The 270177-nt window shown below is 46.1% G+C and overlaps 14 protein-coding genes, 2 long non-coding RNA genes and 3 other non-coding genes across 34 annotated transcripts; 10 read left to right on the top strand and 9 right to left on the bottom strand.

Annotated features, from left to right (window-relative positions):
• Positions 1 to 1052: 1052 nt before the first annotated feature.
• On the bottom strand, positions 1053 to 4932 carry ALDOC (aldolase, fructose-bisphosphate C). The gene is made up of 9 exons (XM_041723975.1): positions 4776 to 4932; positions 3586 to 3707; positions 3287 to 3498; positions 3098 to 3152; positions 2626 to 2786; positions 2421 to 2504; positions 2019 to 2193; positions 1694 to 1893; positions 1053 to 1545 (listed from the first exon to the last, which is right to left on the bottom strand). Exons 2-9 carry the CDS (start codon positions 3695 to 3697, stop codon positions 1450 to 1452), a joined length of 1095 nt encoding a protein of 364 aa, XP_041579909.1. The 5' UTR covers positions 3698 to 3707; positions 4776 to 4932; the 3' UTR covers positions 1053 to 1449.
• Positions 4933 to 5115: 183 nt separating this feature from the next.
• Positions 5116 to 15390, top strand: LOC121472678. 2 transcript variants are annotated; one of them, XR_005982975.1, is made up of 3 exons: positions 5116 to 5419; positions 14429 to 14623; positions 15018 to 15390. It is a non-coding gene; the product is annotated as an uncharacterized LOC121472678 (long non-coding RNA). The 2 variants fall into 2 exon arrangements; XR_005982974.1 differs by having other exon boundaries at positions 5118 to 5299.
• SPAG5 (sperm associated antigen 5) lies at positions 5680 to 26448 on the bottom strand. 2 transcript variants are annotated; one of them, XM_041723972.1, is made up of 24 exons: positions 26316 to 26448; positions 25916 to 26059; positions 20816 to 21906; positions 20525 to 20708; positions 15055 to 15129; positions 14717 to 14809; positions 14482 to 14616; positions 14178 to 14297; positions 13961 to 14053; positions 13745 to 13858; positions 13284 to 13377; positions 12971 to 13118; positions 12789 to 12891; positions 12468 to 12601; positions 11893 to 12031; positions 8218 to 8329; positions 7964 to 8050; positions 7580 to 7700; positions 7351 to 7462; positions 6881 to 6961; positions 6434 to 6589; positions 6272 to 6346; positions 6060 to 6140; positions 5680 to 5858 (listed from the first exon to the last, which is right to left on the bottom strand). In XM_041723972.1, exons 1-24 carry the CDS (start codon positions 26364 to 26366, stop codon positions 5787 to 5789), a joined length of 3615 nt encoding a protein of 1204 aa, XP_041579906.1. In that variant the 5' UTR covers positions 26367 to 26448; the 3' UTR covers positions 5680 to 5786. The 2 variants fall into 2 exon arrangements, with proteins under 2 accessions (XP_041579906.1, XP_041579907.1); XM_041723973.1 differs by having other exon boundaries at positions 14717 to 14806.
• An 8271-nt stretch (positions 26449 to 34719) lies between these two features.
• RSKR (ribosomal protein S6 kinase related) lies at positions 34720 to 39008 on the bottom strand. Its single transcript, XM_041725488.1, has 12 exons — positions 38705 to 39008; positions 38065 to 38310; positions 37891 to 37974; positions 37709 to 37777; positions 37285 to 37354; positions 36957 to 37061; positions 36741 to 36781; positions 36453 to 36480; positions 36252 to 36341; positions 36079 to 36167; positions 35838 to 35948; positions 34720 to 35402 (listed from the first exon to the last, which is right to left on the bottom strand). The coding sequence occupies exons 1-12, from the start codon at positions 38759 to 38761 to the stop codon at positions 35181 to 35183; spliced, it is 1212 nt and encodes a 403-aa protein (XP_041581422.1). The 5' UTR covers positions 38762 to 39008; the 3' UTR covers positions 34720 to 35180.
• A 145-nt stretch (positions 39009 to 39153) lies between these two features.
• On the bottom strand, positions 39154 to 68077 carry KIAA0100 (KIAA0100 ortholog). 2 transcript variants are annotated; one of them, XM_041725487.1, is made up of 39 exons: positions 67886 to 68076; positions 66908 to 67031; positions 66334 to 66383; positions 65895 to 66042; positions 65595 to 65713; positions 65298 to 65358; positions 64933 to 65116; positions 64274 to 64397; positions 63986 to 64110; positions 63482 to 63549; positions 63221 to 63366; positions 61792 to 61910; positions 61520 to 61683; positions 61106 to 61364; positions 60328 to 60533; positions 57633 to 58725; positions 57016 to 57207; positions 56684 to 56886; positions 56418 to 56536; positions 56076 to 56296; positions 55375 to 55565; positions 55160 to 55259; positions 54820 to 55022; positions 52698 to 52992; positions 49485 to 49642; positions 49000 to 49206; positions 45765 to 45864; positions 45389 to 45571; positions 44908 to 45029; positions 44259 to 44414; positions 44055 to 44176; positions 43016 to 43196; positions 42112 to 42198; positions 41582 to 41692; positions 41313 to 41448; positions 41078 to 41208; positions 40803 to 40904; positions 40363 to 40497; positions 39154 to 39953 (listed from the first exon to the last, which is right to left on the bottom strand). In XM_041725487.1, exons 1-39 carry the CDS (start codon positions 67948 to 67950, stop codon positions 39771 to 39773), a joined length of 6693 nt encoding a protein of 2230 aa, XP_041581421.1. In that variant the 5' UTR covers positions 67951 to 68076; the 3' UTR covers positions 39154 to 39770. The 2 variants fall into 2 exon arrangements, 1 of the variants encoding a protein (XP_041581421.1); XR_005983137.1 differs by lacking the exons at positions 39154 to 39953; positions 40363 to 40497; positions 40803 to 40904 and having other exon boundaries at positions 41313 to 41464; positions 67886 to 68077.
• Positions 68078 to 70106: 2029 nt separating this feature from the next.
• On the bottom strand, positions 70107 to 79506 carry SDF2 (stromal cell derived factor 2). Its single transcript, XM_041725552.1, has 3 exons — positions 79303 to 79506; positions 74860 to 75056; positions 70107 to 71003 (listed from the first exon to the last, which is right to left on the bottom strand). Exons 1-3 carry the CDS (start codon positions 79451 to 79453, stop codon positions 70716 to 70718), a joined length of 636 nt encoding a protein of 211 aa, XP_041581486.1. The 5' UTR covers positions 79454 to 79506; the 3' UTR covers positions 70107 to 70715.
• A 205-nt stretch (positions 79507 to 79711) lies between these two features.
• Positions 79712 to 115060, top strand: SUPT6H (SPT6 homolog, histone chaperone and transcription elongation factor). Of its 3 annotated transcripts, XM_041725550.1 has the most exons (38): positions 79712 to 79924; positions 91215 to 91410; positions 91531 to 91672; positions 92655 to 92813; positions 92909 to 92985; positions 93336 to 93528; positions 93764 to 93848; positions 94483 to 94756; positions 95142 to 95243; positions 95492 to 95608; positions 96201 to 96290; positions 96491 to 96633; positions 97312 to 97460; positions 97612 to 97710; positions 98624 to 98753; positions 98838 to 98988; positions 99164 to 99318; positions 99500 to 99695; positions 100079 to 100218; positions 100332 to 100449; positions 101364 to 101440; positions 101690 to 101825; positions 102131 to 102268; positions 102347 to 102514; positions 103853 to 103980; positions 105116 to 105323; positions 106107 to 106254; positions 106685 to 106827; positions 107724 to 107864; positions 109128 to 109323; positions 109710 to 109948; positions 110558 to 110671; positions 110842 to 110966; positions 112661 to 112773; positions 113049 to 113126; positions 113223 to 113389; positions 113763 to 113950; positions 114251 to 115060. In XM_041725550.1, the coding sequence occupies exons 3-38, from the start codon at positions 91564 to 91566 to the stop codon at positions 114435 to 114437; spliced, it is 5181 nt and encodes a 1726-aa protein (XP_041581484.1). In that variant the 5' UTR covers positions 79712 to 79924; positions 91215 to 91410; positions 91531 to 91563; the 3' UTR covers positions 114438 to 115060. The 3 variants fall into 3 exon arrangements, with proteins under 3 accessions (XP_041581484.1, XP_041581485.1, XP_041581483.1); XM_041725551.1 differs by lacking the exon at positions 91215 to 91410 and having other exon boundaries at positions 79712 to 79920; XM_041725549.1 differs by lacking the exon at positions 91215 to 91410 and having other exon boundaries at positions 79713 to 79924.
• A 974-nt stretch (positions 115061 to 116034) lies between these two features.
• On the bottom strand, positions 116035 to 123703 carry PROCA1 (protein interacting with cyclin A1). 2 transcript variants are annotated; one of them, XM_041723898.1, is made up of 5 exons: positions 123221 to 123703; positions 119596 to 119682; positions 117615 to 117750; positions 117175 to 117333; positions 116035 to 117078 (listed from the first exon to the last, which is right to left on the bottom strand). In XM_041723898.1, the coding sequence occupies exons 1-5, from the start codon at positions 123306 to 123308 to the stop codon at positions 116412 to 116414; spliced, it is 1137 nt and encodes a 378-aa protein (XP_041579832.1). In that variant the 5' UTR covers positions 123309 to 123703; the 3' UTR covers positions 116035 to 116411. The 2 variants fall into 2 exon arrangements, with proteins under 2 accessions (XP_041579832.1, XP_041579833.1); XM_041723899.1 differs by lacking the exon at positions 117175 to 117333.
• Positions 123704 to 127838: 4135 nt separating this feature from the next.
• Positions 127839 to 131702, bottom strand: RAB34 (RAB34, member RAS oncogene family). Of its 3 annotated transcripts, XM_041726641.1 has the most exons (12): positions 131567 to 131702; positions 130679 to 130891; positions 130359 to 130450; positions 129577 to 129642; positions 129373 to 129474; positions 129194 to 129258; positions 129031 to 129082; positions 128759 to 128840; positions 128576 to 128666; positions 128336 to 128443; positions 128184 to 128254; positions 127839 to 128084 (listed from the first exon to the last, which is right to left on the bottom strand). In XM_041726641.1, the coding sequence occupies exons 2-11, from the start codon at positions 130730 to 130732 to the stop codon at positions 128187 to 128189; spliced, it is 780 nt and encodes a 259-aa protein (XP_041582575.1). In that variant the 5' UTR covers positions 130733 to 130891; positions 131567 to 131702; the 3' UTR covers positions 127839 to 128084; positions 128184 to 128186. The 3 variants fall into 3 exon arrangements, with proteins under 3 accessions (XP_041582575.1, XP_041582573.1, XP_041582574.1); XM_041726639.1 differs by having other exon boundaries at positions 127839 to 128254; XM_041726640.1 differs by having other exon boundaries at positions 127839 to 128254; positions 131531 to 131602.
• A 33-nt stretch (positions 131703 to 131735) lies between these two features.
• LOC121473865 lies at positions 131736 to 133805 on the top strand. Its single transcript, XR_005983251.1, has 3 exons — positions 131736 to 131890; positions 132984 to 133268; positions 133746 to 133805. It is a non-coding gene; the product is annotated as an uncharacterized LOC121473865 (long non-coding RNA).
• Positions 133601 to 133667, top strand: LOC121474340. The gene has a single exon (XR_005983351.1). It is a non-coding gene; the product is annotated as a small nucleolar RNA SNORD42 (small nucleolar RNA).
• Positions 133806 to 134471: 666 nt separating the features above from the next.
• Positions 134472 to 136818, top strand: RPL23A (ribosomal protein L23a). The gene is made up of 2 exons (XM_041726643.1): positions 134472 to 135786; positions 136248 to 136818. Exons 1-2 carry the CDS (start codon positions 135362 to 135364, stop codon positions 136381 to 136383), a joined length of 561 nt encoding a protein of 186 aa, XP_041582577.1. The 5' UTR covers positions 134472 to 135361; the 3' UTR covers positions 136384 to 136818.
• LOC121474347 lies at positions 135448 to 135519 on the top strand. The gene has a single exon (XR_005983357.1). It is a non-coding gene; the product is annotated as a small nucleolar RNA Z17 (small nucleolar RNA).
• Positions 136109 to 136173, top strand: LOC121474341. Its single transcript, XR_005983352.1, has one exon. It is a non-coding gene; the product is annotated as a small nucleolar RNA SNORD42 (small nucleolar RNA).
• Positions 136819 to 136933: 115 nt separating the features above from the next.
• On the bottom strand, positions 136934 to 139180 carry TLCD1 (TLC domain containing 1). Its single transcript, XM_041726642.1, has 4 exons — positions 138560 to 139180; positions 138156 to 138238; positions 137981 to 138063; positions 136934 to 137564 (listed from the first exon to the last, which is right to left on the bottom strand). The coding sequence occupies exons 1-4, from the start codon at positions 138751 to 138753 to the stop codon at positions 137181 to 137183; spliced, it is 744 nt and encodes a 247-aa protein (XP_041582576.1). The 5' UTR covers positions 138754 to 139180; the 3' UTR covers positions 136934 to 137180.
• A 2131-nt stretch (positions 139181 to 141311) lies between these two features.
• Positions 141312 to 150964, top strand: NEK8 (NIMA related kinase 8). Of its 3 annotated transcripts, XM_041724850.1 has the most exons (15): positions 141312 to 141386; positions 144115 to 144320; positions 144556 to 144788; positions 145017 to 145148; positions 145573 to 145781; positions 145943 to 146025; positions 146106 to 146287; positions 146362 to 146512; positions 147482 to 147558; positions 147906 to 148023; positions 148682 to 148832; positions 149053 to 149216; positions 149326 to 149484; positions 149661 to 149819; positions 150215 to 150964. In XM_041724850.1, the coding sequence occupies exons 1-15, from the start codon at positions 141340 to 141342 to the stop codon at positions 150241 to 150243; spliced, it is 2100 nt and encodes a 699-aa protein (XP_041580784.1). In that variant the 5' UTR covers positions 141312 to 141339; the 3' UTR covers positions 150244 to 150964. The 3 variants fall into 3 exon arrangements, with proteins under 3 accessions (XP_041580784.1, XP_041580787.1, XP_041580788.1); XM_041724853.1 differs by lacking the exon at positions 149326 to 149484; XM_041724854.1 differs by lacking the exon at positions 141312 to 141386 and having other exon boundaries at positions 144178 to 144320; positions 144636 to 144788.
• A 535-nt stretch (positions 150965 to 151499) lies between these two features.
• TRAF4 (TNF receptor associated factor 4) lies at positions 151500 to 157543 on the top strand. 3 transcript variants are annotated; one of them, XM_041724861.1, is made up of 9 exons: positions 151500 to 151773; positions 154648 to 154699; positions 155073 to 155201; positions 155309 to 155413; positions 155488 to 155649; positions 155739 to 155900; positions 155990 to 156145; positions 156398 to 156639; positions 156732 to 156874. In XM_041724861.1, exons 1-9 carry the CDS (start codon positions 151631 to 151633, stop codon positions 156739 to 156741), a joined length of 1161 nt encoding a protein of 386 aa, XP_041580795.1. In that variant the 5' UTR covers positions 151500 to 151630; the 3' UTR covers positions 156742 to 156874. The 3 variants fall into 3 exon arrangements, with proteins under 3 accessions (XP_041580795.1, XP_041580793.1, XP_041580794.1); XM_041724859.1 differs by having other exon boundaries at positions 151509 to 151773; positions 156398 to 157543; XM_041724860.1 differs by lacking the exon at positions 155073 to 155201 and having other exon boundaries at positions 151513 to 151773; positions 156398 to 157543.
• Positions 157544 to 157651: 108 nt separating this feature from the next.
• Positions 157652 to 238235, bottom strand: FAM222B (family with sequence similarity 222 member B). 4 transcript variants are annotated; one of them, XM_041724855.1, is made up of 3 exons: positions 238109 to 238235; positions 171595 to 171716; positions 157652 to 163751 (listed from the first exon to the last, which is right to left on the bottom strand). In XM_041724855.1, the coding sequence occupies exons 2-3, from the start codon at positions 171674 to 171676 to the stop codon at positions 162145 to 162147; spliced, it is 1689 nt and encodes a 562-aa protein (XP_041580789.1). In that variant the 5' UTR covers positions 171677 to 171716; positions 238109 to 238235; the 3' UTR covers positions 157652 to 162144. The 4 variants fall into 4 exon arrangements, with proteins under 4 accessions (XP_041580789.1, XP_041580790.1, XP_041580791.1 ...); XM_041724856.1 differs by lacking the exon at positions 238109 to 238235 and adding an exon at positions 205822 to 206866; XM_041724857.1 differs by lacking the exon at positions 238109 to 238235 and adding an exon at positions 200900 to 200960.
• A 7719-nt stretch (positions 238236 to 245954) lies between these two features.
• On the top strand, positions 245955 to 250771 carry ERAL1 (Era like 12S mitochondrial rRNA chaperone 1). Its single transcript, XM_041727258.1, has 10 exons — positions 245955 to 246266; positions 247368 to 247495; positions 247615 to 247692; positions 248056 to 248102; positions 248715 to 248776; positions 248926 to 249038; positions 249130 to 249378; positions 249717 to 249866; positions 249993 to 250073; positions 250187 to 250771. The coding sequence occupies exons 1-10, from the start codon at positions 245984 to 245986 to the stop codon at positions 250307 to 250309; spliced, it is 1314 nt and encodes a 437-aa protein (XP_041583192.1). The 5' UTR covers positions 245955 to 245983; the 3' UTR covers positions 250310 to 250771.
• Positions 250772 to 270177: the final 19406 nt, after the last annotated feature.

Genomic DNA, 270177 nt, shown 5'->3' with positions numbered 1-270177 from the left:
TTAGAATAGGGCCTGGTCTGCCAGGAGCACATAGGAAGTTCTATAGGGGCGCCTGGGTGGCTCAATGGGTTCAACATCTGATTTTTTATTTCAGTTTAGGCATAATCTCAGGGTTGTGGGATGTAGCCCTGTATTAGGCTCAGGAGAAGTCAGCTTGAGATTCTCTCTCTCCCTCTCCCTCTGCTCCTCTCCCTGTTTATACACGCTCTCCCTCTCTCTCAAATAAATCTTTTAAAAAAGAAAGTGCTATAGAAGTATGATCTATTTTTGTTAGGGGCAGGGGACACTGGGCCTACCTTCCCATACTGCAATTATTAGTTGGGTGGAGAACTGGTTGTGTACTTTACAGAGAATGACCTCCTAAGTTCACACAGAACACACCTAGCAGGTTCTCTCATCTTTCCATCCCCTCAGACAGACCCAGGTGTTTGATGTAGTACCCTTGCACCCCAGCATAAAACCTCACCAGGTCTACACTTGCCCAGACCTTCAAATCAGCCTTTCCTGTGCCCTTATCTACCCTAAATGGGGATGGGCAATAGCCCTTGGCAACCTCCTAGATACTCTGCTCCATCTGACGGTCTTGACCCTTGTGGCTTTTCTATGTTGGGCAACAGTGCGGGTGCTCCTGCTGCAGTGCCCGCCCCCCACCCCCAGCACAATGTGTCAAGCCCCAGCAGAATTCAGCACAGAGGACAGGTGAGAGACCTTCATCCTCTTATCCCAGTTTTGGGCTTTAGGCAAAAGCTGTGTTCAGGAATTGCACAAGTCTTGCCTTATTCCATCCTTCAACTGCAACCCACTGCTTCTGAGTTGGCAGTCCCTGAAACACCTGCCCTCCATACTGCCCACCCTCCAGCCTTGGACCATTCACTAGGAAGAGCTTGAGCTGGGAAAAGTGACTGGGTGTGCCCCTCCCCCATAAATTTAAAGCCCAGTAAAACTCAAAACCTACCCTCCCCACCTCCACAGTCAGAGGGCCCAGAGACAGTCAGTGGAAATCAGAAACTGAGATGGGAATTTGATGTGTAAAACAGACAGACGAAGTAGCATCTTTTGCTACCATTTATTTGCTATGTGGTATGTACCCAAGACATGAGTCATGTCTAGTATCCTACTCTCTGATCCCAGGAGACAGGGTAGGCAAGGAAAGCCCAAGGAGAAGCTACCATATCATGGGGAAATGGTAGGGGCTGGTGGAGGCAGGGGGAAACCCAGGCATCCTGCTCTGACTTCTAGCAACTTCTGCCCTCAGTCATGAGGGGCGCCCTATTCTCCCATCCAGTGATCCCAGGTGCAGCAATGAGAGAGGGGGAGGACAAAAAAGGAAGATGACTCAGTGCTGGATGGAGGCGTCTCTGCTCTGCATGGCTATTTGGCTCTGGCCTTAACTATAGGTGAAATGGGGTGCAGGTGGCCAGGTCAAAGGTTGTGGCGTGGAATGCATACTCAGTAGGCATGGTTGGCAATGTAGAGGGACTGTGCTGCAGCTCCACCATCTTCTCCACTGCCTTCATACTTGCCCTGAGCCGCAAGCCCATTCACCTGTAATAAAAGGATAGGGGGTGAGAGGAAGGGGTAAGCAGGCTGACACAGCCCACAGGCACCAAAACCTGCCTAGGCTATAGCCTCTGGGTGCTGCCCCCTGCCTAGCTATACCCCTCTCCCGTAGTCACCACCTCTAGCTCCCAACCTCAGCCCGCTTGATGAACTCCTCAGTGGCAGCCCCAGCATTGTCCTGTTGCCCTTTCCAGGCATTGAGGGCAGAGGCCTGCAGGGCACGCCCATAGGAGAAGGTGAGGGCCCAGGGTCGAGGAAGGGGGCAACGGTTGATGGCATTGAGGTTGAGTGATGCCTCCTCTTCACTCTGACCCCCAGACAGGAAAGTCACTCCTAGGGTAGAGAAGAAAAACTGAGTGGTCAACTCCCTATTTTTCCAGGGTATGGGACCCATGAAGGCCACAAGACCCTGAGAATGGGTCTTAGGGACAGGAGCAGGTTAGGAAGCAGGGTAGTACCTGGGACAGCTGGGGGTACAGTACGACGCAGGGCAGTGACAGTTGCCATGGCGATCTCCTCTGAGCTATATTTAATGGGACAAGCATGGCCAGGGGTCACCATGTTGGGCTTGAGCAGGGTCCCCTCCAGGTACACGTGATGGTCACTCAGGGCCTTGTACACAGCAGCCAAGACCTGGAGATCAGAGGGGGTTTACTAAGGTTCCAAGCCCCTGCTCAATGCTCTTCTCTTAGGGGAAAGTGGGCATGACTGTGAGGGTCAGTACAGGCTCAAACTCACAGGTATGTGTTCTGGGATGAAGTAAAAGAGTGCTTGGGGAAAGTACTTGCATCTGAGCCAGGGAATACAGGACATGTCAGGCTCTCCTTGAAGTATGTACCTGTGCCTAGGTGTAGACTCACCTTCTCTGTAACGTACTGACAACGTTTTAGGTCATGGTCTCCATCAGGCAGGATTTCAGGTTCCACAATAGGCACAATGCCATTCTGTAGGTAAGAGCAGAGTAACTTGGGAGGGGCAGTATGGAGGAAGGGAAAAAGCCCTCTTAACCCTCTCTCCACTAGGCACAAGGCACCCATCTGACCCCTCACACAAACATACACACACCTGCTGGCAGATGCTGGCATAGCGGGCCAGCACGTTGGCATTCTCCAGAATGGCAAGTGCTGAGGGTGTGCGCTCACTGATTTTCAGCACACAACGCCACTTGGCAAAGTCGGCGCCATCCTTCTTGTATTGGGCACAGCGTTCCGAGAGCCCATCCAGCCCTGTAGGCATAGGACCAGCTCATCACCCTGCCCCTCTTTGCCAGCATCAACCAACCAACAATCCTGCAGTCTTTACCCCCCCCACACACCTTTTTTTTAAATATATATTTTATTTATTCATTCATGAGAGACAGAGAGAGAGAGAGAGAGAGAGAGAGGCAGAGAGACACAGGCAGAGGGAGAAGCAGGTTCCATGCAGGGACCCTGATGTGAGACTCCATCCCGGGACTCCAAGATCATGACCTGGGCTAAAGGCAGGTGCTAAACCGCCGAGCCACTCAGGAATCCCCCTTCACCCACACATCCTATACCTTGAGTGGTGGTTTCTCCATCGGTCCCTGCTAGAGGCACTACACCCTTATCAACCTGTAGAGGAAACACAGGCAGAGGGCTGAACCTAAACAGAATTCCCCTTGTCACCTCTCTCTCTCACACACACACACACACACACACACACACTCATTCCATGTTCAGCCCCCACTGAGGGCCAGTGGTTGCACCTTGATGCCCACGACAATGCCTTTATCCTGAATGGTACGAACGAAAGGAACACCATTATCATCCTTCTGGTAAAGTGTCTCATGGAAGAAGATGACACCTCCAATGCACTTCTTCACACGGTCATCAGCACTGAACAGAACCTGGCGGTACAACCTGCGGTTTTCCTCTGTGTTCTCCACTCCAATTTGGCTCAGCCGCTTGGCCATGCTGCCTGGGGACAAACAAAAGAGAGGTAGCAAGCTCATCCCCAGGGATCTCTGGCCACCTCTACTCCTACCTAGCCACAGGCCCCACCTACCTACAGACTCATCTGCAGCCAGAATGCCTTTGCCTGGGGCCACAATCCGGAGGGCGATGTCAGACAACTCCTTTTTCTGCTCAGCAGAAAGGGCTGGGTACGAGTGGGGCATGGTGACAGCTCTGTGGAAGAGAGAGACAGGATATAAAAACTGGGCCCAGCTACCTCTTTTGCTTCCTCTCCTGGCCATATGGACCAAATGGCCTCCTCCACCCCCCAACAAGTAGGGAGCTAGGAACAAGGCAGCAGTCCTTGGCATGGGTCCTGTACAACACAGTGGCACCAATCCCTCTGACAGCTAGCAGGCTTAGGGCCCCGGTTCCCACATCTCCTTTTGTCCCTGGTTGGGCACCCTTCCCAGCCCTGGAGAAAGATGCAGGGTAGGGGTGGGGAAGTAAGCAGCCCTGAAGCTACAGGTCTTCCTGTGAAACTACTGCCCAAAGATCTAGTCCTTCTTTCACTGAATTTGGCCCCTTCAGGTATGGAATAAGGCCTGGCCTTTCCAATTTAAATATTATCATCCTCAGCAGGGCCTCTAGGGAAAGCACACTTACTTCCAAGACTTCAGAATGAAGTACAAGTACCTATCACCCTCTGTCCCTCAGCTTCTGGAGGAAAAGTAGGGGAAAAGTGGAGAGTAGGAGTGGCAGAAATAACTGCCATAAGCTTCTGTAACCTCTTCTCTTCTGTACCCCAAACATGACTGCCTTTGCAGCCAGATGAGAGCAGGGGATCAGGGTTGAAAGGAGTAGAGGGCCTGAGAAAGGGAGGGAGCAGCAGGGAGGAGGCCTGTGGGGAGGTGACAGGGAGACAGGCTAACTAGCCAGGGCAAAGACCTAAACCAGGGGTACACAGTAGGCAAGACAGCTGGACAAGGAACTAGCCTAGGAGAGGGAGCAGGCTGAGATGAAAACGGGCTAGGTGGGAGAAGCTGATCCCCAAGAAAAATCCAGTAGGCAGAGGAAGATCTGAGATTAGAGGAGCTAAGGTCTGGGCGTGAGAGCTAAGATGAAGCGGTGCTGTGGGAAAGGCTGAACCATTGGGTTTCGAGTGGACATAAAGTAGAGAGGATGTAAGAAGAGAGCTGAGAAGGCACAGCCAAGAATCCTCGGGAGCCAAGCAAGGGTGACAGAGGGAAAAGCTGGGGAGCGGAAGAGTGCTGAGCAGCTCCCGCCCGCCCAGGGCCTCACCTGTGTGCAGCAAGATGCGCAGCAAGTTAGCAGCGGCAGCCACAGGAACACCGTGGATTCAGGTTGGCAACAACTGCGGCTCTAGCTCAGCCTCCGGTAAATGAGGCTGCGGATTCCGCAGAGCTACGTGACTCCCCCGAGGGGCGGGCACATCCCTCCCCTGGCCACGCCCCCTCCCCGGACTGGTGACTCAGCAGAGCCATGCCCACAGAGGCGGGGCGACGAGGTGGAGTGACTACCCTGTCAGGTCTCTGAGCTCTTGTACCCCTCCCTCCCACTTCAGGGAGCCCTACTACCAGACCCACCCCCCGCCCACCCCACCCCCTACCACCCCCTCATCCCCCACCCCCCACACACACTCGCTGCCACCACCACCCCACCACCACCCCGCCCCCGAGGCAAGAAATGGCCTTGCCCTCATTTCTGCCACCATCGCCTTTACCCTGTGCTGGGCACTGTCCTGGATGTTGGGAACTGCGCCTGGTCTGTGAAGGAGAGTCACCTAAACAGTCACAACTGATGGGGTAAGGAGACAGAGGTACCAACAAAGTGTGGCAGTCCAGTGCAGGGAGTAAGAACTGAGTTTCTCTGTTCTCACCCACCCCCTTATTTACCAGGACCTCGTCTGGAGGGGGATGGAGAAGGTAAGAGAATGAATCCTTGTCTGTCCATTCTCCCCACCGGCTAAGAGCCAGGGAACAAGTAGTCCAGTGCCCAGAGTATTTGAGGAAGCAAGAGAAGGGAGGAGGGGCAGCCAACTCTGGCTCTGGATGCAGTAGGAGGGTTGTATGGAGGGTGCCCAGGCAGGAGGGCCAACAATCTCCTCTAACCTCACCCAACTCCCACACCCAAAAAATAGGATTCATTGAACTTGAAGAAATTCATTAAATATATTTATTTAAATAGCATTAAACATAGCTAGCTCTATGTCCATTGGTCCTGGTGTTGGGGTAAGGGAGTATTGCAAGTAAAAAAAAAAAAGGAGTGAAACAGATTCCAGCTTTCAGTTTCTCAGCTCAGAAATTCCAGCAATCCCTGTAGCTCCTTGCAACCCCTCACAACCTCTGGAATGGACAGCAGAGTCTAGGAAGAGACAGAAAAGGTATCTCAGGGTCACATGTTCAAGGCTCCCAGTCCCAGGAAGTACCGACTGAGTGAGAGGGGAGAAACCAGAAGCCTGCAACAGTGAGCACAGGCTGAGAACCAGAACGATACTCATCATACTTCCTGGGGCTAAGTCCTGTGCCAGGTGCCTTCACTATATGAACTCCCTCCCTCCTTTACCTCATAGATATGCTGAACGATGTCATCTAGTTTCTTTAACTCCTTGTCAGAGCGCCGAAGGTTCTCCTCTAGTATGTTTCTCTAGAAAATAAATACGTTGCATTAAGTCCGGTACGCAGAAGAACAGCATAGTGTGTGGGACCAGGAAAATATGGCAGGGCATTTGCTAGTAGTAATGGGAAATGGGCCTAGAATGGCATGGGAATCCTTACATGGCTCTGGAACTTGACCATGAGCTCTGCCTTCTCATTTTTCATCTCCAGGAACATCACCCTCAGCTTTTCCACCTATAGAGATGTCCAGATCAGTAGAGGCACAGCCTTGGGTTCCCACCAGCTGCCCAGCTCCTCTGTTAACTCTGAGTCATCTCTCACCTCTTGGGAGAGCCACACTTTCTCCTGGATCCAGTTAGTGGCCATAGGCTGACAGTCGGGGTTCAGCTGACCTGCTAGGGTCTCTTGTAGCACCTTCGTCTCTGTCTCTGCACGCCGAAGTGAGCGAGTAAGCTGGGTCACCTCTTCTCTAAGGCTCTGGAGATGCGAATGAAGAGGTATCCAGTAGCCCTCAAAGGGCCTCTTTATCCTTTTTTGTTTTTAATTTATTCACGAGAGATACAGAGAGAGAGAGGTAGAGACAGAGGCAGAGGGAGAAGCAGGTCCCCATGAGGAGCCCGATGTGGGACTCGATCCCAGGACCCAGGGATCACGAACTGAGCCAAAGGCAGACGCTCAACCACTGAGCCACCCAGGGATCCAATTCCCACCAAATTTAAGATTCTAGCTACCATGGACACAGAAGGTCAGGCATCATACAGAACATACTATGAGCTCGCCACTCTTGTCTATCTGCTCTAGTATCTTCTCATTCTGCTGTTGTATCACTTCCTGGAGCTCCTTTTCATTCTGTGAGGGAAAGGAAGGAAAGCCGCACTGGGAGAGCTGGCTTTTTAGCAGCCCTTGCCAGGAGATAGGATTTAATGTCTGACCCATGTTTAGCTCCAGTAATACCAATTGATAACAATCCAATTCTTTCTCTAGGGCTATGTTAGGCAAGGCACATTTCAGTGTTGAGAGAGTTCTGCCAGAGTTCCTGACTTCTAGGTCAGTCTGGGAGATGGGTCAGCCCATAGCTAATTCCCAAGCATGTGAGATGTCTGACCCTGGGAAGGGCAAAACTAGGGCAATGATTGGAAAATTCCCACCACCCAGATTCCTGGAGAGACCATGGGTCCCAGTGGGCCAGTAGAGCTGCCCCAGTTCTTCAACGCCCCACTTCTAGGCCCCTCCTTCACCTTGTAGTGCAAGCACAAGGCCTGGTTCAGCTTCTCTATGTCTGCCTCCTTGGCCTTCTGGGCTTCCTGATGGTGTTCTTCCTGGGCCTGTAGCCTAGCCTGCAGATCACAGCTAGGGGAGGGAAGGATTCAGCATTACTGCTGTCCTCTGAGGCACTGGCTGAGCCCTTGACATAAGGAGCTGTCTCACTTGATCTGCCCTCTCTAATCAAGACTGCCCTCCACTCACATCTTTCGCTGCAGAGTCCTGACAATTTCTTCTTTAGACTCTTGCAGCAGGGAACACAGGCTTTGAAGCTCCAGAGTCATAGTACCCATTTCTGCCAGACTCTTCTCCATGCCTGGGGTCTCTGAAAGAGCAAGTCCTAACTAGAAGTAGAGCTCTTTGGCTCTAAAGGAAGAAGATGTATGTAGCCATCATTGCCACAACTCTTATCTTTGTTACCCACCCATAGGATTTGAATGTCCAGAACACTGCAGATCTCAAAAGGCAGAAATAAAATGAGCCCACGTAAAATTGAGGTTTTTAGAGCAAAGCACTTCTCACTGCTTTAGTCTTTATCATTAGTACCAGATCTAGAAATGAGGCAGGATCCCTGGAGCCCATCCTAACCTGTAGGCTGAAGGGAAACCATTGATGCTACTCGGGTGAAAGCACTCTTGTCACTTCCCAGCAAGGGCACAGGAGCTGCTTCTAGCTCTAAAAGAAAAACCAATTGAGGTAGAGGGCCTCTTTGGTGACCCAGTCAAGGGTCTGCCATGACAGAAGCCAGGGAGAGAGATGTCTGTTGGTGAGCATCTTCAACAGCTGAAGATATCAGGGGCAGGGCTGCAATTTTCCCATTCTTAAATCCCAAGGACTCTAACCTTCATCTGCCACTGCTGTCAAGACACTCCCCAAGAAGGTACTGTTAGTGGGTGGAGGGTATTCTTGGGCAGGAGCACAGGCTGCGCTTACCAGGAGGGTCTCTGGTTCAGCCTAAGGGTAAAGGAGAAACATGGTCAGCTACTCTTCAGGGTTCATGATTTCCTGAACTTCCAGGTACCCCCTAGCCACTCCTCTGGAATGCTCTTCTATCTACTCCCTTTTTTCTCTATCAGCAACTTCTCTAACTCCTTTCCCTGAGCTTCTCTAACTAAAACAGTAACAATTTGAAACAGAAACCTTCTTTTTAACTTAAATCCCATTTTTAAACTGCCATTTCTCTTTCCCTTCCAATTAAAAAAAGACTACATTTCCCGCCTAAAATTCTCACCATCTATTTATTGACTCCCTAGCCCCACTACACTCAGTCTTCTGCCTCACCATTCCACCAAAACTCTTTTTACCAATAGCATCCTTACTTTCAAATTCAATGGACAGTTAAAGCTCTTGTTTTACCTATTTGATAATCGATGACCATGTTCTTCTTTTAGAAACTTTCTTTGCTCAGCTTCTGGGACAGGACTCTCTCCTTCTTAGGTAGGCCTCATACCTTTCTAACAATTTCTGCTCTCTATCCACAGGTCCTTCCTTAAACTGCTGGACTCCTTTTGGTTCATCCTTAGCCTTCTTTATACTCTAACCCATTCCCCAGGTGGCCTTGCCTTGGGAACGCCACAAAAACATCCACTTCTACATGGTTGACCTTTCAATATATCTCTCTGAAGTGTATGATTTTCTCAATCTCCAGACCAAAAGGCTCACCTGCCTGTGAAAAATCTACCAGAATGTTCCATAGTTCACCTGAAATTTACTATGTATAAAGCTGACCTCACCATTTTCCCTGTCCCATCCCATCAAAAATCTATTCCTCCTCCTGTATTTACAATCCTAGAGCAGGAGGGTTGGGGCAGCAAATTACAGTTTGTGGTTCATATCTGGCTGGCCAACTGTTTTGGTAAATAAAGTTTTATTGAAATACAGCCATACACATTTAATTATATATTGTCTATGGCTGTTCTTGAACTACAAAGGTGGATTTAAGTAGTTAAGGCAGAGACAACATGGCTCACAAAACCCAAAATATTATATTGTACTTTTTTAATAAAGATTTTATTTATTTATTCATGAGACACACATGAGAGAGAAGCAGAGACAGAGGCAGAGGGAGAAGCAGGCTCCATGCAGGGAGCCCGACGCAGAACTCAATCCTGGGTCTCCAGGATCACGCCCTGGGCTAAAGGCGGTGCTAAACCATTGAGCCACCTGGGCTGCCCTATATTGTACTTCATAGAAAGTCTGCCACCCCCAGTTCTAGAAAGTACCATCATCTTTCCAGCAACCTAGAGATCATCATTCGCTCTTCCACCTTATACCTACACCAAATTGGTCACCAGGTTATATTACTTCCATTTTCCAAATATGTATTGAATTCATCCAGTCCATCCTCTCCTCCCTACCCCTTCTATAATTGTCATTAGTTCAAGCCTTCAGGCCTCCTGTCTACTTCTCTAGTCTTGTCTCCTTGTTTGTCATTCTTGCCCCATATACCTCCTATGCTCCAATTATGAAGAGCTGGCTTCCCAGTCCCCAAGCTTGCCAAAGTCCATATAAGCAGGGCCTTGTCTTGTTCACCTATAGCCCCAGCACCTAACCCAGGTCATGTTACAAGGTAGACACTACGAAAAAGTACACACAGTGCCTCTCTTTCATATACCATCCACTCTGCCTAGAAGGACTTCCTATATAACCTACCCTTGCCCTGCCCTATAAACTTCCAAATCTCAAGACTCTGCCCAAGGATCACCTGCTTTGAGAAGACATGCTAACTCTCAAAGGTATATTTCTCCATGCAGACATCTGTCATGATCATAAGTCAAGATGTCAGGTTTACACTCCTCTTCTTGCAAGACTGTGGAATCTTTCACATTTCCTGTGCTCAGCACACATTAGGGTCAGATCATAAGCACTTTCAGAGTTCTGGATCCTGGTTGTAACTTTCACTGTTGAATAAGCTAAATAACTCTATTCTAAAAGATATCAACAATTTATTGTGTAGGGTGGACTGTAGGAAAGCCAAAGAAGCAATGCTAAATTTCTGTTTTATTTTTTAAATTTTTTAAATTAATTAATCAAGTATTTTTTAAATATTTTATTTATTTATTCATGAGAGACAGAGAGAGAGGCAGAGACACAGACAGAGGGAGAAGCAGGCTCCATGCAGAGAGCCCGACGCGGGATTCAATCCCAGGACTCCATCCCAGGACTCCAGGATCATGCCCTGGGCCGAAGGTGGCGCTAAACCAATGAGCCACGTGGGCTGCCCTAACTTATTTAGAGAGATAGAGTCTGTGTGAGAGAGAGTAAGTGAGCGAGTGCAGGGGGACGGACAAAATGAGAGGGAGAGAGAGAATTTCCAGCATACTCCCAGCTGTGTGTGGACCCCAATGCAGGACTCAATCTCATGACCCTAACTAAGATCATGACGTGAGCTGAAATCAAGAGCCAGATGCTTGGGATCCCTGGGTGGCACAGCGGTTTGGCACCTGCCTTTGGCCCAGGATCAAATCCCACATCGGGCTCCCGGTGCATGGAGCCTGCTTCTCCTTCTGCCTATGTCTCTGCCTCTCTGTGTGTGTGTGTGTGTGTGACTATCATAAAAAAAAAAAAAAAAAAGAGCCAGATGCTTAACCGAATGAGCTACCCAAGCACCCCATCTACTTTCTTTAAACATTGTCTAATTGGGGATGCCTGGGTGGCACACCGGTTGAGCATCTGCCTTCAGCCCAGGGCCTGATCCTGGAGACCTGGGATCGAGTCCCACATTGGACTCCCTGCATGGAACCTGCTTCTCCCTCTGCCTATGTCTCTGTCTCTATCTCTCATGAATAAATAAAATCTTTAAAAAAATAAATAAAATAAATAGACATTGTCTAGTTGAAGAGAATAGACATCCAAGGAAAACTAATGCAAGTACAAAAGCAGAGTAAGTTCATGAGGAATATAGTAGGAGATCACTGAGTCCATGTGATTCTGGAATATTTCAAAGAAGGTGCAATAGGGAGAATAAGGAAAGGAAAAGGTATTTCCAGTTTGAAATCAGAGGAAAATGGGCATGGGAACAGCCCAAGTCTGGGTGTGATTAGAGATTGGGCATGCCAGTATACAGACTAGTTGGAGTAAAGAGTTCATAATAGAGAGGCAGGAGACAGATGAAGAAAAGTTTGAGTGACAAGATGAAGAATTGCCATAGGTGACTGAAAGTCAGTGAAGGTCAGAGATAGAATAAGAATAGCATTTTAGGAAGACCATTCTATGCAATAGATACAACTGGAAAACTCTTGAAAACTAGAAATAGAGGAGAACTTCCTTAACCTACAAAAGCCTACAGCTAACATCATACTTAATGGTGAGAAAGTTCAAGCTTTCCCTCTAAGATCAGGTACAAGGCAAGGATGTCCCCTTATACCCTTCCTTTTCCACATCGTGGTAGAAGTTCTAGCAAATGCAGTGAGACAAGAAAAGGAAATAAAAGGTCTACAGATTGGGAAGGAAGGAATAAAACTGTCTTTGTTTGAAGATAGGATTGGAAGGAAAGAAAAGGAACCTCCAGATCCTACCTTCTCCTTTAGTTTTGTCTGTAGGAAGAAGGTGAGTCTCTGTAGTTGCTCAGTCAGCACCCCTAGCTCTTGGGAATACTGGCGTGTCTTCTCCAGATGTTGTTCCTGGCTCTCTGCTATGGTGCTAGCCAGGTTAGCCCTGAAATAAAGAAGAGAGAAAACAGCCAAAGACCAGGCAACCTCTGAACACCTCTCCCAAATCCCCACACAGAGCTGCAAAGAGGGAAAACAAAAACAAAAATGACAACAACAACAAAAAGAGGGAAATAAGGGGGCTCCTGAGTGGCTCAGTCATTTGGGCGTCTGACTCTTGATTTCAGCTCAGGTCATGATCTTAAGGTTGTGGGATCGAGCCCCTGCCTCTGCACTGAGTGCAGTCTGCTTGTCCCTCTTCCTCTACTCCTCCCTGCCTCATGCTCTCAGTTCTTTCAAATGAATAAATACCATCTTTAAAAAAAAAAAAAAAAAAAAAGCTGTGGACCCTATTACAATTCTCTTCTTGGAAACTTTAGCTTCTCAAAATGCTCCTGGGAAACATAAACAGTAGGTGAAGCACAGAAAGGTATAAATCTCACTTCAGGTTCTCTACAGTATCTTTGAGGTCCTCACACTGCAGGCTGCGCTCCCGGAGTGCTTCCAGTGTGGTTTTCAGCTGACATTCAACCTGGCCCAGCTCTAGGTGAGCAACCTGGTTCTCTTGGTCTGCAAACTGGGGACACAGGAAAAGGAAGGAAGGCAAAGAGCGAGACAGGGAGGGGGGGAAATAAGGCTAACTAAGAAAACTTAGAGCCCTGGGAACAGAGGCTTTTTCTGGTCCACAGTCTCAAACCTTACTTCAATACCATCAGAAGAGTCACACTCCTATCGGCTCCCTGGCCCCATGCCATATTCCTTACCTCCAGGGTCTCTTTCAGGTCTTGTATCTCCTTGGTCAGGACAGCCTGTTGTTGCTGCAGCTCTGCCTGCAAGTGTTTTAGTGCCACCTCTTCCATTTGCCATCTACCAGAGACCATATATTAGATTCCACTGGTCCTATTTCCTGGGTGCCTCCTGCCACAATAACCTGATAGTAACTCACTGAGCAGCCTGCTCCTCATTGCTCTGGGTAAGCTGGCAAAGCAACTCATCCTTCATGGCCAGGTCCTGGGTACAATGGGCATGCTGACTCTGTAGCTCATTTAGCTGACTCTCCATGCTGGCCAGAATCTGCAGCTGAGCCTGGAGATCTAAACCAAAAGTATCATAATGATACCATGCAGTCATCAGGCCAAAACCTCCACATTCTTCTGCTCCAAAACAAGTGCTCTAGAGCACTTCCTTGCTTTACTGCCACACCTCTAGCTTCAGCAGGGCACAAATGCTTGTGCATGCATGTGCACACACACCCCTACCTGTTGCTAGGCAACTGTTTTCCAATTCTAGTTGTTCTATTCGGCCTTTGCAGTCCTCTAGATGGGTAGTAGCTTGTACCAGCTCCCTGGAAACCTAGGAAGAAAAGACAGATTTTTCTCCTCTGGTTTTTCCTAAATCAGGAATCCTAGGATTTAGCCGAGCTTCTCTTTCTGGACAGAACAGCAAAGCAATTGCTCTTGGGAGGCAACACTACAGAAATAAGGCTGGTCCTCAGTAAAAAGAAGAAAGAGGAGAAAAGTAGCTGAAGAAGGTGAAGAGCAAAGGAGACAACTGGGTCCAAGGCCATCTATAGTGAAGGGACCTGGCTGGTCTCCAGACCCACAGAGTGGAAAAAAGACAGGTCCAGGGTAAGAAGCTAATGATACCACTCATTAGAAAGGCCTTCTATAGAGGAGGAGTAGTCAACCAAGCCTAAAAAGTCCCCACTCCTGGTTTGTACCTGCTGCTTTTCCTCAATTGCAGCATCACGCTCCTGGAGGGCCTGCCGACTCTTAGCTGTGAGTTTCTCTGTGAGTTGTCGAGACCGGCTCAGCAAAGCTGTCCATTTTATGTACTACCAGAGGAAGCAAGCAGGTCAGGAGAACACATTTGAGGCAAGGCTCCTAACAGGGCTGGCTATGAGTAAAGGAGTGATATGCTGGCCTCAAATACTCACATCCAATTGCATGGTTATCCAGTCCTGTTGTAAGTTTGAAGTCAGACTCACTGTCTGCTGAGCCACCTCTTCTTGCTCAGTATGAAGCCCTACCTACACAGAAAGATTGCTTATGGAGAACATGCCCCTTCCCTCTGGATACAACAAAATGGGGGTATATGGCCATCTCCCTCTGTATTAGCATGGATCCCAGGAAAAGAAAATGCCTTCAAATTACCAGTTGGGTCTGGATCTCCTTCAAAAGGCCTCTGAAATCCCCCATGGATGCCAGGTCCTGTTCTAGCTGGCTGATACGCTGGCTGGCGTGTGCACAGAAAGCCTCTAGCACAGCCTCTGCCTATTGAAGGAAGAGGTGGGCAGAGGGGCAAAAGAGCACAAAAAGCCCTGACTCTCCACACCTGTGGTTTAGTTCATTATTCCCCAAGGCAAGCAGTCATCTGTGTCTCAGGTGATTTTGTGTTCCTGCAGGAACCCTGAGGAAGAGACCTCTCACATCCAGGAACAAAGACATGGCACCTTACCGCATCCTTGCCTCTGAGGGCCATTTCCTCTTTGTGCATTGCCTCCTCCTTTTCTGCTTTGAGGCTCTGGAGCCTTGCCTTCAATTTCCTCAACACATCACAACAGCAGGAGACCAGAGTTTCTATACGCCGAGACTACAAGGTAAGAACCAGACACTGCATCTAGTTCCCCCCCGTTTTTTTTTTAAATCTTCATCTCACCAGAGGCCCCTGCCTTCATCTTCATGCTGCTTACCTCCTGACTCAAGGCAGTTTTATCTTCCTCTAAGTGCAACAGAGATAGATGAAGCAAGGATATCAGCTCTTTAGAAACCAGCACCCATGACTGCTGTGGAGGGAAAGGTGGTTAGGCTAGATCAAATAAAGTCACTAAGCAGGAAATAAGCAAGGACAGTGGGAGGGAAACCACTGACCCCAATTCTAAGCTCCCAATAGGGACATGTCCTTAACAAAGGTTTGGAAACCTCCCTTCACTACCATGGCTTAGTATCACCATCTGCTAACTACTCAGGATTCTCCATTCTTTATCTTCACAGGAGACCCAGAGATAATATAAGGTCAATCAAAGCTTACCATGACATTCCTGGCCTGCTGCAGAACCTGTCCAATCTCTTGACTCTCCTGAAGATGCTGAGGTTTCTTATTTATCTGGGTGGAGAAACAAAAGCTGTGCCTTTTGCATAGACAACATGCACCACCAGCACTGAATTCCCCCTCCCACCCACTGAGATACAGGAGCCTCTCCTATTAACAGTAGGAGCAAAGCTCACAAGCTCGATGAAGCCAAGTCAGAAAAAAATTGAGATACATAAAAATTCATTATCAAAATAACTTTTTTTTCTAATTAGAAGAATGAAACTGGGCAGCCCGGGTGGCTCAGCGGTTTAGCGCCGCTTTAGGCCCAGGGCCTGATCCTAGACACCCAGGATCGAGTCCAAAGTCAGGCTCCCAGTGTGGAGCCTGCTTCTCCCTCTGCCTGTGTCTCTGCCTCTCTCTCTGTCTCTTATGAATAAATAAATAGAATCTTAAAAAAAAAAAAAGAAACTATAAGAATGTGCTTAATGTAAAATTTTAGAAATACAGAATAAATAAAATGGAAAAAGAAACCATTAATAATTTCACCACCTGGAGCAACAATTTTTTTTTTTAAAGGTTTTTTTTATTTCAGAGAGAGAGCATGAGTGGGGAGAGGGGCAGAGGGAGAGAGAAAAGCAGACTCTGCGCTGAGGAGGGAGCCCCATGTGGGGCTCAATCCCAGGACCCTAAGATCATGATCTGAGCCAAAGGCAGACACTTACCAACTCAGCCACCCAGGCGCCCCTACTTAATTTTATTATACTAATGTTATTTAACCCTGAATTTATATTCACTCTCCTCACTGAAATAGCCTGAGACTGGAAAATCTGCTTTAGGGAGACCTATCAAAGCGGACTACTACTCATTTTTTTACTTCTGATGATACTTTACCTCACCTTAAAGCCTCTCAAAGATTATCTGAACTCTGGTTTCCTTTCTTTAAAAAACCATGACTTATGTTATACTTCCTTTCCATGTTATTAAAAGCTCTTCATAAGCACATAAAATTAGGTTGCAGATTATCCCATCTTATGGTGTATCATTATTTTTCATTACACTTTTTTCATCATTTTAAAAAAAGCTATCAGTTTTATGCAGTTTTTTTTTTTTTTTTTCCTAAGGATACGTCCCTAGAAGTAGAACTACTAGGTCAGAAATTCTGAATTGCTTTAAGGGTCTTACTTAAATTACTTGCAAAAAAGGTTAAGCCAATTTATATACCTTACTAACAACAGGACAATACTTACTAGCATTATCTATTTTATTTTTGCCATTTTGTTAGACGAAAATAGCATCTCATTGTTTTAATTGGCAATTCTCTTGATCACAGTAACCTCCCCATATACTCCTTTGTCGTTTTCATTTTCTCATTCTCTATCTATTCGTTATCTTAGTGCAAATAAAAATTAGTATGCTACGTTGAGTGGAAAAGTATGATCTCAAGGCAGCAGAGCCATACAAAGACTCAAGTTCTGAGACAGAAGCAGACAGTTGCCCCATCATTACTGCTGAAAGGCAACCATCATCTAAGACAAAACCTACTGTGGGAGCAGCAGTGCTGAGTCACGATGTTACAGCAGTCTGGATTTAAGGGGACAGAGCTTGTAGAGTTCACTGTTCCCCTCCCGCACAGAGCAGTCATGATTCCCTACTGCATCATGTAGTAAGGCATGGAGGATGCCATGAGCCCCAGACAGGGGACGCATGCTGCTCAGAGCTGGGCAGCCAGGCAAGTGATGAGATTAGTGTGAAGGAAGCAGCCAAGCGGCAAGTACAGGGCACTGCGATAGAGAATGGCTGCCGGTGCTATCATTGCCTCTATTTGGCTCTGCCTCAGTGGCATCCAAAGGGATTTGGCGAGCTTCAGGGAAAGAGGGTACGAGGTCAACTTAGGGATGGGGAACAAGGTCAGGATTTTGGCAAAAGATAGTCATTATTTTGAGAATATTTTCAACTCAAGGTCTTTGGGCATTTGGAGACCAACTCCTCTTAGCAGCAGCCACCCATTACCTCAAAGGCCACAGGACTGAGGCTCTCAATTCCTCCCTGGATACCATTCTCTTCCTTCCTCAGCTTATGCTATCACAACCAGAGTCCTCTAGAACAGTGGTCTTTTTTTTTTCCCCTAAAGATTTTATTTATTTATTCACGAGAGACACACAGAGAGAGAGGCAGAGATGCAGGAAGAGGGAGAAGAAGGCTCCCCATGGGGAACCCGAAGTGGGACTCTATCCCAGGACCCCAGGATCATGATCTGAGCCAAAGGCAGACACTCAGCCTCCAAGCCACTCAAGTACCCCAAGAACAGTGGTCTTTAAACTGTTTTCCTTTCATATCTCCAGAATAACTTTGAAAGACTGAATATTGAGGTGCCTGGGTGACTCAGTGGTTGACATCTATTTTTTTATCTTTAAAGATTTTAGTTATTTATTCATGAGAGACACAGAGAGAGGCAGAGACACAGGCAGAGGGAGAAGCAGGCTCCATGCAGGGAGCCTAGTGTGGGACTCGATCCTGGGTCCTGGGGTCAAGTCTCATATCGGGGTCCCCTTGAGGAGCCTCCTTCTCCCTCTGCTTGCGTCTCTGCCTCTCTCTGTGTCTCTCATAAATAAAATCTTCTTAAAAAAAAGACTAAATATATTTTTTAAGATTTTAATTTATTTATTTGAGAGAAAGAGCAAGAGAGAGAGCTCTAACATGAGTGGGGAGAGGGGCAGAGGGAGAGGGCGAAGCAGACTCCCCACTGAGGGGGAAGCCTGATATGGGGCTTGATCCCAGAACCCAAAATCACGACCTGACCCAAAGACAAATGCTTAATCAACTGAGCCACCTAGGCAACCCCCAAAAGACTGAGTACTGTTTTGTTTTCTTTTTTAAAGGTTTTATTTGGGATCCCTGGGTGGCGCAGCGGTTTGGCGCCTGCCTTTGGCCCAGGGCGCGATCCTGGAGACCCGGGATCGAATCCCACATCAGGCTCCCGGTGCATGGAGCCTGCTTCTCCCTCCGCCTGTGTCTCTGCCCCTCTCTCTCTCTCTGTGACTATCATAAACAAATAAATAAATTTAAAAAAAAAAAAGGTTTTATTTATTTATTCATGAGAGACACAGAGAGGCAGAGACATAGGCAGAGGGAGAAGCAGGCTCCCTGCAGGGAGCCAATGTAGGACTAGATCCTGGGACTCTGCTATCACACCTTGAGCTAAAGGCAGACGCTCAACCACTGAGCCACGAAGGCATCCCAAGACTGAGTATTTAAGGTTTAAATTATTACAAAGGCTGTAATTTCAAACCATACTATAAATATTGATAGTTTGAGGGGCACCTGGATGGCTTAGTTGGTTAAATGTCTGCCTTCAGCTCGGGTCATGATTCCAGGGCCCTGGAATTGAGCTCAGCTTCAGGCTCCCCACTCAGCGCCCTCACTCGCTTGTTCACTCTCTCTCAAACAAATAAATAAATTTTAATAAATAAATCTTGATAGTTTGAAATAAAACTGTTAAATCACTCTTAAGTATATCCAACAGTATAAATAGTACATATACCATAATGATTTTTTTTTAAAGATTTTATTTATTTATTTATGAGAGATAGAGAGGGAGAAAGAGGCAGAGACACAGGCAGAGGGAGAAGCAGTCTCCATGCAGGGAGCCTGACGTGGCACTTGATCCTGGGACTCAAGGATCACGCTCCGGGCCAAAGGCAGGCGCCAAACCGCTGAGCCACCCAGGGATCCCTACCATAATGATTTAATACCTATTTGATACCATCAAAAAACGTATAAACAGGGGCTCCTGGGTGGCTCAGTTGGTTAAGTGTCCAATTCTTTATTTCAGCTCAGGTCATGATCTTAGAATCCTGGGATAAAGACCTGCATCAGACTCCACACTTAGCGGGAAGTCCACTTGAGGATTCTCTCTCCCTTTCCCTCTGCCCCTGCTTGTGTGCACTCTCTCTCTCAAATAAATAAATCCTTTTTAAAAATGCACAAACAAGCTCTTCCTAAAAGTCAGACATTTTGGGGCCCCTGGATGGCTCAGTCACTTGACTTTGGCTCAGGTCATGATTTCAGGGTTGTGATATCAAGCCCTGCGTCAGGGTCCACCCTCAGTGGGGCATCTGAGTTCATTTCTTTCCTTTTCCCTCTCCCTCTGCCCCTCCATGTGCTCATGTTCTCTCTCTCAAATAAATACATCTTTCAAAAGTAAGAAATTTTTTATCATTCCTTTTTCTCCTTGAACCTGTATTTTTACTCTTCTCAGAATTTTATCCTAATGTAATAAATTTTAGTATCTATATATATCTATAATATAAAGTCTATTATTAATCAATATATCTGCAACAACAGAAATCCATTTTAGTCAGTAAAATTTTATTGCAAATTATCTATTAGAAAAATGGATGGTGCTTCTTATTAGTTCATGTTTCTGTGGAGTACTGTAATGCCTATACTAAGACATGGCTCAGCAACAATTCCATGCTGATTTTCCTTTCTTATGAGATTTAAGCACTGAGAATCCTCATATAAATAATGGGAATAAGTAAGAATGGAGGAAAAGAAAAGGGCACATCACCCAATTCTAGGCGCTCCTTTGGAGATACATGCCAAAAATCTCATATTGAACTTCTGTCAAAATGTTTAATGATCCACAAATATAACTAAAGTCTTCCTTCAATTTCGTTGAAAGCATGCAAAAATGATATGTTACATAATCATCATAGTCATTTGCTTTCTTATCATGGACACAAATATTTTCTTTTTTATTTTTTTATTTATTTATGATAATCACACAGAGAGAGAGAGAGAGAGGCAGAGACACAGGCAGAGGGAGAAGCAGGCTCCATGCACCGGGAGCCCGACGTGGGATTCGATCCCGGGTCTCCAGGATCGTGCCCTGGGCCAAAGGCAGGCGCCAAACCGCTGCGCCACCCAGGGTTCCCCACAAATATTTTCAATTGTCCTTTGATTACTATTCCTTGACAATGTAAGATTCAAGATAGGTAGTAAATACACTGTTTGTTAGTAAAGTGGACAGGGGCAATTGAGAATGGGGAAGTAGGAAAGAAAAGAAATTAGTCAAGAGTACATGTGGAGGACGCCTGCATGGCTCAACCGCTGAGCCACCCAGGTGTCCCGAAACTGACTCCTTTAAAACTTCCCTGGCTTGAGACACCTGAGTGTCTCAGCGGTTGAGCGTCTGCCTTTGGCTCAGGGCATGATCCCGGAGTCCTGGGATCAAGTCCCACATCAGGCTCCCCTTGAGGACCCTAGTCTCCCTCTACCTATGTCTCTGTCTCTCTCTCTCTGTGTCTCTCATGAATAAATAAAACTTTCCTGGCTTATATTCCCTTGGAAAATCTTGATGTATCCCACGGGTATAAATGAGTACCCACAGCTTTAAGGGTTATCCAGATCATCACCTTTTACACATATTCTAAGGAAGAGGGCCCACTGGGAAGAACATTCATACCCCACCAGGAGATGTGCCAGTCTGTGTGCTACTGTCCTGAACTTCTGAGTTCATTTCTTTCCTTCTCCCTCTCCCTCTGCAGTCCCGCAGCTGGCGAGAGAGAACCTCCAGAATGACAAGAGAGTTCAGCAGGTTATCTTCCAGGTCGTGTTGAGATAAGGCAGTCAGATCTAGAGGACGGTTGCTGTGGCAAGAGAACAACATGAGAAGAGAAGAAGAAAGGGGAAGAGAGGGGCGCAGCAGGTCCAGGTTAACGAGGCCCAGGAGGCACAAAGATATAGGGACACTTACCCCTGTAGGAGGTGCTCTGTCTCAGAAGTACCATCCTTGACACCTGCTGGGCCTGTCTGGGAGGTGTTTGTACTCTTTTCCTGTGCTGCTGGGGGAGTAAACCAAGTCCCTACAGAGCAGGTAGGGAAAGGGGTAGTGCTAATCGCAGTATCCCGAAGCATAGAGGGAAGAGATAAGCTCTGGGGGAGATTTTCCAGCATGACTGAAGTATTTATATCTTTTTCCAGCCAGGCCAGGGGAGACATCCAAGGCCCTGTATCAGAGATGAGAACCCTACCAGTATCTTCTACTGTTGGGCCTGCAGCTGCCTGGGATTCCATCTCTCTTGGATTTGGGGTCAGGCATGTGAATGGAGTAGCTTCCATATTTGAGACAAGTGCTTGATCTCCTAGTTCAACCTCCTCCGGGAGTATGGGAAAGCTAAGTTCTTTTTCCTCTACAGATCTGTGCTCTACAATTTGCTCCCCTGGGTCCACATGACTGACAAGGAAATCTGTTGCTAAGTCAGTTGAAGAGGAGAGCCAGAACATGGAGGAAGGCAAGGAGGTATTACTTTCAGAAGGGACTAAGTCCTCAACCACAGCCTCAGTCCTACTGCCCCTAAAGCATTCTTTGGAGCAGTGTGGTTGTTGCTCAGAACAGGGATTTGGTAGATACTCCAGGATGTGGGATGGAGGATGCTGAAATGTAGGTTTCTCAGGCATAGCAGGAACAACTTCTTTAAGGCTGTCTTCTAGGCAGGCCGCCACCCCCTCTCTTAGCAAATCTCCTGGGTTCAAAGGCTCATCTGGAGAGATGTTATTTGTCTCTGTCATAGTATCTAAATGAGCCTCAAGTGTGACATCTTGCTGCTGCCCCACTGGAGAGGGTACAAGGAACATGGTTTTAAACACACTGTTGTCCAGTGGATCTACTGCTTCCTCAGATATTCTGGGAGTAGAGTTGGTTTGGGGATTCAAATCTAGAGGCTGTTCATCTGATTCACGATGACAAGCTTCCAGGCACTTTGATGGATGGCTGAACTGTTCTGAAGAGGAGTCTGTCCTCTTGGCATTGACAAAATCCAGTGGAGATGCAGTGTTGCTATCTTCCTGCCAAAGAAAACAAAAGTAGTTGGCCAAGGCAGTCAATTCAGGTTCCCAACCTACAATTATGAGTACAGAATACTGTCTAAACTCAAGGGAAGATTTTCCTCTCCTTTTTTTTTTTAAGATTTTTTTATTCTTAAATCTTTATTTAAGATTTTTTTTTTTTTTTTAATTCATCAGAGACACACAGAGAGAGAGAGAGAGGCAGAGATACAGGCAAAGGGAGAAGCAGGCTTCATGCAAGGAGCCTGGTGCAGGACTCGATCCCAGATCCTGGGATCATGCCCTGAGCCGAAGGCAGATGCTCAACCTCTAAGCCACCCAGGTGTCCCAAAGGAAGATTTTTCATTACCTCTGCTTAAGTAAAAACTTGGCTATGCCCTGCTCTCACTAAAGACACCCTAAACTAAACCTAACTAGGGCAGCCTGGGTGGCTCAGCAGTTTAGCGCCACCTTCAGCCCAGAGCCTGATCCTGGAGACCCAGGATTGAGTTCCACATCGGGCTCCCTGCATGGAGCCTGCCTCTCCCTCTCTCTCTCTGTGTCTCTCATGAATAAATAAATAAAATCTTTAAAATAAAATAAAATAAATAAATAAATAAACCTAACTAAACTTTAACTAAAGCTGGGAACCCATCTTATGTCCTTGCAAGTGAATCAGCCTACAATACAAACAAGGCTGAGAAAATCTATCCATATCCTGGAGGCCATCTTATGTCCCTGCAAGTGAATCAGCCTACAATACAAACAAGGCTGAGAAAATCTATCCATATCCTGGAGGCGATAGTAGCTTAAGTGTGACCCCACTCATCTTCAGTCCTAATTCCATTAGAGGAATGGATAGGAGAGATCGCTAGGTAAGCTCTGCCAAACTCTAGAGTTGCTCCAAGATTTTCTCTCTTCTGGGACAGATGAGAAATTGGGGACCAGAGTTAGTGTAATGTTTTGCTGGGGCCCACAGAGATCCATGGACCCTAGGAAAAAGGGCAATATCAAATAATGAGCACTGACTCATATGTTGTGATCTTATCAATAAAATAATAATGTATGTTTGCATATTATTAAAAGAACACAGAGAAAAATATGGAAGGATATAAATCAGGATGTTAAAATGGACTGGTTACTTGGGAAAGGCAAGTCATGTGTGGAAAGAATTAATTCCAGAAGAGGGGTAAAGAGAGATAGGAAACATGAAGCTAAGCAAAAAACAAAAAAACAAAAAAAGGGAAGGGGCAGAGAAAAAAGAAAAAAAATGCCTTTATAAAAATATATTACAATAATATATGGATGAGTGTGTATGTACATACACACAGATTCACAAAAGAAATGTAAGAAAGGGGTACCTGGGTGGCTCAGCTGGTTAAGCAACTAACTCTTGGTTTCCCCTTGGGTTGTGATCTCAAGGTGGTGAGATTGAGTCCTGCATGGGGCTCTGAGTTGGGCACAGAGCCTGCTCAGGATTTTCTCTCTCCCCTCTCCCTCTCCCTTTGCCACTCACACATGTATACATGTGTATGCATGGGCACAATCTCTCCTCTCTCTCTCTCTCTCAAAAAGTAAATTAAATAAATAAATACAAGAAAGGCAAGAAAGGATTTTCAAATATGATAGTTATCTAAGATGGCAAAAACATACCTTCTTTCTTAGATATTGTTTGAATGTTTCAAACAATGATCATTATATAATTAATCAAAATTTAAAGTTTTTTTTAAATTTATTTATGATAGTTACACACACAGAGAGAGAGAGATAGGCAGAGACATAGGCAGAGGGAGAAGCAGGCTCCACGCACCGGGAGCCCGACATGGGATTCGATCCTGGGTCCCCAGGATGGCGCCCTGGGCCAAAGGCAGGCGCCAAACCGCTGCGCCATCCAGGGATCCCTAATTAATCAAAATTTAAAAAGCAAGGGCAGCCCAGGTGGCTCAGTGGTTTAGCACCGCCTTCGGCCTAGGGTGTTGTCCTAGATACCCAGGACGAGTTCCATGTCGGGCTCCTTGCACGGAGCCTGCTTCTCCCTCTGCCTGTGTCTCTACCTCTCTCTCTCTGTGTCTCTCATGAATAAATAAATAAAATCTTTAAAAAAAAAAAAAAAAACTAAAAAAGCAAAAGTAATAGTATTTTGTTGGGGAAAAAATTCTTTTTGTCTGTGAAGCTGACTATATCAGAAGGTAGCAGAAGGGAGACCTAAATTCCATTCTATTCTGCTACCGTGATTAAAAGGCTGTGGTTCAATTTTATAAGTTCTATGAAGATCAGTTCCCTATCACTTCTTGGCCTTTTGGCTAAGATCAAGTGTATGAAGATAAGTTCCCACTAAGTACTATTTTTTTTCTACCTAAGCTGTACTGTTTAATATGGTAAATTAAAATTAAATAAAATTTACTTCCTCAGTCCCATTAACTACCTTTCAAGTGCTCAACAGCCACATAACTCATAGCCACCATATTGGACAGCCCATGTTATCAAACATTTCCATCATCCCATAAAGATCTCTCTTTTTCTTCCAAGATTTACTTATTTATTTGAGAGAGAGAGAGCAGAGTGAGGGGCAAAAAGAGAGGGAGAGGGGAAGCAGACTTCCCGCTAAGGAAGGAGCCCACCTGGGCTCAATCACAGGACCCTGAGATGATGACCTGAGCCAAAACCAAGAGTTAGATGCTTATCCAACTAACCCACCCAGGTGATTCCCAGAAAGTTCTACTGACCAGTAAGTGTTAGATTGTTTTCAAGAAAGGCCACCACCTTCATACATCTGTTATTCAGGATATCATGTTTTTATACATTCTTTTTTCCTCCTATAATCTATTTTATTTATATCCTATCTCCTCCAAGAAATAATTCAGACTGCAAAGGGGCTGTGGGCTGGCTTAGTCAGTGGAGCATGCGACTCTTGACCTTGGGGTCATGACTCCACAGCCCTACATTGGCTGTGGAGCCTACTAAATAAAAAATGAATAGAACTAAAAATAAAAATATTAAAAATAATTCAGACTGCATGAAAAAGAACAAATAGATCGTTAATGAAACACAAAATCATAGTCAAAAAAGAAAAAGGAAGCAAATCTTCCTATTTCAAGGAGTAATCGTAGCTTTATCTGATGATCAAATTTGACCCTGAGCTTTCTAGAAGCCAGAGCAAGAAGAAAAATATGGCAAACTACAGGTAGCTCTCTGTATCAGAAAGAGAAAAGGACAGCAATTTCTTTATGAAGACAATTTTCCAGGCAGTTAAGCTCTTAAAGAAATTTCTTCGGGGCATCTGGGTGGCTCAGTCAGTTAAGTATCTGCCTTTGGCTCAAGTCATGATCCCAAGGTTCTGGGATCAAGCCCCATGTTGGGCTCCCTGCTCAGCCCCTGGCCTCTGCTTCTTCCTCTTCCTCTGCCGCTCCCCCTGCTTGTGCTCTCTCAGTCTCTCTCCAAATAAATAAATAAAATCTAATTTTTTTTTCTTCAAGGAACTTTTAGAAGGGTCAGTTTCCTTCTCTGGCAAGTTTTTACAACAACTGAAAAGCAGTTTCTACAGGGCTACTTCTCTCAAGACTTTTGACAAAAGCACAACTCAACAGGGCAATTCTACAATGGTCTAGTTTAAAAGATGGTCCAAGTACCTTGCCTTTCAGTGGGGTAACTTGATCCCAGGAAGAGTTCTGATTAACTCTTGGAATGGATGTGAATATTGCCTCACTATGGCAGCTCACTGATGTCTGCGTGTGAGCCCACGTTAGGGGAAAACCACTAAGCAAAGTGATAGTATTTCTCAGTAGTTCGGTAAAGGTTTAATGAGGGAGGAGGTGATAGAAACTAACAGCCAAATAGAGGTCTAGGTTCTCGGTGGATTTCTTTAACCACCCTAGGGCACCTCTCTGTTGGCCTGAATAGCTGTAAATGGATGTCACTAAGGTAGAGGACTTCATTATGGTTAATTACGTTCCAGCCCTAGCCCTCTGTTCCTCTGAGCGCTCGACCTCGGCAAAGAGCCCAATCGAGAAGCCGGCCAGGCGAATCTCACCTGTGGAGAGATTCCACTGTGCAGTCCCAGCTTGTACAGTGAAGAGGTTGGCGAGTGGCATACCGGGGGCCCTTTTCCAGAGGTGGTGAAGGCACCGGGCTGCAGGACAAGTTCTCGGAGAGGAGTTCTCATAGCTGGTTTTCCCTGAGAAAGCAGAGAGTGTGAGAATGCCTGCGCTGGGCCAGCCCGGCCCTTCTCCCCTAAGAAGTGGGTCCTGGGGCAATAGGAAGAAGGCCAGACTTCCACCCCAGTCGCGCCGAAGCGGCAGAACCAGTAACAGACTCCATACACAGCCCCTTCCCCGGGCTGGGCCCAGCTTTCCAGGACCCTCGGCGTTGCCGGCGTCCCCGCCCCGAAACCCCGGCCCAGTTGTCTCCGTCCCTGAGGCTCTCCCGCTCACCGGTTGGGGCGAAGACGACCCGCTAACGCTCAGCTTTTTCACCCGCCACATTTCCACTACAGAACGCCGATCATCACCTCTCAGACCCAAGAGCAGACGCCACGCTCACCCGCCGTCTTTATTTGAACCTGCGCCGCGCCTCACGATTGGCTGCGGGGGCCTGGGCGCGTCGGCCTGGCGGTCCGCTCCGGGCTCGAGCCCGGCGGGCGGGGGGCGGGGCTAGGGCAGGCCACGCCCCCACCGGCCGGCGGTCGGCGCGCGCTCGCTCGCTCGCTGGACGGACACCCACCAACAGCGCTCGCAGCGCAGGAGCCGGCTGGGGGGCTGGAAGCGCACCTCGGCCCAGGCCGGCTTCGCGGCCTCACCTCGGCGCGGGTACCCAGACAGCTGGAGAGTCAGCTACCTCCCGCTTCCAGTGGGCCACCCACACACCCTGTCTGAAAAGTTGTCTCGGTTGCCTGGCCTGAGGAGGCCTCTCCTCGGGTTTGCCTTAGTTACCTGGCGCCTTAGCCTTGACCGGAAAGAGCCTTGGGGTGCGCGGAAGGGAGAAGTGATGGAAAGTCCTGTAACGAACGAGGCCAGGTGGGTTCGCGCGTAGGCCCTGTGTCGGGGTGGCCTGAGGTGGCCTTGAGCTGGAATGTAGGCTCTTCGGACTGCCTCGTGTTGCCCTGGGACTTACCTCAGGGCCTGCTACAAGTTTACGGGAACGACAGCTAGCAAGTATTGAACATTTATTATGTACCTGGCACTGTTCCAAATGCTTTCTCTATATTAACTCCTTGAACCCTCCTAAGGACCTATGAAGTAGGTGGTATAAATACCACCCTTTTGCAGACCAGAACCTAAGCCCTAATAAAATTGGCCCAATGCCCCGCCGGTAGTAAATGGCAGAGTCGAGATTTCAACCCACCATGCCACCAACTATAAGACTATATTCTTCTGTCGGCTTGAATCCCCTCCGTGGAAAATCTAGCCATGGAAGGTGGAATTGATTTTTGGAAACAGCCTTATGGTAAGTATTCAGAGTCTGTGATAAAGTGTGTTCATTGCGACACTCACTGTACCTTATTTACACTCTGAAGTCTTAATGAAGTTAGAAAAGGAAATCATACAAGGAGGAAGAACTATAATCTGTCATGAACTGTAGGCATGAGCTCCCGTAGAACCCTGTGATCTGATAGCATAGCCACTAGCCACATGTGATTCTTGAGCACTTCAAATGTGGCTAGTCCAAACTGAGATGTGTTATAGGTGTAAAATACAAACTGGGTTTCGAAGACTTTGTATGTAAAAAAAGAATATAGAATATTTTTTAATATTGATTACATGTTGAAATTATATTTTAGGTGTATTGGGTTAAGTAAAATACATTAAAGTTAATTTCACTTGTTTCTTTTTATGTTTTTAATGCGGCTACTGGCAAATTTAAATGACTTACAGAGCTTATATTATACTTCTATTGGACAGCACTACTCTAGAAACATGACAGTCCCAGCCTACAGATAACAGTTGCTTGAATGGAAAACTGGAAGAAAGACAAGGTAAAAACACAAACTTGAGCCTGGGGTTTCCCAAGATTCGCAGAGGGAATCCCAAGGTCTATGTACTTCTGGTCGATCAAAAAGATTCACAAATAAAACAAGAGTGGAAAGTGGCAGAAGAACCAAAACAAAACTAAGTGCTACTGGTAAAAACCTGTATTTTTTTTTTTAAGATTTTATTTATTTATTCATGAGAGACACAGAGAGAGAGAGGCAGAGACACAGGCAGAGGGAGAAGCAGGTTCCACACAGGGAGCCCGCCGTGGGACTCGATCCTGGAACTCCAGGATCATGCCCTGAGCCGAAGGCAGATGCTCAACTGCTGAGCCACCCAAGTGTCCTGATAAAAACCTGTATTATAGAAATGTGTGAATTGGAATGCTTATTCTTTGTCGCAGGTGGTATGTCAGAGCTAGGTGAGTAGCCAAAACGATATGGTGCTTCCAGCAGCAAATCAGGACAGATATGGAAGAGTAGATGAGTGGGAAAATACTATTATAAATAGGTAACATAAACAGAATATTGGTATTGTTTTGCATAATTTTTAAAACTTGGTGTTTTTTTTTTTTTTTAAGATTTTATTTATTCATGAGAGACTCAGAGAGAGGCAGAGACACAGGCAGAGGTAGAGGTAGTAGAGGTAGAAGCAGGCTCCATGCAGGGAGCCCGATGTGGGACTCAATCCCGGAGCTCCAGGATCATGCCCTGACCCAAAGGCATTCACTCAACCACTGAGCCACCCAGGCATCCCAGATTTGGTGGTTTTAAAATTATAAAAATAATCGATGCCTGTTATAGCAAGTGAAATAATGCAATGCAAGCATGTTTTAAAGGCAAAGCCTCCCCCTCCATTCTACCTGCCTGAGGTAATCAATAGTGTGTACACCTTTGTAAAAACATATGCATACACATACACAGGTTCTGTATGTCTATTTTACACAAACATTTTCTCCCCTAAAATTAATTAATATGTAGAATGGGGTCTCTGGGATTGAGGGCCAGTGACTTCTTTTTTCTCCACTTGTACTTCTCTTTCCCATTTTTTCATTCTCTGTGACACACATGAAAGGGAAGAAAGTATTGAGGTCTTTACAAAAATTACACCATTTCTATACTTCTGCATTTTCCCCCCTCATTCAATGTCTTATATAGAGCCTTCTTTTTTTATTTTTTAAAGTGAACTCTACTCCCTCCCAACATGGGGCTTGAATTCACAACCCCAGGATCATGAGTGGCATGCTCTACCAACTGAGCCAGCCAGATGCCCCTAGTATAATAGATCCTTCTGTGTCAACGATATAGATGTAATTGATTCATCACTTCATATTCCTTGCCCTTTTTAAAAAATAGGTTATGTCTGTTCTAATTTGCAAGAGTTTGTGTGATGTCATCACATTACGAATTTTTTAAAATCTGCTTTTGTCCATTGACTTTATTAATAGTATATTTGGCCGTACATATAGGACTTTTATGTGGTGGAGTTAAGAGCATCTTGATCAAGTCATTCATTTTCCAGATTTTTTTTTTTAAGATTTTATTCATAGAGACAGAGAGAGAGGCAGAGACACAGGCAGAGGGAGAAGCAGGCGCTATGCAGGGAGCCCAACGTGGGACTCGATCCACGGTCTCCAGGATCAGGCCCTGGGCTGCAGGCGGCGCTAAACCGCTGCGCCACCGGGGCTGCCCTATTTTCCAGATTTTTATGTAAATATGCTTTTCCTTTATAGTGTTTTTATTTTCTGTTTTGGTTTAGTTATCTCCTCCATCCCTTCATTGTAGGTCTAATCTCCCAAATGTTCTTCTAAAACTTTTAAATGTTTTGACAATCACATTTAAATCCTTAATGTAGGGCAGCCCCGGTGGCGCAGCGGTTTAGCGCCACCTGCAGCCCAGGATATGATCCTGGGGACCCGGGATCGAGTCCCACATCAGGCTCCTTGCATGGAGCCTACTTCTCCCTCTGCCTGTGTCTCTGCCTCTCTCTGTGTGTCTCTCATGAATAAATAAATAAGTAAAGTATTTTAAAAAATCATTAATGTATATGGAATTAAGTTTTATATATGATATGAAGTAGGGGTCCAAATATTTTTAAACACTTGTAGTTTTACTTTATTTTTAATTAATCTCTGTGCTTAACATGGGACTCAAACTTACAATCCCAAGATCAAGATTCACATGCTCTACCGACTGAGCCAGCCAGGTACCCCAACACTTGTAGTTTTTAATTTTAGGATTAGAAAAAAAAAATTTAGGATTAGAGATTACTTCTTTTGTAAAAATCTAAATAAACAACCCAAATCAGCAGCTCTGTGAAGTACACACCAGGCAGTTCTATGTGAATTCAAGAATGAAACTGGAATTAGTAGCCCTGCTACAATATATGTGTACATGATGTGTATGATGGGAGTACTGAACAAAGGAGGCAGTGTGACAGCTGCTAATCAGTGGGCTCCATAAACCAGCAAAACTTTATGGAAATAATGATGTTCTCAGAACTATAGGGAAGAAGGTACCATGCCTTTTTTTTTTTTTTTTTTTTTTTGGTAAATAATCATTCCTGATTTATCTATTAGAACTCATCATAGCAGTTGTATTTGCTAGGGCTGCTATATAACAAAGTACCAGAGACTCAACAGAAATTTATTTTCTCATAGTTCTGGAACTAGAAGTCTGAGATCAAGGTGTCAGCAGAGTTGGTTTCTTCTGAGGCCTTTCCCACTGGCTTGTAGATAGCTGTCATCTCCCTGTATCTTCACTTGGTCTTCCTTCAGTGTGTGTCTGTGTCCTAATTTCTTCTTTATAAGGACATCAATCATTGGATTAGGGCCAACCCACATGACCTCACTTTAACTTAATTATGTCTTTAAGACTATCTTCAAATACAGTCCCATTCTGAAGTACTGGGGGTTAGGACTTCAACGTATGAATGCAGGGAGGGGGAGTGCAGGGGAGACAGGGGAGACATTATTCAGCTCATAACAGGAGTTAATAATGCAGTGAATACGATTTTATTTTGTTTTGTTTTTTAAGATTTTATTTATTTATTCATGAGAGAGACAGAGAGAGGCAGAGACACAGGCAGAGGGAGAAGCAGGCTCCATGCAGGTAGCCTGATATGGGAGTTGATCCCAGGTCTCCAGGATCAGGCCCTGGGCTGAAGGCAGCGCTAAAACGCTGAGCCATTGGGGCTGCCCTATGATTTTATTTTGAAAAAGCTTCGACAAGATTTTTACATTGAAGACTCTATGTAAAGAAGTAACTAAGTAAGGAACTGTGATTACCAATTTGTTAAATCAATGAACAGATCAATATATGGTGAAGAAACTTAGAGGTAAAAAACGAGTAGAACTACAAAGATAGTTTTCTAGAAGAATATAAGGATTGGTGTTAAGAATAATCTTACATTCTTAGAAAATATAGAAGGGATATAGCATAAAATATCCATACTGATAGGTATATTTGATTTCTTCTAGGTAATAAAAAATCAAAGCATAGAGTTAGACTTAAATGATATCAGGTTGTATATAAAAATATTTTTTAAGTGAATTTCATGTGGATAAGTAAAAGGTATTATATTTATAGGTTAGTGATTCTAAACGGGTGGAGGACGGCAGGAAAGAATGCCTTTCAGGGATGAGCATATCAAAACTGGAGGTGAAGACAGTGCTTTTTCAAATTATACTTTTTGAAACTTTGATTTTCTATCACCTCCTCCATTCTACCCTGAGAATAACTGCTATAGTGCCCCACTGATTGAACAGAATACATTAAAAAACGTCCACATGTGATAAATTATTCAAACTACACTTATATGACTATGGTCTCAAAGCTACCTAATATTACCTAAGAAAGGGACCTTAGTGACATGTCACCATGTCCGAAAGACCTTAAACCAATATGCTGCTGTGACCAAAGAAGCTATATGTTAAGTGACCTGAACATTAATTAATACTGGACCACAGGACACCTGGGTGGCTCAGTGGTTGAGCGTCTGCCTTTGGCTCAGGGCATGATCCTGGGGTCCTGGGATCAAGTCCCACATCGGGCTCCCCTTGAGGAGCCTGCTTCTCCCCTCTGCCTGTCTCTGCCTCCCTCTCTGTGTCTCTCATGAATAAATAAAATCTTTTCAAAAAACAAAAAAAAACAAAAACACTGGGCCAGACACACAGTACCATAAAATTATCTACATTTGCCCTTTGAAAAAGCATCACAGAACTCTGAAGCCCATCCCCCAACAATCAAGAACCAGTGATTATAACCCCTTCATTCTATATATAGAATGGGAAAACTAAAATCCAGAGAAGTTAAAATAACTTGTGTAAATACTCTGAGATAGTGGTGGATCCAGGCACCTAATACTCTTAACTACTTTAGAAACCATTAGTTCCTATTTCTAGTATTTAGGGCTTTTATCCAATATGCAGTATGTTCACTACAACTTAAAAAAAAAATGTAGTAAAGCTAAAAAAGGGTCTAAAGAGAAATGAGATAATCAAAAGCATTAACGTTACACTTATTCATTTATATCCCAACCTCTCTCCAAAAAGGCTTACAAAGACGGAGTTAATAATATAGTAAGAAAAAAGATTAAAACAGAAAAAAGAAAATAAAGGTAGGAAAGGAAGATGGAACCAAGAATGCGGCTAGCATACAAAACATTCAACATGAAGTCCTAAACACTTGATGGAAGTGGACCACAAATTAGGCTCTAATTGGTTTAGCACTGATATGAAGAGAAAAATATAGTCTATTGACTATTTAGTGTCTTTAAGGTAAAACCAAACAGCAATTCAGGAAAAGCACAGCTGGGTCCAGAGGAAATTTCTCCCATGCATCCTTAAGCAGAACATTACAAACTGTAATGATGAACACCGTTTACAATATCCACAGCAATTAATTAAATTTCATAGGGATTTTCCTACAGATTGCCAAAGTACAATCCAGAAAAAGCAATTTGCAGAGGCCAATAAAATGCCAGCTACGTACAAGGAAAATCTGGCTTAATCCAGGGAACAGAATTAATAAACACAAGTATACAGAGTACTTTCCAGACTCTCTTTGGTCTGTAAAGAGAGATCAGATATAATTGAAAAATAATAAAAATGAAGATTTTGGGATCCCTGGGTGCCGCAGTGGTTTGGCGCCTGCCTTTGGCCCAGGGCGCGATCCTGGAGACCCGGGATCGAATCCCACATCAGGCTCCCGGTGCATGGAGCCTGCTTCTCCCTCTGCCTGTGTCTCTGCTTCTCTCTCTCTATGTCTATCATGAATAAATAAATAAAATCTTAAAAAAAAAAAAGATTAAAAAAAAATGAAGATTTTGAGGGGCACCTGGCTGGCTCAGAAAAGCATGAAACTCTTGATCTTGGGTCGAGTTTGAGACCCACGTTGGATATAGAGATTACTTAAATACAAATAAATTGTTTTTTAAAAAAATGAAGGTTTTGAGAAGTTAAAGAATAATGAAAAGTCCTAAAGGCCAGAAATGTATATAAACTTAAGGTCCAGATGATTTTCCTTACTAAAGGAAAAGGTTTTTGAAATACATCTAACCTTAAATCTTAAGATTGATGTCATGCCTCTTAATCTCTTGGTTTGCCCATCAGAAACTGAATCCTAGGGACACCTGGGTGACTCAACGGTTGAGCGTCTACCTTTATTTGGCTTAGGTCATGATCCCAGGGTCCTGGGATTGAGTCCCAAAGCAGGCTTCCTGGAGGGAACCTGCCTTTCCCTCTGCCTATGTCTCTGCCTCTCTGTCTGTCTCTCTCATGAATAAATAAATACAATCTTTTTTTTTTTTTAAGATTTTATTTATTTATTCATGAGAATACACAGAGAGGAGAGAGAGTCAGAGGGAGAAGCAGGCTCCATGCAGGGAGCCCAATCCAGGATCCCAGGTCTCCAGGGTCAGGCCCTGGGCTGAAGGTGGCGCTAAACCACTGAGCCACCAGGACTGCCCAATAAATACAATCTTAGAAGAAAAAAAAAGAAACTGAATCCTAGGCTCTGTAGGGAAATGATCAATTTAAGAACTTTGTTCTTTTTTTTTTTTTAAGATTTTATTTATTTATTCATGAGAGAGACAGAGAGAGAGGCAGAGACATAAGCAGAGGGAGAGGCAGGCTCCCTCCGGGAAGCCTGCTGTGGGACTCGATCCCAGGACCCCAGGATCATGACCTGAGCCAAACAAAGGTAGACGCTCAACCGCTGAGTCACCCAGGAGCCCCAAGAATCTTAGGTCTTTTGAAGAGGTTTTGTTTTGGAAAAAAAAATTCTATAGCTATTCCAATTAGCCTTAGAAGACATTTAACCCACACTTGTTTCTGTTCCTATTCCTCACATTAGGCTGTTAGATTCACTTTTGAAATTTTTAAAAACTGGATTACAGACTGGCTTTGAGCCCCAGATCATATGTCTTAGCTGCATATTTAGGGGTTAAAATGCCAGCTTTTGAGACATTTGAAAAACATTCATACTATTTCCAACAAGCCTATTAAACACATAAATAGCACCTTGAGACCCCGTGAAGTATCATTATTGCTCAAGAAAGGAAATGTGGGGATCCCTGGGTGGCTCAGCGGTTTAGCGCCTGCCTTCAGCCCCGGGTGTGATCCTGGAGTCCAAGGATCGAGTCCTACATTGGGCTCCCTGCGTGGAGCTTGCTTCTCCCTTTGCCTGTGTCTCTGCCTCTCTCTCTCTCTGTGTCTCTCATGAATAAATAAAATCCTTAAAAAAAAAATTTAAAAAAAAAAAAAAGAAATATGGCAGGGGCACCTGGGTGCCTCAGTCAGTTAAGCATACGACTCCTGATTTCATCTTAGGTCATAATCTCTGGGTTGTGAGATTGAGCCCCAAGTTATTGGCTCTGAGCTGGGCATGGAGCCTGCTTAAGATTCTTGGTCTCCCTTTACCCCTCCCCTATAATAAAGAAAAATAAAGAAAAGAAATATGGCAGAGAAACAAGGAAAGGGAAAAGTAGAATAAGCCTCTGACTGAAAGCTTCAGGGTATGAAGCTTCAGGGTATGAGCACTGGAGAAATGAAGCAAAGGAAAAGGTCAACACTCTGAGATGTTGAATTGAGAGCTGGGTTGTTGTGCTCACTTCGGCAGCACATGTACTAAAAAAAAAGAGAGCTGGGTTGTATTAGAGGGTGGGGAGGGATAGGGCCATTGTGGCTGCCAATAGCAGAATGTCCAAGATTTGAACTCTGGTCCAATAAGTAGAACAGAATGGTAACTGGATCATTAAAGTAGTCATACTAAGTTGGCAATGGAGAAATCCTCAGGTTCCCAGATGGGTCCCAATCTATAGTAGAGGGGCTCAAGCAAGGCTGGGATGGTTCAGGTAGGACTCCAGGTTACAGTCAAAATCTTTGAAAAGCATGGATTCCGATGGAGTGGGCTGAGTAGCTTGTGTCTCCATGACAAAGTTCATTGGCTGCTTCCGTAGGAGCTCTGGGTCAAAGGCCACACCCCGAAAGAAAGGGTGGACCTGGAAGTGATGCAAGTAACGTAGTCGATGGAGGGGATTCTGGCATAAGAGCTGAAGGCAAATAGAAATGAAGGATGAGGGACTGGAATGGGAAGGGGGCTAAACAGAAAACTGGAGAAGAAGTTCACAGAGCTGTGGAGGGCAGGAAGAAGAATCAAAAAAAGGATTTGAAAGAGACAGAAACAGACTAATTTGGGGGCAAAGGCAGGAATAAAAAGGTGCTGTATTGACTGGTAGGAGTAATACTCGCCTTCTTTCAGAAGTGATCTGTTATGGATGGGGAGGATACTTGAAGGATGAGGAACTCAGAAGTCAAATCTGAAGTGCTGTTTAGAGGGTAAGTGGTGAGGGTGGTACTTGATCAAAATGGAACACACCCCCACCCCACCCAGATTATTAGAGGAATGGGGAAATATCACTTCAGCAATAGGGAAGGAGAGAATGAATGGTTTGGTAGTGAAGAAGGAAAATTGTGTTCACCCTTACCTCATGGAGCAGGAGTGAGAGCCCCTGGTTAAGAGAAGATGGGATCTCAGAATCATAGTAGGTCACACTTGCCAACATGGCCACATGATCTCTCTCTGCAGCCACTGGGAACTGAGTTAAGGGGGGGGAGGAGGGGGCACGTATCACTGCTTGGCAGGAATAAGGCAAGATTTCCTAAGGTCTTCTTCCCACTACAGGGAAAAGCCTCTCTCTTTGCCCGACATCCCTACCATTCTCTCACCTTCCCAGTTGCCAGAGAGAAAAGCAAGACACCCAGGGACCACCAATCAGCAGCATGGTTGTAAGGCCCTCCACTCAGGACCTCTGGGGCTAGATTTGAAGGACAGTTGTCACTGGTATCAATTGGCTATCCTCCAACCAATGCTTACCCACCAGCTTTAGCCCCTCTCTCACCCATGTACTGAAGAGTGCCACAAATAGTATAGGCTCGGGCTCCCTGGGGTAGGTGGCGAGACAGACCAAAATCTGTCAGTTTCAGATGGCCTGTGAAAGATAAGGCAACAGCACCACTCTGTTCCTCCCCTTATCAGCCATGACTTATTCCCAAACTGAGGGTACCTCTCATTCTGGGGCTAGGAAAAGAAAAGGACTTACCTTGTTCATCCAGAAGGATATTCTCCATCTGAAAAATCACAGGTGAGAAGTTATTAGTCATCCTCTTCCTTTCAACCCTCTTTCATCATGTATACCTACCTCCCAGCTGAGAAAGATGCCCTATTCAGCATTCAAGCCTATACTTTGATGGCCCTTGCCCAAATCCTTAGTGGCTTATGAGGGCCCTAAGGTCAGCTGTTCTCAGCTGCCCCCCCTGCCTACTTAGATCTGTTGAAACTTCTGACTGAGGCCCCACTTTAGATAAAGAAAAAAAGCACATAACTCTACCTTCACATCTCGATGGATAATGCCCAAGTCATGAAGGTAACCTGTGGATGACAGCAAGTATGGGGTGTGCTAAAGCTCTCCTATGTTTCCAGATTCCCTAATAGTTCCCATCCCATTCCTATCCTTGTTCTTTGACCTCCAGGGTTAATATCAGTTCTCTCTGCCCCTCCCTCTTAATTCTTCCCTCATTTCTATTACCATTCCTGTTTCACTTACACAGCACCAGAACCAGTTCAGCAGCAAAGAGGCGGATGGAAGCCTCAGCAAAGCAGCCAACAGAGGACCAGAGGGAGTACAGATCTGTACTGCAGTAGCTGCACACTGCAAAGTACCAGAAGTCTAGGCAATATTAGAGGGTTACTGTGTCTGGGCCCAAAGCATTTTATTTTAGGCCTCTTGCCCAAACTCAAGCCACCCATTGTTCCCTCTCCCTTTGAGAGAGAAAAGTGCTCTGAGAAGGGAGAACAAGCCAAAGGGATGGGTAATCTCAGGTGGAGAGTACAACAGAAGGACTCTTGGGAATGAGGAGAAACCAGTCACTCACTAATGAAGAGGTGCCGTTTTCCCTGCCAGCTGTCCCCCAAACTGTGTACAAAAGGATGCTTGATCTGTCGCTAGGAATGAAGAAAACAGGAAGTTACGGAGGAAAAAGGTCACTGGGGATCAAGGCAGCCAAGAAGTCAGGATTTACCTAGTTGTGCAGAAAAGGAGCTGCTGCCCCACCTCTTGGTTCAGGTGAACTAAATCCCAAAACCAGCAGGATACTGAGAAACACCTAAGATATGCTGGAGGGACACACTGGACACAGGACCTAGAATTAACTGATAACTACTTTTCCCAGGATCTACTTTAGTTGAAGCAGAGGGAGGGGACAGAACCAGGAAGAGCAGGACAGTTGGACCGGAAAGGTGCTTTCTCCACCTGCGGTTTAGTTCTTCCTAGGATCCATTCCTGGGCTCTGTGCATACCTGGATGCTAACTTCCTCTTTGCATTGCCTTAGGATGTCCCTCTGTAGGACCTTTACCTTGGGCACCACCTATAAAAGGAGAGGAGTGATGACTCCTATAGGTTATGCCCACCATACCTTTCTGAAATCAAGGTTGGAGGCAGGGACTAGAGAATGATGTGGAAGAGTACCTGGATCCCTACCTTCACTGCAAATACTGCTTTCTGGCCACAATCTAGCACTTTGAGGACTGTTCCAAAGGAGCCTTTAGCCACAAGGCCTAAAATCTGTAGAGAAATGGAGTAGGGCTGTTGAAATTCTAGCCACTTCTAGATATCTCCCCCCAAGACTGATACCCCTTCCAGGGACTGACCTACCTTCAGCTGATGATGCCCCCTCAGGGGCCTAATGGGAAACTCCGGCAGAAAAAGGTTGACAAACTGAGGCACTGGCCACTCAGACAGAGGCTTCTCTATTAGCAATGGGGCCGGCTCCGGGGGTTCCTGGTGTAGGCACTGATGTCTCCGTAGTCCCCACAACTCTTCTAGACCTGACCTGGTAGTCCCCACACCTGACCAGAGGCTCTTCCAGCCTCGGACCCAGGGACCCTGGATGTTGCCACCCTGCTAAGAACCAAGGGAACCACTCTAAACCTCTGCCCTTGAGGCATTACAAGTTCTGCCCATCAGAACTTAGAAGGTATACCCTCAAATCCCAATCTTAGATGTTTTTGAGCACGAGGCAAATTTGCCATTGCTCTTGCTTTAGGCCAAGGCCTAGATTTCCTGGATATGATTCAAATCCTGTAGGAAAGCAGTATTTGGACACTTTCCCTTTGAGGCATCAGAAATTCAGCCTGTGCCTCTTACTATGGGGTTGGGATATTTTCAGAGCATAGCCTCCTGTTCCACCTCCACTATGGGCATCACTAACATTCTCCGCACCAGTTAGTTCCTAGGCCTTAAGCCCATGCCCCTTCACCTCCCCTAAATAGGCTGCCAGAGCCCCACAGCCTACCTTATGAGAAGCAGCCACCGGGGCATGTTGCCCCTGCCGACAGCTCACTGTTCCCATTCAAAGCCTCTGCTTCCTCTCTCCTCCTGCTAAATCTGCTGTTACATAAGCAATTCCTCCCCTTATGCTACATTACACATGAGCCCCGCCTCTTCCTTGCTGTTCATGACTAGAGATGCAAATTGCTGCAGCCTAACCCCACTCTTATCCTCAAATCCTATCCCCCACCCCCACCCCAGTTATGAACAGGCTCATAGCCAGCACTAAAATGTGCAGAGACCTATTAGGGGGCCAGCGTCAAACCAGAGCTGGGAAGTATCCATGATATAGTTTCACAGGATGGTAGAGGCCTTCCTCAGAGTAACAGCTAAAGGATATGTCTTGGGTTGATGGGGAGGGACGGACACAGGTTGAACCCATATGCACTTAACACGCCAAAAAAAAAAAAAAAATCAACTTTAAATATATTTTTCTCTTTGTTTTCTTTCCATTCTCCAGGACATACCCCAAGGGGACCCATGGCCAGCCCTGGCACCTATTGCCATCTTCCCAAGTGAACTTGGCACAGATTGAAAAGGGGCTGATTTCCCCCCAGAACCCTAATATCTCTCATACAAGGCAGTGAAATAAGGAACAGAGCAGCTCCTCCCCTCAAGTTTCCAGCACAGAGGGAGAGCAGTTACACTTAGAAATATATATGTATGTATTTATATATAGGTCTATAAAAATTTATCACACTTGATCAGAACTGTCCCTCCCACCCTTTCAGTTGCCCCCAAGGGAACCAGATCCTGATCCTGGGCCCATTCCCTGGGTCTTGCTCTCTTGATGCCTCTGGCCCTTGGCCTGCTGATCAGTGTGAGGTAGAACTCAGCATTATTATCCACCATATTCTGCAGGGAACAGGCCAGCTGTTAAAAGAGCAGTGCTTCTCTCCACAGTACCCTGTGGTGTCCCAAACCCCCCGCCCCCAAATCCTGATAGTGAAGGGAGACGCCTCCCACCCCACAAGTCCCTGGGGCCTGAGCCAGAGTCAGATCCTGTACTGCAGCCACTCTTGGATGCTGGATCACTTGCGCCTGCCAAAGATGGACTTCTTGCCAGGGTTCTTGTTGCCCACACTTAAACCGATGAGGAGCCGGGCTTTCTCCTCCTCTTCTTGCTGCTGCATGTTGAGGTCTGATTTAGTTTCTAGCTTTCCTCGGACCTCAGACCCTGTTGCAGGCTTCAGCCTTAGCTTCTCTTTGATTACCTGATAAGTTAGGAGAAGGGAAGCATTAGTGGGATAAGCAGAATAAATCAATGTGAACCAAATCAATAAAGATTTATTAAGCTTACATTAAGACACAATGGGGCAATTCAAATTATAAAATTATCTCTGCTGTTAAGAAGCTTACAGTCTAATTAGAACCCATTCTGAACCTGAAGTTGCATCAGCCCTCAGTTTCCTAAAAATCAACAGTAGTTAACATATATGAAACACTCAGTAAACATTTAATTTAGTCATCTGACCAAAGTCATGGAGAGCGCAGCTCACTTCATTCACCCGCCCATTCCTAAGGCTGCTTGTCCTACATATGTCCTACAATGAAATGCTCCTGAGCACAGGATCTGTTTGCCAGCCCCTGCTAACCAAAGAGCCATGAATTCTGCCGGGATACCTGGGCAACTAGGGCTTTGCGGCTGTCCCTCTTGACAGCCATGGCAAAGTCTAGCCATGTCCATGTGTTGTTATGGTACTCCAGACAGGGCAGCACCAGGTTAAGGTCACCCCAATCCACACTGTTTTTCTCACCCTGCAAGAGAAGGAGGGGAAAAGGACAGAGAAAAGAAGAATGAAAAGATACATTAGCTGCCATTTTTAGTTCAACCTAGTACTTGAGTCGGAAGTCTAGTACTTTCCTACAGCAGCAATTTACAGATACTGATTCCCCTTACCTCATCCTGTAATGGTACTGACTCCTGAAGGCAGCAGAGGGAATAGCAGATTATCACCCATAGACCAACTTCACAAACTAGATTGTCCATGCCTAACTTTAATCTCTGATCTTATCTGGCTCCCTTCCCACCCTGTTCTAGAAAGTACTAGGGAGGAACAGACCTTGTAACTGACGCACAGAGGAACCTGTGGAATCTTTATGTAGATGAAGGAGTTGTTCATGGCAGCTCGCTCTTTCATCTTGTCAATATCATCCACAGGGTGCTAGGAGAGGCAGGAAAGGAGTGTGAGTCCCTGAAACCATCAGAAGAAACTCAGGAAAGGAGATGTCTCCATCTCCTTTCATCCCTGGAAAAGACTGAAGACACCCCCAGCTGGCCCAAACAGAGAATCTCAGGACAGTCCCATCTCTCCATGATCAGGGGCATGTCTGGTACCTCAGGTACTTTCCGAAATGATCTTCTGACACCAGAACTCCGGTTTAAGCCTTGTGCCACACCCTTCCCAGGGCCCAGTGGTGCTGCATCATCTGTAGCAATCAGCTGCCGAGGCTTCACCACTGGTATTCCTATGAAAAAGCAAGCATACCAGCTGCTATCCTCTTTTTGAAGCTTTAGCTATCTCTGGGGCCACTACCCCAGTCTTCTGGAGCTCCACCATAAAAGTTCTCACCAGTAGTCACCAGTTTGGACTTATCTTCTTCATCACCAACCTCATCATCTTCCACACTTCGGCCAGGAAAGAAAAAGCCCATTATTCTATGAAAGAACTGGTGTGTCAGCTGGATGGTGAGAGGCACCACATTTACCTAAAGAGGAAAAAGGCTGAAGAAGCAATTAAGCTCAGATATCATCCCTCAGTTTACCTACCCCTAACATAGTATAACAACACAGCTTTTGAGTGCCCTTTGTTTCTGGATCCCCAAAGGACTATATATTAACCTCAAAGTGTTCCTTAACAGAAATACCCCCAACAGGGGGCCGGACTTTGCTGAAGAGGCGGAGGGCGAGCTGTCGCCCAGACTGGCAGGAACTCTGGGGCCGCAGGACTACCTGTAGGATAAAGAGTGATAAATCAACCCACAAATCCATGCAGACTAAAAGGAAAAGCAATAGTCTTGCTAAGCTGGACAAACGTTCAACCTCTCAGATCACCACACTGTTTCCCATATTGGATTTATGTGGAAGGGCCCTTACAAATGGGCCCCTGTGTTAGGGGGCGCCTGGGTGGCTCAATTAGCTAAGCATCTAACTCTTGATTTCAGCTCAGGTCATGATCTCAGGGCTGAGATCAAGCTCCACATTGGGCTCCATGCTGAGCACAGAGTCCGCTTAGGATTCTCTCTTTTCTTCTCACTCTGCCCCTCCCCTCACTCATGCTCACTCGATCTCTCTCTAAAAAAAAAAAATCTTAAAAATGCCCTATGTTAGGAAGCATGAGAATGGGATAGGAATGAGGAAATAAGACTTGCCTTATAAACTGCATTGGGGAGGAGGTTGTTCATAGTGAACCAGCCCAACTCCAGAAGATGTTCTGCTGTGTCATCAGACTTATTCACCTATAATGACAGATTTCCACACACACACATACTATAAATAAGCCTTTTATCAGGAGCTTGCTAGAGGATTGCTACATGTTCTGTTTTCAGGTTCTCCATATGTTTAATCCCAACCTTTAGTATCTCTTTCAATTCCATACAATAATCAATTCACTCTTTAATCCAGAGTTTCTCGTGGGTACTACTGGCAAGGCCACTAAATGCCAGTAGTACTTCCCAGTCACTGTGATATTCAAAAATAGTTTCACATATTTCCAAACTCCCAGAGGGAAAGGGTACAGAATAATGAATCATGTCTTCTCCTCCATGCCATTGGTTACTTATTGCAGGAAAGGGAAAGCTGAATGTCAGTACAGAATTAACAATTCTATTCCAGGGTAGCCTGGGTGGCTCGGTGGTTTAGCGCCACCTTCAGCCCAGGGCCTGATCCTGGAGACCCGGGATGGAGTCCCACGTCGGGCTCCCTGCATGGAGTCTGCTTCTCCCTCTGCCTGTGTCTCTGCCTCTCTGTCTCTCATGAATAAATAAAATCTTAAAAAAAAAAAAAAATTCTATTCCAAGTTGGACTTGGACGATTACTTCCCTCTGGGCCATATTTCTAGGGATAATCTTATTCGATGAAATAAGCATTTGTTCAAACTCATCTATATCTGTATTATTTTATAGTATAAACAGTTGTGTCTAAGAGGGATCTGTGCTCATGTCTCTATCATTAATATCATTAGCCTCTTTGTATCGCTTTCTGTAAGTTAAGACTCCTGAGATAGATCAATGCCTCTCAACATGCTGCTTTTGTATGACCATATATACCCGATACCTTGCTGTAGAGGAACCGCTGCAGCTCCAGTTCAGCAATTCCTAGCTGTCCATCTTCCTCTGTCAAGCGCCATCGTGCCTGAGCAAAGTAGAACTCAGTGCGACGGACCACACTCACATCTTCTTGTTGCTTTCGCAACTCCATCTTATTGGCCTGCTGCAATTGGAAGTCCTTAAAACACCTATAAATGGACAGGAGGGCCAAAGCCAATAAGGGTAACAGCATTTGGGTCGGGGGTAGAGTGGAATGAGATAAACCCAGAAATGGACCTATTTTGGACAGGTATTCCCTAAATTTTTTTCACTGGATTCATTGCTTCTCACACCTGGGGCCTGGAAGAATAAGTTCCATCTTTTAGTTCTGTAGCTGCTGCTGTTTTTTTTTTTTTTTTAAAGTAAGCTCTATGCCTAATGTGACACTTGAACTCATGATCCTGAGATCAAGAGTCACACGCTCCACTAAGCCAGCCAGGTGCTCCCCATAGCTAATAAAGTAGTCTCTGCCTGTTAATAAACCCCTACAATTGTATCTGCAATTGTGTTCCTTACTGATCAACTTCGACATTTTATTTTCAGAGACACTTGGGTGGCTCAGTTGTTGGGGGTCTGCCTTTGGCTCAGGTCATGATCCTGGGGTCCTGGGATCAAGTCTCACTTCAGGCTCCCCACAGGGAGCCTGCTTCTCCCTCTGCCTATGTCTCTGTCTCTCTCTCTGTCATGAATAAATAAATCTTAAAAAAAAAAAAAAAAAAAAGACATTTTATTTTCAGTTCACCTGCATAGTTGCAAGGCCACAAAAGTGATCTTTCCAAACCATCTGATTTTCCCCTTTCCCAGGAGGTACTCTAATAAGAAGACAAAGGAAGGGCTCTCCTGTTCTCAATTCGTGGCCAAGTCCAGCAAGACTCATTCAGGAACTGCCCAAATCTACATCAGCCTTTGATAATGCACACTAGACCTAAAGACTATCATAACATGGGCAAAGAAGAGAAATCAATACTAGCTGGCATTCTGGAAAAAGAGAAAGAATGCTGTGGCACCTGATGAGGATATTAAGCTCTTCACTTTCCAGCTGTAGGCTAGCCTTCTCCTGGTTTAGCTGCAACTGGAGCTTTTGGTTCAGGTCAAGTAGGTTCTCATTCTTGCTGTCATCCTGCAAAGACTAGGGAACCAGGACAGGAGAGACTGAGAGGAGATCTCCCTTGTCCTAGGAGAATACCCTCTCAGACTGCCCTGATAACTACCTTCATGATAGAATATATCTGCTTTTCCAGCTGCCGTATCTGGGCCACATGCTGCCGCACAGCCTCCTGCAAATGTAATATGCTGCTACGTTGTTCCTCAGGATTGCTAGATATCTCAAGCTGGAACCTGACCCGCTGCTTCTTCTCACTGTGTTCCTGAAGGAATGGAAAAGGAGATGAACAAGATTTTTTAATAGACAAGTCTTGCAGTAAAGTGAAACAGAGAAAGAAACAAGGAATAGGGATCTCTTCTGGAAAGCTTACCTGTATCCGTCACCATTAGTAACAAGTGTAAGGGGTAGGCCAATGCAGAAGTAGTAAAAATTTCACAGTAAGCCAGTCCCACAGGGTAGGGATGGAGGTGATAGTGAGAACTAGTTACTGTTCTTAGAGATATTGAAGTGACTGAGTAGAGAACTAACCAAAAAAAAAAAAAAAAAAAAAGTAAACAAGCTCTATAGTTTTCGGAACACTCAGACCTTTCCTAGATAAGTGAAATTTCAATGGCTGCTGTTGACTAACAGGATGTACCAACCCCAAGGTCCTTTTTTCAATTTGAAGCATGGCTTTTCTTACTGGACGCCAAATAAAGCACAAGGTCAGTGGGTTCCTATGGCTAACTGGCATTCTACAGGGGCACATTGCTCACCTTCCGCTTGGGTTCTACGTGAAGCAGCAGGTTGTTGACAATGTCCAGGATCATAGCATACTGAGCCGGATTGGTAGAGATTTCCAGCTCATGATGAATAAGGGTGAAGGTATCCACAGCCCCTATGTAATTGTTAGCAGCTAAGTAAGAAACTCAAGTTTCTATCTACCCCACCTTCTAACCCATATTTGGAACCACCCCTGTTAGTTAACCCCATAGAAATGGATCAGTGAGAGATCCTCATGGGTAGAAAATATGTTTGCTTATTTTAGAATCAAACAATACCAATTTACCCCAGTTTCCCTCCAAGAGTAAAGTTTATTGTCTTATGGCAAAACTTACATAATGTAGAGCAAAGTGAAAATGTTAATGCCCAGTCCACAGTGGGACTTCTAATAACACTACTAACTCAAAACCACTAAGGAAATAACACGAGTTCCCTAGTTCCCTTCTAAAAGCCTTTCAAGCCCTAAATAAATACCTTCGTGTTTCTTTAGGAGATCTTCCTTTTCCTGGTTCTCATGGACCTCAGGTGGCTTAATCTGAGTTGCTAGTTCAGGATCAATATCATGGCTGTAACTAATATAGTACATTCGGCAGCTACAGCGTGAAATGATCCGCTGGACTTGCTGGGCTTGTTGCGCCTCAGCTGGCTGGTTCCAATCTGGAAAGAGGTGGGAAAGAGAAAGACATTCTCAATAGCAGTATTGTAATAGCCTTCAGCTACGTGTGATGTCTAGAGAACTCCAAACACTTGCTTTCAACCTAGCCTAACACAAAATGGTCCTACTCCAGCATATGTTAATCTTAAGAGCACATAAGAAGATACACGTGATGGGGAATAAGGGAGAACTGACCTGTGGTCGTGGTAACCATGCCTCCCACTGCCTGCCCGCTCTCCATCAGCTCCTGCACAGAATCCAGACTACGTTGCCGGTGCTCCTCAATATTCTTTACCTGAAGACAGAGATATAGGTACCTTTAACTCCTGGCCAACTGGATCATAGATGCAAGTAGTTATACTTACCATCCAAATTTCTACTGCCTGGAATAGCTTGAAGGGTCTCCCAGGGTAGAAGACATACATGACTCTCTCTTGGCCTAAACCACCCAAATTCTTCAAAGCCAAATGAGTTACATGTACATTTTACCAGACATGCAGGCCTGAGGCAAGAAAGGGAAGCTAGATTAAAATCAAATCCTGGCAGCCTAGGTGGCTCAGCAGTTTAGTGCCGCCTTCAGCCCAGGGCCTGATCCTGGAGACCTGGGACCAAGTCCCACATCGGGCTCCCTGCATGGAGCCTGCTTCTCCCTCTGCCTCTGTCTCTGCTTCTCTCTGTGTGTGTTTTTCATGAATAAATAAATAAAATCTTAAATGTCATGGAGATGGATGGTACTGATGGTTAAACAACATTATGAATGTACTGAATACTAATGAACTTTACACTTAAAAATGGTTAAAACAGGGACGCCTGCATGGCTCAGCAGAGGAGCGCCTGCCTTTGGCCCAGGTGTGATCCTGGCATCCCAGGATCAAGTCCCACATCAGGCTCCCTGCATGGAGCCTGCTTCTTCTTCTGCCTATGCCTCTGCCTCTCTCTCTTTGTGTCTCTCATGAATAAATCTTTTAAAAATAAATAGTTAAAACAGTAAATGTTATATTTTACTATATAAATATATTTATATGTATATGTAAATTTCATATGTTTTACCATATACGTACTTATACATGTATAAAATATACATGTATTTACAATTTTAAAAATTAGGGAAAAAAATCAAATCATGTCAAGCACAAAAAATTTCATTGAAAACAATGACTTTCCCACCCACTTTGATATTTATGTGTTTGTGTTCTTGCTGTTTTCTGTCTTCAGACAACCACTCTGATATTGTTGCCATGGGGTAAAGGAAATGAATTCTTTTGACTCTGCCAAGCTGAAGTCAAAATGAATAATAAAATGAATAATATGTTTGGAAGGCCAAAAGCAAATCTGCCAAGTCACAAAAAAATTCATATAGAAAAGGCAAGATCAAAGTCCCCTCCCAACTCAGTGAAGGAAACCATAAGCAAGATGCAAAGGCCACCTACTGAAAGGGAGAAGATATCTGCAAATAATACATGAGGAACTCCTACAACTCAACACCAAAAAAAAAATTAATCCAGTTTAAAAATGGGCAGAGGACCTGAGTAGACATTTTTCAAAAAAAGACATAAAGATAGCTAACAGACACTTGAAATGATGCTCAACATCACTCATCATCAGGGTAATGCAAATCAAAACCACTTCACACCAAAGTGGCTAATATCAGGGCGCCTGGGTGGCTCATTTGATTAAGTAACCAACTCATGGTTTCAGCTCAGGTCATGATTTCAGGGTCTTGGGATTGTGCCCCACATTGGGTTCTACACTCAGTGTGGAGTCAGCTCGAGATTCTCTCTTCCTCTCCCCTTACCCTTACCCCTGCACCCACACATGTGCACACTCCCTCTCTCTCAAATAAATAAAATCTAAAAAAAAACCCAAAACACAACAAAAAGTCCCTCCCACCTAATCCAAAAATATTCTACTCTAATGCTAGTATCACAGCCTGAAGGGGGAGAAAAGAGGTTCACATGCAAAAGAAGGCATGGCTAAAAGAAGCAGAGGCCCAGAAAATGCTAGTCAGATCTTACATAGCTCATCCTGCCTACCTCTGCCTGAATAGTTAATACCTTCTGTGCCTACCTCCTGAGTCTACTGATAAAGAGTAGGGCTTGCTTGAACCACAGCTGTAATATGACCTCTCATATTACCAATAACTTGACCCTTACTTGGCTTAACATCTGATTAAATGATTACCTTGTATGTAATTACACCTGAGGTTGCTTGGATTGAGCCTTAAGGTCGTTGGAGTTAAGAAATACCAGGCAAGGAAGAGGGAAGAGTAGGATTAGCTTTTCCCCCTTGAGTATAGTGGCAAATGAAGTTATCATATTGGTGTTTAACAGATGTAGCTGGATCAGTAACTCATTTGGGTGTACCAGGCCCAGCACAATGTGGACACTTCACACCCGTGCAAGTAGTAACAATGCAGAATTATTTGTTAGATACATTTTATAAACTATTAGATCTCCCAATAATTCTGATATTATATCCTAGAAATTATAATGCAAATTCAGTTTTACTAAGCTGAAAAGAAAATCTAGTCTAGTCCCTGCCAACTGCTCACAATTTCACCATCTAACAAAACATTATCTTGACACACAGTGAGACCTCCCCTGACATAACTTTTAAAAAACGGAATGATTATTTTCCTTCTAAATAAAGCTTTATATTTTTCTTTTTAAAGATTTTATTTATTTATTCATGATAGACATAGAGAGAAAGAGAGAGGCAGAGACACAGGCAGAGGGAGAAGCAGGCTCCATGCCGGAAGCCCGACGTGGGACTCGATCCCAGGACTCCAGGATCGCGCCCTGGGCCAAAGGCAGGCGCTAAACCACTGAGCCACCCAGGGATCCCCAAGCTTTATATTTTTCAAAGCACTCTCTCACTGATCCTTTCAACAATCCTGTGAGAGGGAAGTATTAACTCAATTTTACAAATAATGGTAATTCACTCAAAGGCTTATGGCTACATAATAGCATTAGAACTCACATAACCTGACTCCTAGACAAGCAATTTTTCTATTCAACCTTACTGCTTTGCTGAAATAACCAATCAACCATCTTCATAAGAGAAACCAGAGAAAGGATAGAAAGAGAATTTATCTAAAGTCCTCAGACTTACTGCCTGTTTTATTGGCTGCCCATTGATTAATATGATTTATTAGCAGGGGCCCATTTTATTCTAGTGCTGGGAAATGAGAGAGTTCCCTTTGCAATGAAAAAGAATAGCAAGAGATTAAAAAAAAAAAAAAGCACTCTGTTCTCACAGACCACAGATCAGAGACTACCTAGAATTCCTACATTCAAGGTGTTACCAGCTTCATTATTCTGCTAAGCTGGTAGCAACAGGTACTATCAGAAATCTTTCAAGTAGTCTGCTGGAAGGAGCCAAATATGGAAAGCTGGGAATATAACGGGCCTTCCCAACCCCGCTGACTAACCTCTAACCACAGCTGTCGGCCATCCTGCTCAGTGGGGCTGCTTTCAGTGGTGGCAAAGTACTGCATGCCATCCAGTAGGCAAGTCCAAGATGTCTTTTGCTTCAGTGTGTCACCATACCAGGCTGGATGGTGTTGGCACTGCAGCAGCTGAGCTTTGGCAGCTGATACAATGACACAGCCTTCTGTCTCTGCTCCACGAAGAACCATCTACGCCGTAGGCAGAAGCAGAATCACAGCACAAGGGCCACCAGAGAAGATAAGAAAGTTAGTGAAAAGGTTGTAACAATAACTATAGATGGGCCTAATTCTGGCTTACAGAGTGAACACTATGGTTTTAGATATGAAAGTGATTATCCTGGACACTTGCTGGAAGGAATAATTTTTTGGAGCTCTGTCTGCCCATTCTTATTTGGTGGTGGGAGAAGGTGAACACATATCATTATGATCTAGCCCAATGCTGGGGTGTGCTGGTAAAGAGAAGTTACCTGGCAGTTAACCAGCTCAATAAGGCAGTTTCGGTTATATATGTCATCCGTCTGGCAGGCAGCAATGCCACACAACTGGTCACTCACACCTGACTCCTCTTCTGTGAACACCACAAACCTATCCGTCTCTTCAATCAGCTTCTGCAACATGTAGGCACCTGGCAGAGAAATAGGAAGTGGGGAAAAGTCATAATCTCAAAGGGATAGGGAACACATCTAGGGCCAAACTGATCTTCCTTCAGTATGTCTAGAACATATTCTGCAACCTGTAATTCCAACCTACTCACTCCACCCCTTGATCCCTGAGGACAAAATAAAAGTTATCAATTCATTTTCCCCTCAATTTAACAAAAGTAATAGATTCCCAAGAAAAACTTAGAAATGCTATGTAAGTGGCAGGATTTTTTTCTCTTAGGTATATCAAGCTCTAAATTATTCTAGAATCTTTTTTTTTCATTTCATTTTGTTCCTTACGTTTTTCATTTCATATCATCTTAAATGTTGTTTGTTGACCACTCCTTTTCACAAGAAACCACTCCCTTGGGATCCCTGGGTGGCGCAGCGGTTTGGCGCCTGCCTTTGGCCCAGGGCGCGATCCTGGAGACCCGGGATCGAGTCCCACATCGGGCTCCCGGTGCATGGAGCCTGCTTCTCCCTCTGCCTGTCTCTCTCTCTCTCTCTCTCATGTAAAATAAAATAAAATAAATAAATAAAATAATAAAATAAAATTAAATAAATAAAATTAAATAAAATAAAATAGAAACCACTCCCTTACCATCAGTGCCTCAATGTTTCCATGGCTCTACTGTTTCCTCTGATTATGCCTCTAAATCCTTTTCTCCCAGGTCTTAGAAATAAGTATCTCCTAAGGTCTATCCTGGACATTTCCTTCTCTTCCTCTTTCTTCTAATGAGACTAAAAGTGTATTATGGTTAACAGCAGCCTCCAAAATCAGACTAGTCCACTTAATATTTAAGATCCTATCTCTGCCAGTTACTTGATTGTGACCTTTGGCAGCTTGCTTTAGCCTGTCTCAGTTTCCTTGTCTGTAAAGTAACAGTAACTGTCTCACAAGGTTGTTGAGGGAGTTTTCTGCAACAACACATAGAAGTATTTTGCAGAGTATCTGCCACACAGTAAGCAACTATTATTATCTCCTTGGCGTTAACTCTTAGCTCTATGCTGAAACTCCCAAAGTCTTCATCTCTAGGACTAAGCTTTTAGGTCCTCATCTCCAGCTGTTAGACATTACCTAGATGTGCTGCTTGTGCCACACACTCAGCATGTCCAAATCTGAATTCAACAACCCTATACCTCCCCAAACTCGTCTAGCCTCTGGCTCTCCTATTTCTGATATTAGTGTTACCATCATGCCAGTCCTAGGCTTAAAGCCTTAAAGCAGTCCTTACTGCTTTCACTGTTTTAACTCCTTCCAACTAGTTGTCAAATTTCATACACGCAATAACATTTCAATCCATCCCCTCATTTCCATTCCCACTGCCTCTACCAAGTTCAAGCCTCCATTATATGTTGTTGGGACACTATTATAGTTACCTTATACCTCTTATATCTCTACCTCCAGTTTCTTCCCCTCCAGTCCTCCTCCACAGCACTTCCAGACTTACCTTCCTAAAAGTCAAGTCTAATGATGACACATCCCTATTCAAAAACATTTAGTTAGTTCACCACTATCTACTGAGTAAGGACAACTCCTTAGCCTTTTATGGGTTTTGATAGTCTACATGCAGCTTTCCTTTCCAGGATCTTCCCTCACTCCTCACCTCAGCTACTCTTTATGCCAACTGAAATAAGACTGCTCTTCTTTGAACATACTGGCCTTTACCAACTTCACTCCTATTCAGGATACTCCCTCTGCCTTGAATGTCCTTCCTTCCCACTTCCACGTGTTCAAACCGTATCACACTAAGCCTTCAAAGTCCAGCTTAAATGCTACTTCATCAATAAACCTTTCCCTGATTGCATTCCCTCTTTTACTCCAGTCAAGAACTCCCTCCTTATGCTTTCATTTCTCACTTGTGACACACACCACTTTTCACCTTTTCTCAAAATCACCATAACCTGCGTTCCTCTGTACTTATTATTCCTTCTCCCTAAAATGCCCTCTCCTTTCTCCTTATTTGTTGAACTCTTATTCATCTTTTAATACCTATCTCAATTATCTTTTCTGGGAAGACCTTTCTAGATTTACCTATGCTGATTTAACTACTTTCTTCTTGGGGTGCCTGGGTGGCTCAGTCTGTTGGGCATCTATCTTCGGCTAAGATCATGATCTCGGGGTCCTGGGATCGAGTCCTGCATTGGGTTCCCTGCTTGGTGGGGAGTCTCTGTCTCCCTCTGCTTCTGCCTGCTGTTCCTCCTGCTTGTGCACCCTCTCTCAAGTAAATAAATAAAAATAAATAAATAAGTACTTTCTTCTTGAACATTCTTATAAAACATTTTCATAATGAAATAATAATTTACGTGTCTACCTACTAGTTTCTGAGCTTCCCCTCATTTTTATATCCCTAATGTCTAGGTTTATGTCTGATATATTATAAACCCTCAATAAGCTAAAATGAATCTATGAATTAATGAGTGGTGCGTGAATGAATGAGCTAATCTTAGTTTATCCAATGATAAACTTGTTGTGGCAAGTAGAATGTCAATCATTTTATCTCTCACTGAACCTAGCACAGTGCTTTGTGCCTGTTAAGTACTCAATATATGTTGACTGAACAAATTAATTCATCAAACCACTAAACAATTCTTTAATCCTTTCTTTACCTTAGTCATCCTGTTTTGACCCATCACTCCTTCATGATCCTCTTCTCTTGGCCACAGGATCACACCCTTTAAATAACTCTGTATCACTGCTATGTAAGACTGGAGGGGCCTGAGATGCCTGGGTGCCTCAGTCAGTTAAGTGTCAGCCTTTGGCCCCAGGGTTCTGGGATCAAGCCCACATAGGGCTCCCTGCTCATCAAGGAGTCTGCTTTTCCCTCTCCCTCTGCCCCACCTCTCCACTCCTGCACTGTCTCTAATAAGTAAAATCTTAAAAAAAAAAAAAAAAAAAGAGTGAGGTGGTTTAATATGGAAAAACAATAGCTTTCATTTCTATACCTAGATGAAACCATCTGTGATAGTCCTTCCCAATTCCTGTCCATGTACATATCCTACAACTAACCCGATGAAATCTCATCTTCCCCAGCTTACCTCCTGATGACCCCTTATCAGGCTGTCCGCTAAAGCTGGGAGTGCTGACAGGAGGCGGGGTTGGGGCACTGGTCAGAACACTCTGCTTTGGCTTTTTAGCTGGCATCTGGGGATCAATCTTTAACCCCTTCAGGGCCTCAGTAGAGAGATTACGTTTGAGTACTGCTGCCTTTTTATAGCCATCATATAAACCAAAGGCAATGTCCCGATTTGTGGTTGTCCAGGAAGCCCGTAAATCTACCAAGTGCAGCTGGTGTGTATGAAAGGCAGGATCCCCAACTCGAGTAGAGAGTTCCTAAGAAACAGGAAAAGAACCACAAGGTAGCATGGAAATTCCCACAATTGTTCCTGGATCATAAATGTAGAGGAGGAAAACCACCTTGTTGAATAAGAAATCTATTCTTGGGGTACCTGGGTCGTTCAGCTGGTTAAGCATCCAGCTCTTGATTTTAGCTTAGGTCATGATATCAAAGGGGACTGAGCCCAAAGTTGGGTTCTGCACTGGGCATGGAACCTGCTTAAGATTCTCTCTCTCCCTCTCCTTCTGCTCCCTCTTCCCCAAAGAAAAAAAAGAAAAAAGAAAGAAATCTGTTCTGGGAGAGACAAGAAGACCCTGGAGAAAGAAAAACCTAAGTGGTCTTAATATGTGCACTAGAGGGCAGCCCGGGTGGCTCAGTGGTTTAGCGCTTCAGCCAAGGGCATGATCCTGGAGACCCAGGATCAAGTCCCACCTTGGGCTCCCTGCATGAAGCCTGCTCCCTCTGCCTGTGTCTCTGCCTCTCTCTCTCTTTCTCTCTCTCTCATGAATAAATAAAATCTTTAAAAAAAAAAAGTGCATTAGATTACACTCAGACTATATCCACCGTATTTTACAAGATTCAGAAAATTTCAACATATGGGTAACCTAGCTGGCTCAGTCGGTTGAACATTTGACTCTTGATCTTGGAGTCATGAGTCCAAGCCCCACCTTGGGCATGAAGCCTACTTAATCAAAAAAAAAAAAAAAGAAGAAGAAGAAGGAAAAAGAAGGAAGAAGGAGGAAGAAGAAATAAGAAAGATTATTTCAACACAAAATCTTTCTTTAATTGGGGGAAAAAAAGACATCAAATAAGGTGCTAGGAAATAAGTTTTACTCAGTTTCCTGAAGGGCAAGAGACTATGTTTAGAAGGTGAGGGAGAAAAGGAATTTTCTTTTTTTTTTTTTTAAAGATTTATTTATTCATGAGCGTCACAGAAAGAGAGAGAGAGAGAGAGAGAGAGAGGCACAGACATAGGCAGAGGGAGAAGCAGGCTCCATGCAGGGAGCCTGACATGGGACTCGATCCCAGGTCTCCAGGACCACACCCTGGGCTGAAGGCAGCGCTAAACTGCTGAGACACCCGGGCTGCCCGAAAAAAAAATTTTTCAAAAAGAGGGACAACTGGTACAGCTGACAGTGAGTTCATCATATAGTAATGATACATATGCTTGGAATATAGTTAGAAACGTTACCCGGAACTTAGCCTGAAACCTACTGCTATAGACTGAATTGTTCTGCCAGCCAAAATTCATATGTTAAGATCATAATCCCCAGGATGCCTGGGTGGTTGAGCGTCTGCCTTCGGCTCAGGGCGTGATCCCAGAGTCCCAGGATGAAGTCCTACATCAGGCTCCCTGCATGAAGCCTACTTCTCCCTCTGTCTGTGTCTCTGACTCTCTTAATGCCTCTCATGAATAAACAAAATCTTTTTTTTTTAAAAGGAAAAGACCATAATCCCCAATGTGATAATATTTGGAGATGTGGCTTTTGGGAGGTAATTAGGTTTATATGAGGTCACAAGGGTAGGGTTCTTATGATGGGATTAGTGCCCTTATAAGAAGAGACACCAGAGAGCATACTCTTTGTTTTCTTGCCTTGTGAGGACAAAGCAAAGGCAACTGTCTACAACCCAAGAAAAGAACCCTCACCAGAATATGACTCTGCTGGCACCTTAATCTTAGACTTCCCAGCCTCCAGAACTGTGAGAAATAAATTTCTGTTGTTTAAGCCATGCATTCTTTGGTATTTTGTTATGGCAGCCTGAGCAAACTAAGACACCTACTGATACAAAAAAGCTAGTAAAGAGACTGCATCAGGTGGTACCTCCTCAGCTGTGCGATTACTATGCCGCTGGTAGGTGAGGGAGGACAGGCTCAGTAGGTGGGTCTTTGTTACCAAGGGATCAAGGCAGTGATCAGCATTCTCTTCAGTGGGCGAAGCCATCAGGTGAACAGTCACCTGACTTAGGTCACTAACCATCTGGGTCACACTCCAGTCAGAGATGAGGCGCCGCATCACTGTGCCTGCTGAGAAAAGGAAGCATACAGAGGCCATGAGGATCAGTACAGAAAAATAGTGTGGAACAGAAAGAGGGAAGAGAAAGGAGAAGGGTGAAGAGGGCAAGGACGAGGATAGGAGAAATAACGGCAGTCTTTGAGCTTACCTTGAGGTATAAGCCGCTGAGTTCCCCTAGTGAAGACATGGCCCTGACTGCATTCAATCTGGATGCCCCGTTGCTGGGCAAATGAAGCCCAATAATGCACCTGGCAACAAGAAAGCTTAGCTCTGAACAATGAATGGCATCAGAGCGATGATTAAGATAAGAAAAAACAAGAAAACTAGAGAAGGACAACAGAACTGAGGATGTCAGAGCCTGACCTGCAGCTGGGGAAAAAGTGCTGTATAGGAAAGCTGCTTGTAGTGCTGGCCAAGTTTCTTCTTGCTAGGTTTCAGGTTATTGAAGAGCTTTCCCCTACAGATAGGCCTTGTAACACTAGTCCAAGTTGCCCAGAAGTTTTGCATCCAGCGCAGGGTACTACTATATAACAGAATCCGGGGCTGGGATATTGCTGTAAAAAAGAGGAAAAGACACTTCCTAGCTGTGATTAAAACAGAGATGAAGTTAAATCTATCCCTAGCTTCAGCTTTTAGAGGTTTGAAAACCCAAGCAGCATTCAGTCTCAAGAGAACATCCCCAACACCTTTTCCTTCTAAAGATCTAAGCTGGGACGCTGGGTGGCTCAGCGGTTGAGCACCTGCCCCTGGCTCAGGGCGTGATCTGTGGTCTCAGGATCGAGTCCCACATCGGGCTCCCTGCCTGGAGTCTGTTTCTCCCTCTGCCTATGTCTCTGCCTTTCTCTCTCTGTGTCTTTCATGAATAAAAAAATCTTAAAAAAATAATAATAATAAAAAAATAAAGATCTAAGCTTTATTTTCACTAACCCTCTCTCAAAAAAACATCCTAATCTAAATCCTCCCTTGCTTTCCCTATCTCCTCCCTAGAGGGTCAGGTTGAAGTCCCTGGTGTTTAAGCCCATCCTCCCAACCCTTCCGCCCACTGCCCCAGACCCAAGCCTCACTCCCACTGTGCCGGGTCAGATCCATCTTGATGGAGAGATTGAGGTTCTCAGAGCGGAATGCCCGGTAGGAGTCATGGAGCTGGCCCAAGGGCACCTCTGGCAGAAACTCTGGGGCCCGCAGAGTGACACTGTGGTGATCATGGGGGTTCCCATGGCACAGCCATTGCAGGTCCAGTGTCATGCAGAGGTCAGGCAGGTGAAGGAAACAGCAGTCATCATACCTGTCTCACAACAGAGTCCCAGCCCTCAGTGTCCTGGTCACTTGCAACCCTCTGGCTCTTCCCCTCTCCCTCCAACCAGAGTCCCTCACCCTATTGAGGCCCCACCCATCACTTCACTCACTTAGAAGCTGTTCTCACGTTGACATCCAAGTCACCCCTGAACACAAACTGACCAGGTTTCCAATGAAAAGACAGGTGGCTCCACTCCCAGTGCATATTTTCTGTGGTGTTGTACGGGTCCTATAACCACCCCCAATAATTTGGTGAGATCTGGTAAGAGTATCACCCAAATCTCCCAAATGAGTACCTTTCTCTCTTCCCTCCCATGTGCTATAAGCCCCAACCATACCATCCTAATAAGAAAACAACTCCTCTGGAACCTCTCACCTCAGTAGCCAACTGGTGCAGATTTGCCTGTTCAATATCCATGTGCCAGTCCCCATGGAACAGAAGACGGCTCTTGTCCCACCAGGGCAAGGGTGGGCTGGGGTCAGCTGAAGGCTTGGTCAAGAGGTCCACAGACTGGCTAATCAGTGTCCAGGCTGGATCCCAGCATGGGCCCCATACTACTGTGTACTGAAAGATTTCCGCTGTGATAGAGGAGGAAAAGATACAACTTGTTACACAACTTCTTTCTTCACTCCAACAGGCCTCAGCTCATCTCCCATCCCAGCCATCACAACATCCCCCGGCCAAACCAGCTGCCCTCCTCTACTCACAGCGGAAGTCGTGGTAGAACTTGAGTGGAGGCATGTTCCTCTCTACTGCCACGTTACCCCATGGAAGCCCCAAGTGCAAGATTTGACGCCGCCGGGAGCAAGGCTGACCACTCTGTTCGGTGCCCACAAGTCGACCCATCAGCCGCCAGTCACGTATCTCAAACAGGTACCGGGGATAATCTCTTATCCGAACTGTTATTACAGGGAGGATATATGCTGGCTATTCAGAGGACTGTCTCAACATGCCTCGAGCATTCCCTGCCACTACTTTTAACCATCTATTTAACAAGGTCAACTGAGAAAACAAGATCTGGCAGTTGGAAGAAAAGCTGGAAAAGGGCATGGAGACACTGAGCAGATGGTGAGGGGAATAAAACCAAGACCCAAGAGACACACTAACCCTGAAGATGACTATGGTTATTGTCCTTTACAGTAGCCAAGCAGTTTCAGGGTGAAATTCTGGAACAAAGAAAGGAAGAGGGGCCCACCTCCCACTCCACTCATCCAAAAACCACCACAGTTCCCAATATAACTGAACTCCTCTGTAGTCACTCAAAGAGTTTTCTGAAGCTCTGAGGGCAAACACCACTCTCTGCAAATAAGCAAGTACTACTTACCCAAAAACGTCTTAACACTGCACTTGAGCATACGACACCACTGAATGACAAGATCTACTCCTTCAGCAGGAAAAGGGCTGCCTGGATCAAGCTCTTGAACTTGCTCTACCACACGCTCAGGCCCATGGAAGGAGGCATCTGCCAGAGCTACCAGCTCTAGCCCTGCCACGCTCCAAGTGAGCAGTGCCCGGCGCATAGGTGTGTTGCCATAGAGACGACGGGAGCGCTGAATGTAAATTTCAATGTTTTTATGTTCCAAAGAGGCATAGAGCTCCTCAATCTTACGGGCTGGCAATAACTCCCCATGTTGCTTCCGAAGGGCAGCCACCTTGGCATCCAGCAACTGCAGCCTTTTGGCACTCTCCTTACTTTCATCCTTCATTAGTTCATAGTTATCACGAAGTTTCACCTCAAAAATGTCATCAAGGAAAACCCAGGAGAAGTGCTGAACCTTTAAGAGTAGATCAGGTGGGAGTGGGGCAGGGCTTGGAGAAGCCTGAGCATGAGTTCCTCGATGCAACCCCTTCAGCCACTTCTGAACTCCCACAGCCTCATCCAGAGTTCGAGAGAAATCATACTGATAAGGAAACTCCACCGAGACTGAGCCCAAGGAGAGGAGCCAAACACGATTCCGGAGGGTCTGCAGCACAGGGAAAGGGTTCCGGTGGAGGATCATCTCCTCCAGTTCAGGTAACAGCTGTACCTCCACTTCCTTAAAGTTGAAGATGCTATTACCATCAAAGCCAGCAGCCAGCTCCGGGCAGTAAGCCTGTAGTGAACCCCCATGCCGGCTCAGTGACACACTCTCTGCAGCCAGGGTAATGAACTTGTCCTCAGCTACAAAAGCTGTCAGCTTAGCTGTGTTCACCTCTAGTGTTAGGTTTAGTAGCCGCTTTGGAGGAGATGGCTCAGGGAGAAGGCCTTCCAGTTCAGACACAGTCTCTGGAGTCTCTAGTGCAAGGAATGGAATAGACTCGGGAAACAGAGTGGCTCTTAGTAGGTCTCGGCAATGTAGGGTAGCCAGGACATGCTGATACAGGTACATGTGATCTGGCGGGCTCCAAAGTAAGGTCAGCCCTGTACCACACTGAACCTTCAGGGAACAAGAGAAAAAGATCTGTCAGTTACAATATCCCAAAACAGGAGAGATGGCTGGGATTATTATTATGTAGATGCACACCTGGGTGAAGAACCATTTCCATTTAGAAGCATTTCCTGAGTAACTACATTAATTACTCCCTTGCCTTGTTTCCCTAGCATGAATATACAGAACTAATAGTTCTTACTTGTTTTGTTTTTGGGTTTTTTTTCAGGTCTTATTTATATGTAAGAGCACTTACACTTTTGAGTTCCCAACTGGATTTTAAATTATCTGAAAGCAGAGGCCACGTGTGTTGATTCTTAATATCTACCACAGGATATGAATTATATACAGCAAATACTTATTAAGTCATGTGGCTTTTTGTTTCTGTTCATGAAATACCTTTCTATAATGGCCATGTTCTGGATAATAACCACTGCAACAATCAATTTAAAAATGTTTTATGCATTAATTTGATTTTGATTTAATACTTTTTTTTTTAAGATTTTATTTATTCATTTTAGGGAGAGAGAGAGAGGGTGCACATGAGCAGGAAGGGGCAGGAGAGGGAGAAAGAATCTGAAGCAGACTCCACACTGAGTGCAGAGCCTGACATGGGGCTCAATCCCATGAGATCACAACCTGAGCTAAAAGGTCAGATACTCAACCAATGGAGCTAGCCAGGTACCCCTGACTTAATTCTTTTTTTTTTTTCCCTGACTTAATTCTTAAATAAAAGTATAAAAAGAACTGACCACACAAGTCAATACAGCAATTGACTCATACGAAATTATGCTTCAAAGAAGGGAATCTTTGTAAGCTTGAAAAACGAAATCAATCCTGAATAGTTACACAAAGAAAATTTAAATCACAGAACAGAAAAATGCCTTTGAGCTCCAGCCTCTGAAAAGACAACTCCTCAGTTTCCAAAGGAAGCTGAAGTAAGACAATTAGAAAGATATTCCATTCCCCTCCTAAGAGGGTCCCATATCCACCTGGTACCCTGAGGAGAAAGATCTTGAAAAGCCTCTTAAAACTTGCCAGGGTCTCCATTTTCAGTTCCCTTTCAGACTTTTTTTTTTTATTTTATATTTAAGTAATCTTTACACCCAACGTGGGGCTCAAACTTTCAACCCCAAGATCAAGAGTCACACATTCCACAAAGTGAACCCACCAGGCACCCTTCCCTTCCAGCCTTTTAATGTGCTGTGTGCTTCAGCGAAATAACACCAGAAAAAAAAAAAAGCCCCTTATTTTTCAGATATATGCTGAAATATTTAGGGTTGAAATTATATGTCTGGTATATATCTGCCTCAAAATAATCCCAGAGCAGGAGGCAGGGGCGACTGGTGGGTCATAGAACTGAAACAAACTGGTCATAATTGGTAATTACTGAAGCTGGGTATGGCTACATACAAGTTCAAATATCCTCCTTAGTTCTGTGTATATTTTACATTCCATAAAGAGTTAAAAATGTACAGAACAAGCCCGGCCAAAAAGAACACAAGGTATCATATTTCTTATAAATGTTTCACAACAAACTCAGAAGGCTGGGAAATGCTCTTTAGCCTAGGAAAAAACCAATCTGACTTCACCTCCCCATAGAAGCTTTACCTCCAGAGAGCGGATGCTGCTGTGATAGGTGATGGAGAGCATGGAGAGACTGAGCACGGGAGTGGGGATGTCAGGAGCTTTACAGCAGGGCTGCATCTTCTCTGTGACTGACTTCACTAGGGCAAGCACAAGTCCCTGGACACCCACAGTGGAGGTTTCAGCACTTCCCAGGATGGTCAGTGTGTCTAGTCGGACCTCTGAAGCACCTAACATCCAGAAACCACATTAGCATTGGCTCTCAGCTCTGGCAACTTCAGCCCTCACTCTCCTTTCTTACTCATTCCATTCATTCTAGTTTTCTTTATTTCCTATACCTACCCCTAAGTTCATTCCTCATATTTCATGGAAATTTTTCCTTTTCTATCTTAACCTACCTAAATCAAAGAAGCTCTCTAATGCCTACAAAGAGATAAATCCAAAAAAATAAAAAAATAAAAAAAATAAAAAATAAAAAATAAAAAAAAAAAAAAAGAGATAAATCCGTTTCTAGAACTAAACACACATGGAAATAAAAAAACTACACATCTCAGTTTCTTGACCAACTATCAAGGCTTTTTTTTTTTTTTTAATAAATCTTGCTTAGTAATATCTTCTATAAGCCTCTAAGAAATTTCAAGAAACCCAACAGTTATGTAAAACCTTCTAGCATCTCATGCCTTTAAATTAGAAAAAATTCAAATAATCAGCTTCATTAAATAAGAAGGGAGCATACTGAACTAGCATAATATGTTTAGGTCACAAACTACCCACTTAGGTATAGACTCCCTGTCCCACTTACCAATCAGGGCAGAAAGGGTGAACAAGTTCATGTCCTCCACCTTCAAGTCTACCTTCCACAGCAATGACACAGATTCCCCAAATGAAGATTCTCTAGAGACAGCTGACTTCCCAGACTGTGTGTCCATCAAGGATAAAATGCGAGAGAGACATTGGGCACAGGTATCTGATGCTTCTACCTGCAGTCCTCGGATGGTACAATCCAGAAAGAGGGTATCTGACTGGGTACTAGACAGGCCCAAAGGCTGGTTATAGCTACCCTAGAAAAGAAGCAGAGGGAGCCCCCTTAGAAGCATGCAGACACAGTTCTATAACACCCTAATGCATCATCTTCTGCCAAAAAGATGCTCCGTGCACTAAAGCATGGCAGGACAAGGAAACCATATGGGCTCCGTTCATCAAAGTCCCCACCTACCTGTAGTGTGAAGGAGTCCAGGACAAGTGCCTCACCCCAAACATGCATATTGGGTGGGTGGGGTGCTCGCTGAATGTGGGAGTCACTGCCCACCCTCCAGCAGAGATGGTCCACAGTTAGGACACCCCGCTGATGGATACTTTGTGGCCTCAGGTGTTGGTAATCTGAACAAAGAAGGTAAGAAAGACTTCTATGGAGCCACTGTAAACATCAATTGGGCCTAGCTTCACTAATGGACAGATTCTTGTTCCTTTTCCATCCCAAAGTCTTACCTAGAGAGATAGAATTGAATCCCAAGGCAAAGGGTGGTGTATCACCAAGCTGAACAGAAACATTGACATTGGAGATGGAGGTGCTAAAGATGATGGGAGCCAGGATTTGGGGGAAGGTTCTGCATAAGGACAAAACATTATTGTTCGATAAAGAAAGAACTGCAGCTTCCTATTACGGAACAGGTACATGAAGCTCTCAAAAGTCAGGGTAAATTTTGCTGTGATTCTGAGACACCTGGGTGGCTCAGCAGTTGAACATCTGCCTTTGGCTCAGGGCATGATCCCAGGGTCCCAGGATCGAGTTCTGCATCGGGCATCTTGCATGAAGCCTGTTTCTCCCTCTGCCTGTGTCTCTGCCTCTCTCTCTCTGTCTCTCACAAATAAATAAAATCTTAAAAAAAAAAAATTTTGTTGTGATGCTTAAGATGGAATGCAACTAAGACCAAATTCATCAGTTTGCCATTCCCAATGGTAATTTGCAGGAATTCAAGAAAGATATTAAATAGAACCATATGAGATTACCATTTCATAAGTCAAATATGAACATCAGTAGATCATATGATTCAACCTAATACAACAAAGGAACACTGCTTCCAAGTCATTATTAACTTTAAGTTGTTTACGCAACAAATGCACAGAGAGATGACACGGCTGATATATCACTTGATAATCTAAAGCAGACAAGATATTGTGGATCACTTAAACTCAATGTAACAATTATATATTTTGTATAATAAGGCACTATGCTGGCACTGAGAACATAAAAACAAAAAAGACTTCATCATACTGTCAAAAAATCTAGTTTAATGGGGAAAATATATAAAATAGAAATGCTATTAGGGCACCTGGGTGGCTCAGTCAGTTAAGCACCCAACTTTTTTTTTTTTTTTTTTTTTTTAAGAGAGGCAGGTATCCCAGAGCCTCACACCCTGGTAATTCTTGTTTGCCTCTTTATTTATATATCATTTTTAAGATTTTATTTATTTATTTATGAAAGACACAGAGAGAGATAGAGGCAGAGACACAGGCAGAGGGAGAAGCAGGCCTCATGCAGGGAGCCTGACATGGGACTCGATCCTGGATCTCCAGGATCTTACCCTGGGCTGAAGGCAGTGCTAAACTGCTGAGCCACCAGGGCTGCCCAAGCACCCAACTCTTGATTTCAGCTCAGTTTGTGATCTCAGGGTCACAGGATCAAGCCCCAAGTTGGGCTTGGAGCCTGCTTGGGGTTCTCTCTCTTCCTCTCCCTTTGCCCCTCCCACTCCCATGCTCACTCGCTCTCTTTCAAAAAAATAAAATAAAATAAAATAAAATAAAAAAGAATTGCTATTGAAGTAATCAAATACATATTTAACACAACATGCCACTTCAATCCAAAAGAATCTGGGAATCTACCTGATAAGATGGTGGCTAAAAGGATTACACTGACCTTTTCTTTCTTTGTTTAAAAACAGATGAGCTAGACCCTTGGGTCTCCAGTGCTAGCATGTGCAGCCAGTGAGAGAATTCCTGGTGCCGGTAATGAATAATACAAGTATTCAAAACCAGGGAGGCTGAAAGGTCAATAGTGGTCACCTGGAAATAAGAACACCAGAACTGTCGGCTTGGGTTTTATCCCATTAACTCACAATGCAATGATACAAGGAGAAAGCAGAGAAAGGAATGATTCTTGGTATCACAGTCATCATACCTGCACAATAGCCTTGAGGGAGTTGAGACAGACAATGCGCTGGCGGCTCTGGGACAGCAACAACCCATCTGTGAGGGCAAAGAGCAGATCAGAGAACAACACTGGGAAAACAGAAGGCAAACTAGAGGCAGGCAAGCAGACTGAACAGACTGTCACCAAAACTCATGAGTTGGGGCTATATTCTCTCAGTATGTTCCCTCCTCTCCATCCCCAATTACACTGATATTAAATTAAGAAGGCCAAATGGAGGGCAGCCCGGGTGGCTCAGCGGTGTAAAGCTTGCCTTTGGCCCAGGGTGTGATCCTGGAGATAAGGGATCGAGTCCCATGTTGGGCTCCCTGCATGGTGCCTGCTTCTCCCCCTGCCTGTGTCTCTGCCTCTCTGTCTCTCTCTCTCAAATAAATAATAAATAAAATCTTTAAGAAAAAAAAAAAAAAAGAAGGCCAAATGGAGCATGGGAGAGAGTGTCTAATTATCTCGGTACCAACATCCCCACCCATGAACCTTTTAGTACGAGTTCAGTGCTCATCTGTGCCAAATCCGAGTTTGCTGTGAAGCTTCGAAGAGGCAGCTGATCCTCATCACGGTGGTACAGGAAATGCAACAGCTTCAGTGTCCAATTCAGGTGCCTGGACCAGAGACAGACTCTGGCTCAGGAATGCATGGAATGTCATTCTTACTCCCTTTCTCCCACAGACAAGCTCAGTGCAGTGCAGCTACTAAGCTAGTTACAAAGACCTGAGCATATAGAGCATATCACTCTCCACACTTCTGTGTCAGGAGAGATCCTACCTCTTTTGACTATTCATGGACAGCACCACACTTGTGATCTCCATTTTCACCTTGACCTGATCTGGCAGCTGCTGAAGGAGGTACAGGCCAGGCAAAGTTGGCTCAGCCAAGTTCTCTGTCACTTCTGAAAACATGAGTGAATAACACAAGAGCCATCAATCCTTAACACATTCAAGTCCCCAAAATACCCTATCCTCTTTGGCCAAATCTTCCCACATAAAGTAGGCTAACCAAATGCCCAATCTTAGGCCACAAAGCAAATATCCCAGAGATCCAGTCACCTGGTGTACTTCCTTTCCCAGAATCTAAAAAACAGTAGGGAGAGGTTAATATAACGGAAAGAATATAGACTTCAGAGCAAAGTAATTGATGTCCCATTTTTACTACTGACTAGCTCTATGACCTCAGTCAAGTCACATAGCTGCTCTTCCTGGGCTTCTGTTTTCTTGTTTGTGAAATGCTGAGAATTTAGAGAGACCATATGTAAGACTAATACTACAAATCTAATTCATGACAAGTAAATGCCCTATTTCCTTTAACTATCCTCAGGATCAAAGGTCATGCTAACAAATCACATCTAATGAATAGTGAGACCCCTATTTTTATGTACTTCCAGAATAATCGAACAGGGCAGCAAAACTTACTGACCAGGTCTTTACCTGAACAAGGTTTGGGTGCCAGGCTTGGGCCCTGGCGTAGCAGCTGACTATGAAAAAGGCCTTCATGCAGTTCAGCATGGAGTGTCCACATATCCACAGTAATGGCCTTCAGTTGCCGACTGCTGATGCCCACCTCTAGACACAACTTTAGGGCCAGTGAGAGCTCCGCTAAGCAGGTGTCCTCCTGCAGGGAGGATAAAAGCCTCTAAGGTGATGTAGGGAGTCTGGGGGTTATGGGCCAAAATTCAGTCTAGACCACCACCTTGAGAGACACTTCCCCCCTTAAGAACATGGAATCTAGAATGTAAGCTCCTTCATATCTTATGCCCAGAAATAAGGCATCTAAATGACCAGGGCATACTTACCAATTGGCCACTCTTTAGAACTTTGCTGTTGATCTGATTTAGGCCAACCTCACATTTCAGCCTGGGAAAGGAAAAAAAATTAAGAGCAGCTGGCCCCTTTCCTCACTGTTTAATTTCAGTCAAGTTTTACTGGCTGAAAGGAACAAAGCAAATAGAAGTACCTAATCTTAGCCTCTCCTCAAATTGCTACATAATGAGAACTTGACAGCTTAATAAGAAAACCCTGACATCCACCCACCCTGAAACAACTGTAAGGCAAGAATGGGACTACCCGACCCTCTTCTACCCAATGGTTACCTTTTCCCATCACAATCCAAAAGAAAGCTGCTTTCTCTGATTTGAATGTGCCACAAAGACTCAGAAGTAGCCACCTTGAGAACCATGATGTTTATAGAATCTACATGAATGGAAAATAGCTAGAAAGAAGCAAAGAATAATCATTAATGTCAAGGCACTGATATTCCTTTCCAGTAGAGAAAGAATAAGAGGCATGCATCTCTTGGTATTATGTTCCCAAAACAATATAAAAATCCACCTATGACTCTACAGCCAGCCATCCCTACTATATAGTCCAGGAAAGTGGGAGAAGTATCTCACCTGACAGAAGATCTTCAGTAAGGATGGACTGAAGGACAGTTCCTTTTGATGTACCCCAGTGCTTTGGGAAAATGGGGCAAAAAGGCCAGAAACCTTCTGTAGGTCCGTCCTGATACGTACTTCTCCAAAGCACAATGCCACATAGCGTCTGCCCAGAAGAGAAATCTCACTGCCATCAGGTCCAGCCCTTCCCTAGCAGTCTCCACCCCTCCGTCACATCCACTCTCCCATCCTCTGTAAAAATGTAACTCAAATCACGGAGAACAGTCTCATAGTTGTCAATATCTGTCTCACAAAATAATAGCTTCCAGGCTAACTGAGAGATATCAGCAAAACCCCAGCCCCCTCCTTGAGCTGTGAGGCCTCCGTAGAATGACATTCTGCGAACCCCAATCCCAAAATATTCCGCAAGAGAAGAGTGAGGATATAGGGTACTCACGGCAGATCATGGCTAAGGAGTTTGCTGGAAATCCACAGGCTATCAATTTCCTAAAACAGTGGAGAAGAAAGCTTTGTACACTAGGTGCTAGGTAAGCCATGAGCAGCCTGAAGCCAGGAAAGGTTGCAAGAAGAGGAGGAAGTGCGATAGCCCCTCCACTAAATATTCTCCACTCTATTTCCACCAACTTCTCTCCTCAGCACTGTATCTGCTCCTGACAATGACACTGATTGAACTTGCTTAGTATTTCTCTTTCATGACTATGTTGCTATTTCTTCTCTTAAATTAGAACAGTAAGCTTTTCTATTTCCTATTATCTTTTTTCTGTGCTTAGTTCTGTATCTTTCTTACTATACATACCCTGAACACTCTGTGCCTTATAAGCATTTTTAACTCAACAACTTGCATCAGTCCCAGTGTTTCCAAACTCACTCTAAGATCATCTTGACAAAGAGGTGACAAGGCTGGGTTGACTAGGAAAGCCACCCAGAATTTTAGGAAAAAAAGAAATAAAAAGTTAAAATTTAGCTGAGTCCACTCCACATACATACCCAGGGAGTTCCCCAAGACTCACCACAGTTTGCTGGTGTTGCTGAAACTTAAGGCTGACATTCTGGATCCAAAAAAAGGAGCCAATCTTTAGCTCCGCCTGCAGCTTTCGCTGACACCACTTGGTGACCAACCGGACCACAAACCACCTGCAGAAAAATCCCTGTAAGTCCACAGGACCCTCTCCCAATGTTGGTTGTCCTCACCCCTTCCTGGTCCTAAAACGCCTCGCAAAAAGGTCATGTCCTAAAGCTGGATCTACTGGGCAACTCTCTGGTCTCCCAAAACAACACTGTCACACTCAGCCACAAAGATCAAGACCCCACCTAGCCCTGGAGAGTCCTCCTCCACCCGGATGAAATCAGACAAACTACAGCCCACTTCCTAAGTCGGGGACAAATAAAGCAATCCTTGCAATCCTTAGGAACGCCAGAGGAAGAAAGAAGAGGCCCGAAGAGGAGTGGAAATACAGGCAGCCCTGTGTCAGATGTGCCATCATCACACTCTCCCCCACGGGGTCTGTCTCCGCTCTCCAGACAGGTGTCAGCGAGAAGGCACTGTGGGTCACACCCGGCCGGCTCAAACGCCACTCTCCCCTGGGTAGCCAGACCTGTTCCGCCTCGGGCGAGGCTGCAGGTGCCCTCCGCGCTTGGTGACGGGGACACCCAGGGGCGAGTGACGGGGGGAAAGGGAGACCACCAAGCCAAGCCGGGCCCCTCTTCACACACCTATTCAGCTCCCAGGCTCAGCATCCCCTCAGGCCTCGCCCGCTCTCAGTCTCCCCTACTCCCAGTTTCTAGCTGCCAGCTCGGGCCGTACGCCCCCGCTCCAGCCCTCCGCGCGCCGCGCGCCCCTTCCGCGGCCCCCGTCGGGCCCTCCCCCCCCGCCGCCCGCGCACCGTCCACTCCAGCCCCCTTCCCCTCCGCGCGCTTTTCAGGCGAGCACCCCCTCCTCAATCTCTTGCTTCCTCAGTCCCCGGCCGCTGTGGCCGGGATCCCCTCACCGGCCTAACAGGGCGCTGAGCACGACCAACAGCAAGGCCAACAGCGCGGAGAAGAACAGGGGCATCCCGGCCCCGGCCCGGCCTGGCTCCGGCCCCCGCCCTGCCGGGGCCCCCCCACGCCCGCTCCGCTCTGCGCCGCCGCAGGCCGACCAGCCGCACGCACAGGAAGGGCCCTGGACAAGGAAGCGTTGGCGCGCGTGCACCCCGCCCCCCACAGCCCGCCAGCCAGCCAGCTGTCTCCCGGCCCCACTCCTCCCCGCGCCAGCGATCTGGCAGGGCCGACTGGCTGCCTGCGCGAAGTCGGGGCGTGGCTCCAGAGGAGACCGTGGGGGTGGGGGGCGGAACTCGCGCCGACTGACACTCATGCGCCGCCCCTGGACCCACCCTTCCGCACCCGGAAATGCGGAGCCCGGGGCTTACCCGAGACCGAGTCTGAACCGGTTCCCTGGCTGGCTAGACTCCGCCGTCTCATTTCGGCCGCGGCGCTCCACTTTTAAGGCACTTTCCTAGGGTGATTATAGAGTCCGCTTGGCCACTTAGGGTCCGGACTGAGGGTACTACTATTATAACCCTGGGTCATATGAAGCAGCTGCCCTTTCATACGAGCCTTATCTGAAAATCAGTGAGGAGGAAACCAAGAACTAAAGGACATCAGTTAAAATTCCCACCTCATTCTATCCACAAAGGAACGAGTTTTTCATTCATTTTACTGTTTGAATACTGTTCGAGTCAATTAACATGTACTGACCTACTGTGTGAGCAACGCAATTTTCTGGACCCTTCATAGGACAAGTTTTCAGTGTCTACAGTATATATAGCACAATCTGGTCAGTGGGCTGGGGGAATACGACAGAACTACAGAATACTGTTCTTGTCTCTCAGCAAGTTTACCTTGGAAGCAAACTTAATTGCAGGAAATAGGCCATTCAGGATCAACATCATTTTGCCGGTTTCCTCCTCTGTGAAATGAGGAAACTGGACAAAGGTACCTTTCAACTCTAGTACACGCTAAACATTCCAAGGATTTCAAAATAAGCACTTCATATTCCTTTGCTCTTCCATCCTAATCTCCATAAATATCCTCCAAGATTTTACGTGGAAACTTTTTTCAATTCCTTCAAAAAAGCATCATTTCAGTTTTCACATTGGGTTGCCCATAGTTTTAACTCCAACTGGTTTCCTTATCTAGTCCTCTCATCCATCATTTCACCTCTCCCCAAAGACTCTACCATGTTTCAAATTCATACTTATCTCTCAAACACTGTAATCTGAAGCCTCCTAGCAAGGTAGGCTTTGTCTGTAAACCCTCAGGAAAGGCCTGACAACTCAGTGAGAACTGTTCAAACCAAGTTGGAGTACCTTGCAACACACCTCCATACTCACATTCATCTTGTCCAATTTGTTTCCTTTATTCAGCTGATTCCTATCACTTCCTTTCTTCTTTCTCCCCCAGACTGTTTCCAGCCTAGTTCCAGTATCTCAATAACCTTAAATGTTGATTTGTCTATCTTTTTTCTGGAAAGATCCCAAAAGATCAATGCAAATGAAATAGGAAAAGCAGGGAGAGGATGGAGATGGAGCTCAACTAGTTCATGGTCTCAACTTCCTGAAACAAGTCCTTGTGAAAGAGACTAAGCCTTTTAATGCCATGGTTTATGTGTGGCACAGACCGGGTATCCCCAAAAGTTTAATGGTAAATCCATATAGCAAAGGAGGAAAAAAAAAATCATTCTTTCTAAAAATAAGGATGGCTAGTCACTGAAATTCCAGATGTGGCAGACACCTCTGTTCACCACGTCCATGCTCAAAAGACCTAGGAGCAAACTTTCTGGAATTGACCAGCAGATAGAAAGGAAGAAATAAGGTAAACAGAGGACAAAAAGTCTTCTACCCCCTTTTAGAGAAAGATATCCCTACATTTACCAAAAAGAGCAGATGATAACAGAGCAAAACACAATTGCAGTGTAGTAAAAAGAATGTGAGCCAGACACAGCTAGACTCCTATTCTTATTTACTAGCTTTAAGAATCCAGGCAGTTACTCAACCTCTATGTTCTGTATTGTAAAATCTGTATTATTTTACTGTAAAATTGACCCTGTATCTGTGAAGATTAAAGGAGGTAAGAGCTATAATACAGCATCTAGTATTTAGCAGACAGTGAATATTGGTTCCTCTTTCTACCCCTACACCTTTTTCTCAACTGCAATTAACAAATCCAAAAAACATTTCATTGGCTATTTATTAAGCTGTATTCCTTCAGGGTCTTTGGCCATAATTAGCCAAAATCTAGTAAAAGTGAAGTGCTAGGAGAAAAGTGAAAACAGAAGAAAAGTCTGGATGCAAGTAAGGCTCCCAGCATCTCTAGAGTGATAGCAGTGACTTGTGTAGGACTCCAGGGCCAATCAGATTATGAAACAGCACACTTAATAAATGACAACATTGGTGACTAATAATGAAATTCTTTATCACTTTGGAGAAAGAGTAAAAGTCACACATTGATAATCCATGATGCCAAGCTTCTGAAGAGTAAAAATTTCCCAACGAAGAGAGGTATCTCCCTTAGTTTCTGTTTTATCAGTATGAATAAAAACATCTGCTCCTTCACCAGCAAGTCCTGTACTCAAAAAGAACTGACCGAAAGTCTGGAAGAACCACCAATTCAAGTGTGAAGGGCTAAAGCTTCCAAACACAGCCACTGTTTTCTGTCACGCATCTTCATCTCAGTGGGGACATGGCCACTGCCCAGGGAACCTGTGGCAGGGATCCCAAGGTGGAGCAGCAGCAGATGTCATGAACACTGTGTGGTAACAGTGGCTTACAGCTTCCAGGCTCATAGCTCTGCGTGATGAGCTTCTGCCTTTAACAACTCACTGGGCTTCATGAAGATGCCTTCCATGGCTTTCCAGTAGTTGTTCTGGCTTGGCTGGGCCATGCCATGTACCTCCTTTTGCCCACTAATAGGTCGACCATATTGTTCTCCTGTGACAGACAGCAGAACTTCAGTGGAAGAGTGCTTGAACCGCACCTCACCATCCCTCACCCAGTAGGGCCCATTACAGAGCACAGTCCAGTCATCCAGATAATCACCTTCACCTTCCTCACCAAAAGCACTCACTTCCTGAAAGACACAAATGGTAGCAATATTAGCATGACTGACACATAGGCTTGGAAAGGAGAGGGAAAAACTAGGAAGAAAAATAAGAGGCTTTCCAGTATTTAAAAATAAACTGGGGGAAGGATGCCTGGGTGGCTCAGCAGTTGAGCATCTGTCTTTGGCTCAGGGCATGATCCTGGTCCTGGGATCGAGTTCTGCATTGGGCTCCCCGCAAGAAGCCTGCTGCTCCCTCTCACTATCTCTCTGCCTTTCTGTGTATCACATGAATAAACAAATAAATAAAATATTTTAAAAAAGAAAAAAAAAATATTTTAAAAAAGAAAAAAGTCAGCTTTTAAAAAAATAAAATAAAAATAAACTGGGGAAAAACTTTTAAAATAATAAACAAACTGTGGAAAAAGATAAAAAGACACAAAGGACATGAAATCAGTTGCCCTAGGATTATGTTCCAAATACTAAGTTTGCAAGTAATCCTGTATTTGCCCTATATCTTCTCTTACAGTCTTACTCTTGCTATTTGACTTTAAATATTTCTGCCTCATCTCTTTATATTTTAAGAGACCCGGTGAGCAACACAAATTGAAAGGGGGAATGGGCTGTGGAGACTGGCAGACCTTGAATCTCCACTCCATTTCTTTCTGTGTAATTCCTTAATTTTCTCCTCTAAAAACTGATGACAGTATCACCTTTACAATAATTTTGAGAACTAAATGAAGTGACAATAAATAACAGCAGAGTCCTTCCACTTGTCTTTTAATCCCATTATCCTTAAGGCCAAATATTCAGTTTCTACTGCAATAAAAAAGTTATAGAGTATTTCAGAAATAAATAAATACATGCTAAGCTATATAAACTATATAATTTTAAATATATTTTTATTGGGCACCTGGGTGGCTCAGTGGTTGAGCATCTGCCTTTGGCTCAGGTCATGATCCCGGGGTCCTGGGACCGAGTCCCACATCAGGCTCCCTGCAGGAAGCCTGCTTCTCCCTCTGCCTATGTCTCTGCCTCTCCAAGTGTTTCTCGCGAATAAATAAATAAAATCTTAAAAAATAATAAAATAAAGATATTTTTATTTTTTTATTAATTCTTTTTTTTGGTAAAGTTTTTATTTATTTATTCATAGAAACAGAGAGGGGGGGGGGGCAGAGGCACAGGCAGAGGGAGAAGCAGGCTCCCTGCAGGGAGCCTGACTTGGGACTCGATCCAGGGTCCCCAGGATCACACCCCAGGCTACAGGCAGCGCTAAACCGCTGTGCGGGGGGGGCGGGGGGGCTATTTTTATTTTTTTGAGCAAGAGAGAGCACAAGCTAGGGGAGAGGCAGACAGACAGGGAGAAGCAGACTCCCTGCTGAGCAGGGAGCCGTATGTAGGGCTGGATCTCAGGACCCTGGGATCATGACCTGAGCCAAAGGCAGATGCTTAACGGACTGAGCCACCCAGGTATCCTCCAAAAACCTTTGTTAAGTCTGATCTAATCGTAACAAAAACATCAGACAAATCCCGAGAGGAGCACCCTATAATATACCTGACCAGCATTCCTCAAAACCGTCAAGGTCATCAAAAAGAAGAGTTTGAGAAACTGTTACACCTAAAAGAAGCCTGAGGAGACATGACAACTAAATGTAATATGATATCCTGGATGTGCTCCTGGAACAGAAAAAGTACAGTTGGTAAAAATTAGGAAATCAAAATAAACTATGGAATTTAGCTGATAACAATGTATCAATACTGCTTTATAAACTGAAGAAAATTTACCATACTAACATAAGATGCTAATAGGAAAAACCACGTGCAAAGTGGGGGTGGGAGGGAAGCAGTCATTAAGGGCTATCTCCTAAAACCTCAAGGCTTAAAAAAAGTGGCATAATATTGGGAGGCCTGGCTGGCTCAGTAGGTAGAGTATGTGATTACTGATCTCGAGGTGCTGAGTTCAAACCCCACATTGGGCATTGAGCTTATTTTTTTTTTAATTAATTAAAAAATAAAAATTAAAAAAAAATAAAAATAAATAAAAATAAAAATAAAAATAAAAATTAAGGGATGCCTGGGTGGCTCAGCGGTTGAGCATCTGCCTTCAGCTCAGGGCGTGATCCTGGGGTCTGGGGATCAAGTCCCATATCGGGCTCCCGGCAAGGAGCCTGCTTCTCCCTGGGCCTATGTCTCTGCCTCTTTCTCTGTTTCTCTCATGAATAACATCTTTAGAAAAAAGAAATTTTTTTAAAATTAAAAAGTGGCATAATACTAATTCATTTTCCTAATGTGGCTAGTTGGCATCATTTAAAATAATCTTTTTAAATCTTTTATTTATTTATTTATTTTTTTATTTAAAGATTTATTTTTATTTTATGATAGACAGAGAGAGAGAGAGACAGACAGGCAGAGGGAGAAGCAGGCTCCATGCCAGGAGCCTGACGCGGGACTCGATCCCAGGACCCCAGGACCGCACCCTGGGCCAGAGGCAGGCACAAAACCGCTGAGCCACCCAGGGATCCCCTCTTTTTAAATCTTTTATTTATTGATTCAGGAGAGACACAGAGACAGAGGCAGAGACATAGGCAGAGGGAGAATCAGGCTCCATGCAGGGAACCCGATGTGGGACTTGATCCTGGAACTCTGGGATCATGCCCTGAGCCAAAGGCAAATGCTCAACCACTGAGCCACCCAGGCGTCCCTAAAATAATAATTTTTATTCAAAATTTAGAAAATGTTTATTACAAGTATAGTTGACACACATTGTTCTAGCAGTTTCAGGTGTACAACATTGTGATTCAACATGTCTATACATTATGCTATGTTCACCGCAAGTATAGCTACCACTGGTCACTATACAATGCTTTTACAATTATCACCAACTACATCCCTATGCTGTACCTTTTATCCCTGTGACTTCTTCATTCCATAGCTAGAAGCCTGTTATCTCCCATTCCCCTTCATCCATTCTGCCCATTTCCCCAATCCGTTCCTCTCTGACAACCATCAGTTTGTTCTCTAATAGGTCTGATTCTGCTTTTTGCTTGTTCATTTGTTTTCTTAGATTCCATATATAAATGAAGTCATATGGTATTTGTCTGACTTATTTCACTTAGCCTAGTACCTTCTAGGTCCATCCATGTTGTCACAAATGGCAAGATCTCATTATTTTTTTTATAGCTGAGTAATATTCTGTTGCATATATATGTATACACCATATTTTCCTCACCCATTAATCTATTGATGTACACTTAGGTTGTTTCCATATCTTGGCTATTATAAATAATGCTGCAATAAACATAGTGGTGCATTTATCTTTCCAAATTCGTGTTTTCATTTTCTCTAATACTTAGTACTAGAATTACTGGATCATATATTTCCATTTTTAATTTTTTGAGGAACCTCCATACTGTTTTTCACAGTGGATGCACCAATTTACATTCCTACCAACAGTGCACAAGGGTTCCCTTTTCTCCACATCCTCGCCAACACTTGTTATTTCTTGTTTTTTGATTGTAGCTATTCTGTAAGGTATAAGGTAATATCTTACTATGGTATTGATTTGCATTTCCCTGATGATTAGTGATGTTGAACATCTTTTCCTATGTCAACATTGGGTTTCTTTACTGCAGAATTTATCAAAATGACTTATGATATGCTAACACATACCTTTTGTCTTTCCTCATTTCTTGATTTCATCTAGATGTAAAGTCTATTTTGACCAGAAACAATTTCCTTCACACTTATGAGACAAAGCCATTCTCCAGGTCTGCACACACAAAAAAGAGTATCTACACCTTGAAAAGAAAGGGCTAAGAACCAAAATATTAGACAACTCAACTGAGTTATGCACAGGGCATCAATGATCCACAGGATGCCATCTCACCTGGTTTCCAGAGAGAGGTGAGGTGAAGTGGTGACTATGAAGGTTTCGGCCAGTGTTGACATGTGTCAGCCGGATGGGCTGGCCACATCTGATGGGGGTTCCTCTCTCACACACTGTAGCTGTTTTCCCCCGTATCCTCCAGTAACTATTGCTGTCATCCACAGAGGTTACACCTGTCACTGACTGCTGCCCACTACCTGCAGTTCAAAAAAAAAAAATAGGTAAAGAAAGGAGAGTGAGTTCAACCTAATCCCTCTCTTTCCTAAGGCCAATAATGTGTCCTGTGTCATAAAACAGGTTTGAAGGAGTGGAGAGAGGAAACTCTATGCTTGAAATTTTTTCATCTACAGCATTTAAAAAATTATGTGAAAAATAATAATGTTTATATTTCATATAGTACACATACTTAAATATATCATGTTATTACAATAATACATAAACATTATTTTCTGATAAATTATACTTAAGACTGTAGCATATCAGAAAACTAAGAATTTGCATCAAAGGGCACTAAATAAATTAACTTATATCCATTTTTTTTGAAACACAAGTATTAGTCACCTATATACAATAACCTGGATAGCCCCTGGTATATGTCAGGTGTTTAATCACATAATATAAGTATGTTTAATATTATTCAATGCTTACTACGTATTACAATCAAAACCTTGTCACATTTCACAATAAAAAGGAGACCAGCTTTTGCTTTTGCTGTCAACTTTAATCCAAGCAATTAATCACTGCAGGTCCTGAATTCCCCATAAGTGATCTATCAATAGGTTATAAAAGTATTTATAAGGGGACATCTGGGTGGCTCAGTGGTTGAGTGTCTGCCTTCAGCTCAGGGTGTGATCCTGGGGTCCTGGGATTGAGTCCCACATCGGGCTCCCTGTATGGAGCCTGCTTCTCCCTCTGCCTATGTCTCTGCCTCTCTCTGTGTGTCTCATGAATAAATAAATAAATAAATAAATAGGGATCCCTGGGTGGCGCAGCGGTTTGGCGCCTGCCTTTGGCCCAGGGCGCGATCCTGGAGACCTGGGATCGAATCCCACGTCGGGCTTCGGGTGCGTGGGGCCTGCTTCTCTCTCTGCCTATGTCTCTGCCTCTCTCTCTCTCTCTCTGTGACTATCATAAATAAATAAAAAAAAATTTATAAATAAATAAATAAATAAATAAATAAATAAATCTTTAAAAGCGGGGGGTATTTATGGGGATCCCTGGGTGGCTCAGCAGTTTAGCACCTGCCTCCAGCCCAGGGCATGGTCCTGGAGTCCCGGGATCGAGTCCTGCATCAGGCTCCTGCATGGAGCCTGCTTCTTCCTCTCCCTGTGTCTCTGTCTGCCTGCCTCTCTCTCTGTCTCATGAAAAAATAAATCTTAAAAAAAAAAAAAAGTGTTTGTAAGTCCTCTAAATTTGGTTAATACTGCTTAAAGAGGTACAATTCTTCATGTTAAAAGGCACCAAGTTAGGGCAGCCAAGGTAGCTCAGCAGTTTAGCACCTGTCTTTGGCCCAGGGCATGATCCTGGAGTCCCGGGATCAAGTCCGGCATCGGGCTCCCTGCATGGAGCCTGCTTCTCCCTCTGCCTATATCTCTGCCTCTCTCTCTCTCTCTCTCTCATGAATGAATAAATCTTTAAAAAAAAAAAAAAAAAGGCACCAAGTTAAACACATAGCTACAGGCTTAAAAAGAAAAAGGAAAATATACAAATAATAATTGGTAGTAGTCAGCTAATGTGTACTGAGCACTTTCTAAATGTGAGATATCAATCCAAACCTTTTGCCTGAATATTCTTATTTGATCCATGTATATATTCTCTAAAGTAGGTATTATTATTATCATCCCCAATTTACACTGGAATGTCAGAAAAGCTGAATAGTACACCCATGGTCACACAGCATCAAGAGACAGCGCTGGGGTTTGAACCTAGATAGCCCAACTCTAGAACTCCCACAAAGCTTTACTTTCTGTCGTTATATCAGAAAGACTACTCTCTCATATAAACTCTGGGGATATTCTATTCCCTAAGCCTTCATCTACTACTCAATTCTTTAAAGGCACTTGACAGGGTCCCCTGGGTAGTTCAGTGGTTGAGTGTCTGCCTTTGGGTCAGGTCATGATCCCAGGGTCTGAGATCGAGTCCCTTACCAGGTTCCCTGCAGGGTGCCGGTGTCTCTCATGAATCAATAAATAAAATCTAAAAAAATAAATAAAGGCACTTGACACTTTCCTTGTTACTCTCTCCTTTTTTTTTTTTTTTAAGATTTTATTTATTTATCCATAGAGACACAGAGAGAGAGAGAGAGGCAGAAGCACAGGCAGAGGGAGAAGCAGGCTCCATGCAGGGAGCCTGACGTGGGACTTGATCCAGGGTCCCCAGGATCAAACCCCGGGCTGCAGGCGGCACTAAACCGCTGCACCACCGGGGCTGCCCTGTTACTCTCTCCTGTTCTTCCTGGCTTTGCCTTCAGTCTGCCTGGCCCCACCTGACAGCCTTTTAATGACAGCTTTCACACTTAACACATTACACCTTGCACCACAATTATATGGGTGAACGTCTGTAGCCAACCTACCAGCTTCTCTCTATTGCCTCTTCCACTCAGCTCACAATAAGTCGTTACATCTTAAAAAAAAAAAAAGAGGCAAACCAAGCCTCCTTCCTTACTTCTTGGTTATTGCCTTACAGCTCACTTGGTCCTGGGTTATTATCATGTATCATTAGATTACAGTCCATACTTTGTGTCTTCTATTTTTTCAGTTTTATTCAACCCTTGACTTCCTCTCCCCATGATTCAGAGATCAGACAGCAGATGGGACTGCATTCAGAGTGGTATGGCTGTAGACTCCTCTCCCACCCTTAAACATTGGGATCACTCAGAGTTTAGTCCTTATCCATTTATATATATATATATATATATATATATTTTTTTTTTAAGATTTTATTTGCTTGAGAGAGAGAGAATGAGCAGAGGGAGAAGCAGACTCCCTGCAGTCAGCCTGATGCGGGGCTCGATCCCAGGACCCCAGGATCATGACCTGAGCTGCAGGCAGATGCTCAACCCACTGATCCACCCAGGTGCGCCTTAAATACTTACTGACTGGAGATCAGGACAAAAGCATTTATACATGCTTCAACAGGTTTTTCAAGTGATTCAAATTGACACCAGATTGAGAACCACAGTTCATTCTGGGCAATCGCAGGTACTCTACCCACATCTTCAGTTCCCCTCACCCCTAGTACAATGATGTTGTACTTAACTCTACCTCAGGCTCAGCACAGATCTCTTATGAGCTCCAGACCGAATCTGGTTCTCAAATCTAGCTGCCCATTACAAGCACCGGAAGTTTTCAAATCTACAGATTCCTATTGTCAGACCTCTCTCCCACACTGATTTAGTAGAATCAAACTAGGAAACTAGATCAAGTTAAAAAGCAACAAGCTAGACACACAGCAGGTGTTCACTGAATGGCTGCTAGGATTATAAGATATCCCAAGGACAACAACTCAGTTCCTTTTCTAGTCTAACTGGTCAGACATGTTTTGAGAATCATAAACCACAGACTAGCCCCCATGCTCTCTTAGCTAATAGCATCATCAGTCATCTAAGATAGAAATCTAGCAATGATCCTAGATGCATTGCGTATCCTCACTAACTTCTCTCTTGTCAGTTGTTTTCCTGTAACTTGCTAACTGGCTCACTATTGTATCTCCTGTGTCTAGAACAATATTAGGGACATAATAAGAGTTTATTAAACCTACACTGAATGAATGAACGGGTCAACAAACTGCTAAACTATAAATGAACCCACAAACCAAGCATTTTAATTTCCTATGTTATAAAGCCCTCTAAGCGGTTTCCTCTCAAATTCCAATGAGTGCTTAAAATTCTTACAAGTAGCGTAAAGTCTGAATAAAAAGAGGCCAGAGAAAGAGTTGAAGAGCGAGTTTAAGATGCAAAACAGCTAGAATAGAAAGATATAGTCAAAGAGTGAGGTCCTGGAGTTCAAGACTTCATTGGTACAGCACTTACTGTAATTTTCTACATGTCTGTCTCTCCCGCACTGAGTAGTGCCACCCTGGAGTAGCTGAAAGCAGGGTTTGAAACTGGACAGATTTGGTTCGAACCCCGCCTCTGTCATTCACTAGCTGCAAGGCTCTGAGCATGCGATTTGAGTTTGTTTCCTCATCTGTAAAATGAGGATAACAATCGTCTCTACCTCGTAGGCATGTTATAAATCCTAAAAAGTATATGTGTAATGTGCCCGATACGTAGCTCACCGGATAGAAGCTGGTACTACGCGCAATTCTCCGCCTCTAGATCTCAGGAATCTCCACCGGGCTCCTCTAACCTTCCCAAACCACACCCCTCAGATCTTCTCTTGGCTCCGCCCCCTCCGGAGCCTACCAGGCCTTCCCAGCCCACCCGAACCCGAGCGGCAGTACCTGACCCATAGCGCACGTCGTGTGAGTGCAATCGCACGTTGTGGCGCGTATTGAGTAGCTTCACCACAGAGCCGCATGTAACGACAGCCAGATTGGACGCCCCCACAGCATTCCACAAACCTCCCAACAATAGTAGCGACACCACAGCCATCCTAACTGTAGCGCACAGCCCCTAATCTTCGAAGAAAACTCGGCCCCTCCCCGGAACCGGAAGCTGCGGACGGAACCACAGAGAGGAGGAAATGAGAAAGCCCTCGTCTAGTCTTTATGGTTCCTTTGGCTAGAGCGGCCTGAGGAAGCCGCGAGGCCTGACGTTTCCGATCCCGAAGCTCTGTTCCCAAGTCTCTGTGACACTTACCTTCCTGAACCGCTACGGCAAGTATTCGCGTCCTCCCAAACGAAGCCCCGAGAGCCGGGTGAGAGAAGAGAGAGCAAGAAAGAGCCCGCCCACTCCCAGTGACAGGGAGCCGGAAGTGACGTAGCACGTTGACGCAGCAGCGGCGGCGGTGGCGGCGGAGGGGCCGTGCGGTGGGTCCGTACTATCCTTTCCCAGTCTCGGTTCGACGACTCCATTTTCCTCGGTGGGGGCTTAGCGCACCGAAGTAGCGGCGGCTCAAGGCAGGTAAAGTTCGAACTGGAAAGCGTGTTCCTCTAAACCGGTCAGGTGAGGAACCAGGCTCCTAGGGCCTGGTCCCGTAAGAGAAGAGGTATTGGGGAGCCGTATGCGGGAAGAAGGGGGCCCTCCGGGCCTTCTCTGCTCTATGAGGGGAAAAGGAGAAGGAAACCAGAGTAGTTGCCTAGAGTCTCAGAGCTTTTCCCAACCCTATGCTACCCGAAACCCGTGAATTGGGTGCCCTGTTGTATCAACAAGCTTCCTGGGATTCCGTCCTTCTCCCGAGAGCTAGTGAAAATTGGGCCACGCCAAAGGATTGGGAATGGAAGGACTTGGGCTTCTGAGTCAGGATCAGGTGACCGAATTTTTTTGTTCTGGTGGTGTTAAATTTACGGATCTTACAGCAGCTCGGCCATCAGGCTACAGGGCGATGCCAGATACCATCTTTTTCGGTATTGTTAAAAATAAGATTAGAACTTTTTATAGATGGTTGCCTCCATCAGTCGCCTACCACAAACATCAGAATAGGCTATTAAGTCAAAGCTTCATTTTCTTCCAGTTTCTGCCTTTCTCTCCAGGCAATCCCTTGCTGGAGCAGTTCGTTCCTTTTGGTGGTTTCAAGAAGTGATACTTATTTTTCTTTAAGAGGAGGCCTAAGCTCTCTGATAATATGTCCATGGAAATTCACTGTAATATCAGAAGTAGCAAGGGAGTATTGAGTTACACCGCTGCTATTAACGAACATAGAGAGTGTAAACAGTTTTGAATTTGGTTAATTTCTTCGAGAAAAAAAAAAAGCCTACTTGCACTGTTTATTTGGAAGTCACTGGTTCTAAAGTGTATTGATTACAAAAGTATGATTGCTTCCTTATCCTCTGAATTTAGATCCCTTTTCTATCACTTGTGTCCCTTCAGCCAGTACAAATACATTCTTCTTCAGCTGGCTTGTATGGCTACAAGATAAGATAAGCATAGTTACTCCCTAAGAGGTTTAAATCTCATTTAGAGGTTAATCACGTTTAGAAGTGGTGCAGTCTAGAGAGGCTCAGTCGCGTTTCACAGTTCTCCCTCAGTAGCCCTTCACAAGAAGGGGCTATACTGGAAACGGTCTTTGGAGGCAAGTAAATTTGCCCTTGGTCTTATGTTCTTGATCTCAGTAAGTGGCACTGTGATCAGGACCCTGTGTAAAGTCCTTGGATTCTTCCTATTATTCTCCAGTAAAATCAATCACCCAGTCCTACCTTGCCATAGAAATCTGTTCCCATGACATACACATTATGTTCTGGCATCCCCCTTGTCCCCCTCCAACTATCCTCCTACTTTTTTGATTTCCCTTCAAAGTCAGATTTCTCTGTGTGTCAACTTTCTTGAATTTTATTCATTCTTCAGACTCTACTAGTCTGGTATCTCTTATAACCATTTGGTTGAAATTTTTCTGGTCAAGGTTACCAATGATTTCTGTATTGCTAAATATCATGGATACTTTGTTCTTTCCTCAATCCCTGAAATATGCAACACAGTTTACTCTTGTCCTGCAACTTTCTTCGCTTGGTTTCATTGACACTTCACTACTGAATTGTCTCCATTTCTCTGGTTGCTCCTTCTCAGTCTCCTTTGCTAGGCATTTTTGCTATTTACCTAGTTTCTAAGTGTTGAATTTCCTTCAGAGTTTAATCTTGGGCTCTCTGCCTACTTCCTTTAGGTGATCCAGTTTCATGGCTTTAATTATCATCTGAAAGCTGGCACCTGTCAAGTTCAAATCTCTAGCCAGCCTTTTCCATATTCAAGAATCCATACACAGAATGCCTGTTTAATAGCTCCACTTGGATGTCTCTCAGACATCCCAAACCTAACATCATAATAAAAAGAACATTTTAACTTTTTTCTTTTAAAGATTTTATTTACTTATTCATGAGAGACAGAGAGGGAGGCAGAGATACAGGCAGAGGGAGAAGCAGGCTCCCTGCAGGAGCCTGATGCCGGACTCAGTCCGGGACCCCGGGATCACACCCTGAGTCAAAGGCAGACGTTCAGCCATTGAGCCACCCAGGCGTCCCTCAAAAAGAACATCTTAGTTTTTGCATCATTCCAAACCTGGTTTGTACTGTCTGACTAGTACTCTCATCCACATGGTACCAAGGCCAGACCTCTGAGAATCCTCTGGGATTCTTTTCCCTTGCTATCCTTCTCCCCAAGTCTTTTGGTAAGTCCTGTCACTTCTTCCAAAATATATTTCATTTTTTTAAAAGATTTTTTATTTATTTATTCATAGAGACACAGAGAGAGAGAGGCAGAGACACAGGCAGAGGGAGAAGCAGGCTCCATGCAGGGAGCCCGACGGAATCGATCCAGGGTCTCCAGGATCATGCCCTAGGCTGCAGGCGGCGCTAAATGCTGCGCCACCAGGGCTACCCCCAAAATATATTTCTAATCTGTTTTCTGTTCTCTGCTTCTATCCTATTCCAAACCACCATCATCTTTTGCCTGCAACAGTGGTATCCTCAGTTTTTCCTGTTTCCATCCAGATCCCACTGCAGTTCATTTTGGAGGTAGCTGGTCAGTCTAATCATATCACCTTGCTTTAAACACTCCAGTGGTTTTCCATGGCCTTCAGAGCGTCCACTTAAACAGGCCCCTCCTTCTGCAACTCTACTGCCTTCACCATTCTCTGGTCACATTGTCCTTGGGACATTGCCTACCATATGCCAAGTTCTTGCCCACCTTTTCTACTAGGAATCTCTTCCTCTGGCTCTTGATACCACATCCTACTCATTGTTGACATCAGCCTAAACTCACCCTCTCAGATAATTACACCAAGGTTTATTTTGTTTGTGGTTTGTCTCTTACACCAGAATACAAGTATTCTAGGAACAAGGACTTTTGTTTTCTACATGCTTGACATGTAGTAAGCACTTATTAAATAAATCTTTGCTGAATTACCAAGTAAACTAAGACAGTTCTGTTCAAAACCCTACAGGGGGGACGCCTGGGTGGCTCAGCTCTTGAGCACCTGCCTTCGGCCCGGGGCATGATCCTGGAGTCCCAGGATCAGGTTCCCACATCAGGCTCCCTACATGGAGCCTGGTTGTCTCTGCCTCTGTGTGTGTGTGTCTCTCATGAATAAATAAAATCTTAAAAAATAAAATAAAATAAAACCCTACAGGCACTTCCCAGCACCTTTTAGGGTCCAAAATCTTTAACTTACCCTATCAAGATCCTTAGATCTTCACTCCAACTCATTTTGAACCTTTCTTCCTCTCTCTAGTCAAACTGGCTCTCACTGTCCCTGCTACAGCATATCCTGAGGCTTCTGCTGGAAGTACTCTTCTCCAATACCACTGCTCCTCACATGACCACCAAAGAAGCCAGTTCCTTGGCTAATTCCTCCACAATCTTACAGTCTTTATTTAAAGTCACTTCCTCGGGGGTCCCTGGATGGCTCAGCGGTTTGGCGCCTGCCTTTGGCCCAGGGCATAATCCTGCAGTCCCGGGATCAAGTCCCACATCAGGTTCCCTGCACGGAACCTGCTTCTCACTCTGCCTGTGTCTCTGCCTCTCTCTCTGTGTCTCTCATGAATAAATAAAGTCTTTAAAAATAAATCAATAAATAAAAGTAAAGTCACTTCCTCAAAACCAGATTGGAGTCCACTCTTACAGGCTCCTATGGTACCTTGATCATCAATTCTTTCAATTACTCCTTTAGTTCTAGATCAGGGGTCAGTAAACTAAAGCTCCTTGGCTAAATAGGCCACTCCCATTCATTTACATATCATCAGTGTTCAGTTTTGTGCTACAGTGGCAGATCTGGCCCTCTGTGGTTTAATGACCCCTGTGCTAGGGCAGGAACTATATATTCCCCAGTGTGTGTGGCAGAAGACTCAGTAACTTATTCCCTCCCTGTGTTGCAGGGATTCTGATTCTGGTTACGTATTTCAGTTTCTGCTCCTCTTTTGTCCTTATTCTGCAAGGAAACGTGGAAAGAAAAGAGATAACTCATATTTTTAAATAATTACTTATGTAAGTCATCGTCAACAATAATGTTTTTTATACTGTTATTAAAAAAATCATAAGATTGTTATTTCCTTTTTTTTTTTAAAGATTTTATTTATTTATTCATGAGAGACACAGAGAGAGAGAGAGAGAGGCGCAGAGACACAGGCAGAGGGAGAAGCAGGCTCCACACAAGGAGCCCGATGTGGGACTCGATCCTGGGTCTCCAGGATCACACCCCGGGCTGCAGGCGGCCCTAAACCGCTGTGCCACCGGGGCTGCCCAAAATTATTATTTCCTATAAATGTGGTGTGCACATTAAAATGACGATAGGTAGAGTAACTTTTTCTGTATATTTTTCAAGTAATCTCTATACCCAACATGGGACTTGAACTCACAACCCTGGGGTGAGGAGTAGAGTTGCATCCTTTACTGACTGAGCCAGCCAGGCACCCCCTAACGTTTTCTTTATTTTAACATCTTGATTTGGTTTGATTAGGATTTTTCTTAAGGAGCACTACTAAAGTTTAAAAACTTGTCTGGGGGACGCCTAGGTGGGTCAGTGGTTGAGTGTCTGTCTTCAGCTCGTGGTGTGGTCCTGGGGTCCTGGGATCGAGTCCCACAGGCTCCCCTCAAGGAGCCTGCTTCTCCCCCGTGTCTCTGCCTCTCTGTGTCTCTCATGAATAAATAAAATCTTAAAAATAAATAAAAACTTGTCTAAAGTAGATTCTGAATACTTCATGTATTAAACTTTCAGGTTTTTGGATTCCACATTGGATTGTCACTTGTGAACACTTTTGGAATAGCCCTGGGCTTTTGCTCATAAAATACAGAATATCTTCTAGTTGAAACTCCACACCAGACTTGTGGGTCTGTTCCCTATACCGCTAGGCCCGTTCAGACCTAAGACTTTGCTCATGTTGCTATTTCCAGGTTATCTGCTTAACTCTTCTCAATTTAGGCATCACCTTTTCTGAGACATTCTCTGACCTTTCTCTCCTTATATTGCTCTCAGTCCTGGTATATAACTATAATACAACATTCATTATGCTTTGTCATAACTTCATTTTTAAGTTTTTTGAGATAGCTTGTGAACTCTATCAAGTAAAAAGCATATTTTACTCTTTTTTTTTATATACCTAAGTTTTAGCACAGACCTTAATTCTATATGTGTGTATGTATATACATATTTACATATATGTATATACACACACACGCACATAAGAGTAAATGTTAATTGAAGCTGGCAGTGGAGAGAATTAACAGACATCTTGTTTTGCTCTGGTCTCCTTTTAATTGCCTCCTACATCATCTTGTTCAAAAGGAGGGACTACCGGGGGCCTCCCTGTGGCAATCTGATCCCAGCTCTATTCCCCTTCCAGATAATGTCATGGTAACCACCACCCTCTCCCTTTGAGCCACATCTTGTACTGCAGCTTTCCTTCTGCCTGGAGAAACTTCCTTTCACTAACCCCTGCTCCTTCTAGACCTATTTCAGTAGTAAATTTAACTTATGGTCTGAATATAGGGAAAATTCGGGAGCAGAAGTACTAAATAAGAAAATTAAACTCCACTGGGTTCATCCCATGTCATATGTTAATAATAATAAACATATGCTAATTAGTATTTTTGTTCTGGAATATTTGCTACTTGCCAGCCTCAGCCTGCAGTGCTGCTGCAGCGCCCTCTGCACATCTAGCTCCTGCAAGTTGCAGCAAGTCAGGCTTGCTTCTGGCACACCTCTTTTAACTGAAAGTCTTGGCAGTGAGCTAGATTGGAAGCATTCCCCGCTATAGCACAGCATATACTCTATTGCTAACCTAGGGAATGGGAGGAAAGCTGCGTGTAGCACAGAGCACCAGCTGCCCCCCCACCCCCCGGGACTGGAAAAAGCTGTTGTTTTCATCAGGTAGGCTGTTTCTCTCTAAGTAGACTGGAAGGCATCTGGTCTGTAAGAGCTGGCATTTAATGTGAAGATGTTGAGGATTTATAAGACTGAATTTGTGGGTCTGATAGCCTAATTCAAGCAATGTGTGGAGGCTGCTGTACCCAATAATGGCTTAGTTCGGCGGGGGGTGGAGGGGTGGTGTCAAGATTAAAATTAGAGCAGGAGATTTAATTAGCAGTTTTTAGATACTCACTATTGGCAGTTGTCAAAGTAAATTACCTTAAGAACACCGAAATCTTGGGGGAAAAGGAGCATCAGTCTAACCGCAAGACTTTTATCACTGCCCTGTGGGATGTGTCACAACTATATAGCATAGCAACTCTCAAATGTTTTAATCTTGGGACACTTGTACACTCTTAAGGATAATTTAAAATTGCAAAGATGTTTTGGTTATGTGAGTTATATCTATTGATATTTATGATATTTTCATATTTTGATGTGTCATTTTGATTTGATAAGAAAATCAAATTGGGTATATTGGGACGCCTGGGTGGCTCAGCGGTTAAGCGCCTGCCTTCAGCTCAGGGTGAGATCCTGGAGTCCCTGGATCAGGTCCCACATCAGGCTCCCTGTATGGAGCCTGCTTCTCCCTCTGCCTGTGTCTCTACCCCTCTCTGTCTCTGTCTCTGTCTCTCTGTCTTTCATAAATAAATAAATAAAATATTTTTTAAAAATTGGGTATATTCGTTTTACAGTCATAATAAAGCCAGCACCAAAAAAAAAAAAAAGATTATTTGGGAGTATACAGGTATACTCCCAATACATTATACATCTTTTTTTTTTTTTTTTAAGATTTATTTATTGGGGCAGCCCCGGTGGCGCAGCGGTTTAGCGCCGCCTGCAGCCCGGGGCATGATCCTGGAGACCTGGGATCGAGTCCCACATCAGGCTCTCTGCATGGAGCCTGCTTCTCCCTCTGCCCCCCCCCCCACCCGCCGTGTGTGTCTCAATAAAAAAAAAAAAAAAAAGATTTATTTATTTATTTATCAGAGATATAGAGAAGCAGAAACATAGGCAAAGGGAGAAATAGGCTCCCTAAGGGGAGTCTGATGCGGGACTAGATCCGATCCCGGGATCACTCCCTGAGCCCAAGGCAGACGACGCCCAACCGCTGAGCCACCCAGGCAGCCTCACATTATACATCTTAAACTTACACAATGTTTTATGTCTATTATATGGCAATAAAGCTGTGGAGGGGGGTGATAGTAAGTCCTCTACATCTTAATATAAATAATGCTTTTATGAAACCAAAACAAAAGTAGTGAGAAGAGCAATGTTGTTTTTTTTTTCCCCCCAAATCTTTTTAAAGATTTTATTTATTTGGGAGAGAGCATGTGCATAGGAGTGTGAGGATTAGGGGGAGCAGAGGGAGAGGAACAAGCAGACTCCACCCAATGCAGGGCTCAATCCCATACCACAAGATGACCTGAGACGAAACCAAGAGTCAGATGCTTAACTGAGCCACCCAGGTGCCCCACCCCACCCCCATCTTTTTAGTGTCTGTCTTAATAGAATATAGCTGGATTTTCATATTCGTTTTTGCACTCAATGTTGTGATACAACACATTATATTACCTCTGGAAAACTCCACCGTATGCTTGGGAGAAGGTGGTCCCTGGACCATACTTTGAGACCTGCTGATATAGTAGAAACAACTGTGACTTTGGAATCAGACACACCTTAACTCAAACCTCAGCTTTTGTGTTGGATATCTGCATCAGCCTGAACAAGTGATTTTGTCTCTGTCATCTCCTTTGTTGAATGCAGAGAGAAGTGCAGTATAACTCCTAGGACAGCATAGGGGTTAATAGGTATTCTTAACTGTCTGGAACTTGATAGATGTGTAAGTACTGTTCCTCTGGGTACTTTTTTTTTTTTTTTAATTGTTTAAGGAAATGCCTGTATTAGTCTTGCTTGAGTTTTGTGTGAGTGTTGTGGGTTGGTTTCTAATTCTTTTCCCATGCCTAGTCTCTACATATAATACATAAAATTGTTCTATGGTCATTATTTTTTTAAAAGATTTTATTTATCTGACAGAGAGCATGCACAAGCAAGGGGAGCAGGAGAGAGAGAAGCAGACTCCCTGCTCGGCAGGGAGCCTGATGCAGGACCCTGGGATCGAGCCAAAGGCAGACACTTAACCAACTGAGACACCCAGGCACCCCCTCTGGTCCTTATTTGTTTTCATATCTCTCTCCCTCTACCAGAAATCCACTCCTCAATAACAAATAATCCTGTTTTCTCCTCAAATTCCTAGGTCTTAGCAGAATGTATGTACCTGGCAGTCATTCAGTAATACTTGAATAGCATCTGAAACCTCAACCTGAAATTGAACATAAGACCATATCATTGCCCCTCTCTCTCCACCAGAACACGGTACCTTCAGTTTTGTTTCCTTGAGTTCAGTCAATCTTAAATTAATTGGTTGTGGTATCAGTTGATATCACTAATAGTAATTTTCAGAAGAATTAGAGCCCTAGCACTTAAGGCTCCTTCTAGAGCTCAGACCATTTCTGGTAACTGTTACCCAACCTCCTCTTTTCTCCCATCCCACTGCCATCTTTCCTTGGTTAGGTGGCAACAGTATGAGAAAGTAAGTAATTTATTTAACAGATATTTAGTGGTTCCCGTTTTGTACAAGACGCCTAGAAGGGTGCAGCTTACATAGTACAGAATCACAAAGTGCCGTGGGATGCCTCTTGGTGTTGCCATTTGTTTTCAGGGTTTTTTTTAGCCCTTCTGTTAGGTAGGGTCTCTAACTTCCAGAAGCTTATGGTCTTTTTTTTTTTTTTTTTTTTTTTTTAAGATTTTATTTATTTGGGGATCCCTGGGTGGCTCAGCGGTTTCACGCCTGCCTTTGGCCCAGGGCGCGATCCTGTAATCCCGGGATCGAGTCGCACATCAGGCTCCCGGCATGGGGCCTGCTTCTCCCTCTGCCTGTGTCTCTGCCTCTCTCTCTCTCTCTATGTCTATCATAAATAAATAAATCTTTTAAAAAAAAAAGATTTTATTTATTTATTAAAGGGGGAGGGCAGAGACACAGAAAAGAAGCAGGCTCCGTGTGGGGAGCCCGATGTGGGACCCAATCCCGGGTCTCCAGGATCATGCCCTGGGCTGAAGGCGGCGCTAAACCGCTAAGCCACCGGGGCTGCCCCAGAAGCTTATGGTCTTAAGTGTGAAAAACGGGCACATACACAGTGGACCATAATTCAGGACAAGATGAGGACTGATGCTGAGTTTATCAACAGCCAGCTTCAGGTTTCCAGGATAGGATCTTGATGTTATGATGTGTGCTATTTTTTAAAGTCCTGCAAAGCCTGAGGCACCTGGGTAAGCACATTCAGTTAAGTTTCTGACTCTTGGTTTCAGCTCAGGCCCTGATCTCAGGGTTGTGAAATCCAGCCTTGTATTGGGCTCTGTGCTCAGTGCAGAGTCTACTTCAGATTCTTTCTCCTCTCTTCCTCTCTCTCTCTCTCTCTCTCTTGTCAAATAAATCAATCAAATTAATTAAGTAAAATAAAGTCGTACAAGGCCCAGGAAACTCCATGTTACGGTTCTGCCATTTCCAGGCTCTGGACGAGTCTGAAAGCAGGTAAGTAGAAGACAAAATTGGGATTGGTTGGTACAAAATTATAGAATGCTGAGGAAAATTAACCCCAAGATTCAAAATCAGACTCAGTTAACATTTTTTGAAACTGTAAACTAGGTTCTTTCCCTCTGTGTTATGTAATAGTCTCAACTACTCGGCAAAGTAGGTAGCACTATTCCTGTTTTCCAGATGAGGCTGATATCCAGACAAATTCAATAATTGGCTTAGTTTATATATCTGGTAGATGTTGGGACCAGGTTTTGATCTCTACTCTTGAGCCCAGCAATCTTTGCATTTAACTATACTGCCTTTGTTTTGTAGACCATGAAAGTCACATTCAAAGTGTTTTTTTGCTGGGAAGGTAAATGTAAAAATAGGTTTATGATTCTAATATTTCTAAAAAGACCCCCTTTTCACCCAAATGCTCCCAACTAGTAGTCACACAAGTGGGCTCAAGTTCATGAAATATTATTTAATCTGTTGAAAATTTTTCTTTTGACTCTGTCAGCAGCCAGGTATAGTGTGTATGAAAGTGCCTGTCATTAAGTTGGCACTTGTTTCCCAAATTTCTTATGAGCAATTCATAGAATCTCACTGCTGCCACCAAATGCCTACCTACATAATCATTAAATTTTTTGCTCATTTGCCCTTGCCCCTAAATGATGAGTGAGATAAAATTCTTTGGTATACAGTTAACCCTTGAACAGTGCAGGGGTTAAAGGCACTGGCCTTCCATGCAGTCAAAAATCTGTTTATAACTTTTTTTTCAATATTATTTATTCAGGGATGCCTGTGGCTCAGGAATTGGGCGTCTGCATTTGGCTCAAGGCGTGATCTCAGGGTTCTGGGATTGAGTCCCATTGGGCTTCCTGAATGGAGCCTGCTTCTGTCTCTGCCTCTCTCTCCCTCTGTCTCTCATGAATAAATAGAATCTTTAAAAAAAAAAAAAAAGATTTTGTTTATTCATTTGACAGAGAGCACAAGCAGGAGAGCAGCAGGCAGAAGAAGGAGAAGCAGGCTTTCCACGGGGCCGGGAGCCTGATGCAGGGCTCGATTCCAGGACCCTGAGATCATGACCTGAGCTGAAGGCAGATACTCAACTGACTGAGCCACTCAGGCACCCCAAAAATCTATATAACTTATGACTCCCCAAAAACTTTACTAATAGCTTACCATTGCCTGGGATAACATAACACAACCTGAATAGTTCATTAACACGTATTTTGGGCATTATATGCACTATATACCATATTCTTAAAGTAAGCCTGAGAAAAGAAAATGTTAAGAAAATCACATGGATGAGAAAATATATCTACAATACTCTATTTATTGAAAAAAATCCGTAAGTGGACCCATGCAGCTCAAACTCCTGATTTTCAAGTCAGCTATGTAGAGAGAAGTCCAGTGTAATCATTTACCTTTTTATTTATTTATTTTTTTCATTTACATTTACCTTTTTAAAGGCACACGTAGGGGATCCCTGGGTGGCTCAGTGGTTTAGCGCCTGCCTTTGGCCCAGGGTGCGATCCTGGAGTCCCGGGATGGAGTCCCGCATCAGGCTCCTGGCATGGAGCCTGCTTCTCCCTCCTCCTGTGTCTCTGCCTCTCTCTCTCTCTCTCTCTCTCTCTCTCTCTCTCTTTCTAATTAATTAATTAATTAATCAATCTTTAAAAAAATAAAATAAAGGCACACGTAAGAGGAGTAACCATGGGAGGAGTGGAAAATGGATGAAATGGACCCATCTGATTCTTTTTTTTTTTTTTTTTTTTTAGATTTTATTTATTTGTTCATGAGAGACACAGAGCGGCGGACAGAGACACAGGCAGAGGGAGAAGCAGGCTCCATGCAGTGAGCCCAATGCAGGACTCGATCCCGGGACCCTGGGATCACACCCTGGGCCAAAGGCACCAAACTGCCGAGCCACCCAGGCATCCCAACCCATCTGATTCTTAACTGTCTCCTTCTTAGGTGGGAATGATTGAGGGGGCAGAGCAGTGGCATGTGGCTAAAAGGCTGTTTGTGGAAAGAGTTAAGAACACTCTGTAAAGTCATGTGTCTCATTTATCCTTATCTTCCTTCCTTCTTTAGTCATCCTTAGACAGGCGGTGAGAAGCTGCAAACATGTCTGATTTTGTGGAAAGCGAGGCCGAGGAGTCAGAGGAAGAGTACAATGATGAAGGCGAAGTGGTGCCCCGAGTCACCAAGAAATTTGTGGAAGAGGAGGATGACGGTGAGGAGGCCCCAGCCTCAAGCTTCTCCCCACTATTGCTAAGCTTTGGATAGTTGGATTCTTGCTGATGAGAGGCTCAGGCTGAGCACAGAAGTTATCACACATGAGGTACCAGCTTGAGAATTTTCAGTAATTTATAGCGAATACTTACTGAGCATCTGTCTGCTGTATGCCAGGCACTGTGCCTAGAATTGGAGTATGAAATAAAGACCCTGCAATCATGGAGTTTATGTTAGTGGGAGGGGACAGAGAGTAAACCAACAAATAAATATATACATAATGTTTTCCTCTTTGAGAGACCTAGCAGTGTTGGTATTTATGTGCCCAGTTTTCTATTCTCTGGCCAAACCCAATCATTAGGATCCTCAGCAGAGTAGAATCATGAAATGGCTTTAAAGACAGAAAGGTAAATACAAGTTTTATTAAAAGTATTATAGAAGAAATCATATGGCTGCTGAATTTATAAACTAAGATGGAAACAAAGATTATTGGTGGCTCTAAAAACCCTAGTATGACTTTGAAGAGCCCAAATAATTAGGAGGATCATCTTGCCTAAAGACAGATGGTGAACATAGAAAGGAGATACTACTTTTCCAGATGCTGCTGCTCTAAGTTAGTGATCATGTTTTATATCTTCAGGTGAGACTGAAAAGTTAACATGGCACCCATATCATTAGGTTTATTTTATTTATTTATTTATTTTTTTAATTTATGATAGTCATACAGAGAGAGAGAGAGAGAGGCAGAGACACAGGCAGAGGGAGAAGCAGGCTCCATGCACCGGGAGCCCGACATGGGATTCGATCCCGGGTCTCCAGGATTGCGCCCTGGGCCAAAGGCAGGCGCCAAACCGCTGCGCCACCCAGGGATCCCCCATATCATTAGGTTTAGAGCAGAAAGAGAATCACAGTTTAAGCAGGTGGCCCTATCCCACCCCAACCCGTTACCCAAACTCTATGCTTCAAACATACATGTTTTCCAGATGAGGAGGAGGAGGAAGAGAACCTAGATGATCAGGATGAGCAAGGCAATCTGAAAGGCTTTATCAATGATGATGATGATGAAGATGAAGGGGAGGAGGATGAGGGTAGTGACTCTGGTGATTCAGAAGATGATGTTGGCCACAAGAAGAGAAAACGCAGTGAGTAGTCTCTCCTCAGTCAAGTAAGGCTGGGGTGGAAGTTGCAGTGGAGAAGGGGCCTTCACATCACCATGGTAACACTTTGTTTTCTCCAGCATCTTTTGATGACCGCCTGGAGGATGATGATTTTGACCTCATTGAGGAGAATTTGGGTGTCAAAGTCAAAAGAGGAGTAAGTGTCATTCTTTGTCTCTGTCCCCGGGGATGAAGGAAAAAGCCCTTGAAATTGAATGATTTTGGGGGACAAGACACCTCCAGAACAATTTGGGAGAAGAGAATATTGCTCCGTGTCCTTATGCCATGGAGACTAGAGTTGCATCCCACATCTGGGTGCCTGTTAGAAAAAGGCCTGTCAGAGTTTCAGGGGTAGGCCTTAGTGCTGAAAAAGCATAACTTAATGTGTTCTTTGCCATCTCCCTTGGTCAGTGGAACTATGGTGGGGATATGAGAATGAGACTAGAAAACAAGCATCCTTATGCTAGTCCCCTCAGGCCCTGATGAGACAGGTTTTCCCACCCCTAGCAAAAATACCGACGTGTCAAAAAAATGTCAGATGACGAGGATGACGACGAGGAAGAATATGGCAAAGAGGAACATGAAAAAGAGGCTATTGCAGAGGAAATCTTCCAGGATGGGGAAGGGGAAGAAGGGCAGGAAGCCGTGGAGGCCCCCATGGCTCCTCCAGAGGAGGAGGAGGAAGATGATGAAGAATCAGGTATGTGACATCAGGCAGGAACGCCTGCGTTTGGGTGGGTGTTGGGATTGCATAGACCCTAAGAGCAGGATGGGAAACCATTCTTCAGCTATAGGGCTTGCAGCATTTGACAGAAAGTTCATTTTTACGAGCCTCCCTATTCTTCTCACTGGCCTCCTACATAGTAGGAACTAAAGCCATTCAGTCCTGGTTCATGCTCTGCCTCTGAGCACTAATCCCTTCCTTCCTTGCCCAGACATCGATGACTTTATTGTGGATGATGACGGACAGCCTCTGAAAAAACCTAAGTGGCGGAAAAAGCTTCCTGGATACACAGATGCGTGAGTGGGGTCTGGTACAGGGTGGTGATACAGACATCTGAGTAGGTACAGTCAGGAAGGAGGAAGTGAGGTTTCTGCCAAAACTGGGACATCCCAGCTCTCAACTGTTTGGCTTCCTTGCCTTAGATAACCTTTACTAGGCAAGAATTTCACACTGCTCCTAGAAGCCCTGAGAGCTCTCTACATTATAGGGCCACTGTGGAATCAGGGTGGAGTCACGTGTGTAGGTCTCCATCCAGCCTCCCTCTGCACCTGTAGCTCCATGTTTATTCATTTAAACATTTGCCTTCTAAGTGTAATTTTGTTGTAAGAAAACTTTTGCTCTAAGAGGATACTGTAATGCCTTAGCAGAAGATATATCTGCTGAGCAGAATATGGACCTACCTGCCCTTGTGCTGTTTGATTTCCCAACACTGGCACATACCAACCATGGGCTTTTATCTTCCATAAATAATAGTTTTCCCAGAAATCTTCCCTAACTAAGCCTTTATTGCACAGTAAGTATGCTTTTTAAGATTTACCTTTCTCTTAACATTCTGGGTTTCCTTTGGGGCAAGCAGAGGATCTCTGCATGGGCTGCATCTGTTTCCTCTCACTAGAGCCTACGCCAAATGCCTCTTGTTGTCACCCACAGGGCCCTGCAGGAAGCCCAGGAGATTTTTGGTGTGGACTTTGACTATGACGAGTTTGAGAAATACAATGAGTATGATGAAGAACTGGAGGAAGAGTATGAGTATGAGGATGATGAGGCTGAAGGTGAGATCCGAGTGCGCCCCAAGAAGACCACCAAGAAACGTGTGAGCCGCAGGAGCATCTTTGAGATGTATGAGCCCAGCGAGCTGGAAAGCAGCCACCTCACAGATCAGGACAATGAAATCCGAGCCACTGACCTGCCTGAGAGATTCCAGGTAAGAAAGCTTCTTTCCTTCTGCCAATCTGTCATTGCCTGCCCTGAGCCTCCTTGCTCCTGGGGTTGTAGCAGAGAAATAATCTAGTAGTAATCTGATGTTGAATGGTATATAGGAAGTTGGCCTTGAACCCCATCTGACCAGGAAGTGCAGGGAGTCTGGGTTTTAGAGAAGGCTCTTGTGCTGCTTATGCTTCTTGAAATGGCACTCTTTCTTTAGTAAATATATAAGGTGTCTACTTCGTGCCAAGATGGTGCTCTTCTAGGGTGCTGGAAATGTGTGTGTGTGGAACACACATTTGTGTCCTGGAATGTTATATGTAAATGGTATATGTGTTTCCTACATGGGATACAGGGTAAAGTCAGTCTCATCTTATCCCCTGCAGCTCCGCTCCATTCCAGTCAAGGGGGCTGAAGATGATGAACTAGAAGAGGAAGCTGACTGGATCTACAGGAATGCCTTTGCCACACCAACCATTTCTCTGCAGGTACCCAAAAAAAAGATCCTCATTTTGACATGAACCGGAAGCCATTTCATCAAGCTGAAGACCTGCTCCTCCCATGCCCCAAACATCTCTGTGCCTAGTACAGGACAGTATGGGTGTCTGCAGGTGTATGAGAGATTTTTCTAGATTTTATCAGACAAAGTTATCCTCTGACATGAAATAGTTTCATGTGTGGTAAGACAAAACAAGTAACAATGTTATTGCTATTTCTTTCTTTCTTCTGGCTCTAGGAAAGCTGTGATTACCTAGATCGAGGGCAGCCAACCAGCAGCTTCAGTCGAAAAGGGCCCAGCACAATTCAGAAGATTAAAGAAGCTCTGGGCTTCATGCGAAATCAACACTTTGAGGTAGCATCTGAAGCTCTCTAATGGCTCATTGGTTAGAAATTCAGTGGGGGCAGGGTGGGTAGGGGGGCTCCCAGGTGGCTCAGTCAATTGAGTGTCCAGCTCTTGATTTTTGGCTCTGGTCATGATCTCAGGATTGTGGAATCAAGGCCCACGCCAGCGTGGAGCCTGCTTGAGACTCTCTCCATATCCCTCTACTTCTCCCACACCCCCACTTCTCCACTTGTGCATGCACGTCCTCTCTCACTAGCTCTCTCTCAAAAAAAAAAAAAAAAATTTTTTTTTTTCAGCTGAAGGATGAGGGTAAGGGGAGCTGCCTGTCAGGTAGAGAGTCCTCTTCTCCTGTCCTCACATATGTCCTTACGTTGGCTCAAAGAGTGTGAGAAGCAAAGGAGGAGACTCTAGTGATCAGGAGAATGATGCCACCTGTCTGCAGCATCATCTTCCCCTATGGGGGAGAGCAGGTGCCCTTGATGAGCCTCTGAGGGAGGCCATGTTTCTGACTTGAATTTTCTGGAGCCACTTACCCCTCTGGCAAAGGAGCTTCTTACAGATCTTTCCACTCTGGTTGACTGCGGTCTCCTTGCAACTTTAGGTGCCTTTTATTGCTTTCTACCGTAAGGAGTATGTGGAGCCTGAGTTGCACATCAATGACCTGTGGAGGGTGTGGCAATGGGATGAAAAGGTAAGATGGATCCGTACCCTCTAAGAAGCTGAGGTGGGGACTGGGAACCACTACTTCAAGAGCCTAAGCCTCCTGTATGGTGGCAGCCCAAACCTCTCCATTCTGTCAAGCTCTCCTCAGGGTCTCCCGGTAAAGAATAGAGCAACTTTGGGTTTCCAGGGCCAAACACCAGCCCTTACCCCTGCCCTATCTTGTCCTAGTGGACCCAACTGAGGATTCGCAAAGAGAACCTAACACGGCTGTTTGAAAAGATGCAGGCCTACCAGTATGAGCAGATCTCCGCTGACCCTGATAAACCTCTTGCTGATGGCATCCGGGCTCTGGATACCACTGACATGGAGAGGTAACATGTGCAGGGTTTATTCCATTACAGAGAGCCCTCAGACCTAAGATGGGCCCCTGGGGAGCAGCATAACCTACGAAATCCTCAGCACAGGGCCCATCCTTTAGAAATCCAATTTGTCACCACATCAAAAGTGATCTTTTTGGCAAACAAATTCATCTTAGTTATCTATATTGGTGAAAAAGGTTAAAAGAATAAGAATGTCATGTTTGCTGATCTGAAAATTCTCTGCATATAAAGTTACTTGGAAACCAAATTATAACCAGAAAGTATCTTGATGAGCCTGCAATCAACGAGTATGGGAGGGGAGCAGATGACTTTAGTGGCCAGTGTCATGAAGCTGGTGGAGTAGGGGGACAGGCTATCTCAGAGTCTGAACTTTGCTAGAGACATGATGCTTCAACTGTCTTTCCTTTTTTTTTTTTTTTTTTTTTTTTTTTCGTCTTTCCCTTTTTTTATCCATTTCTAATGATCATCATTTGACATATTCCTTCTCTCAGATACCGTAGTTGAAAGTAAGTCATGGTCTGGTGGTGGTGGTGTGTATCTCTAATAATTGAAGAACATAGGCCCCATTCCAGTTGAGATCTTGCTTCATGGGAATTGGGCTTCTTGTAGCAGAACTGGATTTATTCTACTACTCAGTGACAATTGAAGTTTTATGTCTCTTTCCTCCAGGCTGAAGGATGTACAGTCAATGGATGAGCTGAAAGATGTCTACAACCATTTCTTGCTTTATTATGGTCGTGATATCCCCAAGATGCAGAATGCCGCCAAGGCCAGCCGCAAGAAGCTAAAGCGTGTACGGGAAGAGGGAGATGAGGAAGGTGAGTGCTGGAAAGGAAAACCTGGGGAGGCTTGATGGCCACAACATCCCCTAGGATGGCCTGGGCTGAGTGCCCTTTGGGGCTTCTCTACATATGTCAGGTCCTTGGGAGTGACTGGAAACTAGAACAGTAACTCAGGATTTCTTCCCAGGTGAGGGTGAAGAGGCAGAAGATGAGGAGCAGAGGGGCCCAGAGCTCAAGCAGGCCTCCCGCCGAGACATGTACACCATCTGCCAAAGTGCTGGGCTAGGTAAAAGCTAGCTGCTTTGTATCCGGTGTATTTAGCCCTGAGCAAGGGGAGTTCTTTGATTGCCACTAGTGGGCAGGAAAAGGATTTAGTCATTTCAGCGAATCACCAGTGCAATTCTGAACACTTGCCCACATTACCAACACCCAGCCCACAGTAATGGTCCAACCTTTCCCTAACTACCTGAAGGAATGAGAAGCTCACATGATCAGAGGGATGGAGTCCATCCTATCTTTGAGAGATTCTTTCATTAAACTGTAACTTCCATCTTAGTTTTGAGCCCAGGAGTCAAAGAAAATTCCTATTTCTGCTGCCTGATAACAGCATGTTGGGTGCTTAAAGGCAAATTTTTTTGTGTTTTGTTTTGTTTTACTTTTTTTTTTTTTTTTAAGATTGGTTGGGTTTTGTTTTTTTGTTTTTTTTTTTTTAAACAAAGTTTATCCTTAAACATATAATAGGATATAAGACAATACTTTGTTGTCATAGGTGGCAACAGATGCTGTGACAGGGAATCCAGATATTTAAACAGGAATGGAATTAAAGGTCATCATTGCCTTGGGCACAAGAAACAACTTACTTTTTGCCAGATTTCTTAATTCCACCTGTAGGTCCCTTCCCCAAGTCCTTCACTTTTAGCTTCTCAGGTTTCTTCTGCTCCTATTTTGGTTTCTGCTTGAATGCTTTATCTTTTTCATCCATCTTTTGGGGCTACTGCTAGTCACCTTCATGACTGGACATGGCACCTGCCGCCCTTTCCCCACACCCTACCATTTTTCACTATCCATAAACTTCCTGGTCCTGCTTATTTGTGACCCTTTTACAGTTTAGTTCCCAAAATTGCTGCTCTGAACTTGGAGACCAAAGAGATTTGTCAGCGTAGCTGTTGTCTTACCTTTCACCCTCCTGTTTGCTTTAGATGGTCTGGCCAAAAAGTTTGGGCTTACTCCGGAGCAGTTTGGGGAAAACCTCCGGGATAGCTACCAGCGGCACGAGACAGAGCAGTTCCCTGCTGAGCCTTTGGAGCTGGCCAAGGATTATGTCTGCAGGTAGGCATGCAACAAGTGGCTGGCAGGAAGAGGGGCCTGGGGGCCAAGGCACTGTCATTCTGCAGCTGCCCCATTTCCCCACAGCCAATTCCCGACACCAGAAGCTGTGTTGGAAGGTGCTCGCTACATGGTAGCCCTGCAGATTGCCCGAGAGCCCCTTGTCCGACAGGTGCTGAGGCAAACCTTCCAGGAGAGAGCCAAGCTAAATATAACCCCCACCAAGAAAGGCAGAAAGGTGAGCTGGTTGAAAGGTTTCGATCTAACATGTGGTCCAGCTTTATGTTCAACTGGATTGAGTTTCTTGCTTTTGTGCTCAGCTGAGCTGTCTGCCCATGAGCAAAGAGGCACTCTTTGCTCCTATGGTCAAGCCAGCCTATTAGTAGGCTGATGATTCCTCTTGCTGTACACAGGATGTCGATGAAGCCCACTACGCTTATTCTTTCAAGTACTTAAAGAACAAGCCTGTTAAGGAACTGAGAGATGACCAGTTCCTCAAGATCTGCTTGGCTGAAGACGAAGGGCTGCTCACCATTGACATCAGCATAGACATGAAGGGGGTAGAAGGGTAAGCAAAGCTTTCAGCTGGGGACTGTTTGGGGGAGGGTTTGATGAGGGGGGCAGGCCTTCAGGAATGTGAATCACAGTTTCAGAGTCAAGCAAGCCATTGTCCCTGGCTCACTTGTGTTTGGGGACATTTGAGTATCCCCTCTCTTCCCCACCCTGACATTACAGTGTTCTCTCCTCAGCTATGGCAATGACCAGACCTATTTCGAAGAGATCAAACAGTTTTATTACCGAGATGAGTTCAGCCACCAGGTGCAGGAATGGAACCGACAGCGCACCATGGCTATTGAACGAGCTTTGCAGCAGTTCCTCTACGTGCAGATGGCCAAGGAACTCAAAAATAAGCTGCTGGCCGAAGCCAAAGAATACGTCATAAAGGTTAAGGCAGAAACTCATGGTCTTTAGGTCATGGTTTCCCCAAACTAGAGCGGAGAGCACAGGAACCCCTTAATAGTGGTCTTCTCCGGGTGGGTAGAGTGTAATCAGGGGGACTGCAAACAAGGCTACAGATCACTCCAAGACCTCCCCATTTGAGGACCCTCTCGGCTCCCACCCCCAATCCAAATTTTTGGCTTATATTGTTGTCCTCTATATACTCCTGTTTCCAAAAGCAAGGTATGCCTTCATACCAAAAGTTTGCCAAGGGCTCAGAGCATGTGCACATGTCGTTAAAACCTTTGCACACACGTGCCCACATCTGTTTCCTTATTAGCACACTTGGTTAGCCTCTTGGCCATAGTATCTGTGTGTCTTCTCCTCAGGCATGTAGTCGAAAACTCTACAACTGGTTGAGGGTGGCACCATACCGGCCAGATCAACAGGTAGAGGAAGACGATGACTTTATGGATGAGAACCAAGGGAAGGGCATCCGAGTCCTAGGCATTGCTTTCTCCTCTGCCAGGTAACTGCCCATTCGTGCTTGCCCGGCCTCACCCCTTCCCTCTTAATCTCATTCTTCTCTTACTTATATTCTCTTATTTCTGATTTATTGCACTGTTCTGGTCTGGTTGACAGAGATCATCCTGTATTCTGTGCCCTGGTCAATGGCGAAGGAGAAGTGACAGACTTCCTTCGGCTGCCACATTTTACCAAACGGCGAACTGCGTGGAGAGAGGAGGAAAGGGAAAAGAAGGTACGTGGCTGGGATGGGGTAACCAAGTGTACATCTTAAGTGCATTTCACAGTTGCACTGGGGATACATGTTTGTGGTCTATACAACATCCTATACAAGACCCCGATAATCTCTACCTGGTTGCTGAACCCTGGAGTCCTAAGATAAAGTCTCACTTTCATAAGCAGTAGATGGCACTCAAGTTCTGGTGCAGAATTTACTTCTGGCTAGAGGCCAAGTCCTAGGCCTTGTGTGCATCTGGGTCATACTGTTCCAGGAGCTGAAAGCCAGTGAGGCATTAAGCCAACCTTTTCCCAGCTTTAGCCTTTCAGTGTGTTGTTTTTTTTTTTTTTTTTTCCCCAAGGAAAAAGGAATTTGAATTCATCTCAGGTATATGTTTCTGATTTTTTTTAACATAAAGATATCTCCGTTTTGCTGAAGAGGGTTACATCCTAAAGTAATTTTTAACAATCCTTTTTTTTTTTTTTTTTTTTTTTTTAAGGAAAAAAAAACGTTGAAATGAGATTAGAATAGCCCTAACAGCCAAGCAGTGGTTTATGTTAGCAAAACCTAAATATGTTTATTCCTGGCTGGATCAGTCAGAGGAGCATGCCACTCTTGATCTTAGGATTATGAGTTCAAGCCCCAGGTAGGGTGTAGAGACTACTACAAAGAAAGGAAGGAAGAAAAGGAAGACCCAGGTTGTTTGATCACAACTGAGTACAAGCCAGAAGCGTAGTAATTTTAGGAAATGTTAATGGATATATAACCAGAGGTCTTAGTATTCTGTTTGTGTTCCAGTTAGACAGTGTGTATGTATCATATAGCTTACTTTTCTCTGGTCTTATAAGGTCTCGGCATTACTTAGGGAGAGCAAACTTTTAGAAATCTCCATATCTTCAGAGCCATTCAATTCCAATTTTATTTTAATCCAGGCTCAAGACATTGAAACCCTAAAGAAATTTCTCCTGAACAAAAAGCCTCATGTGGTGACAGTCGCAGGAGAAAACAGGTAGGAACACCAGGGGATCAGACTAGACCTAGCTTAAATTCATTCATCCCTTCTTACTGAATCTGGTATGTGCCTCTAAAAAAGTGAGCATGTGTCTCTGTAGACCCTTGGTAAATTTCCCATCCCCAGGGAGTATTTTGTCTTCAAAGCCTTTTCCTCCCCCACCTTACCCGCATCCCAGCCATAAGTCTACCTATCCCTGAGAAACAATTCAGAAAGAGCCCCGACCAACACCCCTCATCCCTCCAGGGACGCCCAGATGTTGATTGAAGATGTGAAGCGCATTGTGCATGAGCTGGACCAGGGCCAACAGCTGTCCTCTGTTGGGGTGGAGCTGGTTGATAATGAGTTGGCCATTCTCTATATGAACAGCAAGAAATCGGAGGTAATGCTGGAGCCCCAGTCTTAGGACCTGCACAAGTGATAGTTGTCAATCCCAGGGAAATTCATTAGGGAAATGAAGGTGACCAAGGGCACCACCAAGGGACTGCACTTACTCAACCCATCCCAGGATGCTTCATTTTGCCAGTCATGGCTCAGATTAGGAGCCCTGCAGATTAAATTGGCCCCAGAAAAACAGGGCCCCAGAGGAAATGAGAAAGTCACTTAAAGTCAGAATGCTTTGGACTTCCTTTTGCTGTTGGCACCTGAGGGAACTTAATGGTCCTGCTGGTCCTCATTTGACTCTAGGCAGAGTTCCGGGATTATCCTCCAGTGCTGAGACAGGCCGTCTCCCTGGCCCGGCGCATCCAGGACCCTCTGATTGAATTTGCCCAGGTGTGCAGCTCTGATGAAGATATTCTGTGTCTCAAGTTTCATCCCTTGCAGGTGAGTAGGGTTTGACAGATAAGCCTACGCAGGCAGAAAGGCACAGTCATCTTATCCCTGCCTGCTGTGTGTCCACAGGAGCATGTGGTAAAAGAGGAGCTGCTCAACGCCTTGTACTGTGAATTTATCAACCGAGTTAATGAGGTTGGGGTCGATGTCAACCGTGCCATCGCTCACCCGTATAGCCAGGCCTTAATCCAGTATGTCTGTGGCCTGGGACCTCGAAAAGGGACCCATCTCCTAAAGGTAGGGTTGGGTTGAATCAGAAAATAAGAAACGTTCCCATTTCATTGAGTCTTTACACTATGCCAGTATGATTTGGCAAAAGGCCAAAGTTAGGTAAAGAGACTTGTCCATAGTCATCCAACTAGTGAGAGTCCAAGTCAGACTTTAGACTCAGGTGGCCACAGCTGTGCTCTTCACTACTATACCAAGTGGCTCATGGGAAAGATAGCTGTAAACCAGAATTTAAAACAGATGGAAGAGGGAACCCCGGGTGGCTCAGTGGTTTAGCCCCGCCTTCAGCCCAGGATGTGATCCTGGAGACCTGGGATTGAATCCCACATCCAGCTCCCTGCATGGAGCCTGCTTCTCCCTCTGCCTGTGTCTCTGCCTCTCTCTCTCTCTCTCTCTTTCTCTCTCTCTCTCTCTCATGAATAGATAAATTAAAAAAAAAAAAAAAAAAACAGATGGAAGAAAGTAAGAAGGGCACCTGGGTGGCTCAGTCAGTTAAGTGTCTGCCTTTGGCTCAGATCATGATCCCAGGGTTTTGGGATCAAGCCCCATGTCGGGCTCCTTGCTCAATGGGGAGTCTGTTTCTCCCTTTCTGCCTTCCATTCCCCTGCTTATGCTCTCTCTCCCTCTTTCTCTCTTTTTCTCAAAAAAATATTTAAAAAAAAAAGTGGAAGTGGGAAAAGTACTAGACACAAACCTCAGGACAGTGGTTTATTCAAGTGGTAAAATAGATTTCAGTCAGGAGTTGAAAGGGAATGCAAGGAGCTTTAGAAGCATGGGTAATACTCTTTTGCTTAAGATGAGTAGTGGGGTTGTTGGATATATGTTTTATCGTTAACTTTTTTTTTTTTAAGTTTTTGTTTAATCACTACGCCCAATATGGGGCTGAAACTCGCAACCCCAAAATCAGGAGTCACATGCTCAGAGCACCCAGGTGGCTCAGTGGTTGAGCATCTGCCTTTGGCTTGGGTAGTGATCCCAGGGTCCTGGGATCGAGTCCCACATCAGGCTCCCTATAGGGAGCCTGCTTCTCCCTCTGCCTCTCTCTGCCTCTCTCTTTCATGAATAAATAAATAAAATCCTTGAAGAAAGAAAAAAGAGTCATATGCTCTTCTGACTGAGCCAGTCCGGTGCCCCATTATATCATTAATTTTTAAGCCATACGTTAGTTACCTTTGGCAAGTGTAATATAGTTCATTAAAATAATTTTTAAAATAGTAGGGTATAGTGTTAGATATTGAGGCATGGGGAGAGAGTTCCCATCATAGAGGGTTTCCCAGAAACATGAAAGCAGGCAGGGAGGGGGGAGGCCTGCCTACTGCTCTGGTTCACCCCACACCTCTCCCCTAGATCCTGAAGCAGAACAACACCAGGCTCGAGAGCCGGACCCAGCTGGTCACCATGTGCCACATGGGTCCCAAAGTCTTCATGAATTGTGCTGGCTTCCTCAAGATTGACACAGCCTCCTTGGGGGACAGGTGATGCCCTCTGCCTGGGTGGGCCAGGAGGAGGTCCCTTGGGCTTTGCTTTGGGGATTCAGGGAATTAGGGCTGTCAAAGGGCCCAAGGTATTTGAATTGAGAAATATTTTAAAGCAAAGGTGAGGAACCTCTATTGAAAGTCAAGAGCCTCTGACCTATGGAAAAGATCGGTTCAATTGTGTGAAACTTTTTTTGTGTGAGAAAATCATAAAAAGAACCAACTTAACTTCATAAATTAAGGCCAGGATACATATAAGACTTCGTTCAGTAAACACAAACATGTTCTCTTATTACCATCTACCATGGCTAGGTAAGGGTGGGACTGGCAGGGGCAATGGAAAAGGAGTGTGGGGGTATGAGGAAGTAAGGAAGGGGGAGAGAGATTCGGTATGTTTTGAGATGATGTTATTGAGAGAAAGTTCTATTCACTTGGACTTTGGACTTCACCATTGACCTCTTCCTCTCCAGAAGTTATCAACTCAGTCTTTGGAGGATCTTTTCCACGGGCACATAGCTCCTCATTCAGTAATGGAAATCAGTGGGGAAATAGGCTTCAAGTTCTAAAACTTCATTTTCCACCCAGCTTTGCTGTAACACTCCACGAATAACATAGGTCCATGTGAGTGCACGGGCAAGACCAGCCTGGGAAGGCTTTATGGGGGAAAATAGCTGCCAGCAAATTTTCAGAAGTCTCTTTCCCCCTTCTTGTTTTATCTTACTGTAACACTTATTTAAGTTCATTATATAAAATTCAATGTATAGCAGTATTATGCAGAAAGTGGAAGTCCCCCATAATCCCACCCCCCAGAGATAACTACCATAACGATTTGGTGTATACTACAACGTTCCTAAATTTTATTTTTGCTATGCATTTACTAACTACCCATTTACTACGAAAATGGGATCATACGGTTCATAGTGTTTTGCAGTGCATTTTTCACGTATCAGTATATTGTGGCCATCTTTCCATGTCAGCACACATAGATCTACCTCATTATTTTTAATGGCTGTATAGTATTCCATTGTATGGAGGTACCCTAATTTATTTAACCAATTCCCCATTGGTGGACATTTGGGTTGTTACTAGAAGCTTCTTGTTTTATATCCTTGCCCCTTTTCTGCCTTGCCTTCAGCACTGACTCATACATTGAGGTTCTTGATGGTTCCCGAGTCCACCCTGAGACCTATGAGTGGGCCAGGAAGATGGCAGTGGATGCTCTGGAATATGATGAATCAGCTGAGGATGCCAACCCTGCAGGAGCCCTTGAAGAAATCTTGGAAAACCCAGAGCGACTCAAGGACCTGGACCTTGATGCCTTTGCAGAAGAACTGGAGAGGCAGGTGGGTGACAATGTAGAGGCCTGACACAGAAATCATCCCAGGTAGCCTAGTTGGGAGGAAACTCAGCCATCAAATCTCCAGAAAACTTCTGATACTGTTAACATGTGAGACTTGATCCTCTCTTCTCCCTCCCCACGCTATACTGGGTTTTTCAAGGAAGTGTTCACTCTGCCTCTTAAGGAGCCAAGGGAGTCTCAAACTGATACAGTCACTACAAGGGGGTGCGGGGTAGGGATTGCTGTCAGTCAAGTTTTCTTTTAGACCTCCTCTCCTCCTTTCCTATTTTTTAAGATTTTATTTATTTATTCATGAGAGACAGAGAGGCAAAGACACAGGTAGGGGGAGAAACAGGCTCCTCACAGGGAGTCTGATTCGGGACTTGATCCCAGGACCCTGGGATCACACCCTGAGCCAAAGGCAGGTGCTCAACCTCTGAGCCATCCAGGCGCACCTCCTCTCCTCCTTTCCAGTAGCACAGCTTTGCATGTGTCTATTTCACACATCGGGATTCTGTGAAGCATTTTTATTCTAGAACGTTGCATGGGAGAGAAAACTTGAAAACTTCCTATCTTAAATGTTGAAGGGGAAGAAAAGAGAACCCTGATGGGGGCCACTGAAAGCCCTTGTTGGGATGCCTGGGTAGCTCAGTGCATGAATGTCTGCCTTTGGCTCAGGATGTGATCTTGGATTGCCGGGATCGAGTCTCACATCGGCCTCAAGAAAGCCCTTGTGGCTTCAGTCAGGAATGGTTGCAAGGCTTTTCCTGATGAGTATCTTTCCCAGGGCTATGGTGATAAACACATCACCCTGTACGACATCCGAGCGGAGCTGAGCTGTCGGTATAAGGACCTCCGGACAGCCTACCGCTCTCCCAACACAGAGGAAATCTTCAATATGTTAACCAAAGAAACGCCAGAGACCTTCTACATTGGTAAATTCTGGGTCTGGTTTTTAGTTGGAGGAGGATATGTAAGGGTGGGGGGGTACATTAACTGTATACATTCAAACCAAGCCATGATTCCACAAAATGAGGCAGGTTTGTAGGTAGAAAGGACTGAGAACTTTTAAGAAGATTATAAATATAAAGTCCTGGACTAGAAGTCAAAACTAAGTCCAAGGTCAAATTGTGTCTTTAACCTGCTGCTGCAGGATCTTTAGGGAGTCACTCATATAGGCTTCATGTTTCCCTGTCATCAAATCAGAAGATTTCTCTTCTCAAGGAAGGAGGTGAGGGAAACCAGTGGAGATGCTATAAGACAGATGTTTTGTCAGGAAAATATCAGCAGAAGGAGTCACTCCTCCAGTTCTCTTAGCCTGTTCCCTTTTCTCTTCTTTCCTTCCCTGTCCTCCCTTTCCCACAGGAAAGCTCATTATCTGCAACGTCACTGGCATTGCCCACAGGCGTCCCCAGGGTGAGAGCTATGACCAGGCAATCCGCAACGATGAGACAGGGCTATGGCAGTGCCCCTTCTGTCAGCAAGACAATTTCCCTGAACTAAGTGAGGTAGGTGCTGCAGTGTTATTATGGTTACTGGATTTCTTCAGTCAAATGTTCTTTGCACTCCGGAAAGGAGTCGAGAATCGAGCTATTACATGCTTTTACCGAACAAATACGCAGAGAGGGAAGAGGGCTGGAACACATACAGGTCTAATGTGAAGTCCCTTTGTATGCTGGTCAGAAATTGGTGTGTTTCCTTCTATTCTGGCTCAGCCTTTAACCCATGTTTCCCATTCTCTTGGAATCTAACCAGATTAGAGACGTGAAGTCGTATGTTTCTTATTACAGGTTAGGAGTCTCCCTGTTCATTCTAGTTAGAAAGTATCTGTAGGTTCTCTTTAATTTTTCCATCTTCCACACACATTTTAATTTGTCCCAAGTTCTTCTAGACACTATCTGCCTTTCTAATGGTCAGAAGTCATTACAGCCACTCTGAAAGCTTTTTCTGGGTCTTCAAATGTTCACAGGCAGTCTGTGAAGGCGATAATTTCTGAACTATACCTAATAAAAGAAGCTGATGGGATTTGTCCAGGTTATAAGAAAGTCAAGGGGGGCCTGGTTCATTGAAACAGGTTGTTCTGAGGAGACTGGTGTGTTTATTTCTAATGTCCACTATGTCTGAACAAAATGTGCAAGAGGGCCTCAGTTGCAACTAGAGGGATGTACAGATTAGATTAACATAAAGGATTGATCTGATGGCCAGTGGTGCCAAACATCACTTATGAATTAAGGAACATTAGGGATGTTCAAAATCTATGTTGGTGGGTGGCTAAGTCATTATGTTTTCAGACATGTTGCCAGGTGTTATGATAAGATAAATTACAGTGTCCCAGCAGCTCCTTTTTGAATGTGTGATCTCCAGAATCTTAATGACCAAGCTCCTCTCCTGATGCACTTTTTAGGTCTGGAACCACTTTGACAGCGGTTCATGCCCAGGCCAGGCCATTGGTGTCAAAACACGGCTAGACAATGGTGTCACCGGCTTCATCCCCACCAAGTTCCTCAGTGACAAAGTGGTAAAGCGGCCGGAGGAGCGAGTGAAGGTAGATGAATGACCAGGCTAAGGCATCTAGTGCAACTTACAGTTGTCCAAATTGGGCTTTCCAGAACTTTGGGCTATGCTCCCCTAGAAGTGAAAGCTCTGTTCCCAGTGCCTGCTGGTAGAGGGAGAGTGTCAGGAGGATTTATAACTAGTTGAAAGAAGCCAGGGTGAGAAGCATGTGAATGAGTAGCAGCTTTTGTTCACTGTCTTTGTGAAAGTTCATTGGGTTGCCAAGCCCTTCGGGAGAGGGCTCTCTCTTCCTGTGTGGGAAGCTGTGCTTTAGACTGCAGGCAGGAAGCAGGACCCAGCCTTACATGCTGTGAAACAAAGGCTAAGATCTCTTTCTGTTCTATATTCTTCTGCCAACTGCTATTTATTATGCACCCAGTAGATACCAGCAGTTGACATTACATATGCTGTCTCTAGTCTCACAACATGGTAGGGAAGGAAATATTACCTTCCTTTTTCAGGCAAATTTGACCACCTTTTCGGGGATCACCCAGTTAGTTGATGACATGGCTGATACCAGATCTGCCAAATTCTCTCGTTCTAAGTGTCATGAACCCCTGAGAACTGTAGGGTTAGGAAGATTGGAGAAAGACCCTTCTAAAAAAGAAGCTAGGGGGATTTTTTATTTTTTTATTTTTTTATTTTTTTTAAGATTTCATCCATTCATGAGAAACAGAGAGAGAGAAAGAGAGGCAGAGACACAGGCAGAGGGAGAAGCAGGCTCCCTGCAGGGAGCCCGACATGGGACTCGATCTGGGGTCTCCAGGATTAGGCCCTGGGCCAAAGGCAGGCGCTAAACCGCTGAGCCACCCAGGCTGCCCTAGGGGGATTTTTGAAAGGAGAGCCATGCAATGCAATGGGCTTGTGCCACTGTTTAGATAGAAAGGCTCAAATCAGAGGGAAAGAACAGAAAGCACTTATTTGCCTCCTCTCCAAAAAGGGCAGCCAGACTTTGCACCCCAGGAACAGTAATTAGGTAACTTTATGGGAGGGAATAGTGCCAGTGGCAGAGTAGATCCCAGGAAGCTCCTGTTTGGTTTTCCTGCCTAGAGTAAGAGGCATCTGTGCCGACCATGGCCCATAGTCTGCAGACCAGACTCCACAGTGAACTCCTAATCTGCTACTTGCTAGCTGGCTAGCTTTGGGCAAATCACTCTCCATCTTTTGGCCTGGACTTTGGTTTTCTCACATGTAAAATGGGTCATCGGGCTAGATCATCTTTGTCCCTTCCAGCTCAAATGTTCTGTGGATCTAGGTGGGAATGACCGTTCACTGCCGCATCATGAAGATTGACATTGAGAAGTTTAGTGCCGATCTCACCTGCCGAACCTCAGACCTCATGGACAGGAACAATGAGTGGAAACTGCCCAAGGACACCTACTATGACTTTGATGCCGAAGCAGCGGACCACAAGCAGGAGGAGGACATGAAACGGAAGCAGCAGCGGACCAGTGAGTGTGGCGTCCACCACACCTCTGCAGCCTGGGTCTTGGCAGCCCTCTCTCTGCACTATGCACTTGCTGATGGCTGTACCTCGGGGCGGGGGGAGTGAGTGCTGCTTTGAGGTGCTCAGGCCCAGAAACATCGTGGCTGGAGTCAGTGGCCAGGCTGGAAGCCAGGGTCTTTGTGGGTCACGTGTTCTTTGGTAATGCACTGTGACTCTTAGAGCTTCATTCTCTCAGCACCTTAGGAAGCCAGGTTCACACATCCTTCACCTCAGAGAACCCAGGTCTGGAGAAGGTGAAAGAGTCTCAGAATTTGATAATGGGTCAGAAGTGAAGCCACAAGTTGTCTCAGTCCCCTCACCCAGTGTATACTCCTTTCCTGCCCTCCTCAGCATACATCAAGCGAGTGATCGCACACCCGTCCTTCCATAATATAAACTTCAAGCAAGCAGAAAAGATGATGGAGACCATGGACCAGGGTGACGTGATCATCCGCCCAAGCAGTAAGGGTGAAAATCACCTGACTGTGACCTGGAAGGTCAGCGATGGCATCTATCAACATGTGGATGTACGGGAAGAGGGCAAAGAAAATGCCTTCAGCCTGGGGGCCACACTGTGGATCAACAGCGAGGTGAGAGCTGGCTCCCACCCGCTCCCCGTCACCTCTCCTTCTCTTGGAAACACGCCATTTCTGGCTACTTTGAGCTGATAGAGTGGCTTATGTGCATTATATGTAGTTTAGCTGCACAGAGCAGTGGAACAGGAGGTTGATTGTGAAATGAGTCATTTGATAACACTTTTGTATGTTTTGCTCCTCTCTCTGTGTTCTCCTGATTTTAAAATAGACTATCTTGAGAGCATCAGCAGAGAAATAGGAGAAAATATACATGTAGAAGCACGTGGTTGTGTACACATACACACACACGTTTCTCATTTTTGTTTTCAGTAGAGAAAAAATTGGGGAAGCTCTCTTGTTCCCAAGTGGCAGGGTAGAATCAAAGTTATGGTTTAAAGAATTTTGTGGAAAAAAAAAAAAAAAAGAATTTTGTGCCTTGTAAGCTCATAAATCTGGGCATGACTCAAACAGATAGTAACTTGAGGGGTCTTTGCAATGAAGTGAGGCTACAGCAGGGCTGGGAAGTCCATGTCCTCCTCTAGATCCTCTTCTGAGTGGATTGGATGAAGGGCCAGGAGTTTCAGCTCGGAATGTGACACACAGGGCCTTACCATCTCCCCACAGGAATTTGAAGACTTGGATGAGATTGTTGCTCGCTACGTCCAGCCCATGGCATCCTTTGCCCGGGACCTTCTGAACCACAAATATTATCAGGAATGCAGTGGTGGTGACCGTAAGGTGAGCCCAGGGCTCTTCCAGGCATGAGCTTTCCCAGTGACTTCAGGATATGATTTCCCTTCAGTGTAGGGGATGTTCATCTGGTGAAGGAAGTGTACCTCATGTATGTACCAGACATTGTGTACCAAGCATGCTGCTATCCCAACCTCTCCCCCTCATTCTACCCCCAGAAATTAGAGGAGCTGCTCATCAAAACTAAGAAGGAGAAGCCCACCTTCATCCCTTATTTCATCTGTGCCTGCAAGGAACTGCCCGGCAAGTTCCTACTGGGATACCAGCCCCGGGGTAAACCCAGGTGAGCACTGGTGCTGAGAAGGTGCTGCCACTGGGGTCCGCAGATAGGCTAGCAGGGGAGTTAGAGACCTCTGGAGCAGTATTCTCTCTCTGGTTCTGCTTAACTGTCTTTTGCCTTTTATCTGTTTAGACCAGCAGTGGAGGTTGGAGCTGGGGAGAGAGGGTGATGATTTAGAGGCAAAAGGGAAAGATTTGGTAAAAAAAGATACTTTCCTCAGCCCTGTGAGAAAAAGTTTTTCCTTTGCGTCTTCTCTCTCCCAAGGAGTAGTGGAAATCACCTGCCCCTGTCCACCTGACTAGCACAGGTGGGGACCAGGACACAACTCTTTTTACTCTCCACTTCACCCTTGCCAGGGCGAGTCAGCACATGATGGCTCACTGTCACTGTTGTGTGCCAGATAACTTGTACCTGTTCCGAAGGGGTGGGTGAGAAGAGCTTTTCTTCTTCCTACCATCGAATCCCCCCTGTTCCCTTCTGTGTGTGACTGATAGGCTGGCCTTCCTAGATATTCCTTTGTCTGGGTCCCTTTAGAGCTCACTCTGAATCAGACAAAGTCCCATTTTTTCTAGATTTGCTTTCTTGTCTGTTACCCAGGCTGATCATTCTTCCAGCCTTCTCTATTCCCCCATCCTTCCTTCAGCTCTTGGCCAAGGCCAGTGCATTTCTGCTCTTGTCTCTATACTACTTGCACATGATAAACAGTATAGATTATTAGTAGGGACTCAGTGGCTAGGTGACAAGAAGCTCTAGACTCCAAACTCTACACCATCTTGGGCATATGTAGAGTATGTTTCTGAGAAACCATTTCTGACTCACCATCACGCTTCCAGAGGATGGCAGCCAGGGCTCTTGGCTGGACACTGTCCCATGAGGAATAGTTGAACAAACAAGTGACCTTTAAACAAGGGAGTAGAGGCAACATGATAACTTTCCGTGGGAAGGTGTGCAGACTCCTTGTATTGCAGAATTGACAATACTTCAGTGTCATTAGATTTAGGAAGCAGGGTTCAACTTTATAAATGAGAACTTTATGATATTTGTCATCGTCTGTGGGTAAATGAAAGTTATCCTTAAGTCAGCAGAACCCTATTGAGGCATTGTGCTAAGTGCTTCCCATGCACCATCTTCAGGTATTTCTTACACTCAATTCTAAAGGTTTAAGTGTCATTACTCTCATTTTTCAAATGAAACGGAGACCCAGGTTTTGTAACTTCATATAAAGTCATCTAAGTGGCAAGTGACAGAGCCACAGCTGGAACTAGAACTGGTCTGAACCCAGAACCCATTCTCTTATGTACTCCCTACACTACAGTGTTGAGTAAGGTCAGACTAACCACTTAACAGGGGTGCTTCCAGACTCCCGGTCTTGGGAATTGTTTTTGGTACCCTGGCCCCTCCAACCCTGACACTGCGACCTCACTCTTACCCTCACCTGCAGTGTGCTGCCATCATTCTGCAGCCCAGGATGGTGGCCCAGCCCCCAGCAGGCCTTCCTCTGGCAGCCTGTACACCAAGCTCCTGGCCTTACCTGTGCTCACCTCAGAGTGCGGCCTCCTTTGACAGGGTCAGGGATCTTTCATCTCTCCTTTCCCCCAGCACCCAGTGTGGCTCCTTCACATGGTGATCTGTTCTGGCCGCTCTCTCAGGGCTGGCCCCAAGTGGTATCTGACACATGTCTCCTTCTAAAATCCCAGGATAGAATATGTAACAGTAACTCCAGAAGGATTCCGGTACCGGGGCCAAATCTTCCCTACTGTGAATGGACTTTTCAGATGGTTTAAGGATCACTACCAGGATCCTGTACCAGGTGAGTTCTGCTCTGAGCTCTGGGGTGTGTTTAGGACACATAGGCCCTGAATCAAGGTGATCACTTGCCACCTGTGGAAGGGATGAGGCATGGTCTCTCACCACAGCTGTCTCACTTCTGCTCCAGCATCTTGGCATCAAGGAAGTCCTCCATCTACTCTGCCGATGCAGCTTCCCTTCTCTCCACCCACCTCAGGACCTCCTCCAGCCCTCTACATTGTGAAACCAGAAATAAGTTTTTGGAGGGACAGAACTAACTTTGACCGTTTCCTATAGGCATCACTCCTAGTAGCAGCAGCAGGACACGGACACCTGCTTCTATCAATGCCACACCAGCCAACATCAACCTTGCAGGTAAGGAACCCATGTCTGTGACTGGGAGCTGGAGGGATGGTGCTAAAAGGACTTTGACCTCTAACATGCCCGTCCCCCACCTCTCTGTGCTTACAGATCTGACACGGGCTGTGAATGCCCTGCCCCAGAACATGACCTCGCAGATGTTCAGTGCCATTGCAGCTGTGACAGGTCAAGGACAGAACCCTAATGCCACCCCAGCCCAGTGGGCCTCCAGCCAGTATGGCTATGGCGGCAGTGGAGGAGGCAGCAGCGCTTACCACGTACGTGACTTGGGGGCAAGGCTCTCTGTAGACAGTAAAGAAGACTGAAACGGAACCATCATCCTTTACTGATCCATGACCATAGACTGGCCTCTGGCAGTGCCCACCACAGTGCCCATACGTACAGATGGGGCTCACAGCCTTAGGAACTGTGTCTGACACACAGCCCTTTTTTCAGGCCCACTTGAGGGTAAAGGGAGTAAGAGAAGGTCTGATTTTTCTATAGTCCTTTGGGATCTTTGGGACCTTCAAGCAATCAGGGCTGGTGGGCTCCATTGTTGTGCCAGGTCCCATTCTGCTGGCCTCTCTCTACTGCTTAGGACTGCACATGCTCAAGAGACCCACCCCCATTTAACTGTTCACTTTTCTCCAGGTGTTCCCAACGCCAGCCCAGCAGCCAGTGGCCACACCACTAATGACCCCCAGCTACTCCTACACAACCCCCAGCCAGCCCATCACCACACCACAGTACCACCAACTACAGGCCAGCACCACCCCACAGTCTGCCCAGGCCCAGCCCCAGCCCTCCTCCAGCTCTCGGCAACGGCAGCAGCAGCCAAAGTAAGTATATAGTTGGTGACAGAGAAGGTTATTAGGGGCAGGTATTGTCAAGAGGCCAACAGGCTCAGCTTAGGCAAGACCCTGGACCTTGTGAGGGCTGTGACCCCAGTGATAGCCCAGGATGACTGCTTTCTAGAAGACAGAAAAGGGCAATGTGGCAGCTCACCATGACTGCTACTGCTACCCAAAACTAGGAAGTCCATTTCTGTAAGGATGGATGATCAGCAGTGTTTGGTGAGAAGGCTTTCTTCTGGTGAGCTGCAGAGTATCCTGATCTCAGGCCCCTTCTTCCTCTCCCAGGTCCAACAGCCACGCAGCCATCGACTGGGGGAAGATGGCAGAGCAGTGGCTACAGGAGAAGGAAGCAGAGCGGCGGAAACAGAAGCAGCGGCTGACACCTCGGCCCTCTCCCAGCCCCATGATCGAAAGCACCCCCATGTCCATTGCTGGCGATGCCACCCCACTCCTGGATGAGATGGATCGGTAGGGGGCCTGCTCCTAGGACTCTAGTTACCTCTGAGGCTGGGAGAGGCCCAGCTGCCCACTGCCTCACTCCCTGCCCCTCCTTTTCTGTCCATAAAGTGACGTGAATTGACGTTCTCTTTGGTGGTCAGCCTGGATGGGTGACAAGCGTGACAAGCTGGATGGCCTTGGGAATTTGAGCTCAGTGTACGCTAGGTGACAATTCTCCCACTCCAGGCCCTCACCGACCACCTATCCTGGGACCAGGCTGGGAGGGGAGTGTGGCGGGGAGGAAGAAGAGGAAGACGAGAATGAGAGTGGAACAGTTTTGTATTCTACTCCCTACAAGCCATTTTTGAGCTTCTGCCCTCATCTGACTCTGGGCTGTGACCCCGGGGCACCAAGCTCAGCACATGAGTCTCCCCCAACTCTTGTGGGGAGAGGAATGCTATTTATTCAGTTTGGGGCAGGAGGGAGAAGAGGGAAAGTATTTCTGACCCTGATGCCGACAGCTCCGGTGGCTAGCAAAGCAAAATTGCAGGGGACAACGGGGAGCAGTGCTAACCTGCCCAGCCCCCACCTGGCCGCCTTCACCCACCTGCTGCTCCGCTTCCTGCCTGTCATTTGAATAAACAGTGTTTCTACAGAGCACTTGGCAAAGCCTCTCTCTCCAACACTCCAGCTTTTGAAGGGTGGCTTTCAAAGCAGTGTGTGTGGAGCTCTCAGGGCTCCCTCTGACTCCTTCCAGGCCATCAAAGAGGCAGTGACTCAGAACAGCAAGCAGCTTCTGAATCTGACTACCTGGGGCCACATCCCTGCTCTGCCTCCCAGCCCTGTGCCTGTTGTCTCTGAGCCGGCCATCTTCTCTGTAAAGTGGAGTGATAATCTGCCTCATCGGGGCAGCCAGTAGGATTAAGAGAGGACATGTGAGCGCTCCGCCCAGGGCCTGGAACCTCATGAGGCCCCAGTACCCGTTAGCTGCTGTTACTGCACTCACAGGTGGCTGTCCCATCCACTGTGCCCACTAGCCACCTCTGGCTCAGTGAAGAAGGGCCGCAAGTAAATTTTGGTTTCTCAGTTTGAGCCCCTGCACCTCTTTCCCCACTCATTGCCAGCCAAGGCTTGATCTGTGATAGTAGCTCTACATGAGGATGTCTGCCCCAGGATGGGCCCCAGGCTTGCCCTGGAAAAGAAAGTGCCAGGCTACTACAGGGGAGGCTGGCCTCCCTCTTATCAGCTTGGGACCAGCCAGCCCCCTTGGCCCTATCCCCTGCTCCTGGCCCCACTGCCTGTGTGTGTTCCAAACTCCTGGTCTCCCCTGTTTCTTCAGAAGGGCCTGGTCTCAAAGCTTTGTGAGTTTGTGCTAAATGAGGCTTTCCTCCTCCCTCTCCTCTGCTTTGGGGCTCAGCAGAGAAATCACTGCTGCCCAAACTCCGTGAGCTTCCCATCTTGACTTCATTACATCATTCAAGATCTCTTTGGCTGTTGGCAAGAGTTGGGAGGGAAGAGCCCGTCTTCTGTCAGGGACACAGCAGCCAGGAAGACCATGTTCCCTTTGGTGCCACCAGCATCTTCCTAAGGGCCACTTAGAAGAGGGAAAGGCCAGGCACAGTGGCACAGAGTGGGTTAAAAGGTTCAATTTATTAGGGGTATCACTGCAGACAGCACTGCCTATCCCCGAGTGGATTTCACAGACCAGTCTCCCAAAAGATGGGGAGCCTCCTTCCCACCCCATCCAGATGTGCTCTGCCCTGAGCCTAGAATGTTACAGAGAAACAGGCTGTGCCCCGCCTCTGCCCTCCCTTCTGTTCCCATGGACTCCGTCCTGAGGAACAAATTACTCTTCCAAAACCCCAGTAGCCCCTGGCCCCTTGACTCCTGCTGCGCCCAGAACCCACCCCCTCCCCTGGGAAGGGACAGGTTGGAGGGAGAGAGAACAGCAGCAGGGGGTCAGCTACAGGCTTGATCGCATTTATTCTTCACCCTGGATGCCCTGGCCTCAACTGAGATTGGGATTTGATGCTGGGGGAGATTTCCTCTTGACCTTCTTGACTGGTGAGGCCTTTGCCCCAGGTTTCTTAGTCTGGATGGTGTTCTTCTCTCTCTTCCTGGGGGACGAAGACTCCAAGATATCCTCACTGGAGGGCTCCTCCCGCCTGGGGTCATTGTAACTGTCCTCACTCTCCAGGTCTCCCCGGCTATCTGGGCTGGACTCTGACATCCTGGTCAACTCTCTCGGGCTTACTGACCGGCTCAGGTCTGGAGGTGAAGATTCCGATTTAACCGGGCTTTTCTTCTTAATCAACTTGCCCTTCTTGACTTTTTTCTTCGGCTTTGGCTTCTCATCTGTATCCTCTTCCTTCTCTTTCTCTTTCTCTTTTTTCTTCTTTACCTTCTTGATCACCTTGTGGCCCTGGGACTTCCCTGTGGGGCTCTCAGAGCGCCAGATAGTGATGGGAGCTGCTGAATCCGGGGTACTTGTGATTGTGCCCATAACTGGGTCAGCGGGTGTGGTGGTGGTGGCCGGCCCCACCTGGGTCGGAATGGGGGGCTTGCTTTCTTCTTCCTCCTCTTCCTCCTCCTCTTCATTCAGATTATCTGCCCCACAGTCATGGTGGATGGGATGGTGGATCACGGCCACAGAGATAGGCCTATAGCTTTTGCACCTGGGAGGGAGGGGGGGACAGGGAAAGAGAAGATTGACAGAGAGTGGGGGGGCCAGTGCCCCTTAGTGCCGCCCTTATCAGCCTGCCAGCACTCACCAGCCATACCAGAACCGTTCCACACACTCCTCCTCTGGGATGAGCTCAAAGCAAGGGGACTGGATGATGTTGAAACATGTTGAGCCCTCATCTCGGGAGCAGGCTGGGCCCACATCTCGGGAGCTGCTGCTATTTGTCTTCTCTGAGCAGTCCTTCAGCCTGCCATACAGAGGACTCAGCCTGGCTCCCAGGCCTCCATGACTACCCCACACACACCAGGGTCCCAGAGTCAGAAGGACAGCTGGCTTCCACCATGCTCAGTCCAGGCTGCCAAGAGAAACCTCCTCCCCGTGGCTCTGGGGCAGAGCCAGGTCTATGAAGCAGGACCTGGGCTGGCAGTGCCAGGTCAAAGCTGAAGGGGGAACCGTGGGGAAATTGTGGGCCTTGCTCTGCCCAGGAGTCTCTCGGGCTGTGCGGCCCCCAAGGAGGAGGGCCCTTACCTAGAATCACAGTCGCAGTGGCTGACAGAGTGCAGGTGCAGGTTGTGGTGACCATAGTCAGAGGTGAAGGGGTGGATAATGTGCCCAGTGCACTGCTTGTGTTTCCAGCAGCACCTGTCCGGGTCCTTGAATTCACCTGAGAGGGCAGGAGTCTGGGTCATGCAGGGGTGGCAACAGCAGTAGACCTCTGGGTCTCCCCTCCCATAGCTCAATCTATCTTCACCAGACCCCTCTGCCACCCCCACCCCTACCTTCCCTGGCACCTTTCTGCTTCTGAGTGGTAACCACCAGTAGGAACTCAGCACTTCCCTTGCCCCTCAGGCCCCCCTGCACAAATCCTCCAACCAGACTCTCAGGAAAATGTATCAGCAAGTTTCCCTTGCTCCCCTCTGATGCCTGCCTATCATACCAGGGGAACTCCGCAGGCTGCCTGGGTAGGGGAAGGCCCTCAGGCCAAGCAGACCATGGAGCCACATGGCAGGGAGGAGCACCACTTCAGAGTTCCTAGCCTGCCCTGCACCGCCAGGAAGCCCCATCCCTAGCCCTCAGCCTCAGGATCACTCCAGCCCCGAGATTTGCTGTGGCCTGGAGGCTCAAGCCTGGGGGAGAGATTTGGTCTGTCTCCTCAGCTTCTCCCGACTCTAGTGCTTGCTTTCCCTCTTCTTCGCCAAGCCCCTCCCCTCCCTTCTGACACCTTCCTCACTTTCACACCTCTCTCCTGTTCTCCATGCTCACTCTTCTCTACTCTGTACTCATGGCCTCCTTCCCCATCCCATCTCCCTAGAGCCACAGACTTGAACAACCCGACCCCAGCCTGAGCCCTTCCATCCCTTGTAGGCAGCAAGTTCCCTTTCCCAGGACACAATTGAGAAGCTGCTGGGGGTAAGGATTTGGGATTTGGGGGAAGCCCTGGAGCGAGCCTTCACCTCTTTTGTTCAGGTGAACATAAGCCCTGGACACACTGGACACTCAGCCTCTAACCCCACCATCTCTAGTCTACCACTGGCTCTCCCTCGGGCCACCCCATGAAGTGACTCCATGTGCCTAAGGTCTCACATACTAGGACAGAGAGAGCAAGGCACCTTCTTGCAGTTCCTCCCCTCTCCCCTGGTCTCCAGTTCTACCCACCCCTGGAGGAAGAAGTGGTTTGGCACTGATAAACTCCAGGACAGCCTGGTAGGGGGTGCAGCAGCTGGCTTACTCCCTCAGGCCAGGAGGACTGAGCCTTTATCCAGCCTCTACGAGGGTGGACCAGGGACAAGACATTACACCGGCCCCCAGCCAGGAGTTACCAGGTTAGGCGTGTGTTAGTCCAAGTGGCCTTAAAAGTACTTGAGAGATGGCACAGCAGCTTGGTAAGAGCTTTGCCCCACATTTCTCCTTCCTTCCTTTTCCCCCACCAGGCTGTGAGGGTCCCAGGTGCCCCATATGCCCCTGTCCCATTTGGTGGCCTCCATTTTTGCTTCTCCTGTGCTCCTTTTCCATCCTGGGGGGAATAAGGCATGTGAGGCTGGACCTTGGACCACCGCCACCACCACCTTCTTCAGCACTGAACTAGGGACAGGGGGCAGCATAGTGGCAAGTGCCCTGAACTTGTAGTCAGACAGGCCTGAGTACAAGTCCCAGCTCTGTCACTAGCTGGATGTCCCAGGGCAAATTACTTCTCTGCACCTTCATTTCCTTATCCACAAAATGGGGGTGGTGGTAATACCTATTTTGCAGAATTGTTGAAAGGACTCAGTTCACATATGCCAAAGAGATTTGGCACCATAAAGTGCTACAAAACACAGGGGTGACTTGTGGCCTCCAGAGAAAGGGCCCTCCCCGCCTGGCAGGGGTATGGGATGGGGTGGGGCTGGAGCAGCTGGGGTCCCCCCTTTGGGGACCAAACACTTCCCTCCCTCCTGCCTGCCACCAGGTATTAGTTTTCCCAAATGAGAGGTGGTGGGGAACCCTGGGGCCAGAGATTCCCTGGACCCACCTTCAGAGGAGAAGGTAGATGCATCCGTGCTAGACGCCACGCCAGCCAGCAGATGTCCTCTCTCCCAGCTGGGTAACCTGTTTACATCTGAGAGAGTAGAGTGGCAGTGGCAGCAGCCCCTCCCCGTGCCATTCACTCATCACAGACTTCCTGAGAAGCCCCACCTGCACCCTGGAGATGCAGATTAAAAAAAAAAACGATCCAACACTCCCCCTTCTCAAGGAGCTGAGGGATGGGGCGAGGAGGGGGACACCAGAGGGTGAGCAGTTCAGGCAAAGAAGTGGGGGGAGGAAGGCCTGTGGGAGTTAGAACAAGGGCATCTACCAAGGAGTGCGACAGTGCTAGGGGATGAGGAAGGCTTCTTGGAAGAAGCGTAACAGGAGCAGAATGTGAAGTAATGAATAGGAGTAAGCCAGAGCCTAGGCAAGGAGGGACAATTGCAGGAATTCCCGGGGCATGTGGAAGCTGGTCAGAGGGTGTTCCTGAGCTGGATAGGGCAACAGTTCCATCAGCAGCCACAGGGCAGAGTCTGCCACTTGCCCTTACTTCCCACAGCTAGCTTTGTCCTTTGGGGCATCAGAGCTGAGTCCTGCTCCTTAAGCTGACTGCTTGGGAGACTTCAGCGGGGACTTCAGCGGCACTTGGTCATCTTTCTACAGGTCCCTGGTCAGCTCTTTCTATTTTCCACAACACAGTACCCAAAATTTATGGAATGAATGAATGAATGAATGAATGAATGAATGAATGAATGAATAACTTCCAGCACCTTCCTGGAAACTCCTACCCTGCTGCTGTTCCTTTCAGATCATTGTACCAGCATTACCTGAGGCTGCTCCCCCGCTCATCGACTCTCCCCCAGCCTGGAGAAGTACCCCTCCACCTTTCTCCTGCCCAAAGCCCCTGAATCCTAGGTCCCAGTCAGAATTTTTACCTTCTCCTTCTTTACTGTTTTTTTTTTTTTCCTACAAGCAATGACTATCTTTAAACAAAATACTCTATGAATCCCGCTTCTCCCTCTACCACTGCATATCCCGCCTCGCTTCCTTTTCAATCCAGGTTTATTCACTTGTTCATTTAACAGACATATTGATTAGCTTCACCAGGTACCAGTGGAGGAGGTCAAGTCCCTACCTTCAGTTAGCTCAGAGTCTCCACCTCTCTTCTCTGCCAGCCACATACAGCATGGCAGCTACTGGGCCTTTCTATCAAAAAAGCCCAGGCAAAGGCCACCAACAATTTCCTTTTTATTTATGTATTTATTTATTTAAGCTTTTTTTTTTTTTTAAGTAATCTCTATGCCTGATGTGAGACTCAAACTCATAACCCCAAGATCAAGAGCCCCCTGACTGAAGCAGCCAGGCACCCACCCCCTCAACAATTTCCTAATAACTAAACCCAGTGGCCTTCTTCTTCTTTCTTCCCTTCTTGACACTGTTGACCAATTGATCTCTTTTCTTCTGCAAACTATTCTTCTGACCCCCATGACTGACCTCTCTCATCTCCTCTGTCTTCCTTCTCTGAGTGGCTATTTAGTTCTTCCCTGACTTCTTTGCAGTTTCCTTTTCCTCTGCTGTACCCCTTAAATTGGTAATTACCAGGGTTCTGTTTGACCTCCTTCTCAAAGACTCTACAGACTTCTCTTGGATAATGTCATCCACTTACATGGTTTCAACATCCATCAAAAAAAATGACATAAATCAGGGCCTCCAGTCCAGACTGCTTTCCTGAGCACAAAATCAATATTCTCTAGGACATTTGCAAAACATCTTAGACCAGCACATCATACGCAAATCTATCTTCTCCCTGCCCTCCAGGAGCCATCTCCTTTTATCTCTTTCATTTCAGAAAGGAATGGACACCTTGGCTAGAAATCTAGGGATGGCTCTTTCCTTCACTTCTACACCCAGTTGATGACCAAGTCTTGCCATGCCTACCTGCCCCCCACATCTGCCTCTAACTTGGTTCAGAACTTCATTATTCCTAAGACAACTCAAGAACCTCCTGCCTAATCTCCCTGCCTTCTGTTTTACCACCCGCATGCAGACAATGCAGCTAAATTGAGTTTTCCAACCAATCCACCATGTTCCTCCTGTTTAATAGCCTTCCACTGCCTTCAGGATGAGGCGCAAACTCCCTATCATGACATAACTGACCCCCCCAGGACCCGGCCCTGGTTCCTTCCTCAGTTAAGTTTTTCTCAATCATCTTTCCTCCTACCCCTCTCTTCTCCATTCTTTCTCTCCTGCCTCTCACTCCCCAGAAATACCTGTTTATCTTGGAAAGAACAACACTCTCTCTCCAAGCAGAATTGGTCACACATGTCTTGTGTCCTTTTACCCTGCCATGGTACTTTATGCACTTACTCTAGGGCAACTTGAGAACAGGCCCATATTTTATCTGCCTCTGTATCTGCAAGTTCCGGGACATGAAAAGTGTCCCATAAATGTCGGTTGATTGAATAAATACATGAGTAGAATAGAAAAAAACCCTATTGGAACCAACCATAAAGAAGCCACAGCACTGGAGATTCTGTCCAGGGTTCAACACTGAGGACTTTTCTAGAAATGAGAAGTGGCCCAGGATAAGCATCTTTCCAAAGTTAGGCACTGTGCTGGGATTCTAAAATATGCCTTGGATCTGAAATCCTCACCACAATCCATTCTATCAGTGGGGGACTCAGAGAGTCAGGATAAGAAAGCTGTCCAAAGACACAAGTTAATAAATGGATCAAAACTCTGCCAAGGGGTGGGACTTGGTAACTCTTCAGGTAGGAGGAAGACAACCTGCTCTCCAATTTCACAGATAGGAGAGCTCCTACTTAGGAGCAGCAGTAATTGTGGCCAGACACAGGGCAGACTTCATAATGAAATGAGTAGAGGGACGGCTTGAAAGGAAGAGGGAGGCTTATGGTGGTATTCTTGGTGGGGCATTCAACCAGGTGCAGGGGCCTAACTCAAAACTCACAGGTGATGCTCATTTGTACAGAATCCTCCCAGTACTGCGGGCTGAGGCGCTCCCCCCGCCCTTGTGGCACAGGTGGTGGGGTTCCAGGTTGGGCACCAAAGCAGCTGAATGGGGGAGGAAGGGAGAGGGGGAAGGGAGAAAGGAAGGGAAGCAGGGAGAAAGAGGGAGCTAGACAGCGCAGTGTGCACTGTCTTCTGGGAAATACCGCCCTGGCCCCGCCACATCTGACAGTAATTGTGATGTCACGCGTGGAACCTCCAGACTCCTTCCTCCCCTGAGATTCACTGGAACCGCCCGGCCCAACCTGGCGACTGGGTGGGTGCTGGACCAGGCGCTCTGGCCAGGCCCCGCACTTCTTAGGCAGCGGCCAGGGCTCCGACTGCAACAAGGCAACGCCTCCCACTCCTAGCTAGGGGCCGGCCGCTCTGGCTCCAGCAGGACCCGCCCGGCCGACCCGCAGGCACTCTCCAGGGCCTCAGGACCCCAGTCCTCAATCATTGGCCCACGGCTCGGCGTGAGCCCGCCCCTAGGCCCTAACTCCGCCCCGGCCCAGCCTGACCCCGCCTACTTCTCCAGGCTCTACCCAGTTCTAAACCCTCCTTGAGTGCCACGCCCCTAGACCGAAACCCACCCCCAAACTCCTGCCCCGCCCCCTCCGTACCAGTGCTGCTCTCAGCCCAGATGCTGGCATTGTCCTCAGTCTTTTCCTTAGTCCACCTTTCGATCGTCAGTGTCGTCCTGACCCACATCGCTCTTAGCCCAGTTCTCTCTCTACAAGACTTCCTCGCGGAAGTCCAATCCTGAACCTCAGCTTGGTCGAGCCAGCCGTAAACCTCAATGTCAGCCTCGCGCCGATCGAGCCCTTAACTCCGCCCCATGCTTGCCCAATCTCTCCCTCCACCCCCCCTTGCTCTGCGTTGTTTTAGCCCAAACCTAAGCTTCAGCCGCGCTCTTCATCCGGGGCCTCCCACCTCCTTCCCGCCCCTCTTCGTCCCACCTGGAACCTTAGTACCGCCTTTCTCTCGGGCCTAAACCTTAGCTCGGCCGCTCAGGCCCAGCCCCCTCAGTCCCATCCCTAGCTCCTCTCCAGACCCCGCTCTTAGTCCTACCCCCAGACCTTAGCCCCGCCCCCACCCCGTTCTTAGCCCCGCCCCAGCCATTCTCTCCACCTCAAGCTTCCGCAGCAATCCAGCCCCTCCCAAACCCTCGGAACCCAGCGGCTGCCCGGGAGCCCCGCCCGCCCGCAGCCCCCACCCCCCCCCCCACCCCCCGGCGTCTCCGACGGCCGTCCGGCTCGGGAGCTAGGCGGGGTCCGGCTCGCTGGCGTGCGCGCGCGCTCTTTTCCTCGTGCCCCCAGGCCTCTCCGCTGGAGCCCAAGGCCCAGTTCCCAAGATGAGGACTTGAAGTCGGCTCCCAGCCCCTCGGGGCACCCATCCCCAGGGCCCCTTCTCAGCGCTCCCTCCCAACCCCCACAGGCGCTCGGTCCCAGAGACGATACTGCCCAGTAAAGATGTCAGCATAGGACCAAGGTCTTGCTTACTCTTCCCCAAAACAGTTATTAAAATGATTAAGGAGGGATCCCTGGGTGGCGCAGCGGTTTGGCGCCTGCCTTTGGCCCGGGGCGCGATCCTGGAGACCCGGGATCGAATCCCACGCCGGGCTCCCGGTGCATGGAGCCTGCTTCTCCCTCTGCCTATGTCTCTGCCTCTCTCTCTCTCTCTCTCTCTGTGTGTGTGACTACCATAAATAAATAAAAAAAAAATTTAATAAAATGATTAAGGAAAAAAATATAAAAAATAAATAAGTAAATAAATAATGATTAAGGTTTCTGAGCTCTTCCTATGTACGTCAGTGCTTTATCTTATTTCATTCTCTCAACCCCATGTGTCTCCATAGGTTTGCTTGTGACGGGGAGCAGGGCCGTTGGCATTCATAGTAACTTACTACACACACCCCGCCCACCCTTAAAATATAGCATATACACTACACATACATCAGTCACACACGTGGACTGATGCAATATGCACACATGCCCATTCCCCTCACAAAGAGGGCCCAGAAAACCGAACCACATCCTTGATCCCCATGCGGGGTACAGCACAAACATTCCACAGCAGCTCTGTGGTTCAGGTTTCTCACACACGGCCATACGCACACCGAGTCACAGGCTCTGTGCAACAGGAGGGGTGAGGAGCAGCACAGTCCTGTGAGGGAAGAGACATGGAAAAAACAGTCCCCGCGAGTGTGAAAAAGTATTACAGCCATACCACCCACACTCCACACATCACACTCCTCAAATTGTCTTGGCACCAGGCTCCTAAACCAGGATATGTCTCAACAGATGGAAAAAAGAGGAAAGGATGATGTTTAAACTCTGGTTTCTCCAGTCATCAAGGGCCTCTCCTGCTGCTGCTACTCTGCATGATCCCAGCCTTCACCCTCCTCCAGACCTAGGAGGTTGAGTGGCTATGGCCGCTACCCAGACTCCTCTCCTCACCTTAGCTCTAGACAATTCTAGGAATAGCAGGGAAGAAGCCAGGAGAGAGGAGTCTGCAGGAAGGAGCCACTCTTCCAACAGAGTGGCTGGGTGAGAATGGTACCAGGCGCCTGGGAGCCCGGATCTGTGTGGTTTTTTTTTTTTAAGATTTTATTTATTTTTTCCTGAGAGACACAGAAAGAGAGAGAGGCAGAGACACAGACAGAGGGAGAAGCAGGCTCCCTGCAGGAAGCCCGACGTGGACTCAATCTAGGATCCTGGGATCACACCCTGAGCCGAAGGCAGATGCTCAGCCACTGAGCCACGCAGGAGTCCCTCGGATCTGTGTTCTAATCTCAGCCTCTCCGAGGCCTCTCAGGATGACACCAGGCCACATGTGTCCCAGCATTGTTGCCTCAGATGTCTGAGATGCTTCCACCCAATCTATAACTCTGGATCAAATGTCAACAATCAGGGGCACCCCTGGGGGGCTCAGTGGTTGAGCTTCTTTCTGCCTTTGGCTCAGGTCCTGATCCCAGGGTCCTGGGATCAAGTCCCACATCAGGTTCCCCACATGGAGCCTGCTCCTTCTGCCTATGTTTCTGCCTCTCTCTTAGTGTCTCTCATGAATAAATAAATAAAATCTTAAAAAAAAATGTCAAAAATGAGCCAGGTTCTTCACCACTCTTCCCTCCAATTAGTTACAATAGTTAAGGTTTTTGAGCTCTTCCTGTGTGTGTTGGTGCTTTACCTTATTTCATCCATGAAACCTCATCAGTGCTATCAGTCTGGTTTTACAGATGGAGAAACTGAGGCACAGAGGATAAGTGATTTGCCTGGGAGTCTGAGAGCTCTTTCCTTTGGTTCCTTATCCCCAACTGTGTCCTCCTACTTGGTGCTTATTCCCATATTTCTACCACTGGATAATTGTTTTCTTTTTTTCACCCCATTTCTGCTTTCCCTTTGAAAAATACTTCTCTTTGGGGCGCCTGGATGGGTCATTTGAGAGCCTGACTCCTGATTTCAGCTCAGGTCATGATCCTGGGGTCCTGGGATCAAGCCCCACATTGGGCTCCCTGCTCAGTGGGGAGTCTGCTTCTACCTCTCCCTCTGCCTCTCCCCCTGGCCTTTCCCCCTGCTTGCACAATCACTCTCTTGCTCTCTAGAATAAATGGGTAAATCTTTGGAAAAAATAATGAATTAAAAAAATAGTATTTCTCCCAGGGGAACACAGTGAGAAGTGATTGAGGATAAACAGTGAGGACTCAAATGGGGACTTCCTGATTCAGAGCATATCTTTTTCTTTTTGCAGAGGGAAAAAAATATGCCGGGTTTTTTTTCCCTTCCTTTTTCCTTTTTCTTTAAGATTTTATTTATTCATGAGAGACACAGAGAGAGAGAGGCAGAGACACAGGCAGAGGGAGAAGCAGGCTCCACGCAGGGAGCCCAATGCGGAACTCGATCCCAAGACTCCAGAATCACGCCCTGAGCCAAAGGCAGGCGCTAAACTGCTGAGCCACCCAGGGATCCCAATCCTTTTTCCTTTTTTTTTTCTTTTTCCTTTTTATTTTATTTTATTTTAAGATTTTGTTTATTTATTCATAGAGACACAGAGAGAGAATGGCAGAGACACAGGCAGAGGGAGAAGCAGGCTCCCTACAGGAAGCCTGACCTCGGACTCGATCCTGGATCTCCAGGATCACACCCCAGGCTGCAGGTGGCGCCAAACTGCTGCGCCATCGGGGCTGCCCTCCTTTTTCCTTTTTAAAGTTCTGGGGGCAGCCCAGGTGGCTCAGTGGTTGGGCGTCTGCCTTTGGCCCAGGGTGTGATCCTGGAGACCCAGGATTGAGTCCCACATCAGGCTCCCTGCACGGAGCCTGCTTCTCCCTCTGTCTGTGTGTCTCTGCCTCTCTGTGTGTGTGTGTCTCTCATGAATAAATAAATAAAAATTAAAAAAAATAATACTATAAAAAATAAAGTAAGTTCTGGGCCTAACGTAGGGTTTATTTTTTTTAAGATTATTTATTTATTTATTCATAGAGACACACACACAGAGAGAGAGAAAGAGAGAGGCAGAGACACAGGCAGAGGGAGAAGCAGGCTCCATGCAGGAAGCCTGACGTGGGACTTGATCCAGGGTCTCCAGGATTACGCCCTAAACTGCAAGCGGCGCTAAACCGCTGTGCCACTGGGACTGCCCCTAACGTAGGGTTTAAACTCACACCCCTGAGATAAAGAATCAGATGTTCTACTGAGTGAGCCAGCCAAACACCCCTATGCTGTTTTGTTTATTTTAATCATGTTTTAAAATGTAAAAGGACACTACTCATAAATTTATGTTTATACTACTAATAATGTTAGATATACATTAGATAGCACATCTTCTGAGTAACAGCCAAGCCCATACCAGCGCTGGGCCTTCTGGTCAACCCAAAGAGCATTCAAAACCTCCATCACTTCTTACAGTGTTCCCCTCAGATAAGTTGTTTTTTTTTTTTTTTTTCTTAATGGAAGGCAGAATCGGTGAAAAAAAGGAAACAATTATCTAGTGGTAGAAATATGTGAATAAGCACCAAGTAGGAGGACACAGTTGGGGATAAGGAACCAAAGGAAAGAGCTCTCAAAGCCAACCACTGAGAGTCCAGGACACCCCTCCAAAATGTGGTTCCTGAGCTCTCAGCCTGTCTAGGCCCAGGGGTCAGATATGGCCAGAATCCAGCAGGAAGCTCCATTCCCAAGACAGCCACACAGCCCTGCTAATTCCACAACCCTCATCCCCAACAAAGGACTCTAGTCCCCAAACTGCTAATAATATTTTAATGCATAAGGCACAGTGTGAGGCTGGGATCATTAAGCATCCTCATACTCAAAAGGGCCCAGCAGGCTAAGCAAAAGCAGCAGGGATTACCTCCCCACTGCTGGGCACCCTGGAGAGCCCCTGGAGGAGGGGGAACATCCAGTCTTTGGCATGGTGCCTGGGGCAGGAAGCGACTAGCATGGTCCCCGCTACCCCTCCAGGGGTACTGCCACCAACAGGCAGCTCTTTGGTCTGGAAAAACAATCAGTGCAAATGTCCAGGTTCGAGGTCTAGGGGAGTCAAGGTGGCACAGTGCCCCAGGGCTGCGCAGGCTCTGGACAGTCCCCTTACCACTCACGGGCAGCACGTGGGCTTCTTCTTGCGAGCAGTTAGATAGAGGTTACTGTCATCACTATGGATGCCTGAAAAAGGGTGGAAAATATGTGAAGCAAGAATTAGACGTTCCCCATGCTCTCTGCCACCCTCACCAGGCAGGCACTCACGGACAACATCTCCGATGCGCCGGGCCCCCGATTTCTCCAGCTCAGCCAGCACCGTGGCCTCAAAGGTCAGTGCTGCCACACGGAAGAAGAATTCCCGGACATTTTCACCTGACACATGGAGCAGACGGGTGCTCAGGGGCTGTTCCAGGCCTTGAGTCATGGGGCACAGCTAAAGGTATAGGAATGAGAGGCCAGGTAGACAAGAGTGCCACAGCAGAAGACCTGAAACCTCTGCCTCACCAGTGAGAGAAGAGACAGCCCAGTACTCAGCCTTCATCTCTTGGGCCACCTTGAGGGCATCCTTCTCCATCAGCAGGTACTGAGCAGGAGTCTAAGGGAAGGTCAGAGTCAGATGGCAAGTGGGGGTAGGGAGTCCCCTCACCAAGTTGGAAGCCCCACCTCCACCCCCACTGACACACTCACACTCAGGTCCTTCTTGGAACCCACAAGGAAGAGAAGCACACTGGAAGGGTCATTCTCCTTGAGTGCATCAGCCAGCCATTGTCTGCCAGAGAAGGGAGACAACCAAGGATAAGTGAGCTGGAGAGGCTCCTCTCGCTGACACTCGTATGCCCATTACTCTCTCTCTGGTCCTCAGTGCATTCTTCCCCTTCCCTACTAATGCCCCTGACCACCCCTCTTTTCTGAACCCTCTCTTCCTAGAGCCCCCATTATAGTCCAGCATCCCCACATACTTGGTATGTTCCAGGGAGGCCACATCATTCAGGTTGAAGACAATGATGATGGCTGGAAAAGTGGCAAAAACAGCTGACATTACTGGCTCATTTCCCAAATCTCCCCAACCCTAGATTAGAGACCAGGAACACCCACCTGCCCCACTTGCACCTCAGCTCTTACCTTGAGCTCCTCGGTAATAGGTTGACGCAATGCATTTGAACCTCTCCTGTCCAGCAGTATCCCAGCTGGGAGAAAGGAAGGGGTAGGGTAAAGCACAGGTATGTGGGTGTGTGGGGGGTGGGGAGGGGGGTATGGCACTGGGGCAAGGAAGGGCAGGAAGGTATGGAGAAAGTACTCACAGCTGCAGACTAAAGGGGATGCCCAACACCTCAAATCGTTCCATCTCAAAGTCCACTCCAATGGTGGCCTTGTAATTCTTATCAAAAGTATCTTTGCAGAACCTGAGGGAACACCAGATGCTCTGGCCCTGAGCCTGGCCCACCTGGCTAGGTCTGGCTGAACCCTGGCCGGCCCAATCCAGCTCAACTGGAGCACCTTCTTACCTATTAATGAGACAAGTCTTCCCCACTGACAGGTCCCCCACCACAATGACTTTGGAGATCTTAAATCTGCAGGACACAAAAGTGGGCAGGAGGAGTGAGTGCTATCTCTTGCAACCCAGGAGTCTCAATGTTCCCTACGGAGTCTATAAAGTTAGCTGTACCCTGGCTGAGGTTACCATAGACATGAGGCCTCCCAGGCAACTTGCCTAGACACATATACTTGCAGAAGAGTGTTCTGTGTTTCAGCATCAGAGAGACATAAATCTGAATCCCAGTTCTTACTTTCGCTATCTGTGTGACTCAGGACAAGTTACTTAGCCTCTTTGAGCCTCAGTATCAACATTTACTAAGCGGAGATTTACTATATATTCTATTGGACTGTTATGAAGGTTCAAATGAGATAGATGTCCTATATTCTGAGACACACTGCCCCTTCACTCCCCACACATACATTTTAACATCTCTGAAATCAGGATACATCTTAAATTGAGCCCCCGGGGCTCAAATGAATGGTATGTGGGAAGCTGAGCTGACAACCACCCTCTCGGGTTCTCTGTGTCAGGAAGTGAACTGCCACCTCTCTACCCACTCCATTTCATAGGATTCAACACAACCTTGCTGGGAAGAAAAGAGAGAACAAATGGGTATAAAAAAAGGGGGGGGGGGAATAAGCATATAGTTAGTAGAGGCTGAAATGGAGCCTCTAGGGGTTTGTGTGTACCCTAGCTTGGACTACAGGGTTTCCGGGGACTTCCTTTCTTTGCTAAAGGTGTCTAACTCACCCCACGGTGCCTGTCCGGTGCTCCTGGCATGCGCAGGTGACGCGGGGGTGGAAGTCTTTGTGCACGTGCAAAGCGGCCTCCTTCCTCAGGCACTTAGAGCGATAGAAGAGAACGGGACTCACCCACTCCTGGCGCACGTCCCGCAGCCAAGCTGCCCTGGGCGGGGCGGGGCGGGGGGTGGGGGGGTACGGGGACCACCCAGAAGCAGCAGGCCTAGCTGGGCGGCAGGGCTGGGCCCTAGCCTCTAACTGATCTGGTGCCGCCTCCTCTCCGCCCACACCCCACCGCAGCCAGAAGCCCGACGTGGCCCTGGCGCCTACCTGGGGCAGCTCCGCCAGGACGCGGTCCCTCCGCACCGGCGCCAGAATGTTCATCTCGCCTGCGACCTTGCGGGGAGCCCCGAGAAGGCGCGGGGGCCTGATCCACCCCAGCGACCCGGGCCCGCGGAGACCCGACAATCACCCGCGACCGGGGTGTCCCGACTATAACTCTGGGCCACGGGGAGCCTACGGGAGCCCGCGGCCTCGGGGACGCTACGACCACAGCGGGCCACGGGGATGAGACAGTCATCCGGGGCCGGGGCGAACCTACAATCACCCGGGCCCGGGGCGTCCCGACGACGACTCGGGGGCGGGGAGACTCAGCCGCAGCCAAATGGGGGCGGGAAATCCCGTCCGGGGTGGGCCGGGCCCGCGCAGACCCCACAATAACTCGGGGCCGGATAGTTCCTACAATGACTCGGGGCCGCGGGGACCCGACGACAACTCGAGGTTGAGGCGGCCCTACCATAACACAGCTGCCCGGGGGCGCAGAGCGGCCCGCCGCACGGGGTCAGTGTGGGCAGGGGTGGCGCTGCAAGGCCCGCGGGCTGCTGGAGGAGGGGGCCAGGGGCCCAGTCCGCTGCAGGGCCTGGCGTCCCACTCCGCTCTCCCTCCGCGAGCGCTGTAACATGATCCCCGGAAATTCCTGGAGAAGGGCCGCCCCCTGCCCCTCTCCCGGCAGCTCCTGGCCTCGCAGCCTGTCCCAGCCTCCCCCTCTTCTCCCCACTGAGCTGCCCCGGCTCTGGGTACCCTGCCAGACGCCTCACGGGCACCAGGACCGCCTCCACCCAGGCTGGAACCTGCCCCGATCCAAGTCCCCCCACCACCCCCCACGGCCGTTCTCCCCTGTACCTCTGGGCCGGGCTGCGGCTCCAAGGGGACCCTTACCCAGTCAAATTGGTGATGGAGAATCGATGATCGCTGCGCAGTATCTGGCTGGGCTAGAAACAGGCGGGGAGGGGAAAGGAGGAGAGACGGGGCCCAAGGAGAGGCGGCGCTTCCCTTCTCAACTCCAGGCCCAGGACGTGACTCATAGAGTCTGCCCCCACTCGCCCTCCTGCCTGGGATGGAGTGGGATGGGGGAAAGCATACAGGGGATACCGAGGGCAGAACGGGATGCCCACCAAGGAAAGAGACGTCCAAAGTCCGGAGTCTGTCTCCCTCAATGGAGGGTAAAGAAGAGCTAGGTGATCCTGGAACTCCTCCCTTTAGGTAGGTCACCGCTCTGGTACTGGCGTTCTCTCTGATCCCATCGCAATCTTACCCCCAAGGACAGCTCTTCCATTTTGCAGGTCTGCAGAATAGAAGAGGGGTGTAGGACACAATAATTCTCGCCGTCAAAAGGGGACAGCTAGTTCCAAAGCGGGGAGGAGGAAGATAGAAAGGGTAGGGTGGAGATGGGATAGACACAGACCATCGGAGAAGCAAACCGAAGCATTCCTAAAACTTGTTCTGTGTGGGGAACTGAATTTAAGGATGCCAACATGACTGGAGCAGGGGAGGGAAGACTAAAGAGAGGGGACTATGAATGAAATTACTCAGGAGAACTAGCGAGTCCTAGCGAAATCAGTACAACGGGTGTTTTTAATCTTGGTAGTTTAAAGAGTATTATCGGGGAAAACGCACGACATCTAGAACTATCACAGGTAAAGCGGGGCAGATACGGCCACCTTCTACCTCCTATGATACTTTCCTCCTCTCCTCTGCCTGACTCGTCTTTTTCTGCGACCAAATCACTCACTGTGTTATTGATAAACCACGTCGCCGCTCTGGACCTAAATTTCCACAGAGGTTGTTTGAGGGTCTTGGACCAGATAATTAAAGTTTGTTTTGTTTTGTTGAGAGAGTGCACACAACCCGGAGTAGGGGGCGGCAGAGGGGAGAAGCCAGGTCTTAGCTGAGCAGGGACCCCTATGGGGGTCTGCACCCCAGGACCCTGGGATCATGACCTGAGCAGAAGGCAGAGGCTTAACCTACTGAACCACCCAGGAGCTCCTGTACCAGACAACTTCTGCTCTAACGTTCTAGAACTTTGCTTCACTCTCCCTGAGTCAACCTAATTATATTTAGCTCAGTTTTCAGTGTTACTGTCTCCTGAAACTGCAATACTTTCCTCAAAATGGGAAGCGCTCAGGATCAGACGCTAGCTGCAGCTGGCTACACGAAACACATCCACGACCTTAGCAAATAAACAGACGCCTCCAGAAAACTACAACCCCCAAGACACTTTAGACTCTTTTGCGAGAAGGGGTGGAGCATGTTTAATCACTCTCGCGATGGCATTAAACTTAACTACCATTCCCAGAGGGCGCTGCGCTACAGTTTATCCAATCAGCTTTAAATAAAAAGCATCGCGAGTCTTCGATGAGACTGCGCTCTATAAGCCCGTGGAAACGAGCCTGGGAAATCCCTTTCACGAAGATGGCGCCGAAGGCGAAGAAGGAAGGTGTGTGCTCGGGCTGGGGAAAGAGGGTTATCACGGTTAGCTGGCGTGGGATCTCTTCGGAATGAACGAACTGGGAGGACAGCGGCTAGGCTAAGCTTTGGGGTGTCCTCTCCCGAGCTGCCTCTCGCATTCCGCCATGCCACGGTGCGTGTGTGCCCAGCCTCGTGGGCTAGGCTCTTCTGAGGTGGTTTGTGGAGGCAAGCCTGGCCGGCCCCACCTGTCGGGGGTTGCCAGACGGTTGGCTTTGGGGAACTACTTATATCCACCGGCCGGACCTCCGTGTCTCCAGACCTGTAAAAAAAAAACTAGCCTCCCACAATTTAATTTACTTTATTTTTCCCGTGTTTTAGGCGGGGCTATATAAGGTAAATAAAACTGCTAACACACGTCTTGTCAGATATCAAGCGTTCGAATATCGCTAGTTCCTTTTTTCTGCGTCGTATTCCTGGACTTCTTCCCAAGTTCGAACCAGTATCGTGCATATGATGGAAAAATTTTAATCTCCTGAGACTTGTGATGTCTTCAAAGGAACCACTGATGCACGTGTGGACTGGGGCGCCCGCTAGGACGGAAGTGATTGTTTTCTGAATCCCGACCCCTAATTTTCTTTCTTTCTCTCAGCACCTGCCCCTCCCAAAGCCGAAGCCAAAGCAAAGGCTTTGAAAGCTAAGAAAGCGGTGCTGAAAGGCGTGCACAGTCACAAAAAAAAGAAGATCCGCACCTCACCTACATTCCGAAGACCCAAGACCCTGCGTCTCCGAAGGCAGCCCAAATATCCTCGAAAGAGCGCCCCCAGGAGAAACAAGTTAGTAATGCCCTTTCCTGTGAAAAGATGTTGGGTAACCATTCGTAATTTGGAAACTTAACAAACCTACAGCATGGGTTCTCAAATACATGTTGGTACCTAGTGTGTGTGTGTGTCTTCCTAAGGGGAGTGTGAAGGGATTGTTAGTGCCCCATTTAAGAACAAGAAGAGACGTTTTTACAATATTGGCGGGAGTTGTTTAAAACAGCTCAGTTATTATTAATGTTAACTAATTGTCAGGTTAATTATTGTTCTTATATGACCAGGATTTTTATATTTTTTTTTAGTTTTTAAAAAACACCTATTCACTAGAGATACAGAGAGCAGCAGGCTCCCTGAGGGAGCCCGATGCAGGCCTGGATCCCAGAATCCTGCGATCACGACCTGAGCTAAAGGCACTCAACCACTGAGCCACCCAGGTGCCCTATGATTAGGGTTTTATTTTTAAGATTTTATTTACTTATTCATGAGAGATACACAGAGAGAGCCACAGACACAAGCAGAAGCAGGCTCCATGCAGGGAGCCCAACGTGGGACTCCATTCTGGGTCTCCAGGATCACACCCTGGGCTGAAAGCGGTGCTAAAGTGCAGAGCTATCCGGGCTGCCCTGAATAAGGTTTTATTTATTTATTTTATTTTATTTTTTTCTGAATAAGGTTTTAAACTCTGTTTTCTTGGAGTGTAAAGTAGGACTTCGATAAATGTATTTTGTTTTGGAGTTCCAGATTTGGTTATTCATTGCGCCTATTGCTGGAAGGAATAGTCCTCTAACGGGTGCTGATTCTAGGTTGATAAGGACACTTATAATAACCAAATGGACATAGAAGGCCTGCAACGGTGTATGTAAAAATTCTCATTTACACTCAAGAAATAGGAGGGAATAGGCAAAAGATTAGGGTCTTTGAAGTGTTTTGTAGTAATAAAACTGACTTTAGGGGCCACGTATTAGAGCAATAGTAGTAACTGCCATCTTCTATTTCTTAAAAAAAAGAAAAGAAAGTGGTAGAGTGGGTGTGTCCGTGGAGGAAAGCACTTTTTACCCCCATTTAGACTTAGGGTTTAATGTGATGAGAGGTTGAGACCTGATATCTAGCTTTAAGACAGGAACATAATGTCCAGATGAACAGAGACTTGCTTTTCTGAATTTGAGGGGGAAAGCTGTGTGGTAGGTATGGTCAAGCCATTGTAAGTTTAACTTGGACTATAAATAAAAGTTGCTTTCATTCATTGGTCCTCAAACCAGTTTTCAGCAACTAGAGGGGGCAGAAATGTCTATCTCATCTCATAGTGAAGCACTAATGTTCTTTGGAACTCTACTCTGGGCTTCAGCTTTATGCACAGTCCAGGTTTATGCTCTTGAAGTAAGTTGTTTACTCTCTGAAGCCTCAAATTATTTTAGAGGTTTGTCCTTCAAAACGCTAAAGTCAAAGAATGAAGGGGGTTTACTCAGAGATGATTCTTCAATCACTTGAAAGTCCTTCAAGTGGAAGAGAGTGCACAGGTCTCCCAAGTTTCAGGGTGCAGATGATGACACTGTTTAGCGACCAAAGTCTGACAAAAATGATTGCTACTTCATTGTCTGATGCACCTGGGCTCTTCTGGCTTCAGGCTCTGAAAGAGGGCCTATCTTCTCTTTTATCGGACCCAGGCCAGCTGACGCCATTTTGCTTCTTCTCCAGGCTTGATCACTATGCCATCATCAAGTTCCCCTTAACTACTGAGTCAGCCATGAAGAAAATAGAAGACAACAACACACTTGTGTTCATTGTGGATGTCAAGGCCAATAAGCACCAGATCAAACAGGCTGTGAAGAAGCTCTATGACATTGATGTGGCCAAGGTCAACACCTTGATCAGGTGAGTAGGGCCTTCATCAGGAGCCAGGAAACCTACATGGAGTCAGGTAGGTTTCACAGCTTTTGAGCCTTGAGAAATGAGCAGCTTTTGCTGTATTTCTAATTCTTTCTATGTGGTATGGGCTTTTGAGGATACATTAGCTCTCCTGCCTCTAGGACTTGATGTATGGTGTTGGCTTTCTTGATTCTTACACCTTTAGACAGACAGGCCCTAGACCCAATTTATGTCAGATTATCTGCACTTAAAGTCTTAAAATGTACTGCGGTGGTCCCCACGAGGGAACTTGGCTTCATATGTGGTTTGGTGGCATCCCTAGCCTCTTGTGCAAATGATGGAAAAGTCACTATTTAGGAAAGAATGACATGAACAAAGGAACTGCTGATGTGCCAGAAAGACTAGGGGGAAAGGGAAGGGGTTAGGGGCAGTAAGGGCAAGAGGAATTAAGACATCCTTCATCCTAGGCCTGATGGAGAGAAGAAAGCATATGTTCGACTGGCTCCTGACTATGATGCTTTGGATGTTGCCAACAAAGTAAGCTTCCTTTTCTGTGACCTCACCCACTGCCTGGGTCCAAGTGATGGCTCTTTTGGTCACTAATAAGTGACCAAAACATGACTTCTCCTGACTGGTCTTAACTGACTGTACCCCGTATCCTTAATAGGCCCTACCTCACCTCATTTTGCTTTTTAACCGTGACTTTTCAGCTAATCTTCACATTTCAGCTCCTGGTAATGAAAGCTCCCCTTTTGTTTTTCAGATTGGGATCATCTAAACTGAGTCCAGCCGGCTATAAATCTAAATATAAATTTTTTCACCATATATGTTTGTTTGTTGATTTCTGGTTGGGCTTCTGGGAGGCCATAGTATGGTATATATATATACACTTAAGTAACAGGGCTTAGGTAAGACTCTTGGTCTACTTACCCTGTTGGAACACTGCCTTATTACCACACCACACTTGTTAAAATCCCAGCAGTGGAAGCTCAGATATTTGGGGCCCGGATTGGGGTTCATTGTCCTGGGACAACTACAACTTGCCACTGTTGGAGGGGTAAGAAAACAAACAAGAATCCTTCCCTTTATCTGGAAGAGGCTTTGTAGGAAACCAACACACTGAGTTCTCATTAGTATCCACTTCAGGGCAGTGTGGACTGGTTGGCTTTCATTGCACCTGTCCCCACACCCAACTACTATGTCCAACCGGTCTGTCTGCTTCCCTCACCCCTTGCCCAAGAAAGGACAAGGACTTCAGAGGAGTGCTTTCATCAACATTTTCAATAGTAGGTGCAGCAGTCGGCCTCAGAGGATGCCCCAGGCGTGGAGCTAATTCTCTTACACATGCAGGCTGTTTTTGGCGCCTTTGCTCTTGCCACAAGTTGTAGGCTTTGTGCCTTTCACTCAGTCAAAAACTTGCCTTTGTGTTGCTGACTGGGGACACGCTCAGGGCAGAAGTCTGAGCGGAGGAGGCGGGAAAAGTAGGTGAGGATCATGACGTCCAGCATGAGCAGTATACTCAGCAGAAAGGTGCCCAGTGTCCTCTGGCCCCAATAATGCAGGAAGAAATGGGTGAGGTAGGCCTGAGGGGCCAGGCGGAAGAGAAAGTACATGACCAAGTTGACATACTTATTGACCCTGTACAGGAGGAGGTGCTGGGCATTGTTTATCTTCATCATCATGCGGATAGTGAGGAATATGTTGCTGACCTCCACCAGCAGTGTAAGGACTCCCCCACCAACAAAACTGTTCCAAAAGATGCCTGAAAAGAAGGCACTCATGGCCTAGAAGGCAAAGGAGAGAGCAGGTTAGGGACTCCAGATACCATCGATTTCCTAAAAATTGGTAGGAATGGCAAAGCTACCAGATGGTTGGCTGGGAAGTCCATCCTTATTGGCTTCCTTCTGGATTATAGTTTATGGTGGACTAAACATAATTATATTTTGATCCCCGCCCACAGGTTCTGGCTCTGGGTAGGGTTTCCAGTCTTCAAGGAGGTATTAGGTCAGGCCATGGATTGCTGGGCTCAAATAGTTACCTGCCAAGGGCACACAGAGTGCCAACCCTCACTCAGTGTCCTGGTAGGAGATGTAGGACACAGGTTGGAAATGAATTAGGATGGTATTTACCTCCCAGATCCAGAAAGGGCTGAGACTAGGTTGCTAGCACCAGGACTACACATCCCCTGCCTATCATTTACCATGAGGTGATGAACGAGATATTCCCAAGAAGCTCGTGTCTGACGACTAACCACGATGTCTACCGAGTCGTGGATGAAATACCCTAGGGAGGGGACGGAGAAAGGTCATGAATGTAACTGAACAAAAAAATTCCCAGTCCCCACACATACTTAATATTTTCTGGGCAAGACCTACCTGCAGAAAAGCAAACGAGCAGATAACCAGAAAGCGACCATGCCGTCTCAATCTCCACCAGTATCTCGGGGGTCTGCCATACACTGGGAGGGAAGACGGCAAGCTCACAACATCTCGGCATCCCCGAGGACCCTCTACTCCCCCCCCATTACCCTTCCCGGTCCCCAGGGAATATGGGCTCGCGTTATTGGCCGAGTGGAAGTGAGGAGAGGCTTGGCTGAAATCCAGGTTATCTCCCGGTTCCTAGATGAGCTTTCCCCCTCCCCCGGGGACCTCTGCGTTCCTAGCTGGAGAGCTTTCCGAACAGAGGTTGAAACCGCTTGGCCTGAGCCTGCCAGAGTGATTCCGAGGATAACGTGGGCTCCCCTAGCCACCCACCTTCACTCCCCCAGTCCTTCACTCACCACAGCAGCGCCCAGATCCCGGACACAATGGAATGGGCGAAGGAGACAAGCAGGTTGTGCCAACGCCAGGTGCGCAGGGGGTCGGCGCGCACGTGCGCGGGCAGGGGCAGCCGGCTGAGCGCGCGCCGGAGCGCCCGGAAGGTCAGCGTGGCGCCCAGAAGCAGCGGCAGGGCGGGGTGCAGCAGTGGGGGCATGCTGGCCCTCTCTGCCGTCTGTCTGTCTGCCCCCTAGCCGGCCTCGTTGGACTGCTCAGGAAGCCGGGATCCTATCGGCCCACTTCACCCCGGCCGCCTCCCCGCCGGCCGCCAGCCTCACAGTTTTCGCTGAGCCCTCTAGGCCCCTGCGCTGCTCTCGTTCGCACCCCGCCGGTCTCTGCCCCCGCCCCGAGCCGCCCCCGCCCCCGCCCCGCCCCGCCCCGCCCCGCCCCTCCGGCGCCTCGGCAGCAGCCAGGGCGAGAGCCCCCTTTCCCCGGAGCCTCCGGGCCCCGCCTGGCTCCCGCGGACTTCGGGCGAAAAGAGGGCTGTCCCGCGGTACCCCTCGCTCGCGCCTCTCGACTGCCCAGAGTCCAGCCTCGCTTGCTTGGCCTCATTCACCGGCGTTCCCACTTTCCCCGGGGCTACCGGCTCCCCCGTCTGGGCGGGTACTGAGACAACTCTCTCCGCCCTCAACTCCTTCCTGGGCAGAGCGGGGCGGGGCCCGCCACACACCCGCGTCCTTTAAGCCCAGGTCCTGCGAAGCGCTCCGAGCCCCGCCTCGATAATGGTCTCCGCCCATACCCTGTTCTGCCACTAGATCTCTGGCTTCTTCAGGCCAGAGACGGACTTGTTTATCAGCCTCTACGGTGCCCCTCATCGACGTGGTGCCTAGGAAGGGTCGACTAATCCACCACCACCCCTCTTCCCAGCCCGCTCTTGGGCTACTGGGGCCCAGCGGTTGTCACAATCCTCCCTCAGACAGACCCGGCTTTTCTGGCTCCTTTGGGCTGGCATGAGGAAGACCTCCGATTTGCACGGGCTACTGGCGTAACCCTTACTCGAGGCCAGTGGTCTGGAGCGGTTGCAGCTCGTGGTCACTAGGTGTCAGCCTATCCCCACGTTGGCGCGGGATCCCCCTCCCGCCTCCAAACGTACGAGGTGCAAACGGAGGAAAGGCTGAGAATCCAAGGCTGGGGATGGTAAAGGAGAGGAAGGGAGTAGTTGGATGGGGGGTGGTGAGGTGGGGAGGAAAGATGCTGCGAGAGGGAAGGAAAGCTAGAAACCTGAGGTGCCGGAGACCCAGGGACCAAGAGGTTTGGGTGTTTGTTCTGCCTCCTTTGATGGATACAAGATTACATATTAACTAACCCCTGTGGGGCTTCTGGGTCAACCACGGCTCTACTGGTTTCTAGGTGAGAGCACGAGTTTCCCGGGTTGAGCGGCTTTCCCCCTCTGAGCTCTCTTTTGCTCACAGGGCAGCTTTGTTCATCAGCCAACAGCAGCCTGAGCCAGCGACTCAGGGCCCCTCGTGGGGCCCCTCTAGTGGTCTTTCCACGTGGGCAGGTTTGAGTACCCTTTTGAGGGGTTGGGCGGGACAGAACGTAAACACTGCTTTCCTCCCATTCCTCGCCCACTCAGAAATAGGGACGCTGTCCCTTAGCTAATCACCATCCTCTTACTCCTTAACCGAGCTTTTTATGGAGCTCGCAGAGCAGGAGGCCCAAGGAGACAACAGGAATTAAACTCACTTCCAGTCAAAACCCTAGATGATCATACTAACCAGCCCCCTACAGTTTAGGCAGGAGCCTTGAACCCACATGGGTCAAACAGCTCTCCTTCCTCCTCTCTCTGATGCTCTCAGATAGTAGTCTACTTCTCTCATCTTCTCTCCGCCTCGCCTCGCAGATTCTCCCCACAGTTGAGCCTTGAAGGCGATGGCCTGCAGCCAAGTTGTGTGTTGGTGTGTGGGAGCAGGAGGAGTGATGAAAGTGCTGACGAGCGCGGTGCTCACTAGCTGGGACAGCCTGGAGTTTCCACATCCCTAGGTGAATCAATTTGCACAGCTTGGGGTTTCCCAGGTCCCTACCTAGGCACACACGAAACTAACCCGGCATCCTGCCCCACAGACCGAGAGTGCTGATGCTCTTGGTACAGTTTTGGTAGTTGATCATTTGAGTGCCAGTGAGAATCTGCTCTCCTTCCGAAATAGCGTCACGAGTGGGCAAAGAGGTGGGCTGAGAGAGGTCAGTCGTCGCTTTCCAACCTCGCTGGTTGTGCAGGGCACCCCTCCGCTCAATGGATGCTTTGCGAGGGCCAGATGCACACCTGTTTTTTTTTTTTGTTTTTTTTTTTTTAATTTTATTTATTTATGATAGTCATACAGAGAGAGAGAGAGAGGCAGAGACACAGGCAGAGGGAGAAGCAGGCTCCATGCACCGGGAGCCCGATGTGGGACTCGATCCCCGGTCTCCAGGATCGCGCCCTGGGCCAAAGGCAGGCGCCAAACCGCTGCGCCACCCAGGGATCCCCTGCACACCTGTTTTTAGGCAGTGGCTGGTCCTGTCCTAGGCGCCAAAAATGGCATAACACCCCACTGCTGGGACCCTGAAAAGGCAACCGTGGGCGGGGGCCGCAAGGACTGTGTAAACAGCACAAGACAGGTGCAAAGCTGAACCCACATCAATCTCACTTGCTCCGCCCCGCAATTATCTTGCAGTGTAGGGGGCGTGGTCCTGAGTGGGCGGGTCCGCGCACGCGCCGCATCGGGGCGTGGGGGGTTCCGGAAATGTGACTCTGAGAAATAAGATGGAGAAGTACGAGCGGATTCGAGTGGTGGGGAGAGGTGCCTTCGGGTGAGCCAGGGATCTGGGGAAGGAAAATGGTCGGGGAGAGGGAAAGTAAACCCCAGCTCTGACCGCGAATTCGCTGCCCGGTTAGCCCCGCCCCGGGGCGTGAGCGCCCCCTTGGAAAACCCTGCCCTCGCTTCCGGTCCCGGTCCGGGCTGGGAGACTCCGCCTCTCGCGAGGTCACGCCCCGACGAGCCCCGGCGCCCCCGCAGAGTTCTGTTCTTTGATTCCTGACTAGTTCATTCAACAAATATTGAGCCCCGGCTCTATGGGCTCTGTTCGCTCCCGGCGACGCGTATAAAGACCAAAATAAGAGTGTCTTTTCCCTCTCGGAGCTCACAGACTGTAGTAAAATAATGCAATAAACAAGTAATTAAAAGTTATTAACAAGCTGCGAGCCTGGAATACGCCAGGGAGTATTTATTTGGGGTGGTCAAGGAAAATTTCCTTGAGAAGTGAAGTTTAAAGCCACGACTTGAGGAATGAAAACCAGTAATCCAAAGGTGAAGGCAGAGTTTTTCAGGCAGAGGAAGCAGCATATCCTCACGTGGAAAGGAATTCAGAGTATTCAAGGAACTGAGAAAAAGACTGGTGAAGTTGGAATGTAGCGGGCAAGGTCAAGAATGGTATATAAAGGGGCGCCTGGGTGGCTCAGTTGGTTAAACGTCTGCCTTCGGCTCAGGTCATGATCCCTGAGCCCTGGGATAGAGCCCGCACGGGGCTCCCTGCTCAGTGAAGAGCCTGTCTCTCCCTCTGCTACTTCTCTGCTTGCGCTCTCGCTCTGGCTCCCTCTCTGCCAAATAAATAAATAAAACCTTGAGGGAAAAAAAGAATAGTATATATAAAAAATAATGGTACAAAATGTGATTGTCACAGAGGACAGATTATGGCATCATAGGCTGAGGTAAAGAGATTGGATTTATTTGAAGTGTAAAGAGAAGAGGTTTCAGCAGAATGGTCTTCATATGATTTGCATTTTTAAAATGTCACCCTGGCTGCTGTGTGGAACTTAGAGTTGAGGATGCCGAAAGTAAAAGGCATCATTTTAAAGGCTAGTGCAGTATTTTAGGCAAGAAATAATGATTTGGACAAGGGTATAGCAGAAGTCAGAAATGGAGGAGTTCATAATATTTTGCAGATAGAAACAGGATTTATTGATACATTGCTGTGAAATGGAGGAAAGATTTTGGGATGATTTTCAGGTGTCTGACTTTAATGGTGGTGTCAGTTACTAAGATGGAAGAGACTAAGGAAGAAAAGAGTTTGGGAGGGGGCACCTGGGTGCTCAGTGGTTGAGCATCTGCCTTTCGCTCAGGTCGTGATCCTGGGGTCCTGGGATAGAGTCTTGCATCGTGGTCGCCGCAGGGAGCTTGCTTCTCCTTCTGCCTCGGTCTCTGCCTTTTTTTCTGTGTCTCTCATGAAAAAATAAATAAAATCTTAAAGAAAGAAAGAAAGAAAGAAAGAAAGAAAGAAAGAAAGAAAGAAAGAAAGAAAGAAAGAAAGAAAGACGGGCGGGCTTGGGGGTGGAAATCAAAAATTTTATTTTGAATTTGTTAAAATTTCGGATGTTTGCAACAGTTCAGGTAGAAATGCAAAGCAAGTAGTTGGATTTCTGAATCTGGGTCTCAGAGGAGAGGTCTGAGTTGGAAGTACAAATTTGATACTTAGTTGATCCTCTTACAGTCCATTCATTCAGCAGATACTCATTGAGCTCTTACTATGAGCTAAACACTGGGCTATGATCTGGGGATATAGTTAAAAAGGAGAACAAGAACCCTGCTTTTATGGACACTGACTAGAGTTGAAAGAAAATAATTGTATGAACGGCTTCCACTCACTGAACATTTCTGATGTGCCAAGCATTGTGCTAAATGCCTTACATGCATTTTCTTTTTCCTTCTTTCTTTCTTTCTTTCTTTTTTTTTGTTCTTACATGCATTTTCTCATTTGATCCTCTCAACAACCGAGGGAAATTGTTTTTATCTTCCAGATGTAAATGTCATATAGTCGAAAACTAGGTGAGTAGTAAGAGCAGGAGCCAGGATTTGAGCCTGGCAGTTAACTCCAAAGTCTATGGGAACTTATGAAGATCAAGACTAATGTCACACTGCCTGTGATGAAACTGAGTCTCAGATAAGTTAAATGACTTGCCTAAGGTCTCACACAGAGTTTGTGGTCAGTTCTCCCGGTTCTTAAACTCAATGTTCTATGCATTTAGTTACAGACCTGTCAATCTTGGTGCCCATTCTCATCCTTTTTTTAAGATTTTATTTATTTAGGACACCTGGGTGGCTCAGCGGTTGAGCATCTGCCTTTGGCCCAGGCAGGCCATGATTCCAGGATACTGGATCGAGTCCCACATTGGGCTCTTTGTGGGGAGCCTGCTTCTCCATCTGCCTAGGTCTCTGCCTATCTTTCTCTCTGTATCTCCCATGAATAAATAAATAAAATCTTAAAAAATATATATTTTATTTATTTGAGGGAGCACAAGTGGAGGGGAGGGGCAGAGGGAGAGAGAGAAGCAGACTCCTCACTGAGTAGGAAGCCCAACTTGGGGCTCGATCCCAGGATCCTGAGATCATGACCTGAGCCAAAGGCATATGCTTCACCAACTGAGCCACCCAGTGCCCCACCAACTCCTCTCTCCTAAGTAACATCTGGGGGCCAGGTCTGCCCTGCCTGATGAGTGGTGGGAGGCTCAGCTGGTGCCCACCCCTGTACTCTGTGTCCCCAGGATTGTGCACCTGTGCCTGCGCAAGGCCGACCAGAAGCTGGTGATCATCAAGCAGATCCCAGTGGAGCAGATGACCAAAGAAGAGCGGCAAGCAGCCCAAAATGAGTGTCAGGTCCTCAAACTACTCAACCACCCCAATGTCATTGAGTACTATGAGAACTTTCTGGAGGACAAGGCCCTCATGATTGCCATGGAATATGCACCAGGTGGGCCAGCCTCCTTGCACTGACCTGGCTCTGAGGGCCTCTCACCTGTGGGACTGGCAGACACAGATCAGCTGCCTACCCTTCTCAGAATGGGTTTGACCAAGGGTCAGAGGTAGAGTTCTCACGCCAGTTGTGTAAGGCTGGCAGGCCCTTGCCCTGTCTGGACTGTTAGTTTTATAAAAAGAGCCCGATGCCTGGGACAGCCTAGATCTTAACTAGTTCCTTGTGGCTGCAGGTGGCACCCTGGCTGAGTTCATCCAAAAGCGCTGTAATTCCTTGCTAGAGGAGGAGACCATCCTGCATTTCTTTGTGCAGATCCTGCTGGCACTGCATCATGTGCATACCCATCTCATCCTGCACCGGGACCTCAAGACTCAAAACATCCTTCTTGACAAACACCGCATGGTTGTCAAGATTGGTGACTTCGGCATCTCCAAGATCCTTAGTAGCAAGAGCAAGGCCTACACGGTGCTTGGGCACAGAGGGGACCTTAAGGGTGCTGGAGGTTTTGAGGGCCAAGGCCCACTCTACATCCCAACCACCCTCCCTCCCCAAGACCTTGGCCCCTTTTCCGTGACTGGGTGGTCCTGCAGGAGGAAGCATTTTGCCTGCTTTAGGGAGAGGCAGTTTCCCAGTGGGCCTTGCACAGAGCCTTCCTTCCCCTGAGCTATAATAATATCTGCTTCCCTCCTGCAGGTGGTGGGCACCCCGTGCTACATCTCCCCTGAACTGTGTGAGGGCAAGCCTTACAATCAGAAGAGTGACATCTGGGCCCTGGGTTGTGTCCTCTATGAGCTGGCCAGTCTCAAGAGGGCCTTTGAAGCTGCAGTGAGTTATACCCCCAAAGAGACAATTGGGAGACCTCCTCTGGAAGTTCTTGGCTAAGATGTTTCCCTCACCTGACTGGTAGATTACCCCGGGGCAGGGCTGTGGCTTCCTTCAGGCTATGGGTTCCTAAAGGTGGGGCTTGGGTTCCCCATTAAACTGAGGACTCCTAAGGGCAGGGCTCTCCTATCAGGTTAGGGACCCTCCTAGGGTAAGACTTGAATTCTCCCAACAACCTAGGGTTTCTGAGGCCACAGATGCAGCACCTCTGTCAGGAGTTCCTATCACTGGGAATGCCCTCATCAGAATGAAATTTCTGAGTGTGGGGCTATGACCACTCCATTAGACTTGCTGGGGGTGCTGCCACCCCCCCCCCCCAAGAGCCTGGCCCAGGCTCTGGCCAACCTCACTCTTGGTGCTTTCACAGAACCTGCCAGCACTGGTGCTGAAGATCATGAGTGGCACCTTTGCACCCATCTCTGACCGGTACAGTCCTGAGCTACGCCAACTGGTCCTCAGTCTGCTCAGCCTGGAGCCCTCACAGCGGCCACCACTCAGCCACATCATGGCACAGCCCCTCTGCATCCGTGCCCTCCTCAACCTTCACACCGACCTGGGCAGTGTCCGCATGAGGAGGCCTGTGCAGGGAGCAGGGGAGGGGGCTCTGGGCCGCAGTGGGACACCGGGGGGAGCACAATGAACCTGGGGCAGGGGGAGCTCAGGGCAAGTCCTCCATTTCAGCGTGTGGAAGCACCAGGAATGGTCCTTGTCCTAAAGCACCCCCATCTGACCCACAGGGCAGAGAAGTCTCTGGTCCCCGGGCCACCCATGGCCCCCGGCGGCAGCACAGGGAGCAGGAGCGCCGGCGCCCGCTGCAGGGGTAAGTCGGGGCGCACTGCCAAGCCCACTGATGCCAGGCCATTCCCACCAGTTTAACAGGCCCAATGCGCCGTCCCTCAGGCATACCCCGGGGACCCAGCCGGCCCGCCATTCCACCACCGCTGTCGTCGGTTTACGCGTGGGGTGGCGGGCTCAGCGCCCCTCTGCGGCTGCCGATGCTCAACACAGAAGTGGTGCAGGTGGCAGCTGGACGCACGCAGAAGGCCGGCGTCACGCGCTCGGGGCGCCTCATTCTGTGGGAGGTGAGCAGGCTGGGGCGGGCACCTGGACCGCGAGGGGCGCGGGCGCCACTCACACCACCCCCTACGTCGGGCAGGCCCCGCCCCTAGGCGCCGGAGGGGGCGCCCTTCTGCCCGGGGCCGTGGAGCAGCAGCAGCCCCAGTTCGTCTCCCGTTTCCTGGAGGGCCAGTCAGGCGTGACTATCAAGCACGTGGCCTGTGGGGACCTCTTCACTGCTTGCCTGACCGGTGAGTCCATCAGAGGACCATCCAGGGCATCGCACAGAGTCTGAGAGGGCTCCCCAGAGCAACTTCCCTCATTGGTTGTCATTTCCTCATTAATGCTTTTTTCTTTTCTTAAAGATTTATTTATTTATTAGAGAGAGAGAGAGAGAGAGAGAGAGAGAGAGGCAGAGACACAGGCAGAGGGAGAAGCAGGCTCCATGCCAGGATCCCGATGCGGGACTTGATCCCGGAACTCCAGGATCGCGCCCTGGGCCAAAGGCAGGCGCAAAACCGCTGAGCCACCCAGGGATCCCCTAAGATGTAATTATTTTTAGAGAGAGAGCACATGCGTGCCTGCTGGGTCAGGGGCCCAGGGCAGAGGGCGAGAGAATATTTTTTTTTTTAGGATTGTATTTATTCATGAGACACACACACACACGGAGAGGCAGAGTTTAGGCAGAGAGAGAAGCAGGCTCCATGCAGGGAGCCCAATGCGGGACTTGATCCCAGGACTCCAGGATCCCGCCCTGGGCCAAAGGCAGTTGCTCAAAGGCTGAGCCACCCAGGGATCCCAGGGTGAGAGGTTCTTAAGCAGACTCCCCGCTGAGTGCAGAGCCTAATGTGGGGCTAGATATCAGGACCCTGAGATCATGACCTGAGCAGAAATCAAGAGTCAGGGGCTTAATTGACTGAGCCACCTGGATGCCTCATTTATCCCTCACCAGGTGGTTTACTGACACAATCTCCTTTACCCTCCACAACAGCCCTGGCCAGGTAGTTACTGTATATTCTCCTCATTTGAGGTAGGCTCAGATCTAAAGCTCAGAGGCTGTTACCTGTCCACACACACACTTGAGACACTCCTGTCCTTTTTCTACTTCCTGTCCCATTCTTCCAACCTTTGCTTCTGACTTCTTGCCCCTCTAACATGTGACTGGCCAATCTGGAAGCCCAACCCCTCCCCCTTCTGTTTCCTCACCACCCCCTCTCCAGACCGAGGTATCATCATGACCTTTGGCAGTGGCAGCAATGGGTGCCTGGGCCATGGAAGCCTCAATGACATCAGCCAGGTGGGTGTTACAGGTACCCTGGGGAGGAGGAAGTAGGGAGATGGATATCTGATAGCTGACTCCCAAGTTGGGGGCAGGGGATCCCCAGCAACCACAAGTCCCTCTAGCTCCCAGGCTGCACCTGCTCTGGGCAACCTAGGGGAAGTACAGAAAGACCAGGCTTCCCTAGTGGTTGCAGTGTATGTGTGTGGGGATGGGGGGTGGGGGGGGGTGGGGAGGGCAGTTAAAGAAACAGCTGTCTCATGAGAAATTTGCAGCCTCCAGCTTCTCCCTTCACGGGATGCTGACGGCCAGGCAGCTAGTCCAGACCTTCTGCTTAGTCTCTCTTGCTTCCCCCTTCCTTCTAGCCCACCATTGTGGAGGCCCTGCTGGGCTATGAGATGGTGCAGGTGGCCTGTGGGGCATCTCATGTGCTGGCCCTGTCCACTGAGCGAGAACTCTTTGCCTGGGGCCGCGGAGATGGTGGTAAGCTCTTCACCCTGTTCTAGCCTCTCAGCTCCATCTCACAGCACCCTGACCTCTTGCCCTCAGAGGATTCATTCCTCTCCATACCTACCTTCCACCCCATGGCCCATTATCCCTCTTTTCTCTTCCCATCCCATTCATTTATTCCCTAAACACAACTTAACTGCATATCTACTATGAGCCCTTCCTGGGGCTGGATGCAGAGAGACAAGATGAACAAGAGTCACTTCCTTCAGGTGCTTGTGATGTAATGAGGTTTCTCTCATCTGACAGTCTTAACGGGACCCCCTCTGGGTCAGATGTCATGCTGAGAGACTTACATGGGGTCTCTGTCCTCCTGGCAGACTCGGTCCTAGTGTCTTTCAGAGGGGAGAAATGACATCTCCCTATAATAAAGGACAGACAGCATCAGGGCTCCCCCCAAGGTACAGAGATGTGGGAATCCAAGGAATGGCATGGGATTTCCCTGGACGAGACAGAGGTGACATCTGAACAGAGCCTTAAGGAGAAGTAGGGTTTTGACCACAGAGGGCCCAGGGGTAGGTATTTCAGGCTGAGGACACAGCCTTCACTCATGTGGTCACCTCCTCTCCGTGGCTCCCCCTCATCTTGGCATCACCAACTCTAAAACTAGCCCCCTCCTGGTTTCTCCTTGTAGGCCGGCTGGGACTGGGCACCAGGGAGTCCCACAGCTGCCCCCAGCAGGTGTCCATGCCCCCAGGACAGGAAGCCCAGCGGGTTGTATGTGGCATTGACTCCTCCATGATCCTCACTGTACCCGGCAGAGCCCTGGCCTGTGGGAGTAACAGGTAGATTGGTCCACTGGCCTGCCCTCTGCCGCTCCCTGGCTGCTAATGCTTCATCTGTCATTGCCTACCTTCCATCAAGAACTGAGGGTGGGGCTGAGAGACCTGCTGATTCAACCCAGGGTGGGATCTGCCCCTGGTGACCAGCTCTTGCCCAGATTGGTGGGGTCTGGAGGGTCTATGCAAACTGACCGTTGAAATTGGCTTCTGGCTCCACCTTCAGGTTCAACAAGCTGGGCCTGGACCGCCTCTCCCTGGGGGAGGAGCCTGCCCGCAACCAGCAGGTGGAGGAGGCCCTGAGCTTCACACCACTAGGTTCTGCACCCTTTGACCGGGAGCCCCTGCTCAGCGTGGACCTGGGCACTGCTCATTCAGCTGCCGTGACTGGTGAGTAGGACCTGGCACAGGGGGACACTCCTGTCCACAGGTGGATTCCACTGGCCTCCTTGGGATCTCAGCTGAGGTACCCCTTTCTCTCCTCTCCCCTCCCCTACAGCCTCTGGTGACTGCTATACTTTTGGCAGCAATCAGCATGGGCAGCTGGGCACTAATGCCCGCCGGGTCAGCCGGGCACCTTGTCAAGTCCAAGGCCTGCAGAACATCAAGATAGCAATGGTAGCCTGTGGGGATGCCTTCACTGTAGCCGTTGGGGCAGGTGATTGCTTAGTGGGCACTCTGGGCACAGACAGGGGTATGGGCAGGCCCCTGGGCAGTGGGGGGTATCCTTCTCGGGGCTGCTGAACCTCCTATTGGGGCCAATACGGCAATCCAGGAGGGTAGCCACCTAAGCTGTGTCCTCCTGTTTCCCTCCTTGGGATTCTCTTTTTGCAGAAGGTGAAGTGTACTCATGGGGCAAAGGGGCCCGAGGTCGACTAGGCAGAAGGGATGAGGATGCTGGACTCCCTCGGCCAGTGCAGCTGGATGAGATACACCCCTACACAGTGACTTCTGTGTCCTGTTGTCATGGAAACACTCTACTAGCTGTTCGCCGTGAGTTACAACTTTTCCCACCTCACCTGCACAAGGTTTAATCCAGCGAGTCCCTGCCCACACTCCCATTCCCCAGTGGCCACAGCCCAAGTCGCTAAAAGCATCTTAAGCCTCCAGATAAAGCAAAAGCTGCAGGCTGAAACAGCTTCCTGCCTGGGGAGGCCAAGGGAGTTTGTTTCTTCCGTCTCCCTGAAGAGATGGCTGCTCCCAGTGCTTTCCAGGGCCCAAATGTATTCTTTCTCCTACCTCCAGTCCAGTTTAGTTTGAACCTGTTTCCCACCCGTCAGGGTCCAGAGTCCAGGGCCCATCATGGGAGTGGGAGCGGAGGTGGGTATCCCTTGCTGTAAACGATGCCCTCTGGGTGGCTGCAGGGGTTTCTTGTTTTTACCCTCCAGCGGTTACAGATGAGCCAGTTCCACCGTGAGGGACCTAGATACATCTTGGAACCACCTTGATATTGCTTCTCCTCTGAACACTCTCAAAAACTGCAGATTCCTGCAGCAAGACTGTCCCTACCAGCCCCCTGGATGGTACTCAGCGAGGTATACCAACCAGTGAAGCGCCCACTCTCTTTTGACCCTGGATCTGTAAACCTTAACCCACCCTGTTTCCCAACATCTCCCTTTCTCTCCCCACCCCTTTTAAGTTGGTGTCCCCAAGGTCCAGCCTGGCTAGAGTCGGAAACCAGACCTAACCTATGGAAGCAGGGTGGTCTCGAGTCTGGGCAGAAAAAAGCTGGAGGCTGCTGGCTGTGGCTTCACCCAGACCCTACTCTTTTCCCCTGCCCACTTAGACAAATAAGCCGATAGTGCCCCCTGGGAGAGCAGCACAGTGCTGTGGAACAGGGCAAGCCCAGTCCTGTCTAGACTGGCCATTCTGGCCACCTAGCTTCTGCATTGCCTGGGGCAAGGAGCCTCACCACCCACCCTGACTCTGATACCCTGAGGCTTAGATTTGCACAACTTCTGAGTGGACTGGGAGTGCATCTGCAAGCGCACCAGTGTCTACTGCAGAGGGGGATCCCTGTTGAAGGTTTCCTTCACCCCAGCCATTCCCCCAGAGCAGGCTGGGAGAAAGGGTAGCTGGCTGGGCCCAACCAATTTCCAGATGACTGGGAAATCGCGCCAATAAAAACATCAGCTGCCTGCCTAGAATGTGGTCTCTTCAGGGGTGGGGTGGCGGCCCGACACCCCAGGGCTGGGCAGGGCCGAGGTCCAGGGAGGAATGTGGGCGCAGCCTGAGGCTGGGGCCGAGGTTCCTCTGGCCCAGCGCCCAGGCCGGCTTCTCCGCGCCAGCCGAGCTCCCCAGATCTGGTTGCCAGGCTTCGGCTGCCTAGCACCTGCAAGCTGGAGTCCCGGGCCTCAGGGCGACACGTGGCCCCCCGAGACCGAGCCATCGACTCTGGAGAAGCGAACCTTTGTGGCGCGGCCCGGCCCAGCCGCCGGGGCCCTCCGCCCTATCGAGCCTCAGGGTCCCTCCAGCCCTGGGGAGAAGGAAGCGGAGCCACGATCTCTCTTCCCGGAGGGAGAGAGGAGCCGGTGCGCGGTGGAGGGCGCCAGGCTGGCGGCCCGCGGACCCCGGAGCCGCGAGCCCGGGAGGTGGGCGGGAGCTGGGTGCAGCGGGCGCTAGGACCGCGCGGGCGCGGCTCCACCCCCTCTTCCGGCGGGCGGGCGCGCGGGCTCGGGGGCTGGGCGCAGGCCGCGGCCGCCAGTCGGCGCCGCCCGGAGCCGGGAGCGCGGCCCGAGCGAGGCGCGGGCTGTGGGGCCGTCGCGTGCCCGGCCCCGCTTGCCCGTGCCCGCCGCCCGCCCGCCATGCCTGGCTTCGACTACAAGTTCCTGGAGAAGCCCAAGCGGCGGCTGCTGTGCCCGCTGTGCGGGAAGCCCATGCGCGAGCCTGTGCAGGTCTCTACCTGCGGCCACCGCTTCTGCGACACCTGCCTGCAGGAGTTCCTCAGGTGCGGGCCGGGGGCGGGCGGGCAGCGGCCGGTGGCGAGGACGAGGGGGGACGGCGCCTGGGGAGGGGCCCAGGCCGGAGGCACGCCGGGCCTTTGTCTGCGCCGCGGCTCCGTGATCTCAAGGGCGCCCACCGTGACGTCACGGCGGAGGCGGTGACGTCAGACCCCGAGGGAGGACCCCACACTCTAATCCGAAGGGGCGCGGGCCCGGCCGGCGGCCGCGCGGGGTGGGAAGACTTCCGTGCCAGCCGGCGGGGTGGTGGAGGGAGAAGCCCTTTCTAGCCCGGGGCCGCGCCCCCCGCGCCCCGCAAGCCGGGGCGGCCGCATCCTTGAACTTTGAATCCGTACGGGAAGGGAGGCCGAACCCTCTGCCCGCGCCGCGCCTTAAGCCTCTGGAGTTTCCGCCCATCTAACCTCTTCTGATTCTAAGAACAGTCCGAGAATGGCAGCTTTTGTTCTCCCATTTCACAGATGGTGAAACAAGAGCTTCAGAGAAAGGCCGCGACTTGCCTACGGTCACGCAGTCCCTTAAAGGGTCAGCTGGGATTTAAGCCCCGGCTGCTTTTGGTCGAACAGCAGAGGGAGGATAGTGACCTACAGATCGCCCCTGAAGCACTGGGCCCCTGGGGTGCCCCTCCTCGCCACTGGGGCTCTTGAGTACCAGGGGTGGTCTGATAATCGTCAGAGAGGGGGTCGCACCCTGCGTGTTACTGACCCGGGGATCCGGGTGACCCCTTCCTTGGCTCTGGGGCATCTGTTGAGTTTTGGGCGCTCCGCGGTGTCTTGAATCTAAAACTCTTTTGCTGGGAATTGCTCGGGCCCCGGTGTGGGAAGGCGAGATGAGGGAGCCCCCACTTCTGTGGAGGTCGTGCCCCGAGAGCACAAGGGAAAGCTGTCTGGAGGCTGTTTGCTGAGGGGATCTAGGGGCGCAGGCAGGGAGCACTTCTGGGGCTCCTGCCTCAGTGCTCCCCCCTCCGTCTCTCAGCCCTCCGCAGCCCCTAGCTGGCGGAAATCTCAGCAGGCCCTTTGTTTTCAGTTCCCCACAGCCTGGGCCGGCTCTTGCCCTCACATATGCTCCTGTGAGAGCTGCTGTGCTGCCCCCTCCTCCTTACCCTCACCCTCCTCCCTCCTCCCTTCACTGTACACACATACTCCCCTACAGACACACAGTCCCATTGTCTTTTGCGGTGCCCTTCCCGGCCCTCTGGTTTCCAGATGAGGCCAGCTGAGCCCCTGCCCCCACTCGCAGCTGACCCACCCTGACTGCCTGGAAGGGAGCAGAGGAGGGGGCTGTCAGGCGGCTTCCCTCCACCTCCTCTGCCCCTCTCCCCAGCTTCTGCCCCTCCCCCTCCCGGAAATCCCCTTTTCCTCTCCCACAGCCCCCTCCCCCCATCCTGTTTTCTCCCCTGGGTCTGGGCCTCCACTGCACAGCCTGGAGCAATCTCTGGCCCGGCCTCTCCGCCCCCCCTCCCAGCGCCTGAGCTGTGCAGCTGAGGCCCCCAAAGGAAAGAAGTGGTTGAACAGGCTCTGTCCCTCACCACCCCCTACCCTACAAGCAAGGGTGTCCATAGCCCCGGCGGAACCTTTGTCCTGGCTGGGCCCCAAGCTGCTCCGGCTAATCTGCCTGAAGCCTGGGAACTTGCCTTAGTCCCCTCCCTGTCTCCAAAACCTCTAAATCAGCACATTCCTGGAGCAGCCAGGCAGACCCCTCCCCGGTGGCCCACCCCTCTTTCCCCACTCCTGCCAGGGCTATTACTCAGGTTGGTCCAGGAAGGCTGGTTGCCCTGTGGGCATGGGCACACCTCTTTCTTCAGTGCCTGGACATGCATTGTTCTTGCCATCGCTGGCATGGTCAGTGGTGGTAGTGGGGTAAAGAGGTGGGTGCTAGAAATCCTTTGGGCTGCCCATGTCCTACAAAGTACCATCTTGGACAGGGCAGCCATGTGGCTTCCGCTCCCGCCTTGATTTCTGCCTCCCACCTCCCTGACTCACATCTGCCAGGAATGCTATGCCTGAAGTCCTACCGGTGAGCCCTTGCCCTGCCTAGGCCACACCAGACATGTGTGACTGGTCCTGGCTAGGGTCAGCAAGGCCCTGTTGGCGGAAGGAGGTGTGCCAACAGGTTCCTTGGTGCAAGGTCAGAAAGCTTTCATTGCATGCTGTGTGGTGACCAGAGTCTTGGCTGTGCCCCCCTGGATGGTTTATCTTGCCCCTGCCTCTTGTCTGTGTGTACAGTGTAGTAGAACCTATATGAGGTTTGGAATCAGTCAGACATCCAGGTGCTGCTTCGGCTGTGGGTCTCAGTTCTTTCGTCTGCAAAATGGAGGCACGTAGCCCCTTCCCAGAGGCAGGTGGTAGGACTGGATGGGAGTGTAAACAAGTGCCTCCCAGTGAGCCTCTCCTCTTTGCTTTAGAAGACACACCCTTGTGGGAGGAGTGAAGGGATAGGGTAAACTGGCCCCAAACTGACCTTTGACCTGGGTTCTTGGACTAGAGCACTAATGGGGGCTGGGCAGCCCTGCAATTTAATCTCAGCCCATCCCCGAGCCCCCCCCACCATCAGCCACTGAGAGGAGAGAGGGCAGGTGTCCTGTGCCTTTTCCAGTCCAGCTGCCCTCCTGGGGGGGAGGGGTACCAGCTGCCACCTGTCGGCCAAATGCTGTCTGAGGCAGCTGTCTGCCTCCACTGGGCCCAGAACCCCTCTATCCAGGACAAGAGCTAGGATCTTCTGGGGTTTTGGGGATAGTGGGTACCCACAGGCCTCTGGCTGAGAACAGGTCTAGAGAGGGAGTGAGGCTGCCCTGGTTGAGGGGGTGGGGCCTGGGTTCTCCCTTCCTATAGCTGGAGCCTGACCCTGCCCCTCCCCCTTCACAGTGAAGGAGTCTTCAAATGCCCTGAGGACCAACTTCCTTTGGACTATGCCAAGGTGAGTCCACAGTGCCAGGCAGAGGCCCAGGTTACAGGCTTTTGCCCTTGGTGGAGGCTGGAGCTGCTGGCAGCCAGTCGGCTCAGGGCCAATGTCAACCCTGTACCGTGGAATGGTGCCCCCACAAAGGTGGCCTCTTCCCTCCCACCGGGCCAGTTTGCAAATGAGGCCAGTGTTTGCCCTGGAGGGTAGGCACAATGCCCAGCCTGTGGGGGTGCACAGAGCTGCTCTGTGCCCAGAAGAAGGGCTCCCCCTCCCCTTTGGGGGCAAGCCAGACCAGTGGCTGAGGGCCAGGACCCCTCTACCAGGAGGAAGGAAGCAGAGGATGTGGGGGCTGCCTGGAACTGAGCAGGCTGATTGGCTACCACTCCAGAGGGAGTGTCCTGTGCAGGCATGTTGGAGACCCTGGTGTCCAGCTGTGGAGCAGATACCACCTGCTGGGCCTTTTCTCTCTGGGCACAGAGGGGAATACAGCTCCAGCGAACCCGTTACTGACTCTAAGGTAGAGCTAGCCTGTCTGGGGGTGGTGGGGGTGGTGGGGGCGGTGGGGGTGGTAACTGGGGCCTGTAGCAGGCTCTGACCCTGACCAGTACCTCTGCATCCACTCAGATCTACCCAGACCCGGAGCTGGAGGTGCAGGTGCTGAGCCTGGCGATCCGCTGCATCCACAGTGAGGAGGGCTGCCGCTGGAGCGGGCCGCTCCGGCACCTGCAGGTGAGTCTCTGGTGGGGAGGGCGGGGAACAACCCCTTTGCCGGCTGGCACTAACTGCCTCCCCCCACCCCCTAGAGTCACCTGAATACATGCAGCTTCAATGTCATCCCCTGCCCCAATCGCTGCCCCACCAAGCTGAGCCGCCGTGATCTGCCGGCACACTTGCAACACGACTGCCCCAAGCGGCGCCTCAAATGCGAGTTCTGTGGTTGTGACTTCAGCGGGGAGGCCTTTGAGGTGAGCGGGGCCTGGTGAAGGGCAGGGGGAGAGTTGGGCACCTGGTAGCCCAGGGATCCCTCAACTCGGCCTTTCTGGCCTTCCCGCAGAGCCACGAGGGCGTGTGCCCCCAAGAGAGCGTGTACTGTGAGAACAAGTGTGGTGCCCGCATGATGCGGCGCCTGCTGGCCCAGCACGCTGCCTCCGAGTGCCCCAAGCGCACCCAGCCTTGTACCTACTGCACCAAGGAGTTCGTCTTTGACACAATCCAGGTCCGGCCCTTCCCGAGTGTGGGCGTGGGGCGGGCAGGGAGTGGGGAATCGAACTACTGATCCCTGTTTCTCTGCCTCTGTGGCCACAGAGCCACCAGTACCAGTGCCCGAGGTTGCCTGTGCCCTGCCCCAACCAGTGTGGTGTGGGCACGGTGGCTCGGGAGGACCTGCCTGGCCATCTGAAGGAGAGCTGTAGTACCGCCCTGGTGCTGTGTCCCTTCAAGGACTCCGGCTGCAAACACAGGGTGAGATGTTGAGATGTCCTGCTTTTCCGTTGGCCCCCTTGGTCCCTGAAGCCTCATAAGCAGACCAGGCCCACGGTGGTCCCTGCTGTGCGGCCACTACTGGCCTCCTAAGCGCCCTCTGTCTTCCCCATTCAGAGCTGGGTACCTACAGCTCTCCCCCCTCCCTCCTCTACCCTGGGCCTGCTCCTGCTGAGAACTGTGTGTCGTCCTCCCCCCCCCCCCCCCCCCGCTGGCTCTGGGCTTTGCCAACAGTGCCCTAAGCTGGCGATGGCACGGCATGTGGAGGAGAGCGTGAAGCCACACCTGGCCATGATGTGTGCCCTGGTGAGCCGGCAGCGGCAGGAGCTGCAGGAGATGCGGCGGGAGCTGGAGGAGCTGTCGGTGGGCAGTGACGGCGTGCTCATCTGGAAGATAGGCAGCTATGGACGGCGGCTTCAGGAAGCCAAAGCTAAGCCCAACCTTGAGTGCTTCAGCCCGGCCTTCTACACACACAAGTATGGCTACAAGTTGCAGGTCTCTGCGTTCCTCAATGGCAACGGCAGCGGCGAGGGGACTCACCTCTCGCTCTACATTCGCGTGCTGCCAGGTGCCTTTGACAATCTCCTGGAGTGGCCATTTGCCCGCCGTGTCACCTTCTCCCTGCTGGATCAGAGCGACCCTGGGCTGGCTAAGCCACAGCACGTCACGGAGACCTTTCACCCTGACCCAAACTGGAAGAATTTTCAAAAACCGGGTACTTGGCGGGGCTCCCTGGATGAGAGTTCTCTGGGCTTTGGTTATCCCAAGTTCATTTCCCACCAGGATATCCGCAAGCGAAACTATGTGCGGGATGATGCCGTCTTCATCCGTGCCTCTGTTGAACTGCCCCGCAAGATCCTCAGCTGAGTGCAGACAGGGCTCCAGGAGAAAGGGAGGATGGAATGTGACCTCAGTCGGGAACTGGCTGAACCTGGAGAGGGGGCCGGACCCCCTTTCAGCCTCTTCTGCTGCCTAGGTTCTGTTCCTCCGTTCCCCCTCCCCCCCTTCCCTCCTACCCTCAGGTGCCTCCTATTGGTGCTTCAGCCCTGGCCCCTGGGTGGAGCAGGTCTTGGGGTCACCAAGGGCTTGGAAACAATTGATCCCAGGGTCTGTCTCCTCTCCTGGGCAGGGAAGACATGCCTTGGTGCCGGCCACACTCTACCCGGGACTGAGGTACCTGCTGGTGCTATGTCCCAAGAGCCATAGTGGGGGGTGGGAGTTGGGAAAGTGAGGGGTAGTTCAAAGAATCTGTCTTGATGAGATCTGATTTCTCTTCCCCTTTCCCCAGCTGTGCCCTCTCCGGTTATTTATTTACTTAGTGCCAGGAGAGCATGGCGGGGGAGCCCTGGTTTTTAATAAATCCTGAATTGTATTTATTAACTTGGTTCCAGCCTGACTTATCTGGGATGGTCAGGGCCCTGGAAGGCAGGGCCCGACTGCGAGGTCACAGGGCCGAAGTCAGGCTGCTGCATCGCCCTCTGGCGGACGGCAGGGGAATCGCGTCGGCTTTGTGCCTGCCTCTGCCGCCTGGTGGTTAAATGGCGGAGATGCAGGCTCTGAACATTTCAGAAGTTGGGAGTCCCCTGATCCTCCCTCCACTAAAGCCCAGGGTTTCCACCCTAAGTTGGTCTTTCTTGGTCCAGTAATGATAGCTGTCACGTGGCAGACACTGCTAGGTGCTTTACCTGCATTATTTCATTTAATACAATAGGCCAATGAAATCGCTCCTATCCCCAAACTAAAAGAACCTATCTCGACTGGTTGTGATGAAGACTTCCTAAGACAGTGCTTGTTCCAGCACAAAATACGTGCCTGACAGAAGGTTCATCCAGCCCCAAAGCCCAGCCCATATCCAGGGACTAAGCCATGGGCCTTGTGAGATGTACAGGGCACCTGGATTTTCTCATCCATATTTGTTTACTTTTCATAGAGGCCTCAGTGCCTGTGATTACCCACATTTGACTGACAAAACAGGAACGGAGGCGTGAACCGAATTCTCAGTGCTCTTTCAAGCTGGTCTGGGACAGGGCCTGGATTCTGTTGGAAGCTCTAGCAATCCCTGGTAGTATAGCTCCCTTTAATTTTGGCTGTAGAATTGAGTTTGGATCCTTGCTGTGCTTGCTTTTTGGCAAGTTGTTCAGCTGCATGGGGCACTGTAAGTCTTATTGGTAAGATGGGAGTATTCCTATTCCCCTAGACTTGCAAACTTCACAATTAATCAAGTCCCCTACTCTTTCTGCTTGGCCCTGGGAAGAGGCCCAGTGTGTGACTACCACTACCTTACTAAGGGGCAGGTTCAAGGGCTGGAGTTTTTGCCTTCACTTTGCCACACAGGCTGAAGTGAAAAGAGCCTGTGTTAGGATTAAGGACCTTCAAAAGGTCACATTCACTGACCGAGGGGGAAATGGGACCCTGGTGGCCTTGCTGAGGAAGTAAAGACTGCTTCTCCAGATGGTTCCATCTTGGTACAGTGATGCCAGGAAACTGGTAGGGAAAAGCCTGGGCTCTGCCAAATGCCTGCGTCAGGCAACAGGTGGAAAACCATGCGTCCAGCATCCGTCTTCCCAGAGAAGCCGACACCCTGGGTCAAGCTTGGGCTCCCTCTGCTGGCAGGCCTGTGCCATGCACCACTCGAGCACAGGGACAGGGAAGGTGGAACGGTAACTTCTAGAGTTGTGTGCAACAATGGGTGTTGCACTTGACTCCAGACCCCAAACCTCATTCCAGCGATGCTGCAAGCAGAACTGCTTTGTGGAACTCAGGCCAGATTTGTTTTGGTTTATTTTCTTGAGATTTTATTCATTCATGAGACAGAGAGAGAGAGAGGCAGAGACACAGACAGAGGGAGAAGCAGGCTCCCTGTGGGGAGCTCGATGTGGGACTCTATCCCTGGTCTCCGGGATCACACCCGGAGCCAAAGGCGGATGCTCAACTGCTGAGCCACCTGGGCGCCCCTCAGGCCAGGTTCTGCATCAAAATGTGGGCTGGACTCAAGCGCCTGTCCTAAGAGGCAAGACAGAGCTGGGCTCACCTTGTGGGTCGGCTCTGTAGCTGTGTGATCTTAGGCAGACTCCAGGTATGTAACCCAGGTAGAAGGCTTGCTTTTACAGGGATGGCCTAAGGAATAAAGGAGGTGAAGCCCTTCTCTAAAGCCGCCCCCCCACCCCCGCCCCCGCCCAGAGATGGGTGTGCTCAGAAGGGACTGTACTCTGAGGGGGCACTTTGCATGTTATAGATTACAGGACCTATGACCTCCACCTGTCAGAGGCCCTCAGAATTCCAAAGTGCTGGAGGAGAAGGGGAGGGAGGGACATTCAGTCTGCAGTTGGCTTATCAGCAAACCAGATAGATCCCTTTTTCAATGGTCCTTGGAGTGAGAGTGACAGCACACCCAGCCGGCAGGGCAGGGCTGGGCAGCTGGCTGCAGTAGACTACCCCATACTTTCCAACCACCACAGCACTTGCTCTGGGGTAACAGACTGGGAGGGCTCCTGAGTGGGACAAACACTACGTGGCTCCCCTATTAAAAACGAGGACTGGCTTCCCTCCTAGAAATGAGGTTAGAAACCATTACAAGAAAAATCACCTCACACATTCACAGCATTCAACGAATAGGACGAGATCAGGTCAGTTTTTTCTTTTTACTGGTTTATAATAATCTTAAAAACCCCATCACACCCATAAACCACCACAGGTGAGAAGATGAGGGAGATGGAGAATGAATGCTACAGTATGTGGACAGCATAGGGAATCCAGGTATTCCCTAGGGGCAGTGTGGGATGGAGGCAGGGAGTGTGGACAGGAGGCCCTGGCTTGGACCCTTATTGCTGGTTGGGGACTGGCTGGCAGAGAAGGGAGAGGGGCTCAGGGTGAACTAGGAAACATCTCACACCAAAGGGCAAGGGCAGTTGGGGGGGAAGTAAATGGGGGGGTGTCACAGTACATTTTCCATGCAGACTAGGGGTGGGAGTGAGAGCTTCAGAAATTTGCACCCCTACACAGGAAGAGATTTAAGGGTTTGAGGTTTTGATTTAAAGCTCCCAAGTTGGTGTCTGGTCCAATTTCCTAAGATGGCAGCTCACCTCTCAGGGAGAGGCATTGGAAAAAATTACGGCAAAAATACCTGGTTTGGAAATCAAGCAAGGGATAAGGGGAAACAGTGGTGCCCTTTCACTGTAACTCTGAGAAGCGAGACCCAGAACGGGCCCTAGGTGAGATGGCGGTCAATGCCTGGGCGGGCTGGGGGTGGGGGTGGCCTGCACCAGAAGCTGCAGGTGCCCCCTAAGGGCTCAGGGACAGGGAGGTACCAGTGTTCGCAGACGGCAGGGACATCAGGAACAATAAATTAGGACTTCATGTTGCTATCATTTGGCATGACACAATCAGGCATTTTCTTTTTCTTTTTTTCTCTTTTTAAATATAAGGCAACTTGCCAACACATAATTTATAAACTGGTCTTCAGTCACATTGCTTCAGATCACTAGAGAATTTCTGGCTAAAGAACAGTGGATAGTATAGTAAACAAAACCCCAAATCTTAAATAAGAACATCAGCTAACATTCCCCAGAGACAAGAGGAAAGGTAAGGGCTTATTTGGTTTAAAAAGGAAAAGAAAAAAAAAAAAAAAAGACCCCAACTATGTATCTTTAACAGAAGGGTGCAAAAAATTACAAAACAATCTAAATTTAAAGTTACAGAAAAGTTTAAATTTCTAGCCAACTATTTGCCACTTGGGAGTGAGACACATCGAGCATGGGGTGAAGGATGGGCAAGGGCGGGAGGGGCTGTTTTCCATGTAGATCCACCTCCAGCTGTTAGAACCATGCTCATTTGGTAAAGGAAGAATTCAAAGAGCTTAAGGCTTTGTGTTTTTTTTTTTTTTCCTTTCTTTCTTTCTTCATTAAACTGGGGCTGCAATAGGAGGTGACTAGAGGGTGAATGTACCTGTGGGGCCGCTCACACAACGCTACTCAAACCCACACTACATTCATACAGAAACAGGACATTTAAAACTTACAGTGTAGAGCAATATTCTTAGCCAGTGTAGAGAGAACCAAATGCATTTTTTTTTTTTTTTGGTGTTTTTAATTCCAAACCCCAATGTGATCATCCTTCACCTACCTAGTTCCATAAGATCCTGTTTTGTTTTGCTTAGGTTTTGGAGGGGCGTAAGGGATGGGAGCGGCAAGTGAGTTAGGAGAGTGACACCAGTGACAAAGGGATCTTGGGTCACAAAGGATCTTGGGTTGGCTGAATGCTCACTACCTTACTACCTTTCTCTAGGGCTGGAAGGGGCCGGGGGAGGGTGGGTGTCAGGAACTAAGACCAATACAAGGATCTTTTCCCCACGTCTCAAGGCTATGGCCAAGTACCTGCAGGGTGCCCTTGAGGAGTAGCAAGAACAAGCGCAGTGGCTCTGGAATCCATGTAGATGTAAAACAAAGCCCTGAGGAATGGAGGGGAGTGGGAGGAGGTGAAGACTGGGTGAGTTTGATTTGAGATCTTTGGGTGAACAAGGAATTTGCTTCCAGAGCACTTGGGAAGTCTGGCTTCTTAGTCCCAAAGAGACAGACAGGGAGAGGCCTAGCTTAAGGGTCTGGGCGCCTACAGCTGCCTCACCCAGGGCCCTTACCTTACCCACACCTCAGTCCTGAGGGGAACAGGCAGAGGTGCAAGAAGACAGGAGGTGGCTGGTGGGAAACAGCCAAGGTAAAGGGATTGATTGGCAGCAGAGAGAAAAGCCTGGAGTTGGGGTTAGGGCCTAACATAAACCCAGAAGTTACTGGGGATGGTGGAGGGGAGGATGAGGGCACAGGGCATCCCCTGATGTCCTCAATTAGATCCCACCAAATTCCCTTAGACATCTAAGAATGATCACATTGGAGGAGCGAAAAATTTGAAACTATCCAATGACTCCAAAGTAAGTCTAAACCTAGGAGGGTGATGTATGATGTGTAGCTTGTGGAGGGCAGCAGGGCTACCTATCTATACCCAGGGTGCTGAATATGAAGATTTCGACTATCTGTGGGATCAGGGGCTCGGTTGCCAGGGGCTCGGTGGGCCTTGCTCAGCATGGCCAGGCTCTGTTCTCGAAAGCAGGCCTGCTGGAAATCCCCACTTAGGTAATCCACTGTTTGCATCAAGCTGTTCTGGCTTGCCACTGGACCGCCCCCAGTCCCTGCTCGGTAGTGGGCCCCAGCAGCCGTCCCACAGTCAAGGGGTGCACCCGTGGGCTGCCCACCATGGAACGGCATGGCGAGGTCCTGAGACCCCGAGCTGTCGCTATTGGGAGTGGGCAGAATGTTGTTCCACAGGGGTTGGAAGTAGTGACCATTGGGGTAGGCCAGTGGGGCTGCCAGGCCGTTGACGGGCGGGGATGGGGTTGGCTTCTCCAGGGGTGGCTTCAGATGGAAGGACTGTGCCAGGCAGAGTTCCTGCGGGTAGGCAGGGGCCTTGCCCACAAAGCCAGGCCCTGCCAACTCGCGTCCTGCTGCATGCTTGCCTGTCAGGCCAGGGGCCGGCGTCCCACCAGCCTCACTGCACATCTGCTGTAGGTGAGCCAGCTGGTGCTGGTTCCAGGCGACTGGCTTGAGGTCGCTAGGGTAGCCAGTGGGGGCTCGAGAGATGCCTGTGGGCAGGTTGACAGGGCCTGCGGCAGGCAGTGCGGCTGTGGCCGCATGGGTGTGCTCCATGGGATTGACCACACATGAAGGCATTGGCGTGGGGACGCTGTGGGTCGACACCCGGGTGCTTGCATTGATGAGCAGACTGCGACTAATGGGGCTTGGATTGGCGATCTGGCCCTCACACACTGAGGTAGTGCTGATGCCTGCCCTCGTCTGGCAAAACTGGTTGATCTGGTGCACGATGCTGCTCAGGTCCGGGGGCTGGCTGTGCTGCAGGGTGGCCGCCATTGAAAGGGGGATAGTTGAGGTAGACACGGTCACATTCGGGGGGGCATCTGAGTCTGGCATCTTCCGACCTCCATGCAGCAAGGGATTGGGGGGGTGCTGGAGACCCTGGTGAGACAGGGCTGGAGGGTGGACCAGGCCCTGGGTTTGGGCCATGGGCTGAGGGTGGCCCAGGCCCTGAGGCTGCTGGAGGCTCTGAGGGTGGGACAGCGCCTGGGGTGGCGGGATACCCTGAGGGTGCTGCAGCGTCTGGGGAGGGGCATGGGCCAGGGTCTGTGCATGCTGCAGGGCCTGCTGGCGGGCCAGAGCCTGGGCCTGGGGGTGGGCTAAAGTGCTGGGTGCCACAGTAGCATAGGGCGCCACTGGGGGGTTCATGATGGCCTCAGGGAGCAATCGGGCTCGGGTGCCGTCAAAGTCCTTGAGTATGCTTTTGGCTGGCACTTTGACAATGGCAAGCAGGCCTGCCTTGGTGGCAGCCTGAGTCGGGTAGGGGCTGTAGCGCTGGGCTGATGTGTCGAGGCCGTTCACAGTACGACGAACGTGTTTCCGCTGGGGAACCTTCACACTGTTGGGGAAGATTTTTATAGTCAGTGGGTTGTTTGCGACCTTCTTAGCATACGCGTCCAATTCGGCTGGGGTAGGATAGTGAGCAGCTCTCATTTTCTGTGTAGTGTCCCCTAGAGAGAGAGAAGGGTAAGGAGAGCAAAGAAGGAGAGGGAGCTCATGAGTGCCAAGCCAACAGCCCTTCTAGATTCCCCTTTTGAGGGCATTAGGTGGAGCAGGGGATAAAGAAGTTCTAGTCTTCATCTTAGACCCAGTCTTACTGAGCCCCTATAGTAATGAGCACTGCTAATGTTTAGTCAGTACTTGTAACTGGGCAGGCCTGGTGCTGAGTGACAGGCTATCTCAATGAATCCTCACTCCTGCTTTAGAAGGCAGCTACTATCAAGGATTCTCATTTATAAATGAGGCCACCAAAGATCAGATCAACAGAGGAACTTTCAAAGTCCTGGATTCTGGAGAGCCAGAACCTGGCCAATTCTCACAAAGGTTAATTGAGGGTTGGTTCCCGTATATGGTACTCTCTCCAAGTCCCTACCACCCATGCTGGCCTTGGGGGGTGAAGGTTCTACACAGAGCTGCTTGTCAGGGCCCTCTGTGGCCATTCAACTCAGTCCCTTCCCCAGGACATCGAGGTAAAGAGGGCACCCAGAGTGGCACCTCTTCAGTCTGTGGCAGCCAGGGAGGAAGCAGCTTTCCCTTGTGCCCTGGCAGCTAGGGCACCATACCCACTGGGTGGGCATCCTGGCACAGCAAACAGGATGCTTCTTTTTCAGGAGCAGAGGAATAAGCTGCCAACATCCCTCCCCTAAGCCTTATGTCACAAGTTCACTTTTGTTTACAGCTTACTCTTTGCCTGATTGGGTGAAGATCAAAAGGCTTTATTTCCTTGTGTGTGTGTGTGTGTGTGTGTGTGTGGGGGGGGGTGACAATAATGACAGGGCAGCAGGGAGGGAGCTGAGAATAAAGGATTCAGAGAATCTTAAAGTTCTGAGAGCCAAAAATAGTCTGTATTTGGCCCTTGTCAGCTGTCACTTTCCAAAATGAAAGAGGAAAAACCTGCCTTCCTTTGAGACTGCGGAAATACCCACTCAATGTGCCTCATTAATGTTAACAGTCTCTCTGTTCCCATCTCCAGTGGCCACCCATCAGGGGGCTCGGGCGGATGTCAGACTTCTAGTCAAAAAGGAAAAGGCTCTGAGAACAAGAGCTCTTTAAGGATGCCAGGCTCCTGCAAAAGGTCTCAGCTCTCTTCCCCCTTTCTGAGGTAGGGGTCTCTTAAGTATACACAGAGGAAGCTTAGTAAAAGTTTGCTGAACAAGTCCACAGACTGCCCCAGCAGAAGGAAAGGGCCTGGCCGGGAGCCTAGGCTCAAGTAGCTAACTCCGGCCCTATTTCTCCCCCTTGCAGAAGGCAGCCAGGACACAGCAAGACTAAGCTGACCGAATACCCAGCTGGTGGCCTCAGCTGCCTTGGCCCAAGATCCCATTCAGTCACATCACTGGGCATCAAATGAAAGGGAAGGGGCTCAAGGAGTGTGCAAGAAGGAAGAGGGCACAGTTGCCTTCATTGAGTGGCGTGGCTGGTTAGCCTGGCAGCAACTGCTTAGAAAATGCTGCTCTCAGAGGCATGAAAAGAGAGCTCAACTCCACAAGGCACAGAGAGATTTGGTCCCACGCTCACCAAGGCAGAACTAAGCAAAAGAGTACAGGAAAGAGTTGTGTTTTCAGGGGCACAATAACTCAGTGCAGTAGGGCACTCCCACGTGTTTGAGGTCTGCTTTATTCACTGCATACAGAATAGATGCTCTGTCCATAAATGAAATGTTTGTAAGATGACTGATTTGAAGAAGCTTAAAAGGATGAATGTGACAGTGACAGTTGAGGCCAGGAAGGGAGAGGGAGGCAAAAGACGCCCAGAAATCTTCTATCCATTAGGTAGCAGTAGCTGGTGAGCAGAATCAAAGCCCTGAGAGAAGAGTCTGTGTTCTGCTGCTTCTTATAAGCCACTGACCCTCAATGGGCATCAGTCTCCATAGAGTGGGGACAGTTTCTGACCCTCACTACATTCTCCTAGATAAGAAAATACCAAAGAATCTGGGATCACTAATAGTCCTTCAAGGCAGCAGCATTCCATTAGAAGCTGCCCACATCAGCCATTAGGTGTCTGACCGGCCAAGATCACGTGACACTCCTAGCCCAGCGCCTTACCCAATGCAGACATGTAGTGGACTTAGCAAGTGCCGTCAGTATAAGTTCTATTCTGCCCAGACACCTTGGGCTCAGCTGAGTCGTGGCAGTCCAAAGCCGCTGGATTTTAGTCCAGACAGGTAATACAGGCCTGCCCCTGGGCCTTCCTCAGTGTTGGTGGGCTTCTCTCCTTGCAGGCCAGGTAAGACAGGGTGGTACAGCGGCCCGCTGACCAACAGAATCCTTTGTTTCCAAGTCAGTACCAAGTCTCAGGGTGTCCCCACCGCCCCCACCGGAAGGTAGCTTGGCTTGATTCAGGAGTATGGAATGGGACACTTACACCAATTAGTTCTTTTTGTCCTGCTTCTGCAGATGTTGACAGTGGTGATGAGAGCAGTCAAATAAAGGAATCAGAATCACAAGGAAGTAAGGCTAGGAAGGGTGGATACAGGCTATAGTATGTTTGTTAAAGAATCTCAAGGATGAGATGAGTATATTGGACAAAAAAGAGACTACATTCTTGGAATCCAGTACCACCCACCTCATGTACAAGACATAAGCCCAGCCCTTAAAAAAAAAAAAAAAAAAAGCTTTCTTTACACTTTATCTTACTCCCACACAGGCACCCTGGAAGCTTTCTTCTATAACATCTTCCCTTAAGTATACAGCTAACACAGATACCACAGCTTTGTAAGCAACTTATTTATTTTTATTATTTTTTAAAGTAAGCTATATGCCCAACATGTGGCTCAAACTCACAACCCTGAGATCAAGAGTCATATGCTCTACAGACTGATTCAGCCAGGTTCCCCCATAACCAGCTTATTTAAATACCTGGTACCAAAGATATCACTGATCAGGACATAAGGCAGTGTACAGAATAGGGAATCTGTGGGGGCACTTAGGTAGCTCAAGTCATTTAAGCAACTGACTCTTCATTTCGGCTCAGGTCATGATCTCAGGGTAGTAAGACTGAGAGGTAGTAAGGCTCCACACTTAGCATGGAGTCAGCTTGAGATTCCCTCTCCCTCTGCCCCTCCCTAGCTCATGTATGCATCCGTGCACTCTCTCTCTTTCAAGTAAATAAATAAAATCTTAAAAAAAAAAAGAGAGAGAGAGAGAGATTAGGGCATCTATGGTTAGAACAAAGTTAGAGAGATCCAGATTCAAATACTAGCTTTATTACCTACTACTGAGGGTCTCATTCTTCATATACATAGGGATGATACCTGCTTGTTGTACCTCACAGAATTTTTAAAAAAGATTTTATGTAATTATTTTATTTTATTAAATATTTTATTTACTTATTAATGAGAAACACACACAGAGAGGCAGAGGCAGACGCAGAGGGAGAAGCAGGCTCCACGCAGGGAGCCCGATGTGGGATTCGATCCCAGATCCTGGGATCACGCCTTGAGCAGAAGGCAAACGCTCAACAACTGAGCCACCCAACCACTGAGCCACCCAGACACCCCTTTATTTTATTTGTGTGTGTGTGTGTGTGTGTGTGTGAGAGAGAGAGAGAGAGAGAGAATGCATGGACAGGAGGGGCAGAGGGAAAGGGAATTCCAAGCAGGAGTGGGAGGCAGGGCTGGATCTCACGACCCTGAGATCATGACCTGAGCTGAAACCAAGAGTCAAATACTTAACCAACTGAGCCACATAAGTATCCCTCTACCTCACCGAATTACTAAGATCAAGAGATTCACTGAATAGGAAAAAGCTCTGTAAACAGGAACCCTAACTATCAGAAGTTATTATTCAAGGATAGCAGGTTTGGTGGAGTCTACACACAGGGAAAAGTAAACTGACCAAGAAATCCCTCTGGATTTGAGTTTGGGAGTTAAATGTAGCAGAAAGCAGTGTCATCTATTGCAGGGACTACAGGAAGCAGCTGCGGGGTAGGGGTGTGAGGGGGAGAATCTCCCTGAATCCCATCTTCCTCACAGGGGCCTCCCTGTTTATCTTTCTATTTTGAAGGTCAGAAGACACAAGTATCATATGCAGCAGGAAACTATCAATAGGTGGAGAGGCACAGGCAGTGTTTCAAACACCGGCTTTGGAGTCTGACCCAAGAGTAAGTTCTAGCCTAGTCACTGAACAGTAATGTGACATTCAAAAGAAAGATAAGGGATCCCTGGGTGGCGCAGCGGTTTGGCGCCTGCCTTTGGCCCAGGGCGCGATCCTGGAGACCCGGGATCGAATCCCACGTCCGGCTCCCGGTGCATGGAGCCTGCTTCTCCCTCTGCCTATGTCTCTGCCCCTCTCTCTCTGTGTGTGACTATCATTAAAAAAAAAAAAAAAAAAGAGAGAGAGAAGAGTTTCTCATATGGGATCATTGAGGAATGAATGAGAACATAGATAAATATACTTAAAATAGTGCCTGGCACACAATAAGCAATCAACAATTATTAGCTAAAATAATTTAGCTAATTTTCAGAAATTTAGAAATTTCTGAAATTTCTATGGGTTTATCCAGAGGGCTAATTCACCATTTCCAGGCCCTTCCACCAGGGGGCAGATAGGCATAGAAAGTAATAGCAAACCTGGGTAATTTTGACCTTTGTCTCAGAAATGATTTGAGGGCGTGCCTGGGTGGCTCAGTTGGTTAAGCATCTGCCTTCGCCTTGGGTCCTGATCTCAGGGTCCTGGGATCAAGCCTCTCATGAGGCTCTCTGCTCAGTGGGGAGTCTGCTTCTCCCTCTCACACTCCCCTCTGTGCTCTGTCTCAAATAAATGAATAAAATCTTTAAAAATAAAAAAAAAATTTTAAAGGATGATTTGAGGACCAACGACGTTTGATCATTTCAGCCATTCATCTAGCAATATTTATTGAGCCACTACAATATACCTGATGGTGAGCTGGAGAAGTAGGAGTAGAGGCTTGGGGTTAATGAAGAAAAAAATATTCAAAAAAAACCAATTTTCTAGGGAATTGGGAAAAGATAGGTCAGTGGAAGTTTTCCCAAGTAAAGTTCCAAAACTGCTGAGAATTCTCAAAGCAAGTGACATCATGGAATATACAATCTAGAAAAGCTCTAGGAGGGCATCCACCTAACACCAACTATGGTCCCCTAGCAAGTGCAGGACCCACCAAAGCCAAGATGTTCTTTAATCCAGACTACCCCACAGCAAATGACACATCTAGGATGGGAAATTCATTACATCCTCCTACACACAAAGAAAAGAAGAGGAGATGAGAAATGCTAGGGTCAGAAGGGATCGATCCTATGATTCTGTACCTGTGGTGGGTTAGGCCTGGAGAAAGCAATTAACCAGGTGACTTAAGAGTGTGGGCCAAGATGCCACACATCCTATCTCTTGACCCCTGATCCATCTCTCTTGCCTTGAACTCTTACAATACAAAGCACAATAGTCTATAAACATCTGTACCCCATCCCCACCCTACCAGACACCAAGTTCTGTTTCTAACAACTCATAAGACCCTCCTGAGGATGAGGGGCAGAGAAAGGCTGAAGAGCAGAGTCCAAAAACTGGTTTAAAGCTCTCTGTAGCTGAGAGGTCTCGGCTCTGAGCAGGGCCTTGGTGGGGGTTCCCAAAGGAGGGAGTTTAAGCTCCACCTCATCCTGAAATGTTTCATGCTAACAACAATAAGTGACGTGGCAGAATTTTTTTTCTTAAACATTTTGGGAGAGGTAAGAAGAGAGCAAGTAGGCTTAAAGCACCACCAAGTTTTCTTCTCTGCAAAGGCTTCGGTATATTTAAGGATAGAAACTAAATGAGACAAAGGGATTCCATTACACTATCCCCCAAACAGAACCCTGAATCCAAGGAAGAAGGTTATCTCAATTCTTGAATAAAATTTGAAGACAGTGGTTGGCAGAGGCTACTTTGAGACTGCTTTGGGGAGAAAGGGAGTGGAGATCCAAAATCAGCACCCAAGATAAAGCTGCCCATTTGCTCTTCCTCGCAAATGGGTTACCCATGATATCCCATCCCTGGGTAAAGCTGTTTGAGTACATTAAGAAACCTAGAAGAAAGTCAATGGGCTTTTCTGTCATGCTTTAAGTATACTCCCTTCTCTAGTTATATCCCTGGAACCCCAGAACCAGTCAAAATGCAGTTAGCATTCAGATTTCAGTGGCCAGAGAGCATGAACAACTTTATTACCCAATCATCATTTATTAAGAGAAAGACTGGAGAAAAAGCTGGTACAGCATAGCATAGCTTGCCTATTGGGTCAAGCAGCTGCACAAGGAAGACTGTTGCTTTCAGCTCTGACATTGAGTTGGATTCATTGGCTAAATTCCAGAACTAGCCAGGCTCCGAGTCTTACTCTCCTTCAAAGAAAGGAAGTCAAGAGGCTAGACAATTTTTAACTTCTGAAGATGATCTCACATAGCAGGACATAACAGGGGTCAGCAAACTACAGCCTATGGGCCAAAATACAGCTGCTGTATTTTTGTAAAAAGTTTTATCAGAACACAGCCATACTCGTTTGTTTACATGTAGTCTATAGCTGCCTTTGCCCTATAACAGCAGCTCTGAGTAGACGCAACAGGGGCCATCTGGCCCACAAAGCCTAAAATATTTGCTATCTGGCCTTTTATGGAAGAAGTTTACCAGCCTCTGTCATAAAGGATTTGGGTAAGGTGCTAATGCACCTTTTCTATTAAAGGGTAAAGCCTAGATGCCTCAGTGACTTCCCCCTTTGCTCTGAAAGGTCTATCCCAAATTGAGGGCCAATTTTATACTTAAAGAAACTGTACATGGTAATGAACTAGGAACAGAATCTTTTCCTTGCATATCCTTGTAGTGCAGGGATAGAAGCCAGGAATCTGGGAAAAAATGAGGTATAAAGCCCCAATTCCAGCCAATTTAAGATAAGAATCTGGGGCTTCTGGCTGGCTCAGTCAGTAGAGCATGCAACTCTTGATCTCAGGGTCATGAGTCCAAGCCCCATGTTGGGCGTAAAGTTTACTATTAAAAAAAAAGGGGGGGGGGGAGAAATCTAATAGTTCTCAAAAGTTCAATCTTGTAGGCAAGTTTATTAGCAGGAATATACCCAGAGAGCCCGAGAAAGGTAGCTCCCTATCACTTCCAGAGGTTAGAGCTTCTTTACTTGTGAACTGAGGTCACTGGTTTGGCAGAGAGAAGAGCCAAAGAGAACTATTTCCATGGTAGAGAATGCTCAGAGTGTCCAAAACAACAGAAAAGGGTAAATAGGTTGTTTCAGAGATACAGTAAGTAATCAAGAGTGTGAGTTTTCATTCAATCCCTCATGGGGGTTCAAGCTGAAACATCTTTTTTAAGTTTTATTTATTTATTCATAAGAGACACACAGAGAGAGAGACAGGCAGAGACACAGGCAGAGGGAAAAGCAGGATCCATGCAGGAAGCCTGATGCGCAACTTGATCCCAGGACTCCAGGATCATGCCCTGGGCTGAAGGCAGGCACTAAACCACTAAGCCACCCATGGATCCCCACCAAAACATCTTTTTGAAGGGTGACATACATATCCCGTAAAACTCCTTATAGTTTTGTTGCTCAACATATAGCTATCAGCACAATTATAATTAAGATGATACACCCTGAGGAATTCTAGTATTTTAAGAAGATCTCTCTGATCAGCAAAGTGTCCACACTGCTGATAAGTCTGGCAGCTGCTTTCTTGCTGTCTTTGCTGAAGAAGAGCTTAGAGGTACCAAAGTTCAGAGTCAACATGCCCCTCTGATGTGCCTCCGTATTACACCCAAATGTAGGGACAAAATAAAGATCACATCCGTCCCTGGGATCCAGATTACTTACATTTCTGAAGTCCAGTGTTCATCTGCGTGTGAGAAAGAAGCTGAAAGGACAGGTCACCTGGCCCTGGTAGACAGGCTAGCATGGCAGACTGGCATCAACACAACATGGGGCAGTCACTCACACTGCAATGAATAAAAAAACAAGGTTATGGAATACAAGGCAATTCACTCAAGGAAGATACCAGGGACATCATATATGAGCAGCAGAGGCCAAGTTTAAATAGACAAACAATTTAATTAGCAGCATGTTGGATGAAAATACATCTATGTCTTTATCTGTAGCACCAATTTGCTCCCAACTATTACTATGGCCAAAATGGTGTTTCAGGGCAGCCTGGGTGGCTCAGCGGTTTAGCACTGCCTTCAGCCCAGGGCCTGATCCTGGAGACCCGGGATCGAGTCCCACGTCGGGCTCCCTCCATGGAGCCTGCTTCTCCCTCTGCCTGTGTCTCTCTCTCTGTGTGTCTCTCATGAGTGAATAAATAAAATCATTTAAAAAATAATAAATAAAATAAAATAAAATAAAATAAAATAAAATAAAATAAAACAAAACAAAACAAAACAAAACAGTGTTACAGTCAGCACAGATGCATGGGTGGAGAGAAAATAAAAACTGGAAATACCTATCCACACAAGTAACTGGAAAATAAGGTACCTATCTTTTATGCTCACAAGCTGTGGATGCACTTTTAGCATGTGCATTTCCTACAGATGGCCTCTCCATACTGCTTTTGGGCAGGGCCACAGGGTTGCCAGATACATGGCATACTAGCTCTCATCTGTGCCCCAGCTAAGGCAGGAGCAGAAAGGCTAGGGCAGATTCTAGCTGAGGTGAAGGGAAAAATTATTTTTCCCTAAAAATAGAACAGGGTTCTTGAAGAGAGCTGGCCTTCACAGGACCCGGCTCAGTCTATTTACAGACCTGGTTGGGGCAGGGGCAGTCAGACATTTCCAAAAGCAGTACAGTGTATGAGTGGCAAAGGCACCCAAAGTCCAACTTGTGATGGCAGTAATCTGAGCTCACTTCTAGAAGGAAGAAGGAGCAAAGCATCCTAGGAGACACAATTAACTACTGTTAAATCAAATTCCATTTCTAAGTTTTTGGGATTTACCTTTCCTATTGCCTATCACACAATTAGACCCCCTACCCTAGACCCTAGAAAAAAAGAAAAAAAAAAAGCATTGTTCCCAGAATAAATCAAGGAGGTAGAAGGCTACCAGCAGCCCTCCCTAGGTAGGTAATCCTGACATTATGTCAAGATGGCCTGGTTTCCTCGGTGATGTCTACCAACAAGAACTGCCCAAGAAAGCAGATCTGATGTGGCCTTCTGTAGGGAAGAGCAATGTGAGCTTCCTGTGTACCAAGGACCAAGCTTTTCTCAAACAAGTATAATGCACTATAAAATACATGAATTCCTTTCCCTTATTGCAAAACCCAGAAATCAAGGTGGCATGTTAAGGCTCTAATCCCAACAAAAGAGTGGGAAAAGAGCTCAAGTATAAACAAAGACCACAAATCCTCTTTCTTTCTCTTTGAGGGCCCTCTGTATGTGAAACTACCTTGTCCTGATGAGTATCAAAGAGCTCCAGCTTGCAAGGCCAGGTAGCTGAAAAGACAGTTTGTAAAAGAAGCTGCTCAAACTGTGTCTAAGATAGCAAATGCAGAAAGAACTGAAGATTGAATGCCTCAGTGAGAACAGAGCTGCCCAAAAGTTTGGGCATAGATTCTGCTTTTTCAGGTCTCCGGTGGGTGGGATAACAGAATGTACCCAGCGCACCAACTGCAGTGCCTCAAGAAATAAAAAGGCTTCTGTTGGGGTCAAGTGAGTGAGGTACTGCTTACAATCCCTTCCCCTGTGAAAGCTGTTCTTTATTTAATAACCTCTCCCTACGGTCCTAATATAGGAGAGGGCAAAATCCCAGGAACAGAAGGGAATTATTGGATACTGGAGCCTAATGTTGTTAAAAGGACTGCATGAGGGGCATCGGTGAGGTTTTCTTAATTAGGTCTCCCAACCTTGCTTGAAGTTGGGTAATAATTTCACTTGTCATATCATCATCTCTAGCCTGGATTACTACAATAGTCTTCTAAATGGTTTCTCTGTTCCACTCTTGTTATCACCAGTCTACTCCCTACACAGCAGCCAGAGTAATTTACTTTTTAAATTAGAAATCATATCAACTCAAAAATCTCCAATGATTCCCCATTTCACTTTGAATACAATACAAAAATCCTAACAGGTCCACAAGGCCTACCATGACCTGTTACTACTATTTCCAACCTTTCTGCCCCTCCTGCTGATTCTACTTTCAGCCACAGTGGTCTCTTTATAGCTCCTCCAAAGAGCCAAGCACACTTCACCTCCATGCCTTGTACTTCATCTGGACAGCAGCGATGCTGTAAAGATAGAGAGGTTCAGAGAACACATTCCCTAAGCTGTCTTCCAGATATACTCTTTCCCTGTACTTTTGGGAAGAAACCAATCTATGCATGATCACTGCAATCTCCAGTGTATCTATTAAATCTTGCTGCCTACAACCAGGAGGAGATGAGTGTGGGGGGCTGTGGATCCTACAACATATTTGACCATAACATACCACCCCTCAAATCACAACTGTGGATTTCAATTGGAAGAAGATGAGACAATTAAAACAGCTAAACTGTGGCAGACACAGTAATGGATTTATTAATAGCAAACAAAGGAGCAAGAATAATAGGTGAATTCTGTAAAGACTGCAGAAAGTCGGGGTGCCTGGCTGGCTTAGTCAGTAAAGCATGCAGCTCTTTATCTTGGGGTTGTGAGTTCAGGCCCCATATTGGGTGTAGAGTTTACAACAACAACAACAACAAAAACAACAACAACAACAGACTCCGGAAAGTCAATTTTTAGTTTAGGCAGGAGAGCGTGATTGAGGAAGAAAGATACCAGAGCTTGGTGCCCTCCGTGATGATGTCCCCAACAGGAACCACCCAGAAAGTTTAGAAAACTCATCATCTAGGCTACTACTAAGAGTACAGCCTCCAATTTGTGACCCTTTCTTTAAGAGTTTAGGATCTATCTCTGCCTTCCTTTCCAAAAAACTGTCCTCTGTACTTAAGGAAAACTTCAAGCCCCTCAAACAGTCTCAACTGAAGTTGAGAATCAGATTCTGAAGAAAAAAAAAAAAAAAAAGAATCAGATTCTGGGGGCAGCCCCGGTGGCCCAGCAGTTTGGCGCTGCCTTCGGCCCAGGGTGTGATTCTGGAGACCCTGGATCAAGTCCCACGTTGGGCTCCCTGCATGGAGCCTGCTTCTCCCTCTGCCTGTGTCTCTGCCTCTATGTCTGTCATAAATAAATCTTTAAAAAAAAAAAAAAAAAAAAAAAACAGATTCTGGGGCAGCCTGGGGGGTTCAGCAGTTTAGTGCCGCATTCAGCCCAGGGCGTGATCCTGGAGACCCGGGATGGATTCCCAGGTTAGGTTTCCTGCTTGGAGCCTACTTCTCCTTCTGCCCATGTTTCTGCCTCTCTCTCTCTCTCTCTGTGTTTCTCATGAATAAATAAAATCTTAAAAAAAAAAAAAAAAGAATCAGATTCTGCAAGGTCAGGAAAGGCAGGGAATGTGGCAAGGTTTGTAATGAACAGGAAGGAAGTAACTGGGCAGAATAAAGAACTCCTCTGGAATAAAGAACTCCTCAGCCTGGTAACTGAGCATAGGCCTTTTACTTAAAAACCTCAAACCAGGGAATCCCTGGGTGGCTCAGTGATTTAGCACCTGCCTTAGGCCCAGGGTGTGATCCTGGAGTTTTGGGAGCAACTCCAACAACAGGCTCCCGCAGGGAGCCTGCTTCTCCCTCTGCCTGTGTCTCTGCCTCTCTCTCTCTGTGTCTCTCATGAATAAATAAAATCTTTAAAAAAATAAAATAAAAACCTCAAACCAGGGGTGCCTGGTTGGGTTAAGCATCCGACTCTTAATTTCGGCCCAGGTCATGATCTCAGGATCCTGGGATGGAGCCCTGGGTCAGGCTCCACACTTAGCGGGGAGTCTGCTTAAAGGACTCTCTCTCTCCCTCTGGCCCTCCATCCACTTACACAATCTTTCCCTCTCTAAAAATAAGGAAATAAATCTTAAAACAACAACTTCAAACCACCCACACATTTTGATTACCACCTGGGTTTTTCTAAAAAGCAAATTCCATATATATAATTTTACAGTTGATACTTCCAGAAGCACAAGTAGATCCAGAAATCAACACTAGCATTACCTTCTAAAGGGACATCAAAATTCAAGTCCTGACTTCAAAACAGAATCAAGTAGTAATCTAGAGCTCAGGCCAAGTGAGCTCTCAGCCAGCTTTCCTGCTGCCAGCTGGTCTACTCCCTAAGCAGGGGGACTATATCACAGTAAATTCAGAACGAAGGTGTTCAAACTCTACTAGGGTTATATCAGCACCAGTGCAAGCACTTCTCAGACTACCTCTAATTAAGAAACAAAACCCTTGTGCCCACTGGGAAAATTCAAAAGTACTTCCATCTGTTCCCCTCCATGTCCCTCTCCCCAATCCCTGTCAGAAGACTCCCAGAGGTTATATAGTGTTGTGCTGTCACATTCTGCTTTCCTGGGCGCATCTGATAAAGGACTCTCTCTGTGACTGTAAGAAAACCCCAGTTGTGTTTGTGCTGACTGTCCCTGCTTATGCTTAAGACCACTGAAAGGTAGAGAGAAAATCAAGTGATAGAAAGAGATTTATTACACTTGAGTGGCTCAATGGTTGACCATCTGCCTTCAGCTCAGGGCGTGGTTGCAGGGTCCTGGGATGGAGTCCTGCATCGTGCTCCCCATAGGGAGCCTGCTTCTCCCTCTGCCTATGTCTCTGCCTTTCTCTTTCTGTCTCTCTCATGAATAAATAAATTAAATCTTAAAAAAAAAATAGATTTATTTTTACTTAGGGCTCTGGGGTGAGGTGAAGTAAGTCTAGAGCCATCACTTCCAGCCCAGTTTCACCACCCACAATCCACTGCCTCCCACTACATTTCTTTGCCAATTCCCTCTCTTGCTTTCCCTTCCCTGCCTGCAACCTCTACCTTCAAAAATATCTCCTCAAAAAAAAAAAAAAAAAAAAAGGTTGACTGGCCAAGTTTCTGATTCATGCTGTGGTTAAAATTTTTTAATTTGTCATTTGTGGTCTTTAATTAAAAACTGAAATTGATACCACTGCCATCTCTGTGACCACAGGTAAAGAAAGAAAACCTTATGCTCCTTATTTGACTTCAGTTTATAAAATACATTCAACAGTGATAATCCTGTGGACATGCATCGTAAGAGAATATGATTAATACCATGAAACTGAATTAATTTAAGAGTCCTCAGCATCTCTGAATAAAGCCTTCTCATCTGTGAGTTAAATTAGGCTTATTTTAAAAGACTACTTTTTGATAAGGAGGAAAAAAGTTTTATCTTACTGCTCTGTTTCTTAACTCTGGGGCAGGGGGGTGTCCAAGAAATTTGGCTAAAACCTAAGAGAACAGGCAGCCCTGGTGGCACAGCGGTTTGGTGCCACCTGCAGCCCAGGGCTTGATCCTGGAGACCCGGGATCAAGTTCCACGTCGGGCTCCCTGCATGGAGCCTGCTTCTCCCTCTGCCTGTGTCTCTGCCTCTCTCTCTCTCTCTCTCTCTCTGTGCATTGCTCATGAATAAATAAATAAAATCTTAAAAAAAAAAAATAAAACCTAAGAGAAACACCAAAATACTGCTCTGGGGAAAATACAGGGGGAAAGACAGCAAAAATTACATGTTTATCAAATCAGACTCTGAAAAATCAGTCATCTCTATTGTCTGTTACAATAAAATAATCTATTCAACAGGTAATTTTGTCAGTCCAGGTTTAACCATGAACTTCCAATTATATTGAACTTTTCACTAATTACTCAACCTGAATAAAGTTCAGCCATTGCTCAAAGGCATCTTTCTTTTCTATCTTTAACCCACAGGGGCGCTAAAATTCACTTGGAATTGTGACCTCACAACTCTAGGGAGGCAGAGAGAACAAATGTTCACTCTGGGCTTACTTTTTTTTTTTTTTTTAAGATTTTATTTATCTATTTGAGAGAGAGAGAGAGAGAGAAAGTGTGTGCAGGGGGGAAGGATAGAGGGAGAGGGAGAAACAGACTCCCTTGGTGAGCAGAGGCCAGGGGCTGAGCAAGGAGCCCAACATGGGGCTCAATCCCAGGACCCTGGGATCATGACCTGAGCTGAAGGCAGATGCTTAACAAACTGAGCCACCCAGGCACCCCTACATTTTTTTTTTTTAAGTAATCTCTTACTTACCAATGTGAGGCTCAATCTCAGGACCCAAGATCAAGAGTCACATGCTCCATGGACTAAGCCAGCCAGGTGCCCAAGGGCTTACAATTTTGAAAGCCCAGAACCACCCATACTGCAATCCATCCCTACTTAGGGGTTTGAAAACATTACTCCTCTACTAACTGCCCTTTAAAATCTATGACAACAGGTCCTCTTCCTTTCCGGGTCTCACCCCACCCTAAATCCCTAAAGGTGCTCTCTTCTTCAGCAAGGATGCTCTTTCCTGGATCCTGTAATTATTTAACTCCTCTATGACCCAGTGCTTTCTCTTGAAGGTGTTATTCTGGTACTGGTAGAGTATTCTTCCTGGACATCCTAACCTTTCAACTTGTGAGTGAGCTTCCCTAGACCAGAGGCTGTCTTTTATTTTATCCTTCTAAGTTCCAGAATCAGGAACAAGATTATCACATAACAGATACTGAATAAATACCACTGACTCACATTCCTGAAGAAAATAGCATATATTTTAATCTCAGGGTCTGGAAATTATGTGAATTTACATCCTTGAGACATATGGATAATACAAGTGCCAACAAGTGCCTGTGCATGTGCGTGGGGCAGGTACCTTCACTCTGTGAGAGGACAGAAGAAATAAAAAATGCCTGGGCAGCTCTTTCCAGCTCTCGCTGCCATAGTGAGAAGAGCTGCCACCATATCCACCCACCTGCAATGAATGGTCTTGTACAACTACTCCAGCTTCCTGATCAAAAGGAACAAGCAGACACATAGCACCAAATCCAATAACCTGAAGGCTCACGACTTCTTCCACTACAACAGGCCAATCAGTGTGGAGCTGGTGGGCAACAGCAAAGGTTTGTGGTGGTGTTCATGAAGCCGAGATTCTTTTTTTTTCTTTTTTTAAAGATTTTATTTATTTGTTCATGAGAGACTGAGAGAGAGAGAGAGATACATAGGCAGAGGGAGAAGCAGTTTCCATACAGGGAGCCTGACGTGGGACTTGATCCCGGGTCTCCAGGATCAGGCCCTGAGCTGAAGGCGGTGCTAAACTGCTGAGCCACCCGGGCTGCCCTGAAGCCGAGATTCAGGCAATGAAAACACTCCACCTCCTATGAGCAGACCACCACTAACAGGAATGCCACCCTCAGCAGCATCGGACACATGGTATGCAAGAACAAGTGCTGTCCAGATCTGCACATGGCTGCCGTTCACAGAGCCGCTGCCATCCTGTGCAGCCAGATGCCTGTGATGGTTAAGAGGAAGCAGCTTGCCACACCAAGAACTCTTGAGCACCTGCCCCCCATCTCCAAAGCAATAAAGATGTCAACCACCAGAAAAATAATTAATTAACTTAAAAAAAAAAAAAAAAAAGCCCCAGGGTGCCCAAATGGCTCAGTCAGTTAAGCATCTCTGCCTTTGGCTCAGGTCATGATCCCCGGGTCCTGGGATCATGTCTGGCATTGGGCTTCCTGATCAGTGAGGAGTCTGCTTCTCCCTCTGCCCCTCTCTCCCCCACCTTGTACTTTCATTCCCTCTCTCACATAAATAAAATATTTTTTAAGGGACGCCTGGGTGGCTCAGTGGTTGAGCATCTGCCTTTGGCTCAGGGCGTGATCCTGGGGTTCCAGGATCGAGTCTCACATCAGGCTCCCCGCAGGAAGCCTGCTTCTCTCTCTGCCTATGTCTCTGCCTCTCTCTGTGTGTCTCTCATGAATAAATAAAATATTAAAAAAAAAAAAGTCCCAAATACTGCTCTTTATTTACACTGTATTGAAAAGTATCATTTGATTTCTGTACTTTAATCTCCTTTAAGTAGAAATCAGTGTTCCCAGAAGTGTGAAAATGCAGGCTATGTCCGTTGTAGGCAGCTAAATCAGAACTTGGAATTTTTCATCATGGTATGTAACAGAGCTTAAATTTCCAAAGGCCCATCAGGACTGGATCACTATAACTTAAGATGAACCACCTCAGAAAGACTGGCCTTTGCATTTAACTACATTCATAATCATAGCAGTGCTGTCAGGATAGAATTTTACTCACAAGTACCTGGGACTGTGCCCAGCAAGACAAGGAGAACAAAAAACCAAAAGAAACCACTTCCTTGAGATAAAGACACAAATATTGAATTTTTACCTGTTATAGTTTTTTTTTTTTTTAAGATTTAACTTATTTTTTAAAATATTTATTTCACAGAGAGAGAGAGAGAGAGAGAGAGGGAGAACACAAGTAGGGGGAGAAGCAGGCTCCCTGCTCAGCAGGGAGCCCGATGCAAGGCTTCATCCCAGGACCCTAGGATCATGACCTGGGCAGAAGGCAGACACTTAAGTGATTTGAGCCACCCAGGTGCCCCAAGATTTTACTTATTTGAGAGAGAGAGCATAAGCAGGGGGAGCAGCAGGCAGAGGGAGAAGGAGAGGCAGGCTCCCTGCCAAGAAGGGAGCCTGTTGCAGGACTTAATCCCAGAGTCCTAGGATCATGACCTGAGCCACCCAAGCACCCCCTCCTTTTATAATCTTCTGTAGAAACTTGTTCTGTATCAAACCAGTTTCTAATTATTATTCAGATGAAATACACTTCAAATATGTTACAATTTGTGGCATTTTTTAATCTTCAAAGACTTGAGTCCTTGAATCCGCGAAAAGCTGCCCAGTGACAGAGAAGTACTGATCTCACACCCAGATGGGGAACCTGAAGCAACAGACCCAAACTATTTTTTTAAAAGGTAATCTGTCAAAAAGATATCAATGTTGGGTACAATTTTAAGTCTTAGGATATCTAGAAAGACCTTTAATAGGCCTTGAGTGCAAAACAAGTCAGACCAAGACAGGTATTATTCATTCTGATAAAAACAGAAATGGCAGTTCCCCAGTTAGCTTATGTAAACTTATACAGCCCACAGCTCCAACACAGAAAAAGAATTTTAAGAATTTACCAGGCTGTCAAGAAATTTTGGCAAGCATGTATTTAGAGAACAGCTAAACAAGCTGCTTATTCATGCCCTTTCTCCTCCCCTCAACTGTACTAGGTACAACAGAGGCCTGATTTCTCTAGTGACTCCATTGTCTCAGAATCACCTCACCAGAGAGCGGCTCTCGAACCCAGTCTAAAGTCTGACTTTGAAGTCTGAAGGATGACAGAAATTGAAGAGGCTTAAAGGCAGACACTGGGTAAATAACTACAAGGTGTTATTCTGAAACAAGCTGAGGGGGAACGTTTGGACCATGTGTGCCTGTTTCCTGACCCTGGTACAGAGGTGTCTCTTTCCTGGGTCTAATGTACCCCATCAAAGTTCACTGCTGCATTTAGACATTTCAAGCGGGATTTATAAATCCGTATTTTTGCTATGTAAGAATTAACACTGATTTACACTGCATAAGAGGGTATCAAAACTGCAAAGAATATCTTAAGCAAAATTTTGAACAAGTGTTGAAGTTATGAATGGAAGCAGTAAAAGGGATAGGATCTACAGCAACATCTGAATTCATGTAAGGGGAATGAAGACATGGTTCCCTCCAAAGTTGTATGGAAAAATATAAGCAACTACTAAATATGTGAAGAAATAACTATCTAATATTTAAAGAAATATAAATTGGAGCACCTGGGTAGCTCAGTGATTGAGCATCTGCCTTTGGCTTAGGGCGTGATCCCAGGATCCTGGGATAGAGTCCCACATCAGGCTCCCCAGAGGGAGCCTGCTTCTCCCTCTGCCTAGGTCTCTGTCTCTCTCGAATAAATAAAATCTTTTTTAAAAAATGTAAATTGGACAGTCTGGGTGACTCAGTAGTTTAGTGCCTGCCTTCAGCCCAGGGCGTGATCCTGGAGACCCAGGATCAAGTCCCGTATCAGGCTCCCTGCATGGAGCCTCTGCCTGTGTCTCTCTCTGCGCCTCTCATGAATAAATAAATAAAATCTTAAAAATATATAAAATAAAATAAAAAATGTAAATTATGTGGAATGAGATTTTATTTTTTTGCTTAAAAAATGACAAAAAAAAAAAAAAAGACAAACATGATTGAAAAAATCTAAAACGTACAGAGTCAAGGATATACTGAAGAATCACTAAAGTGAGATGTTTAAATTTATACTTTTTTTTAAGATTTTATTTATTCATTTGAGGCAGAGATACAGAGAACACAAGCAGGAGAGGCAGAGGGAGAAAGAGCAGTAGATTCCCTGCTGAGCCAAAAGCAGGACATGGGGCTTAATCCCAGGACCCAGAGATCATGACTTGATCCGAAAGCACACACTCAAACATCTGAGCCATCTAGGTGCCCTTGATAGATACACTCTTTCTGGAAATAAGCACGGACAGTTTTTTTTTTTCTTTTCTTTCTTTTCTTTTCTTTCTTTCTCTCTCTCTCTCTTTCTTTCTTTTTGCATGAACAGTTTTTTTTTCCCCCTTAAGATTTTATTTATTTGAGAGAGAAAGAAAGAAAAGTGGGAGGGGCAGAGGGAGAGAGAATCTTAAGCAGACTCTGCACTGAGCATGGAGCCTGACACAGGACTGGATCCCACAACCCTGAGATCATGACCTGAAACCAGGAGTTGGGCACTCAATGGACTGTGCCACCCAGGCATTCAGGGGCTGCATAAACAGTTTTTAAAATATTCATATTTTTTTAAAATTTTTTTTTAATTTTTATTTATTTATGATAGTCACACAGAGAGAGAAACAGGCAGAGACACAGGCAGAGGGAGAAGCAGGCTCCATGCACCGGGAGCCTGACGTGGGACTCGATCCCGGGTCTCCAGGATCGCGCCCTGGGCCAAAGGCAGGCGCCAAACCGCTGCGCCACCCAAGGATCCCCTAAAATATTCATATTTTTAAAAAATAAAATAAAATATTTTTTTATAATGAGGAAGAGGGATAGGAGAGACAGAGATTAAATTCTCTGTCTTAACTCCTAGACTTGTGGCTCATTCCATTAGACAACTATTTTCTAATCTGCATTGTGACCAGCTTTTATTTTTTTATTTTTATTTTTTTTTAATTTTTAATTTATTTATGATAGTCACAGAGAGAGAGAGAGAGAGAGAGAGAGAGAGAGAGAGAGAGGCAGAGACACAGGCAGAGGGAGAAGCAGGCTCCATGCACCGGGAGCCCGATGTGGGATTCGATCCCGGGTCTCCAGGATCGCGCCCTGGGCCAAAGGCAGGCGCCAAACCGCTGCGCCACCCAGGGATCCCGTGACCAGCTTTTATTTATTTATTTTTTTTATTTATTTTTTTTTTTCCGTGACCAGCTTTTAAAAAAAATTGAGTAAAAAAAATTTGACAGGGACGCCTGGGTGGCTCAGTGATTGAGTACCTGCCTTTGGTTCAGGGTGTGATCCCAGTTCAGGGATCGAGTCCCACATCAGGATCCCTGTGAGGAGCCTGCTTGTCCCTCTGCCTGTGTCTCTGCCTCTCTCTGTGTCTCGAATGAATGAATGAATGAATGAATGAATGAATTCACAAAGTCAGAATGCTTATTGTTTCATGATTCTCATTTCAATTATCTCATTTATATGTATTTATTTGGATGCAATCCCTATTTTGGGTATAAACAAAAATGTCTGAAAAATACTACACTATACTATACCACAGCTGTCCCTCAAGTCAACATTATTGACTATCCTATCCCTCTTCTTACATTATTATATACAACAAAAACACACAATTCTAAGCCACGGTTTTGTTTTTTTAGATGTGAATGTAATTATTGACTTTCCTATGGATATGGGGAATTGCCTGTCCCAGATCAGCACTCTGCACTAGAACTCTATTATCCTTTGGGTAGCCTCTTTCCAATTAGCCCTTAGTGAAAATTCTTTCAAGCTAAACTATAAAGCCAGCACCTATAACCAAGGTAAGAATGCACTGGGAAAGTGATGACATAAAGACAAAGAAAACTTTATGTTCGACTGTCAAACTTTTTTTTTGGGAAAAATTGTATCAATTTTCACTGAGGAAACTATACCCAAGAATACAAGTAATGACTGAACAGAGTTCTCTCTCATTCTCAAACAATCCTGGCATAGAAAACCCTATCCCTCCTATCCTCATGCTCTTCCCTGAATGCTGACTTACTCTAAACCTATTCTCAATTCATACCTTCTTTTTTTTCTTTTTTAAGATTTTATTCAGGGATCCCTGAGTGGCGCAGCGGTTTGGTGCCTGCCTTTGGCCCAGGGCGCGATCCTGGAGACCCGGGATCGAATCCCACATCGGGCTCCCGGTGCATGGAGCCTGCTTCTCCCTCCGCCTGTGTCTCTGCCTCTCTCTCTCTGTGTGTGACTATCATAAATAAATAAAAAATTAAAAAAAAAAGATTTTATTCATTTATTCATGAGAGACACACAGACATAGGCAGAGAGAGAAGCAGGCTCCCTGTGGGGAATCTGATGGGGGTCTTGATCCCAGGACACTGGGATCATGACCTGAGCTGAAGGCAGAGGCTTAACTGACTGAGCCATCCAGGCACCCTGTTTTGTTGTTGTTTTTTTTTTTTTTAAAAAAGACTTCATCTATTTATTCGTGAGAGACACACACAGAGAGAGAGAGAGAGAGAGAGAGAGAGAGAGGCAGAGACACAGGCAGAGGGAGAAGCAGGCTCCATGCAGGGAGCCCGACATGGGACTCGATCCAGGGTCTCCAGGATCACGCCCCGGGCCAAAGACAGGCATTAAACCGCTGAGCCACCCAGGGATCCTTTGTTTTGTTTTGTTATTATTATTATTTTTTTATCTTTATTTATTTATGATAGTCACAGAGAGAGAGAGAGAGGCAGAGACACAGGCAGAGGGAGAAGCAGGCTCCATGCACCGGGAGCCCGATGTGGGATTCGATCCCGGGTCTCCAGGATCGCGCCCTGGGCCAAAGGCAGGCGCCAAACCGCTGCGCCACCCAGGGATCCCCCTTTGTTTTGTTTTTATTTTTTTTATTTATTTATTTTATTTTATTTTTTTTTAATTTTTTTTTTTAATTTTTATTTATTTATGATAGTCACAGAGAGAGAGAGGGGGGCAGAGATACAGGCGGAGGGAGAAGCAGGCTCCATGCACTGGGAGCCTGACGTGGGATTCGATCCCGGGTCTCCAGGATCGCGCCCTGGGCCAAAGGCAGGCGCCAAACCGCTGCGCCACCCAGGGATCCCTTTGTTTTGTTTTTAAATCAGTGTGTGACTGGTTCTAACTGATCAACTACATGTTTTATACATATTAAGCTCCACTCAAAAAATTTAACTCAAGATTACTTTAGCACTGAATCAGGAAAAAAAAAAAGTATATAAATACATGTATTATCCTATAGTTGTCCAAATGATGTCCTTTCCTTTACCTCAAAGATACTTCAAAAGAAATGATTAACACTCCCCAAATTAACATCATATGGACAGCAGCAGAAAACAAAAGTTTGTAACTCTTCTATTACTGGCTCCTCCACTCAGCATGCCCATTCACTGTCCTAATTTCTCCTCTGTAAACTACTCTCTCCAGGCCCTCCCTCACCAACTGAGTGTCCTTACTAGACTTCACCTGATTCCCTGTTAAATCACTCAACTAGATTAGAAATAGAAGGTATCCAGAGTGAAGATGGCAGTCACAAAGTGGTGGGGGGCCTGTTATGAGGAGCTAGAACCCAAGTAGTATGAGAGCATCCCCAGAGGGATGCAGTAATGACTCTACCATCCAATGCAATAAGCCCCAATGAGGTCCAAACAGATCTTGTTTTCTAGATACTTGATTTCCAAATTTCTCTACTAACAGGAGCAAAGGCTCTTTGAAGAAATAGCTAAGGCAGAGAAATTAGGCTGGAGCATCTTAATGTGCAGGAAAGGAAAGAAGTGCGCAAAGACTAATAATTATGACATGTCAAAGAATACAAAAGCTATGGAATGCTCAATTGGTGAGAGAAACCCCATGAAGAGAAGTTTACACAGTAGAAATTGGAAAGAACTATCAATGGGATACATGAGTCACGGAGGCATGTCCTAGCAATAGAAAAATGAAAAGCTTTTTTTTAAAAGATTTTTATTTATTCATGAGAGACAGAGATACCTTTTTAATTAGGTATTTTAATTAAAATATCTTATTCCCTTTTTAATTAGGAAGTATTTTAGAAGATACCTTTTTTTTTTTTTTTTTTTAATAAGCAGTCTCCACGCCCAACATGGGGCTTGAACTCATGATCCTGGTATCAAGAGTTGCATGTTCTACCAAATGAGGCAGCCAGTTGCCGCTGGAGGGAGATACTTTTAAACTATGCAAAAATCTTGTTCCTCTCCACCCCTTCAATTTATTAGTTTATGTATTTACATTAGTATGGACTCATGAATTTCTATTAAAATTTTTTTTTCCTAACTTGACTATAGTTGGTAACAGTAGTGACTCAACTTCTTCATACATAATGGATTTTGTTTTTTTCAATAGATTATAATTTATCATTATTTGCTTGCTTTTTTAAAAAAAGGATTTTATTTATTTACTTGAGAGAGAGCAAGTGAGCAAGGAGCAGAGGGAGAGGGATAAGCCGACTCCTCACTGAGCGTGGAACCTGATGTGGGACTTGATCCCAGGACCCTGAGATTGTGACCTGAGCCAAAATCAAGAGTCAGATGCTTAACTGACTGAGCCACCCAGGTGCCCCTGTCATTATTTGCTCTCATGTTCAAATTATCCCAGAATTTGTCAGTATATTAGGAAAAGAATTATATACCTATATATTTAATCCTAAAGATGACTACATGGTTTGCTGTCCTTTTATTTCAAAGGGTTGGCTGATACTACCTAAACTAACACCTTATGAACAGTGGTAGAAAACAAAAGCTTGGGCAGCCCTAGTGGCTCATCGGTTTAGCACCACCTTCAGCCCAGGGCCTGATCCTGGAGACCCAGGATCGAATCCCACATCGGGCTCTCTGCATGGAGCCTGCTTCTCCCTCTGCCTGTGTCTCTGCCTCTCTCTCTCTCTGTGTGTCTCTCATGAATAAATAAATAAAATCTTAAAAAAGGCGGGGGGGAGTAACTTTACACTAGAAATGCCTAGCAGGCACCACCTTAATCAAGTGATTGAACATTGGGACACCTGGGTTGCTCTGGCTTGCTCAGTGGCTGAGCAACTGCCTTCGGCTCAGGTCCCACATCGGGCTCCCCTCTCAGAGAGCCTGCTTCTCCCTCTGCCTATGTCTCTGCCTCTTTCTCTCTGTGTCTCTCACAAATAAATAAAATCTTAAAAAAAAAAAAAAAGTGATTGAACACTGCACCAGAAATAGGACACACAAAAATTCTGCACTTAATAAAAATTATGCAACAAAGAACACAACATCACTCTTGTAATATTCTTGCCAAAGATATATAATCTAAATTAAACATGAAAAACCATCAGACAATCGTAAATTGAGGGGCTTTCTAGAAAATAACTGTCAGTAGCATTAACGTCATGAAAGTCAAAGGCCTGAAGAAACTGTTCCAGATTGAAGGGGACCAATAATACAATATACCATAACAAATAAATACAATGTGTGGGGCACCTGACTGGTTCAGCTGGTAGAGCACATGACTCCAGATCTCAGGGTTGTGAGTTCACGCCTCATGCTGGGGGTAGAGCTAGCTTAAATAAACAAACAACAAAAATCCACTTAAAATAAACTCCAATGTGTGATTCTGAACTGTACCCTTACTGCAAAGGGCACTACTGGTACAAATAGCAACATCTGAGAGGGGTCTAAGAATTATGACACCAATGCATCAACGTTAACTTCCTGATTTTGATCGTTGTATTGTGGTAATGCTGGAAATTATTCCTGTTTGTAGAAGATAAACACTAAAGTACTCTGAGATGATGAAGCAATCAGGTCAAATGATTCAAGGTATTATATTTGCAACTTTTCTGTAATTCTGAGATTGTTTCCAGGCATTTTTTTTTTAAGATTTTATTTATTTATTCATGATAGAGAGAGAGGGAGAGAGGCAGAGGGAGAAGCAGGCTCCATGCCGGAAGCCCGACATGGGACTTGATCCCAGGACTCCAGGATCACGCCCTGGGCCAAAGGCAGGCGCTGAACCGCTGAGCCACCCAGGGATCCCTGGCATTTTATTTTAAAAACAAAACAAAAAATACACAAAAAAAGGAGACTCATGCTCCTTTTTTCCTTCTCGAGTATCTCAGACATTCTGTCTGTATCTGCTCTCTCTACATCTTCAATAAACTCTGCTTTCACTTCCAAAAAAACAACAAAATTTAAAAATTAACAGGGACGCCTGAGTGGCTCAGCAGTTGAGCATCTGTCTTTGGCTGAGGGCGTGGTCCCGGAGTTCTGGGATCGAGTCCCACACTGGGCTCCCTGCATGGAGCCTGTTTCTCCCTCTGCCTATGTCTCTGCCTCTCCCCTCTCTCTCTGTGTCTCTCTCATGAAAAAATAAATAAAATCTTTAAAAAAAGTTTTTTTAATTAACAAAAAAGGCACCACTGTTGAGGTCTGGAAAGGGGGTAGGTGCTGGAGATCATAATGAAGAGTTGGAGAGGATGATCTGTTGGTAACCATTATCATTTCATCTTCATGCAAGTGACTTACCTCTACATCAGTGAGGGCTGACATTTGGGGTTCTTGCCATCTGGAATAGATTTCCTATATCTTTCTGCCTCATCAACCTTCAATTTCTTTTCAACACTTACCTGAGTATTTTCCCCAGTACCTATACTTCAAAGTCTCTCCCAACCTTCACTCTGTTCTGGCAATGCTTCCATTGTGTGGCATTCAATGCAACCCTGTTACCCTAAAGATGGAGAATTTTACTTTTGGAAAGGTTCCAAAAGAAACGTCTATCCTATGAGATGCCTAGGTGGCTCAGCAGTTGAGTGTCTGCCTTTGGCTCACGGCGTGATCCCAGAGTTCTGGGACTGAGTCCCACCTTGGGCTCCCTGCAGGGAGCCTGCTTCTCCCTCTGCCTGTCTCTGCCTTCTCTCTGTGTCTCTCATAATAAATAAATAAAATCTTAAAAAAAAAAAAAAAAAGAGGGATCCCTGGGTGGCGCAGCGGTTTGGCGCCTGCCTTTGGCCCAGGGCGCGATCCTGGAGACCCGGGATCGAATCCCACGTCGGGCTCCCGGTGCATGGAGCCTGCTTCTCCCTCTGCCTGTGTCTCTGCCTCTCTCTCTCTCTCTCTCTCTGTGTGACTATCATAAATAAATAAATAAAAAAAATTAAAAAAAAAAAAAAAAAAAAAAGAAAAGAAAAGAAACGTCTCCCCTAAAGGGACCCTATTAATAACCCTCCTTTTTCAGGCCTGACATCCACTAGCATTTCCATCAAGTTCATGTTTTTTGTTTTAAGACTTTATTTATTTGACAGAGAGAGACAGAAAGCACAAGCAGGGAGAGTGGCAAGCAGAAGGAGAGGGAAAAGCAGGCGCTCTGCTCAGCAGGGAGTCCAACTCAGGACTCAATCCCAGGACCCTGGTTATCATGACCTGAGCCAAAGGCAGATGCCCAACCACTGAGCCACCCAGGCGTCCCCAGAGTTTAACAGTTTTGACACTCTTTCCTCCCACTACACAAAAAGTTCCCAATGACATCATGAACTTTATCTCCAGATTTCCTGAGAAGTACCCACTATAACTAGCTTCTCCACTTTCACACCAATAGCAGCTGGTAGGCAGTCTTGGTTATTCTAAAGCAGAAAGGTTTTTGGTAACAATCAATGAAGATCTTTGAAGTTGTAAAAGGAAGATATTTATCACTCACCCTTTCTTCTTTCCTTTTTAGTGTGATCAGGGAGGCTTTGGAGGAGAAACAGCTATATTATGCCCCTTCTCCAAGTAGCCATGAACTTTTTGCCTTTATTTCACACAAACAGTAAGAAAAGTTAGCTCTTAAAATGCATTGCCGCACTTGTTGGCCACTTATTCGCAACAAAATTTTTATGCAGCCACATCCATGAAGTATCTAAGGAGACTGATAAGCCCTTGGAAAGAGAGCCTAGCATCAAAAGACAGAGTGAGCAAGGACATCTGAAATGAAAGAAACAGCAAGTCACCTGAAGATCTAGGAACAGTCCCAGCTTGGAGTCGACTTTAGTTTTTTGTATGTTAAGGAGATAAGATTTTGCTTATAAGATCATTTACTTTTCAGGGTTACCATCAAATAATATTGAAGGGAAAGTCTAAAAAAAATAGCAAAGGGACTTTGTCATCCTCAGAGAAAGACAAACGATTCCTTCTATCGCTTTTTTTCCACCTAAGCAAGGATGTTTCCAAAGATATTATGCAACTTTCTATTAAAATAACACCTGGGCAGCCGGGTGGCTCAGCGGTTTGGCGCCTGCCTTCGGCCCAGGATGTGATCCTGGAGACCCAGGATCAAGTCCCATGTCAGGCTTCCTGCGTGGAGCCTGCTTCTCCCTCTGCCTGTGTCTGTGCCTCTCTCTCTCTTTCTCTGTGTGTCTCTCTCAGGAATAAATAAAGAAAATCTTTAAAAAATAAAAAAATAAAATAACACCTAAGGGATGGATCCCTGGGTGGCTAAGCGGTTTGGTGCCTTCCTTTGGCCCAGGGCGTGATCCTGAAGTCCAGGGATCGAGTCCCACGTTGGGCTCCCTGCATGGAGCCTGCTTCTCCCTCTGCCTGTGTCTCTGCCTCTTTCTGCCCCTCCCCTCCGTCTCTCATGAATGAATTAAAAAAAAAAATTTTTTTTAAAGTACTCCAAACAAAAAGTACCCCAAACAGGGGGCATCTGGGTGGCTCAGTGGGTTAAGCATCTGACTTTGGCTCAGGTCAGGATCTCAGGGTCCTGGGATGGAGCCCCATGCTGGGCTCACCACTCTAGGGAGTCTCCTTGTCCCTCTGTCCCTCCCTTTGCTTATGCTCACGCTCTCACAAATAAATAAATAAGTGCCCCAAACAAGGTGGCTCAGCCGGTTAAGTGGCTGACTCTTGATTTCAGCTCAGATTATGATCTTATGGGATCAAGCCCTGCCTTGCTAACACAACATCTACTTGAGATTCTCTCTTTCCCTTTCCCTCTGCCCCTCTCCCTGCTTGCACATGCTTGCTCTCTCTCGCACGCGCTCGCTCTCTCTAAAATAAATAAATCTTCCCTGGATTTGGGGAGTGGATGGTCTCTTCTGGGTGCTCTCACCCCAGTAAAGGAAACTGGATAGAGAAATAAATAAATAAATACAATCTTTAAAAAAAAAAATCTACAAAAGTGCCCCCAACAAAAGTTTACTTTTGCACTTTGAGGAGAATTTCATATGCAAGCAGTAGACTAAATTACACCTTGCCAATTACTATAATCTTACCATAAGTACATACTGCTGTGAATGACATTTGGTTACATCTCAGTCCATTCTCTTATGATGGGCAGCAATGAACTCAAGGGTATGATCTCAGAATATAAAAAGCCATTAAGGCTGCTCCTAATAGATTCTTCTAAAATATGATCCTACACAGCTCTTCAAAGGAAGGACAATATGTTTTAATTGTGAGATGAATTTTTACGTTGCTTTGATCTCCTGTCTAAAAGAGGTCTGGAAAAAGAAATAACTACAGTGGAGGGAGGGAGTAAAATGTGTCATTCTGGTTATTAAAATCCATCAAGTTCATATTTCAGCCTTGGGATAACTGCAGCCAAAAACTGACTTGCAAGTAATTATCACCACTATCTGCAATAAAAGTTAATTGGACATAATTGAACTAACGCCCTAATCGGAGGGAAGCTGCAACTGGCAAACAGCCCACTTGTCTTGCTTCTTCAATCTGCAAATGAAACTGCTAATGATAATTTGTGGACAAACAAGAAATTGCTCTCATGGTTTCCCCACTGCAAATCACTCAGCAATTCCAGCTAATGCCCAGAATGTTGAACCAGGAGAAAAATCATTAACTAGCTTTTCCTTTGATAAAGATGAATTTTAACAATAACCAAGTCCATTAAGGCTGAGAGTTGCTGGGAACTGTTAAATTTTCCCTAACCACCCTAAGTAAGGCACTCTGGCCTTATCTCTACACTCTATTACTATGCACTAGATGTGCCCTGTGATGCTAACATGTAGTACTTACCAAGAACAGACTTCTTTTTTAAGATTTATTTATTTCATGAGAGACACAGACTGAGAGAGGCAGAGACACAGGCAGAGGGAGAAGCAGGCTCCCCGCAGGGAGCCCAATGTGGGACTTGCTCCCAGATCCCAGGATCACAACCTGAGCTGAAGGCAGGAGCCCAACCGCAGAGCCATTCAGGCGTCCCACTAAGAGACATTATGGAAGGCCAGGAGCTACTATTACACTAATAATTTATCTTCTCATAAGAGAATCCTGGGTAACCTCATTTTTTCAGACTGGCAAATGGCATTGTTGATCTGCTTCAACAGCAAAGATTAAATCACTTCTGAATAGATGTTTTGGAGCTGATAGATTTGTGTTGCCTGACTCATTTGCCTTCAATTCTGGATAAGAGCTGCACCTCTTCCCCTGGAATTTTGTACCAGATTCTGCTTTTCAGTTGTATCTTCAGCCCAAGGGACTAAGACTGCCCTAGGGGTACTGTGGAGTCTTAAGAAGCCACTCTGTTTTACAGAAGGGGAAAACTGTGGTTTTTAGTAACTTATAAAGTGGGATGACCTTGCTGAGGTGACAAAGTAAAAGAGAAAAGTAGGTACACAAAATGCTTAACTCTGGTTATTTTTCTTTTTTTTATTTTTTTTTTTAAGATTTTAATTATTCATGAGAGACAGAGAGAGGCAGAGACACAGGCAGAGGGAGAAGCAGGCTCCACGCAGGGAGCCCGATTCGGCACCTGATCCCAAGACCCCAGGACTACGCCTCGGGCTGAAGGCAGGGGCCAAACCGCTGAGCCACCCAGAGATTCCCCCTATGTTTTTTAAGTAATCTCTATACCCACTGTGGGGCTTGAACTCACAACCTGGAGATCAAGAGTCTCATGCTCTACCAACTGAACAGTTAGGTGCCCCTTCTCTGTTTATTTTTCTTATTTTATTTGAGCTCTATTCTGGCAAGGAGGTAGCTAGAAATTAATGCAATCAGAACATTTCCCAAAGAAGCAGCTGGACAACCTGCTCATTTGGTACATTTTTTGTTAAAAGTTATTTTGGAAGGTTGCAGTTCACTTCCTTCAGTCATTAAAATACACTTTCTGATGGAAACAGGAAAGCCTAGGAATAGCTCAGCCAAGATGTAAAAAAACAGAGAGGGATCAAGAAACTATAATATGTATAGAAAAGGGAATAAAAGAGTTTAACCTGAAGAGAACACTTAGTACGAACGTCATTTATTCACTCCCTGAACAACTGCAATGCACTAGGCACGGTGGTAGTACTATGTATTGGGAATACAAATATGACAGACATCCCTGGTGAGAAATGTGATTACTGTGGTGAATGTATCACAGTATACACAATATCAAATCATTCTGTTTTACATCTTAAACTAACACAATGCTGTAAGTCAATTATACTTCAAAAAGAAAAAAAAGTGGATCAAGTTGTTTGAAAACCAAAATAACAAAACAAGGGGTGCCTGGGTGGCTCAGTTGCTTAAAGGTCTGCCTTCGGCTCGGGTAGTAACCCTGGGATCGGGCTCCCTGCTCAATGGGGAGCCTGCTTCTCTCTCCCTCTCTGTCTACCTCTTCCCCTGCTTGCTTGCTCACTCTCTCTGTCAAATAAATAAATAAATTTTAAAAAAGTTTAAAAATAACAAAACAAATACTTCCAAGGAACAATGAGAAAGCAGGGGGAATAATATGGGTCATTGAAAGCCAAGCAAGAATTTACCAGACTGAAAAGGGTAAGCTACTCTAGGCAGAGAAAACTAGCATTAACTAAATGCATGTTTGGGAAACCACAAATGGTCTGGTATGAAGAGTTGGGTGTTGGGTGTATGTGACAAACCCTGGAGATGAGCCCGATATGCCAAATTATGAAGAGCCTTATATTTCATACTAGAGGGACAGAACAGCACATTAAGAATAAAACTGGAAAAAAAAAAAAAAAGAATAAAACTGGAAAAAAAAAAAAGAATAAAACAGGGTTGGGGCGCCTGGGTGGCACAGTCCATTAAATGGCCAACTCTTTGTTTTGGCTCAGGTCATGGTCTCAGGATCTGGGATCGAGCCCTGCATCAAACTCCGAGCTCAGCTTGGAATCTGCTTGAGATTTTCCCTCCCTCTCCCCCGCTTCCTCTTCCCCTCCCACTCATGCTGTCTCTTTCTCTATATATAAAATGAATAAATCTTTTCTTTAAAGATTTTATTGGGCAGCCCGGGTGGCTCAGCGGTTTAGCGCCACCTTCGGCCCAGGGCGTGATCCTGGAGTCCTGGGATCAAGTCCCACATCAGGCTCTCTGCATGAAGCCTGCGTCTCTGCCTCTCTCTCTCTCTCTCTCTCTCTCTCTCTCTCTCTCTCTCGGTCTCTCATGAATAAATAAAATCTTAAAAAAAAAAAAAAAAAAAGAAGATTTTACTTATTCATGAGAGACACACAGAGAGAGGCAGAGACATAGACAGAGGGACAAGCAGGCCCCTCACAGGGAACCTCATGCGAGACTAGGACCCTGGACCTGGGATCACGCCCTGAGCCAAAGTCAGACGCTCAACCGCTGAGTCACCCAGGCATCCCAAATGAATAAAATCTTAAAAAATAAAAAAAATAAAAAATAAAGCTGGGTTGGAGTCACAGCTTAATATTCTTACGATTAAGTCAGCATAAAAGCCCCATATCTTAGAGAAAAACAGTGATGATTAAATAAGATAATATTCATTTTTTAAAAGATTTTTATTTATCCATGAGACAGAGAGAGAGAGGGGGGCAGAGACACAGGCAGAGGGAGAAACAGGCTCCACGCAGGGAGCCCAACGCGGGACTCGATCCCGGGACTCCAGGATCAGGCCCTGGGCTGAACGCGGCGCTAAACCGCTGAGCCACCCGGGCTGCCCAATAAGATAATATTCATAAAGTGCTGAGTACAGTATCTATGCTCAATAGTAGTTATAACTATTTTTTAATTAATTAATTTATTTATGAGAGACAGGGAGAGAGAGAGGCAGAGACAAAGGCACAGGGAGAAGCAGGGAACCCGATGTGGGACTTGATTCAGGGTCTCTGGGATCACGCCCTGGGCCGAAGGTAGGCGCTAAACCACTGAGCCACCCAGGCATCCCAGTAGTTATAACTATTATTAGCTAATGTCAGACTTTATCCTGAATCAGCCATGGGGAGACAGGGACAGGTTTTGAGGAGAGTAACATTGATCAGATGTCTATTGTAAATCAATCTGCGGAGGGCAGCCCCGGTGGCTCAGCAGTGTAGTGCTGCCTTTAGCCTGGGGTGTGATCCTGGGGACCTGGGATCAAGTCCCAGGTCAGGCTCCCTGCATGGAGCCTGCTTCTCCCTCTGCCTGTGTCTCTGCCTCTCTCTCTCTCTCTCTCTCTCTCTCTCTCTGTATCATAAACAAATAAATAAATAAATAAATAAATAAATAAATAAATAAATAAATAAAATCTTAAAAAAAAAAGATAGTTTGTGCAATATCATTAGTTCCATTCTCAGAGATAAAGAAACTAGGAAAAGCTCATAAGTGCCTAGACTACAACCAGGTTTTCTGACCCCTGGCTCTCTTTCCATTTTCACCACTGCCTCCAACACGATGCCACTGTTGAAAATCAATTCTGAGAGACCATCCCTCTTTGGTCACCTGTTCCAGTGTTTATTTCAAAATCAGGAAATTCTTCTGCTATCTTATATTCATTGTTCAGGAGCTTCAGTCTATTCCTTTGTCTTCTTCAAGGTGAATTAGGGCTAGTCATCTATCTTTATATAATGTTCCTTCATATTTTCAAACTATAAAATGTCATTTCTCTAATCTGGGCTAACTAACCCCCATTCCTTGATTTTTTTTTTTTAAGATTTTATTTATTTATTCATGAGAGATGCAGAGACATAGGCAGAGGGAGAAGCAGGCTCCATGCAGGGAGCCCGACACAGAACTCAATCCCAGGTCCCCAGTATCATGCCCTGGGCCGAAGGCGGCACTAAACCGCTGAGCCACCCAGGCTGCCCGTTGATTTGTTTTTCACATATTTTTTCTCTTAAGCTAGTCCTTCAGTAATGTGATCCCGTTTAGTTCTGGCTCCAGTAAGACAATAATCTCTTCCCATACACTCCAATTCTAATCCCTAGATTACCTCTCCAATTAATTCATATCAATATTTACTGAGCACCTACTATGCAGCAAGACACTGTTCAGGAGTGAGGGACTTGGCAAAGATCAAAACAAAGAAAAACTTGTGCTTCCATTTTTACACAAGGTAGAGTGGGAGGATCAGACAAATTTAATGAGCAGGTAAGTTATGTAAACTCTTAGAAGGTGATAAATGCTATGAAAAGAAAAATAAGCAGTGTAAGGAGAGGAGTACTAGATGGGACAGCGATTTTAAATAGCATAGTTAGGGGATCCCTGGGTGGCGCAGCGGTTTGGCGCCTGCCTTTGGCCCAGGGCGCGATCCTGGAGACCCGGGATCGAGTCCCACATCGGGCTCCCGGTGCATGGAGCCTGCTTCTCCCTCTGCCTGTGTCTCTGCCTCTCTCTCTCTCTGTGACTATCATAAATAAATAAAAATTAAAAAAAAAAATAGTACATTTAAAAAAAATAAATAAATAAATAAATAAATAAATAGCATAGTTAGAGTGGTCCTTACTGAGAAACTGTCGTTCTCTGTGGTTTATCTGCTGGTTTTAGTGCAAGACAGCAGTAGAGGTTTTAATTATACAACACATCTTTTTAAAGCAATTAAACTATATCCAATATACTTGTGTCCTCCCCCCTTTTTTTAAGATTTTATTCATTTATTCATGAGAGACACAGAGAGAGAGAGAGAGAGACAGAGAGAGCGACAGAGACACAGGCAGAGGGAAAAGCAGGCTCCATGCAGGGAGCCTGATGTGGGACTTGATCCCGGGACTCCAGGATCATGCCCTGGGTGGAAGGCAGGTACCAAACCGCTGAGCCACCCAGGGATCCCCAAATGGTACCTTCTTAACTAGCTGTGGGAAGCTGAGAGATCAGCAGATGTGGACAGATGAGGGGATGGAGGCAGTCGGTGGAAACAGAATTCCAGGGAGTTACAGAATTGGTGTGCAGGTTTAAGTGCATCAGCTTCTCACTTCCAAGCCACTTGGAACAATCTCCCCAAAACATACTATGTATGACAAGAATGATACATTTCAGATGGGACATTTGTTCAGCTTGGAGAAGAGGCAAAAATTAAAAGACAGCCTGCCGAAAAAGCAACTCATTCTAACTTAATTTGCCATGGATTATGGAAATAGGCAAAGAGCTTTTCTTAAAAGGAACGGTTCCTTTTGTCTCTCTGCACAAATGTTCTAATACACCATCACACTCCAACTGCACCCTAACCTCACAGGGATTGAATGAAACCTAAGTACTAAAATCCTCTGTAAAACACTTTACTGAATGCACAGTAACACCTAGCAGGAAAGGTTAAAACCAAGATATGGATTCTTAATTAATCCACTGGTTCCACTTTCTGCTGAATGAAAAAGGTCTGGGAGAGTAAGATAAGCAAAAGTCAAATAAATCAGTACCTTCACAGCTACAAAATTAATGTCTTCACAATAGTACAACCACTCCCAGCTGAATAGTTGAGTAATACAGACAGTCCATTCAGGAATCCAGGAAATGTGTCTTTTCCATTGATATACTGTGACCTGGGATGAGCTGCCTTTAACTTCTCATAGTCTTGATACCTCTGTCCTTTTAAAATAGATTAAGTTTGGGACACCTGAGTGCTTCAGTGGTTGGGCGTCTGCCTCTAGCTCAGGGCATGATCCTGGGATCCGGGATCAAGTCTCGCATTGAGCTGCTTGTGGGGAGCCTACTTCTCCCTCCTCTGCTATGTCTCTGCCTTTCTCTTGTATGTCTCTCATGAATAAATAAAATCTTAAAAAAAGAAATAAAATAGATTAAGTTCTATCCTTTACATAGTAAGTGATAAGTGAACTGCCAATAGAAAAAATACTTTAGCTTTTGGAAGGAAAGAAATTTTTTTTTAAAGATTTTATTTACTTATTCATGAGAGACACAGAGAGGCAAAGACATAGGCAGAGCAAGAAGCATGCTCCCTACAGGGAGCCCCGATGTGAGATTCGATCCCAGGACCCCAGGATCACGACCTGAGCCAAAAGCAGATGCTCAACCTCTGAGCCACCCAGGTGCCCCTGGAAAGAAGAAACTTAGGTTACGACTAACAACACTTATGTTTCTCTCTGAAGCAACAGGGATGGTGTCAAAATCCCTTCAATTCTCCCAAGTGGCATAAAATCTGATTCACTCAGATCAGCAACTGATCCTCAAAACCACTTTGCTGAGTGCAAAGAATTATTAATTGGTCATGGAAACCTTGCCTTTTAAATCTGCTGTAATATATTTTTTTAAGATTTTATTTATTTATTCATAGAGACACGGGGGGGGGGGCAGAGACACAGGCAGGGGGAGAAGCAGGCTCCATGCAGGGAGCCCGACGTGGGACTCGATCCAGGGTCTCCAGGATCATGCCCTGGGCTGCAGGCAGCGCCAAACCACTGTACCACCGGGGCTGCCCTAAATCTGCTGTAATATTCAGTTGATCTTCCACTGAGGGAGGGAGAGAGGGAGAGACAGAGAGAGAGAAATAAACAAGTAACATTTTCCCACCAAATAGCACTTAAAGAAATCCTCAGCTTCGAAATTTATAATGTATAGTACTACTTCAATCACACCCTGACTTCTAAATGAATTTCATGTTGGCCAACAGTTGTCATCATTAGAGTATACACAGGCCAATGTTGAGAGAAGGGGTTTGTTTTGGTAACATTTCTTTGGTTTGCTTATCTACCATATGGTAGATAAGCACCATCCCTGTTGCCCACGTATGATGAATGACTGGCCAATACTGCGGGGCCAGAAGATGCCAACAAAGAAGACATGCTAGTACCAAAAGCTAGTTTATCTATGATCTACTTGGAAGATCTCAATTCTCCACAGGACCTCATTGTAATTAGATAATAAGGGTCAATGTCAAAAAATTAAACAATCTAAAGGATACTAAATTGAGCTAAACTTTTCTAGGTCCAGTAATGACTTATATACTACTTGGTTTTTTTGAGATTTTATTTATTCAACAGAGAGAAAGAATGAGCAGGGGAGAGGGAGAAACAGGCTCCCCGCTGAGCAGGGAGCCGGTTGTGGGGCCCAATCCCAGTACCTCAGGATCATGACCTGAGCTGAAAATAGATGCTTAATGGACTAAGCCACCCAGACGTCCCTATATACTACTTTTGATGATTAAAGAACTACATTTAATTCAAGCTTGTGGGTATCTTATTTACTGGTCTCTTGAAGGACCAGAAAAAGAAAACAAACTCCAATCAGTTTGTTCAGCTAGAAAATCCCAGTTAAAAAGCAGAGGAAGGGATGCCTGGGTGGCTTAGTGGTTTAGCGCCTGCCTTCATCCCTGGGTGTGATCCTGGAGTCCCAGGACTGAGTCCCACATCGGGCTTCCTGCATGGAGCCTGCTTCTCCCCCTGCCTGTGTCTCCGCCTCCCCACCTCTGTCTCTCATGAATAAATAAAATCTTTAAAAATTATATTTCAAACAAACAAAAAACAAAAGTTCTTGGAGAAAAGAATTAAATAAATTAGAAATTTCAGGGTGCCTGGCTGGCTCAGTCAGTAGAGCATGTGACTCAATCTCAGGGTGGTAAGTTCAAACTGGGCATAGAGCTTACTTTAAAAAAATTTTTTTCACTATATTAGAAATTCAAAGGGAAGAATTCAGAAACCTTGCCTCTGGGTCTTGGTTCACTACCAAATCACTAAGTTATTTAGACATTCTCAGGGTATTATTTTTCCTACCTCAGAAATACTGAGACCACTAAGAGTCTGCTTATTTCATTCACTGAATGAAACTAATCTAAAAGTAAAGATGTTTATGTTAATACTGGAAATGACTTTTGGGCTGAAAAAACTTGTCTTAACCTTTTTTTTTTTTTTTTTTTTTTTATTTTTATTGATTTATGATAGTCACAGAGAGAGAAAGAGAGAGGCAGAGACACAGGCAGACGGAGAAGCAGGCTCCATGCACCGGGAGCCCGACGTGGGATTCGATCCCGGGTCTCCAGGATCGCGCCCTGGGCCAAAGGCAGGCGCTAAACCGCTGCGCCACCCAGGGATCCCCTGTCTTAACCTTTCGTGAACTGTTATATAATTCTATCCTACAGGGCAGCCTGGGTGGCTCAGTGGTTTAGTGCTGCCTTCAGCCTAGGGTGTGATCCTGGAGACCCAGGATCGAGTCTCATGTTGGGCTCCCTGCATGCAGCCTGCTTCTCCCTCTGCCTCTGTCTCTCTCTTTCTGTTTTTCATGAATAAATAAATAAAATATTTAAAAAATAATTCTATCCTACAACTCCAAATTTAATTTCAAAGTATAATACGGACTAAAGATACATAGATGTACTAAAGAAATTTAAAAATTTGTTTATTTATTTTTTTTTAATTTTTATTTATTTATGATAGTCACAGAGAGAGAGAGAGAGAGAGAAGCAGAGACACAGGCGGAGGGAGAAGCAGGCTCCATGCACCAGGAGCCCGATGTGGGATTCGATCCCGGGTCTCCAGGATCGCGCCCTGGGCCAAAGGCACGCGCCGAACCGCTGCGCCACCCAGGGATCCCTAAAAATTTGTTTAAACCAGGGGATCCCGGGGCGCCTGGGTGGCTCAGCGGCTTGGTGCCTGCCTTCGGCTCAGGGCGGAATCCTGGGGTCCTGGGATCGAGTCCCATATCGGGCTCCCTGATTGGAGCCTGCTTCTCCCTCTGCCCATGTCTCTGCCTGTGTGTGTGTGTGTGTGTGTGTGTGTGTGTGTGTGTGTCATGAATAAATAAATAAAAATATTTAAAAAATAAAAAAATAAAAATAAATAAACCAGGGGATCCCTGGGTGGCGTAGCGGTTTAGCACCTGCCTTTGGCCCAGGGCGTGATCCTGGAGTCCCGGGATAGAGTCCCGCTTCGGGCTTCCAGCATGGAGCCTGCTTCTCCTCCTCCTGTGTCTCTGCCTCTCTTTCTCTCTATGTCTATCACAAAGAAAGAAAGAAAGAAATCTTAAAAAAAATAATTAAAAAAATTTTTGTTTAAACCAGAAGAACCAGATTCTTCTATCACCACATGTATTTGCAGCTAATGAAACCTCCCAGTAAATAAATTTCTTTTTAAGATGTTATTTATTTATTCATGAGAGACACAGAGAGATAGATAGAGAGAAAGGCAGAGACAAAGGCAGAGAGAGAAGCGGGCTCCATGAAGAGAGCCCAATGTGGGACTCAATCCTGATCCCAGGTCTCCATTATCACGCCCTGGGGCAAAGGCAGACACTACCACTGAACTGAGCACCCAGGCGTCCCTCAATAAGTAAATTTCTAAGATCTGGCCTAACAGACTGTCCAGTATTCATGGTATGCTAACATACAGACCAAAGTTGGGGGAAGGAGCAAAGGCCTGGATTCTAAAAAGATGAGCAATCTGAGTGATTTTTAAAAAAACAAAACAAAAAAATAGGTTAAAAGTTTGTATCTAAAAGACATCTCTGTTTTTTTTTTTAAGTTACTAGGATTATTTTTTTTTTTAATTTTTATTTATTTATGATAGTCACACAGAGAGAGAGAGAGAGAGAGAGGCAGAAACACAGGCAGAGGGAGAAGCAGGCTCCACGCACCGGGAGCCCGACGTGGGACTCGATCCCGGGTCTCCAGGACCGCGCCCTGGGCCAAAGGCAGGCGCCAAACCGCTGCACCACCCAGGGATCCCGACATCTCTGTTTTGAATAGCTCTAACAATCCCGTAAATGCAGTATCAAACATAGGGTAATTAATTCAGTGGACTTTTCCCCTTTTGCTGCCAGACCGAACAGCTCTAAGGATAATCTCCTTCACCCTCCCAGGGCTCAGTTGGAAGATTCATTATTTATGCCCTCAATTGTTTACTGTGTCCTATTTTCCATCCATCCAGGCCCAAGGGCAGTGTTATCACTGGCCTGTTTCCAAAATGAATGTGTACAAAACCAAAGATAATCAAATACAATGGTATCCTACCATTGAAGAGCAACCCTACCCACCACTTGATCCAGGAGGGAAACAATGCTGAGCCAATGTTACCAAAACCTAAAACTCTCTTATATGGATGAAGGGAGGTCCATAAGTCATTCTGGTCCGACCCCCCGCTATTTTTTTTTTAAAGACTTCAGTTATTGGGATCCCTGGGTGGTGCAGCGGTTTGGCGCCTGCCTTTGGCCCAGGGCGCGATCCTGGAGACCCGGGATCGAATCCCACATCAGGCTCCCGGTGCATGGAGCCTGCTTCTCCCTCCGCCTGTGTCTCTGCCTCTCTCTCTCTCTCTGTGACTATCATAAATAAATAAAAATTTAAAAAAAAATAACTATAAAAAAAAAGACTTCATTTATTTATTCATGAGAGACACAGAGAGAGGCAGAGACACAGGCAGAGGGAAGGCTGATGTGGGACTCGATCAGGCTCCACGCAGGAAGCCTGGTGTGGGACTCGATCCCTGAATTTGGATCAGGCCCTGAGCCAAAGGCAGACGCTCAACCGCTGAGCCACCCAGGGGTCCCTCCCCCCGCTATTTTTGCAGGTATGTGAGCCACTCAGCAACATATATGCAAATCCAACAGGATTCTTAAAAGGCAGTATCATTAGAAAGGCAGCTCTGGCCCTCACCAAGAACAGACCTGTAAACTATTTAGGATTAAACTGATTGAGATGCATTTTGCCTAGGAACCATTCATTTGGAAGAGTTCAGTAACTCACCAGCAATCAATTCCACATCTTTATCTGAACAGATAACAGACTCTACCAAAGTCCTCTATCTGGATTCAGACTCATAGCAAACTTCCTCTTGGAAACTGAAAAGATTCAGCTTCTAAGAGTCAATCCCTGGGGGAGGGGTTTAAACACACACAAAATATTGTCTCAGACACCTGACAAAGCTGAATAGCTTAAAAACTACCACTAACCACATCTCCATATGAATGCATTCATTGTCTCTAAATACATCTCCCACATAGCAAAATTCCCAGTTCTTTTTGCCTCCAGTATTTCCCCATCTTGAGCAAGCTTTCCCCAATTCCAACCAAAACTTATAACACTCAAGAGGATTATTATGAGAATCAACACCAAGGGTCCAATCTTTTCTGTCACCTTCTCAAGGGGATCATTTTATACTTCTGATGTGAATGGGGGATTGGGCTCGAGTCTCCCTTTAGAGAGAACACAGGGCCCTTTTTCTTAACACATCTGAGCTGTGACTCACAGAAATAATCAGGATGGATAAAAACAGATTGCTAAAGAAAATTAAATCAGCTACTTTAACTTCAGCAGCACCATGTCCCCTCAACCTAAGAGATTATGGGAAGTCATGGCTTCAAATAATTGTTTCCTCGTAGAGGACCAAATTTGAGGAGTTCTATATCCCTTTAAATGATATTTGGAGATCAGTGCAGATACACCTATGATTAGAGTTCTATACATAGCCTTTGTCTCCTGGGGAAAATTCTTTGGGGAAATCACTGTACCATGCAAAATATTGATTACACAAATCAGGCAAGAAAATAGATATATAAAAAAATTAAGTGAGCAAAGTGTAATATAGCTTTACAAAGCTGTATTAATTGCTTACCCATTGGTAGACAAAAAGCCACCTAGAAAATCAAATAGGACAGCAACTTATTTTTTAGTAGAAGCAAGCTGACATGATACATGCTTTAAATATGCCCTCCAAATTTGTTGTTGTTGTTACTTCCTCAGCTTGCAATAGCTTGGACATCAAGTGTGCTTTGTTCTATACGGTAGCTAGCTGTCAAAGCTTCAGTGATTTTTAATAGTTCATTCTCAGTAACAAGTTAGGTAAGAAAACATCTAGGGTATCCTCTTAGCCTTTCAATTTAAACATGATTACGGAGTCTAAGAGATGAATGGGTAACAAACAAAACATCCTAAATCCAACCAAGGTTTACTGTGAATATACATTTTTGCTCAGTTTTTTTTTTTTCTTAAAGATTTTTTAAAGTAATCTCTAAACTCACTGTGGGGCTCAAACGAACCCGGAGGTCAAGAATCACTGCCTGACTGAGCCAGGCAGTTGCCCCCTTTCTGTATAATTCTGTAGTAAGGCTCCTTGTAATTTAGAAAATAGATTCCTGATCCCTAGTAAGTTTCCACAACTGAGATGGTTTCCTATCCTATTACCCCTCTTCTTCATGATACTTGCTTTCACCACAAATTGCCCTTTATCAGGGATCCAATAATATATCAATGCAAAGGAAAAATACTGATCCAGTTAAAATTGTAATAAAGCTCCAGCACCTCATTTCTATCTTCAAAATTGAACTCCAGTTAGAACAAACTGTGGAGGGGGATCCCTGGGTGGCTCAGTGGTTTGGCGCCTGCCTTTGGCCCAGGACTGATCCTGGAACGCTGGAATCGAGTCCCACATCGGGCTCCTGCATGGAGCCTGCTTCTCCCTCTGCCTGTGTCTCTGCCTCTCTCTCCCTTTGTGTCTCTCATGAATAAATAAATAAAATCTTAAAAAAAAAAAAAAGAACAAACTGTGGAAACAGAACCTGGATTATAAGAATGAACTCTCAATCATTTCAATTAATATTTACCAAAGTGCTGCCAAAAATTGATATTTAGTCTGGTATTCTAGCTCTTTGCTAATCAACATTAAGATATATCTTGTCCAAACACCTTTAGTGAAAACACCCAGTTAAATTAAGCAAGTTTAGCAAGAACGTTGTCATTCACTGTAGAAAGGCGCGCGCGCACACACACACACACACACACACACACACACTTTATTTCTAACTATGATCATAAAATTTGGGTTTACTATCTTCAATTGGTAACTTTCCTCTCAATTAAAAACTTATATAGAGGTTCCTGATTTTGGCTGAAGATAGGCTGTGTTCTTCAGAAAAAAGGAATCTGTAAGTTGTAGAAGCAAAACAACTCAAAAGCGATATAAACAGAATTTAAATTGTAATGCTCCAGCCACCCAATTTCATAAAATTGGCAGGGGGGGTACTTTAAAAAATAAACAGAATTCATCTGTTTTTTGTTTTTTTTTAGTTTGGTTCCGGTTTTTCACGACTGAAACTAACCTCTCTGAGAACCTATGAATATAAGAAATAAACCAATGGAGAGATAGACAAGACTTTCAGGTTTCAATAAAAGCAAGGTAAGTTTGCTCTCTCTAGGTAGGTTTCTCCAATAGGGCTGAGTATCTAACAAAGCCCATGACAAGGTCTTAGGAAGAGACTTCAGAGTTAATCTCTCACAACTATCAGGATTTCCTTTGAACACCATTTGAAAGGGGCTGCTCCCTCTTTCCATTAGCACCTCCTTCCTTTTCAGATTGTTTTTGCTGATTAAGGCTGTCCCAAGTAGGAAAATGAAGACAGCCTTAATGGACCCAGATGCAGTATAGTTCCAAAACCCCACTCCTAGCCTTCTTTTCTTTTCTTTTTTTTTTTTCCTTCCGCGGTTTACTACATCAGATGCCACATAAGAAAGGGCTCCCCTTTTCTTCTCTGTTCATTTTACTATATATGAGACCGACATCGACATATCAGTAAAAAAAAAAAAAAAAGAGTCCTGAATCTCCTCTCCTTACCCTGCTGCAGGGGTGTGATGATGGGAGAGAAAGAAGAATGAAGGGCAGAATCAGAATATCAAAGATAAACTGATGGGATGTGGAGCTCTTACTTCCTATTCCATTTCCCCTTTTCTCACAAGGTTAAGTCGGCTGAAGTCGGGGTTGCATTAGAAAAAGCGCGCGCGCGCGCACACACACACACACACACACACACACACACCTTGAGCCCTGGAAGGGAGGTGAGGTTCACTCCGCAGCGCTCGGTGGGGCTCCAGGCTCCGCCCCGCCCGCCTGGGGCAGCTCAGCCCTCCTCGCCCCGCCCGGGCAGAAGGGATGAGAAGGGGCTTACAGCAGTCTCGGCAGGGGGAGGGGAGGGGGAGGCGGCTGCTCCGAGTGCAAGGCTCTCTGACTCTCTGAGCACAGCACTCCGTGGTGCGCCGACACCCCCCTCCCCCAGCCGGCTGCTGCTTGCTCCCCTTTGCTGCCGGAAGCCAGCCCCGCCCCCTCAACTCCATCCCGGCCCTCTGCAAACCCCCGCCCGCACAGCCAATGGCAAGCCAGGGAGCCAGCAGAGCGACCCGCCAAGCAGCCAACTGGGGAGGCCCACTGGGAGGTCAGCCGCCGGGGATAGGCCAGCTACCCACGGCCCCGGCCCCTGCGCGGCTCCTCTTTGTTAGAGCTGCCCCCATCTCCCCTGGCTACCACCCCAAAGCCGGGAGCCAAGCATCCCACAGCTGGGCTAGGTGATGCTTCGCCCCTTCTACCACTCCCTCGCCACTGTTTCAGCTTGAGTGCTCGGAGTGACCCCTATCCAGACGATACCTCCCAGAGTGCCTCAGACTTGCATAGCAATAGCTACCAGATGACACCCAACAGTAAAAAGATGCTCTCGGGGCCCTTCTGCCTCGCCCTTCTTTTCTCAGGCTAATCAACTTCACACCGTGGATAGATATAGGTTTGCATATTAAGTCAGCTGCACACATCAATCTACCCCGTCTGAAACTCCTGCTTCCTGTGACGCAGAAATTACGAGGGGAGGGAGCATACTGGGAAGGTTTGTAACTGGAAGTTGGTGGGGGTAGAAGGGATACATCGAATAATCGGAAAAAACAAACCGCGCGCGCATACACACACACACACACACACACACACACACACAAACACACACAGTTGGCTCCAACCCAGTTCAGACATAAAACATCTACATCCAATTAAATCCAAACTAACCACATCTTTAGCAGCTTTCAGCACAATCAGGAAGCAAAGATTTAAGCTATATACCAAATATTAGGAAAAAACTCTCATCAACAGCCAGATCGCCACATAACTGGCAGGTTGCATCAACACTTTAATCACTAATGGCACCATTTGGGCATAACACTGCTGAGATGGAATATGCCACACACTGTAGAATATTTTCTTAGGTGTAGAGGTAGAGCAGTGCATGGGGCTCATTTAAGTAAAATACCATGGGGGTCAGGGAAGGCAAACTATTACCTATATTGTCATTTTTGTCTGCAAAGTTCTTGCAACTAATATTAAATATCCTCATCACACTCTACAATCCTCCTTAGTTCCCCAAGTAGTACTATAATTTTTAAAAGAAAAAAAATAATTCTTAAAAGACAACAAAATATTTGCAATTTAAGTAGCCCTTTCTTATGTGGAGCTTAAAGCATTTCATATCTATAACCTCAGTCTTCTTGTAAGATGGAAAAGGAACTGTATGGCATGACTCTTTTAAAGACAGCTCTTCTTTTTTAAAGATTTTATTTATTTATTCATGAGAGACACAGAGAGAGAGAGGCAGAGGTATATAGGCAGAGGGAGAAGCAGGCTCCCCAAGGGGAGCCTGATGTGGGACTCAATCCCAGGACTCCAGGATCACTACGTGAACCAAAGTCAGACACTCAACCACTGAGCCATCCAGGTGCCCTTTTTTCTTTTTAAAGATTTTGTTTATCCAAGAGAAAGAAAGTCATGTGAGGGGAGGGAGCAGAGGGGAAGGGGAGGGGGATAAGTGGGCTCCATTCACCCAGGGCTCTATCCCAGGACCCTGATCAGGATCCTGAACTGAGCCAAAATTAGAAGCTTAACCCACCCAGGCGCCCAGAAACTAAAATTTAAATTGTTCCAAGATCACACATGCACCAAATTAATAATTTGCCAAGAAATAAAAAACAAACATACCAATATCACCACTATTATCACAAATGTTCTTGGCAAGTGGATTAATTCAGATAAAATTTCTAATATCCTCTTCTAAAATATAAACGAGGGCAGCCCGGTGGCTCAGCGGTTTAGCGCCGCTTTCAGCCCAGGGCCTGATCCTGGAGACTGGGATCAAGTCCCATGTCAGGCTCCCTGCATGGAGCCTGCTTCTCCCTCTGCGTGTGTCTTTGCCTCTCCCCACCCCCCCACCATGTCTCTCATGAATGAATAAATAAATAAAAATCTTAAATAATAATAATAAAAATATAAACGAGGAACTCTTAGGGAGTTTCAAATGTCTTAACTAAATTAAAATGTCAAATTCACCTTGCCAAAGTATCTATATAGTCCACAGAAGAATTAGAATAGTTTAATGAAAGATCACTGGGGAAGCCCAAATCATTTCCTCCTAAAAAAGAATTTAAGTCCAATTTCTTTTCACAACCCTCGAATGTACTCTATCTTATTATCATTACCCTAACAGAGACCTTTAACATGTCTGTGGAGTACCTATAACTTCTTCCTAGTCTCCATCATTCTGCATACCACTGCTTTCAACCATTTCCTCTTCTTAAGAACCACGGAAACAGTTAAATTCATTGCCTGTAAATCCAGGGTCCTATGTCAGGGACTATACATTTATATTTATTATTCTGTCATAATAACCCTATGAAATAGATATTTTCCTCATTTTTATAGATGAAGAAACGCAGGTCCAAAGGATCTTCTCTAGGTCATGGAAAAGTCAGTATTAGAATTTGAGTCTTCTTGGCTCCAAATCTAATACTCCTATCCACTAAACTATCTATGGCTCTCTTGTACCTATGTCATCCGGCCAAGTTTCCATTCTATAGTTGTTATATGTTCCACAATCTAACATTATCCTGTATTAATGAACTTACTTCCTACCTTTCCTCAGCATGTTTTCCCCACACCAAACTAATCTGCTAAGTGTGTATCATGTTCATCCATTTCTACTTTCATGCCATGACTTGTGCTGTTACAATCATGTGATTTAAATCCATTCAAGGCCCAGCTCAAATTCCACCTTCCCTGTAGAGCCTTCTTTAATGCTCTCAGCAATGATTCCTTTTTTGAATCACTACCACACAATTTAATACTTACTCTGTTGTTTAATATGTGATTTGTCTTTCTAATTTAGACCATAACTCAGAACTTGTATATTTGCCTTTGTATCTTCTCCCTTCCCAATTATGTACAGTAAGGCACACATAGTAAAGCCCTCAATAAATATTTAGATCAGTAAACTTTATAGTAAAAGAATGGTCCAAATCACCTAAATGACCCATAACAGCCACTAAAGTTGAAATGATTAATAATTCTCTTCATTTTCATGATACAACAAATTCTTACTCTGCCACTACTAAGTACTTATTCACTCTGTGCTTCAACAGTATCATGGACAAATTGACAGGAGGGGCTTCAAGAGCTCTGGTAGTGTTTCTTCATCTGGGAACTAGTTATACTGGTATCAATTTGTGACAATTCCCTGAACTGTGCATTTATATGCACTTTTCTATACTGGATATTTTGTCTAAATAAAAACTTTAAAATATCAAGTTTCAGATTGTATTACAAAATAATCATCTATTTTTAAGCACATGAGTATTATATATATCTGTAGGTCCAAGAAAATACCTGGAAATATATACACCAATCTCTCAATAGTAGTTACCACTGAGAGGCGAAGGGGGAGCAAATGAGAGAACTTTTTAAGTATTTGTCTTATTGGATCCCCCAAAAAGTAAACAACATTCATTAATTTTGTAATTTTAGATTAGTTGAATAGTGGAATTAACAGATTATTTTTTATAGTTTTTTTAACTTTTTATGTTGAACATGTTGAACTTTTACAATCAGTAAAAGATACTAATAAAATAGAAAACACAGGGATGCCTAAGTGGCTCAGCGGTTAAGTGTCTGGGTGTGATCCTGGAGTCCCGGGTTCAAGTCCCACATTGGGCTCCCTGCTTGGAGCCTGCTTCTCCCTCTGCCTCTGTCTCTGCCTCTGTGTGTGTGTGTGTGTCTCTCTCTCTCATGAATAAAGTTAAAAAAAAATAGAAAACACATTGTCTCTCAGAAGCAGAGAAAACATCAATGAGCTAGACTGAAAACTAATTCAGGTAAGGTCCAACTAGTCCGATCACACTTCAATATTTCTTGAGTACTGTGTTTGGCAAATTTCCCAGATGGCATTTGTAATAAACAAAACACCAAAAAAAAAAAAAAAAAAAAAAAAAAAAGCCTTTGACACTTAATTTACTCCAATCAAAATAAATATACAGTTTACAGTAGAATTGAATAACAAAAACAAGACCATAACAATGATCTATCCCAAACAGAAGCTGAAACTACTAAAAGGGTATTTTCCCCATAAAGACCGGCTATGTGGGATCCCTGGGGTGGCGCAGCGGTTTAGCACCTGCCTTTATTTAGCCCAGGGCGCGATCCTGGAGACCCGGGATCGAATCCCACGTTGGGCTCCCAGTGCATGGAGCCTGCTTCTCCCTCTGCCTATGTCTCTGCCTCTCTCTGTGTGTGACTATCATAAATAAATTTTTTTAAAAAATTAAAAAAAGAAAGACCTGCTATGTGACATTTTCTAGAATTCAAACACCCATGAGACAGAACATAGATTTTGATTTAAAAAACAAAACAAAACAAAACAAAACAAGGGGATCCCTGGATGGCTCAGCAGTTTAGCGCCTACCTTCAGCCCAAGGAATGATCCTGGAGTCCAGGGATCAAGTACCACATCAGGCTCCCTGCATGGAGCCTGCTTCTCCTCTGTGTCTCTGCCTTTCTCTCTGTGTCTCTCATGAATAAATAAATAAAATCTTTAAAAACAAAACAAAACAAAACAAAATCCTTATTATCCATTAGTCTTAAAGAAAACAGCAGGTCTGAAAAAAGTGTGAAAGTTAAAAAAAAGGCAAAGTCTTCAACTATGATTTCAAGGTAGCAAAGTATTAAGTTTGCTGGGGTTTTTTTAACTGGCTGCACTTTCTCTTTCAGACACTAGAGGGAAGCATAAAATCCATTCACTGTATCTTTGGAAATTCAATTTATTTTATTTTTTTTTTAGATTTTATTTATGTATTCATAAGAGACACAGAAAGAGAGGCAGAGACACAGGCAGAGGAGAAGCAGGCTCCATGCAGGGAGCCCGACATGGGACTCAATCCCGGGTCTCCAGGATCATGCCCCTAGCCAGAGGCAGCGCTAAACCACTGAGCCATCCAGGCTACCCCATGGAAATTCAATTTATTCATTCATTCACTCACATCACCATATATTATTGCATTCCTATATAGCAGGAACTCTATTAGACCCAGAGCCAAAAAGAGTGAATAAGCTATAGTCGATCTTTAAGGTGCTTAATCTAATCAGTTAAAAAATGGCAAACTACAACAAAGAATTTATATAAGTAAAAAAAAAAAAAAAAGAACGTATATAAGAAGCAAATCCAACTTTTCCAAGACTGTGGGCTTGGGGCAGGACAGAAGGGGAAGGATTTCTGGCAGAGGGAGAAAACAAAAACATGTATCCATATAATAATTCACACTAGATAAACCAGCTTATCCAAATTAGTTTCTTCTATTTATTTTCCCACCTTAACCTATATGGAAATAATCTATACCTAGAAGGTATCTTTAAACTATTATCTATAGAAAGTAAAGGTATATAAAAAACAAAAAGTAAAGGTATGAGGTGTTAACAGGTGGGGAAGATTTACTAAAATCCTGAATTGACTAGGTTTCAAAATCTATCACAGTTTTTTCGTTTTTATTATTATTATTATTATTATTATTATTATTATTATTATTTTATTGACAGAGGGGGAGAGAGTGAGTATAAGCAGGGTGAGCGGCAGGTAAAGGGAGACAGAGAGGGAGATCCCAAGGGGCTCCATCCCAAGACCCTGGGACCACGACCTAAGCCAAAGGCAGATACTTAATTGACCAAGCCACCCAGGCGCCCCTATTAAAGAATTTTTTTTAAGTTTATTTATTTGGGATCCCTGGGTGGCGCAGCGGTTTGGCACCTGCCTTTGGCCCAGGGCGCGATCCTGGAGACCCGGGATCGAATCCCATGTCAGGCTCCCGGTGCATGGAGCCTGCTTCTCCCTCTGCCTGTGTCTCTGCCTCTCTCTCTCTCTCTCTCTCTCTGTGTGTGACTATCATAAATAAATAAAAATTTTAAAAAATAAATAAAGTTTATTTATTTAAGCAAGCTCTACAACCAACGTGGGGCTCGAACTCACAACCCTGAGATCAAGAGTCTCATTCTCTTCCAACTGAGCCAGCCAGGCACCCCCATTATATATAGTTTTTAAAACATGAAGGCAACAGATAGAAAGTTAAGGCTGCTTACACAACAATAAAAATTCTCATTTGCAAAAAAAAAATAAAAAAAATAAAAAAATAAAAAAAAAATTCTCATTTGCAATCATGATAAACTATACTACACATCCATGGAAAGCATAAATAAATAGAAGTTTCCTTTTTTTTTTTTAAGATTTTATTTATTTATTCATGAGAATACACAGAGAGGAGAGAGAGAGACAGAGACACAGGCAGAGGGAGAAGCAGGCTCCATGCAGGGAGCCTGACATGGGATTCGATCCCGGGTCTCCACCCAGGCTGCCCAAATAGAAGCTTCCTAAATGTGCTCTTATACAAATTAAGTTTCCCAAGTTAGGAAATAGAGACATCTTGGTTGGCAAATCATTTCCACACCTAAATAATTCAAGCCTATACAGGAAAGACCGACTTGAATTCAAAGTCACCATAAGAATGATGGAAACAGGGATCCCTGGGTGGCACAGCGGTTTAGCGCCTGCCTTTGGCCCAGGGCGCGATCCTGGAGACCCGGGATCGAATCCCACGTCGGGCTTCCGGTGCATGGAGCCTGCTTCTCCCTCTGCCTGTGTCTCTGCTTCTCTCTCTCTCACTGTGTGCCTATCATAAATAAATAAAATTAAAAAAAAAAAAAAAAGAATGATGGAAACATTTGTATGGTATATTTTTCCCTAATCCTAAAATGACTGTTCCATCTTTTGCTATGGTCTGGGATGTTTGGATTGTGTGTGTTGAGGCTGGGAAGTTGGAGACAAGGAACAGTTGTTAACTTCTCATATTGAGGGTAAATTTCGCATACCCATGATAGCACATGGTAGAAAAAGTAAAAGCCAACATCCTGAAAAAGTTTCACACACATACACAAAATGAGGCAGCAAACTTGTGAACCAAGCATGATTTGGCATCTTTAAATGCAGAGCCAATTCTTTTCTAGTGCCGAAGCCAATGGCTTCTCCTGTAGATGAAATGGCACAGTTCCTGAAAAAGCCCTGGACGCTGTTTCCCCACAATCCTATAATCTGTCAGAAGACAGAAAACAAAAAGAAGGCTTTGCCAGCCAGAAAAAGCAAATTATAACCAACACAGAGCCAACACTTTACTTCAGACAGAAGGAGCTTTTCTATGCATCTCTGGAAGAAACAAAAGAAGCTTACTATAGCTCAAATAACCAAAGGCAAACATTTTATCCAAATGCCATCTTAGATAAGCATTTGATGCAATAGCCTGCTTTTCATTTATTATTCATAGCTTTAAAGAATAATTTGCAACATTTATGAAAAAGAGTTGATGGCCACAAAACACAAAGAATGTTTATAAGTCAATAGGAAAAAGACAACCAAAGGGAAAATTTTCAAAAGGCATGAACTAGTAGTCACAGAACTAATACATAAGGTCAAATATGATATATATATGTATATATATATATATATTTATTTCATATTGTTAGAAAGCAGTGGCAAGCGCCTTCTTTATATAGTCCTAAAAGTATTTTTGATTTGACAGTACTGCCAACTGGAAGCTTCAAAGAAACTTGGCTATTCAGAATTAAAAAAAAAAAAAAAAGGATAATGGTACCTAAAATCATCACACTGTACACTTTAAGTATCTTATAATTGTCAGTTATACCTCAAATATGCCAGGGTGGGGGAGATAAGGATGCCTAGCATAATACATTCCTAAAAATATTTAGAATAGAAGTTTTGTGAAACATCTACTCTGGGAAGGCAACTATTAAAAAGAATGGATACAGGGAAGCTGCAAATCAAATCCAAAGAAACTAAAATAAGAACATAAGTGCCTTTACCTGTGGACCTAAAATAGTTGAAGTCAATCCCCAAGTCTACAATGAACAAGGGAGATAATGGAAGCAAATAAAAGAAAATCTAAATACAAACACAGAGGTAAAGCATTTCTCAAGTAAGCTTACTCAACTGCCCTGCTGTGGAAACAGCCCATTCTGGGACCCCTTTTCCAATCAACAAATGCAAAAGAAAAGCAAATAATGCCTGGATGCAACAAAAGTATTCCCATCAAAGAGGAAAAGAAATCTAAACCTTTTACTTGTCCTGGATGGAATGGGGTGCCTGGCTGGCTCAATCAGTGGGACAACGTGACTGTTGATCTCAGGGTTATGAGTTTGAGCCTCACACTAGATGTAAAGATTACTTAAAAATAAAAATCTTTTGGGGAGGGGCATGTGGGTGGCTCAGTGGTTGAGTGGTTGAGTGTCTGACTTTGGCTCACGTCGTAATCCTAGGGTCCTGGCAGGGAGCCTGCTTCTCCCTCTGCCTATGTTTCTGCTTTTCTCCGTGGGTCTCTCATGAATGAATAAATAAAATCTTAAAAAAGAAACAAAACAATCTTTAGAGCAAACTGGGTGGCTCAGTCGGTTAAGCATCTGCCTTTGGCTCAGGTCATGATATCAGGGTCCTGGGATTGAACCTCAGCGGGGAGTCTGTTTCTTCCTCTCCCTGCTCATACTCTTCCTCTCTCAGATAAATAAAATATTTTAAAATGATAATAAATAAATAATTAAAGTCTTAAAAAAGAGAGGGAATGAATCGTGGGAGAACTCAAATTCCAGAAAAAATACCTAATTCCAACGTATGTAAAGCTAAGAACTTCATGTCACTTTGTTCTATATTTAGCAATACACAAGTCCCTACTGAAAAACAATACACATGACCAACTGAGCTATCAGCAGGGTAAAGTTCTAAACATGTCAGCAGATTACTGCTTAACCATTTCAGTTTTCACTTATCAGTTTCAGACATTAAAGAACCACATCCCAAGTTTGCTCTATTAATGCCAGTTTAGAGGCGAAGAAAAATTTAGTTCATCAGATTCAAATTTCAAGCATTTTCTAAGTACATTATACGTAATGATGCCACAAAATCTTTTCTTTCTTTCTTTTTTTTTTTTGTTCTCCACAAAATCTATATTTAGCCTCAGGTGTGGAACAAGGAGTGCTAGCTTTGCCTGAAATGGCACCATGTCCCTCCTCCAAGCTTAACTGCTTAACTGCAGCCATCACCTAAGCCTTCATGGAAGTGGCTATATGATGTCGCCTAAAATAAATTAAAATGCATTTTCAATTTTTTTTTTTGTGAATGGTTCCACTAATTGGCTATGATGCTTTAAATATAGATAATAAATCACCCCTACCAATCCTTTAAACATTCAGTATTATAACTGCTGTAGTGTGGCATTCATACCCTCACTTGTACCAAAAGCCAAGACTGGTAAAAACTCTTGTGATACATTTCCTCGGGAGTGGTATTATAATAAATCTTTCAGAAATATTGACTAAATTTTGTGATTCCATAATTGTTACATTCCAGAAATCAGGGTAGCATATCTTTTGCCAAATCTAGAGCTATTTTTTCTTCAAATAGTACTTATAAAAACATATCACCTTTCTCAAAATGAACTTAGGGCCTCAAAAGACAGCATGTTGCTAATTTTCACAACATCCCAATAAAGAACTATTATTTAGCATTTATATCACACTTTAACTTGCAAAAGTGTTTTACAATTATTTTCATTAGTAGTCATGCCTCACAACCACACATGAGCTAAACTGGTCCTGTTATCCTCATTTGACAGCTGAGAAAACTGATGTATGGTAAGGCAAAGGTTAAGCCGGTCTGCTTTTCCAAAACCAGGAACCTAATCCTTAAAAACAGTTTCATTCATTCAACCAGTGTATCTGTATTGCTTAGAACCTTAGTTTTCTTTTTTCTTTCTGTTTTTTTTTTAAGATTTTATTTATTCATGAGAGAGAGAAGAAAGAGAAAGAGAGGCAAAGACACAGGCAGAGGGAGAAGCAGGCTCCATGCAGGAAGCCGGACTCAATCCTGGGTCTCCAGGATCACGCCCTGGACTGAAGGCAGTGCTAAACCGCTGAGCCACCCAGGCTGCCCTCATAACCCTAGTTTTCATAGATTCTTAGAGCACAGGTAACCATCTAAAATGATGGTACAAAAAAAAATAAAAATTAAATAAATAAATAAATAAATAAATAAATAAATAAATAAATAAATAAAATGATGGTACAGGGAATCCCTGGGTGGTTCAACGGTTTGGCGTCTGCCTTTGGCCCAGGGTGTGATCCTGGAGTCCCAGGATCGAGTCCCACGTTGGGCTCCCTGCGTGGAGCCTGCTTCTCCCTCTGCCTGTGTCTCTGCCTCTCTCTCTCTCTCTCTCTCTCTCTCTCTCTCTCTCTCTGTGTTTTTCATGAATAAATAAATAAAAATCCTAAAAAATAATAAAATAAAATAAAATAAAATAAAATAAAATAAAATAAAATAAATAAAGTGATGGTACAAAAAAATGATGGTACAAAAACATTAAATTATTATAACATTTCAACAAAAATATACAACCTCATTCAAATACAAATAGGGAAGGATTTAATAACAATGACATAGAGAGTTTTCAGAAATTGGTTTCCAAAACTTCTACATCATTTGAAAACAAAAAAAAGGGTCAAATCCTTCTTCATCTGATTTTTCTCTTCAATCCACTACAAGCAGACTTCTAAACTCCATCATTCCAACGAGTGGTTCTACTCAAGGTCACTGATAATCTCCAGCTTGCCAAACCCCGTGAGTACTTCTCTGTTCTTCTCTGAGATAATAATCAATATAGTGGTCCATTCTATCCTTGAAACATATTCTTTAACATGGCTTCCATAATATCACTGGTTTTTCTCCTACCTCAATGGCTGCTCCTTCCCCTTCAGATTTTCTCTAGCCACAGTCCATTCCTGGGTGACCTCTTTTTTTTTTCCTCCTAGGTGACCTCTTGATTAAATTTCACAACTTCATATTCTATCTACATGTTGATGATTTACAAGTCTATGATTCCAGCCCAGATTTCTCTCAGGGATGCCAGGCTATCCTTTGCTAGCTATCTTATAGCTAACTACCATATAACTCCAGGTGGCTATCTAGCATGCATCTCAAACTTGACATGACCAAAACAAAATTATGTTTTTTAACCAGAAAATTCCTAATCTAAGTAGCTTCTTTTTTAAAGATTTATTTATTTATTTATTTATTTGAGTGAGAGAGGGAGAAGAAGATATAATCTCAAGCAGACATCATGCCAAGCAGGGAGCCCAATGCAGAGCTTGATCTCACGACCCTGAGATCATAACCTGAGCCCAAATCAAGAGTCCGACACTTATTCAACTACACCATCCAGTCATCCCAACCACAACAAAACTGTTAACAAATATGTTCTGCCAGAGTCCTACTCATCTCAATAAATATCATTACTATTTACCTACCTAGTTGCTCCAACCAATAATGCAGAAGTTAGGCATGATTCCTCTCTTTGCCTCACTCCCTCTAGCTGCTGCCAATCCCTGAGCAAGCCCTGTCCAATTTATTTTCAAAAGAAACTCCAAATCTGTCTACTTCTCTACATTTCTATCATCACTTCAGTTCAAATCATCACCAACTCTCATATGAATTAGTACAAGTCTTAGAACTAGTCTCTTTGCCTCTACTCTGTATTCCCCACAATCACTCCATTTCCATACAGTAACCAGAACATTCTTTCTAATTACAAATCAACTCACATCATGTCCCCATTTAAAAACCTCCAAAAAACACATTACCCTAGCTTTATTTATTTTTTAAAGATTTTATTTATTTATTCATAGAGACGCAGAGAGAGAGGCAGAGACACAGGCAGAGAGGGAGAAGCAGGCTCCATGCAGAGAACCTGATGTGAAACTCCATCCAGGGTCTCCAGGATCACGCCCGGGCTGCAGGCGGTGCTAAACCACTGCGCCACCGCCACCGGGGGCTGCCCTACCCTAGCTTTAAAATCTCAGTGTCATCTGGTCTCTGCCTTCTTCTGGCACCACTCTCTCCCTCTCATCCACCATTTTCGCCTTCTTTTTATTTCCTCCAAGATACCAAGTTCATTCCTCATTAACTTTGCATTAGAATGTCTGATCTGGTTATCTCTGAATTCTCCTAACCGCTATGCTCTTAGAGAGGTATTCTCCAGTCTCTTAATCTAAAGTAGTTACCTGTTAATTCTCTAACACATCACTTTAACTCTCTGCATAGTACTTTTTTTTTTTTTTTTTTTTTTTAAGATTTTATGTGGGCAGCCCAGGTGGCTCAGCGGTTTAGCGCCGTCTTCAGCCCAGGGCCTGATCCTGGGGACCTGGGATTGAGTCCCATGTCGGGCTCTCTGCATGGAGCCTGCCTCTCCCTCTGCCTGTGTCTCTGCCTCTCTCTCTCTCTCTCTCTCTTTCTCTGTGTGTCTCTCATGAATAAATAAATAAAATCTAAAAAAAAAAAAAGATTTTATGTAATTACTTCAGAGAGAGCAGCTAGAGAGAGAGAGAGAGAGAAAGAAAGAGAGCACGAGAGAACATGAGAGCGAGAGAGCACATGAGTGCAGAGAGAGGCAGAGGGAGAAGCAGGCTCACTACTGAGCAGGGAGCCTGATGGGGGGATTCATTGATCCCAGAACCCCAGGATCATGACCTGAGCTGATGCAGATACCTTTTTTTTTTTTAAGATTTTATTTATTTATTCATGAGAGACACAGAGAGGCAGAGACATAGGCAGAGGGAGGAGAAGCAGGCTCCATGCAGGCAGCCCAATGTGGGACTCAATCCTGGGACTCCAGGATCACGCCCTGAGCCAAAGACAGATGCTCAACCACTGAGCCACCAGGCATCCCGCGAAGGCAGATGCTTAAGCATCTGAACCATTAAAGCACCCCTCATTAAATGGTTTTTAAGACCATTGTCTTTTGGGGGCCCTGGCTGTCTCAGTCAGTTAAGCATCCCCCTTCAGGCTGGGGTCATGATCCTGGCGTCCTGGAATGGAGTTCCACATGGGGCTCCCTTCTCAGCAGGGAGACTGCTTCTCCCTCTCCCTCCTGTTCATGCTCTAACTGTATATGTGTCTCTCTCAAATGAATAAATCTTTAAAAAATAATAATAAAAATAAAATAAAAAATGGTCTGTTTATTCTGCCCAGAATACAAGATCCACAAGAGGAGGGACTTTGTCTCTCTTGGTTACCAGTGTATTACTAGTGCTCTACATACTAGAAACTCAATAAATTTAGCAGGCTTAGTTACCCCTACCCACAAAGAGCTCACAATCCATTCGAAGAAACAAACATTTAAATAATAAATGTAATGCTAGCAGCATAATGAAATGTCACAGAATTGGGATCCCTGGGTGGCGCAGCGGTTTGGCGCCTGCCTTTGGCCCAGGGCGCGATCCTGGAGGCCCGGGATCGAATCCCACATCGGGCTCCCGATGCACGGAGCCTGCTTCTCCCTCCGCCTGTGTCTCTGCCTCTCTCTCTCTCTCTCTGTGACTATCATAAATAAATAAAAATTAAAAAAAAAAAAAAAAGAAACAATGAAATGTCACAGAAGCCAGCAGCAGGAGTGATTAATTCTGTCTTGGGCGCTGGAAAGACTTCACAGAAGAGAGGAGCTATGAGCTAAACCTTAAAGATTAACTGAGAGATTCACCAGATTACTGCTTATGTTTGTTCTGGAAGAAGCAGCCATGGAGGGAAAGAAAATAGATTGAGCAAAAGTATAATGAGGAAAGGAGGAAGAAAGATGGAGTCAATCATCTGCTGATATCAGGCACTGTGGATAATGAAGGAAAGGACACAAGTAGTCTTACAATTTAGGAAGATCAACTCAAGGGGTGATAAGACTTGAAGCACGCAGACCAGTTAGGAGGTTACTGCAACTGTCCAAGGAAAAATAAAAATGGTCTAATCCAAGACTCTGGAAATATGGTTGGAAAGGAAAAGGCAGATTTAGGAGATTAAAATCAGATCTAGAGATCAAGCAGATACAAGTGATAAGGGAGAAGAAGCAAGGTCAAATCCAATGTTTCTGATTTAGGCAACTGCATGACTATTAATAAGCAGGGGATCTACAAGGTTTAGATTCTGTGGGAAAAATAATGAATTCCAAAGTGCCCATAAGATGTGCAGGTGGGGATCCCTGGGTGGCGCAGCAGTTTGGCGCCTGCCTTTGGCCCAGGGCGCGATCTTGGAGACCCGGGATCGAATCCCATGTCGGGCTCCCGGTGCATGGAGCCTGCTTCTCCCTCTGGCTATGTCTCTGCCTCTCTCTCTCTCTCTCTCTCTGTGTGACTATCATAAATAAATAAAAATTAAAAAAAAAAATGTGCAGGTGGATTTTGGAAATACAGATCTGGATACCAGGAGAGAGAGATTTGAGTTAAATATAGAGATTTGGATGCTGTGTCTCTGTGTATAGTGAATTACATTAGCTATGAAAAATGAAAGAAAAGGGTGGCTAAGAACAAATTTCTCAGAAACATTAACATTTAGGGACTGGATAGAACAAAAGGAGACTATGAGGGAGACTGAACAGGAATAGGAAGAGAAAAACCAAGTGTGGACGATATCCATAGTCTAAAGCAGCAAAGATGGGATGCCTGCGTGACTCAATTGGTTAAGCATCCAACTCTTTTTTTTTTTTTTTTAAAGATGTATGTATTTATTCATGAGACAGAGAGAGAGAGAGAGAGAGAAGAGAGAGGCAGAGACATAGGCAGAAGGAGAAGCAGGCTCCTCTCAGGGGGCTCGATGTGAAACTCAATCCCAGATCCTGGGATCACAACCTGAGCCAAAGGCAGACAGATACCCAACCGCTGAGCCACTCAGGTGTCCTAAGCATCCAACTCTTGATTTTGGCTCAGGTCATGATATCAGGTTTATGAGATGGAACAGGGCATGGAGCCTGCTTAAAATTCGCTCTCACTTTCCTTCTGCCCCTCTCTCCCTAAAAAATAAAAATAAAGAAGGAGCGTCTGGGTGGCTTAGTCAGTTAAGCATCTGCCTTTGGCTCAGGTCATGATCCTGGGGTCCTGGGATGGAGCCCACCCACCCACCCAGGAGGGAGCCTGTTTCTCCTTTTCCCTACCCCCTGCTTATGCTCTATATCTCTCTTTCTCTCAAATAAATGATAGATAGAAAGAAAGAAAGAAAGAAAGAAAGAAAGAAAGAAAGAAAGAAAGAAAGAAGCAGAGAAGCAAAAAATAAATTAAACAAATAAAGAAATAGAGAAGCAAAACACACTAAGGATTGAAAAGCATCATCTGGGTTTGACAGGTCACTGAGCAGAGCAATTTTAGGGGAGTGGTGGGGACAAAATCAAATTACCTGCCTGAAGAATAAATAGGCTGTGAGAAAGTGAAGACAACAGGTGGAAGACTACTTTTATGAACAGAAGAGAAACAATAACTGGGGGTGGGGGTGGGGGGACAAAGAACTAGGGGAAAAATAAATGCAGACATAAAGGCTGAAGATTCAGATGAAAGAAAAACAGTGATACAAGGTCACAGAGGGATTAACAATATGGAACAGAAAGGAAAGGCCAACACGAATGCAGTAAAGCCTGTAGGTGTGGAAAAAAGAAGTAAAGGTAGCTTTCACTTGATAAGCTTTGAGAGAAAGGGAGAGAATACTAGGGGACTTAAGATTGGCTGGATTAACAATTTACCAAGAGCAAGCTTATTTAGGTGAGACAGAGGAGCCTAACTAGTTACCCAACAACCTCCTACTAATAGGAACGATCTTATTTTATCTTACATCCTTACTTAGAAATTTGAGATCTGGTGGAAAACCAGAGTACTTGTGGAAAAAAAGAGCAGACGTGAACCAGAAACGCTAGCAAAAGTTCAAATTGCCTCTCACAAGAAAGTGGTAGTAGAGGGAAGAGGATAGATGGCCAAGCAGATGGGAAAACACTGTTAATCAATATTGGGCCTGGTCCAGCTACTCAAAAATCACAGCCTATTTTCTCAATGTCTTAACAAATCTGAAAATCCACACTCACCTAGAAGCTATAATACTTAATTTCCAAGAATTTGAAGGATGTGTCCTGCCACAATATTCTGAATGTCCAAGCTTCAGTTCATTAAGTAATCCCTAGGAGAACAGATAGCTTGGCTAGATTTTGGATGATATTCATGTATTCCCCAATTACCTTGATAAATGTCTTCCTGTACTTTCTAATGCACAGAAGTAGACAACATATCTTTAGGTGACACAGCAGTGTCCCAGGATAGGAAGATAGTGGGGAAGGAAAGCTAGTAGCATCATGATTGAGAATAAGCAAACTTGGGATCCCTGGGTGGCGCAGCGGTTTGGCGCCTGCCTTTGGCCCAGGGCGCGATCCTGGAGACCCGGGATCGAATCCCACGTCGGGCTCCCGGTGCATGGAGCCTGCTTCTCCCTCTGCCTGTGTCTCTGCCTCTCTCTCTATCTCTCTGTGACTATCATAAATAAATAAAAAAAAAATTAAAAAAAAAAAAAGAGAATAAGCAAACTTAACAAATAAGTAAAAATAAATGGAAAAATATTCCTGAAGTCTTTTTTTTTTTTAAGGTTTTATTTATTCATGAGAGACACACACACACAGAGAGGCAGAGACATAGGCAGAGGGAGAAGCAGGCTCCATACAGGAAGCTTAATGTGGGACTCAATCCTGGGACTCTGGGATCATGCCCTGAGCCAAAGGCAGATGCTCAACCACGGAGCCACCCAAGGTGTCCTGCATCTTTTTTTTTTTTTTTTATTTTTTTTTTTTTATTTATGATAGTCACACAGAGAGAGAGAGAGAGAGGCAGAGACACAGGCAGAGGGAGAAGCAGGCTCCATGCACTGGGAGCCCGACGTGGGATTCGATCCCGGGTCTCCAGGATCACACCCTGGGCCAAAGGCAGGCACCAAACTGCTGCGCCACCCAGGGATCCCTGCATCTTTTTTCTTAAAGCAGGTTCTATCTACACCCAATGTGGGCCTCAAACTCACAACCCCTAGATCAAGAGTCACATGCTCTACTGAGCCAGCCAAGCACTCACACACAACATATTTTTTAAGTTATTTAAAATATACTAAAAAAAGAAACAAAATTAAGTTAAAATTCATATTTACTTAGGAAATTACATTTCTGGAATTCTTTAAGGTCTCCCTCTTCCGGGAAGCCTGGGTGGCTCAGCGGTTTAGTGCCTGCCTTCAGTCCAGGGCGAGATCCTGGAGTCCCAAGATGGAGTCCCGCATCCGGCTCCCTGCATAGAGCCTGCTTCTCCCTCTGCCTCTGTCTCTGCCTCTCTCTTTCTCTCTCTCTCTCTCTGTGTGTCTCTCATGAATAAATAGAATATATTTTTAAAAAATCTCTTCATCCTTTCACTTTGTAATAAAATATTCCCCTGGGGCACCTGGGATGCTCAGTGGTTGAGCATCTGCCTTCAGCCTGGGTCATGATCCCAGGGTCCTGGGATTGAGTCTCACATTGAGCTCCCCATGGGGAGCCTGTTTCTCTCTCTGCCTGTGTCTCTGCCTCTCTGTGTCTCTCATGAATCAATAAATAAAATCTTAAAAAAAAAAAAAAAAGAATTCCCCTACCCTTAGCCCATGAAAACCATTCAAATATATAAATTCAAACATATGGGGGATCCCTGGGTGGCTCAGCGGTTTAACGCCTGCTTTCGGCCCAGGACGCAATCCTGGGGTCCTGGGATCAAGTCCCACATTGGGATTCCTGCTTCTCCTTCTGCCTGTATCTCTGCCTCTCTCTCTCTCTCTCATGAATAAATAAATAAAACCTTTAAAAATATATTTAAAAAAATAAATTTAATCATATAGTGAATAGCCTTTTGAGTTTAGCTTCTTTCACTTACCATAATGCATATGAGATTCATTCATGTTATTGCATATATAAACAGTTCCTTTTTATTGCTAAATAGTATTATACTGTGAATATATCACAGTTGGTTTATCCATACTGAAGTTGAAGAGTATTCAGGTTGTTTCTAGTTTTCGGTTAAGTACAAATAAAGCTGCTATAAATATTCACATATAGGTTTTTATGTCATAGGTTGTCATTTCACTTGGGTAAATACTTGGGTCATATGTTAAATGTATGTTTTACTTAGTAAGAAATCACCACAGTGTTTTCCAAAGTTCTAGTTGTTCCACATCCCTGCCAGCCCATAATCTAGTCAGTTTCTTTTGTTATTGTTTTTTAGCCATTCTAATGGTATATCTCATTATGATTTTAATTTGCATTTTTCTAATAACTGAGATGCTGAGCACATTCTCACACACTTACCTGCCATCAATCTATCTTCTCCAGGGCCACCTTGGTCACTTAGTCAGTTAAGTATCTGTCTCTTGATTTCAACTCAGGTCACAATCTCAGTCATGGGATCCAGCGCCACACTGGGCTCTGCACTGCTGAGTATGGAGCCTGCTTAAGGCTCTATCCCTCTGCCCTCCCCTACTCCCTTCACTCTCACCCAGCTCCCTCACTCCCCTACTCCCTCACTCTCACCAGCCACTATCTTCTCCAATGAAGTTATTCAAATCTTTCACTCGTTTTATGGTGCTCTTTGCTTCTTGATGAGCTGTGAGCTCTTTATTCATTCTAGATATGAGTCTATGCATGTCTGATCTATGACTTGCAAATGTTTTCTCCCATTCTGTGTCTTTTTTTTTTTTTTTTTTTAAAGTAAGCTCCATGGAGCCCGAGTGGCTCAGTGAAGCGTCTGCCTTTGGCTCACATCATGATCCCAGGATCGAGCTCCACATCAGGCTCTCTGCTCTCTCTGCCTGCCACTCTGCCTACTCGTCCTCTGTCAAATAAATTAATAAAATCTTTAAAAAATAGGGATCCCTGGGTGGCGCAGCGGTTTGGCGCCTGCCTTTGGCCCAGGGCGCGATCCTGGAGACCCAGGACCGAATCCCACGTCGGGCTCCCGGTGCATGGAGCCTGCTTCTCCCTCTGCCTGTGTCTCTGCCTCTCTCTCTATCTCTCTGTGACTATCATGAATAAAAAAAAATAAAATAAAATAAAATAATTAAAAAAAAATAAAGAAAGAAAAAAAAGTAAAGTAAGCTCCATGCCCAACATAGGGCTCAAATTCACAACCCTGAGATCAAAAGTCACATGCTCTACCAACTGAGCCAGCCAGGCACCCCATCTCTTGTTTTTTCATTTAGTATCTTTTACAGAGTAAAGGTTTAAAAATTTTTAAGATTTTATTTATTTACTCATGAGAGACACAGAGAGAGGCAGAGACACAGGCAGAGGAAGAAGCAGGCTCCCTGCAAGGAGCCCAATGTGGGACTCGATCTTGGATCCTGGGATCACCTGAGCCCAAGGCAGATGCTCAACCACAGAGCCACCCAGGTATCCCAGGAAGTTTTAAATTTTGATGAAGTTCAATTTATCAACTTTTTTCAATTTTATGGATCTTGTTTTTGGTTTGTATCTAAGACCTCTTTACCTAACTCAAGGTAACAAAGATTTTTCTCCTTTTTTTTTTTTTTTTTTTTTAATTTTTATTTATGATAGTCACACAGAGAGAGAGAGAGAGGCAGAGACACAGGCAGAGGGAGAAGCAGGCTCCATGCACCGGGAGCCCGACGTGGGATTCGATGCCAGGTCTCCGGGATCGCGCCCTGGGCCAAAGGCAGGCGCCAAACCGCTGCGCCACCCAGGGATCCCTTCTCCTGTTTTATTTCAAATATTTTATAGTTTTCCATTTTACATTTAAGTCTATGATCAATTTTAAGTTAATTTTTACAAATGGTATGAAGTATAGGTTGGGTTACAGTTTTTCTTTCTTTTACTTATAGATATCCAGTTGTTCCAACAACTCATTGTTAAATCTTTTCTCTTTTGATTTGCCTTTGTACCTCTGTAGAAAATCAAATGGCTATATTTAATAGTCTATTAAATATATGGTCTATTTCTGGACTTTCTATTTTTTCATTGATCTGTCAAACTATCCTTTTGCCAATATCATACTGTCGAACCTTTCAGTAAGTCTTGAAATCAGGCAGTATGAATCTTCCAACTTTGTCATCCTTTTTCAAAATTGTTTTGGCTGCCTTGGTCCCTTTGCCTTTCTACATAAATTTTACAATCAGCTGTCAAAGACTTTTTTTTTTTTTTAAGATTTTATTCATTTATTCATGAGAGAGAGAGAGAGAGAGAGAGAGAGGCAGAGACACAGGCAGAGGGAGAAGCAGGCTCCATGCAAGGAGCCCGACATGGGACTCGATCCCGGGACTCCAGGATCATGCCCTGGGTGGAAGGCAGGTACCAAACCGCTGAGCCACCCAGGGATCCCCTGTCAAAGACGTTTTAAACCTTCCCCAAAAGTGTCTACTTTTAGGTGGGAATAAACTGCCTAGGATTACTTTTAACAAAGATGGAGTGTTGCAAGGGTTGAAAATCTTGTTTATTTTTTTAAATTCTGATTTTTTATTTGCACAGCTGCTCTGGGATTTCCTACAGTTGTGCAGAAGTTAAGAAAAATACTTCAGGGGTACCTGAGCATGAGAGAGAGAGAGCACATGAGCGTGCACAAGTGGGGGTGGAGGCGGGCAGAGGCAGAGGGAAAGGAGAGAATCCTCAAGCAGATACCACACTGAGTGCAGAGCCTGACACAGGGCTCAATCCCAGGACCTTAAGATCATGAGCTGAGCCAAAGTTGGAGGCTTGGGTATGCCGGGGTGGCTCAGCGGTTGAGTGCCTGCCTTTGGCTCAGGGCGTGATCCTGGAGTCCCAGTACTGAGTCCTGCATTGAGCTCCCTGCATGGAGCCTGCTTCTCCCTCTGCCTATGTCTCTACCTCTCTCTGTGTCTCTCATGAATAAATAAATAAAATCTTAAAAAAAAAAATCAAAACATGGGCAGCCCCGGTGGTTTAGCTAAGGTTTAGTGCTTCCTTCAGCCCAGGGTGTGATCCTGGAGATCTGGGATCGAGTCCCACGTCGGGCTCCCGGCATGGAGCCCGCTTCTCCCTCTGCCTGTCTCTCTCTGTGTGTCTCTAATAAATTAATAAATAATATTTTTTAAAAAATTAAAATAAAATAAAATAAAATAAAATAAAATAAAATAAAACAAAACAAAACAAAAACGAAGTTGGAGGGCAGCCCCAGTGGCGCAGCGGTTTAACACCGCCTGCAGCCCGGGGTGTGATCCTGGAGACCCAGGATCCAGTCCCAGGTCGGGCTCCCTGCTTGGAGCCTGCTTCTCCCTCTGCCTGTGTCACTGCCTCTCTCTCTGTCTCTATGAATAAATTAAAAAAAAAAAAAAAAACTTAAAAAAAAAAAAAGTTGGAGGCTTAAGCAACTGAACCACCCAGGCTTCCCAAACTTCTTGTATTTTACAAACAATGGTCCCTCTGCTGTCAGTAAACTTTCCTCATTCTTCATCTAATTCCTACTCACCCTTCAGGTCTTTCCTGGAGGACATTCCTCCATCCACAAGTGTTTCTTGATCCCCCAAATATGCATCAAGGGTTAACATGTTTCTACTGTACCCTGAGGACCTCTAACATCACTCTAGATAAATAGGGGGGCCTGGGTGGCTCAGTCAGTTAAGTGCCTGACTCCTGGTTTTGGCTAAGGTCATGATATCAGGGTCGTGGGATCAAGCCCCATGCTGGGCTCAGCTTGTTGTCTACTAGAGATTATCTCCCTCCCCCTTTCCCTCTGCTCCCCCCCACCTGCTTGCACATGCTCTCCCTAAAATGAAGTCTTTAAAACAAATAAATAATAAAACTTTAAACAAAAAAGAATTGCTTGTTATTTTTTGTGGGATTTTTCTTTTAGTCCTTATCTTTTAGAGAAATATACAGAAGTATTAATTTATGAATCTGGGATTTGTTTAAAAATACCTTGGGTGGGTTAATCAGTAGGAGCAACATAGATAACACAAGATGGACACGAGTTGACAATTACTGTAACAGTGATAAGAATTCCTTATACCGATGTTTACTCTTGCTTTTATTTGAAATTTTCCATTATAAAGAGGTAAAAAGAAAACCTACCTACAGAATTAATTTTCTCTTTAACTTTAAATCTCCAAGGAAAGGGAGAAAAGGAGAGGTATGGGGAGTTAAGTCTTGAATCAAGTTGAGACCCTAGGGATGTCTGTGATTTCCAGCATTTGATTCTCCTGTCAAAGCCAGGCATCCTGTTTAATGTCAATATTTAAAATGTTTAGTAAAGTCAACCAACAACTTTAGATACTATGCATATTACTTCCTTTCATAAAACATGTTTTTCCTTTTATTTCAAAATCATAAACTACGAAAAAGCACCTAAATCATAGGAAACTGCCCTTCCAGAAAACAACAGCATGTGTATCTTTCACTTATCATTCAGTATATTTATTTCAGTGTTTTCAGTTCTTATATAACTGGTGAAAAAGCTACAGAGTAGCAGATGAGACAGTTGGCTTGAATTCCTAATCCCAACTCTGAACCAATCTGGCACTGGTTCAAAATTGTCCTGTGGTCTGCTGAGGTTCTAGTTCATAAAAAACATCTAGTTTCCAATCAGAGACATTCAGTGGAATAGAATCCTTTCCCTCCTATATTTATAACTGACGTTGGAAAAAGGAGTTTTCAGGGTACCTGGCTGGATCAGTCGGTAGAGCATGAGTCTCCTGATCTCAGGGTCATGACTTCAAGCTCCACACTGGGTGTGGAGCCTACTTAAGGAAGGGGAAGGGAAGGAAAAGGGAAAGGAGGGGCACCTGGGTGGCTCAGGGGTTAAGCATCTATCTGCCTTTGGCTCAGGTCGTGGTTCCCAGGGTCCTGGGATAAAGTCCCGCATCGGGCTCCTGTTGAGGAGCCTGCTTCTCTCTCTGCCTGTGTCTCTAATGAATAAATAAAATCTTAAAAAAAAAAAAAAAAAAAAAAAAAGGAAAAGAAAATTTCACTGGGGAGCCCAGCTAGATCAGTTGGTAGAGCAGCATGCAACTCAATCTTGGGGTCATGGGTTCAAGCCCCATGTTGGGTGGGTGTAGAAATTACTTAAATGAATAAATAAATGGGGCACCCGGGTGGTTCAGTGGTTGAGCATCTGCCTTCCTCTCAGGTCATGAACTGGGGGTCTTGGAATTGAGTCCCAAATCAGGCTCTTCAAAGGGAGCCTGCTTCTCCCTCTGCCTCTGTGTCTCTCATGGATAAAAAATAAAATAAAATAAAACTTTATTTTTAATTTTTTTTAAAGATTTTATTTATTTATTCATGAGAGAGAGAGAGGCAGAGACACAGACAGAGTCGGAGAAAGAGGCTCCAAGCAGGGAGCCCGACGCAGGACTCGATCCCAGGTCTCCAGGATCATTCCCTGGGCTGAAGGCGGCGCTAAACCACTGAGCCACCGGGGCTGCCCTATTTTTTAATTTTTTTATTGTAGTTCGATTTGCCAACACATAGTATAACACCCAGTACTCATCCCATCATCAAGTGCCCATCACCCAGTCACTCCATCCCCCCGCCCACCTCCCCTTACACTACCCCTTATTCTTTTCCCAGACTTAGGAGTCTCTCATGTTTTGTCACCCTCTCTAATTTTTCCCACTCATCTTCCCTCCTTTCCCCTATAATCCCTTTAAATTAAACCTTAAAAAAATGGAAAAATAAGGAAAAGTATTAGCACTGTCTAAATTACTACCATAGAAAAGATACTTAGTACCACATTCCCATAACGCCAATCCCTCCAGATAATGTGAATGAATAGCATACAAAGCAGCTGGAACACAGACTCACAGGGTAATCACACTGACTTAATTATTTATACTCTAATGATATCTAGATCTAGATCTGTATCTCCACTCTAAACCTTTCTACTAAACTCAAGACCCAAATATCTAGAAGTTTGTTTTTTTTAAGATTTTATTTATTTATTCATGAGAGACACACAGAGAGAGAGAGAGAGAGAGAGAGAGGCAGAGACACAGGCAGAGGGAGAAGCAGGCTCCATGCAGGGAGCCTGATGTGGGACTCGATCCTGGGACTCCAGGATCATGCCCTGGGCCGAAGGCAGGCCCAAACCAGGGATCCCCAAATATCCAGAAGTTTATTGGACATTTGCTCCTGGATTTTCCTGACACCTCAAATCTAATATACCTAAATCAAATTCATTTTCCCTCAAATGTAACACTGTCTTACCCCTGTATAACCTACCTTAGTTAATGACCTCGCCATTTATTTAGTTGCCCAAGCAAGCAAATTCAAATCCATCTTTGACGATTCCTTCTCCCTTACACATTCCCCAACATAATAAAGTCAGTAAGATCCTTCTGGTCAGTCTCCTAAAAAGCTCTTTAACCTGTTTACAATTCACCATTACCACTGTAATTGAGATCTTCAAGATCTCTAAAGTGATCATCACACCAAGTCTCATAACCAAATAGTCTCCCTGCAGCCAATTTCACCCTTTAAAATCTAACTTCCACACTGCCAACAGTGTTACTTTTCTTAAACAGTGATCTGAATGTGTTCCTTACCTGACTAAAAACTCTCCTGTAACTCCCTAGCATCTACAAAACAAAATTCAGACCCCTCACCAAGGCCATTCACAATCCGGTATCTTTCACCTCACTTCATTCCATTCCTTCCTCATGCTCCATGATCTAGCCACATTAAACCACTGGCCCACAGGTCCATACTCCTATACCTCAGTGCCCTTATGCAAGCTGTTCTCCATATTTTGAAACACTATCCTCTCTAATCCTTTTTTTGTTGAAGCAGCCAAATTGTATTCATCCTCTAAAACCCAACTAACCCTGAGGTGCCTGGGCAGCTCAGTCTATTGAGCACCTGACTCTTGGTTTCGCCTCAGGTCATGATCTCAAGGTCATGAAACTGAACCCCGCAGAGGGTTCCCCACTCAGTATGGAGTCTGCTTGAGATTCCCATAAAGCTCCCTCTCCTTCTGCCCTTCCCATGCTTTCTCTCTCAAATAAATAAACAAGTAAATCTCTAAAAATTAAACAAATAAATAAGACTCAACTCGGGACGCCTGGGTGGCTCAGAGGTTAAGCGTCTGCCTTCAGCTCAGGGAGTGATCCTGGGGTCCTGGGATCGAGTCCTGCATCAGGCTCCCTGAACCGAGCCTGCTTCTCCTCCCTCTGCCTATGTCTCTGCCTCTCTCTCTGTGTCTTTTGTGGATAAATAAATAAAATCTTAAAAGATAATAATAATAAGACCCAAGTCTTTCTCTAGGAAGCTTTTTTCAACCATCCCATCCTCCCACCAGTGGTCCCACAGTACTTAGTGCAAATCTCTAGGATAGCACTTACTATGCTAATTCATAATCATTTATGCATTAGTCTCTAATTAAAATGTGCGCTCTTGGGGTGCCTGGCTGGCTCAGTTGGTAGAACATGTGACTAGATCTCAGAGTTGTGAATGTGAGCCCCAGATTGTATGTAGAGATTACTAAAGAAAATAAACAGGGGGCCCTGGGTGTTGCAGTCAGTTAAGCATTGGACTCTTAGTTTCAGCTCAGATCAAGATCTTGGAGTGGAGAGATAGAGCCCTGGGTAGGACTTTGCACTCAGTGCAAAGCGAGCATGCAGTAGGGAAGAGGCAGAGGGAGAATGTCACTCTCTCTCTGTGTGTGTGACTATCATAAATAAATAAAAATTTAAAAAAAATAAAATATATTTTTTTATGATAGTCACAGAGAGAGAGAGAGAGAGAGAGAGAGAGAGAGAGAGGCAGAGACACAGGCAGAGGGAGAAGCAGGCTCCATGCACCGGGAGCCCGACGTGGGATTCGATCCCGGGTCTCCAGGATCGCACCCTGGGCCAAAGGCAGGCACTAAACCGCTGCGCCACCCAGGGATCCCAAAAAAATTTTTTTTTAAAAGAGACCAGAGAGAGACCAAAAAGCTTAAGACATTCAAACCTGGTTTTGGTTTATTGGTGAAAAGAAAAGACACCACACAAATTCATGCTATTTCCACTTTTCATATTTTCCCCTACTAGCTTCAGGGTTAGTAGCCAGAAACTTAGTAACTAAGTTTATTAAACCACTCTTTAAATGACCTATATTTTCCCATGAAACAGTACAATACAATGCTATACTAAACCACCATTTTATAACTGAACCTTAAATCTAGTAACTTATTGCCCTCCTTGTATTAAATGCATTTTTAAAGGTGCCTGAGTGACTCAGTTAAGTATATGACTCTTGGTCTCAGTTCAGGTCTTGATCCACGTAGTGAGTTTAAGCCCCACATTGGGCTCCACACTGGGCACGAAGCCTACTTCATTTATTTTTATTTAAGATTTTTTTTTTAATTTAAGATTTTATTTATTTATTCATGAGAGACAGAGAGAGAGACAGAGAGAGAGGCAGAGACACAGGCAGAGGAAGAAGCAGGCTCCACGCAAGGAGCCTGATGCAGGGCTCGATCCCGGGATCATGACCTGAGCCGGAGGCAGACGCCCAACCGCTGAGTCACACAGGTGTCCCAAAGCCTACTTTTAAAATAAATAAATAAATAAATAAATAAATAAATGCTTTTTTAGGGGCACCTACCTGGCTCGGATGGAAGGGCATGGGATTCCTGACCTTGGGGTCATGAGTTTGAGCCCCATACTGGGGTACAGATACTACTTAAATAAATAAAACTTTTTTTTAATAAATAAAACTTTAAAAAATATACAAAACAAAAATAAATGCATTTTTTAAAAGATTTTTTTTTTTAAGATTTTATTTATTTATTCATGATAGACATAGAGAAAGAGAGAGAGAGAGGCAGAGAAACAGGCAGAAGCAGGCTCCATGCAGGGAGCCCGATGTGGGACCCGATCCTGGGTCTCCAGGATCAGGCCCTGGGCTGAAGGTGGTGCTAAACCGCTGAGCCACCAGGGTTACCCTAACTTTTTGAGACAGAGATAGCACAAGCAGGGAGAAGGGGAGAAGGAGAACCAGACTAGACTCCCTACTGAGCAAGGAGCCCTACAGTACAGGGCTGGATCCCAGGACCCCAGAATCATGACCTGAGTCAAAGGCAGATGCTTAACCAACAGTCACTCAGGTGCCCCCTAAATGCATTTTTAATAAAGAAAATTTAGCATTTTTCCTCTTGAGTTGTATTTCCTGTCACTCTAAGCTACAAAGCTCTAAAAGGGGCATAATCAAAAAATAATAAAATAAATTTTTAAAAAGGGGGCATAATCAAGACTTGATAGTGAAAAGACAGAAATAGATATTAAACACTTCTCTGCTGAGAAAGCATTCACCTCTCATCATTAGTACAGTGACTTCACACTTATCCCCACTCTGGTCAGCTGTGAAGCTTCAACCCTTCCCCTGGCCACTTTGCTTCTCACACTACTCTCACTTCCCACTTTATTATATTAGTATCATCTTTTTAGAGTTCCTATTACATTTTAGGAGTTGAAACCCAAGAATCAGGCTCATGTCTTCTGAAAATGTTCTAAGCTTCCTGTCCTGCTCTGCTGCATTATACAATGCTACTCTGCCAAAGTCTTAGCTCATTTCCTCCACCTTCTTGTCCTGATATGGTGGTACACATCAATCATGCCCTCTCCCTTTCCATTTTCAGACTTTACTCTCTGCTTGGAATGCCCTATCTACCTTGTCCATCTATGAGCATCACACAGGTTATGCAAGGGGCCTTTACTGACAATACCTGCACCCAGACTTCCATCAACTCTCACAAGTTGTACCTCCCTCTAGTAGAGCACATACTGTATTTCATCAATTCTAAGACATACTGGGGATCCCTGGGTGGCGCAGCGGTTTGGCGCCTGCCTTTGGCCCAGGGCGCGATCTTGGAGACCCGGGATCGAATCCCACATCGGGCTCCCGGTGCATGGAGCCTGCTTCTCTCTCTCTCTCTCTCTCTCTCTCTCTTCTCTCTCTGTGACTATCATAAATAAATTTTTTAAAAATTTTAAAAAAAATTCTAAGACATACTGTTCTTCCCACATTTCTTTAAAAACAGGTTATATTTTACAACTGATGGCATGCCAGTCTCATTAGCAGCATTTCTTTCTTTCTTGTTAAAGTAACTGTGAGCTTTACAACCTGACACCACAGATTTGATGAAATAAGGTATTAGATTCTGTAGCAATTACTTTATATACTTCTTTTTCCTCCACTAAACTGTAAATTGAGAGAGCAAGGGCTACATTATAAACATCTCTGACAAGCATAGATTTAAGCACTCAACAAATACTAGTTAGATAGCATTTATTCAGCATTTGCTAAGTATTAAGTACTATCCTAAGCATTTTACTTGTACTAATACATTTAACCCTCAAACAACCCATGCAGTAAGTATAGTTATTACAGATGGAGACACTGAGGTTAAGAAACAGAGGTAAACTCATTCAAAGATTCACAAAGTTGCAGAAGATTTGAACTCACATTTGTGGATTATGATTTATACTGCTCGTTATTATTTTTCCATTCAGCAAATATTTTTTATTTAAGATTTATTTGCTTATTTGGGCAGCCCCGGTGCCGCAGCGGTTTGGCACCGCCTGCAGCCCGGGGTGTGATCCTGGAGACCCTGGATCAAGTCCCACATCAGGCTCTCTGCATGGAGCCTGCTTCTCCCTCTGCCTGTGTCTCTGCCTCTCACTCTCCCTCTGTGTCTCTGTAAATAAATAAATAAAATATTTTTAAAAAAAGGATTTATTTGCTTATCTGAGAGAGAGAAAGCACACATAAGACAACTGGGGGAGGGGTAGAGGAAAAGAATCTGAAGCAGATTCCCCATCAAGTACCAGCCCAACATGGGCTGGATCTCACAATCCTGAAATCCTGACCTGAGCCAAAATCAGAGTCAAACGCTTAACTAACCAAGCCACCCAGGCAGGGCCCCCATTCAGTAAATATTTAAAGAGCAATTATTCTAGGGCCACTATGTACTGTGCTAAACACTGGTAAGCAAAACTGGGTCCTCAGAAGGCTACTCTGAATCATATATCCATTCTTGAATCCTTCACCCTCCAAACACCAGAATAACCTACAAATTCACTAAGTTAAATCTCTTTCCTCTTTACTTTTCCTTTTTAATGTCTTCCCTTATAACCCTCCCTTAAAGTTTTTAGCACTCTATCAAGAACCAAACATGACAAAAAACAACAAAAAAACCTTTGTGCTCAATTATTAGCAGCTGTGAAAGTATCACAAAGGACAATTCAGTTTAGGAATGGGTGGCAAGATCAAAAGGGCTCTAAAGGAACAAAGATTCTGTTCACAAGCAAATATTCAAAGTAAAAAAAGAGGTGAAAATACTATAATTTTGTTATTTCTTAACATCATAATTTTGTTTTTAAATAGACTATTTTAAAAAGTTTTCCCCTGGGACACCTGAGTGGCAGTTCAGTTGGTTAAGGATCCCACATTTGAACTCAGGGTTGTGAATTCAAGTTCCAAGTTGGGCACTGTAGTGGGTGTAGAGCCTGCTTAATTAATTAATTAGTTAATTAATTAATTAAATCCCAAGGCATGAGATTTTTTTAATTACTAATTTTATCAGAATAAAAATGAGTTAGTAACCATTAATTCCTTTTTAGCCCTTGCTTTCTCAGAGACTTATGAAAAGTCCTAACATTCCCACTTTGTTTTTATTGTTGTTAGAATATTTTACTTATTTAAAGATTTGAAAGAGAGAGAGCATGCACATGCACAAGCGCGAGCAGCAGTGGCAGAGAGGGAGAGGAAGAATTCCAAGCAGACTCCATGCTGAGCACGGAGTTTGATGCAGGCTCCATCTCAGGACCCTGAGATCATGACCTGAGCTGAAACCAAGAGTCCAATGCTTAACTGTGCCACCCAGGCACCCTTTACTTCCCCACTTATGACAGACTGCTCACATAACAGGTAATCAAAGCACTGACCATGCCCTTTCTCTCCCGCAGGGGAAGATTCTATTTGGTTCATCTACTACATAAAAATAACCACAAATAGGAAAAAAGAATAGAAAGGACAGGAAATTCTCTTCACAGCTGAACAAACCTCTATCATTTTAACATAACACAGACGGCATTATGGAATTATTTGAACCAATGGAAATTTCCAGTAGAAGGAAAAATACATTACCAAAATTAAAAACAAATATCCAATTATTAAAATAAAATAGGACAGCGAGGCCAGCTCTAACATTTTATACCTCTATTTCATCTTCTGTGTGGGAGTCAAAAACAGAATAAATTTGTATTCTGTAAAAGACCAATGAAAAGAGTAACAAGTGCTTTCGTTTTTAAATTATCCTTTAAAAAAAGAAGAATCGATGTTATGGATAATTACCGAGAGAACCAAGGAACTAGAGCAAAAACTTAAAGATGACCTATCACTGTGCATTTCCAGGAAAAAGAGGTAAAACAAGTTTTACCAGACAGAGAAGTTAAAGACACCTGGGGTTCATTTCCCCCATTCCTATAAAATAATTCACCGTTCTTATCTGAGAATCTTTAAGGATCTAGTACAGCCACTTCCCTACCCTTGCTCAGATGAAAGACAAATCACTAATTTCCAAAAGGCCTCTCCATTTCAAGCTTTCAATCAATCTTCATAGCCAGCAAAAGCTGAAGCATCCGTCTCCTTCTGTCCTTCTGAAAGAAGTTTCATCTCTTTCAAAAGCAGTGGCTAGAAAGCCATTTTCTCTCTCTAGAAGCACAAGGTTTAACTCTGTCCTCTGCTTTGTCTACCCTAAATAACAACAAGAATAACAACAAAGCCTCATGAGTGCTCCTTCAGCCTCTCAGAAAAGAACCAGCCACCTCCTGGCTCTTGCACAGCTGCTTCTGTCTTTCTCTGAAAGACACTCCACCCTGGAGGTTCCACAGGCAGAGTAACAAAAAGTGGAGCTGAAAAAGCTGCTACATGCTTCTCTGAACTCCAAAATAGAGACAGGGCCCTCAAGCAACCAGAAACTCCCTAGCAAAAGAAAACTTTTTTACAATTTAAAAATAACAAATTGTATTTGCACATCCCCCTTTGTGCAGCCCTCCCAGCTTGTCTCAAACTAGTTGTCTCAACTCATAATAAAGCACATTAATACCAACTGTGTTATAAGACAAGGAACATGAGTAAGATATGTTCTGAAAGCATTTAACAGATTGGCCCCTCCATTCTCTATTTCCTTTCTCTTGAGTAAGGAGCTACACACCATTTGTAAAAATGCCCAAGAGTATTTTTCCTACACAAGTCTGATGGCTAATTAGTCACATCACAAACTGGTATTTTTGCACATGATCCACCGTGCCTACGTAGAACGCACATATGTGCCTACTGAGGTTTTACAAACAACATGCTTCGCCTTGACAAAGAAATCAATCATTCTACTAATAACGGCAAGGTCTAAAATCCAGTAATATCGTGGTAATGTAGTACCATCGGCATAGTATCTACAATTTACAACCTTCATCAACAATCTCAAGCACATACCTGATGCTTGCAATAGCCCACTGAAGCACCCCACATGTTTAGAGGTTCAGAAAGGTTAAGTGGGACCGGCCCAAGGTTATATCTATCAGCCTTATCAATGGTGGACGTGGTTTCGAGCCTGTCAGACTCTAAGCCCCCTAGCTTTTTCCCCTAGATCCCTCCCAGCTTTAAACAGAGGGCTCCCGACTCCCATCCTCCACCCAGAAAAGCCCATGACTCTGGGCGACCGGCCCTTCCCTGCCTGGATCAGAGTTAGCTTCTTCTGCTCCAGCAGGGCTTTCATCCTCCACCACCCTCCCCCCGCGACCATTCTCTGAAAGAAGCGGAAAGGGAGAGGCGACCGAAAGCTTCTGGGGGAAGGGATGATGACAAACGGAGAAGCGCGGGACACTGCCCTGCCGAGGGCTCCCTCCCTCTGCAGCACTCACCTCCTTCCCTCCGCCAAGCTGTCCAGCCCCGGCGCGGGCGATCCGGCCACCTATGCCCCAAATTCTCCCATCATCACCTCAAACTGTCCCTCCCCCACGCCCCTTCGCCTCCGACAGAGCCCCTCCCGCTCCGAGGTCGAGGCATCCTTCCACCAGGCCACCCCTCTTCTCTCTCGGCGTCCACCCCTCTTCCACCATCACTCACTGTCGGTGACTGGGCCCGGCCCTCATGGCTGCTCCGTAGCCGCCCGCCGCCGCCACCGCTGCTCCACGCCCCGGCCCCTCAGTAGCCGCCGCCGCCGTCGGGACTCGCCGGGAGCCGCTCATGCGCCTGCGCAGCCTGGAGTGCCGGGGCCCTCTACAGACTCCCGCGCCTGCGCAGCCCGCGCCGAGGCGTCTTCTTCAGTGCCTGATGCCCTGGACACCCACCCCCACCCCCGGGTCTCAGGTGGATATGGCCGCTGGCCTCGAGGACTTGTTGGGCTTACAGGCTTTGGCGGCTGACCCTAGGTCCAAGGCCTCTGGATTATCTTGCCTATGTTTACTAAGTGCCTGGGCCGAGATGCCCATAAAGAGCCATAGACATAATGACACTTTTAAGATTCTGGATCCTACTTACACTTAAAGCTCTGAATGCAGGTGCTCTGAGGTGACTGATAACGAACTTGGATATCTTTCAAGAAGACGATCACATCTAGAATGCATTGGGGCTAATTGTGTAAGAAGCAACTTTGACATCCCATTATACACTACTGGCCAGGAACTGAGTGCTCCGAAGCCCCGAGCATCTTGTCAAGGAGGTGACTGCATTTAAACCTCTTCTGGACACTTAAATTCAGTCTGTCTATCAAGCGAATACTGTGTATTGGACAAAGATGTTCTAGGCATCTCATATCGGCTGCCATCAAGGAATTTGCAGGCTAGTAGTCCCCTACTTTCCAGCTCTCACTATGAAGCCTGGTCCTTGTGTAAATTGGTAAACAAAAACTAGACCTTTAGCCCAGGGAGACCCAACCATCAGCCCCTAGACCATTGTGCTGCCTTTCATAGCCAAACAAAAGATGAGACTTAATTGAGTCTTGGGAATTCAACAATACAGACTTCACAGCTGAGGGCAATGCACTGCAGTAGAAGAGAAGAGGAGATACAGGACTAAACTCTCTCCATATTACCATGATCCCCATCTCGTATCCAGCGCAGTCTTACCTCTACAGTTCAGAGTTTGGAGAGAGAGGGACCAAGATATAATACAAAGCAAATGAAGTTCAAGGAGGAGAAGGGATGTCAGGGAGCAGTTCATGATCTCAGGAGCGTGAGATCAAGCCCAGTTTGGGGTTACACGCTCAGCACAAAGCTTGAGATTCTTTCTCCCCTCTCTCTCTGCCCTCCTGCTTGTTTTCCTCCCTCTCTCTCTCTCTCTCTAAAATAAATATTTTTTAAAATGCATATAATGGAATGCTCAAGTCACTAAGAAGTGAAAGGTTACTCCCTGTAGCACCTAGGAACCTGAGGATTTTTTACTCATCAGATAAATGTGACTTTTACATACATAGCTATATGTTACTGTGGGAAAACAGTGTATAGATTAGCATAATTCAGTCCCCAGAAAAGCAAATCTACACAAAATTGCACACTTCATGTATGAACTGCCTCCCACCTCTTGACATATATAGAGTAAAATACAACTGCTGACAGAGTAGGGTGGTAGGGCCCAGGACCAATCCCAGAAGCTAGCGCCTGACTTGGAAGAGTTGTCATTATTTGCAAAAGTATTATGCTTTGGAATGAGAGCACATTTGGCACCATGGGGAAATTGAAGAGCCAGAAAGAGGAATAATTAATATTGACACTAGGGATCCCTGGGTGGCGCAGCGGTTTGGCGCCTGCCTTTGGCCCAGGGCACGATCCTGGATACCCAGGATCGAATCCCACGTCAGGCTCCCAGTACATGGAGCCTGCTTCTCCCTCTGCCTGTGTCTCTGCCTCTCTCTCTCTCTCTCTCTCTGTGTGTGTGACTATCATAAATAAATAAAAATTAAAAAAATATATTGATACTATGCTCTGATGAATGGATGTATAAAAAAAAAAAAAAAAAAGGCCAAAAGCTGACCTGAAACTTCCAGGAACCCCACTTTCCTAACTCTACCACCACATGCAATCAGTCCTCTGCTGAAATCTACATGATGATGATACAGCTACTTTTTTAAAAAGTTTATTTATTTATTTAAGTAATCTTTATACCCAGTGTAGGGCTCAAACTCATGACCCCAATATCAAGAGTCACACATTCATCTGACTGAGCCATCCAGGTGCCCTGGCAGCATATCTTCTTATATATGAATTATACGGGTCTCCTGAACCATTTCCCTATTTGAATTTCTTTTTTTAATATAGATTTATTTTTTAAGTTTATTTTTAAGTAATCTCTATGCCCAATGTGAGGCTCAAACTCACAACGTCAAGATCAAGAGTCTATGCTCTTTTTTCTATTATTTTATTTATTTATTCATGAGAGACACAGAGAGAGAGAGGGGCAGAGACACAGACAGAGGGAGAAGCAGGCCCCATGCAGGGAGCCCGACGTGGGACTCCCAGGTCTCCAGGATCACGCCCCTGGGTGAAGGCAGCGCTAAACCGCTCAGCCACCAGGGCTCCCCGTCTTATTCTCTTTAGACTGAGCCAGCCAGGCACCCCATCTCCTTGAATTGCTTACCAAGGGCAGAATAGCAGTTTTTTTTTCCTGCCAAGTATCAACTCACTATATCTAACCATAATCATTCAGAGAACCACCTCTATTCCATTTTCAGACCATATGATTTGAACAGAGCACAGAAATTAGACCCAAGTCATTCAGCATGTAACATTCTCTAAGCTACAATGATTGTTTCAGGAATGGACATGTAGCCAAGTCAGAACCAAAATACACATGGAGAATTTTTCCTTCGGGGAAATCTGTTGCTTTTTCCAACTAAAACTGAATGTAAGATGTAAAATCTGGAGATGCTGCAGCCATGTCAACACCACAAAGGTAGAGCCAATCTATAGAAAGATATGTTCAATCTATAGAAAGATCCTGAACAAAAGTTTATTGAGTATACATTATGTGTTAGAAACTATTGTTGGTGTAGAAGATACAGCAGTGAACAATATATGTTGTCCTTGTCCTCATAGAACTTACAGTCTAGTAGAGGACATATAATAATAAACACTTGAATGACATTTACTATATGTCAAGGACTGTTCTAAGTCCTTTATGCATATCAGTTCTTTTCATCATCACAACAATCCTATCCCTATTTTATAGATAAGTAAATTGAAGAAGAGAGAAGTTACTTGCCTCAGATCACACAGTAAATAATGGAGCTGAGAATGAAACTCTGGATATCTGGCTCTATAATCTTTCTACTCAAATACTATATTATAAACTGCCTTATCATAGGAGGAAAAAAGATCCTAAGAGAATTAACCAGTCATGGAAGGAGTGACCTAAGGAGAGACCTGGAAGTGAGAAAGAATACCGGGCAATTGGAAGACTGAAAAAATTTCAATTGAGGGGAAAAAAGAGGAACGACAAGAGATAAGACTAGTGGAGATGCCTGCCTGGCTCAGTGCAAAGAGGATGCAGCTCTTGATCTTGGGGTCCTGAGTTTGAGGACCCATATCGGGAGTAAAGATTACTAAAAATAAATAAACTTAAGAAGAGAGAGTGAGAGAGAAGTCTGGCAAAGTAAGCCACTGCCACATTAGTTTACACTTTATTCTGAGGGCAGTGAAGCAAGGGAGTGACTTGTTCAGATTGGGGCCATGAGCGGTTGGTAAGACTGTGAAGACTCTTCACAATGCTCTGATAGTATTTCAGGCACTGCGATAGGATTGCTGCAGGTAGTGAGAAATGCTGTGAGGAGGTGACATTTAAGCTGAGACCTGAAGAACTTAGAAGGCAGGAATAGCAGATAAAGGCCCTGAGGCAGGGCAGCCCTGGTGGTGCAGCGGTTTAGCTCCGCCTGCAGCCCAGGGCGTGATCCTGGAGACCTGAATCAGTCTACCTCGGGCTCTCTGCATGGAGCCTGCTTCTCCCTCTGCCTATATCGCCGTGCCTCTCTCTGTGTGTGTGTCTCTATGAATAAGTAAATTTAAAAAAATTTTTTAAAAAGGCCCTGAGGCAGAAATGAGCTCAGTATATTCGAGAGATGGAAAGAAAGCTAGTGTGCTGGACTCCTTGGGAGTAGAAGGAGGGCTCAAGGACATTGGATAAGTCTAGTGGTAATAGTTAGGCATTGGAGGGTTTTAATCGTATCCTTCCATTTTTATCCCCTTAAATCTCTACAATCCATCTCTGTCCACCATCTTTGCTGCTATTTTAGTGAGAAACATACAGTGACATCTAGTTGAAAAAGGACTTCCAGATCAGGAAGTTTTGGGTTTTTGTTTTTCAAATGGAAGAGATTAAGCATTTTCTTTATTCTTTTTTTAAGATTTTATTTATTTATTCATGAGAAACACACACACACAGATGCAATATAGACACAGAGGGAAAAGCAGGCTCCATGCAGGGAACCTGATGTGGGACTCGATCCCAGGTGTCCAGGATCACACTCCAGGCTGCAGGCAGAGCTAAACTGCTGCACCACCGGGGCTGCCCCTTTTCTTTATTTTTTTAAAAAGATTTATTTATTTGAGAGAGAGAGCACGTGCAAGTAGGTGGGGGGAGAGTAGGGACAGACGAACTGAGAGAAACTCAAGCAGACTCTGAGTGCGGAGCTGGAGGCAGAACTCAATCCCACAACCCCAAGATCATGACCTGAGCCGAAATCCAGTCTGACACTGGGACTCCTGAATGGCTCAGCGGTTGAGAGTCTTCCTTCAGCTCAGGGTGTGATCCTAGGGTTTGGGATTGAGTCCCACATTGGGCTCCCTGCAGGAAGCCTGCTTCTCCCTCTGCCTATGTCTCTGCCTCTCTCTCTCTGGGTCTCTCATGAAAAAATAAATAAAATATTTAAAAACAAAAAGTCTGACACTTAACCAACTGAGCCACCCAAGCACCCAGGCGCCCCTGAGCATTTTTTTAAAAAGATTTTTATTAATTTGAGGGGTGGGGGAAGGGGCAGAAGGATAAGCAGACTCCCCCATTAAGCAGGGAGCCCAATGTGGTGCTCAATCCCAGGGCCCTGGGATCATGACCTGAACTGAAGGCATACACTTCACCAACTGAACCATCCAGGCACCTCAAGATTAAGCATTTTAAAAATAAATGCTGATGAGAGGAATATAGTACAGAGAGAAATTGTCTATATAGAAAAGAAAGAATAATCCATGGAAAAATGTTCCTGAATGGGGTAAAATAATTAGCTTTAAGATAAGGACATTTACTGAGAGCCTCCATTGTTCTAAATCCTCCATTTTTCTAAATCCTAGATTCAAATGGACACATGATATTAGGTAGATGTGTTTATTATTTTATTTTTTTAAGATTTTATTTATTTATTCATGAGAGACACAGAAAAGAGGCAGAGAAACAGGGAGAGGGAGAAGCAGGCTCCATGCAGGGAGCCCTTGTGGGACTTAATCCCAGGATCCTGGGATCATGCCCTGAGCTGAAGGCAGATGCTCCACCACTGAGCCACCCAGGCATCCCTGTTTATTATTTTCTTCTTCATTTTACAGACGATGAAATTGGCACTTGGAGAGTTGAAATAAGTTATCCAAACTCACACAGATAGTAAGTGGCAAGTTGACATATGAGCCCATCAGTCTATTTCATTTGATTAGCCTCTCCTAATCTCACAAAATACAAAATTTCCTCACAATATCCTTTGAGAGAAAATCTCCAGGAAAGAAGAGAATTAACAAAGCACTTTGACACATTTCCTCTAAGTTTTTGTGTTATCCCAGGGATTCTTCCAAGGCGTATCCGTTGCCACTGCTGTAGTACTTAGCATATGTTCCTTGGATGATTTTGCATTTATTTACTCAAGCTCTTCAACCACTATTTAACCTGAAATTGCCCTTCACCCTAATTATAGTTGAAATGACATTTCACCTAACTGTCCATGGAAGAAGATTCATATTTTTCTGATTGCCAGCTGTCCTGTATTAAGTGGTATTTCTGTTCCTTGGGCACCCATATGCCCAAAGAACATCCAGAATGTCATGTGCCAGAAAGGTTGTTTCTTCTGCTAATAGAGCAGGCAGCCTGAAAGCTGGTGCCTGGTGCGATTTGCAAACCATCGACGCATTTAGCTGCCCAGTCTCTGTCAGTCCTGTGTCACTCAGAACTACTCTGAACACTCAGCCTCTCATTCCCATAAGAGCAGCCCAGTCAGTGGTTCCCACTATCTTTCCAACAAGTTTCCCCTCTCTGTCCTATATCATCAGTTTTCTCCTCTCCCCCTGGTCATTGCTTTGAGCAAAAATCACTGTCTTAAAAAAAGAAAAGAAAATCTTTCTTAACTCCACTTCTCTGCCTGTCTTCTGTTACCACTCCCTTTTGTTCTGCTTCCCCAGAAAGATTTTTTTCCTGGCTTTCTTCAATTCTTTCGTTTCTCTCTCCCACTCTCTTCTAAAACATTTCATTCATTTATTTGATAGAACACAAGCAGGGGGAGCAGCAGGCAGAGGGAGAGGAAGAAGCAGGCTCCCCGCTGAGCAGAGAGCCCAACATGGGGCTTGACTCCAGGACCCTGGGATCATGACCTCAGCTGAAGGCAGACACTTAACTGACTGAGCCACCCAGGTGCTTTCTCTCTCTCTTTCTAAGGAAGATCTCCACCCAACCCAACTTGGGGCTTAAACTCACAAGCCTGAGATCAAGTACCTCCTGTTCTACCAACTGAGCCAGCTGGTTTTCCATTTTCCTCTCATTCCCTCTCAAACTCACTCCATTTAGGTTTTTCTCTTCTTTTTAAGATTTTATTTATTTATTCATGAGAGACAGAGAGTGAGGCAGAGACCTAGGCAGAGGGGGGAGAAGCAGGCTCCAGGCAGGGAGCCCAATGTGGGACTCAATCCCAGGACCCCAGGATCATGCCTTGGGCCAAAGGCATTCGCTCAACCACTGAGCCACCCAGGCCTCCTACTCCATTTAGGTTTTCACCTAGAACATGTTACCTGAACTGATTCTGTCAGGTCACTAGTATCTCTCTCTCTCTCCCTCTCTCTCTCGGCCTCCAGGACACAAAATCCTGAGGCAGGTTTTTGTCCATTTTCTTCAGTCATACATCCCCAGCACCTGGACACGGCCTGTACATAGCATATGAATAAATCCCCAAGAGTTTGATTGAGAGGCTTCAAAGAATGAATAAAGCTTAAGGCCGCAAAATGACTAAGATGTAAGTTCCGCAGGCCACTAAGGCAATCTGAGGGATTGTAAGTGACTGTGCAGCTTCTTCTCCCTTTAAGACCCTCTTGTTTTTCTTCAGAAAGGAATGTCCTCAGGGAGGAGATCGTAACGGAGGTTAATAGATGGTAAACTGGGTCTGTGCCCCTGGGGAACACACACCCAGGGAGTACTCCCTACAGGAGGCTCGCATAAAGCAAAGGTGCAGACTGTTAAGAGAACGCTGCTGACCAGCTAGGCCAAGCCGGGGGCTGGGGGTGGGAGGTGCTAGGGGAGGATGTGCAAGCCTGAAACCAGAGAGAACTAAAAGGCCCTTACGGGGACCGGCGGAACAGCACCTGCTCCGGCTCCCACTACCTTTCCTCCTTCGATGCGTCAGTTTCTCCAGCTGGGAGAAGGCAGAAGCTAAGAGAAAGGTTTCTGCGCTTGGCCTCATGGGAGATGTAGTCTCTCAGGAGGCAGGGCTAGAAGGGCCTTTTGCGAAACTCTGACAGGAGAAGAAGGAAACAGGATAAATGGGGGTCCAAAACGATCACCATGTCCACACAAACTCTAAATAGACATCTTCCTTTTTCTTAGCTTCGGTCTGTCTCCAGAACTGTTTCTCCTCCAACTCACTTCCTACGTGCCGTGCGTCTCCGCTCTCTGGGCCAATCTCGCTCTCTCCTGCTCGCTCGCCTTTCCACGGCTCTATCCAACCGCAGGTGCGCGCCTGGTCAGTTCCCGGCGTGCCTTGCGGCCGCAATGGCTGCCGCCAGCCGCCGCTCCGCTCTTCTTCTTACGACCGTGTTAGGGATCAGGCGGTTGGGTCCCGATGCCGCTAGGGAGTGGGTGGCTCGGCTCTCCTCGTTCTCTGACTGTCAGCGGAGGTGCGTGTCCTGTTGTTCGGGAGCCGCCTTCTCTGGTCCCCGCCTGGCCTCCGCCTCTCGCCGTTATGGCCAGAGCTCAGCCTTGGACCGCTTCCTCGGACTCTCTCAGCCTGGCGGTTCGTTGACTTCTCATCCTCCCGCCGTGTCCATGCACAGAGGTAAAGGGCCCAGATAGGCTTGTCCCGGACTGTCACGGTCTTAGCCCTGAAAGTTCCGGGTCGGGGAAACTCCTCAGTCCCTGGGGTATCATCTCTGGTCCTATATTATGGAAAACGATCTTGAGGCCCCGAGAGAGAGGCAAGCCTTGAAGGATCTCAGAGGAAAGATATACCAGGTTCCAAGAGGGAACCGATGTGGTTACAACCAGAGACACACGAAAAGAGCAAGAGATTGAAGGGCCATAGGCAAGGCAGAAGTGTCGCTCTCTGCCCTGAGATGGGAAGCAAACTCGACCCAAATAGTGCCCCCATCTATTTGTCAAGAGACTGAATTACACCTAGGAAATAGCTCCTGTTCTTCAAGTAGCATAGACTACACTTTGGTAAGGAGGCTGGACACAAAAACTGGTAATTTTTATGTAGTATTATAAGAAACTAATACTTAGAAATACTGAGCAAGCTTGCAGAGCCTACATAACACCCTTAGAAGGGTGAGATTGTCCGAGCTGGAGGGATTTCTGGCTGTAACTGATCTGGCTATACTTTCACACACATACACATATTTATCAGATAAAGCACAACTTCCCAGTACGGTTCCACACGGTAATTGTATTAAGTGCCAGGCATTGTGTTTGTTTTTATAAAATTAGGGATCCCTGGGTGGTGCAGTGGTTTGGCGCCTGCCTTTGGCCCAGGGCGCGATCCTGGAGACCCAGGATCGAGTCCCACATCAGGCTCCCGGTGCATGGAGCCTGCTTCTCCCTCCGCCTGTGTCTCTGCCTCTCTCTCTCTCTGTGACTATCATAAAAAAAAAATAAAAATAATTATAAAATTGCCAATTGTCGAAAGAAGGTTTTAAGATAAGTAGGTATTGTTAATATTATCTCCACTTTACATGTGAGAAAACCAAGGAACTTAGATAACTTGGTAAACTCATATAAACAAATTAATGGACAAACTAAGTCTCAAAGCCAGGTCTCAGCTTCAACCTGGTACACTAATCTTGTATTCTTTACTTCCTTTGTGGGTGAGTAGAACTGAGTACCTGACAGGGCATCCAGATTGCACTACCTTTCACTCCCCTCCTGCCCCCATACACAGATGAGCAGGATCTCCTCTTGGTCCATCGTCCTGACATGCCTGAGAACCCTCGAGTCCTACGAGTGGTCCTCCTGGGTGCCCCAAATGCAGGGAAGTCAACACTCTCCAACCAGCTGCTGGGCCGGAAGGTATGCTACATCCTTGACGCCCAGCCCACCCCCCTTCCCTTCATCTCACTTTTTCTGTTCTTCATGAATTGACCTACAGTGATCTGGGACCTCACTTGGGATTTCTTTATTTCTGGCAGGTGTTTCCTGTCTCCAAGAAGGTGCACACCACTCGCTGCCAAGCTCTGGGGGTCATCACAGAGGAAGAGGCCCAGGTGGTGGGTAGCCTGCAAAGGAAGTCCAGCAGACTGGGCAGAGGATGGACTTAGGAGGGTCTCCTTTACAGTTCAACTTGAAGAAAATGTTTAGATTAACTGCTTTGAGGGAAGAGGGTCTTCTCTTTTGTTAGGCCTAGTGCAGATCTCTCTCTCCTTTCCCACCTCTGGCATCTAGTCAGAAGGATTTCATTCTCTCTTTATTCCTCCCAATCTCCCATATATTCACAGTCATCATCTTTTCTTGGATCTCATCTAGAATTAAAACAAAGCTGGAGGGTAAAAGTCCAGGCTTCTGATGTCAGTGGTGGCCTTTCTTTCACTTGCCCATCTGGGGGGCTGGGCATCTCTCTTTCTTGATTTTAGATTCTGCTTGACACACCTGGCCTCATCAGCCCTGCTAAACAGAAAAGGTAATAGCTGTGGAAACGGGTTTGTAAAGGGCAAGGTGGTAAAGGAGAGGGTGGGGAGATTCCATCGTAGAGGCTGGAAGACCCTCTTATCACACCTTATCCCTCATTAAGAGTATATCAGTCCTGGGGATCCTTGGGTTGCTCAGCGGTTTAGCGCCTGCCTTCGGCCCAGGGCATGATCCTGGAGTCCCGGGATTGGGTCCAACATCGGGCTCTCTGCATGGAGCCTGCTTCTCCCTCTGCCTGTGTCTCTGCCTCTCTCTCTCTCTCTCTCATGAATAAATAAATGAAATCTTTTTTTTTTTTTAATTTTTTATTTATTTATTATAGTCACAGAGAGAGAAAGAGAGAGAGGCAGAGACATAGGCAGAGGGAGAAGCAGGCTCCATGCACCGGAAGCCCGACGTGGGATTCGATCCCGGGTCTCCAGGATCGCGCCCTGGGCCAAAGGCAGGCGCCAAACCGCTGCGCCACCCAGGGATCCCAATAAATGAAATCTTAAAAAAAAAAAAAAAAAAGGCAGGAAGTCAGTATCTTGGACTTTAAAAAAAAAAAAAAAAAAGAGTATATCAGTCCTAAGACCCTTCCTGACCTATGTTTGTATGTCCTCAGGCACCATCTGGAGCTTTCTTTGTTGGAAGATCCATGGAAGAGCATGGAATCTGCTGATCTAGGTTAGACTCATGATAGGAATCTGAACCCCAATTGTTCATGGTAGTTTGGAAGCTGGGGGTTGACCCAGAGCCCCTATCACGGACATTTTTAGGGGGTGGGGAAAGAGTGGTCATATTTTTGTCCTCCTCCCCTCACTGCCTACTTCTAGTTGTGGTTCTGGTGGATGTCTCAGACAAGTGGACTCGGAATCAGCTCAGCCCCCAGGTGCTCCAGTGCTTGACCCAGTTCTCCCAAGTCCCTAGCATCCTTGTCATGAACAAGGTGAGCACCGCCTACCTGAATAAGGAGTCTCCTTTCCTCCATGGTGCCCATCTCACTGACCACACACCTCCTACCCATCCTCCATGTCCAGGTAGATTGTCTGAAACAGAAGTCAGTTCTCCTGGAGCTCACAGCAGCCCTCACTGAAGGTGTGGTCAATGGCAAGAAGCTCAAGATGAGACAGGCCCTTCACTTACAGTCCGGCACTCCTCGCCCCAGCCCAGCAGCTAAGGAGCCAAACATACAGTCCATGGGAGGCCCTCAGAGGATTGGCTGGCCCCACTTCCGAGAGATCTTCATGTTGTCAGCTCTAAGCCAGGAAGATGTGAAAACCCTAAAGGTCAGTTAGCCTTGGTCATAGTGTGGCCTTTCTTTTCTACCATGTGAAGACAAGCCTTAGAGTTCCTCCTGGGGGCAGCCCCGGTGGCGCAGCGGTTTAGCACTGCCTGCAGCCTGGGGTGTGATCCTGGGGACCTGGGATCGAGTCCCACATCGGGCTTCCTGCATCCTTCCCTCTGCCTGTGTCTCTGCCTCTCTCTTTGCTCTCTCTGAATGAATGAATAAATAAATCTTAAAAAAAAAAAAAAAAAAAAGAGTTCCTCCTGGTAGTGAGAGTGAATAAGAAAGGAAAGTCTTGGTTGGGACTGAACTGCCCACCTACCCTCTTTGTACCCACAGCAATACCTCCTAGCACAGGCCCTGCCAGGACCCTGGGAATACCACAGTGGAGTCCTCACTAGCCAGATGCCTGAGGAAATCTGTGCCAACATCATCCGAGAGAAGCTCCTAGAGCACCTGCCCCAGGAGATGCCCTACAGTGTACAGCAGGTGTGGGCGTGGGCACAATGAAGGGATCTGGGGGCTCTTCACCAGGCACACAACCAAGACAGGATGCCTGGGGCCCAGAGAGGAAGGGATATGGGCCTGTCTGACTAATCATGTCTCCCTGTGCAGAAGACAGTGTTGTGGGAAGAAGGGCCAAGTGGGGAGCTGGTGATCGAACAGAAGCTTCTGGTGTCCAAAGAATCTCATGTGGTAAGTCGGGTTAGGCTTAGAGAAAGGACCAGGGCATTAAGCAGGGGTTCTTCCTCCACTGCTTGGAAGCCCTGAGAGCAGGCTCATGTCCTTCTCTGTTATCCCATCCTCAGAGGATCCTGATTGGCCCAAAGGGGCGCTTGATCGCCCAGATTGCACAGGAGGCAGGCCACGACCTCATGGACATCTTTCTCTGTGATGTTCAGCTCCGCCTCTCTGTGAAGCTTCTCCAGTGACCACCCTCTGCTGCCTCTCCCAAGAGTCTGAGCCAGAGCTGCTGGCAGGAGCCACTAACCAGAATGGCCCCTGCCCAGGGCCTCTAGGGACTGGTGGGAGGCATGGACACTGCCCGACGGCTGGCTTGGCCTTGCTGGGTCTGCCTAGCCCCTATTTAGCCATATCTCCTTATGGAGGAAGGAACTTAGCTCAGTTCTCAGGTCGTTTCTCTGCCTGGGGCCCTAGCTACTTCAGTCTTGAAATTGACTCTTTTGTAGGAACAATGCCAACCTGCTTCTAGCTGGCACCAAACCCAGAGTTTCTCCCTGAGTTGCCAGTTTTAGCAGAGAGATCTTTTTCCTATCCCCTCAGTTCCTCTACCTTAAAGCCATGTGTGAGGAGGACCTGTGGATCCTAAGTGAGATAGTGCCACTCACCCCATGCCTTTCCCCTTCTCGAATGCTAATAAAAAGACAAGCATACTGGTTCTCATCTTTATTTCTTTAGCACAGGAAAGTAAAAACTCATTCCCTCACCCCCACACTGTTGTCTGAGCTGGAGTGTCCCTTCCAGTGGTCTGCTCCAGCGTCCCGAGCTGTCTTCTTGGCACGTATTGTGGGTACAGCAAGAGAACCATTACCATTACTAAACTCAGTAATGGTAACGGTTTCCTCGCCATCCCCAAGTGTCTTGGCGGTCAGCAGGCTGGATAGGCTGAGCGGTAAGCCCGGTGGGTTTGCAGCATGCTCTGCCCTCCTCATCTGGCTCCAGAGCTGTGGGGACCCGGACTAGTACATCATCTATACTGTAGTATCTTGTCGCAAACTTACAGTATATGATGATATCCTAGCCAGGGCCCCGCAGCAGGCACAGGGAGCATGGCTTGGAGAGCACTGTGGCAGGGGGAGCCAGGGGCCCAGGGCAGAGCAGGACAGGTCAGTACACACAGAGCTCCCCCCTCCCTGCTCCATAGCTCCTGAATCAGCAGTGCCTTGATTGTGTGGTCAGGGGCAGCCCAAGTCAGGTAAAGAAAGAAACTGGCCTGGAAAATCCTGCAGAGTTAGGGTCTGTTGAGATCTCCTGGGGGACCCAGTGCCAGAATTAAACAAGCCAGAGATCACATGAGATAGAAGGTTCCCTCTGGTCAGACTGACAAGCAGACAGACAGGCCCAGGAGAGAGCACTTACCTGGAGCTGGAACTGCATGTAGACTGGGGAGGCCTTTAGAGGTAGGGAGGCCCAGACCCTGGCTCTTCACTCAAGCTGCTTGCCTTTTAATCCATAGGCCCCTCCCCTGGGTGGGGCACTTTCCCTGGGTTCTAGAAAGCCCTGCCTCTTAACCCTTTCCCTGCTAGACTTCTTGGAACTAGGGTCACTGGCTCCTCTCCCCGTTAGGCCCTTTCTCACATGAATTTATGGACCTTGCTAAAGCTAGGATCTACCTTTCACTCCTACCCCATGAAGCTGATCATCTATCTGCTGGGCCTGAGAGGAGGAACAGCCTCACCCCATCATTCAGGGTTTAATTGTTGCCCATGACCCAAGTGGGAGTGGTGGTTATTTTGGTCATGGAATGGCGAAGGTGGTGATAAAAATGATAGTTACAAAAAAAAAAAAAAAAAGGTTAGTTGAACCTCTATAAAGCAAGGGTCTTTTCTATAAAGAAAGGGTCCTGACAGCTGGGTTCTTGGGGCAAGCTCTGCCTTAAACTTCAGTTCCTGGGCCCCTGCCACATGTGTATGTGGAGCCCAAGTTGGGTAGACCTAGGCAGGCCAACTTCTTGCCCACTTCTGCTGTGGCAAGCTCCCCTGGGCAGGGCAGGGGGGGAATCCTCTGCTGGGACATTTGAGGGCAGGTGAATTCAAGCTCTTCTCGAAAGCCAGTGTAAGAATGAGTAAGGGGCCTGTTCAGAGCTTAAGCCACTTATAGTGAGAGCCTAGCAATATTCAGTTCTCTGCCTCTGGAGAAGGTGAGACTCTTCAAAACAGGGCCTCTGTTATTTATTTTTTTTTATTTTTATTTTTTTAAGTATTTTATTTATTCATGAGAATACATAGGAGAGAGAGAGAGAGAGAGAGGCAGAGACACAGGCAGAGGGAGAGGTAGGCTCCATGCAGGGAGCCCGACAGGGGACTCAATCCCGGGTCTCCAGGATCATGCCCTGGGCCGAAAGCAGCGCTAAACCGCTGCCCTTATTATTTATTTTTAAAGATTTTTTCATCTGAGGAGAGAGAGCATGTGCCTGTGAGAGGGAGTAGGGGATGGGGGCAGAAGGATTGGGAGAGAATCTTAAGCAGACTTCCTGCTGAGTGCGAAGCCTGCCGTGAGGGTTGATACCATAACCCCAGGATCACGACCTGAGTGGAAACCGAGAGTTGGACACCCAACCTACTGAGCCCCCACGCACCCTACCTGTTATTTTAGATATCCGTTCCAAGGGACACATCTGCTTCTCTGCTCCCTCGCTTTCCCCATCCTAGACAGTCTGGTCTGTGTTCTGGGAGACAGTTATACCCCTCCTCTGAAGGAGCAGATGAGACCAAGATGAGTGGGAGGAGAGACCAAACCTTTTGATTCCTTGGAGATGTTCTGCTTCTTGCTGTCGCAGAATGTCGGCACATGCTCTTCCCTCTGTTTTTTTGTTTTGTTTTGTTTTGTTTTTTTTTAAGTAATCTCTACAGCCAACATGGGGCTCAAACCTAAAACCCTGAGATCAAAAGTTGGGTGCCCTGCTCTTCCCTCTGGCACAGTCTTCCCTCCTTTCTTGTCTAGTTAACTTCTATTCCCTCTTCCTATGTAAGTATCACCTCTGCAGGGAAATCTTTTCTGGCTAGTTAAATCTCCCTGTTATGGGCTCATTCATTTGTGTGATTAATCATTTAGGCAAATAATCACAATGACCTGGTTTATTGGCTGATCATGTCAAATGTCTGACATAGAGCTAAACTCAATATGATGTAGGGGAGAAGAAAAACTTTGACCTGGGGAAGCAGGCAGTTAAAACTATAGCTCTTAGGCAAGTCTTTTTCTCTCAGACCTTTCCTGTTCTTGTAGATGCCATAATGACAGTCCCCAGTTCAGAGCTGAGCTGGGTGACTAGCTACTCACAAAGCACTTAGCCCAGTGAACCAGCCAAGTCCCCCTCGTGGAATATTCTTAAAAGCCGCTCAAGGCATTGAGAGCCCAGATTTAGAAATAAAGGCCCTGGGGCACCAGGATGGCTCAGTCAGTGGAGCATGCAACTCTTGACCTCAGGGTTGTAAATTTGAGCCTTCACATCAGGTGTGAAGATTACTTAAAAATAAAATCTTAAAAAGAAGGAAAGGAAAGGGAAGAGAAGGGAAAGGGAGGGGAGGAAAGGAGGGTGCCTGGGTGGGTCAATTGATTAAGTGTCTGTCTTCGGCTCAGGTCATGATCCGAGAGTCCCAGATTAGAGCCCCTCCAACTCTCTGCTCAATGGGGAGTTTGCATCTCTCTCTGCCCCTCACCCCTCTAGTTCTCTCTTGCTCTCTCTCTTTCTCACTCTCTCTCTCGCTCTCTCAAATAAGAATCTTAGGGATCCCTGGGTGGCGCAGCGGTTTGGCGCCTGCCTTTGGCCCAGGGCGCGATCCTGGAGACCCGGGATCGAGTCCCACGTTGGGCTCCCGGTGCATGGAGCCCGCTTCTCCCTCTGCCTGTATCTCTGCCTCTCTCTCTCTATGTGTGTGACTATCATAAATAAATAAAAATTAAAAAAAAAAAAAAAGAATCTTAAAAGAAGAAGAAGAAAAGGAAAGGAAGAGTAGGCCCTGAGTGACAATCCCTCATCCCCTGCATAGCTCTGTGACCTTGGAGTGAGTGCTCTCAACTGCAGTTTTCCCATATGTACCATGGGAGCAATCCATGCCTAGCTCATATGGTGGTGACAGGGTCCTGTGAGTGCTCATCTCAACTTCCCAGGTCAGATCTAGCACCTGTGGAACCAATGTCCATTTCCTTCCCTTCCTTCTTCTCTGTCAGTCACTAGCTGTGTGACCAGAGGCAAAATTCTGCTTCTCTGAGTTTTGGTGGTAACACGGCTCACCAAGTCGTAAGACTTGAGAAATACGGCTGAGAAACCTTTATAAACCCAGGTGCTCTAGCCAGGTGAGAAAATACTGTACGTCTGCTTCTTGCCCCCTTTCCTGTCCTGGGACGACTCCTGCTACCTCTACTCACCCCACAGATACTTCAAGCTCCTTTACCAGAGTAAAGGCTTCATGTACTAAGGCCAAGATTTGTGCCACTCATTGCCTGGCTTCTGCCTAGAACCTGCTTAGTCCTAGACCAGAGGTGAACATGAGCAGAAACCAGGGATCCTGGAGGTAGAAGAGAGCGCTGTCAAAAAAAAAAAAAAGAGAGAGAGAGAGCGCTGTCTCGGTCAGCCCGAGATCCTGTGGCTGTGGCCCTGGCTGGGGTGGAGGGGGCTGGCATCAGGGTGGGGGCTGGCACAGAGTCTGAGCCTGGGTGGGGTAGTCTGGGGATCCTGATAAGCAGACTTGGGGCTATCAGGGTGGAGGCTTTTCTGTTTATCAGGAGTCTGCAGGGGCCCCAGTAGGAGCTGAGGACACTTCCCGCCCAGAGTTGCCTCCTGGATGGCAGCCCTGCTATCCCTTTGCCTCCTTAGAGCCCTTTCCGCAAGTCCTGTGGAGACCCTGGCCTCTTCCTGGCCAGCACGGGGTTGAGAGGACACAATCCACATCCTCGGACCTGGCCTTGTATTCTAACAACTGTTCCTTTAGCTTAGAAGCTCCGTGGCTCTCCTGAAGCTTGGTGTGGACTGGTCTGGGACCTTAACCTTCTCACGTCTAATTCTAGCCCCTGCCATGCCAGCTTTAGCCCTTGACTCTTATTGTGATCTCCTTTGGTTGAAATTCTTAAACCATATGGTAAATGACAAAGTTAAGGGGGGGGTCAGATCTGCAAGAATCCTTCAAAATCATGGAGTTCAAGTAATCCATTTGTGGAGGAGAGGAAACCAAGGCCCAGAGAAGGGGAGCAAATCATCCCCAAAGCCTCAGGGTTCCCATCACCTTTCAGGACCTGGGGACCCATGACCTTAAGAAGAACAGCACAGCAGCAGCAGATACAGATAGACACACATAGCACATGGAACACACACATGTGCGTAGCACACGTGTAATGCCTAAATATACAGAGATACACAACACACATATTTAAAAAATAGATTCAGCTTGTAAAATTACTCTTAAATTAATTTCCTCTGGACTTTACTAAGTTTCATGAAGTCGGCAGCTTTGCACAAGAAGGCGGCCCAATCCTAGGGTCAGTCAGTGTCTCACTCAAAGTACGATTGACAGCACAACTCATCCTGGAACCAAGGACTTTGAGAAGTTCTGGGAGGTTCTTGCTTTCCTGTTTTGCTTTACAAAAGGGGAACCCAAAGTAAGAGCTTGGTAGAGTCAGTCCTAGGAGCATAAATGGTATGAGAAAGGAAAACTGTTCTAATCTTTACTTTCTATGTGATAGCTTGGGGCTTGAGATCTAGGGGACCCATCAGAGATGACTGCCTGGGTTCATCGTGGCCAGCCTGTGAAGTTTCTCCTAACCCTCCCTGACACCTGTCCCCTCAAGTCCAGGCTTTGATCCTGCTGTTTTCCTCATCACACTGAGAATTCACCTGATCTCTTATTTGTCCCCAACTGTGAGTAGGCCCCTTGTTAGATTCTTCTCTGGGTACCAGCACCCCTCAAGGGTGCTGCCCTGTGACGTGCTCAGAGAATACCTTACACTGAACAGATGCTGACCCTGCAGACAGTACCCAGTTAGTTTCCACGTACTCGACCTGCTCTCTTACACTCCCCGTGCCTTTCAGCCCCACGAGCAAGTGTATGTGTTGAACAACAACCATAGATGCAGTGAAGTCCTAACAGTGACTTCCCTGGGGGCTTTGCCAATGTCCATCAGTCTCAAAAACATGACCAGATACCAATTGTATATTTTTTTTAAGATTTTATTTATTCATGAGAGACACAGAGAGAGAGAGAGAGGCAGAGACACAGGCAGAGGGAGAAGTGGGCCCCATGCACAAAACCCAAAGTGGGACTTGATCCCAGGTCTCCAGGATCAGGCCCTGGGCCGAAGGCAGGGCTAAACCGCTGAGCCACCCGGGCTGCCCCACTTGTATTTGTTTTGTTTTGTTTTTTAAAGATTTTATTTCTTTATTCATGAGAGACAGAGAGAGAGAGAGAGAGAGAGAGAGAGAGGCAGAAACACAGGCAAAGGGAGAAGCTGGCTCCATGCAGGAAGCCTGATGTGGGACTCGATCCCGGGTCTCCAGGATCACAACCTGGGCCGAAGGCGGCGCTAAACTGCTGAGCCACTCGGGCTGCCCCTAAATGCATTTTTTTGATAGAGATTTTATTTTTTATTTTTTAAGATTGATTGATTTATGATAGACACAAAGAGAGAGAGAGAGAGAGAGGCAGGCTCCATGCGGTAGCCCGACGTGGGACTCGATCCTGGGACTCCAGGATCGTGCCCTGGGCCATAGGCAGGCGCTAAACCGCTGAGCCACCCAGGGATCCCCGAGATTTTATTTTTAAGTAATCTCTGCATCCAGTGTTGGGCTCGAACTCTTGACCCTGAGATCAAGAATCTTCTGCTCTGCTGGCTGAGCCAGCCAGGCACCTGTGCACACCAATTTTATCATAGAGAAACTGAGGCTTCAGGAGTAAACACATGGCCTGCATGATATGGTAAATTGGGACATGAGTCAGGATGACAACTCTGGTCTCCAGGCCCCAGGCTTTCTTTATACACAGCCTTGCTACAAATGAGATGGATTTTGTGTGTGTCTCTGTAGGGAGACTATTTGAATTTCAAAGGCAAGAGAATCAGACATGAGTTTTGCCACTTAGCAACCATATGGTTCTGAGCCTTGGTCTCCCAGTCTCTAAAATGGGGATGACGGGTGCCTGGGTGGCTCAGTGGTTGAGTGTCTGCCTTTGGCTCAGGTGGTGATCCCAGGATCCAGGATCAAGTCCCGCATTGGGCTCCCTGCATGGAGCCTGCTTCTCCCTCTGCCTAGGTCTCTGCCTCTCTCTCTCTCTCTGCCTCTCATGAATAAATAAATAAATCTTTAAAAAAAATTTTTAAATGGGGATTACAATAATATCTGCCTCATAAGACCCTCAGGGAGATTCAGTGAAAGAATGTGTGTGAAGCACCCACATGATGCAGGGGTGCCCTCCTCACTTGCACTTGCTCTGATTTTCCCACCCGTCCAAGCCTTTTTAAGCCTCTTCCACAGCAGCTCCAAACCAGCAGTGATCCTTTCTCTTGTGACTCCTGCAGCTCGTGAGGCAGGCCCTTCCATGGAGCTCACATGCCCTGGACACACACTCCATCCTTGCCTTGAACCAGAGCCTTAGCCTGTGTCGCTCAGGGGTTGTTCCTTAAGAGTTCTTGCTTTTCTTTGAGACCACCACTTTCTGAGGAGGGACTCAGAGCCCAAAGGAAAAAGCACAGCTCCGGATTTGTCAGACCCTGGATCCCACTATTACCTGCTTTTGGACCCTTGGCTTCCTTATCAGATAAATGGGTTGAAAATGCCTTCTTTTCCACAGTTGTTGTGCTCGTGAAATGAGATAGTAGAGGTGGAAATTTCTAAGTATAGCCTGGCTCACGTATAAAGATTATTTATTTTTTTCATGAGAGACCCACATAGGCAGAGGGAGAAGCAGGCTTCCTGTGGGGAGCCCAGTGTGGGACTCCATCCTAGGACCCCGGGATCATGACCTGAGACAAAGGCAGATGGTCAACCACTGAGCTACTCAAGCAACCGAATGTGGCTCCCATATAATAGGAGCTCAACAAATGCCAGATTCCTTCCCTTCCAGCTTTGCAGTGGGCTTTCCCTACTCACCCTCCCCACTGGGGCAGATACTCATGGGCACCCATGCTCTGCAGACACCTCTGCAGATGCCCATGATAGTGCCCACCTTGCATACCTGCCCAGGCACACACGGAGTCAGAAATAGAAACTTTCCAATCAATACCTCCCAAAGTCTGTTTGCTCATCAGCTCCCACTTCCTACTCTCTGGGTCAGTGGGAACTCCCACGTTCAGATCCTGGCCATGCCCTCCTGCCTTCAAGCATAGCCCTGAAAGTGGCTATGGGGGGAAAGGATCCCCAGGGAGCATGGGTGTCCCTCGCTCCTCAAATCCTTCCCGCCATCAGCCAGGCCTTTACTTCCCTCCCTCCCTGCCAGGGCAACCTGTCTGCCTCACAGCTGCTGTGGGTGAGATAGGCGGCCTGGATTATCAGGGCAGACAAGGCTCCTTATGACAGTTCTCCATGCCCCCCCTTCCTCCAGGCAAAGGCTCCAGGGCCCTTAACCCCCTCTGTGCTGGCCTTTAGGCCTGGGGACTGGGAATAGCAGAGAGGCAGCAGGCCCTGTGCCCCCATATTCAGTTCCCATGACTGGAGTCAGTAGTACAAGGAAATAGGGAACAGTATCACCTGTGTCCTCTAGGATCCCAGTCTATGCTCAGGGCCCTCTCCTGTCCATCCTGGGTCCACAGCAGCCTCAGGTAAGGAGGGGACAGCCTGGGCAGATGTTTAAGGGCTTAAACCAAAGACCCTATACTCTCTACTCCCCCTTCCCAAGACTGGTTCCAGGCTCTAGGGATGGAAGCCTGGCTCCACCCTCGGGGACCGCTGGCGTCAGTGGAGGTGCTAATACATCACCCTTCTCTTCCCACCCCCACATCATGGCTCCATGCTCCTCTGCAGCATCCTTTCCAGCCTCTGGCAGCAAGGCCCTTGCCTGTTTTCTTGCTGACTTCCCTTCTCCTGGCCGTTCTGGTCATCTCCTTGGGCTAGCCACTATCCCAGATACTGAGGCTCACCAGGACCAAGTCCTCATCGGGCTCCACTGCAACCACCCAGGTCTTCCTTTCCTGGAGGTCAGCAGGAGCATGGGGTCTCGGAGTCTGGCTTGCAGTCCTGGTTCTGGCTCAGACACTGTGTGACTTGGGCAAGTCCCTTCACCTCCATGCTCCTCCGTTTCCTCATTTGATAAAATAGAGGCAGTAACTCTTTCACAGGGTTGATGCAGGGATTAAATGAGTAAAATAAATAAACATATACACATGTATAGACATCTATATAATTTTATTTTATTTTATTTTTTTTAAATTTTTATTTATTTATGATAGGCACACAGTGAGAGAGAGAGAGGCAGAGACACAGGCGGAGGGAGAAGCAGGCTCCGTGCACCGGGAGCCCGATGTGGGATCCGATCCCGGGTCTCCAGGATCGCGCCCTGGGCCAAAGGCAGGCGCTAAACCGCTGCGCCACCCAGGGATCCCCTATATGTATAATTTTAATAATCAGCTGGAAAATAACATTAATATCTGAAGAAAAGGGGTGCCTGGCTGTTTCAGTTGGTAGAGCATGCAACTCAATCTCAGAGTTGTAAGTTCAAACGCCATGTTGGGTGCAGATTACCTAAAAAGAAAATCTTTAAAATTAACAATTAACAATTAAAAAATAAAATCTGAGGGCAGCCCAGGTGGCTCAGCGGTTTAGCGCCGCCTTCAGCCCCAGGACGTGATCCTGGAGACCTAGGATCAGTCCCGCATCGGGCTCTCTGCATGGAGCCTGCTTCTCCCTCTGCCTCTCTCACTCTCTCTATCTCTCATGAATGAGTGAATAAAATCTTAAATAAATAAATAAATAAATAAATAAATAAATAAATAATAAAATCTGAAAGAAAATAACAAGAAAAAAGAGATGCCTGAGAACAGACTTTATAAGCCAGGTGCAAGAAAATAATACTAGGGAGTACATTCTAAGGGCTCACCAAGGGCCATGCCTGATGCTTGCGTAAGCTGCGTCATTTAGTCCTTATGACAACCCCAACCATAGAGGACCCCAAGCTCAATCCTTTTTTTTTTTTTTAAGATTTTATTTATTGGGATCCCTGGGTGGCGCAGCGGTTTGGCGCCTGCCTTTGGCCCGGGGCGTGATCCTGGAGACCCGGGGTTGAATCCCAGGTCGGGCTCCCTGCATGGAGCCTGCTTCTCCCTCTGCCTGTGTCTCTGCCTCTCTCTCTCTCTGTGTGACTATCATGAATAAATAAATAAAATCTTTAAGATTTTATTTATTTATTCATGAGAGACAGACACAGAGAAAGAGACAGACAGAGACACAGGCAGAGGGAGAAGCAGGCTCCATGCAGGGAGCCCGACCTGGGACTCCATCCCCAGTCTCCAAGATCAGGCCCTGGGCTGAAGGCGGCGCTAAGCCTCTGAGCCGCCCGGGCTGCCCCTAAACTCAATCCTTGAACCTCTTCTCTCTGCTGCCTGCGCTCATTCCTTTACTGATCTCCTTTCATCCCAAGGCTTCACATGCTATCTGCACAGTGATGATTCCCTAGTCCACATGTCCAGGCCAATCCTCTCTGCTAACACTAACTTGTAGAGTGAATCTCCTGTTTGCCCGTTTCTCTAACAGGCACTAGACTTAGCAAGTCCAAAACTGAGGTCTGATCTCACCTTGAATCCTCTCCTTCAGCTGTTTTTCCCATTTCAGTAAATAACAACTCCATTCTTCCAGGCAGGCCCCAAACCTTGGAGTTTTCTTTCTTTCTTTCTTTCTTTTTTTAATGTTTATTTTTGATAGACATAGAGAGAGAGAGGCAGAGATACAGGAGGAGGGAGAAGCAGGCTCCATGCCGGGAGCCCGATGCGGGACTTGATCCCAGGACTCCAGGATCGCGCCCTGGGCCAAAGGCAGGCACTAAACTGCTGAGCCACCCAGGGATCCCCACTTTGGAGGTTTCTTTTTTTTTTTTTTTTAAATATCTATTTTTTTTTAAAGAATTTTATTTTATTTATGATAGTCACAGAGAGAGAGAGAGAGAGAGAGAGGCAGAGACACAGGCAGAGGGAGGAGAAGCAGGCTCCATGCACCGGGAGCCCGACATGGGATTCGATCCCGGGTCTCCAGGATCGCGCCCTGGGCCAAAGGCAGGCGCCAAACCGCTGCGCCACCCAGGGATCCCTGGAGGTTTCTTAAATTAACTTTTATAAAAGGTTATTAGAGAGAGAGAGAAAGGAGAGAGAAAGCCAGCTGGGGGTGGGCAACAGAGGGAAAGAATCTCAGACCAATTCCCTGCTGAGTACGGAGCCCATCACAGGGCTCAATCTCAGGACCCTGAGATCATGACCTGAGCAGAAGTCAAGGGTCGGATGCTTTACTCACCGAGTCACCCAGGTGCCTCAAATTAACTTTTTATTGAAGGATAAAACGAGTTCAAAAAGTGCACAACTTGTAAGAGAATTGTCACAAAGTGAACACATCCATGTAATAATCACCCAGGTCAAAAGCAGCATATTACCAATATACTCCCAGGAGCTAGTCCTCTCTCAGTCCAAAAGTGACCTCCATCCCAACTTCTAATGCCATGGATTAGCTTTGCTTGCTTTTTTGGACTTTATATAATGGAATGATATGGTATGTGTGGCTTCTTTGGCTCAATATTATGTTTGCAAGATTCATTAAAATTGTTCCATGTGTCAACAGTTCATTTTTATTACTGCATGGCATTCAAAGTCATGAATATACTAAACTTTACTCATTTTACCATTTTAAACATTTGAGTTGTTTGAATTTAGGGGCCATTATTCATAATACTGCTAAGAATATTCTTGTAGGGACATATATGTGTATTTCTGTTGGGAGTGGAATAGTTCTGTCAAAAGATATGCTTGTGTTTAGCTGTCGTAGATTTCATCAAATAGGTTTTCAAAGTGGTTGTATCAATCTACATTTCTTCCAGCAGTGTATGCGTATGAAAGTTCTAACGGCTCCACATCCTCACTTACACTTGGATTTGTCATTCTTTTCCATTTTGGTTATTCTGGTGGGTGCGTAGGGATATCTTTTTTGTTTTGTTTTGTTTTATTTATTTGCATTTCTCTGGCGACTAATGGAGTTAGGCTGCTGTTCACAGTATTATTATTTTTTAAGATTTTATTTATTCATAACTATGAATGTTATGTTATGTAACTCATGAGAGACACACAGAGAGAGGCAGAGACATAGGCAGAGGGAGGAAAAGCAGACTCCCTGCGGGGAGCCCGATACTGGACTCGATCCCAGGACCCGGGATCACGCCCTGAGCCAAAGGCAGATGCTCAACCATTGAGCCACCCAGGTGCTCCCTGCTGTTCCCATTATTGCTGTATAACAAATCATCCTCAGCTATAGAAGCTCAAACAATGAACAGTTATTTTAGCATCTGGCACTGTTTCAGCTTTAAGGGTCAGGATTTCGGGAGGTTGGCTGGGCAGAATTGGTTTAGGGTTTCTCACGAGGATCTGGTCAGATGGGGGCTAAAGCAGCTGGGGGCCGGCCAGGCACCTCTCTCTTCCAGAGCTCAGGGCCTATCCTTGGGGTCTGCTAGGGCTTCCTCACAGCACCGTTGCCTGAGAATGGTCAGACTGCTTTTTTGTTTGTTTGTTTGTTTGTTTGTTTAAGAGAGCAAGAGAGAGAGAACAGAGGGAGAGGGAGAGGCAGGCTCTCCGCTGAGCAGGGAGCCCAATGTGGGGCTCGAGCCCAGAACCCTGGGATCATGACCTGAGCCGAAGGCAGCCCCTTAACCAACGGAGCCACCCAGGAATCCCAGAGACTGAAGGCTTAAGGACAGAGTATTCCAACAGACCAAGCAGAATCTACCCTGTCTATTGTGATGCAGCCTTGGAAGCCACATAGTATCACTTTCGCCATATCCTATTGACCCCAATAGTCACAAAAGCTTACTCAGTTTCAAGTAAGGGGGCATAGGCTCTCCTTTTAATTGGAAGGACTGTCAGTCACTGTTAAGAGGAACACAGAGAATGGATGATACTATTGCCACTATCTTTGCAAAATACGATCTGCCACACATGTTTTCTTTCTTTTTTTCATTTTTTTAATTTTTTTTTTTAAGATTTTATTTATTTATTTGAGAGTGAGCCGGAGAGAGAGAGAGAGCAGAAGCAGGGGCAGAGGGAGAGGGAGAAGCAGTCTCCTGCCAAGCAGGGAGCCTGATGTAGGGTTCGATCCCAGGACCCTGAAATCATGACCGGATCCGAAGGCAGACACACACTTAACTACGTCACCCAGGCACCCCTGCTACACATGTTTTCATACATCTATTGGCCCTTCTGTTTAGTACCTGAGCCCATCATTTGTCTATTTCTTTTCTGCTGGGTCATCTGCCTTTTTATTTTTATTTTTTTTTTAAGATTTTATTTATTTATTCATGAGAGGCACAGAGAGAGAGGCAGAGACATAGGCAGAGGGAGAAGCAGGCTCCGTGCAGGGAGCCTGACACAGGACTCAATCCCAGGACCCCAGGATCACGTTCTGAGCAGAAGGCAGACTCAACCGCTGAGCCACCCAGGCGTCCCTGCCTTTTTATTTATTGATTTGTAAACTATATTCTGGATGTTAGTATTTTTCCCCCAGATACACATATTGCAGATAACTTTTCCCATTATTCTGAGGCTTGCCTTCTCATTCTCTCAATGGCGTTTCATGTGTGTGCATGTGCATGTGTATTAATTAAAATTTATATTGAGGTAATTGTAGATTCACAGGCAGTTGTAAGAAATAATATGGAGAGACTCCTTGCACATTTTGGCCAGTTTCTCCAATGGTGACATTTTGTAAAACTACAGTATAACATCAAAACCACCACAGACAAATATCATAGGATGTTCACATTGATATAATCTACCCATCTTCAAATTTCCTGTTTTACTTGTGGTCACTTGTGTGTGTGTAAAGTTCCATGCAATTTTATCACTTGTGTGTGTTCATGTGTCCACCACCATGGTAAAGTTACCCAACAATTCCAGTACAAGGGACCCTAATGTTTATGACCACACCCACTTCTCTCCTGCCACTCCCACTCCTGGCAGCCGCTAATCTGTTCTCCATTTCTAAAATTTTGTCATTTCAAAAATGTCATCCATGGAGCGCCTGGCTGGCTCAGTTGGAGAATGTGCTATTCTTGATCTTGGACTCATTAGTTCAAGCCCTACATTGGGTGTACAGCTTACTTAGGTGAAAATAAAACTTAAAAAAAAGTCACACATCTCCCACCCATTGGGATGTCTACTGTGAGAAAACCCAGAAGGGGCACCTGGGTGGCTCAGCAGTTGAGCATCTGCCTTCGGCTTGGGGCATGATCGCAGGGTCCCAGGGTGGAGTCCCACATTAGGCTCTCTGCATGGAGCATGCTTCTCCCACTGCCAGTGTCCCTGCCTCTCTGTATGTCTCTTATGAAAAATGTTTTTATTATTATTTATTTATGATAGTCATAGAGAGAGAGAGAGAGAGGCAGAGACATAGGCAGAGGGAGAAGCAGGCTCCATGCACCGGGAGCCCGACGTGGGATTCGATCCCGGGTCTCCAGGATTGCGCCCTGGGCCAAAGGCAGGCGCCAAACCGCTGCGCCACCCAGGGATCCCTGTATGTCTCTTATGAATAAATAAATAAAATCTTAAAAAAAAAAAACAGAAAATAACAAGTGTTGGCAATGATGTGGAGAAATTGGAACTCATACACTATTGGTGGGAATATAAAGTGGTACAACTGTTGTGGAAAAGAGTGTAGTTCCTCAAAAAATTAAAAATAGAATTATTGTATGACCCAAAAGAATTGAAAGAAAGATCTTGAGATTTTCATACACTCATGTTCATAGCAGCATTATTCACAATAGCCAAAACATGGAAGCAAGCCAAGTGTCTATCAACAGACAAATGGGTAAACAAAATGTGTATACACACAACGGAATGTTAGCCTTAAAACGGAGGGAAATTCTGACATATACTACAACATGGATGAACCTTGAGGGCATTTGCAAAATGAAAGAAGCCAGACACAAAAAGACAAATACTGTATGATTCCACTTATATGAAATACCTAGAGAAGTCAAATTCTCAAGTTCATAGAGACAGGAAGTAGATTGGTGGTTGCCAGGAACTGTCGCAGGGAGGGATGGGAAGTTTTTGTTTTATGGGTACAGAGTTTCAGGTTTTTTTCTTTTTATAAGAATTTTTAGGGATCCCTGGGTGGCGCAGCGGTTTGGCGCCTGCCTTTGGCCCGGGGCGCGATCCTGGAGACCCGGGGTCGAATCCCACGTCGGGCTCCCGGTGCATGGAGCCTGCTTCTCCCTCTGCCTGTGTCTCTGCCTCTCTCTCTCTCTCTGTGTGACTATCATGAATAAATAAATAAAATTTAAAAAAAAAAAAAAGAATTTTTATATTTTTATTTTATTTTATTTCATTAAGATTTTATTTATTTGTTCATGAGACACACAGAGAGGGAGGCAGAGACACAGATAGAGACACACAGGAGGCAGATGCTTAATTGCTAAGCCACCCAGGCGTCCCTATATATTTATTAGAGAGAAAGAGAGTGAGAGAGGGGATCCCTGGGTAGCTCAGCACTTTGGTGTCTGCCTTTGGCCAAGGGCTTTCGTGATCCTAGAGTCCCGGGATCAAGTCCCACATCAGGCTTCATGCATGGAGCTTGCTTCTTTTCTGTCTGTGTCTCTGCCTCTCTGTCTCTCTCTCATGAAAAAATAAAATCTTAAAAAGAGAAAGAGAGAGAGAGGGAAAGAGAGAGAGGGAGAAAGAGATGGGGTGAGGGGAGGGGCAAAGGGAGAGAGAAAGACCCAAGCAAAGTCTCCATGTGGGCTTGGACTTCACAACCATGTGATCATGACCTGAGCCAAAATCAAGAGTCAGACACCTGACCAACTGAGCCACTCAAGCACCCCCAGAGTTTCAGTTTTACAAAAAGAAAACAATTTTAGGGACGCCTGGGTAGCTCAGCAGTTGAGCATTTGCCTTTGGCCCAAGGCGTGATCCCGGAATCCCTGGATCTTGTCCCACATTGGCTCCCTGCATGGAGCCTGCTTCTACCTCTGCCTGTGTCTCTGCCTCTCTCTGTGTCTCTTATGAATAATAAAACAAAATAAAATAAAATAAAATAAAATAAAATAAAATAAAATAAAATAAAAATTCTGGAGATGTTGGTAGTGATGGTTGCATAGTAATGTAAATGTACTTAATACCACAGAACTGCATGCTTAAAATGGTCAAGAAGGTAAATTCCCTTCATGGAGCCTGCTTCTCCCTCTGCCTGTATCTCTGCCTCTCTCTCGCTCTATCTGTGTCTCTCATGAATAAATAGATAAATAATAAAATTTTTAAAAAAAGGTAAATTTTAAAATGTTAGGTAAATTTTACCATAATTAAAAAGAAAAATTGGGACATCTGGGTGGCTCTGCAGTTTAGTGCCTGTCTTCCGCCCAGGGCATGATCCTGGAGTCTCTGGATCAAGTCTGGCATCAGGCTCCCTGCATGGAGCTTGCTTCTCCCTCTGCCTGTGTCTCTGCCCCCCGCCCCCCTTCTCTCTGTGTGTCTCTCATGAATAAATAAATAAAATCTTAAAAATAAATAAAGTTATATAAATGGAATCGGATAGTATGTAACATTTTGGAATTAGTTGTTTTAGACCAGCATAATTCCCTGGAAATTAATGTCTTTTGATAAGCAGATTTTTTTGTTTTTGTTGTTAATTAAACATTTTTTTTTATTAATTTTTATTTATTTATGTTAGTCACAGAGAGAGAGAGAGAGGCAGAGACACAGGCGGAGGAAGAAGCAGGCTCCATGGACCGGGAGCCTGATGTGGGATTCGATCCTGGGTCTCCAGGATCGCGCCCTGGGCCAAAGGCAGGCGCCAAACCGCTGCGCCACCCAGGGATCCCATAATTAAACATTTTTTTTGCCTGGGTATTTATTTCATTTTTCAATGTGAAATTTTAAAAACATTTATTTAATCATGAGTGACACAGAGAGAGACTCTAACTAGGCAGAGGGAGAAGCAGGCTCCTCACAGGGAGCCCAATGTGGCACTCGATTCCAGATCCTGGGATCATGCTCTGAGCTGAAGGCAGATGCTCAACTGCTGAGCCACCCAGGCACCTCTGTTTATTTAGTTTTTTAAAATGAACTGTACTCCCAACACGGGGTTCGAATTTACAATCCCAGGATCAAGACTCACATGCTCCACTGACTGAGCCAGTCAGCCACCTGGTTAAACAGATATGCTTTTTTTTTTTTTTTTAAGATTTTATTTATTTATTCATGAGAATACACAGAGAGGAGAGAGAGAGAGGCAGACACAGGCAGAGGGAGAAGCAGGCTCCATGCAGGGAGCCCGACGCCGGACTTGATCCTGGGACTCCAAGATCGTGCCCTGGACTGAAGGTGGCGCCAAACTGCTGAGCCACTGGGGCTGCCTTAAACAGATATTCTTAATTTTAATGTTCCAATTTATCAATCTTTTTATAGTTTTTGTTTTTCTTTTATATTTACTGATTTTTGTATTGGTTTAAAAAGTGCATGCTTACCCTAAAGTCATAGAGATATTGTTATTTTCTACATGTTTACTATTTTACATTTTTTTCATTTTTAGTATGTGTGCTGCCAAAACGAGCACATTTTTTCATTTATTTTTTATTTTTATTTTTTTTAAGTTTTATTTATTTTTTATTTTTTTAATTTTTATTTATTTATGATAGTCATCAGAGAGAGAGAGAGAGAGAGGGGCAGAGACAGAAGGAGAAGCAGGCTCCATGCACCGGGAGCCCGACGTGGGATTCGATCCCAGGTCTCCAGGATCACGCCCTGGGCCAAAGGCAGGCGCTAAACCGCTGCGCCACCCAGGGATCCCACATTTTTTCATTTATAAAAAAGATTTTATTTATTCGTGAGAGACACAGAGAGAGAGGCAGAGACATAGGTAGAGGGAGAAGCAAGCTCCATGCAGGGAGCCCAATGTGAGACTCAATCCCGGGTCTCCAGGATCACACCCTGAGACAAAGGCAGAGACCCAACCGCTAAGCCTCCCAGGCATCCTTATTATTTTACTTTTCACATTTAGATCTGCAATTCATCTGGAACTGATTTTGTGAATGGTGTGAGGTTCAGGATCAAGAATCATATCCTCCACCCCCCCCAACAGATATCTAGTATCTTTTATTTATTTATTTATTTTGAATTTTTATTTATGATAGTCACACAGAGAGAGCGAGAGAGGCAGAGACATAGGCAGAGGGAGAAGCAGGCTCCATGCACCGGGAGCCCAACATGGGATTCGATCCCGGGTCTCCAGGATTGTGCCCTGGGCCAAAGGCAGGCGCTAAACCGCTGCTCCACCCAGGGATCCCTCTAGTATCTTTTATTGAAAAGACCGCCCTTTCCCCACAGTTCTGCATTGTAACTTTGGTCATAAAACAACTGTGGTCTATTTCTGGACTCTCCGTCCTATTTTACTGGTCTACTATGTACCAATTTAATGCTGTCTGAATTACTAAAACTTAGTCTTGGGATCCCTGGGTGGCGCAGCGGTTTAGCGCCTGCCTTTGGCCCAGGGCGCGATCCTGGAGACCCGGGATCGAATCCCACATCAGGCTCCCGGTGCATGGAGCCTGCTTCTCCCTCCGCCTGTGTCTCTGCCTCTCTCTCTCTCTCTCTGTGACTATCATAAATAAATAAAAAATTAAAAAAAAAAAACTTAGTCTTGATATCTGATAGTTTTATTTTATTTTATTTAAAGATTTTACTTATTTATTCATGAGAGACACAGAGAGAGACAGAGATAGGCAGAGGGAGAAGCAGGCTCCATGCAGGGAGCCCGACATGGGACTTGATCCCGGGATTCCAGGATCACACCCTGGGCCAAAGGCAGACACTCAACCACTGAGCCACCCAAGCGTCCCAATATCTGATAGTTTTAATCCTTCAACTTTATTCTTTTTCAAATTTGTCTTGCTTATTCTTAGTACTCTGGCATTTCCCTGTTTCAGAATTAGTTTGTCAATTAAAAATCTCTTGGGATTAAGGTGCTTGGTGGGCTCAGTTGGTAAAACAGGTTATTCCCGATCTTGGGGTCATGAAGTGGAGCCCCACATTGGGTTTAGAGTTTAATTTTTAAAAAAAACCTTAAAAAACCCTTTTGGGATTGATTTTACTCATGTAGCATTGAAAAAAAAAAAAAAAGAAAGAAAGAAAGAAAGAAAGAAAGAAAGAAAGAAAGAAAGAAAGAAAGAACGAACAAAGCAGAAACAGACCTGTAAATATGGAGAACAAACTGGGTGGTTGCAAGAGGGGAGAGGCTGGGGAGATGGGCAAAATGGGTGAATGGGGAGAGGGAGATGCAGGCTTCCAGTTATAAAATGAATAAATCATGGGGATAAAAGGCACAGCATAGGGAATATAGTCAACGGTATTGTAATAGAGCTGTATGGTGACAGATGGCAGCTACACTTGTGAGCACTGCATAATGTGTATCAAATTGTAGAATTGCTATGTTGTACCTCAAATGTTATGCTGTGTGTCAACTATACTTCAACGGAAAAAAAAAGATACACAGAATAACAGATATTGTTAAGTGTAAAAAAGAAAGGGAAAAGAAGTGAAAAAAATCTCTTGGATTTTGATTGGGATTGTATTTAACCTATAGACCAACTTGGGAGAATTGATAATCATTGCAATGTTAAGTCTTCAAAAAAAAAATTTTTTTTAAAGATTTTATTTATTGGGGCAGCCCCGGTGGCGCAGCGGTTTAGTGCCACCTGCAGCCCAGGGCATGATCCTGGAGACCCTGGATCGAGTCCCATGTCGGGCTCTCCGTGTGGAGCCTGCTTCTCCCTCTGCCTCTCTGCGTCTCTCTCTCTCTCTGCGTGTCTCTCTCATGAATAAATAAATAAAATCTTAAAAAAAAATTATTTTATTTATTTATTCATGATAGACACACAGAGAGAGCAAGAGAGCC

Source organism: Vulpes lagopus, chromosome 12 (assembly GCF_018345385.1).
Source record: "Vulpes lagopus strain Blue_001 chromosome 12, ASM1834538v1, whole genome shotgun sequence".
NCBI classification, from domain to species: Eukaryota; Metazoa; Chordata; class Mammalia; order Carnivora; family Canidae; genus Vulpes; species Vulpes lagopus.
Note: the sequence above shows the minus strand (reverse complement) of the source record. Positions and strands in the feature narration are given on the sequence as shown.

Excerpts from the sequence above, each read along its gene's own strand:
- ALDOC (XM_041723975.1), bottom strand. The coding sequence starts at position 3,697 with ATGCCCCACTCGTACCCAGCCCTTTCTGCTGAGCAGAAAAAGGAGTTG. Across the intron at positions 2,787-3,097 it reads TGGAGAAACCACCACTCAAG|GGCTGGATGGGCTCTCGGAA; the intron begins GTATAGGATGTG and ends CTATGCCTACAG. Across the intron at positions 1,894-2,018 it reads TGTACCCCCAGCTGTCCCAG|GAGTGACTTTCCTGTCTGGG; the intron begins GTACTACCCTGC and ends TCTCTACCCTAG.
- SPAG5 (XM_041723972.1), bottom strand. The coding sequence starts at position 26,366 with ATGTGGCGGGTGAAAAAGCTGAGCGTTAGCGGGTCGTCTTCGCCCCAA. Across the intron at positions 7,701-7,963 it reads GGTTTCCCTTCAGCCTACAG|AGACCCCAGGCATGGAGAAG; the intron begins GTTAGGATGGGC and ends TTGCTCTTTCAG. Across the intron at positions 6,347-6,433 it reads AAGTGTGGCTCTCCCAAGAG|GTGGAAAAGCTGAGGGTGAT; the intron begins GTGAGAGATGAC and ends ACATCTCTATAG.
- RSKR (XM_041725488.1), bottom strand. The coding sequence starts at position 38,761 with ATGGGAACAGTGAGCTGTCGGCAGGGGCAACATGCCCCGGTGGCTGCT. Across the intron at positions 37,975-38,064 it reads GGGGGCATCATCAGCTGAAG|ATTTTAGGCCTTGTGGCTAA; the intron begins GTAGGTCAGTCC and ends ATTTCTCTACAG. Across the intron at positions 36,481-36,740 it reads TTATCCATCGAGATGTGAAG|ATGGAGAATATCCTTCTGGA; the intron begins GTAGAGTTATGT and ends GTGATTTTTCAG.
- KIAA0100 (XM_041725487.1), bottom strand. The coding sequence starts at position 67,950 with ATGCCCCTGTTCTTCTCCGCGCTGTTGGCCTTGCTGTTGGTCGTGCTC. Across the intron at positions 67,032-67,885 it reads CTCAGCGCCCTGTTAGGCCG|GTGGTTTGTGGTCCGGTTGG; the intron begins GTGAGGGGATCC and ends ATTTTTCTGCAG. Across the intron at positions 40,498-40,802 it reads CTCTGTGCGTCAGTTACAAG|GGTGAGAAAAACAGTGTGGA; the intron begins GTCTGTTCCTCC and ends CTTCTCTTGCAG.
- SDF2 (XM_041725552.1), bottom strand. The coding sequence starts at position 79,453 with ATGGCTGTGGTGTCGCTACTATTGTTGGGAGGTTTGTGGAATGCTGTG. Across the intron at positions 75,057-79,302 it reads CGACGTGCGCTATGGGTCAG|GTAGTGGGCAGCAGTCAGTG; the intron begins GTACTGCCGCTC and ends TTTGAACTGCAG. Across the intron at positions 71,004-74,859 it reads CACCTCTCTCTGGAAACCAG|GAAGTGAGTGCTTTTGGTGA; the intron begins GTGAGATGGCAT and ends TGTGTCTTTCAG.
- SUPT6H (XM_041725551.1), top strand. The coding sequence starts at position 91,564 with ATGTCTGATTTTGTGGAAAGCGAGGCCGAGGAGTCAGAGGAAGAGTAC. Across the intron at positions 98,989-99,163 it reads CCACCAAGAAAGGCAGAAAG|GATGTCGATGAAGCCCACTA; the intron begins GTGAGCTGGTTG and ends TGCTGTACACAG. Across the intron at positions 113,127-113,222 it reads AGCCAACATCAACCTTGCAG|ATCTGACACGGGCTGTGAAT; the intron begins GTAAGGAACCCA and ends CTGTGCTTACAG.
- PROCA1 (XM_041723898.1), bottom strand. The coding sequence starts at position 123,308 with ATGTGGGTCAGGACGACACTGACGATCGAAAGGTGGACTAAGGAAAAG. Across the intron at positions 117,751-119,595 it reads ATCTACCTTCTCCTCTGAAG|GTGAATTCAAGGACCCGGAC; the intron begins GTGGGTCCAGGG and ends CTGCCCTCTCAG. Across the intron at positions 117,079-117,174 it reads GAACGGTTCTGGTATGGCTG|GTGCAAAAGCTATAGGCCTA; the intron begins GTGAGTGCTGGC and ends CCTCCCTCCCAG.
- RAB34 (XM_041726639.1), bottom strand. The coding sequence starts at position 130,732 with ATGAACATTCTGGCGCCGGTGCGGAGGGACCGCGTCCTGGCGGAGCTG. Across the intron at positions 128,667-128,758 it reads GTTCCAAGAAGGACCTGAGT|ACTCCTGCTCAGTACCTGCT; the intron begins GTGAGTGTGTCA and ends ACCTTCCCTTAG. Across the intron at positions 128,255-128,335 it reads GCGCATCGGAGATGTTGTCC|GCATCCATAGTGATGACAGT; the intron begins GTGAGTGCCTGC and ends ACCCTTTTTCAG.
- RPL23A (XM_041726643.1), top strand. The coding sequence starts at position 135,362 with ATGAAGGGGGTTTACTCAGAGATGATTCTTCAATCACTTGAAAGTCCT. Across the intron at positions 135,787-136,247 it reads AAGGTCAACACCTTGATCAG|GCCTGATGGAGAGAAGAAAG; the intron begins GTGAGTAGGGCC and ends CCTTCATCCTAG.
- TLCD1 (XM_041726642.1), bottom strand. The coding sequence starts at position 138,753 with ATGCCCCCACTGCTGCACCCCGCCCTGCCGCTGCTTCTGGGCGCCACG. Across the intron at positions 138,064-138,155 it reads GCTCGTTTGCTTTTCTGCAG|GGTATTTCATCCACGACTCG; the intron begins GTAGGTCTTGCC and ends TCCCCTCCCTAG. Across the intron at positions 137,565-137,980 it reads ATCTCGTTCATCACCTCATG|GCCATGAGTGCCTTCTTTTC; the intron begins GTAAATGATAGG and ends TTTGCCTTCTAG.
- NEK8 (XM_041724850.1), top strand. The coding sequence starts at position 141,340 with ATGGAGAAGTACGAGCGGATTCGAGTGGTGGGGAGAGGTGCCTTCGG. Across the intron at positions 141,387-144,114 it reads GTGGGGAGAGGTGCCTTCGG|GATTGTGCACCTGTGCCTGC; the intron begins GTGAGCCAGGGA and ends CTGTGTCCCCAG. Across the intron at positions 146,288-146,361 it reads GGCGCCTCATTCTGTGGGAG|GCCCCGCCCCTAGGCGCCGG; the intron begins GTGAGCAGGCTG and ends TACGTCGGGCAG.
- TRAF4 (XM_041724859.1), top strand. The coding sequence starts at position 151,631 with ATGCCTGGCTTCGACTACAAGTTCCTGGAGAAGCCCAAGCGGCGGCTG. Across the intron at positions 155,650-155,738 it reads TCAGCGGGGAGGCCTTTGAG|AGCCACGAGGGCGTGTGCCC; the intron begins GTGAGCGGGGCC and ends GCCTTCCCGCAG. Across the intron at positions 155,901-155,989 it reads TCGTCTTTGACACAATCCAG|AGCCACCAGTACCAGTGCCC; the intron begins GTCCGGCCCTTC and ends CTGTGGCCACAG.
- FAM222B (XM_041724855.1), bottom strand. The coding sequence starts at position 171,676 with ATGCTAGCCTGTCTACCAGGGCCAGGTGACCTGTCCTTTCAGCTTCTT. Across the intron at positions 163,752-171,594 it reads GAACACTGGACTTCAGAAAT|GGGACACTACACAGAAAATG; the intron begins GTAAGTAATCTG and ends CTCTCTCTCTAG.
- ERAL1 (XM_041727258.1), top strand. The coding sequence starts at position 245,984 with ATGGCTGCCGCCAGCCGCCGCTCCGCTCTTCTTCTTACGACCGTGTTA. Across the intron at positions 246,267-247,367 it reads CGCCGTGTCCATGCACAGAG|ATGAGCAGGATCTCCTCTTG; the intron begins GTAAAGGGCCCA and ends CCCCATACACAG. Across the intron at positions 249,379-249,716 it reads AAGATGTGAAAACCCTAAAG|CAATACCTCCTAGCACAGGC; the intron begins GTCAGTTAGCCT and ends TTGTACCCACAG.